The sequence below is a fragment of the Alligator mississippiensis genome, chromosome 6 (genome assembly GCF_030867095.1).
Source record: "Alligator mississippiensis isolate rAllMis1 chromosome 6, rAllMis1, whole genome shotgun sequence".
Lineage (NCBI taxonomy): Eukaryota > Metazoa > Chordata > Crocodylia > Alligatoridae > Alligator > Alligator mississippiensis.
Window position 1 is genome coordinate 18,410,379 of NC_081829.1, and position 284,307 is coordinate 18,694,685.

The window sequence follows — 284,307 nt, forward strand, 5'->3', positions numbered from 1 at the left end:
TCATTTCTCAGAGTTTCTTCGGTCTCTACTGCTTCTTTTACTTCCTTCAACGCTTGCTATTTGGAATTTGCTTATCCCAAACTCAGCTTTTCTCCTCACTGCCCATCCTGGTCACTTTGCCTTGTTCTCCCCTCCTCATGTCCCCACACCAGAGCTTCATTACTGTATGCACTGATTTTCTGAAACTATATTCCTAGGGGACACTAAGTTATGTTACCCACTCACAACCCTAGTGCACCCTTTCCCTCAGCACTAATAGAAGTGCATAGGTGCACAACCACCCAATTATCAGTTTCCTCACAAGAAGCTGTTTCCTTTACAAGTCATTTGAGTCTCCTTCATACAGTGAGAAAACACCTGGATGATTTATTTATTCAATCTTCCTCCTCCACTTCCTCCCTCAAATAAACAAAGCATCATTCTCTCTGCAGCTTTCTGAAGAATCAACTAACAGAGTGAACAACCAACTAAGAGATGCTTAAAGTTTGAAGTCAAATCTCTGATCTTTCTCTCTGAGCTACTGAAGATACCAACATTAGACACCATCAACACAATAGATAGTGCATATGTTCAGAGTTTGATTGTGCAGCTTCTTAGGCTCCATTGGGCACCCACAGGGGTGGTGTTGATGCCTTCTTGGGTTGACTGGAATTGATTAAAAAAACTTAGGGAAGAAGGTAAGTGGTGGTATCTCCCAAGTCCTGCCATTGTTTGGCAGCAAAATGAGCTCTCACTCAAAGTCCTTGGGTAGACATTCATAATACAGTCCTCCTGTTCCTTTCCTATTTGCTTTGATTAGTGGTGAAATAGTTAATACTGTTGACATTTAGAAGATTGCCATTAGCATCCAAGTGGGAAACCCACTTATATGAAAGGGGCAATTCATACTTCTCAGAGCTATTGGTTCAGGCTCTTTGAAGACTCAAAAACATATTCTCATTGTTTACACTTGGCACACTGGGCACTGTGTGCTGCCCCAAGTCAAACCCTCATTTTAAAGATGTAGAAACAGATCCTTACCTCATCCCTGTGGCTTCCAGAGTATCACGTATGAACCATTTTCCCACATGGACATGCTTCAACTAGCCTTTCACAGCTCCTTTTGTAGCTGTTCTTATCTCCTCCTGCACTTCCCTAATGGAGTGTTTCCATGGCTGTCATTCCCACCCATTACAAAGTAGTCCTGTGAATGTGTTGCAGGGCTGTGCCACAGCCAGGAGGAAAGCCTCTGGTATCCTGGAGAGCACTCTCACTCTGCAACCTTTGTCCTTGTGAGGCCACACAGTCCTTTATGTGTGCTTTGCAGAACAAGAACCTGCCAGGCAGCTGCTCCTCTCCCTAGTGACTTTATATGGTTTGGAGTTGTGGTTTGTATGGGAGAGTCAGACAGTGCTGTAGTTTGTGAGCAGCCGATGGCTCTGAGATGGCTGTCTGCTCCATTCGGAGTAGAAGGATTGTGTTGAGCTGTGTCATCCAGGAGATCTGCATGAACAATTTGGGAACAGCCTTGGACATGTGGTTTGTGCTGCAGGTTGCAAAGAGCTTATCTTGTGGCTTGTGGTTGGGAAAAGGTTTTGGACTCAGTTGTGCCTATAAACCACAGGCCCGCTTCAGGGGTACAGCAGAGTGGCATACCCCCAGCAGAAGCTCTGGGAGGGGATGAAACTCCTGAGCAGGCAAAAGGCCCCTACAGCTCTCCAGAGAGGGCAATGGCTGCATCATCCCAGTAGAAAGCACAAAAAATTTTCCCCACTTGCAGAGCTGGGCCAGCTCCTTTGGCTGGTCCAGAGGGATGCTTTGGTCATGGCTCCTGGTTCCTCCTTCCCCTTCCCTGAGCAGCTAGTGGCACTAGCTAGGAACAGTCTTAGAGCTCGAGAGAGCAGAGGGATTAGTCCCTTGTGCTGCCCCCATGCCAGGAACAATCTATCCTACAGGGTTGAGCCTTAGTGCTGGTGTTGGGGATCCAGCCCATGCTCAGAAGCGATGGTGCTGGGAATGCTTCTGCGTGCCTGGGGATGCAGCAAGAGTGCTGTGGAGTGCAGGCAGCTGGGAGTTAGGGGGCAAAGGTAAGCACTTTTGTCTGTGTTTGACAAGACCATGTTGTTTGCAGGGCATGGATCCAACTCCATGGTCACTAGCTCCTATTTAACACCATTGCCATTCATAGCAGAGCCAGTGGCATTCTAAGTGAAGCTATGTGTCTGGGAGTAGGGAGCTGTGCTGAGTTCTGCATAGAGAAGGGGTATGTTCAGGGGTAGTGAGCCGGAGGATCTCTGGCCAGATGGGAGCAGAAGGAAGCATGTGACTGGACTGTGTACAGGGGGTGTGTGAGCATAGCACAGCACAGATCTCTGGCTGTTGTTGAGAAGGAAGGTGATGGGTGGAATGTGTGGAAGGTTTGTTTACAGGAGTTGTTTAGGTCTTTGGCCAAGTATATAGGGGTGTGATCAGATAGCCCCTGACCCCTCCTGTTTCAAACAGCTCAGGGGTAGGGGGGCTGCTCTGAAAATTTGCCATAGTAGAATAGTAGGCTATGGCCATAACCCTCCCAACATGCCCCAGAAGTTGCAGGCAAGGGTTTCTCCTATTCAGTTCAACGGGCATTGGACCTGGCGTGTAGTACATATAGTCATGTCACTTGCTGGTGGCTAGCCCCAGCAAACTGAATAGCCTACTAAGTACAGCTCTCTTTCAGCTCAAGCAGAGTTGCTCTGTGCTTTTGGAGCTGTGGACCTAGGTTTGATTCCTGCTAGGGACATGGCAGTGGGTTAGGTGAAGTGTGGAGTTTTCAGAAGTGCTTGATATTGGCCTATGTCTACTTTTCTTGAAGAGAGTGGTAAAACTCCCAAGCACAAGCAAGCTGACAGTGGGTGCTTTAGAAAATCCTGTCCAGGGGCTGTGGGGCCTAGAGCCCTCAAAATCCTCCACAGCTTTTTGTGATGGCCCTTTAAACAGCTATATCAGTTCTCTGCTGCTGCTTTGAGGAACTCTAACAGGTCGGGGCCGCAGCACTTAAAAAGCGAGCCACTTCATCCTTACCAGATTATACTCACCTAACCTGGTGCTTTATAACTCTGTCTCTAATGATTTTCTCAGCTATTTTTCCTGGTACTGGAGTAAGGCTCACTGAGGTCTATAATTCCTATGATTGCCCTTAGCACCTCTTTTAAAAGAAGTGCATGCTGTTGGCTCCCCTCCAGCCCTGTGGGATAGTAGCTGTTTTTAATGATAAATTACATATTTTTGTTAGGCGCCTCTTTGTACTCCGGTTTCTTCAGCGTGTTTGCATAAAAGCCATCTGGTTCTGGGGATTTGTTATATTTTTAGATTTCAAGTTGTGGCATCATGCTTTTATTCTTTTTGATGACTCTGTGCCTGGTGATAGAGATGGTCTAACCATCTCTATAACAGAATTGTAGTAATCTTCTATTATTAATGCTACTAATGGATTATTACTTGTATTGTGGTTGTGCATAGAGGCCTTGGTCCAAGGTTGAGGCCCCTCTGTGATAAGTACTGTACACATATGCAGTGTAAAAGGGGCTGTCTCAAAGAACTAATGCATAGGATTTTTGTAAATTCTCAGCATTGACCTAGTTCTGCTTCTTTTTGAATAAATGGTAAAACTCCCACTTCCTAAAGGGGAAAATCTCATTGCTGTAACAGGGGGCTTTCCTGGGGCCAATCTATCATTGGCCCACCCACCTGTTCTGGGCCAACCGCCCACCTCCTCACCTGCCACACCTTGTTGTTTCTTAATTGGTTTTAATAAGGTGGGAGGCTGCTCATTCTTGCCCCGATGCCAGGAGGTGCCATCTGCAGTTCCGTTCCTCCCCTACACCACAGCCCAAGCCTCACAGATGGCATCCAAGTGACAATGCTCCCGGCCTACAGCTGGACCAAGCTTAGCCCTCACTGTCAGACCTCAGACACGCACACATTCATACCACCCTCCTCTTACTAGGGCCTCTCATGCTTTACCTCCTCTCACAGGCTCTCTTTCATGCATTGACAACTTGTACCGCCTTGCTCCCTCTCGGAGCAGACCCCTTTGGCCATAGGCTTTACCTAGCGCACACCTTGGGTGGCAGATGTACCATCTTTTGGGCCTCTCTAGTGACCCTCACTGGGGTAGTGGCCAGCCAGTTACCTGACCAGTACCAAGCTTGCCCTGGCCTCTCCTGGGGCAACTCTATACACACTCACACACACACACTGGGCTCCCAGCCATCTGGTTTCCCTCTCACTGGGGCCACCCCCTCACTGGGGCTCCATATCTCTGCCCCTTCACTGGGGCCACGGGGATTCCCTCCCCGGTGGGGGCTTAGGTGGCCATAGCCATGGCTGGCCGCTTTGTACCCACAGTGTTGTGGGGGCTAGGGGTTAAGGCACCCTGACCCACCTTTCACTGGGGTGGTAACTGGCCTGGCATTTCCTGGGGGCTCTCACACCACTAGGAGTCCCACCAGACCACCCATCCCTGGCAGGGTGCAGTTTTAGGTCATGCCCAGGACCAGGAGCCTCCAAACCATCCCCTTAAGTTCCTGCCCTTACCTCCAAGATCTTCTGTACAGCCTTTCAGCCATGTGATATTTCTGCCTGGCCTGCCAGCACCGAATTGCCCTGTTTATATAAGCGGCCAGAGTTCTAAACTAGCCGCCGTAATCAAGCACCTGCTGGCTGTTTGGCTCAGCTCTTAAAGTGGCAGGCACCAACAGTGCCCTGCCACAATTGCCCTCACTAGGAATAGACTTAGGCCAGGAGTGACCACTTCTGGAAAGATATATGTCTGTCTGTCTGTTTACAGTTCAGCAGGATTTTCTGCTGGTGGAAGTGAAGAACAGGGAGTCAGGAAATCTGGGTTCTATTGCTGTGTCTTCCACTGTCTCTCTGTATGAGGGGCAGGCAATTATTTTGGGCAGAGGGCCATTTATTGAGTTTTGGCAAGCTGCATGGGTAGACCCACCAATTGACAGGTGCTCCCTCTCGTCCTGGCCCCTGACACACACACACACACACACACACACACACACACACACTCTGCCCCTCCCTACAAACACACACTGTGTCCCTCCTTATACACACCACAACACACATACAGACACACACACATGGGTACCTGCATGGGCCCCATGCTCCCCGGTCTGGCAAAGCAGCCAGGAGCCACATGGTGCTGGAGAAGGGTGAAGGAAGGAAAGCAGGGAAATGGCTGGGGGTGGGGTGGGGTGGGGTGGGGCAGGGCTGGGCTGCTTGGTCCTGCCAGCTTCCCCTGGATCCTACTGCCCCTGGCTCCTGGCATCTTTGACAGGCAGCCAGGAGCAAATAAATACTAATTTACTAAATTTTTTTTAGGGGCCCCATGGGCCGGATAGAATGGCCTGGTGGGCTGCATCTGGCCCGCAGGCCGTATTTTGCCTGCCTCTGCTGTATGACCAAGGGAAGTCACCTGGGTTCAGATCTCTCACACCTCATGTTCTCCAAGCTACTTATACACCTTTAAATGTGGTTTGTTATCATCAGATGAAAGCTGTTGAAGTATCAGCAGTAATAAGTGTTTGCTTAAGAAGTGTGTATTCTGTTTCTGTGATGGCCACCTTGTTAGCCAACACATCAGCACATGAGCCAGGCACCTGCAGAACTGAGATAAGTCACTAGAATTTGATCAAAAGTGCTATCCCTGATAACACAGTGGCTCACACCATTCCTCTGGATGCCTGAACTGTTTGAGGTCCATTGCTGTTCAAATCCCAGATGAGCCTCCATTTCTGTGATATTTTTTCTTTGTCTGGCCACCCAGGGCACTTCCTAAATGAAACATGAGAAAACGTGCAGCTGCTGCTGAGACAAACATTCATCCTCTGTGAATTGGGCATAGATGGAGGACTCATATGGGTCTGTGGAGGCACTGCTAGATATGAGCATGTGCATACCTAGGCTTCCACATAGGGACAGTGCATGGATCTGCACATTTTCTGCTCATCAGGTTGAGTCTGCTTCTCTACTGTGGCATACATTTTCATGCTGATATATATGTCAGTGTGGAATGGGGTGGAAGCCTGCATGCATTTGTCTGTTGGCAGTAAAAGAATCTTTGCTGGTGGGATGAGTGCAGTGCCTGTGGGGCACTTATAGTGGAACAAGATTCCCTTTCCTGTTTTCATGATCAGGGAGTTTTTAAGCATTCACAGGTGGTTGAGATGGAGGTGGTGATGGATTTCAGCATATCTGTGGGAACGGACAAAGTCTCAGACATTGTGGAAGGTCACCTATCCACCCAGTTTCACCAGGGTCCCTGAATGCCTCTTTGGGCCTTTGGCAACAGAGCCAGTTCTCTTCAAGGTGACACCATGGAAGAAGAACAAGCTGTATCTGCCCCATATTGAACTTGGGGTGGGCATATGTGTCTGAGGCAGGTGGAGCTGGTTCTAACAGGATCTTACACAGAGTCACAGTGAAAATAATACGGGATCTCCTCAGTGGGTAAATACAGCAAAATTCAGTGACAAGAGCTTGACTTTTCACAGCACTGACAATTTTTCCTTTTGCTTGGGAGGATGAGCATAATAGGTAGCTTTGTTGTACCTAGAACCCAAAGCACTGCACAAAGCGAAGAAGAGTCATTATTTTTTTTTTTTTAGCAATGGAGAGCCTGAGATACATAGAGCCATGGTTTACCAGGGTAACCCAGCAGGCCAGTGGCATGGCTGAGAATCGAACCCACATCTTCTGAGTTTTCATCCAGTGTTCTCATCACATGGCTGTATTTCTCAGGGTTGCTTTGTTTTCTCTGTAATGTGAAGAGCCCAGTAGCCGAAAGTGAGCGGTCTCAAGGAGATCTGGAAAATGGCATTCTCTCCACTTGGGGCCACACCCAAGCCACTGAAATATGTAGGCAGTGCTTCTGTGATCCAGCATTCCTGACTGCGTCCAGGTAGGGACGCAGCTGGGGCTTCGTCAGCCTGCTCATGTTGTTAATATCTTCCCATCACTTGGGATAAACTCTCCCTTGGTACAGCCCCTGCCTCCTGTCCTTAGCTCCTTCTTGCTGTCAGCATCTTTCTGAATGGAGTTCGCTAAAAGAGAATGAGCCCTGCCCCCCTTCCTCACTCCCAGCAGGCAGGCAATATGGCACAGTGTAGTCTCCAGCGTCCCTTTAGTCACTTATCCGCCATCGGTGTCATAGGGCTTGTGTTTAAGCATTTTCACGCTGGATTTGAAATGAGATTATAGACTGGTCCACTCAATTGACTTAATGGATTTTAAGAGACTAGATCCTATTAATGCAGTCAGTGCCCCAGGGTGCCTCTCCTACTGCAGACAAGATAATCTGCCATGCAAATTAAATCCTGCCTCAAGATGCAGGGCCTGCTTAATGTGATCCATTACACAGTTTACTTGTTTATATCTAATATTGTAACAGGAATAGGCTTACGAGCAGCAGGACTCAACTGAATAGAAGAGTAAATTACCAGGAAAATGAGGTTTTAGAGTCTCTCTCCCTTTCTCTCAATCTCTCCGATTTTCTCCCCTCTTTCTCCCTGTCTCTGTCTCTTTTGCCCTCTTTTGAGTGAAATCAGGCTCCTCTTCTGCTCCTTGCACACAGGAAAATGTACAGATGTGAGTGGTGGGATTCCCTTCTCACTTACAGAGCTGTATATTGGGGACAATTCCACCGAAGTCACAGTGGGGCCAAGGCAGAGGCAGTGAGGTCAGGATCAGGCTGAGATCTTTAAGAAGTGAGTCTATCTTCAGCTGTGTTTTCTGTTCATACTGAGCTTTGGTGTGGGATACATAGACCGTCTTAGATGTATTTTTTTTTCTTTTATTTTTTTATTTGATGTTACAGAAAGCAGTGAAGTCAGGACTGCAGGAGCAGGTAGGAATGGCAGACAGGAATCCAGGGACTGAAGCAGCTGAAGGACCAAGCTGGGATGCCAGGTAAAAGCCCTGTTAGGGATACTGATTGATTTTGGACAGCTTGGAGGCCAAGAGCTCAGTATGACTCAGCAAGAGCTTAGGCTTCCAGGAGAGGGGTTTTGTGTGAGTATCATAGCATAAAGGTGGGAGTGCCAAAGGGAAAAATATACCCCTTGAGGAGTGAGTTATACAGCTGAAAGGGTGACGGTTTCCAAGTTTGTCCTGTCAGGGACTGGGCTTTATGGCTTCACGTGGAGTCCTCAGGGTACTCAGGATACGAGGTCTTGGAGGGATTCAGCACTGAGGAGATAGATCTGTTGGGGCTGGAGCTGTTAGATGGTTATAGCTGCTGTATGGTTACTATTACGAATAGAGGTGGATCTGGCAAAGGTTTCTCTGGATACAAGCAGAGTCTCCATATTTCATAGGCTATGTCTACAACAGGGACACCTAACTTATATAGGAGTATTGATACATCGTGCTGGACACAACTATACCAGTAAAACAATGCTGTGTCCTGGCAGAGTAAAACTATACCCATGAGTGAAGCAAGCTGACCAGCAGAAGTGCAATTTTGCTGAAATGGCTGTATCTGCTCTAGGGACTTTTGCCAACACAGATATGTTGGGCAGGGATTGAGCCTCTCCACACCTTGCTCTGCAGACTCATGCTGGGGGAAATGTGCAGTGCAGACCTGGCCAAACTGTAGTTTTTCTAAACTGGATGAAGTTGGGGCCCAGGTCTGGGAGATCATTGTCAGCATTCCTGGAGAGAAGGTGAAGGCAGGGTTGTCCCTCCTGCTGGCATTGTGAGCCCTGAACACTGAGGTTAGGGACAGACATTACACATAAACTGGTTTAAGTGATCAAAAACTGGTTTAAACCTGTAACAGAATAGACATTCAGTGCACATAAACCATTTTGAAAATGGCTGAAACTGGTTAAACTTAACTGATTTGGGTCAAACCAGCTTATCCAATGTCTGTCTCAGACCTGACACAATGGGGTGTGTTCCTGTGGAGAGGTCATTTTGCTCACAGAGCAGGCTTGCTATGGTGGATGGCCACCCGTTGTTGGAGAACAAGACAGGGTGGTCAGGGTACTTCACTGTCATGAGGTACCACCATGGCCTTCTTCACTCCTGCAGACAAAGCGTGGTCTTTTGGTCAGGTTTAAGGAGATGGGGGCTCCATTGCTGGCCCTACCACTGATGTCCTGTATTATCTCAGATCATTCATCTCAGTTTTCAGCCTGTGATAGTGAAATAACAGGCTTCCTGCCTGTCTTGTGTACATAGACAATAAGCTCCTTGGGGCAGGGACTTTTACTCTGTGTGCATCCAGAATGCCACACAGTGGGGGCCTGATTCCCACTGAGGCTTCTAGGTGCTACTGCAATATAAAAAACAGTAACTTCCAGCTAATTCCACACTGTCATTGACTGAGAGACTAGTGTACTTGAAGAGGTGAAGGGATCCCAGTTGTCTTAGCTGAAGTTGAGAGCAGTGCTTCCCTCTTAGTCAGCAATGCAATTGCAAAGGTCTCAGTGCCAGGGAACAGTACGGACTTGAACCAACACTTTCACCATCTCTATATGCCACCTCAGGCAGAGAAGTAGGGGAGGAGGGAAGGGGACTGTTTTTTTAACTTAATTTAGAGCTTTTTATGAGATTTTCACAGCTGTGATCTTATCAGGGTTTGGCTATCGAAATTAAAGCTGCAATTATATTTTCTCCTTCCTGGAATGTAAAATAAAGTCTAGTGCAAAATGCATTAAAAGCTGGAATGTAAAAGTGTAATTAATGTGGAGCAAAAAGTACATTGCGTCATTAACTTTTTTATTAATATTCTCACACAGTGCAATTTCAAAGCTCGGTGCCACTCCATTTCCCCCAGTGAAATATCTCCCACTCTTTCATCGCTGCTACCTTTAACCTCATCTTTAATAGGATGACAGCAGCTTTCCTCTGGAATTACATCCCTGCTCATCCATCTGTCCTACCAGATCTTTCCTTCTTCCTTATAGGGTTCCTATAGAGCTTGAATATATTTCTGTTCTCACTGGAAAGTGAAAAAGGGTACTAATAGGTGTTTGTCTGGAAATGGGAGAATTGCTGTAATGGAATCAGTTCTTCATCTGGGAATGGTTAGGGAGGACTGGATTCTTCCTGCAGCTAAAAGGGAAAGCAGGGCTTTCTCTTTGAGAGGCACTGAAAGGTGTCTAGCTGTCATTCTGTTTCTGTCTATATAAGCAACACTCATTCTGGGATTGCTTTACCCTTGCTGTGTTAAGGGCCAATCCTATAAGATGCTGCCATGCACCATCTGGGTACTGACTTCATTGTCCTTATTTTGCTGCCTCTGCGTGAAGCAATTATTCTTCTAGTTGCTGCTGTGTAAACAAAGGACCCCTGCTTCCTAAGAGATGGGAACCCAGTCTATTTCTGCTACCCATGTGACACTGATGGGGGAGACCAATATATAGTCATCACTAGCATAGTTCATTTTCTTTATGTCATCCATTGCCACAGCAAACAGAACACAGGCCCAACAATAGCTTGCTCCTGTTGGATTCAATGCGAGTTTTGACTGATGGTACAATAGGCTGATGAGGAGGAGGCAGTGTAATGGGTGCCTTTACAGGGGTGTTAAGCACCCTGTAATCTTATGATGAAAGGTGCTCTAAATTACTGTATGATGACAGGCTTCAGTATAAAGGCAGAAGATTGGGGAGCCCTGAATTCGCCTCTCCATTCTTTTTTTATTCCTAAGGGAGTAAAAAGCAGGGACCATTCATACCTGTTTCAGGAAAAAAAAGAAATATTACCAAACTTGGCTTCCAGCATCTTAATGGTATGGAGGCTACACAGTGCTGTTGTAGGAGGTAATGCAGTATCCAGGGGGTTTAAGCCCCAACCCACAAAGGTATGCTTGTGTCTAACTCCCTTTGATTTCATTTGGTGTTGGGTACTTAACTACCTTTCAGGATCTGGACCTCTGTCCCTGCAGTTGCTGCTGGGCTTTGAAGTAGAGGCATGATTCTGAGATATCACCAGCTTCTCATTTAATTTGGAACTCGATAAAAGAGCCTTGTTTCAACTTCCTGCCTGGTAGTTTCTAGACCCTTATCAGGTCAAAGACCCCCAGATAGTCCTTTATACTGTATCCATGCAGGCAGGGCAGTTTTGTTCTCCCAGACACCAGGGAGCTGTAAGCAAATCCCATAGTGTGCTGGGAGATGGTGTTACCTGGTCCTTGACTAGGCAGATGTAATAGTGGTGATGCAATTTGTTCTGCTAACCCTCTTGTCACTGCAGAATACCAGAGCTTGCCAGTTGGTTTGTTGCTTATATAGTATCCTGGCAGCATTACTGGGAAACCTCCCCCCCTCCTTATGAGTTTGGATTTTGTTAGGTGATGGTTTGCTTGTGTTTCATCTCAGGGGTACTAATATTGCAACAAATCATGACAATTAACCACTACCAATTGTAGAGAGACACTACAGAGTCACTTTGTCCTGGGGGGAGCTTCAAGAGGACCTGTTCGTGGAAGTCTTTTCTACCCTATGTACAGAAGATGGGACTCTTGTGAATCTAATGGTAACTACTCTGCTCCATTATCAGATATGGCTTCATAGTATTAGTATTTATCATTTGTACCATGGTAGCAGCTAGGACTACAGCTGTAGCACTCTATCACAAGTGGGAGTAAAAGAAACAACGAAGCCAGTAAAGCATGGGTGAGCATGGTTTAAGAACACAAATGAGGGTTAAGGCAGGAGCCAGTAAGGAAGAGAGAAGAGCCAGAGCCAGACTGGTTATGAAAATACTACTGTGGAAAAATAATGTAATGGGAACCCTGGGCCACAATGTTAACCATGCTTGGGCTGTATCTTGGCTTAGCTGTTGGTTGTGCAGGAGGGAAAGATGGGAGAGGAAAGAAAGCCCCTTTTCTTCCTCATTCCTCAACATGCTCTCCCCCTTGCCATCAATACCGGTACCTCTTTATTTCTGTAGTTTTTATTTGTCAATCTGGGCATAAATATGTATTTCTGTCACTGAAATAAGCAGGACTGGCAGAGAAAGCAAGTCCATGGAGCTGTAAGGGGCCATTTAAACAATCACTCTTTAGCATCTAGATTTTAAGGTTCCCCTATGTCCATGCTATGCTGGTAGAGCTCATGGAATTGTAGTGGTACGACAAAATACAGTTGTTGGCCTAAAACTTTTATACAGTGCCTAGGAGTGAGCTGAGGTCAGGGAAAATGAAATGAAACAGGACACAAGTATTTTGCCCCTTGGACTTAGATTCCAAGAAAAACATGGAGTACAGAGTGTTCCAAATCACAACCAAGGATACCAGCCAGAAGGACAGAAAGATTTCTACTTTCCATATGCTTTTCCAGAGCTGGCATTTCAGATAAGCTGCATTCAGGAGGCAAGAAGCGCATGGATTCCAGACAGAAGCCCACAAGGTGACAGAGAGGCTCAATGAATTTGAAGTTAAACTTAGGATAGATGAATTGCTAGTGTAATGAGAAATGAGAGCAGAACATGAGAGAGTTGTTTGTTAGACTTATTGCTTCAAGTAAATGAAGCTCTGAATATCCTAGTTGTTGAACTGATTGAATAAGAAAAAATTTCTGTGAAATTTCAACACTTTTTCCATTTTACAAAGTTCCAAATTGACCTCCCCGCCACTTTCTGCTATTTTTTCTGTTTGTTTACTGAAGTCTGGGTTTCATAAAAATGCAGACTTTTGTTAAATGAAAAATGCTGATAATTTCAGAGATAATTTCAATAACAGTTTTGGGAAAAATGTGGGTACAAACAGCCAAAACGTGCTGTATAACTTCTAATGTTTTCAGCTAAAAATACATTTTTGGAAAAAGGCCATTTTTGATTGGGGGGAAGAGGGGAACCATGGGAAAATATATGTTGATTAGCTCTACCAGTCAGCTTCTTCAACAATGTTAGCTTATGACTGCTGCTAGGATTTCTCTAGAACAAGCCAAAAGCTTTCTCTGGCTATAGCAGATCTGTGGAGATAGTCCAGCTAATAACCAGCAGGTTACCTGAACAAGCTCTTTGGGTATGGACCATTTCTTGTTCTGTTTGTACAGCACCTCGTACTCTGGAGTACTTTGGCAGCAGCTTCCACATTGCAGCCATTATTGTTCTCAGTTTTCTGTTAAAGAAAATGCCAGCAGATGATAGTCTGTGCCTCATCTGTGCTGTCCTATAATTTATCAGTGTTAAATATGGATTACTGCCTGACTCTGCATTCTTTTTTGGTAGGTGCTTCATTATTTTGACATCATTTTCCACCAACCTGTTGAATTGAAAATCATGAGGTTACATGTTTAAATCCAAATTCCACTGTAAACTGCTTGAACTCATGCCCACTAAACTGTAATCCATTGTCTCACATTACCATGTCCAGCAACAATAGATTTGACAAGCATGCTTAGCTGTAATATTTTCTACTAAAGCTAGCTCAGGGGAATGAGTTATAATCGAGAACAAATGCATATTTTTTTCTAGTCAATATAAACAAATCTATGTCTACTTTACCTCAGGGAGATAACCATGGCTTCTTTTACTTGCCTTTGCCTTTTTAGGGTGATTGCTTCCTCAGTGTCACTGTCCCTTTGAGGCCAAGGTATAATGTCTCTTTCTTTTCTTTTATCCAATCCCTAAATAACCTTAATATATCCCTTTTAATACATAATTATGTAACACCTTAGGGAGCACAATACTTGTACCTTAAAATAGAATCCCATCTGATAGCGAGAGCTCCTTGAATTGGTAACAGGAATTGGAATTGATACCATTCCAACCACTCCATGAGTTTTTCACTTTTTGTAGAGTTTCATCCTGAGCTGGTGCTCTGCCACTCACAGTCTGCATTTCTTTTGCAAGCAGGCTTGTTGTTTTAATCAGACTGGTACATATTATGTTAGGCTCTGGTCTTTTCTCAACTGCACTATTGTTAAATGCTCTAGAGCAGGGGTGGGCAATTATTTGGGCTGGAGGGCCACTTAAGAAGTTTTGGTGAGCTGTTGAGGGCCAGGGGTTGGGGGGCCGGGAGATGCTAATTGATGCTGTCTGACCTGCTGGCTGCTGCCAAGACTCTTAGCGGGGACGGCTGTGTCCCTTGCTGTCCTGCTTTGCTGCACCTGGGGCCTGGCTGGGCAGCACAGCGTGCAGACTCCTCTGCCCCCCTGCATCCTTCTCCCCCACTCCCCAGCTTCCTGTTGGTGCTACACTGGGGTGGACTATTATTTGGGCCTGTGCGCCATGCAGAGAGTTTTGATGAGCTGCCTCAGGCGGGGTGGGGAGTGATGTTTGGGAATGAGATAGGCGTGCGAGGCTGGACTCACAGGGCAGGGACAACATGGGCCTGGGCCAGAGTCCTGGTGCTGCGGGCAGGGATGTGCAGGGCTAGGACCCAGCGCTCGGGGCAGAGCTGTGATCTTCTCCCTGCATGCCTTTGCCTAGTGGGGGGAGGTGCGGTGTGTATATGGGGGAGTGTGTTTGTGGTGTGTGGGGGCTGCCTGGGCATTAGGTCCCAGGAACCAGCTGGGGGTGAGGGGAGAGGTGGGGCAGGGGGTGTGTGCAGTAGAGCTCACTTGGGTGGTAAGCTCTTTGGCTGGCCCTGTGATGCTCTGCATGAGGCTGAGCCCTGCCTGCTCCTGCCCAGGGCATCCTGCACTGCGTTCCCACCTGCACCCACCAGCCCAGCCTGGCCAGTGCACACAGCTTACTGACGGGGCTGCTCCTGGTGCTGCTGCAGCCACCCAGGTGCTTCTCAGCTCCCCTCACCTCCAGGACCTCCTACTCTTGCTGCGCCACTCTGGATGGGGAAGAAGCTTCAGCTAGGCAGCTCCTGCCCCAGTGTGTAGGGCTCTGTGTCCAGCTTCTGGCCACTATCCACTCACTCAGCTGTCCACAGGTGGCTGCTTGATCACACTGGGTGGCCAGAGTGGGTGGAAGCCAGCCAGGACCTGGAGCTGAAGCCTTGTGTTCTGGGGCAGGAGCCATCAGGCTGCAGGTTCATCCCTACCCTGAGCAGTGAAGTAGGGACAGGAGCAAGAGGAGGAGCTGGAGGTAAAGTGAGAGGAGCCAAGTAGCACCTGGGCAACTGCAGCTGCAGCAGTAGAAGCGCCACTGGAAGCTGTGCATGCTGGCTGGCTGGCCAGAGCCAGGAGGTGTGGGCAGCAGCGCAGCTCTGGCTGCCCCAGGTGAGGCGTGGCCCCATACAGAGCACTGCAGGGGCAGCCACAGGCTCTATCCAATCAATTGGTGGGCTGGATCCAGCCCGTGGGCCATATTTTGCCCACCCCTGTGCTATGCAGTCGTGGCACCACAACTGCCAGCAGCCGGGCCCATACAGGATGGGGCGCAATGCAGCACGCCAAGTAGCTGTCCTGCCCACCCACTCACCATGATGAGCCATTGCCGCTATGCTGCACCGGGAAAGTTGGGGGCAACTGCCCCGGGCTGAAACATGGACTCACTTCCTAGTGGCGCCACAGCAGCAGTAGTTTCCGAGGCGGTACAGCAACTCGATGAATTGCATCATGCCCCATCCCATGAGAATCTGGCTGCAGTGCCATGACTGTGCAGCACCAGCAGTAAGCTGGGGTGGGTGGATGTGGGGTGGGTGGAGGAGTCTGTGTTCTGCATGGTCTGACCTGGCTCCAGCTGCACAAGAGCAGAGCAGTGAGTGGATGCAGCCCTCCCTTCTCAGGCTTTCAGTGGTGGGTGGCAGGCTGGATAGGATCAATTGGCAGGCTTGATACGGCTCCCAGGCTGTATTTTGCCTACCCATGCTCTGAAGGGTGTGTCTGTAACCACCAAATCTCTCCCAGGTTTATGTTTATAACCTAATCTCTATATTCTCAGAGTTTGTGTATGCCTGGCCCCTTTTGGCAATGGTAGAGATTGTTCATGGTGATTTCAGCTAAAACTGGCCTCCTAAAAATAAAATATACTCATGAGCTAAGTTAAAAGCTTCCTTCTCTCTTTTAGTGCAGCATCATTCCATTTTTGCTAATATCCATTATGCAAAAGTAGTGGTCTCCAGTTCTGACCATATTGTTGTAAGACTTCTCCTCCAATACCCTCTTTGGAAATGTGCTTGGAGAAATTACTATATTTCTTGCATACTAGTGCCCCAGAATAGGATACCCATCTTGTTTTTGAAAGGCAAAGCACAGAAAAAAATTCTTGTAGTAAGTAACTGAGTAGCAGTAGCAGCTAGAGAGCCAAGCCTGCTTAGTTCTGCTCCCTGTGGATCACATGCAGACTTTACTTTTTCTTTTGCCCAGTAATGACAGAAACTGTTCTTATCATATTTCCTCACATATAATGCACAGTCAAATTTCTAGCAGCTTTTTTGTGGGAAAAGGTATGTGTTGTATGTAAAAAAATATGATTGTTCTGTGCTTACTGTCCTAGTACCTCAGGACTAGATAATTGTTAACATCCTCAGTTTCTCACTCTCTGATTAGATTTGCATCCCATTGGACCTTGTTGCATAATACCTACCTTATGTGTCTAGGTTGAGAAGATTAGACCCAAATTTCCCTACATAATTCACCATTTCCAGGTCTGTTGAGGCAGGCATACTGGCTGTGGTATCAACCTTACTGTGACCTACCTGTACACCTTGTTGTATTAACTTCTCTCCTACTGGTATTTCTGTTATACCAAATTTATATTTCTGTTTCTTTAACTTTAGACCAGCAGCTCTGACTCTTTCCAAAGCTTTCTGAAACCTCTGGTCATGTTCCCCTAGTGTTTTCTCCCCACTGCATCTATATAGATTTGATTGCCTTCTGTACCATCAAAAACCATTGCTTTTTCTAGGAAGCACCTCTGGGGGCCATCTGAATGGCTGTCTATAGAAACACCGTCTTTCTGATGAGGTACTGCATATATAAAAACAAGTGCAGTATTTTTCTAAGGCAATATCCAGAACCCTGCGGCCATACCTAGTATAAAAGAATATTTGGCATCAGCCATTTCCCCCAATAATCCTCCACATGTAGAGAGAGGAAAATGCTTCCTTTGAGCATATGTATGTAGTGTTTATGTCTATACATAGGGATTCACTATGATGATCAAAGAGATAACTCATTCTGGTGGTTCTTTTGTTCTCTCTAAGATTCCCAAAGTTTCTCTTTTAGCCTCAACTTTAATAGTTCTTTCTTAGGGGCATGAATTATAGGACATTTGGGCTCTTTCACCTCTATTCTCTACTCATTTAAGAGCTTCCCTGTTTCCCAGAAGATGTCTTCAGTACCTTTCTCAATGGTTATTGTTTCCTGTCCTTCCTTTGATGAAGCCCAGGGCTTGATACCATTTTAACCCAAGTATGAGTGCTCTTTTCTGTGGTGATTTTATAGATTGTACCTTTTCACACTTTTGTTACTTAGCTATATATTTGCCTTTCATGGGAATAAGCTCACTGCTATTAGCCCTGAATTTTAAGTGTTTGGGTGTTGTAGCAGAGTGCTTATGGTGTCTTGCTACACATGCAAAGGTGTGAGTTCAAGCCCTACTCTGGACTCATGCCAAAGACTGTCCCCAGTTGATCCAGCTGTAAATACTTACCTTGTCACTCAAGTTAAGGAGGTGAGGGGTCAAAGATGATTATGCATGAGGGTGGCCACACCACTCCCTTGTCTGATGTTGGCTAAGGAACCTAATATGCCTTCAACACATTAGCCCAATTGGCAGGTAGGCTCAGATTGACCTTTCTTTCCTGCTCTGTGTGGCTTTTCTTTTAGAATATATCTACATTAAAGCAGCAGTGTGTCTTTTCTGTGATGGCTCCAAGCAAGCGCTACTAACCTGCTACCACTCCAGAGTCATTCTCAACAGTGGCTCTCAAGCCCATTGGAGATTAAGGTTTTAAGAGTAATTGCAAAAGGATGTCCCAGATTGGACTCATCAGTGCATGGTTGGGGATGGAGTGTGACAGCAGAAGCAGGTGGAAGGGGCAGACCATGACACATAGCTGACCTGGTGGAGACACCCTCAAGAGCCACTAATAGTTTTTGATAACACTGGACTTGTTCACCAATGTCTAATTTAAAAATAGTAAGTGTTGGAACTGACAACAGGCTGATAGCCCAATCATCTAGCATTGCAGAATTGATGTTTGCTCCTATGAGGAATTCATCCTAGCTAGAGGTACTGTTGTCATCCTTTCCCTACTGTGTGCATACTGTGTTTCTGCTGGCAAATTCTTGAAAAGGGATATAAACCATTGCATTATGTCTCATATATAAACGAGAAATATGTCACAATATGTGCATCTCTGTGTGCTGTTCTTGTTTGACTCTGGCTTTGAGCTTTTCCTTTTCCTTCTGGTGTTTTAGATTCTCAGTGCTGTCTGTAGAGTGTCTGAGCAGCAACCACCCTCTGTAAATTGCAGTATGGATGGAATGACTTCTGTCGTTTGGCAAATACCGAGTTGAATTCTAGCTCTTCCAGCTGCCATAATCCAATCATAATCCTGTCTCTTGTTGGGAATGGTTTCTCCCCCTCCCCCCAAATTATAAAATAATTCAGTCTCATATCAGACACCAACTCTTTTACTGATAATTTCCTTCTGTATCTCTAGTACTTCTGACCTTTCTGTACTATTGTTAGTTTCCTCTGCCTGTGTTAACTGAAAGCTATTAAATGCATTACATACTGTGGAATCAGTTGCTGTCAGAAGTAGGGTTACCATCCAAATGTCCTCCTTTTTGCTAGCACCTGTTTCTTGCAGGTAGAGTGTAGCACTGTTTGAACTTCCTCCATTATCTTAGAATCATAAATTAGGGTTGGGAGGGACCTCAGGAGGTCATCTAGTCCAACCTGCTGCTCAAAGCAGGACCATCCCCAACTAGATCATCCCTGCCAAGGCTTTATCTAGCTGGTTCTTAAAAACCTCTGAGGATGGAGAGTCCACAACCTCTCCGGGTAACCTATTCCAGTGTTTTACTACCCTCTTAGTGAGAAATTTCTTCCTAATATCTAACTTAAACTTCCCTTGCTGCAACTTGAGACTGTTGCTCCTTGTTCTGTCATCTGCCACCACTGAGAACAGTCTAGCTCCATCCTCTTTGTAACCCTCCTTCAGGTAGTAGAAGGCTGCCATTAAATCCCCTTTCAGTCTTCTCTTCTCTAGACTAAATGAGCCCAGTTCTCTCAGCCTCTCCTCAGATGTCATGTGCCTCATCCCCCTCACCATTTTCATTGCCCTTCGCTTGACTCTCTCCAATTTGTCCACATCCTTTCTGTAGTGGCAGGCCCAAAATCGAACACAGTATTTATTCCAGATGTGACCTAACTAGTGCTGAGTAGAGGGGAATAATTGCTTCCTTTGACCTGCTGGCAACACTCCTACCAATGCAGCCCAGTATGCCATTAGCCTTCACTGTAACAAGGGTGCACAGTTGGCTCATATTCCACTTATTGTGCGCTGTAACCCCCAGGTCCTTTTCTGCAGAGCTGCTGCCCAGCCAGTCAGCTCCCAGCCTGTATTGGTCCATGGGATTGTTTTGTCCTAAGTGCAGAACTCTGACAGGGTGCTGTCTTTAGCTGCATTTTTTTGTAGGCCGGTGAGTGGGCACCTGCAAATCTTGCTGAATTTTCCTCCGCTCGGGATCAGCTTCCCCTCCTTTACTCGTCTGCCACGACTTTATGTTACTTGGCTCTTAAAAAGAGGGAGGCTGACCCAAAGGTTCCCATACAGGCTCTAGCCTGACCACCTGTAGGATAAATAAGCTGTTGTCTTAAGGGCTTCTACCTCCCCTTGACGTTCCCTGTGCCTCTCAGATGTTTTATAATTTTCCCTTTATATTGGGGGTCTCAGAAGGGGGTCTTACCCCTTCTCTCTCTAGCTAGGCCTGTCAGTCAAAACCCACTAAGCAGGGCTTGACTCCAAGGCTCTAGCTCTCTAACCCACTCGGGCTCAAGGCCCTCTGTTACATACTGTCCACAATACTAGGTCTACTGGCCCTTCTACACTGTGCCCTTGTAGCGCCAGGCTGTTGGGGCCTCAGCCCCCTCTGGCTTTGCCCCTCTCTCTATAGTTAGGGCCATTTGCCTAAATCCACCCACTAGGACCTGGTTTCAAGGCTTCTATCTTTCCTTCAAGCAACTCTGCACTCGTGGCCCTAGTGCTGCACCTCTAGTGCAGCAGGACTTCTTGAGCCTTCTATTATGGTGCCCCTCAGCGCTAATGAGCTCTCCTCCTCCCCTACAGCCTCATCCACAAACCACCGGCTTTAACATTAAATGTAAGCCATAGGCCCCTACGGCCATATAGCGAAAATAAAAATAAGAGAGCCAAACTGCCCGCTTACATGTGTTTGTGCTTCTGTCTTACAGTGTGGCCCATTCTTCCCAAGGAGGCTGCCATAGCTGCTCCACAGTCATCAGGAGTCTCCCTCTCTTCTGCCACCCTGGCCTTCTCCGCTTGAGGTTTATATGGTTCTGGCCTTCCCCTTCCTGTCACCTGACCAGCTGATGGGGCTTGATCCTTAACCCCTGCTCGACTGGATGGCTGTGCCCGGAAGGTTCTGGATTTAAAGGGGCTGCTCTGCTTCCTGGTAACAGGTCTAGGGTTCCCTGTTACAAGGACTTTGCACTTGTCCTTGTTGAACCTCATGAGATTTCTTTTGGCTCAATCCTCCAATTTGTCTAGGTCACTCTGAATCCTAGCCCTACCCTCCATTATATCTACTAGTCCCCCAGCTTTGTGTCACCTGCAAACTTGTTGAGGGTGCACTCTATGCCATTTTCCAGGCCATTGATGAAGATATTGAACAAAACTGGTCCCAAGGCCAACCCCTGGGGCACTCCACTTGATACCGGCTGCCATGTTTTCAAGACAGTTCCAGCTCTGGTGAAGCTCTTCACTACTCCTTTCTTCTACTCAAGGTATTTTTTTTTTCATTTACTCCTGGTACTATGTGGTGTTTAGTTTAGTTATTACTCCAAGACAAGGTGTTTCACAGAAATCTACTACATTCAGTATGTATTTTATAACTGTCTCTACAGTCATGCCTCCACAGGAGGCTTGTTGTGGCCATCAGTGGAGTCCTCAATTAGGCTGTGCTGCTCCGAACAGGCTACCTACTAAGCCATGTGCAGCTGTGTATACCTGGTGTGAAAGGCAGGTTAATTAGCATTAGGGGAGGTAGCATTGACTGTTGGAAGCTGCCCAGTGCCCAACTCTGCTTCTTCAGGACCCTAATTCCTAGAGCAGGGGTAGGCAACTTTTTTTGGCTGGGGTGCCAAAAAAACCCACAGTGCCTACCTTAGAAGGTGCTGGAGTGCCAGCATGCCAGAAAAACAAAACAAGGGCAGGGGGTACATGGCAGGATGCCCTGCTTGTGCCCCTTGCCCCCCACCCAAAGCCCCTGTCCCCAGCCCTGCTTCTGCCCCTGCTGCCCCTGGTCCATGGCGATCAGCAGCTACCCAGAACCTGGACCAGCTGCAGCCGGGAGGCTGCGAACAGCTGCTGTCTCCCCGCTCTGGCCCTGGCTGTCTCCCAGCCCCAGCCCTGAGCTCCGGGAAGACAGCAGGTGCCGGACCTGCCCACAGCTGGCACCACCGCCATGGCTAGGGCCTGGGCACAGCCCCAGCTGGTTGCTGGGACGGTCGGCAGTACTGAGATGGGGCCAGGGCCTGAGCAGGTCCATGGCCCCAGCCCCCTGGTGGCCATGGTGGTGCCGGCTCAGGCCGGGCTCAGGCCGGGCCGGGGCCTGCCGGCAGTGCAGGGTTGGGGCCAGGGCCATCGGGGTGCTGACAGCCCCTGGCCTGGGGGTGGCTCTGGGCCAGGGCTGGGGCCAGTGGTGGTGCTGGGCTGAGTCTGGGGCCTGAGGAGCTCTTACCTGGCTGGGGTCGGTGGCAGTGCAAGGCTGCTCTTGGGCAGCCACGTGCTGCTCCATCTGGGCACGGCTCTTCCTGCCCCTCAGGGAGGGAAGCATTCTGCGTGCCAATCAAAAGCATGCCATGTGCCACCTTCAGCATGCGTGTTATAGGTTGCTGACCCCTGCCCTAGAGGAAAGATCTCTGGTTCTTGGAGCAGTGCTGCCAGTGGACCAGTAGGAGGGGTTGTTCTGCACACAGAACTACTGACCCAGTGCTGTACAGTGCTTCTGGGAGAGTCCTTGTTCTGGGAGGTGTCATTTGAGGGTGAAAAATGGTTTGTGGTCATGAGGTAGGCATCTCTTTAGCACTTTCAGTAAAAGCAGGGTTAATTGCCCCTGTTGCAGCAACCTCTTGATGTATCTGCAGATTACAACACCGAAGAACCTGCACTGCTTACAGTGGGCAACAAATATAACAAATCACTCTCCTCTACCCAAGGGCAACCAAGTGTTTGGTCAAAGGATTCTTATGCTGCATGCTCCAAAGGTCAGTCAGCCTTGGGTCTGAACTCCATATCTTGACCAACAAGGTATGGAGGGCTGGTAAGTAGGAGCCCTTCCTCTGAGGGCTGGGCCTGCGAATGATATGTAGTTAGCAATATGATCTCTTTAGGAGTCAGAGACTTGCTAGATTTAAACCACCACCTTGAGATGCACTTGGGAGCAGATGGGAAGCCGGCACAGTACCCAGAGCACAGGTGGGCTGTGCTTATGCCGACCTGCTCTGCTAAGCAAGTGAGCTGCTACTAGTCGATGTTACCCAGAGGTCTTTAAAGGTGCTGCACTGGGAAAGTACACCATTTCTAGCATACTTTGCACCTGAACACTACAGAACTGTAGTTAGCAGCTAACAGCTGCCAGCCCCTCAGCCAAAGGAGTCATTCTAATGTGTTACCAGTAGAGCAGCTGGGCTTAGAGGGCCCATTCTACGGGAGGGCTGAGTACCTCCTGGGCAGCATTGTGTACCCCTAAAATCTAAATTAAAAGATAAAGTGAGACAGGCAAACAACATGGGAAGTTAGCCACTTCCCACTAGCAGCCCTAGCACAGAGTACAACTCTTTGTTAACTGCACAAAGCCCATTGAAATTAATTGGAATTTTTCTGCTGTCTTTTCATGGGTGTTGAACTAGACCATATGCCAGTGTTACCCAAGGGTAGTCCCAAGGTGAGCATGTTGCAGGCCTGGAAGTGACAATGGCATGACCAACTATGGAAGACCTAGCCAGGAGAAAAGGCTGCTTGTATTTGCCATCCACTTGTAGCTATGGATGCTCTCTGGGGAGGAAATATAAAAAATCATTGTTAAGACCAAGCAGTGGCGCCTTGCCTACTCACAGCTTTCACCATCTTAAGGGGCACATGCTCCTCTGCCAGATTTTAATGTACAACTCTTCATGTATCTCTAGAAACAATATAAGCAAGCCTGGGTACATCTGTCCCATCTCTTCTAACACTGCTCGCAGATCAATTAAATGGGTCAAGATTATATAATTAAGATGGAAAAATCCACAGTAAGAAATAGTTGGTTCTGTTTATGGGCCTCAGTCCTCCAGGTTGGCAGCGCTGACTGGGAGTGCAGCATGAATGACAGAAGATAGCTAAGAACTTCTGTATCAGTGCTTAAAGATGAAAGGCAATCATAAATGTCCTGGTAGGCTCGAAGCAGGGTGGAATAGTTGGAAAGTGTTTTCCCCTCTGTGGATGTCGAGATGCTGTTTGACCCATCAGTCTCTGGGGGCATTCTTGATACCCAGAGGAAGTGATAACCTATCCATAGCACAGACATGCTTGCTGTACCAACCTTTTTGGTCTTACATTCATTAAATCCAATTAGGGATAGTCCTGTAGGTGTCAGAGAGACACCGTGTGTCATGAGCACAGACAGTGACATCATCCAAGTTGAAAAACTTGTCCATGAGGATTTCATCTGCAGCCAGGATGTGTCGCTGTGGGGAATGAGGGGAGTCCTGATAGCCCCTTTCTTCCAAGGGTCCAGCAGGAATCACAGTACTAAAGATCCCTCTCTGTTGAACTAAGCAGTGCTAAAGTCTGGTGTGCTTGTGACCTCTGTCTCTCCAAGGGTAGGACAGAGTCTTGACTGCATAATATCTCTTTGGTGCCCCCCTGGAGACACTTGTAGGGTCTTCCTTCGTATTGCTCATACTTGCTCATTCCCTGCTGGATAACCACACCTGGGACTTCAACAACAGCCTTCAAATGATCACAGAAAAGGTAGGAGGACAGTGAGGGAATCTCCAAGCCAAAGCAAGGTGGTATTTCCTTTTAAACAAGCTTTCATGTGATACCTTAGCTTCTCACTGCTGTCTTATCCTGACTCCAGAGGAGACAAAGGGATGGTGAGATGAAATAAAGGGGAAGTTTTTGCTGAGCACAGGCCAGCCCAACCCCCATGCCCTCCTATACCCGATATCCCAGTAGAAACCTAAAGACAAAGTCCCCACGCCTGATGCCTTCCCTATCACTCCACCATAGCTTCCCACTGGCTAATGAAGTGACAGAGCTTGAAGGCAAGTAAACACACCCTGTTCTTCAGGGGATCCTCAAGGCCTTGGTTGCTATGAGAGGTGCTCTTTAAATCCCTCTCACTGAGTGAAGTGGATGATCTATGCATGGCCCAACTCCAATCCCAGCTCTCTGGTGGATGCAGACAGACAGAGAAAAGGTAAGGACAGAATGCGAGAGAGAGAGGAAAAGACAGAGAGATGGGCTGAGCGGGAGTCATCATGACCCCTGTGCTGAAGCCTTGTGAGCATGGCAGAGGCTTCTGTGTGTTTGTGTGGAACGGGGGCTGTTTAGATAAACAGATGGCAACAAATGGCATAAAATTATATACCCATAATGTCAGTTCATAACATTTTGTTCGACATACTTGATTTAATCGCTTAGCTGACGATTTTGCTTTTGGGCCCATATGGTGGCAAATGGCAAATGAACCCTCTTTACACAGCAACTCCAATCTGGCACTTTTATCACCGAGACTCAGGGAAGAATCCGGGAGGAGAGATGCAGATGGAAAATGAATGAGCAAGCAGGGTGGGGTGCATGTGTGTGGGAGGGAGAGGGAGGAGGGAGATCAGGAGGTTCAGAGACAGAGAGAAAGAGCAGTGAGGCTCCTGGGAACGAGGGGAGAGGACAGAATTGGGGAGTGGATATAGTGGGAAGGGAAGGGTGGGAAATGAGGTGTCAGGGAGTAGCTCTTTTGGGGAGCATTTGAGAGGGGAAGGAAAGAAAGTATCTAGACAGGAAGAAGTTGAGAGGAAAAAATGGAGGGAGTATCAAGGGGAACTAAGGGAAGCAGCTTTGGGGGAAGTGGTGAGTTTTGTAAAGGGATGCCACTGTTTGGCAAAGGCAGAGGGGGGGGGGGGGTCTGCTTTCAAACCCAAGCTGTGAAATGTGGCAGCAAAGGTGTAAAGTTTGCAACAGAACAAACTGGTTGTTTGGCCAGATTAATTCAAGGGAAAATGAAGCCCCAGCAACAGAACGATAGGGCTGAAGTCAAAGGCATGTGTACCGCTGGGCTGAGGATACTGAGGTTAGCAACACCCAAGTCCCTGTGCCAGTCTGCTTTTATGTCCTCCATCATCCCTGAAGCTGTGACTGCAGCAGGGCAGCATCTGGCAGGCAGCATAGTCAGTAAACATGGTGACCATCTCCACCTACAACCATTTAATGAACAAAGGGATTGGACTTTCAGTTTGGACCTGTTCAGATAACCCATTAATTGGGGCCTGATCCTGCAAGATGCTGGGCACTCTTAATGCCCATGGTAGCCAGTTAAGGAAGGTGGGGGTAGTTCTTCCCTGCAGTGAGATTCAGAGGAATCCCATAATATGCAGCCCAGGGTTGGATTGGATTGTCCATTCCTTGTGCAAAGGGAATGGCAGGAATGACTTCTCCCAAGGGATGTTGCTCAGTGACAAAGATATAACTGCCAGTGGCAATAGAGCAGTGGGGCATCATTGTCACTCTGAGCTCAGCTATATCCTGTCTCGGTTTGTGGCAAGGTTGGGGGTGAGGTGGACAAGGAAGCGGAGCCACAAGCAGGATGTGGTCATTTTGACAAGGCTATCCTGGTAACTGGACACTGAAACCATCCCAAGATATGATGTTAGACTGGACACAAACACTGAAAAATACCCTGTAAGGAGTATCCCTGCATTGAGGCCAGGGGCAATGAATGAGAAGGGCTAGCAAGTCTACTTCTTGTGGTTCTGGGACCTTCAGGGCCAGTACAACATCCTTGTAGCAGGAAACAGTATCATGACATAGTGATGTCAGGCAAGGAACACAGTATCATGAAGGAACTGCCAACAATTCTAGATGAAAGTGGAGCTTTCCATTGTACCCTCAGAGCCTTGTTCTGGATTTGCTTCTGCTCTGTGTAGTTGAACACTAAGCTGGCCATGGCCATCCTAAGATTCTCGCTGGTCCATGGACAGGTAGACTGCCAGGCAGGTGACAGACTCTTAAGGCTCTCTCTGCTCATGAACAGATAGATGGTCTTTAACTCTTTAACAGGTAATCCAGAAAGATCCATCCAGAGTGCCAGATCTAGCTGAGATTCCCTGGGCATGTCTGCGCTGGGCATACTGAATGTTCTGCCTCTGCTGAGCATCTTCTGCCTTTCCACTGGGTGTAGCTGTGAGTGAGACTCACAGCTACCTTGTCCTTGTTACCTATGCATGATTAGTTGGGACTTCTTGAAATGGACTAAAGCTGAACAGATGTACCAGAATGTTTGAATGCCTCCAAAATCCTTGGTCCCCATAGACAAACTGCTTTGCTTGGAATCCTGCCCATGGTCTCTCCTTCCCAGAATCCCCAGACAAATGCATCCTTCTTCCACTCCCATATTCTTGATCTGCCTCCCAAATGAAGCAGCCCAGCAGGCAGCCAGCTGGCACCAATCAGCCGTGGCCTGTGCTGCAACTGCCTTGGTATCCCTTTGACTGGTGAGACAGGAGTGGGGTGGGTCACCAGGATCCTGCCTGAATCCGCCCTAGAGGGTTGCAGGTTTCCAAGACAAACCTCAGGGTGTTGCTTCCTCCATCCCTATCCGTAGCTGATACGAGTTCAGTTTCAAAGTCTCTGCTCCAAGAAGCTGGTTTACTGCAGCGCCCTCCTCTTCCACCTCCTCCTCCTCGCTTGTTCACACCCCCCGGGCTCTTTACAACTAAACAGTTTGTCCTTTCCCCGACGTTTGGGAGAATCTGGGAACGTAAGTGCTCCAATAACTCATGTCTGAGCTCTCATTTACCCCCTGCTGGCATGGGGATGCTGTGCACCAGCCTCTCCGAATGCCAAATGAGTCGTAGCTGTCGCGCTGTCCCCCCTGCTCCCTGAGGCCACAGAGTGGGACCACATGTCTCAGCCAGTGCTGTTCAGAGGAGTCAGCTGAGCCTCCTCACTCTGTCCTGAGTAAGGCCAGACTGGAAAGCCGTTGGAGCTGGGATGTGCTGGTTGCTCACTCTGTGTGGTACTCTGAGCCTTGTGGTGAGGATTGGCTTTGTGGCTCAGGTAGTCAGATGCTGTGAAGGAGATTCTGCAGGCTGGGTGATGACAAGAAGCATCACAAAGCTGGGAAGACACGTGCTAAAGGCAACTCTGTCACTGATTAGCCACAGGGCCTTTTTTCAGTCACTTAGCCTCTTTGTGCTTTGGGTTCTCCCCTTGCCCAAGTGGGGAAAAGACCTTTGCCCAGCCTCATCAGGAGTCTTGCAAGGCTCTGCTCAGGAACAGGAGGGCTTTGAGGTCTAGGGCTTCAACTAGAGATGTGCAGAGTGTCATGAAATCAGGACTGGAATGAGAAACCAGGCTGGGTTCCAATCTGGTTGGGATCATGCTACTGCCATGCTGTAGGGCAGAGGAAAAGATCCCCCATCAATTTGTCTCTGCTTGTACCTCTTCTTGCCCTGCATATAGGTGTATCTTGTTCACTCACCCCAGCACTCTCACTGCCCCCCATATCTGATCCACCTTTCTCTGTACTGTGGTTTCATCTGTCACCCAGACGCCAGCCAGTCCCTGTGGACTAGGGGCTCCCAAGCTGCTGTTCCAGCATAAACAGACCATATCTCATTCCCTGCCCCACCTGTGAAACAGTGCTTGGGGAAGGAATATTATCCCAATATATGGAAAGAGAACCAGTGCCAGCGACTGTCTTAGGATCATACAGAACTGAGGTCCTTGGTTTCCAGGAAAAGCACCACACAAATCTCCCATTTCCAGCAAACCTGGGGCCCATTGTTTGTGTTGTTACTGGGACAGATGTCCTGCACTCCAGGCTCTCTCTGCTTCCTCCTGCAGCAGAGTCTTGGCTGTTCAGCTAAACCAGATACACCTCTTCCTCTCCTCTGCCCCAGCAGAAATGGCCAAGGAGGATGCTATGGGTACTAAGCTGGTACTTCTCTCTAATTTCCTGCTCCTAAACAGTGCAGTGGCTTCTGACCTTGCCCCCTAGACAGATAGTTGGTTGCAGACCTGGGATTCTGACTTAGCCCTTCTTGTGTCCAGTATAGCAGGGAGGGCAGGGTGGATTCTGTTTAAGTGGAAACTGTTGGGTCAAATCCACTCTCTCTAGATGCATAGCAAAGAGTAAATAATAGGGCACCCCTTCCTCTATACCCCCACTTGATCTTCCCCATTGCTTTCCCTCCCTGAGCCATAGAGGTGAGTATTATATACAGGGCAACTAAGAGGAGTTAACAAAAAAGAGGGCATCATCTTAGGCCATGAGAGCTCCCAACAACAATCCCTTAACCCTGCAGGACTTGAGGTGGTCTCACTCACTCTCTCTTCCTTTCCTTTTTTCCATCTCTGCTTCTCTCTGCCCATGCCCTTGGCAAGCAGCAGGAAGTACTGAGGATGAGAGCAGATCCCTGGCGTCTCCTTTAGCTGCCATTTCAGTTAAATTAGAACAGAGACCTGCAAATAAAGCAACCCCCCTCCCTACAACTTTCCCCCATCCCCACTGCCAGAAGCTCTGCATTTCACTCAAGTGCCCACCAGGGAATTTGCCCATTTACTCTTGTTATTTGCATGATAAAGGCTGCCTTTTCTGCAGCCTGCCTTAAAAAGGCAGGGGAAGTTTGAGCAGCCAGGCAAATGAGCAAGCCAGAGGAGTCAGGGCATCCACCATACAACTCTCCTCACCTTCCCCCAGCCCTACTGAGCACCCCTCAGCAATCTGGGAGGGGTTCTGCCACTAGTGGCATTGCCAGCTCTGCACCAGTCTCTGATTAGAGAGGAAACCTCTTTCCTAGGTTTTGCTTTGCAGTTTTGTTCTCATTTGTGGCTCTGTGCATTCCCTTTGCTCCTCACAAAGAGGCTTATTCTGGCACAGAATGTGCCCTCTGGGATTTGCAGAGAGAGAGAGAGAGAGAGAGAGAGCACAAGGGAGGGGGAAAGAGGGAGAGATGTAGAGAAAGGAGAGGGGGGCTCTGATCTGGGCTGCAGTCAAGCTTCTTCAGTGTGGCTTGGCAATAGGGTGCAAAGACAGCTTCATGTTCTGGTACTGTCAACCCAAATTCTGGATTCCTCTGTGGTGTAACTTGGAGCAGCTTTAGGGTTTTTCTAGCTTTTCTCAAGTTGCCTGGGTTGAGAGCTAGTCAGAACAGACCTGATGAAACTCCATTGAAACGTGTTATTGCATTGAAGCCAGAACAGTCAGTGGAAATGTGTCAGGTTGGGTGAAGTTGTCTTTGGGTGGGTTTTTTTTAGGTTTGACCCTCTGTGGTCACTTCTGAAGAGAGAGGTCATGGAACAGGAAACTTAGCTTTTCTGAGTGACCAGTGGCTGCTTTCACATAATTGCATTTTGCAAAACCCTTGGAAATGTTCTGTTCTCCCTCTGTTCTGTCAAGTGGGGATGGTCTCCACTCAGAAGTGCTCTGGCCACATTCCCTATACCATAGGCTGTTGTGAAAGCTCTGTGCCTAGATAGGGCTTCTTCTTTGCTGTGGGGATCTTCTACTGGCAGGACACATGCTCTGCAACTATGAAGCTACCCATAGCAGGGGACAGCATATGTTTCACAGGGTTTCTGTCCTTATACAATCCTTTGTGCCCCTGCCCTCAAAAATATTTCTCACCGTGGCTGGCCCTGGCTCACTTAGTTATTTGGTAGAAACTGTGGGAGCACACGTGTATACAAAGCCCCAAGCATTTACTGGCTTTCCATAAAAATGTGTTGGCTAGGGCTGCTTTTAGTGGGGCTAGCAAACAGCACTATCAGAAAGGAAATACTAGTGCCTGAGAGAACCATATCCATGATACCACTATGAGGGGAGTTTAACCTTTGTGAGCAATAGCAGATACTACGTGGGAACAAAGTTAAAATAGACATAGCCAGAGAGAGGAAGCCAGGAGTGGAAGAAAAGAGTTAAAAGGGTCCTTCCCTATCCTGGATATTGAGCTGTGGATGTTGAGCTGCATCAGACAACCATCTTTAAAATGGTATCCAGTGTCTGCAGTTTTGGAGTTAGTGGGACAGATCAAGGGGATGATGAATTAAGAGGAAAGGAGGGTGACAGTGTTCATTAACAGCTGAGCTGAAGCGCTTAAGCTATGGGCAGAGATGAGGATCTCGGTGTTTATGCCCAGCACCTGCTGTTGACTCCTGGAGTGATAGAGAAACCTGAAGAGGCAAGAAAAAGCCCCCTGACCAGTTCTCCCTGCTGGAAGTATGGGCCTGATTTGAATGTCCTCTAATGGGATAGGAAACATAGAGCAGAGGGGCAGATATAGGGCTGGGGGAGCATCTGGACCAGGATTTGAGAGTGCTGGGGTGTGAAGGAGGAGAAGTGATATTCAGGTCCTGAGGGATGAGCACAGCAAGGTGTGTAAAGGAACTAAGCAATATCCTTCCTTCCTTCCTTCTCCCCTCCTCCACCCCCACACACCCAGGCTCTTTTCTTTTCCCCTAGTGCACATATTAGAGAGAAATTAACTTCCCCAGAGTGACAGGCCACTGGCCTCAGAGGATTTCAGATCTGTGGACAAACTCTTTTTTTAATAGACTTACATAATAGACATTTGGCTTCTAAAGCCTATTGAAGAGGCCCCCAAAGGCTGGGTCCATCCCAGGCCACTTCTGTCTGCTGCTCTCTTCTCTGAGCAGCTGGGCTGAGCAGGAGTTGATTAGATCCTGCACAGGAAAACCAATGGGATTTAAAGAGGCAGATGCAGATATCCGTGAGGTGAGCAGAGGCCTTGCCTCTGGACCTCAGCTGGGACGCTCCATGGAAGGAGCAATCACTGGATCTTTGGGTTTTACAAATTCATTTTAATAATGATGATGATAACATTGCACTGTTTCTGTTCATTGTGACATTGTGGTGATTGTTAGGAATATCTGGAAATAGGATGGACAGCCAGGGTTTGGCTGAGCTAGGGTATCCCAGCCAGATCCTAAAGGGATCTCTCCACACAGAATTTCATGAGTGTGCAGTAGCACTGATAGAAATCCAAATCTAGCATCTGATGAATTACAGAATCATAGAAAATTAAGGTTGTAAGGGACCTCAGGAGGTCATCTTGTCCAAACCCGTGCTTCTGATGAAGTGAGTGCCTTCTACTTGACTTAAACTAACATGGATAACTACGTCTCTCTACTCATAAAATCCCAAACCAGAGTTCCATGCACACTTAGCTATTCCTAGTTAGCACCCAGGACAAGCCCTAGAAGTCTGGAGTGGGTTTTAATGAGCTCAAAAGAGCTCTAGACTGTGTTTTTGCATCTCTCAGATGACTGGGTTGTGACCTATGTCCAGGCTGGGGTCTAAAACCAGGATACTATCAGTGTGTGGCCAGTCTAGAATGTGGGTTGGGATGATCCCATAGGATTCCTATGATTTGGTCAGCCTGCAGTGTTTGTTGATTAGTACCTACAACTGATTGAAGAACTCCCAACTAGCTCACAACAAATCAAGGAAATGTGGCAAAAAGCACAGATTGTTGGCTCTGAAACCAGCATTGTGGGAGCTTATGGTAACTCCCAGATAGTGCTTGGGACAGATTACAGTATTGGAACTGATTGGCATGCTGTTTTCTAGGTGCTTTGGTGACACAATCACACTGCCTTGTTCTAGTACCAGAGTCTGTTGTGCCCACGTGTCATATCTTCTTTTTATCTTATTATTAATAATTATAGTTGGCACCCTCCTGGTAGTTCTGTCTGCAAGGAACTGAATCTAGAATCATCTGTATTTTCTGATTTGTGCTTCCCTGGTACTAGGCTGTGAAATTTCACAGCTATGTTGTATTCTTTGTTGCTGTTAGTGGGGTGTCCCTGGACTAGGAAGTCTGGCTCTCTGTGTTAATAATGATTCCACAGCTGCAAATGAATGTTTCTCTTGAGGTTTGTATTCCAGTGTGAAATGGGACTCCCTTCAGTGTCTTGGTTCCTGGGTCAGCGCTAGACTAGGTTCTGCTCCCTGCCTTTATTGAGCTAATAGAAACATTCTCTCTGCCAAGTAACTCTTGGTCGTGGTGCCCATCTGATTCCTGAGAATATCTTCCCATGGCATACTCTGGTCTCTGTGTAAAGCAGCTGTCCCCAGAGATATTTAAACAGGCTCCATAGTCACCATGTAGTTAAATGATTCACTTGCTTACCTCTTTTGGCTTCAAGAATGAGCAAGACGGGATACAATAGGCAGAGCTCAGCCTTGGCTGTATGTAGAGCCTCAGAGGCATTGTGTTAAGGGTAGATGAGGTTGGCAGGGTCTGAAATCCCTCAGGGCAGACTCAGGTGGCTTCAGTGCCAGAGTCCAGCTCAGCCAGGCTCAATTGGGAGCATTTGGCAAACATGCCTCTTTAATTACCTGGATCTATATGTGTGCCCAGAAGGAAGAAGCCAGAAGACAATGTTTCAGGAATAGTTAACAGTAAGCAGTTCCCATTGTGACAGTAACAGGCTAAGGGAGCAGGGCTGTTCTAGGGGTTAGGCAGCTAACTTCAGACACTGGAGACTGAGGTTTAGTTCCCTGTGCGACTTTGAGCATGTTGCTTAGTCTTCTTAAGCCTGGCTTTCCTATCTAATTTAGGGATAATAACACTGCTTTGGCTTACAGTGGTCTGAGAGTGAATGCACTAAAAATGTCCGGATGCTGCAGTAATGGGGGGAGATGTAAGTAACAGGGACACTGCTGAGTGTGTCTGAAAAGCTGGGGAAAATCTATTTTTCCTAATGGATTTCATCATGTCTTTTTATAAATGCTATTTTACAAACCCAAGTCTGGGTGCTATAGGTAACTTGGCATCACTTATCTGACAGCTCAGGCTGAGCGGAGGATGGTCCATTCCCAGCCGAGGAGGGTGACGGTATTTCCATCCCCTCCTTGAGAAATGGAATCTCCCACAAATTGGTTCCAGATACCTTGGACCTGGGGTTTAATCCTCCTCCATCCTTTACATACCCTTTTTGCTTGCAGAAGTAGAGGGGAGTTTTTGGTGCGTAAGCATTGCTTGCCTGGGTCTTTGCTTTTCTCTTTGAAGAGACGGGGAGAAAAACAGAATGAAAGGGCAAAGTATCTACTTCCTAGGGTCTCTTCCTAAGCCATTACATGAAGAGGTTAAAGGTCAGGCAGGGGAAGCTTACAGTGAGGAGATGCTGTGTAGTGCTTCTGAAGTGGGGGGTGGGAAGCTGTTTTTTATTACTGGTTTGAATTAAGATTGATTTTCTTTGGATTCTCAACCTCCCCCTTGAGACCAGACTCCAAAGACCCTGGGGCTGAAATTGAAGTGGAAGGTGCTAATTAAAAGCACCATTTATCGTTCTTTGAAAATACACCCTAGGAGAGTGTGCGTGCGTGTGTGTGTGGAGACATAAGCCCTGAAACTAAGCCCTTCTACTGCATGAGGGTGCCAGTTGCTGGTACCCAAGCTGTCCCCCTCTAAGTGTTACATCTTGCCAGGGAAGGTATGCAAAATGCAGCCAGGTACAGCCTCAGAGATTCAGGGCCTGAAGCATGCAGGACCCTCAGCCTGTGCTAAGAGTGCTGAGCAAATGTGGGTTCAGTGTGCATGGGAATCCTGATGAAGACTGTGTTACCACTCACATGCACCTTCTCTTTAGAGGATGTTAGTCTGCTGTGGTAGCAGCTCCTGCTTTTAGCCCTGAAGGCTCCCCCTTTCAGTCTTTGGTTGCAGCTAGTCCTCTTGCCAATCCTAGGAAGACTGAGAAACTGCTTCAGCTGTCCTCCCTTGTTCTCCCTGCTAATCACTCCCTTTCACCTCCACAATGAACCCGAGAACTGGATAGGGACTTGCAGCATGATTGGAGGTAGAGCAGCAAGGGACTTGATAGTGGGGAACGTACCCTGGGATTGCAAGTCTTTTGTAACCTCACTGATTTTAGTAGTATATTACACTTCAGATAGGTTTGGCTCATGCTTGTGAAGTTCATCTACAAAAGGTGTTTTGTAAATTCCCATTTGAGGATTAGAACTGAGAGACTGGAGGGAGAATGGTTGTCTTATGAGAAATGTGCACCCACAGGTAATTGGGTATTCTTGTCTTTGATAGATTTTCGGTGTGCGTTCATTTTGGTGTTAGTTGTTGTTTGGTTTCTCCTACATATTTTCCCAGGGCATTTAGTACACTGGATGAGATGTATTACATTTCTGGAGGTGCACTAAATGCCCTGATGGAAAATATGTAGGAGAAACCAAACAATAACTGTGTACCAGAATGAACACACACCAAAATCTGTCAAAGACAAAAATACCCAGTTACCTGTGGGTGCACACTTCTCACAAGACAATCACTTCCTCTCTGACCTCTCAGTTCTAATCCTCAAAGGGAATTTACAAAACACCTTTCGTATATGAGCCTACAAACTTCACTTCATAAATTATAAGGGGCCTGCCATCCGATAACCCCAGGTAACCTCTCTACATTTTACCAGCTGCATTCTATCACCAGGTCAACATTCGTCCCTCCTCCCCCCCAACCTACCTGTCTCACACCTATTGTCTCCCATGGCCTGTGATCCTCACTGCCACACAGTTGCATTTTCACAGGCCTGCATTTTGCATATTGGCTTCTGTTCCATCTTGGAGAACACACAACAACAGCAGACTCTCCCTGTGCCTGAAGAAGGGTGTTTGTGCCCGAAAGCTTGCAAAGAGCAATTTTTCCAATGACTTAGTTGGTCTAATAAAAGATATCACATTTACCCAAAGAGCCTTGTTTGCCTATGTCCTTAGATCGACATAGCTACGACCAACACCTGCCATCCAGCAGAAGGAATTCTGGGAATCTAACCTGCTTCCCAAGGTGTCATTCTTTCCTTGCTCCTGATGGCTGCATGACTCACAGAACCAATGGTGGGATATGGGCCACTTCGTCCCTAGGTCACCAGAATGTGCAAATTATTCCAGTGGCAATCAGAGGTCCTCATCTTTTGATGGCTATTTGGTGAAAAACAGGCCACAAGGAGTCCTAGGCCTTACCTCAGCCACTGATAATCAGCCAGCCATGACAAAGTGGCACCATTGTTGGCCACCCCAGCAGAAGAGCTAAGTAATCGATGATACCTATAGAGTGAGTCCCTCTGATTCTCCTCAGATCTCTTTGTTCCTGGAGACATGAGCTCTCCATCCCCAAGCAAGGTGTCCCTTCACTGACCACTCATGACTCCCAGCAGCTGGAAGGGACTGGTTTCCCTGTATTTTCACCAATCTGTGAAACCAATACAGACATGATGGCAGCTGTTTGATTTTCATGGCATCATGGTACCCAGAGTAGACCTGTGTTTTCCTGCCACTGCAGGGAAAGTCTTTGCTCTGGAAAGTTATCAACATGGATGTGGGTAGGAAGTAACACAAAACCCCGGATCCCAACATGACTCAGGTGATTAATGCCAACGGCCTTTCTCTCCAGTACAAATCACACCCACAAGGGAAAATCACACACCATACCCCTGCTGTCAGTGACTGAGGTACGGCCACCGCTGAAATGCTGATGCTTTTATCCCCCCGGCCCTGGGTGCCTGTAACACTGATGTATCCCATTCCACTTCTGTAGCTGTTGGATAGACATATATTTGCAAAGGGAGGGAGTTAGAACAAGGGAGACCTGGCTCTGCTGACTTGCTGTCAGACCATGGGCTAGTCACATTGCTCTAAGTGCCTCAGTTGCTCCATCTGTCAGACAGGGAGAATGATACCCACCTACCTTTGTACAGACCCTTATTCACCTTGGGTAGAAAGTGTCTTTTAAGAGCTTGTTATTTTAAAATCTCTAGGAGAGAGAGGCAGAAAATGCAGCAAAGTCACCACCAGAATCAACAACCCAAATTACATTGGCACCAGCCAGGAGTCCCATCATCACATTCCAGCAGGGAGACACAGGTGGCACCTGAACACTTCCTGCTACTGGTTTAACCATTTAGTGGCAGGTGGATACAGGGGGAGCAGGTTGGCATTCAGCTGGGGTGGGCTCACCACTTAGTGTCCAAATCCCCTATGCACATCCTTGGCAGCTAGGAGAGGGAGTGTGCAGCTCCGAGCAGCCAGCCGGGAGGTGGTGGTGGCAGGAGGGGGCGGGCACACATAGTGTGCCCGTGGGGCTGCCAGGCGCCTCTCATTAGAATGCATTTGTTCCACAATATTACAGCCGGCTGGTTCATCTCTCTCTCTCTCTCCCTCTCTCTCTCTCTCTCTCTTTCTTTGCAAGGCTGTTGCTTACAGAAGGTAGAGGCAGGGACTTGGGCTGGGTCCAAACTCTGGTGCAGCTCTGCCTCTCCTCTCCTCGGTCTCTCGCTGTGCACAGAGCCGGGCCCCCTGCTGTGCCCTCGCCAGCTTTTACAGCCGCCCTGCCTGTCAGAACAAATGGTACGGCTCAGAAAATAAACTCATCTCATTTGTATGACAACACGGCCCCTCCGGTTAGAATGCTGCACCATTGCTTTTAACAAGGCTTTAAGCTGTTCAGTTCAGAGACTGTAACAGCCCCTGGGTTATTGAAACACAATAATTCCCCTGCTCCATCATCCCAGGCTCGTTCCCTAACCGCTAAACCTTCATTACGGTGCCCTGGATACTCCTTCTCCTGGATGAGGCTGCCCAGGCGGCATGATGCCCTGCTGCAGTCATCCTCCTTCCCCCTTGATATCAGAATCCTGACTCTTGCATCCCATGCTCCTCCCTGTAATTGAGAAGGGAAGAAGAGTCTTGATTCCTAAACTGTCTGAATATGTGTGAATGTGTGACTACAATGAGGTGTTGGTTGGTTGATCCGTGTGTGCAGGTGGGTGTCTATGTGCCAGAGTGGTTGTGTATGTGTGTCTCTTTCTGGTTCTGTGCAGGAGTGATTGTGTATATGTGTTTTTCTCTAGTTATGTATGTGAATGCAGGTGGTGTTATGCATTTGTGTGTCTCCAGATGTGTGTGGGAGAAGGCATATGTTTTTGTATGCATATGTCTCTTGTTTTGTGTTTGTATGTACACTCCTGTGCACATTGCAAGTTTTTTCAATGAGTGTGTTTGGTGCTCTTTGTATGTATATTCTGTCCTAGCTATCTGAGTGTTTCTGTGTCTCTTGCTGCAAACACATGTGTTTATAGATCTCTGGTTTTATATGTTTGTGTACATCTGTGTGTATCCAGTGGATTGCATCTATTTATATATCTCCATTAATATGGTTCTGTGCATGTGTAGGTACTTTCATGTATGCATTTGTGTATCTTTCTAGTAGCTGTGAGAGCATATGTATATCTCTAGTTGTGTGTTGCAATGTGCCTCTGATTGTGCCTGTATCCATGGCCAAGCCAAGCTTTCTGTACATGGCCTATTCTCAATGTGCTGTGCACTCCCCCACTGTAGGATATAACTTCATAATTCAATAGTGGAGGATTGGCTTTGTCCCAGCACAGAGAGGCTCAGGAAGAAGCTTGGGGGTCTGAGTGAAGTTCAAGAGTGACTCAGTAGGAACCAAGGAAAAAAAAACACAGGGGAAGTTATAATAGACATTCACAATGCATGACTTGACATATACCCCCTGTAATATGCACCAGGCACTGACTTGGTGTGACACACACAGATCCTGATCCTGCCTCATGGGTGTGAGTGGGGAGTTTTTCCACTGAAGCCCATGTGTGCAGTCTTCTTAATAACACAATGGATAGAAATGGATAGAGATGCTGCAAGTAGGAGGACATAGATGGATCTCTGTCATTCTCCATCCCTAGCAACCTCTGCCCCAGCTACCTGTGTATGCTCCTCTTCATCTTCATGTGCTGCTTAACTTGCTGCCTGCTATTAAATGGGGAGCTATTTTGTCCCTCATGAGAACAGGGACTGGAAATCAGGATTTCCAGGGTCCTATTTCTTGGCCCTGCCATGAATTTCCTTGGGTAAGGCACTGTGTATTTCCTCATTTGCAGAAATAGGATAATGCTGAGCTATCTCCAAAAGATGTGCTAGGCTAATGGTTCTAATGGGCTTTGAGCTAGTTCAAATGAAGGTGGTGCTGGAGATCATAGTATTGTTACTAGCGGTTGGTGGACAGAGCTGGTGAGTTCATCTGAAGGCTGTGATAAGTCAGGCTGGGCTGCTGGGGTGATGTTGTTACCTTCTTGTGATACATCAGGGACTTTTAGGAGACTTTACTTAAGTTAACAGAGCATCTCTGGGGTTTTTAAAAGCAAACAGATCTTGCCAGTGAGGGATCCACTTGATTTAATGGTAGGATTAGGCTCAAAAAGCTTGCTCTTATAGGAGGCCAATAGAGAGCTGCTGCTGGTTAGGTTGGTAATTTGGGTTCTACAGAACCTGATTCTCCAGGAAGGCTCCCCCCACTTTACCTGTGATGTGTTATGGAGTTTGGAGTAAGCATCCTGGCTCCCCTGCCAGCCCAACCTGGGGCCAGGGTCTCCCTCAGCATGTCCCCTACTGCTTGGAAGCAGGAGTCTTCACAGTAATGAGAGTGCTAATGGAATGCATAGCCATTTGGTAGCTCAGGGCTGGGAGTTTGCAGGGCTGTGTACATTCCTGCTGGTGAGTGCACAGACACAGAGGAGCAAACAGCGGCAGCCAGATTTACTGCTGCAGTGAAAATAAACCATTTGTCAATGAGAGGATAATACTGGGATGCCAAAAGCTTGAGGCCATGCCACCATGGGATATGAGCTCATGTGCTGAGCAGGGTGGAACTCACCTAGTGCTTGGGTAAGAGTCTGATACATCTGGGTCAGGAATCCTACATGTACAGCTGCAGGGAGCAGTGCTGGGGATTCAGTAGTGCCCTTTCCTCCGTGTTGATATGGAACCCATCTCCATACATGGTTCAAGGGGGCTTTCCAGCCCATAGCTGCAAAACCAACCCCACCCTGAATATCACCTCTGCCTTGTGATGCCAAACCAAGAGCCCACTCAGGATGCACTTTGCAGACAGACAGAATAGGACTTTGATGGGTACACTGTGCTATTTAAGGGGCACTATCTTTGGAAATAATACAATAATGCAGGTCTGATCATTTGTGATCCCATGCAAATTTAATCAGACTAGTGACCTGCTCTTTTAATTATTTTTAGCTGATAAAGTTCTCCCTTCAGTTCCAACCATGTTTAATCCTTTCCTCTTTCCCAGTGAGCGGAATACTCCAGAAACATAAAACCAGTGTTAAATATTCTGTTTTCCTAAAGGGCACAGAGCACTGCCTTTAATACTTACAGCCTATTCCTTCGTCTGTATGGGGGGCAAAATCCAACAACCAAGACACAGAAATCACTATATACAAGTTGATTTGATAAGTTTAGGGCAGGAAATAGCAAGATGGACAACTACAGCTAATACTTATGCACAGTGGAGGAAAATATAACTCAGAGCATGGATTTTCTGTTGGAGGAATGCATATAAAAGGGACCTAGATGATGACAGTGAGTAACAAATTGGATATGAGTTTGCATTGAAGTATGCCAGGACCAAAGAAAACAAAGTATTTTGTTCTCCACTGTCTTGGACTTGTGTAGTCATTTATGTATGTGCAGAGTGGATTTGGTTTGGTAGCATGGCACACTCACTTTGCAGTGTGGCTATTAACTCATGAGGTTTCAAGCCACGGAGAATCAGGTTCAGTTGGAGCATTGTCCCACAGAGCCATCTCACCGTGGAGCAGAGACAAGGCAGATGGCTCTTGGTAAAGACCACTTGAAATTTAAAGTTTGTTCACCAGAGTTTAAGACATCATGTCCAGGAGCAGGGAGGAGATGATTCATCTTTTACAGCTCTGATGGAACTGCACCTGGAATACTGTGTTTGGTTCAGGTGCCTCGATAACAGCAAGACCTTACAATCATAGAATCACAGAAAATTAGGGTTGTAAGAGACCTCAGGAGGTCATCTAGTTCAAGCCCCTGTTCAAAGTAGGACCATCCCCAATTAGATCATCCCAGCCAAGACTTTGTCTACTTGGGTCTTAAAAACCTCTAAGGATGGAGATTCCACAACCTCTCCAGTGCTTTACCACCCTCCTAGTGAGAAAGTTTTTCCTAATATCCAACCTAAACTTCCCTTGCTGCAACTGAGACCATTTTTCATTATTCTGTCATCTCACCACTGAGAACAGTCTAGTTCATCCTCTTTGGAACCACCCTTCAGGTATTTGAAAGCTGTTATTTAAATCCCCTCTCAGTCTTCTTTTCCCCAGGCTAAATAAGCCCAGTTCCCTCAACCTTTCCTCATAAGTCATGTGCCCCAGCCCCCAACCATTTTTGCTGCCCTTTGCTGGATTGTTCCAGTTCATCTACATCCTTTTTGTAGGGCCCAAAACTGGACACAGTACTCCAGATGTGGACTCACCAGGGCCAAACAGAGGGGAATAATCACTTCCCTTGATCTGCTAGCAGCACTGCTACTAATGCAACCGCAACCAGGATGCCATTTGTTTTCTTTGCAACAAGGGCACACTGTTGGCTCATATTCAGCTTACTGTCCACCATAACCCCCAGGTCCTTTTCTGTAGAGCTGCTGCCCAGCCAGTCAGCCCCCAGCCTGTACTGATGCATCCTGACCTAAGCGCAGGACTTTGCATTTCTCCTTATTGAACCTCATGAGATTTCTTTTGGACCAGTCCTTCAATGTGTCTAGGTTTCTTTAAATCCTAGCCCCACCTTCCAACATATCTACTACTACTCCCATCCTGGTGTCATCTGCAAACCTGCCACTGTCTGGTATTATTGCTCAATGTGCAGATTCCATCTACCCCGTCTGAACATTTGTAAAGATTGCAGCTTTAGATAAAGTGCTGTTTGTTGGACACTGCATTTACACAGGGAGCTGTCCAAGATGTTCATCTTGTGAAGTTATTACACAAGCATCCATATTGAGATCTCAGTCTTTTCAGCTTGGCCTGTACTTCTCTGTCAAGGTCATGCTCAGTGGAGGACTCATTTGGAACTCCCTTCACTCCTAAGAATTTTAGTAGCTGGTGAGAACATTTACCATCTCCACCATCCACCAGCACCTCTTCAGGGAGGTTATGACCCTTTCTTTGAAAATACCTGAAGGGTAGAGACATCCAGCAGTGTGGTGGATAATTTGCCATCTGTCACTCTGGGGGGAAGCATTTTGTGACTCCTTTCAGTGATGGATCACAGAACTGTGGGGTTCTGCTTGGGTTTTCCTCCAGTTGACTTTAGAGGGGAGACCAATGAAGGCTACTGCTCCTCAATGTACCCAAGAAGCCTTTTGATTAAAGCAAGGTGGAGTACTGCTTGCTGGGATGTGTAGTTTCTGTGAGTAATGTTTCTGTGTCAAGAATAAGGAAGTGGCTGCAGTTGGCTTCATTTGCCCCCAAAAAGTATGGTCCTTTGATTTATAATGTGGTCTTCAGGTAGGTATGAAAGGTTATACCTGCAATAGCTTATTATGAGTGACATGGGAGGGTATTGGCATTGCTTGAGCATTTGGTGCCCAGGCTGGTATGATGCAGAAATTCTTACCTGCACATTCATTGGCAGGCCATGGCGGGGTAAAATGCCATCAGTAATTCAAATGAGATCAGCACCCAGTTTTCCCCTCTGAAAAAGGAAGCCATGTTAGTCACTTCAGCATCCCCCTTCCTCCTCAGGCAACCCAACACCTCTACCAAAAACAAGAAGGAAAGAAAGCCTAAAAGGGTAAAGAAGGATTTTCATTATGAAGTTAATTAGCTTCTGAGCCAAGCTGCACCTTTTCAAGAGGAGGAATTAGAGGGATTTAATTGCTTTATCAGCCTTCTCTTTGATTTTCAGCAATCAGGCCGATTCCATTTAATTTAACTGCCACAGATGAGAAGAAAATTGATGCACTCACCTGCCTCGGAGCAGAAAGAGAGAGTGAGAAAGAAAAGTTGGAGAAATTGGCAAATATAGTGTCTGCAGATTAATGAAAACCAACAGCATTTGCTCACAATTGGAAATGATGTGCCTGCCCTGAGGTGTTTGGAGCTGTGCGAGTGCTGCTGCGCATTGTGATGTGAGACCCATTTTAATGGCAGAAGAGAGGGAAAAGAGAGTGGACCTGCCCTGGGGAAACAGGGAAATGTATTCCTGCAATGATCAGGGGTCAATTAATGGATGGATATGCATGGGAGGAGGGACTGGGGGATGGACAGTGTAGTCTCATGCTAGTATATTATCAGGCAGAGGTCACTGTGCTGTATGGGATTGGTGCATTTGTCATGTCCTCTGTTAGTAGACTATATTCTGCCTTTGCTGGATGAATCTCATCCTAGGTAACTGAGATGATCCATCTGTCCTTTCTTGGGGTGAAGAGGAGGTGTGGGAAACTGCAGCAAGGCCTTGGCAGTTCTGTAAGTCATTACAATACCGTTTCCATCCCCCACTAAAATAGGATGTGAAATCTTCTCCTTTCCTTTCCTTGAAGATATTATACAGAGGGTAAAATAGATGGAAACAATGTAGAAAGAGTAAGAAAAGAAAGGGGATAGGGGAGGGAAGGAAGCAGTAACAAGGAAGAAGGAGCTGAGGTAGGGACATTAGAACTGGGATCCATCAGAGCAGGGCTGACAGACTTCCAAAGACTAAAGCCAGAATTTAACAAAGTAACCACAAATGTTTTGGGCTGCCTTCATTGGGGCTGCTTCTTGCCGGGCACTTTCCATCACTCTCACTTTTCTCAGCAAGGTGAGTATAAATTTCAGATTTTCATGGTAGGACCGTGCTTGAGTGATAATGCTCATGGCTGTTTGGATGGGACCACGTGTTCAGGGAAAAGGCATTTCTTCCAGAGGTATGGCATAATGTAGTCACATGAATATCCAAGACAATTCTGAACAAGCTACTTGGGGGTACCAGAAGCAATATAGTCACGTTAGTACAGAGCTCAAACCCTGATGAGAAGGGTGGACCTGTTGAGAAGTGGGTCTATTAGCTTGGAGGGAGCGCTGCCTCTGGCTAACTGAGCTAACTTGCTCAGAGTTGATTTGGGTATCTTTCCATGGCTCTACAATGTGCTGTGTAGATATGGTGCTAGTCTGATTTCCAATTGAGAAGAATAATGTGCTGAGTCGATTGAAAATTTTTAGATAACATTTTTTTTCCCACTAGAAAATATTGTTTAAGTAAATGTAAGCTTTGTGCAGAAACCTGTTGATTTTGTTGGCAGTTTGCTTTAGAAATTGAAAAAAGCATTTCAGTAAGTTTGAAGCATTCACCATTTTCAGAATGAAATCTTTTTAAATCTTTTGATTTGAAATTACCTTTATTTGGATTTTTTTACAATATAAAGGTAAGCTGACTTTTAGAAATGTCATAAATTAAAACAAGATTTGTTGTTAGTCTGTTAAAGAAACAGTTTGATTTTACTGGCATTAAACAGTTTGATTGACCCCTAATGAAATATTATAAATTGTATTTAATGGGAAATGTCAAGCTTCTTTGTTTCCACTCTGATCTAGAATGAAACACATTTTGAAAATGCAGATCATCTCCTGAAACACAAATCCCAATTCCTATACTGCACTTATAAGGAAGGGCACTTACCAAGCTCCTGGAGGTGATGGTATAATCCCAACCCTGGATTTATTGGTCCAATTCCATTGTAATTTCTAATTCAAATTTCAGGTATTTAATTTTTACCCATCTCTCATTGCAAGCAGCAGGGCAGGGGGAAGGGATTATGGATTGACATCTTTGGGTAGAGCCTGAAGATGATCATTAATTATTTGCAGAAACCCAAATTGAGATTGGATAAATTCAGCCCCATTGATCTAGGCCTATGGTCTCTAACTTTATGCAGTAGGAGATCACCGTTGGCATTTAAAAGCAACCCAAGATCTACCATGGGCAGCTGCCAGCCCCTCCCCCGCTCACCCCCCGCCCACGCAGCAGGTAAGTCTGTGGGGTGGGAAGAGGGAGGACAGATCAAGGCAGAGGGAGAAAAAATTATTTGGGGATGCGCTTCCCCAGCAGATAAATTCCACCTTGCCATGGCCCCACTCAACTTACCCCTGCTCCTGCCTCTGCGGCACTGACCCTCACCGTAGGGGGCCCTGATCTAGCCCCCATCCCTCCCCTCCCCCATGGACTGACTTGCTGGGCGGGGGCACGTGTGCATGCACGCGAGCACTCAGCCCCCCAACCCCAGCCTCTGATTGACTCCAAGTGGCTCCGAGAGCTACCACAAGGGGCTTTGAGATCTACCAGTGCATTGAGATCTACTGGTTGGTGGCCAAAGATCTAGGCACTGGTAAAAACATGTAATAAGAGACAGTTCTTGCTTCAAAGACTGGATGAGCTAAATAGAGAAGACAGAGAGAAGACAGGGAAATAAAGGCACAGACGGGTGATATGACTTAGGCAAGTTCACAGTGTTTATCGGTAATAGTTCTGGGAATACAGACCAAGCTCCTGATATGAAACCGCTAGACAACATTGTATCCCTTTTAGAACATCATTTATCTGGAAGCCAGAGTCCAGGTTAGGGCAGAAACTGTCACTGTGCTGCTGGCTCTTGCCTAGAACCTAACACCATTACAAGCAGATCTAGACTGCAGCAGCCCTGTGGGCTGTAATTAAAATCCCTAGAAAGGCATTGTCTCCTGCTGATTCTGCTTTGTTCACCCATGGCAGGTTAGATGAAGGGGTTAATAAGGTATTATTTCCCCTCCAAAGCCCTGACGGTGCATTTCCTTGTGGCCTGCCTGCCAGGCTTGGCCTAGCTCTGTGGATCAAAGGCTGGTTATCACTAATATTGAGCTGTTGTAACCTCTGTCCCCTTTGATTAAAGTGGCGCTGCTGTGAATTTCTCAGTTAATCACGCCTTGGCTCTCCGGGTCAGCCAGCAACTTGGCAAGTTCAGAAAACTACAGCGGAGGAGAGAAAGGTAAAATGTATTATGCAAATGTGATTATGATTGAGTCAGACTCCACCCAGCCTAGACCTCCTGCCACCAGTGGAGTTGAAGAGATATTAATAGCCTATCCTTCGCAAGAGGATCCATGCTGAGGGAAAGTGGAAGAGGGGAAGCCAGCTCCTAGTTCCTCCCACTACCCACAGGGAGGGCAGGGCCTGCCGTATTCCTGGAATATACTGGCTCATGGAAGTGTCCAGTGTGTTCAGGATGGAGGAGGAAGAGAAGTTGACCTCCCAGGAATTTGCCATCCCTAAGGGCTGTGTTGTACAGATGTTTTGCTGGGCACACTGGAAGAAGAGCTTTAGCTAGAAGGCCCAGATGCAACAGCACTGCTCTCTACCTTGCCCATCCCTCTAGAGCCTGCCTCTACTCACCTCAGGGTGCAAGATGTCATTGGAGGCCAGGGAAAGGGGTGGCAGGCAACCTAGAACTAGTATTCATTCCAAAGCATCTAGTAGAAACAAAGGGGTGTATTGGTCTCTACATGCCTGCCTGGGGCTGGAGGTCCAGGATTCAGATCTTCATGTCAGCCAGGTGGGGTCCCTGAAAACAATGGTGTTCTGGTATTGGTCAGGCCAAGTGATTAGCTTAATGTCCAAGTCATTGCCATAATATATTCAGATATTACAATCTCCGACAACGCAGGCAGAGGCATTCTGCGATGGGAGGGGAGGAGGCTGGCACAGGATGAGGAGAGCTATGCTCCATTGTGAGCATCAAGTTTTCCCACTTACTTCAGTTTCCCTGTGTGAGGGTAATGGTACTTCCCTGCCATTCGGAAGAGGTGCGATTTTTCCTTTGCACTTGTACAGTCCTCTGATATGCTTTCAAATGTTGCACCATTAGCATTTTAGTAGCACCTATAATTGGCTGCCAAGAACTAGACTCCATACAGACATGTACTGTGACATGCCATTGCCTGTCCCAAAGAACTGAGGCCCAGATCCTCGAAAGATAAGCATCTAACTGTCATTGAAATCAATAAGAGTTAGGTGCCCCATAACCTTTGTGGATCTTGGCCTTACAGTCTAAGTCCATGTCTACATTGGGAGTCCTTTTCCAGCTTAGGGAGATGGGCGTACTGAGCTGGTAAGGAAATCTTGATGTGGATGTAGCTGGGTTTGTACTGTAGAGTTACCCCTAGTCCTTCCAGCATGAGATGAGCTGTACCAGTGGTGTAACTGCATCTGTAGTGGAGGCTTCTTCCATCCCAGTTAGCAATCATGCCTTGGATTGGCAGACCTGCGCAGGCAGAAGTCTTCACTATAGGCTTGATCTACGTAGACAAGGCAGACATGCAATGGGTGGGGTCCATGAGGCAGATAGACTTGTCTACAGTCACACAACAGATTAGTAGCAGAGTCAGGACTAGACTTCGGTCTCCAGATTCCCACACCAGCACCAACGTGGGAGACCATGCTGCGTGCCTCTCCTTAAATTCCAGAAGTGAATGCCAGTTTTAGGAGGTCATGCACCATATGTAAAGGCAGGGACTTGACTCATTCGAGCAGGCCTGATGGAAAGCTCTGGCCTCAGAAAGTTTTCTGTATTGATTCATATTCCATCTGGATCCCAGTCTAAACCTCCATACACTCAAATGCCTGCTGTCTGAACAAATGATACGGAAGACCCCCTCCTCCTTTGATCTTTCCTGTCTCTGCCAGACTCTTGTCCTTCCAACTACACTGCCCTGTTGTGGGTTACGTCATAAAGTTCAGCCTAGAAAGGAAAAGATGGTAGTGCTCCTGGATGTGGCGGGGTTGGGGGGGGGGAGGGGTAGGGGGTACAGGGCACTCCTATAGTGGAACTGCAGAGCAGAGAACAGGGGTGTGCAGTGCAGGCCTGGACTGGGGAGCAGAGTACATTGGTGCTGTAGTGCTGCAGTATAGGTCTAAAATGGGAAGCAGAGGCTACAAAGAAATGGGGGAACACATTGGTGCTGCAGGTCTGTAATGGGGAGCAGAGCCCAAGTGAAGATGTAGGACCAGGGGTGCTCCTGCAATGCTGCAGTGCAGCTCTGAGCTGGGGAGTGGTGCATAGAGGGTGGGGAGTGAGGGCAGGGGGCTCTGGTGGAGTGAGCACGGCAGGACGTTCCTGATCAGACCCTCTAATTAAGTGCTTGCTTCTATTTTATTTCCTCAAATCTTCCCAATTTGCATCATTTGTTTCCTTGTTGGAGTGAAACAGCAAGAAACTTTTTAAAATTTAAATTCTGAAGTGCTGGGACTGGGCCCCTGCTGGGGAGAAAGTCCTGGAGCTCCACTCCTGATGGCTTTGGGAGCATGGGGTGATGTTTCAGTGTCTTGCACTCTCTTCTAGAGGCAGGTGCCATTCTGCTCAGTTGGGTCACATGGCTGTCATTATATTATCAAACCTCACAAGCATGGGAATGGAACCACGATGCCTGCTGCTATCTTAAAGACCCCTGAGCTTGAATTTTAGTAGGTAGCACATGCAAATATTCCCATTAATGGTCTCTTCCTCTGCTTTTGTCTACCTTTTCCTTGTACGTTTCTCACTGCCTTTGCTTTTCTGCATTGTTATAGCCTCCAAGTGCATTTATTCTTTTTTTATGAGAAGTGTCAGACCCTCCTGTCCAGCTGGCTTAGGGAGCATGGACCAGTTCATGATCTAATTAAAAGCATATCTACACACAGAGGTAGCACTAATGTTCAGCTCTTCTAGTCAAAGTGCTTTGGGAAGGTGAATTAGCATTCAACTCACCATGGTATGCATAGAGAAAGTGGCTCATTGGGAAGGGAAGGGAGTCACCCAAGGCCATACATTGAGCCAGTGGCAGAGCCCGGAGCAGAATGCAGGCATCTATAGACTGAAAGACTACCTCTTGTACTTCATATTGTACTTAAAACCTCATACTTTCCTCCCTTCCCTTTAGCAAGCATCTGAAGAAAGAGTCTGAACCTGCACTGGGTTCAAAAGGGGAAAAAAAGTCAGGTTCTGGCTAGGAGGCAGATGCTGCAGTGCGGATTCTCTACTGGAAGCTGCAAGCTGACAACCCCATGCTCTTGCTTGTTAGCTTGAGCATCCATCTGATCTCACTTGGCTCACAGATGGGTGGATAACATACAGAGTCCCTCTGATAACACCGAGTAGGGTTCTGTAAACCAGGATCATGTCTCACTATGGCTGGTCTGTCCCTTCCTTTGCAAAGTGCCACCCCTTGTCCTCCCCTTTGGCTGGCATGCCTGCAACAACTAGCTCAGGATAAGGCCTGGTCAGGTGGGTCTGTAATTCATGCTGCTACAGAGATTTTCGAGTAGCTCTGGACAGTATAATATTGCTAAGCAGGCCTTAGAAGGTCTCCAGGGGCTGCTCTGATTTACACCAAGTGCTCTTTTACCCCTGAAATAACCCAGCATCCTAAAGATGCTAGTGGTGGCTTGAAGCTATTTTCTTGGACTCTTAACCCTTATCTTTATCAGACAGTATTCATCACTCTAACATCTTCCTCCTCCTTGCTTTCCTCCATTGTTTCTCCTCTTTTTCCTCTTCCTCTTGCCCTTTTTCCCTTCTCTCTTCTCTGCCTTCCTCCCCTCTGCCTGAGTTTGCTGCCTCTTGATTAAAATGTTGACTTTAACTTGGAATTAACCTGATTAATGTAATTGAAAGTAAAAGTCTGCTGCTCAGCACTTCGGGTGATGAGTGGAGATGGATTGAGAAAGAAAGCTTTCAGATTGAATACACTTCTCTCCTCTGGCTGTTAATTGCACCGTTTACTGGTACCTGACTCACTGACCATCAGTGTTTAGTCCAGTTAATGATGATACACAGTCCATACTTTCCAGAGATAATTAAAAAACATTTCAGCAGACACTGTGCTGCAGAGAGCTTTCCTGTCTGTCGCAGTCAGCAGGCCCTGGGGGTTAGGGGTTGTGCTATGTGTAGGTGGAAAAACCTGCTCCCTGGGTGTGTGAGTTGAGCTGCCTTTGTTGTTTATGTGGGAGGAGGGATGGTGACAGTTCTGAACTCCTGTTCTAATGTGCTTGTCTCTAGATTGTATGATATTGGGCCCCGATTATATTGTGAGCTCTCTGGGGCAGGGAACTTGTTTCCATGCTTCCTACAACACTTGGACCCATCAGACTCATGAGATCCAGGACTTGGTACATAGGAACATGGGACTGGAAGGAACCTCCTGGGTCAAGTCAAGTCCCCTTATATCACAGTTACAACATCATATAAAACCTTTCATAAGCTGAGCAAGGTCTATCTTAAAAGCTATTAGCATTTTTGGCCCCACAACTCCCATTAGAAGGTTGTTAATCCAGGATTCAATGCATACCTCTACCACAAACTTCAGTTATGATCCAGAATGTTTGGGTGAAACCATCTGCTCCTAGTGACAGGTACCAGTTTGCTTTATCACTTTCTTCTCCTTTTCCATTAAACTCAGTTTCTGGCAATGCCTCATTTTTATGACCTGAAAGGACAGGTTCCAGAGTGGGAATCTTTCCAATGTCATTTCTGGTAAAGACTATCCCAAAGTTTTTATTTAGTTTCCCTGCCATGTCCTTGACTTCCTTCATTGCTCCCCTGGACTCTCGGGAGTCCAGGACTGACCAATTCTCTCCCAAGTTTTCTCTTTTTGGTCTATTTAAGGAATATCTAATTACGTGTTTGATGGGGTTGCTTAATTGCTGTGTTAAGTTCTTCTTCACCCCACTCCAGGCTCCATCTTATATTTCACTTACCATAGATTGTGTTCCTTTCTGCCAGTGTCACTTTGACCATATTCCCATTTCCTGAAAGATTCCTGTTTGACCTAAATAATCTTTTGTACCTTGATATTTAACTGATTTCTACCCAGCCCTTGTCTTTTTGTTTCTATATAGATTCAAGTGTCTCAACCACTCTATTCCAAAACTCCCTATCTATAAAAAGGGGACAAAATGACCCACTTTCTCAAATGCAGAAGTATTATTATCCCCATAATACACATGTGGAACTGAGGCACAAAGAGACAGAGAGCATGTCTACATGACAAATTTACCATGTCAGGCAGCAGTGCCCTCAAACACATCACACTACTCCATGCAGGTTGCCTCCTAAACCAGGAGCTGTGCAGTGCGTAGCCCAATGCTAATTATCCCAACCAGCTACAAGGTGTCCAGTTCAAAAGGCAGTCTGTGCGGCCCAGCACAGTGGATGTAAAGGTGCTGAAACTTAGCACAAGTTTCCATGATCTAAAAAGGCAATGAGCAAAGAGATAGCAAAAATTGCAAATGACACAAAACCTGTAGGTTGGTCAAGGCAGTAGATAAATGGCAGGGACTTGAGAGGGATCTGACTAAGTTAAATAAATGGGCAACACAATTCATTTTAAGAACAAGATGGTCCCTTAGGTCATCTAGTCTGGCCTCCTATGTAAAACAAACCATAGAATTCCAGCCAGTTACTCTTGTACTGAACTCTCTAACTTATATTAATCAGGGTGTATTCCAGAAGTGTATCCAGTCTTGACTTCAGGACATCAGCATCAACCACCTCCCTTGGCAGTTTGTTCCAACCGTTAGTCAACTTCATTCACTGTAAAAAATGCTCCTTATTTTTTATTTGAAATTATCTGACTAACTTCCAGCTCTTGATTCTTGTTGTGCCATTCTCCACTAGATTAAAGACCCTTTGGTACATAATATTTGTCCAGGAAGGTATTTGTACATTGGCTTAATGGAAGATGAAGCATGTTGAAAGTAGTAATGTGATTACTCAAATGTCTTACTGACTGCTACATGAATTGTGTCCATGCAGGAGTAAAAGTTGGGTGTCACTGTGAACAGCTCCACATGTCCTGATTTACCAAATCCTAGCCTCTTGCAAATCTGTTGCACTGGGGCATGGATCAGTGGACCAGAACTAACTCTGTGCAAGGTTGAGCCTTTGGAAAAGAGGTTTAGATTGTGAGTGGTGGGGAGTAGAATTTGTCTTACAGAAGCAGCTAGAGACTTCAGCTGAGGTCTGAGTGCTGTTGTGCCATATGTTGTGTAACACAGAGGCCTGCCATCTATGCCCCATGTGGCTCCTCCTCGACCTGTCCTTTCCTTCACTACTAGGACTCTGGATCTCTGGATCAGTCCAATGATTCTCTTTAAAGGGACACAGGTTCAGAGTCAATAAACTTCCTATGACATTTCTCCAGCAAAAGTAAGGTCAGTTCCAATTGGAACAGAAACTTGTGCTCAGAAAGCTCCAAAAGGACACTTGTGCTTAAATAGAAGTTGTCTGATTGCTAAATGACCAAGAGATTCTCTCAGTGCCATCTAAACAGTTTGGGATAGATATGGTGAAGAACAAGTTTGGGATAGATATGGTGAAGAACCACTGGCAAGGGTAGATACAATAGGGCATTGACAGCTGCTTCCCTTGTGCTTGAGACTAACATGGACTCAGTGTGGTACCGGAATAATATAGCAAGAAATGAGGAGTGAGACATGGCAAACTGTTGGTATTCAAAAGGGATAGTAAAGGAAGGTAAGGATTGTTTGGGATGGTCTAGATACAGGAATAGGATATCAACAAGGAGTAAAGCATCCAGTTACCATTGACTTCCAATGGGAGTTGAACACCTAATGGCTTTAGGCCTGTAAAAAAACCCTTCTCCTCCTCCCCCCATGGACTAATGGAGTAAAATCAGGTTGGACAGTGGGGAATGTTTCGTTCTGATGGCCTAGACTCTCTCTCCATTAGACTCAAGAGTTTGGGAAGGAACACAGCTGGAACTGGATACACAGTAGGGTTCACTGAGTAGGTCTATTAGCCCAGTCATTGCCCTTCTGTTAGACCCATGATTTTGGGGGAAGACAGAGAGAGAAAATAAGACACAATGCAGTTCATTGCAAAGGTCTACTAGCTCCTGGAACAGTCTCCAAGGGAAATGGAGGGAGCTTTATTTCTCTAGTCATGGAAAACATAGGCTTGGGGAAGATACTCTGGGAAGCAATCCTGCCCAGGGCCCCAAAGGAATTAACTGGGTGCTGTAATTCAGTCTCTGACACAGCCTGTTCACATGAGCCCTACTTGCTGCTCTGCCAGGAGCCCAGGCTTAGGGTGGGTGGCAGTGCCCAGGCTCCTCCGGGGGTGCTGAACCCAGCTGTGGAGAAAGGAGAGCTATACCTGAGGGGAGCGTTGCAATGGGAGCGATTGCACTGGCACCTGTGAGGAGACCTGGCTGGCTTTTGCTTGCTATTCCCTGCACACACACAGGGAGACTCGTGCACTAAGTGACATCAAGGCTCATTATTTTCATCACATGCCACATTTGTAACCTGTTACCGAGTAAATTGTGATAAAATAGACTGGAGCAGCCCAGGGTCTGACTTTGTGCGCTGAGAAGGCTGCTGTGAGCATAGCAGCCAGGCATAGAGCCTTCCACAGCCTTGGCTTTAGCTTCTTAAAGGAACAGGGCACCTCCTCCTACAGCAGTGGGGACTACACTGGAGGGTAGGGCTAGGATTCAGAGAGCCAGACACATCAGAGGATTGGACCAAAAGAAATCTCATGAGGTTCAATAAGGACAAGTGCAGAGTTCTGCACTTAGGACGGAACAGTTCCATACACTGATATACGATGGGGACTGACTGGTGAAGCAGCAGCTCTGCAGAAAAGGACTTCAGGGTTATAGTGGACAATAAGCTGAATATGAGTCAACAGTGTGCTCTTGTTGCCAAGAAGACAAACAGCACACTGGGCTGCATTAGTAGGAGCGTTGCCAGCAAAGTGTGGGAAGTGATTTTCCCCCTCTGTTTGGTACTGGTGATGCCACATCTGGAGTACTGTGTCCATTTTTGCCCCTTCCCCTGCCCACTACAGAAAGGTTGTAGACAAACTGGAGAGAGCCCAGCAGAGGGCAATGAAAATGGTTAGGGGGATGGGACTTTTGAGGAGAGGCTGAGGGAACTGGGCTTATTTAGTCTGGAGAAGAGAAGATTAAGGGGATTTAATATCAGCCTTCAAGTACCTGCAGGGTGGTTCCAAAGAGGATGGAGCTGGACTGTTCTCAGTGGCAGCAGATGACAGAACAAGGAGAAATGGTGTCAAGTTGTAGCAAGGGAAGCTTAGGTTAGATATTGGGAAAAACAGTCTCACTAGGAGGATAGTAAAACAGGGGAACAGGTTACCCAAAGAGGTTGTGGAATCTGCATCCTTGGAGGTTTTTAAGACCTGGGTAGACAAAGTCTTGGCTGGGATGATCCAGTTGAGGATGGTCCTGCTTTGAACAGGACCATGGACTAGATAACTTGCTATGGTCTTTTCCAACCCTAATTTTCTATGATTCTAGAGGGAGCTTATGTTATTATGACATGCCTGTAATGCATTCTTCATGGGAATCACAAGTATGAATTGATCACAATGACCCAAAGATGTAGGTGGATACCATCATGGTCTTCCAGGCCACCCTTATAAATAGGGAAATGGAGGCATAGAGCAAAGGAAATGACTCAGCCAGTCTCACACAATGAGATGGGAACAGACTCTGGGTCTTTGGACACCCTGTCCTATGCTTTTAGCAATGGTTAGATTACTTCTAGGTGAAGGGCTGAAGCAGCAGCATGGGCAAATATTAAAATCACCTCTACTGCTTTTAACTTGGGCGCAGCCTGCTGATACTTGTGATCTTCTGGGACAGGGATGGGGCACTAGAAAACAGCTGCTGACAGAGTTCTTTCTCTTTGGAGGGTCTCAATCCAGCTCAAAGCTTTTTTGCTTTTAAAGGGACCTGGATTAATTTCCCTACTTGGAGATGCCAGTTCTGTTTTTGGTCCTTTGTGGACCCATGACTGCAGTATCTGAGTGCCTCATAATCTTTCCATCCAGGAAGAGCACACACCAACTGCTGAAACTTCCTTAGACTGACGAAGGGTTTTTGAACCCGAAAGCTTGCTTAATAACTTTTCTCCAACTATTTGGGTTGGTCTAATAAAAGATATCAAATTCACCCAAGGAAACTTGTCTGTCATAATCTTTGCTGTATTTATTCTCACATAACTGATGTGATGTAGGGTAATGCTATTATGTCCACTTTATGGAGACACTGAGGAACAGCAAAGATAAATAACTTGCCTAAAGTTGCAAAGAAAGTCAGTGGCAGAGCAGGGAATGGAAATCAGATCTTTCAAGGACCATGACAACTGAACCATCTGTCCTCTGTATTTTGCTATATAGAGAAGTGATGGTCATTCCATGTTAACTATTTTATGAGAATGATTGCAGCTTTCTCAGGTGAGATCCAAGTCCAGCAATGGACCCCCACATCAACATTATATTAAGATTACATATATTCAGGGTTTATAAAAGGTCAATAAATGATGACTGTATGGTACAAACATGTTACAGGCATGAATAGCATGCGTTACTTCTGGCTATAAGCATATCATGAGAAGGCAGTAGAAATGGATACAAGTAGAGTAGATCAAAAAGATTTGTTTTCAACAATTCAAAAAAATTATTTCAGGTTAAAATATTTTCTGTAGTTGAAATCACTATTTTTTGTTCTGATTTTTAGCTTGTTTTGAATTTTTAACATAAAATTAAAGGTCATTTTGAAGTGAAAAGTCCTTACAAAGTGAAAAATTGACACACTTCATTTCAAACTGTATGAATCATTCATTTGAATTTTTAGGGTTTTAAAAAATAAGTCTGGATGAGAAATGTCATACTTCTTTCCCAGGGACCCAAAGAAGGGTAATTGTGGTACTCAAAAGTTTTTCTAAGTCTATCCCAACCATGCAGTTGACCTAGTAAAAAATATCACCCATGCCAATCCATTGTCTGAGCAGGCATTTCTGAAACATTTCAGAGTGGTCAAACATCTATTGGGGGTGGGGAGGGGGAAAGAATTATGTGAAAAAATTTGCCCAGCTCTGATTATGATCAAGCAGCGTTGGCCTCTAGCCATCTATAATAATTGATTAGCCATTTATTGAAGTGCCTCATCATAAATTATTAACACCTTATATATAGCCACAAAGTGTGACCCATTCACTGCCCCAAAGAACGCATAATTTCAATGGCCATGACAAAGTGAACAATATTATTATCATCCCCATTTCAGTGACTTGTTTAAGCTGACATAAAACCAGAAACTGGACCCAGATCTCCACAGTCCCAATGCTGAGCCCATCCTTCCACTCCATGGCACTGCTTGGTAAACAAGTGTGATTTCTAAGCCAGGGTTTTTGGTCGTAGCTGTGTTGGTCTAAGGACATAGGCAAGCAAGGTTCTTTGGGGAGATGTGATATCTTTTATTAGACCAACTGAGTAGTTGGAAACATGTTCTTTGCAAGCTTTTGGGCACAAGCACCCTTCTTCAGGCATAGGGAGTCTCTGCTGTTCTCAGATCTCCAAGGAATGAAAGAAGTTGGTGAATTGGATGTCAGGCAGGTTGTAAGTGTCATAAATCCAATGTCTATATGAGTCCATGATTTTTTGTATCCGGTACATTTATGAAGTGAAGTTCATAGGTTCGTCTACAAAAGGTGTTTTGTAAGCTCCCTTTGAGGATTAGAACTGAGAGATCGGCGAGGGAGTGGTTGTCTTGTAAGAAGTGTGCACCCACAGGTAGTTGGATATTTTTGTCTTTGATGGATTTTCGGTGTACATTCATTCTGGTGCGCAGTTGTTGTTTGGTTTCTCCTACGTTTTTTCCATCAGGGCATCTGGTGCACTGGATGAGATATATAATATTTTTGGAGGTGCAGGTGCAAGATCTAGGAATGATGATGGTTCTGTTGTGGGGTGTGGTTATTGTGGGGGTGGTGAAGATGTGTTGGCAGGTTTTGCATTTCTTGTCCTGGCATGGTCTGGATCCATTAGGTGTGGTTTGGGTCATAGGGAGTTTGCTTCTGGTGATGAGGTTAGTGAGGTTTGGTGCTTGTTTAAAGGGTATGGTGGGTGGTTCTGGAAAGATCTCTTTAAGAATTGGGTCTTCTTCTAGTATGGGTTGCAATTGTTTGAGGATTTTCCATATAGGCTCCAGAGAAGGGTGGTATGTCATAAATAATGGTGTGCGATTTGTAAGGATTTTCTTTTTGTAGTGCAGCAAACCTTTGTGTGGTATCCAGGTGGCTCTTTCAAAAGTATGATCTATCTCTCTTGAGGAGTATCCTTGTTGGATGAAGGTCCTTTTGAGATTTGTGAGGTTGTGTTGTATATTCCAATCTAACTCACACCCTTCACATTCCATTAGGGCTTTGTACTCTGTATCTTGTCTGGGATGGTTTAGACTGGGATGATCCTGCCCTGTGCAGGGGGTTGGACTGGATGACCTCCTGAGACCCTTCCAGCAATACTCTTCTATGAGTCTGTTATTCTGTACAATATTTGATGACTAGTTTACTTCACTTCTCTGTTTCTGTTTCCTACTTCTTTTCATGGGTTTCTACCTCCAGTATTTAGACTTTGATTCCTTGATCAAGACATTTCCAGACAAATCATCATACCTCCTGTGTGAAGTCTTTTTCCCTTTCTAGGCAGCAACCCATGGCTTGATAGAAAATACTTGAACTTTACACTTACACATTTCTACTCTGGCCATTCATGCTGCTGTGTATGATTTGACTGTAGTCAACATAGGTACAACAGGGTGAATGACTTGCATTCAGCTTTACTGAAGGCAGATATAACATTGCATCACTGCTTCACAAATGCCATCAAAGACATGGGCCAGATACATAATAGGCCAGATTCGTCTCTCATTTGTACTGGTGTAAATCATGGACAGCCCCACTGGCATGAGTGGAGCCCTCTGGATTTACACAAGTGAGGTGGAGCCCAGAGGTAGTGGGAAGGCTGAGCTGGGAGCAGGAGGTAGAGGACAGTGACCTAAAAGAAGGCCTTATTTTGTGTTCCTCTTCTCTTCAGGAGCCATGCGCAGAAGCCATCCCCAAAGTTGGTTTCTGCTTTCCACAGGCTACTCTAGAAATAGACCTCACCTGTCCTTGACTTCAGTCTGGCCTTGATGTGAAACTGTTGGAGTGTTCCTCTCCCTCCTCACTGTAGATCAGTGGGTCTCAAACTTTTTAGATCTAAAGCATGCTCTAAAGCTTTTTTGAATTGAGTGGCAACACGTTTCAAAAGCTAACTCATTTATATCAGTGCTTACCTCCTTACAGAGGGGCTGGGCAGTGAGAGCAGGGGAATGGCTAAACAGGGACTGGATCTGAGCCTGCACTTACCTGCTTATCTTCTCACACCTCAGGACACTCTTCAAAGGATCTCATGGCACCCACAGGTGCCCTGACACCCTGGTTGAGAATCACTGGGCATGTCTACATGTGTAAATGCTATGGGCTGGGTTTATTTTAGAGTTAATTACTATAGAGTAAACTCATCCAGGGGAGGTGTCTACACTTGTGAGGATTTGGGAGCAGATTTGCTGCTCCTGGCAGCAGTCTGCACCTGCCCCCTCCGGCCCAGTTTCGGCCCCCTGCAGCAGCCAGAGGGAGCTCTAGGCTCCTCTGGGTGCTAGCCCAGGGGCTGGCAGGGAGCATGGGGTCAGGAGACAGCTGCTGCAGGGTGGGCTTTGGTAGTGGAGGCTGGGCAGGACAATGTCCCCCTGTCCCAGCATCAGGGAGCTCCTGGACCTGGATCTCTAATCAGGGAAAGAGGGCTTGGGAATTGGGACTTGGCATTCCAGGGGGCTTGGGATTCCCCACCCAGCCAGAGGCTTGCTGCTAACTGTCCCACTGGTGGATTGGAGCGGCAGGCTGAGATCTGCCCCTCCCCTGCTGTTTTTTCCAAGCCCCATGCCTTGATCACTCGATTGGGGCACAGGGATGGGAAACATCCACAGGGCTAGAAGCTGCCCCTGACTGGGGCAACTCTCGCCATGCAGGGAGCTACCAGTCCCTGCTCTGCAATGCATAGTGGTGGCTGGGAGCTCCCTGCTGCTGGAACAGAGGGTCATTGTCCCTGCTAGGACTCTGGTGGCAGAGCCCACCCTAGCAGCAGGCAATTCATGGTGGGTAGAGAGCAGTCTCCTGCCTCCTGCTGCCCAGTTGCCCAGGAGTAAATTTTCTCCCAGTCGGCCATCTACATATGCTGCACTGCGCAGTAATTACTCAGCAGTTAATTTGCTACTTGCATTTGCAGCTAGCAAATTAACTGCCAAGTAGAGGAAATTACTGCGCAGTATGGGTCAGCTTGTCTAGACGGTGACACTTACTATGCAGTAATTAGCTCTACTGCACAGTAAAGCGTCTTGTATAGAAATGTCCACTGCTTTAGATTAAGGGGAACAAAGGACCATCCCATCGGCACTGAACAGGAGACCTGTGGAACGGCCCAGGTCCCTTTCTATTGCTAAGAAAAATACAAACTGCTTAGAGAGCTGAACACTATCAGCTAGTCAGGGTTCTTTCAAGAGGCAGTGAACACTTTGCTGAGCTGCTGATACAATGGGAGCTGGGATAGTCATTGGCTTGGGATCCGGTGTCAGGGGAAGTGGCAGGAGGGAAGAAGTGCCAGGGAAGCCGCTTCCCATCTGACTCTGGCAGCAGCTCATGCCTGCATCCACTCGTGCTTGGATCAAAGGTGCTCTGAATTATTCAGGTGCCCTTTGAAAGCTCTCATAATGCAGAAAGAAGAGGCTGCTTGGCTTTTCTGGCTGGAAACTAAGCACTTATCTTGAGCTGGAGGACTAAGCCTGACTTCCTCCACTGCATACACACCAGCAGCAGTCACTGCCATCTTTACCACAAAGGGTCCTGGCCTTTTTTAAATCAACATTGAGAGGGTCCAGAGGAGGGCCACCTACATGATCCGGGGACAGCAGGGCAGACCCTACAACGAGAGGTTACGGGACCTGAACCTGTTCAGCCTTCACAAGAGAAGGCTGAGGGGGGACCTGGTGACCGTCTATAAACTCACTAGGGGGGACCAGAAGGGTTTGGGGGAGACCTTGTTTCCCCTAGCGCCCCCCGGATAACAAGGAATAACAGCCACAAGTTGTTGGAGAGTAGGCTTAGATTAGCCATCTGTAAAAACTACTTCACAGTTAGGGCGGCTAGGATCCGGAACCAACTTCCAAGGGAAGTGGTGATGGCTCCTACCCTGGGGGTCTTTAAGAAGCAGCTCGATGCCTACCTGGCTGGGGTCATTTGAGCCCAGTTTTCTTCCTGCCCAGGGCAGGGGGTCGGACTTGAAGATCTGCAAGGTCTCTTCTGACACTACTTCTATGATTCTATGATTCTATGAAATCAGGCTGCCCAGGCCCCGTGAAGTGCATTGTGCCCCTAACTCCTATTAGCTTTAGTGGGACACTGCAGAGGATTGGGCCTCTTGTTACTATCTACCACTGCTGCTCCAGTGATTCCCAGAGGCCTTCCCAGAGTGATTCAGCCTGGTGGGAATTGATGCTGTTAGCAGATCCTGGCAAATCCACTTTGACATCAGGATTTGTCTTCAGCCACTTTAGCAGGGACGACTTTAATTTTAGAGAAACAAACAAAATAGCCCAGAAGTGAGATCTCCAAGAGAAAGAGTGCCTTTTGTGCCTTCCCTCTGCCTGCCTGCTTCATCCATTGTGTCCTACCAAAGGGCAGCTATCCCTACTTGATGTCAGGCTTCTAAACAGGGCTAGAGCATCTCCATTAGCAGCTGAATCTCCTCGATGGGTCCATGGTATCAGGCATACTGGTTATAGAGTATACTGATAATGGCAGTAGTAGTAGGCATACTGGTAATAGCTGTTTTGGGGCATAAACACATGGGCTAGCCATACAACTTGGATCCCCTGACCCAAAGAACAGCTTTGCAATAGTGAGAGTAGTCCTTGTGCTTTGCAGACAAGGGACCTCACAGCCCTCAGAATGGGCTTGACTTTAAGCAGGAAAACGATGCTTCTTGTAGAATCTCTAGGGATCAGATGAGAGCTAGCACAGGAAGAAAATTGTTCCCTGACTTGATTGCCATAAAGCTCCTCTGATATATAATCTAAATGCTCCCTTTCCCATCTCTGCCCCAGTCAGCCATATTTTAATCTAATAAGCATGTACTGAGATTTTTTTCTAATATTTATTTCCATGTTGTTGTGTAAATTCCTAAAGCATCCAAGAGCCCCAGTCATGGAGCAGGACCTTTTGGTGTTAGGTGGTATACAAATACAAGAAAGATGGTCCATGTCCCAAAGATCATGCAGTCTAAATAAGAATTTACAGTCTCAGTGTGTTTCTATTAATAAAATGTTCATGTTCCAATGTCAAATCACAAATGAAGATGTTCCTTTCAGGGAGTTATACTGCATAAAGTCTTTCTCCTTTCTCCAGCTATTCCCATTGGTGGGTCATCACCAGTGACTTTCAAAGGAGAGTTAGGTGGCCAACTTCCACTGAGTTTCAGTGAGAGGTCAGCATCTTGCTGCCAATAGCTACATCTACATGAGACACTGACTGTGCAGCCATTACTATAGTCATTTAGTACTTGTTTTTACACTTGCTGCTAGCTGGCCCACCAGTAGATTGGGGCAGGGAGCTGGGACCTACCTCACCCCTGAGGTCTTTCCAAGCCCTGTACCTTGATCACCCAATTGGGGCTGGGGCCTGTCCCTGACCAAGACAATTCCCAGCCCCTGCCCTGCATACCTGGCAGAGTCTGGGCAGATTGTTCCCCACCCAGCTTCATGAGCCCATAATGCAGAAAGAAGAGGCTGCTTGGCTTTTCTGGCTGGAAACTAAGGACTCGTCTTGAGTTGGAGGGCTAAGTGGAGATAATTGTCTTCCAGCCTGAGCCCCACCACTGCAGAGCTCAGGCTGGGAAATATGGGTCTCACAGCCCAAGCCCTGTGATTGTGAAGCTCATGCTGGGAATTAAGGATCTCCCAGCACTGGCCCTGCGGTCTTGGAGTCGGCAGTGGGAGATAAAGGTCTCCCAGTCCCCCACTCCCTGGTAACAGTTGTAGAGCGGGGACTGGGAGATAAGGATCTCTCAGTTCCCTGCTCCCCCCTCATGATCTCAGAGCAGAGGGCTTGGAGATCCCTGCTGCTGGGGTAGGGGGATATGGTCCCTAGTCCTGTGATGGAGCCTGACCCTGCAGCAGGCAGCTCCCAGGGGCAGGAAGCAATCTCCTGCCCCTTGGTGGACAGCTGACCGGGAACAGATTTTGCTCCTGGTCAGGCATCTACACGAGTGCTATGATGCTGCTGCTAATTTCATGTAAATTTGCTACTTGCATTTCCAGGTAGCAAATTTACTCGGGATTAGTGTGAAGTAAGCATGTGCACATGTAGACACACATGCTTACTTTGGAGTAAGCTATGCTAATGTAAAGTTAAGCATCTTGTGTAGACATGCCCAGTGTTAGTTAGGAATAGAACTGCACCTGGATCTTCAGGTGATGGCTGTGGCTAGGAGCACCTTTCACCAACTCCATCCAGTGAGAAGGCTGCAACTTTCTTTCAGCTTCTGATCTGGCCACTATCATCCATTCTTCCATAATCTTGAGGCTAGACTACTGTAGTAAATTCTATGTATGGCTCTTGAAGATGTCTGGAAGCTGCAGCTGGTACCAAATACCACAGCCCATCTTCTGACCCTCATCTTCTGGGGCTGAGGGTGGGTGCCACGAGTGTATCTCCTAACTAGTACTTCAAAGTGTGCACTGGCTTCCAATAGCTTTTTGGGTGCAATTCAAGGTGCTGTTTTGGACCTATCAGGGCCTAAACAGTCTTGCCCCTATATACCTAAAGTACCACTTAGTTTCTCCCCTATGCCCCATTGCAATCCCTAAGGCCAGCCAAGAGCAACCTCTTGCAAGTACAGTCAATATGCCAAGTACACTTTGCAAAATAACATGGGAGGTCATTCTCAGTAGTCACTCCTTAGCTCTGGAACTCCCTTGCTGTTGCGGCTTGCCAGAGCCCAAGCTTGGACAACTTTCAGAACAACTGTAAGACTTTTGTTTTATGTTAATATTTTGGTTCCCTTGGAAGTTGTTTTTCTCCTGTTTTGTAAGTTATTCTGTTCCATTACTGTAAGCAGCCTATGTTGGGAAAGGCAGCATATACATGGAATAAATAAATCAGGAATGTCAAACTTATGGCCTGCAGGCCTCATCCAGCCCATGGAACCATTCCATACAACCTTCCAGTAGTCTGGAAGGCTGCCAAAGCTGGAGGGCATGGCCTGCTGATGAATTCGGGGTTCCTGGACCTTAGTGGACATGGCCATTGGCAGTAGACTCCCAGAGCCATGCCACTGCCTCCACACAAACCCACACTGCCACCTGCCTCCAGACCTGTGCCAATGGTCACCCCCAGACTTGTGCTATTACCCAAACATAGATGTCATCACCTGAACATAGACCTGCCCCATTGCTTGGCTCCAAACCTGCTGCTGCTGGCTCCACAGTTCCAGCCTAGGAAAAGCCATGCAAGCTGGATCCAACCAGGTGCCTAGTGCCCAGGGTCAGTTTGACACCCCTGAAATAAATATACATACATACATTAGATAGATAGATAGATAGATAGATAGATAGATAGATAGATAGATAGATAGATAGATAGATAAACTGCAGTCTTTGAATCTTGTCCATTAGGTCATACTTTCTTCCATGTTGGGTAGCCTTGTAGAAAATATTCCTTGACAGAGCTACTACATGTAGTCACCCCAGTTCTTTTTCTTAGTGGGAGAACACGTTTTGCCTGTTGGGAAGACATGTTGTATTGCTTTAGGATTTTAGGTTTTGCCTTGGGCCTTCATTATAATCAATTCTTGAGGTAGAATTAGAGTGGAAGATGAGTATTCTGGGAAGAAGGAATTGCCCTGCATGTTGTTTGACACTGACATTTTGGGACTGGTTTGCAAATGCAATAAAGCAAGAGTTCTTAGCTTCAGTACTGGAATGTTTTGTCAGTGTGGTTATGGTGTTTTACCACAGGTCTAGAATGATTAATTCAAGCCTTGCTCTGCTTTTGCAACAAAATCTGCTTCCAGTTGACCCATCCATAAATGGCTAGCTACATGGGCTACTGGTGCCTCCTGAGTCTGGGGGGGGTGGGGGCACCAGATCACTGATGGAGGGGAATCTCCCAGTGGCCAATTGCCAACTTGGGTGGGAGGGGTGTCCTGCAGTGGCAAAACCGGAGGAACTAGAAGTGCACTTCTGGCAGCACTTCCAGTTTTGCAGCTGGTGCTTCCAGGGGGACGTGGCTGATCTTAGGAGGTGCACATGAACCTGCGTGCTGTTGCCAATGGCTAGCTTGTCATTCATGCTAAAGAGTCAAGGTACCTGAACATAGTACTGATGACTTTGCTTCCTAATGTATCGTGCCTTGACCATGGTAATTCAAAAGGGCCTTCTAGGATGGGGCAGATCTATGACTGAGTGTAAGGAGATGCTCAGTTCCACAAGGCTTGGAACCAAGCTGCAGGTGAGCACCAGCTAATAATCTGCCTGGGTGGGAGCCTGGGAGACAGCTAAAACTGATGACCAGGTAGTAAGAGTGGAGCCACAAAGAGTATTAAGAACTTCAGCAGGGGATTGCAAGAAGAGGAGAGGGAAGGCTGTGGTATTGAGGAGATGTACAGAGCTACAGTTGCCTTTTCCTGTTGGTGCTTATTGTTTGTTTTGCTTCTTTTGGTTTCATTGATTTGTCTATTATAGTTTCAAACCCTTTTCTGAAAGGTTTTGCAAACCTGGAACCAGAGCTGACTCAACTGTCTCGGGAAGTGGGTAAGTGGCCCTAGACTCCATGGATCTGGTTTCTGCTTCATTAGGAATTCAAGGCCATGGATGTCCAGTATTGTTCTACAGAAGGGTAACAGTAGTACCAGAAGAAGGGGCAGCAGTGAACTAAGTTAGATTTATCACAGTGAACGTCTGTGCTATAGTTGGGGAGTGTCTTGAATTCAGAGGTTCCTTAAAGAAAAGGAGAAACAACTATTTTACTGAACACAGGGAATAAGCCCACACTCTTTAGATAGGTTGATGGCTTGTTTAGTTCAAGAATATGAGTATTTGTCCATGTCACCTGCTCATATGACATCCAGAAGATAAAGCTGATATATCACCACTGTGTCTCTCCTTTCACAGCCAATTGCTTTTTATTAACAAAAACAGATAACATGATTTGTTTAATTTAGATATCATTATTTTTCATGGGGAACTGACTACATTCCCTGCCCAAAAACCATTCTGCACTGACCTAACAAGGATAGGGGTTTGGACACCCTTTCCTTCTGTATTTTAACCTGTACCACAGGTAGGCGCAATATAAATCAGTGCCATGGGATCCACGACAGCCATGGACAATTTTGAAGACTTTGTAGATAGACTTTAAATGCAACAAAGTGCCACCAGAGGTTGTGGCAAGGTATCCTTGGAGAGATCCTGACAAAGGCTGTCTCAAGGGTGATGTACATGTGGAACAGAGGTTAAAATACACCAAAGATGCTCCTTCCAATTCTATGTGTAACATGATTGAGATTTCACTGTGGTACTCTTTCTGCCTCCTAGGCCAGGAATTATTGTTTACAAACAGAACCTCAAACTAACTGGTTTGTTCTGGGCTAGGAAAAGTTAAGTCTGGATGTAAATGTTTTGCCCACTGAACTGATATAAGGATTTCATCTTGTCCTGGCTGTGGAGTCATCCCTCTGCATTTCACCAAGCCCTGATGTTCCAAGATGTACAGGGCCTGGCTTCTATAACAGTACAGAGCAGGCAGCTTTGGGATAAGGAATAGTTTATGATGTCAGGTCACATGCTAGTACCAGAAGGATAGTAATTCATTGGCATGGAGTTCAGATGTATCTTCATGGCTTGTATGTGTAGGGGAAGAGAGATAGATTTATATAGTCACAAAGCATGGCAGCAATGGACTATGATTCAAATCCTAGATGCACTCCTAAACTCTGGGAAAGTTCAGATCTGGATCAGGAGCTGAACTTTTCAGCTGGAGTACAGTGTCTCCAGGGACCAGAGTAAATGATGAGTGTTTTTAAGTCATTCAGATGTTTACAGCTCCTTATCATTGGAAACCAGCTTACCTAGGTGTAGAGGCAGAGATACCAGTTCCTCACTGGGACACTTTCCCTGTTTGAGGCACTTGAGTAACCCCTGCCAGAAACTATTTGCTAGCAGCAAGACAGATTTCTTGGGGTTTGTTTGTACATCTGAGCTTTTAGGAATAGAGTGGAATTCTGACCTTATTGAAGGAACTTGGGAAAATTGTATTAAATTGTATAGTGTAAGCATTTAACCAATTCTCTAGCCAGGCATGTGAGAGAGTGAAGGGACAATGCATATGTGATATTTAAATCTCCGTAAGGTGTCAACACATGCCAAATATCAAACTATCACATTAATGGCATTGTCCTGCTTATGGACAGGTGTAGAATCATTCTAGGTTTCTGGGCTGATTCTTTAAGGGAAAGAATCAGCAGGGGGAAGTTAGGAGTGGGAAAGGGACAGAAGTTGGACTATTTAATATTATTTGCTGGTATTAATAGTGTCTAGGAGGCCGAGTCAGGAACCATGGTGATGGGTCCCTGCCTCAGAGAACTTCTGATCTAAGTATAGGAGAAAAGAAATTAGGTGGAGGCAGACACGAGGGGAAGAACAGGGAAACAACAAGACAGTATTGGGTAGTATGCTATGCAATAGCTTTAACACATCAGCAAACTAACTGCTGACAAGTCCTTTGCAGGCATCATGGCAAAGGAGAGTTTAAGGAGGGATTTGAAGGAGGATAATGAGGTAGCTTTGCAGATGAAATCTCCAGGCTCCCACCACTCCTGAGCTACAGCACGGCAGCAGCTTCCTATGTGCAGTTGCTTTGGACCCTCCCCAGCAGTGACACCCCTGCCTTCACTGAGAGCTCCAGCATTTTGCTGGCAAACTTGCCTCCTTGCTTATTGTGCTGGGGCAGTGGAAGGTGTTGGAGCAAGGAGGAGACCTGGCTCTCCATGCCTTTTTGCCAGTGTGCTGCAGGAGCTCTTCCTGGTGACAAGAAGTAAAGTTGATGAGTCCGTATCAAGACAGTGAAGTGACCCCCATGCTGCTCCACATAATTAATAAATAAAGCACTGGGGGAGTTTTTGCCATGCTGGCTGCTATGACAGGGCTGTCTACGGTGCACTTAAGCATTAAATGACCAATTTCTGTCAGACTAACTTCCCAAGCCTCTCTCTCTCTCTCTCACTCACTCACAAAGCTAGCTTCCTCGCTCCTTGCACTTGGAGTTTTTCAGCAACTGATGGCTCCTGGTTCATTTCTGTGGAATTAATTGGTCCCTGAATGAATTCTGTTGACAGGGCAATTTATCATGTGTTTGGGTTGACAGTGCTGGATACCGGCGGGGGGGTGCCTGTGTGTGAGTGGGATGAGGGGAGATGGACAGGGTGGGGGTGGATGGGAGGATGAAGAAGAGGAGGAGTGGAAGAAAGAGGAGTGGAAGAGGAGGGGAAAGGAGGAGGTTTTTTTTAAAAAAAAGAGAAAGGTAAAATTCTATTCATCTTTGGCTCCCAGCACCACTAGCTCAGTGCAGTGAATAATGACCGGGGGGGGGGGGGGGGGGTAGCTGCTTCCCTTGTGATGGGAATCAGGACCCTGCTCCTCTCCACAACTGGACCCATCACTCAGAAAAACAACAACATAACTTTCTGGCTTTCTCCAGGCCAGCCCCAAACTTGTGCACTCATCAGCAGTGCCCCTGCCTTTCTGATGGTATGAGTCTGGAGCTGGGACTCTTGGGGTAACTCAGATTAACCCTTGGAAACCTGCCTGAGTGACATCTTTCCAGTACAGCTATCTGCAAGTCAAGGGTGGCCAGGAGGGGCACATTAAGGCTAAGATTTTCAAAGCCACCTAAGTGATCTGGGACATCTAAATTCTTTAAACTGAATTGTTTCACATCCAGGTTTAGGACAATAAGGACATTTTCAATGTAATTGGCACTGGATGGGGTGTCATGACTCTGGCTGCTAGGGTCAGTTTCCAGTGGCTCAGGCTAAATGATCATTGTTGTCTCTTCTGACCCTAAACTGTATAAGACTTACTACATGTTAGCATAACTTAATGTGTATTTGTGCACACTTGTGTACATGTGCAGCATGCAAAGAGTTAAAACCAATGTAAGAAATGAAGGAATGAAATGTCAACAAGAGGGAATAGTTTGGATAAAGGATTTGCATTAGATGACACTGTCTTTTCTGGGCATATGGGAGGCTTTTGAAAGACCGAAATAGGGAGTATTGGAAGCTTACTCTATCCTGGAAGCCTTTGCCTGGAGTGGGGTGTGTGTGTGTGTGTATTGCCCAAATATCATCTTCATCTTTATCTTCTTCCACAGTCTTAGCTCTACATACTGACTATGTGACTTCCCAAAGTGTTCTACGTTAGCCTAGCTCTGCCCCCACTGAAGTCAATGGGAGTTGTGCCATTCAGAACAAGAGTGTTACCACTGACTAAACTGGTCACTCTGGCTTTCTTGAAAATTTCACCCTGAGTGTTTGCCATTGACTTGGGTGGGTCCTGGATGTGTTCTTTGAGACTCATAGCTCAGTCTCCCATCTTTCACTCCACAGCTTCACTCCTCACTTACAGCAAAAATTTCATCATCCTATACTCAGGTCAGCTAGCAGAACAAGTGGTGTTGCCATGAACGGCAAGGAGTAGGCACTGCATTTCCATGGACAGTCACCAGCAGGGGATGGGGAAGTACAGAAGTCACACAAGGAATGATTCAGGAAAAAAGAGGAATCATCCGTAGTGGCCAAAGACGGTTCTCCTGGGAAAATATTCAGATATAGTTTTTCCTAATACCAAGAAGTTGAAAACCCTAGTAAGTGATCTGGGATATTTGGCTTAAAGAGAGTATAGATCGATATAACAATTTTTGCTGGTGGTATTTAGTATGTCAGCTGTTTGGGATGGGGACCACCTTGTTGTGTCTTTTTACATTATATATAGCACAATGGGGCCTTGACCAGGGACCTTCAGTGGTAATATACCATGCCATATTACAACACAGGGCAACATGTGGTATTGATGAGGAGGGTGTTGATGATGAATGGGGCAGTGAGTTTTCTGGTTATAACATATACAAGTAGAATAAACTGAGTACAGAGAACTTGGGAATATGTATGGTATAGAACAGGGGAACATTCCAGGCTGGTGTGTCTGAGACAATGGACTCTAATTGGTAATACATTCCACATAATGGAAATACCAGCATAATGGTTTTGTCTAATAAATCAGCATTAGTACAGGAGTTGAACATTTACTTGTGAGCTGTGCTCACAGCACAGACAGGTTTAATATCAGAATACAGGTTATCTCTATTTAGGTTATTAAAGAGGAGAGTGACTTGAACTGTAAGTGCCTAAATGGAAATCAGATGTTTGATGATAGAAAACTCTTCAAGTTAGCAGACAAAGGTATGACAAGATCCAGTGACCAGAATTTGAAATGAGATATATTTGGACTAGAATTAAAGTGCAAATATGTAATAATGAAGGTAACAGAACTAGTGAGATGGTTTCTCAAGGGCTATATTGGATTCTCTATCACTGGCCATTTTAAAATCAAGGGTATTTTTTTTGCTTCAGAATGATGCTCTTGTTCAGAGACAGGTACAGCACCTGAAGCAGGAATTCATTCAGAGAAGTCTTGTGACCTGTGTTACGGAGGAGGTCAGACTAGATAATACCATTGGTCTATAATACCGTTGTTTCCTTAAGGAAACAATCATAATGAACTTGAAAATGCCTATCAAGAAAAGCCAAGCCCGCTCCCAGTCCAGGTTGCATATGTAATTCTGCATCTTCAGGTGCCTTTCTGAGAAAAATGATTCTGATTAGGACATCTGGAACCAGCCAGGAGGTCACTGGTGAAGTAAACGGGCATTGCTTCACTGAATAATTCTCTTAAGAATAAGACTGCAGATTGAAAAAGAGCAGACCAAGGCAATGAAATAGTCAGCAGCCCAACAAGATATACACAATTCGTATATTTTAAAGCCAGAAGGAATTCCTCTGATTTCTTGCATAGCCCAGATCAGCAACTTTCTTCCAGTATTTTTGCATCTGACTCATTAGCTCCTCTGAGCTACATCACCTCTTTACCTAATCATGATCTGAAGGCAGCAAGTAATGGAAAATCCACCATGATGAGAGGCAGCAAAATATGGCACTAGTACCAATTCGTGGCTTCAGAGAATGAGCTCCAGTTTCCATTATGGACCCAGTGCTCACATTCAAACTCTTTCAATTCCAGCTCCCCTATCTCCATCTCCACCCAAAATATTTACTCCTTCTCTTTGAATTATTCTTTCTGACTTAACACCTAGAGAGCAATATTTCTGGACCCTTGGGGAATCCAACACAGGGTTTCTCCTGGCATAACAGAGTATAAGAATATGAATGGGAGTTGGAGAAGTAAGGAACACTTGGTGACCCCCAGTTGTTTTGTTCTTGAATATTTCACTTGTTTTCTCAGAACACAGTGATTAGTTTATAGCCCCTTTCATTACTTCTAAAAAATTCACAGGAGCTGAAGTTCTGCATAATGGAGAAGAGATTTAGACCACATCAAAATGACATCTAGCAGGTTTCTGGGTTGAACCACTTATACCAGTTTATCTTATTTAAGTAAACTAGAATGTAGGGGAGAACATTAAAGAGAACTATTAAGGGTATTTTACCTTCCTCCCTGACTCCAGACTTTAGGGGATACTGATTACAAACTATTCGATATATAATAGAATATATAATATATCATTTGGACACCTATCTTTAATTTGGACACCTATCTTGCTGGGATCCTTTGACCCTAGCTGACTTCCTGCCCCTGGACTCGATGATCTTTCGAGGTCCCTTCCAGGCCTAATGTCTATGAAATCTATGAAAACCTGGTGCTTTGTAGTGTAGCAGCAATGCAGACTACACTGGAATTCCCAACTGTCACAAATGAAGGATCCAAGAAAACACTGCACATTTTCTTTGGGAAAGTCCCTATTTGTAGCACACAACAGAAGGTGTCACTTCTATAGACGACACCCAGATGGGATAATTTGGAAAGACAGTCTTCTGGAATGTGATGTCCTCAGGCTCTGATTATCCAACAGGAGCCCACTGTGATCAGCTGGAGCTTGTAAGAAAGCATTATGATGGTTCCTTGAGGAACAGCTTACAAGAGATCCCTGTGCTTGAGTCCCTATGACACGTGCCAAGGGTTCTTAAACCAGCAGGGTTGAAGTAATTCTGTCTTCCATAAAGCTTTCAAACAGTGATGAGTAGGAACCTGCCTAATCCATGGAGGCTTCCACCATATTTCACGGTCCTGGCATAAGGTCCGGCACAATTTTCGAAGCAGTGTGTGGCAGGTCCCCCATCTGTCAATCTGTCGATCTCCAAGGAGGGGCAGGACTTCCAGGCTCCCGTGGATAATCAGAGGCATATGGGGAGAGGAGGGGTGCTGTGCTCTGCTGCAGAAATCTCCCCCCTTCCCCTTCACTCTCTCTTCCCTCTGCTTCAGGATGCCAGGGCTTCCCACCTCTGTTTGCAGCTCTCTTTCCCCCACCCCTGTTTTCTTGCTTTATCATGGTCCCTGAGCTTTCTCGTGGGGACTGGGCTTTTTAATGAGGGATCTATCACATTCACGGTTTCCGCAAAAAATGACATAATCATGAATTTGGTAGGTGATTACGGTTGCCAGCACTCCAGGATTGCCCTGGAGCCTCCAGGAATTAGATATAAATCTCCAGGAGACTGCTGAGAGTCACCTGGGAGGTAAATGATAGGGCATTCATTAAAATAAATAGTAAATGTTGAATCGGATTTATACAGTAATCCAGTGGGTTTTTAAAATGCAATATTAATGTGCATTTGCCTTCCTGACAAAGTCTACAGACCATAATCTGTAACTGATATACGCAAGTACATGGGTACATTCATGTTATATGTCACAGGCATGTTCTGGAAACCTCCCAGAATAGATTTAAACAGAGTTGGCAATCCTATTAGTGCCTGCTTGGGAGAAAGGAGAGACAGTAGAACAGCAACCTACCTTTAGACAAGGAATGGCCACTGCTGACAAAGAGACAGGGAACCACACCCTTAGCCTCCTGTGTAACTTGATCATGAACAAAGATCACTTACCTGCATGGCCTATCTCTATCGTATGCTTTAACAAGACTCTTGTGGCCTTTTGGGCCAAGTATGTCTCACTGAGCTGAGTTGGATAAGAGGTCACTGCCGAGTTTGAAGGCCTTAACCTCAATGTAGAAAAGTGTAGCCAACGTATAGTAGAAATGGGGAAGGATAATGAATAGAATGGAATAGGAATGGAATAGAAATGCCAAAAGTCCTTGTTGCTAAGTTGAGGCCCATGGTGAATTTTATAGATGCTTTAGTTGCCTTCAGTACCATAGGGCTGCTGGTGTCACCATAGGACATTTCCATCCCTTTCTTTGTGAGAAATCCCAGAGAGTACTGTTGGGCAGTGGCTTATCATCTTTCCTGTTTGGGAGGCATATGAGACCTTTGGAAGGTTAGTGAAGAAATACTATTTGTGATTCGTCTCTTGGAGAAACTGGCCAATTGTCGCCTTGCGTCCCCCACGATCCACTGGCTGGAAAATTGGCTCCGGGGTCGGACCCAGAGGGTTGTAATTGATGGAAGTCACTCATCGTGGTGTCCTGTGACCAGTGGGGTCCCCCAAGGCTCTGTCCTTGGACCCATACTGTTCAACATCTTCATTAATGATGTGGACACTGGAGTCAGAAGCGGACTGGCCAAGTTTGCTGATGACACCAAACTTTGGGGCAAAGCATCCACACCAGAAGACAGGCGGATGATCCAGGCTGACCTGGACAGGCTCAGCAAGTGGGCGGATGAGAATCTGATGGTGTTCAACGCCGATAAATGCAAGGTTCTCCACCTTGGGAAAAAAAACCCGCAGCATCCTTATAGGCTCGGCAGTGCTATGTTGGTTAGCACTATGGAAGAAAGAGACTTGGGGGTCATCATTGACCACAAGATGAACATGAGCCTGCAATGCGATGCTGCGGCTAGTAAAGCGACCAAAACGCTGGCTTGCATCCATAGATGCTTCTCAAGCAAATCCCGGGACGTCATTCTCCCCCTGTACTCGGCCTTAGTGAGGCCGCAGCTGGAGTACTGTGTCCAGTTTTGGGCTCCACACTTCAAAAAGGATGTGGAGAAGCTTGAGAGAGTCCAGAGAAGAGCCACGCGCATGATCAGAGGTCAGGGAAGCAGACCCTACGATGACAGGCTGAGAGCCCTGGGGCTCTTTAGCCTGGAAAAGCGCAGGCTCAGGGGTGATCTGATGGCCACCTACAAGTTTATCAGGGGTGACCACCAGTATCTAGGGGAATGTTTGTTCACCAGAGCACCCCAAGGGATGACAAGGACGAATGGTCACAAACTACTACAAGATCGTTTCAGGCTGGACATAAGGAAGAATTTCTTTACTGTCCGAGCCCCCAAGGTCTGGAACAGCCTGCCACCGGAGGTTGTTCAAGCGCCTTCATTGAACACCTTCAAGATGAAACTGGATGCTTATCTTGCTGGGATCCTATGACCCCAGCTGACGTCCTGCCCTTTGGGCGGGGGGCTGGACTCGATGATCTTCCGAGGTCCCTTCCAGCCCTAATGTCTATGAAATCTATGAAATGTATACCATAGTGGTGAGATTTTTTTTCCCCTCTCATCTCATCAAGTTGGACTGCACTTGAGCTGCTGGCTCAAAACCTCTCGGAAGCATCTCTTGGTGCTATGAATAGTCTATGAGCACCCACTGCTTCTAGCTAATCCTTATCTCAATAGCCATAATGTCTTAGGTCTTGTCTCTGGCCAGGAGGGCAGAGCTGACCTGTACTTCCATATCCTCTGCTGTTCTGCTGGTTACAAGAGGAAGCTTTAAGTGACTCTGGCCCAAATATGGTGGCACTCTCATGTTACTGGCTTCAGTCAGCAGATTGTCCAAATGAGGAAGACATAAACTTCTCAGCTGGTTAAAAATATGTTCCTGGTTGAAGGCATTTAGAGAAAACGTTTTATGTTGAGTCTGGTCTGAGCAGCAGCACTCAGAATCTCACCCTCAAGGAAGGACCTGAGACACACCTGAGGCCTGGGGTTATCAGCATGAAAATGTCCTCAATGTCCAAAGTATGCAGCTAGTTACCTTTTGATTCACAAGAGGCAAAGCTACCACTTGGGCATCCTCTTTCACTGGATACATGTGTAAAATTGTGAACTCCAAGATAATTTAGAACCCTGTGGTCTTTTGGGTGCCTCAGGAAACACCTGAAATAAATTCTCTTCTTCCTCTCTTTCATCAGGTATCATGTGCTTGACTATTCTCTTGGCCAAAAGACAACTAGTTTTCTGCATCATCTCTTTCTGATATTGCTTAATTCAGTGGTGTTCTCAAAGGGAGAAGAATTTTTCTGAAACAAATTCTGTATCCTGCTGGTATAATGCTGAAGATCTATGTGGCTCAGGTTAATGAGAAACCATGGGACAGTAAAAGGCCCCTGATATTCTTACAGAGCCATTCAGATAATACTGGATGCCAGGCTAAACACCCTACAGTTGTGATTAGAGGGCTAAGGAACCTGTACTTCCATTGAGAAAAAAATTGAGAGTCATTGACTCCAGATGCACTGAACCCCCATGGATCTGAGCCAAGTTAGATACAAGTGCCGTGTTCTTTGATAGGAGACAGGAGCCTGGATGACAAACCTCCAAGAAAGGAAAGAGCTGCTTTGTCTCCTGGGCCTTCAAGAAATTAACCTTCTTCTTTCTCCTAAGAAGAGTTTGCCACTGTGAATTCCATATAATGACCTTATAAATTCACCAGTGCTTCCATATTCTCCCATCCACACCTAAGGCCCAGTACAAGCCCTATCACAAGCAGGTCAAGTCCTGTAAAAGCCAATAGGAGCTATGCCCATTTAAACTAGGGTGATTCTAGTCCCAGATGTTTTGCTGTCAGCTTCATCTCAATATATGACCTTGGGCTAGTTACTTCATCTCTTCCCCATCTGTGATATGGGGAACACAACACTTATTTTCTGCTCTTGTGACTGCTGCCTCACATGTATACATATCAATATAATCCAGGTTTGATTGCTTCCCATTTCTGAGTGCGTCATTTCTATTATCACAGTCCTCATAGTTCAAAGTTTACACAATTCCAGCACCTTGCCTGACATTTGACTCCCCCAGAGACACATGGCTAAAATTCTCCCCTACTATCCACCCCTGGGCTGAGCAATAACATGAGGAATCCCAGGCTTGTGCTTTAACCACATAAGCATCCTCTTTTCCCTGCCACATCCATCCCAGACTCCCGACCATGCTAATTTCTCCCTCTCCTCAAACAGAACAGGTGACGTCTGTTATTGGTCTTGGAGGCAAACAGGTCTCAAATCAAATCAAAATGTTATTGATTTTTGGCTTTTGCTATATCAGCCAAGCAAAATACATATGAAGAAGCAAAACACATGAATAAATAAACAATAATGGTGCAAAATAAGCAATCCATATCCAAAGATAAAAATAGAAGGCACATAGGATCATTACGGAGACACCAAGAACAGCTGCGGAGGAAAGGCTGTGCCTTGCTTCCAGTAATGAACATTGTTACTAATAGTCTGTCCCCCAAATTCTCTGCCTGTTGGATGGAAATGTTGCATTTGGAATCTTGACCAGGAGAGAATTGTTTTGGCAAGTCAGAGTAAAATCACAAAAGCTGACAGTATCAGGACATCAGCAGGGATTGCTTCAACTGCAGGATCGGAGCCTGTGCCTCTCAGAAACATAGAAGGGTAGTAGGGATCTGAAGAGGTCACCTAACCCATTCCCCCTGCCCCAAAGCAGGATCAGCTACCCCAAACCATTCCTGACAGAGATGTATCTGACCTGCTCTTAAGAATCTCTCATGATGGAGATTCCCCAGCCCCCTTAAGTATTTATTGTTGACTATTTAATTTTATACTGAATTAGCACTGAGGAGCCCCAGTCATGAACCATCATCCCCTTGTACCAGGTGCTGGGCCAACAGAACCTAAAGGTTGTCTTTCCCTGAAAGAAGTTCTGATCTAAGTAAAAAGCAAGAAATAACAGCTGCATACAGACAGAAGCAGGAGCACACAGAAATAATGAGACCATGTCACACACAGCCTTCCTTATTTCAAGAACTTGCAGCAGAGCTCAAAAAGAGCTTGGATGGAAAATAAGAAAGTTCCACTGTTCCTGTCTGACTGAAGAACAAAAGCAGAAATTTTCAAAAGACCCACAGGACACAAGGGGAGGTGCAAAAAATGCCTGCTCTCATGTTGGCATCAAACCGGGTCAGATTTACAAAAGTACTTGGCACACTGCAATTACCAGCTTCACATCTGAGGCCAGATTTTCAGAAGGGTTCAGTGCCCAATGTGCAACCAGTGTCCTTGAATGCTTTGGAAAATCTGGCCAGTTACTGAGGTCTAAATGAATGCCCACCTCTTCTGAAAATGTGGGTCCAGTTGTAGTACAGAACCATTTGGAAAATTCTGGCCCAGATTATTCCGAAAAACAAATGGACTTTATAGTTCAAGCTCCTGACTGGTTTCTTCTGGTTAATCGCCAGCAGCTCTTAGGGTAAAATCTTTAAATGTGAGCAAATCAGAAAGGACTGCCTGGTGCTAGATCTTTTGGCAGTATAAATCAGTTCTACTGAAGTCAACAGACCTCCATCCACTTGCACCAGATGTGTCTCTAGCGGAGTGAATCTGGAAAAAACCTCAATGTGTTGTGAGGCTGCTGAAGCTGTTGGAAGTCCAAAGCATTTTGGAAATAAGGGCATTTATTTAAATGCCCAAATGTAGAGTGAGGGTCCTGACTTCAGCTTTTAGAAAAGCTTGGCCTGTGTTTCTCTTTCCCTGAGTCAGTGCCTGTATGCACATCTCTTTTGTGGACCTTTCCTGAGCTCTCTTTCCACAACTTTGTGGTCAGTCTGCAGTGACTCTAAGTCATGGTTCTACTTTATCACAGCATCTTCCAGCTTCTGTGCTTAAGCTGCTGGCCTTTTTCTTCTTCTCAGCCTCCTATTATTAACGTACCTCCTTTTACAAGAGAAGGCTGCTGTTGGTGGAGAACTTGGATGGAGAATGTTTTTCTCTTCTACTTGCTCCCTCACCACCAACAGGTCATGCTGATCTGATCTGCAATAAGGTCAGTATGACCAGTCTCCATTGTAATCTCCTGGAGCTCACATGTTGGCTGACTGGTTGACTCTTGCCTGTCTTGTGTTAAAATGGTGCCAGCTGAGATAGATTTTTTCCTTGAAACAGCCTTTCCCGTAATAAAAATGCCACCCCTTTCCAAATGCTCAAGGAGCTGACTCTCCTTCAGGCTATGACTCACTAGAATTTCAACCAGAGCTTGGAGATCAACTCTTTCTTTTAGAGGCTTGCACAGAGGGGCAGCATGATCTAGTGGTCAGCACATGGAGTAGGAGAGTCAAGGTGACTAGGTGCTGTTCCTAGGTCTGCTATTGACTTACTGAATGACTTGGGATGAGTCACATCTTCTTTCCAGCATGTCTGTTTTGAGGGCAGGGACTGCCTCACACTTTATATTGTGCCCAGCACAACGGGGGCCCTGATTTTAGCAAATGTCTTCGAGTGCAACTGTAATTCATATTATTGCAACAATGCACGTGGAGTGTGGGTTGTTTTCCATCCTCAAACCTATGCAACTCCACCATGTTCTGGACTTTGCTAATACCCCTAGTGTTGTCTGCTAGAAGTGCTAACTTTTCCCAAACTCTTTTGTAGAGCTGGACCAATGAAACACCGTTTGCATTTTGATCTTAAATTCTAAGCCACCAAGCTAGTATGTTAGCACTAACTGACATAATCCGGTTACTGTCTTTTGTGTTCATGATTCACTGCTTGAAGAAAAATGCTTTATATGCCCAACATGGCCAGTTTCAAGCATTTAAAAATCAAGTCAGAAACCTGAACCCCTAAAAAATTCTGAGATTAATTTACAAATCATCAGAGTTTGTTGGGGTTTTTAATGTTGTAGTTCCTTCTCTTTGCCTTGTTATGTTTAAGCATTTAGGTCATACTCATCTTTTTAAGCCTTCCTTTACAGTCATGTGGGCTATAGATTTACTTTAAAAAGAAAATGAGGCTGAGGTTCTCACCTAATATCCTGATTCCAGGTATCAGAACAAAAGTCCCTAATATCTCCTCATTACATAGGATGAGATTGCAAGAATTGGCAAAGCTTCCCCATACTGTTTTTACAAAAAGTGGCTATCTGCTGCTTTGAAAACTGTATAATACAGGTGCTGAGATAACTCAGGTGACAGTGTAATGATGGAGCCCTTCTACCAAAACAGAATGAATGAAAGAGAAAATAAATGTATGTGGGATAGGGCTCAAAGGTGGGGTCTAAGATGTACAGTAAAAGCCCTGTTATCTGGCATTTTTCTAACTGGAATACTCTATTAACTGGAATTCCAGCTGGCCGGCCAGACGCGGGGAGGGAGAGCTCACACGTGGTGGCCGTCACCACCCACCACCCTGTGGGTGCTCCGTATCCAGTCGCTGCCACCCTCCCCTGCTCCGCATCCAGCTGAAAACAGCTGGCCTGAGGTAACCAGAATTTTTAGATACTCAGCACCCCCATTCTCAACTCGTGCCTGTTAACAAGGCTTTTACTGTAGCACAAATCTGTGATCAGATAGACATTTATGTAGGGAGCTGAACTAGATGACCCCTGAGGTCTCTTCCATGACATCCTTATGACAGAGAGGATGATTTACTTACACAGGAAAGAGACACCATGAAGAAAATATTCAAGTTGCTACATTTTCAAAGAGTCAGCCATCTCATTTGCTGAGTGCTAGAATCCCAGAGCTGGAAGAACAGTTGCCATCTTTTGCTGAGAAGCTACTAGGAAATGGGTGGTCCCCACCTTTGTTGTGGGCTGAATATTGTTGTAGATCTGTTGTGAGCCATTTCAAGGGCAAACCTCCTATGAATCTGCTGCTCCAGGATAAAGAAGAAGGAAGCAGCACTGGGCGCATCTACATAAGACGTTTTATTGCGCAGAAGAGCTAATTACTGCACAGTAAGCATCCACATCTGTATGTGCAGATGTTTACTGTGCAGTAATCGGCTCTAATCACGAGTAAATTTGCTACCTGCAAATACAAATAGCAAATTTACTCATGATTAGTAACTACACAGTAGCGCAAGTATAGACGCCTGACTGGGAGCAAATGCGCTCCTGGGCAGCTGGGCAGCAGGGAGTGGGAGAGTGTTCTTTGCCCCGGGAGCTGCCTGGTGCTGGGGTGGCCTCCGCTACCGGAGCCCGGGTGAGGACAATGTCCCTCTGCCCCAGCAGCAGGGAGCTCCCAGCCCCCACTCCGCAATTACAGGGCCGGGGCTGGGAGGTCCTTATCTTTCAGCCCAATCCGCACCATTGCCATTGCAGGAACTGGGCTGGGAGATCCTTATTTCCCAGCGCCAGCTCCATGGTTGCGGGGATGGTGCTGGGAGATCCTTCTCTCCCACCATCAGCTCCACAGTCATAAAGCTGGCACTGGGAAAGAAGGATCTCCCTTCCTAGGTTGCACAACCATGGGGTTTGGGCTGGGAGATAAGGATCTCCCAGCACCAGCCCCACAACCGTGGAGCAGGGGCTGGGAGCTCCCTGTTGCCAGGGCAGGGGGACATTGTTCCCACCCAGGCTCCAGTGGTGGAGCCCACCCTGGAAGCAGGCAGCTCCTGAGGGCAAGGAGAAATGTCCCAGTTCCTGCAGGAGACAGCTGTCTCCTGGCCCCTGGACTAGCACCCAGGGGGAGCCTAGAGCTCTCCCTGGCCGCTGCAGGGGCCAGCTGCAGGGAGAGGGAGCAGTCTGCTGCTAGAAGCAGAAAATCTGCTCCTGCATCCCTGCATTTGTAGACATGTGACTGGGAGAGTTTACTTGAGAATAAACTGCTTCTGTATGATTTGCACATGTATACATGCCCACTGAGCACTTAAAAGTTGGGAAAATAACAATTAGTGTGAATGCAGGGAGATTGTGGCAGTAGGATCTTTGCCTGAAGCAGTCATTTACTGATGGCTGAATGAACAAGTGGAATCTGAAATGTGTTGAGTGGACTTGATATTAAAAACCTTGAATCATGTGTTGCCCTTCTGCTCTACAGCTCTGACAGTGACAGCCACGGCCAGCTCCAGGTGTTCAATCATCAGGAGTCAGGCCCCAGAATATGAAGAGATAGGTTTAAAAGTCCTGTCATACTGGCTGCTTAGTTATTGAGCTCTTAAGTGGTTACATCTTCAAGTTTTCTTCACTGTCAAAAAAGGCTGGAAACTTCCTTTTTTTTCTCAAATGGGAGCTGCAGCCATCATGTAAGTACATGACTCCAGGAGCTGAAACCTCATATGAACAATAAATAACATTAGACAAAGCACATGAGTTGGCAACAATGCTTTGGAAGGCCAGACACCACACAGGGGTGATCAAGGTAACCACTCTGTCTTCTTTCGTGGGCAGCAGGATGCTGAAAGAAGTGGTGGGGCTATGAGCAGAGGAGTCAGTGCTGGCTGTGGAAGGGAGACAAGATCATGGGTCAGGAAGGGTGAGGCCACAGAACCCCATTTTGCTGCCAGATACAATTTGGTTAAGTCCTGTGGGCACATCAGGCCACTCACTGCTGGCATTGCCAAATGGTGCCAGGCTCCCAGTGTCACATGAAAATCAGTCTAAATAGGCTATAGATTTGAAGGGCATGGTGTGAATCCTTTGGCTCTGATCTCCATTTGGGACCCTCTCAAGTCTCCCATGGAGTGTGTCTATCCCTGGATTGATCTATTGCTGCTGGCTTCCTGACTCCTCCTTCCTGCTGCCTATTAAGCCCTTTCCCTCCTGACCCTGGCCTGCTACAGTTACTTTTCCTTGTGATGGTCAGTGAAATGAAAATGCCCTTCCTCATGTCTCCCACCCAGTGGGTGATTGGGCAAAGGAGGGATGCTCAGAGCAGCTTGTAGAAGGCACTGGGTCATTTCCCCTTCCACATTCACTCCGCTGAGATCCAGCCCCTGGAGCCCCTATGCTGTAAGCTGTCAGATCTAATGCTCTTGCTACACCTTTCCAGACACCAGGAAATCTACCAACTGCTGTAATGCCCTATGCAAGAAAGGATATACAGAACAAAAGGCGATGCCAGCTCCCTGCCTTTCACCAGAGCTGGGAGGAGAGGGTTGAGCAGAAGATTTTATTGAAACTAGAGAGGAGAACTCCCCCCTCCTGCTTCCCTCATCCTAGCCCCCAATAAGGGCTCATCGCTCCATGAATAGAGTCCCTCTGAGTGCAGGGCTGAGCCGAAGGAGTGACAGGTGCCTCCTGATATGCCTAAATGAGAAGAGCCAATCAGAGGAGCCCGCTCAGCTTTTGTTGTCATCTGGCTTTGCTCACGAAAGATGAGTTTGATTGACAGATGCATCAAGGTTCACAGTTTATTGGTTTTTGCAAAAGAGCCAGATCTGCCAATTTAGACAGGGGAGTGACACAAAACTTTCCATCTAAATGGACTAATTTTACCACAGGGAATTCCCAGGCAGAGAGTGCCAAGGCAGGCGCAGTCCTGTTTTATTTTTTAACAAGGACTGAATGACAAATATAAACGACAGTTCTAGGCTGATGGAACATCAGCATTTGACACTTCACAGGGGAGCGGTGAAATAAACAATAGGCAGAGAAATTGAATTAGAATCAGCTGAGAGTCAGCGGCGCTAGAAAGAGAGAGATGGAGAGGGGGGCTGGATCGGCCACAACCACTTACACCAATGCACAGTGAGCTTTGCATGTGTGTAACACACTGATGTGCTCGTGATTTTCACCCACTTGCACTTACACATTTCCACTGACAGAGATAACCTTGTGGAAGTAGATGGCAGTGGGTACCCAGGTCAGGAAGTTGGGTGTGTATGTGTGTGGTGGGGGGGTCTCCTTCTTTTCCCACTGTGTTGTGAATTTAAAGCTAATTCCTGATCTGTTATTGCCTGATTATTCCCTGCCAGATTTTCCCTCAAGTTCTGTCCAGGTTCATTGCATTCTGGCATTTGCTAATTTGTGGGTACTAGGTTTATGACCTTCCCAATGCTCTTTGAATGCTATTTTTTTCTGTGGAACTTCTTAGATTTGAAACAGTTTCCCATTATGTTCAAGGGTCCTCACGCATGGGTCAGCAGTCCAGGACTTGCAGATTAATGATGCAGACCACTCCCACTTGATCTAAAAGGATAAATCAGAGAGTTGACAACAATAGCAGACTGCTGCCGTCTTTGTGCACAAGCCCTGAGAGGGAATATGACATACACCCTTAGCCATGTGGGTCATGCAACTCAGTACTTGCTAGACATCAGTCACACAGTGGAATCTAGATTCCTGGGTTTTATACCTTGCTCTGGGAAGGGGTGTGTAGTCTAGAGGTTAGAGCAGGGGAGACTGAGTGTAAGGACTCCTGGGTACTATTTGTTTGTTAATGATGCTTTGCATTTACATAGTGCTCATTCATGTGCGGATCTCAAAGGTGGGTAGGCAGACATAGCAAAGCCAACCATAGAGGTTAGCTTGTTAGGGATTGCAGGTTCATAGCTAAAAACTGCTTTGAGAAACAGGCTTAAAATGGTGAACAAATTCAATTTTTTCTGTACATAACAAAGGCCTAGCCAGTAAAATTCACACTGTGTTTAGGTTTTCTGTGCAGACTTCCTATAGCATCTTTTCACAAAAGTTCACCAGGGCATGCTTGGAAGTCATCTGAAGTCATCAGGGGTCCTAGCATTTCAGTTAATATGTGGCTTTAACATGTGCATGTATATGCGAGGGTATGTGTGTGGGCAGGAAGGGAAAACTGGGAGGGGGTAGGAGGGTATGTGTAAGTGTGAGCATGTGGGTATTGGAGGGACCTGAGGGCATAACAGACTGCAAAGGAAAAGAAAGAATTATAGAGGAGACATGTAAAAGTCATGAGTTTAAAAAGAAACAAGGAAGGAAATACCAGTTGGACAGAAGACTGGTTAGACCAGAAAGGGAACAGTGGGCAGTGATGATTAAGTCAGAGGCAGGATAGTGAGAGGGAAGGGATTTAAAGATCTATAATGGCAGCTCTGCCACTCCAGGGGTCAGGAAAAGGTATGTGGAGGGGTGTGTGTGTGTAATTCATGAATTTTAAATTTATACCTGACAAGAGTCCCTCCATCACCCTCCCACCATTTGCTCCTTGAAGGCCTTTGTGGCCATTTTTGCCCTCCATATCTTGATCCCTAAGAGCTGTAGGGGAAGAGGGAAGGGTACTTATGACAAGCAGCCCTTTGGTCTGCAGCTTTATCAAGCATAAGTCTTGTACAACCGGAGGCATTGAAGTCAAGGGCAGAAGTGAGGGCAGCCTTCTTTACAAAACTCTTATGGCTGTGGAGAGAAGTTGGCAAATGTTGTAAATGTGACCAGTGGGTACCCTGCAGGCTTGGAAACTGGGAAGGCAAATACTTAGCAAATTCCTTTCAGCATATTGAAAAATAAACCATGACTTTATCTCAGACCTGTGAGTTCAGAGGATCTGACTTAGGATTTGTATGTGCTCAACCTTGGTAAAATTGAGTCTGACAAATTTCCCACGATTCACTGTGAGGCGATTCCTGAGTCATGGGAGGTTATTTGGTGAGAGAATACCCTCAGCTGCCTTTCCATGGTAATCAGATGTGGATCCTTTAGAAACCAGTGTTGCTGCTATTATCATCAGCATCACCACACAGATTTTCAGTGATTCCACCCACTCCTTTCTCTTTTCTGCTACTATTTTACTTTGTCTAGGCCAGTGCTTTTCAACCTTTTCAGCCCCTCCATAACTTTTGTGAATTGAGCAGTGCCCTAGTGCAGAGGTTCCCAAACACCAGGTTGGCTGCTGGGCCACTGCTCCCTGCCTGCCCTCAGCTGTGGGCTCTCTTCTGCCTGACCTGGCTCAGACCCCTGGCTGTCTGTCCAGGCAAGTGGCTTCTGCCATTGGCAGTCACGTGTGGGGTTAAAACTGGGCAGTGGGGCAGCTCCGGGAGCGAGGCACCCAGCTCTGTGCACCCTGTTCTGCTCCCACTGCTATGCCTGCACCTGGCAAGGCACTGCTCACGCAGCAGGTACTGGGGCCCACACCAGGCCAGGCAGGACCCTTCAGCCCTGCCCACAGATGGGAGTGAGGGGATGCAGGTGGGGAAATGCTTGGGGCAGAGGGCAGGGAGGCGGCTCTGCTGCTTGCTCCTAGGGAAGGCAGTGGAGCCCCTTCTTCCTGGGCAGCCCCAGCTGGGTCCCCCAGGGCCACTGTCTGCATGGCCCCCTCCCCTGCAGGGTCCCCCGGTGCCCATGGCTGTGGTGCCCCAACCCAGCTGGAGCTGCACCTTTACTTGCAGGGCAGCTCCTTGTAGGATTTGAACTATGGAGGAGCTCAGCCCCACCCCTTAAGTTTTGTCTCCTTTATTGATGATGTTCCTGATTGTTAAATAAATCAACAGATCTCTCTGTTTTGCATCGTGCCTCTGCCTATTGAGTTGGTTTTGTGTCATACACCGCCTCCGATCCTCGCAACCCCCTGCCCTTAAAAAATTAAATTTAAATAAGTAAATTAGATTGTTTCTATACCCGGTCCACCAGCATTCTTTGAGTGAGCTTACCAGTCCACAGTATAAAAAAGGTTGGAAACCACTGCCCTAGTGTACATACAAATTTATTTATTACAAGCCTTACCTCCCTGCACAGGGACTGGGCATTGTGGGGGGAGAGGAACAGATAGGCAGGGATGAGTTCAGGTTTACCTGTTACACCCTTCAAAGGATGTGATGGACCCTGCTTGAGAATCACTGACATAGAAGGCTCAGCATATAGATTTGTGAGACACTGACTGTGTCTACAAGTGCAATTCATGCTATTTGGCTATACTGTGCAGTAAATTTACTGCACAGTAGACTAATTAACTACGCAGTGGACATGTCTACACAAGACATTAAAAGTGCAGTAGACTAATTCTATTGCACATTAGCATGTCACGGTGCAAGCTGTGTTAATGTGCTAATGCACAATAGAATTAGTGTACTGTGCATTAGCATCACTTAAAAGATGTGCGCCAGCATTACTGTGCAGTAGTGCCAATTACTGTGCATTCAGTTGGTACCTATTATTACACATATTAAACTTAATGTATGTGTAGAAGGGGTATGCCCAGTATGTATGTATGCCCAGTAAGTGCCTGCATGTGTAGATGGTGAAGTGTAGATGGTGGCACAGATTAATCTACTGTGCAGTAAACCATCTTGTGCGGATGTGGCCAGTGAGTCTCAAGATCGCTCTTTTTTCCTTTAGGAAATTGGAATCACATTTGCCCTTCTTGCATTCTCTGGCACCACCCCAGTTCTCCACAATCTTTCTGAATTGATTTTGAGTGGCCCTGCAAATTGATTCGCTAACTCACTTAATACCTGAGGATGTGTATCATCTGTACAAGCGGGTTGGCATTGCTCATGCTTCTGTGTTCCAAAGATTCCCCTGCCTGCTTCTTATTAACAGATTTTTTTTGCATTGTCCTGTCAGAATTGCTCTAACTTTGTTTTTCTTATTAAAGGGACTGTATAAAAGGAAAGGGTTCCTCATCTCAGCCTTCTAGCAACCGCCTGCTTTGTTCATCACCAGATTCCATGTCCTTACTCATATCACACCATGCTCCTCCATTGAGAACTGTCATTGATCACAGGAGGATTATTAGGGAAAAACAATACAAGGAGATGTATGCAAGGAGGGCAGAACCTGCCTCTTTCTCTCTAATAATAGAAAAGCTCCTGAGGGTGCATGTCCTTTCAGAAAATTTGCTCTAGTTCAACAGCCAGCAAGCTGCAGGCTGGAACAACCCAGCTCTAGTCTGATGTAGACTAGGGGATTGCTTGTGTCTGCTCCAGGCAGCTGAGAGCTTGCTCGCACCACCACTGCTTCTCCCTGTCCCCCATTCCCTGGCTGCACAGCTTCCAGCCAATGGAGATCTGGACTGGGGCTAGACAGATGGAAACTATGTCCATGCTGCTGCTTCTCCCCAGCCTACCTCCTGGCTGCAGCAAGGACACAGCTGGAAGCTGCTGGGCCCAGGCACAACTCCCCACCAGCTGAAAGCTGCACCCACACTCCAGCTGGGGTGGGGGTGGGCAGGGGGAGGAAGAAGCAGTAGTGGGACAGGTGCAGCTCCTCACTGCCTGGGCATGCCTACTGCACTTTTAATGTCTTGTGTAGACATGTCCACTGCGCAGGCACAGGCAAAACCTTCCAGCTCTGTGGGCCAGACCAGTGGCTCCATAGGCCAGGTACAGGCCATGGGCCATATGTTGCTGACCCCTACTCTAGTTTAGGCAGAATTATGGGGCTAGGTGCAAGAGCCACAGGTCGGTATTTTCTCATGTTATAGGATCATAGAAAAGTAGGACTGGAAGATGCCTCAGGAGTTCAGCAGCCAGAAACATTTACAAGTTGCAGGTTGGAGCAACCTGTGGGCTAGAACAAACAGGAGGTCTTGTACTCTAACCCCTTGCTCAAGGCAGAATCATGAGGCTAGACCAATGGTGCTCACCCTTTTTGGTGTATGGGCCAGCGGAGTGAGGCACAGCCAGTCCGCAGGGCAGATCTGGCTTGCAGATCAAACCAATGCATTGGATCAGGCCTGTGAACTGACCCAGAGTACCAGGTTTGGGGCCATGAACCAGCCCCATGCACTGGGTCCAACCCTGCCCACCAGGTCTGGGGCCATGCATCAGGCCTAGCTGTGGACTAGGCCCATGTGCTGCCTCAGTTTGGCACACTAGGCCATGTCATCTGGCCTGTGAGGCTCTCTATAGCTCCAAAAATTTAGTAATGGGGGATTGAGGCTCCTAGAGGTTCTGCAGTTAACATGCCACCACTAAGCCACTGCCAACTTCCAGGACCTATGGGGAGCCCCATGAGCTGGATGATGGCTCCATGGACCACATTTGGAGCACAGATGGGCTAGACAGTCACACTGGACACAAAATCTTTGAGTATTATTCCACCAAAATGAATTTTGCTTTTTAGACCCTTCACTTACTTTGACAGTGAATGGTGATGGGTCAATGCCCTCTCTTTGTACTCAGCTGCACATCCTGGTCCTGATGCATTATTAGCTCAGGGTTGGTGTGTGGGGATCTCTAATGTGCAGTTGCTGAGGGAAGGTTGTCAGCAGGTTTCAGGATTTTGAAATTTGGTTTGATCCTAATTTGATCCTAATATTTAAATTCTCCATCAAGGAGGTCAGGCCCAAATCACTGGGCAGGCTGCCCTGAAGATGCAGATCCTTGATTTCCACCCCCACCAGGCTGCCAGGCAGTTCCACTGCAGGTCTGTGGCTCAAATAAAAAAGGTTCATTTTCAATATCTTGTCACTCTCCAATAGAAGTGCATTTGGGCCCCCAACATTCTGCCAAGAAGCACTTTAAATTGCAAGAAAAACAAGTGTTTTAACTAATGAAAGAAACAAGTAAGACAATTCAATGAGAGGATTTCTGTGTGGACTGCCATGGAGCTAGGCTGCTTTACCCCAACTGGGGATCTGGCCTGTTTACTTCAATGGAACTTTTAGGCAGATTTACAGCAGTTGAAGATCTAACTCACAGGCTTTAATGGAGCTCTGAAGTGGCTCCTCACTTTAGACCACCTGCAGATCTAACCCATTGATTTGAGTAAAGCTGTGTGGACATGTACCTGCTGATTGGTGGGCCACAGACTCTTTGGGGAAGGACAAAAAAGAAACTTATCTAGCCAAACCTTGAGCATGTCTCTAAGCTGTCACTTGGCCTATCCCCGTTAATGTGTCCTCAGCTTCACAGAGAGCAGATGCTTTAGTCAGGACTAAGAAAAAAGTAGATAGACCTTCAGGATTTGGCCCATGTAGTAACCCTGAATAACTTCCACTTGTTGTGCTCTGGAGGATGAATATTACACATGGTGAAATGGGTGATAAAGGACTTTGCATTCAGATTTGGACCTTGGCTGAAAGGGAGGAGGACAGAGCGGGGAAGATTCAGAGAGAGTAAGGTATAAAGCATCAGGCTTCAGTGATTTCACTTATGAAAATAAATCAGCTGTAAGCTAGGACAGCACAGAAAGGGGGGGGGTGCGTGTGTGTGTGTGTGTACGCGTGTGTGTACAAGTGCATATCACCTGGCAGTTGTCATTCATCTTCCCTTCTTTTGAGGCTGTGCAAATAACTGCCACTCCATCCATGCACTTTGGCTGAGTATTTGGACAAAGTTAGGAAGATGAAAATCCTCCCTGGAGGCCCCATGAAAAAGCGATGCTAACCCTCAACTAAGACTATAAGGAGGCTGGAGTGGGGTGGAGGGGAACCAGGTCCTCAGGCCGTTATAATGTGGAGCGTAACCCAGTCGCATCCTGATTATCGTGCAGAGGGACACCAAATATATATGTATCACTTGGAGTCAATTGAGCGAGATAAGCAGAACAGGGAATCCCGCTGGCAATACACAGGAATGGAAAGCTGGGGAGTGGAGACTCAGGAGGACTGGAGTCTGCTGTAATGTGTTACATGTAGGTGTACAGCACCTTCCATCAAGCGGCATGACGGTTATTAGCATTGGTAGTGTTTATTGTTTACATAGTGCCCAAAGGGTGAGGTGCAAGGAGTGTGACATCCTGGAGACCTCAGGGTGAATCCATAGAAGTGCGTGTGTATGTGTGTGTGTGTGTGAGAGAGAGAGAGAGAGAGAGAGAGAGAGCCAGCGAGTGAGCGAACAAGTGAGCAGGGAAAGAGAAACAAGCCGGGAGCCACCAAGGTGACATACAAAAAAAATTTGTTTTTATTTCTCATGTGCACAAAAAGAAAAAGAATCAAACAGAATTGAAGCAACGAGGAAAAGCCAAGAGCGGCTGCAGCAGCCTGGGACAGGTACAACCCTGCACCTGGCGACGGCCCCTTTCCTCGGGGCTAGCTTGTGGCAGGGGCCACCACCAGTTCTGTTTGTGGCTTAATACAATTTCACTCCTTGAGTCACTATTATTTGGTCCCTTTTTCCTGCCTTTCCCATTTTTGCCACTTTCCCGGACCCAAGTGAGGAACACATTGCAGTAGTTTGTGTGGGTCCTACAGAAACCCGCAGCAGATAAGTCCCAAGTGGGTGGGTTTGGGTCTCATTTCTTTCTCGGGGAGGGGGGAGGGGTGCATTTCTTTAGGGCAAAAAAAAGGTTTTTTTTCCCAACAATTCAGTAATTCCTTTGAAAAAAATAGATATTGAATAAGATTCAGGAGGAGAGATAGGTGCAGGGTTTTTGTCTTTTTTTGTTTGTTTAATATCCTCACATTCATGTTGTGATAGTTCTGAAGCCTTGCTCTGTATTTGAATCATCACTACTGATGGCTTGGAAAGCATGCAGACTTGGCCCTGTTTCAACACACCAGGGCTCATTGCCACTAAAAAAAACCCCAAAACATTTACAGGTCACAAAAGGCATCTGCTTTAATGGAGTTGCCTCACCCTCCGCTTCCACCCCATTCCCCGACATCCTGTCAGATGGTCAAAGAAGAAGCCAGCAAATGAAAGGAGTCAGGAGCTCCAGAGAACATGCCTCCAGTCCTTCCCAGTTATGAATGCTGCAGTCCCTGTTCCTTCCAACAAAACACATTGTTTTGCAGGAGTCCATGAGAGTCTTTCCCCCAAAAGAAAAAAGATGTGGCCGTGGTACTACTTTTTCTACTTGATCCATTTGCAAAAGAGAAAGCAAACGCAGTGACAGAGCACGGGGTGAGAGGAAAAGACAGGAAGGACAAGAGAGCAAAAGGGAATGAGTAGAGAAATGGAGGACAACCTACAAAGGAGGAAAAAACAGCAGCCGAGGAGAGGGAAGTCAGTGACAATTGTTATCTTTAATGCAAAGACTCTTTCACACACCCATAGAGACTTCTATCCAATGAACTCAAACCATTTGGCAAAAATTAATGAATTTAGCCTGACACCACCCTGATGAACAAATTCCCATTTTACAGATGGGGGATTGAGAGGCACAGGGCAGTGAAGTGACTTGATGAATGTTGCCAGTGCCAAGAAGAGAACTCAAGAGTCCCAATTCCTATTCACCTGCTCTGACCATTGGAAACACTGCCTCCCTCTCCAAAATGGCTTGAAATGAAGTAAAAGAGAGAGACATAAAAGTTAAGAGAGAAAGAGAAGAGCTGGACAGGAGGAGAGAGAAATAAAGGTGAGCAGGGAAAGAAGAGAAAGCAGCATGGAGGAGAGAGGCATGGAATGCAGCGGCAGATTTTGCATAGTGATTTGTTTCCTTCCAAACTTTTTTTGTTTGTTTTTTCCGGTAAATTTTTTTAAGAAAAATGAAAAAAAAATTCACCTAAAATAAACCAACGGTCAGGCTCTCAGGGAAGGAGTCCTTCCAAGGTTCGGCTGTTCCCTCAGGTTCTGGGTTCGTGCTGTGCTTTATTGAACACATAGTTTTGTTTTCAGTGAGCACAACGAGACTTGCACAGTACAGACAGAGCGTTCCTTATCTACAGGATGAGACGAGGCTGTTTTAATAACTACCATGATGAAGATGGAGATGAACTTATATACAAGAGGAATTGCCTTCACATTACACACATTATCTTCCTACAAAGCAGCAATTGTTTTTGCAAATAACATAATATTAAATAATTGGTAGAATTTTTGCGTTTCCTGCATAGTCCAGTCTAATGGAATCTATATGAATATTGATGGTTTTCTTCTGCATAATATCACCACATAAATCCCCGTGTCAGCTACTAGACTTTAGCTATAATACTGCTTTACAATGCATCCACCGACTGTAAATCAAAACAACCAACACAAGAAACTCTTTGGCAAATGTAATTCAGTACATTCGCATGGGGCTCTACAGAAGAGGTGGTGGAAGAGGATAAAGCTGCCAGGTCCTTTGCATAATTATACTTTCCTCTTGCTTTCCTGATCAAACATCTCGCAGATCTTACAGGCTTGCCAGGCCAAACTAGTGCCCAGTGGAAATCTCCATGTAAGTGGAGTTATACACCAATAGTGAATCAAGCCAGCTTGAATCAAGCCAGCTTTGGTGAGTGAACCAACCAAATCCTGCTTTCTTACCCTCCCTTCTATCTCAAGGCTAGTGAATGGCTGTCATTTGAACAGATCTTTCTCAGCGACCAGCTTCTCTGGAGGTGACTTCCTGGGCTTCCAGTTGCCCAGTGTGAGATGGCTCTGCCTCCTGTTTTCTAGCCCCATCAGGGTATTCTGGTTATTAGGCTTGGGATTTGTTGCTTCTGGCCTTGACCAGGTGCTGGGTGCAGCTGGACTTGGAGCAGGGAAAACTGAAGCTGTATTGGATACATACTAGTTGGAGTCCATCTGTACCCTGGATGTGTGTAGAATTTATGAAGGTGCAGGGATGGGGAGGAGGAGGGGAGGGGGGTCCTAGCAATGACCAACCTGTGTTTCTTTTTCATTTAAGATAGAATGAGACAAAGGACCAAATTCTAGTCCCAGTGGCACTGACTTTGATCTGGATAAACTCTATCAGCCTTAGTGGATCCAGAATAACAGCTCTGGAGTGACACCATTGACTTAGTACATCTGAGAGTAACTCCCGTGACTCGACTGGAGTTACTAGAGATAATCCTGGTGGGACTAAGAACAACTTTAGGCCCTTCTCGCTTGTGTAAAGAAAACCAATCTTAGGTGACTCTACCTGAGAACACACAGAGCTCTTCTATTCAGCTGTACTCTGAGGCAGTGCTGGGTAAATGGGATCCTTCTACTGAGACTGGATTTTTCACAAAAACAGCTTAAACCTGCAGCCAGAAAGCTGCATCCACAGCCACACCACATACAGAGGCTGAGAACAGGGGTTTTATACACAACTCTGGTTGCCTAGATGCTCCATGGTTCATCTTTACCTGCTCGGTAGTTTGCCTCTCAGTCCTGCCTTTGTTCATAAACGGCAGCCCCTTGTCTTACTCAAAATCTTTCTAAAATAACAATAAGGATCTACTTTTGCAGACTTGATGCCAGGGAGACAGGCTGTAGTTGTCTACAGCTTTTCTTTGTGTAGTTTTTGAAAGCAGCAGTGCAAAGAACAGGAGCATATGAGTTTCCAGACGATAAAGGAGCAATAAACATTTCTACTGGCAATGAGCCTTTCACAGAGCAGTGCTTGCCAGTCACTTGGGAACTAAAAAGACTACCCTTAGGAGAGTGTTCAGGGATCAAGGGGTAAATATTAGCGTGTGCAATATAGGTTGAGGGTGCAGGGGGGAGGGAGCATGGGATATGGGTTGCTGGTAAGGTGTAGGTTTACAGATAACTAGTGTAGAGATTAGGTTACAGAGATTTAGGTACTGGGTGTAGGCCACAGCTAAATGATGTCAGGGGCATCAGGATCTGGGGATGTGAACAGTGGGTGTCAGGATGTCAGGCTAACTGAACTAGGAGTGGGTATAGCGATTACATATGAAAGCATGAGAGCCAAAAGCTAAGGAACCAAGTACCAATCCTAATCAGTCCTGAATTTGTCCATCTCCACTGGCAGGAAAGCAAGTGGGCTTGCATGAAACCCAACACTTTCCTTTTCACCACAAGCATGGTAAGAGCAAGTGCCTGGACTTGGTTTCTGTTTGCTGAATACTGGCCTGGAGAATGTTTGTTTGGGGGTTTCTGCTGATGGGCTGATTCAGTAATTTTTTTCCAGATATGAATTGTTCACACTGTTCCCCAGAGAACGATTTGTGGGTGAGGGAGTAGAGGAGGCCATGGAGAGTGGAGCTGGCATCCCATCCTCTTTCATACCACCATCACATTCTAGTGCAAAACAGAAAGGAAACGAAACGCAAGAGTGAAAGGGGAGCATCAAACATCAGAGGAACTTGTCTGCCATTCAGGTGGGGGGACTGGGGTTTATATTTGTAGGGGCTTTTTATTTTGCTTTTTTGTTGGGGGTTTTTTTTTTAGAAAATTGGGGATTTGTTTTTTTTTTTCCTTTTTACAGACCTTCATGACAAAGCATAAAAACACAGTTATATTTATATATCTATTTATATATTTCTTCATTTCATCAGTTGGGTGGTTGGTTTGTTGATGTTGCTTCATCCTCCTGGCCAAGCTGATTGTGTGTCACAGAAATTATGTGTGTGTTTAGGCGCGTGTATGTCAACCCAACTCTGGCCTGCAAGGTCACAACACGCTAGAGTCAGCTTTCAAATGGAACCATGGGGGAAGCCAAGACATGAAGGAGAAGAGTGGGAATGAGGCACACAGAGAGACCCTTGGGGGATGCAGGGAGTCATTTGGTCCTTTCCTTCATTGTTAGACAGGTCACCTCTCTTTGTGCTGCCCTCTCCACTCTAGCCAAACATCCCCTCTGTCTTCCAAAACAGAGCTGTCATCAACAGGGCCTTTTTTTTAGAGTTTTGAAGTGTCCACCAGAGAAGAGAGTTTCTTTTGGGAACAGTGTTTTGCAGGTGGCTTCTTCTCTGCCTCATCCTGCCTGTTCCACTCCTAGGAGAATGGGGTCCCCTATAGGCAAAGCTTGCAGGCTGCATTGCTTGAATTCCCCTTAGTCAGGCAGACCTTGCATGGCTGAGGTGGTCTGAAGGCTTGTAGCAGCCACTGAGCTGTGGACAGGCCCTTCCCATTGTCCATGAAAGCAGTTGGGTTGGAGCGCAGGGAAGTGCAGGGGACACGTACTGTTCAGTCTGTTGTTGTGAGCGCTTGGATAAGGCGCATTCTGCAGCAAAGGGGAGGGTGCAGAAGGTAGGGAGGAACGGAGAAGTTCTCTTCACCCTTCCCAGGGATGGAGAAGGTTGATCAGACAGGTACAATATGGAGGCCTAAGCTGTCGCCCTGCAGTTTCATGTGGTTTCCATGGTAACTAGTGGCGGTCATAGGCAGCGGCAGCAGTGGGAGGTGCGGAGCCCCGGGATGTGGCACTATAATAATAAGGGGAACCTGAAAGTTAACACAGGAGAAGAATGGACTGGTTGAAAGGACAAACAGTAAAAAAAAAAAAAAACAAAACCAAAAAAAACCAAAATAAAATAAAAAAGGAAAAGAAACAAAGGAAAAAGGGTAAAAAAGGAAAAGAAAAGAAAAAGAAATCAAAGGAGACAACTTTGGGCTCAGATCTCACTCTCATTTGCTGGCAGGTAGACCATCAAACCCATCCTGGGATGACATTTCCCCTAAAGATATTTGCCACTTGTACGGTTCTGCAACCCCTCTGGTGACAGGAAATCCCTTCTTCCCTGTGCCTCTACCTATCAAGAGGCTGTAAAGAGTGAGCATTGCCCTACAAGCACCTCCTACCTGAGCTGCAGCCATATAGCAGGTATCTAGGACTTGGCTTGTCTGAGCGGATATGACACCGAGCTGTGAGCTGTTTCCAACATCAGCTGGGGGAGGAATGAAACAAGCCTCTGTTGTTTCATTGCTTGGGATTGTGGTCACATTTGGAACAAAAGCTTGCTGGCCAGTTATTGGATGTGAGTTAAATAGTGATTGATTATTAAGATCACATTCACTGAGGTTTAACAACACTGGAATAAAATGTGTATCTATTACCCAGTTGTTAAACCTCAGTAAATATGTAGTTAATTATCACAGCTGATTTATTTTACATATAATAAATCTCCTCCTGATCTTTTGCAAAGAAATGCTGCATGAGAAGAAAGAGTTTTATGGGTTGTTTTCTCCCCCTCTGACTGATTGTACTTTTTCTGTGCGTATTAGGTTCACTGTGGCTGCATCTTCACTGGAAAGACTCTAACAGCCACCCACAGACTCAGCCAAAGTGGATTGCTCACGTATCGGGAATAGATTCTTCTCCAGTGTGCAGAAAGTTTGCTGTGTTCCTGCACCCCATTGGAATAGACTCTGGGTGAAGCTGGTTACAAGGGGAAAACCTGAACTAGACTTCTGATCTCGTGTGGAGCAATCCATGTAAAAAGGTAACGCACTGGTTTTCTAATCTGGAATGTAGCCTATGGGAGAAGCAGAACCTGACCTGGATTTCTGAACCCCACCCAAAGTAGTTTGGGGGCAGCCCTCAGGTGGAGAAAAGAAGAGTCATTGACATATGTCTTTAGATGCCAGAATGGGCACTAAAAGACCAGCCTTTCACCTGGCCTGATACTTGAAGGCCCTTTCAGAAAACATACAAACAAAGAAAAGAAAAATAAGAGACAAACAGAAGGAGCGCGAGGCTGGGGTGGGCAGCGGGGAGAGGTACTCACTTAGTAATGCGGGGTTGCTGAATCGCCAGGCCTCATTGTAAGTCGTGTACTGAGGGTGGCTGTATGGGTTCCCTGAGAACTCGCTCCCTGGAAGGAACAAAACAGGGAATGAAATACAATGTGAGGGACAGGTCTCCTAAGCCAGCACAAGAGCACGTTTTGTTTTTCTTTGCCTTTTGGTTTCTAAGATTTTACACATTTTTTTGGCTTTTCTGCAGCTTGCTAGCAATTTTTTTTTAATTGCAGCTGAAATTCTGTAATTCTTCGGGTAGGAGCATCAGGAGAAACACCACATACTGTGAGACTCACCATAATACCACAAAAGCAGGCAACACGGCAGTGGCAACTTGTACTGGTCTTAGTTCATTCTTAAGGAGTCATGACCGTTTCTTTCCTTCTCCCTCTGTAGGCTGGAGGTAGCCAGAAGGGGACTCAAGGGGATCCTCATTTTTATTCTGTCACTAACTTCCATACAAAACACACTCAAAATTAAAAGTAAAAAATTATTTTTTTAATTTGCCAGCATGGCTTGTGCTGCCTGGAATCTGAAAGGTAAGCTAGGTTCTCTCTGCCTCTTCTTCTTCATCAGATTGTTGGTCCAAACCAAAATGCTTATGAACTATGTGGTGTCCTGGAAATCTGGAACAGGATGCAAAATCTGCAGCTTCACCTTAAATCTTTGGTTTATGGGGTGTAAGACAGAAGAGAAGCTGGCATGTCTCTTTTAGCTGTATTGGGTCTGTGGGGACTAGTGGGAGTACAGTCTTGTAACTGAGAAGATACAACTGGAAGACATATGCTGAGGTCCAAATAGGTAAGTGATCATAACAGTTTCTTTTGGCTGTAAAACCCATTAATCTGTTGAGTAAGGAGATGCCAGTTTTGAAAAGTCTCTTGTCTGAGAATAACCTCCCTTTAATGCAAGCAGGGAAAGCTCAATGCCAACTGGGAAGGCTATGTGTACTCAATGACACTGAAAAAGGAACAGAGTCTATTTCACCCATTAGGCATGTAAGTAAACTTAGGTGCCTAAGTGTGTTTCTAATCCACCTTCCTTGAGTCTATGAAAAACATAACGGGTGGCTCTTCCCACTGATGCATTAATAGATTTTCAGGGACTTGAACAGGGAGCAACAGAATCACAGTTACGCTCCTAAGACCACTTACATGTCTAATAGGCGAACAAAATCTTAAAGTGACCAATGGCTACTGGTATGTACATTTTGATAATGACTTGCTGTCTGTTCTCTGTTGGGACCAGATTCCTGGTTATAGAAACAGTACATGTACAAAGAATCTAGGTCTACTAATAGACACCCACAGCAAGGAGGTTAAGGGAGGTAATGCAAGATACATTAAATACTGGTGACATAATTACTGAAGAGATTTCAGTTCATTACACTCTAATCTCTGTACATCTTCATTCACATGAACATGAGAATCAACAGGCCAAATTCTCTGCTAGTGGAAACAGAGTCCATGACACTCAGTGGAACTATACTGATTTAAGGTTTTTGAGGATCTGATCCATTTTTAAGCAGTTAAGAAGCATATAGTCATCACAAAAAGGCAGCATGTGTCAGGAATCACCATGGCCTCATGGTGTCCAAGACACCCCAGCTATGGTGGTTCTTATCTCCATGTATATTAGAGTAATCAGGACAGCATCACAGGTCTGTTGACTGGGAGCTCTTAGCAGATGTTGGCTGTTTAAAGGTAATCCCTGTATTGCTTGTGTATTCAGAAACACCCAGCACTGAAAACCCTGGCAAACAGATGGAGAAGTGTCCCTAAATTCCTGCTAGAGAGGCTGGGATGACAAGCAAGGAGAGAGGAGTCAGTGCAGATACAGAAAGCCAAGCAGAGCCCTGATGTAACAGCATTGAGGTGAGTTACCACTTCACACTACACCAGGGATCAAACTGGACCAAAGAGAAGGAAGAAGCAAGCCTGATGTGTATTTCTGCCCTGTGCTGCCTCATAAAGTGAAGCTCATTTCTTTGGATTGCTTCAGGGCAGAGAAAAGTTCTGATGTTTCCAGTCTTCTCTCTCTCTTCTGTGTTGTCACCCTAAACTGCTTATAGTGATCCTGAACCACAGGTTAAGTAGAGGAGAAAGAGCCCCAGCCATGGGGAGCTGGGGAGGAGGGAGGGCAGCCACTGGAAACGGTGTTTATTGACGGGGAGTGAAAGCGTGCATGCAGCAGGATAATGAGCTTTTGAGCTCAACTGTGACCAAGAGGAACTGAGCTATCGCCTTTCCCGATCGCTAATGAAACAAGTGTAATTTCCTCATCAGCATTGGATTCTGTTTAACGACTCCCCACCGTTGCCACCGCCAGCCCTCTGCAGGCTCTGTGCTGCTTTGCATAAACTCTGGCTCCTTTTAGACATTGCCTACCTTTCCAGTGGGGTTTGCAGAAAGCCCCAGCAGACATGAAGGTGGTACTAACAGCTTCTCTGGGGAAGAGTGGGGAGAAGGGTATTCTGTCACTGAGCAAGCATCCCAAGCCTGGATCATGTACAGGTTCAGGTAGCATTACTTTAATATCTGACCAGTCTTCCTTTGAGGGACTAACTCTTGCCCTTGCAGGGAGTGGGTGGGGATTAAATTCATGACCTAGTTGCTTCCATCCATCCTTAGAGCCTGCGAGTCTAAGTTGCAGCTGTTATTGTAAACTGCAAATATGACAACAAGTGATTGCAAGTGAAGGACAGGTCTTATGGCAGCATTTGCATGAGCCTTAGAGATATCTGCACCTATGGCCACCTGTTTTGCATGTGCACATTACAAAGGGAGACAGACTCTCCTTTCAGTCACGTGAGTGCAACCCCATTGATGTCAGTAGGATCTTTCTGATAAGCTGCAAAGCATTTAGCTACAGTTAGTCAGACAGTTTTCTTTAGAAGAGGGTATATCACCAAAATTGAAACATTTCCTGGAAATGTGTCAAGTCTGATGTAATTTTCAACAGGAGCCAATTGAGATCATTCAAAACAGAAATGCAGTGTTACATTTTGACTTTCTCATTTTATCTAATTTTGCATCAGCTCTTAGTTTGATATATTTTACATACATTACATTTTGATTTTTCTTAAACATTTTTATTTTGATTGAAATATTTCAGAATATTTTGTTCCATTATGTATTTTGACTCTATCCTGATATAAGGCGAAAACAAGTTGCAAGATACTGAGTTTCCCATAGGATGGAAATACTGTTTTTTGACCAGCTCTGCAGGTGGCCCTTTCTATTCAGACTGTCATCCACCACTCTAAATCTCTCTTTAGAGAGCTCCTTATTGTCTCTGATGAGCCACACTCCTGCTCATATCTACCCACAGTCTCACATCTCCATTTTAGCATCCTCATAACAGAAATTTAACACAGGAATCAGAACCATTCTAAACAGAACCCTAGTGGTGAAGACCCAGCCTCAGGGTTCTTTTGGAGCATACATGGAAGGTAACTGGATAATATTATTCTTTGGCAAGTCAGAACATTTGACAACATCCCAGTAAGATGTATTTGACTGGTCAGCAGGGAGACTCCTGATATACTTCTGATATGCTTCTGATATACTTAAAATAAATTCATGTTGTCTGTGCTTAAGTCTCTGGATGGTCACTCTTCAAATTCTCCATTAGGCATCCTAATGTCTATTTCATGTTCCATGGGTCAAGGTCTATAGTTTCATAGTTGGTAGGGTCAGAAGGGACCTGAGCAGATCATCAAGTCCGACCTCCTGCCATGGGCAGGAAAGACTGCTGGGTTTCAAACAACCCCGGCAAAGTGATTATCAAGCCTCCTTTTGAAGACCCCCAGGGTAGGAGCAAGCACCACTTCCCTTGGAAGTTGGTTCCAGCTCCTAGCTGCCCTGACTGTGAAGTACTGCCTCCTGATGTTTAGCCTGAACCTACTCTCAGTCAGTTTATGGCCGTTATTCCTTGTAACTCCCAGTAGTGCTCGGGGGAACAGGGACTCTCCCATTGCCTGCTGGTCCCCCTTGGCATGTGTGTAGGTGGCCGCCAGATCCCCCCTCAGCCTTCTTTTGTTAAGGCTGAACAGGTTCAGGTCCCGTAGTCTCTCCTCATAGGGCCTACCTTGCTGCCCCCTGATCATGCGAGTGGCCCTCCTCTGGACCCTCTCTATGCTGTCCAAATCCCTCCTGAAGTGCGGCACCCAGAACTAGACACAGTACTTCAACTGCGGCCTGACCAGTGTCGCATAGAGGGGAAGGATCACTTCCTTGGACCTGCTTGTGATGCATCTGTGGCTGCATGACGAGGCGCGGTTAGCCTTCCTGACTGCATCCCCACATTGGTGGCCCATGTTCATCTTGGAATCAATAATGACTCCAAGATCCTTTTCTGCCTCTGTGCTGATGAGAAGGGAGTTCCCCAGCCTGTATGTATGCTGCTGGTTTTTCCTCCCTGGGTGCAGTACCTTGCATTTGTCTGTATTGAAACCCATCCTGTTCTCATCTGCCCACCTCTGTAACCTGTCCAGATCTAGTTGTAGCCTTTCCCTCTCTTCTAGTATGCTCACTTCTCCCCACGTCTTTGTGTCATCTGCAAACTTGAACACGGTGTTTTTCACCCCCTCGTCCAAGTCGCGGATAAAGATGTTGAACAGTGCAGCCCCGAGGCCTGAGCCCTGGGGAACCCCACTGCCCACATCCCTCCAGGTCAAAAAAGTCCGGTCTACCACCACTCTCTGGGTGCAGCCCTCCAGCCAATTGGCGACCCATCTGACTGTGTAGGCGTCGACACCACAGTCACCTAATTTTTTAATGAGGATGGGGTGAGAGATAGTGTCGAAGGCCTTCTTAAAGTCCAGAAAGACTACGTCCACTGCGACACATGCGTCCAGGGCTTTTGTGATCTGGTCGTAGAAGGCCATCAGGTTGGTATGACAGGACCTGCCTCTAATGAACCCATGTTGGTTGCCCCTAAGCATGATCTCCCCTGCAGGTCCCTTGCAGATGTGCTCCTGGGCTATTTTCTCAAAAACCTTCCCCAGGACCGAGGTAAAACTAATGGGCCTGTAGTTTTCTGGGTCCTCTTTCCTCCCTTTTTTGAAAATGGGGACCACATTGGCCCTTTTCCAGGCCTCTGGCACCTCACCAGAGCACCATGCGTGCTCGTAAAGCTGTGCCAGGGGTCCCGCAATAACCTCTGCCAGTTCCCTCAGCACTCTGGGGTGGAGATCGTCATGACCTGCTAGACACATCTAGTTTTTCCAGAAATTCCCTGACTAGGTCCTCACTGACCCTGGGCCTGGCTGCGCCTCCCCTGGGTCCATCTGGATTCTCAGTGGGGGGGATGTCCCTGTCCCTGCTTAGAAAAATGGAAGGAAAGAAAATGTTGGCTCCAGTTGAGTTAGAACGTGAGAACATAAGACTTGCCAGACTGCAGTAAATCAGTCGTCCTCATATCCCAAAACTGAAAGCTACTAGTACCAAATGTTTGATAAGAAGGTGCAAGAAACACTACAGAATGCCCCAGTAGACTTCACAGGAAATTTCCCCCATAGTCAGAGGTTGGCTTAAGCCCTAATATGGACGGATTTTCAGTTTTGGAAGGATATTCATTGGGCTTGAATAATCTCTTGCACCTTGCACCTTGTACTTCTACTGTGCAGATTTTTTCCTTACCACATGATTTCTTTGTTTGGGTGTGTTCCTCTCCTTTGGGTAAACTGCTTCCATGCTGAGGAGCTGAATTCTCCAACATTAGAAATAAGGACCTTTGTGACCATCTTGTCCTACTGCGAGTTATTGGTATGATCCCTGCCCATGAGGACATTGAACTTCATTATATAATAGTCACTGATACTGAGTTACTCCAAGTCAGTTATTTCTTAAACTAACCCCTGTGTATTATTAAGTCAAGAAGGACCTCTCCTCGTCTGTACTTTAGAATTAGCTTTTCCAAAAAGCTATTGTTTAAGGTGCTGAGGAATCACTTCTCAAGCTTAGATCAGCTTTGAATTGTAACCAATCTGTATGTGGATTACTTTTCTTTTTTAACTGATTTGCATCTTGTGTGTGCTATCCTTATCCCGCAGTCTGTGGAAAGATGAGCCAGCCCTCTTTACAAATGAGACCAATCTCAGAGTTCCATCATCTAGAGATTTCAACACACAAATGGCCAGTTTTATAGGCCTCTATGCAGCTGGGGTGATGCAAAAGGGGCTGTAATGGGGACCAACATCTGTCCAAATATTCTTCCCAGATCTGAAAACTGATTGTGGTATGCGACCAATGTATCCACAGATTAGAAAGTGAAATTCCCTAGGACTACACGTCGTAGGTTTTTGGTTTTCAGTGAGCAGTAGGTAGTATCAGTCAACTGGTTGCTGACAGCAAGTAATTCTTCATAGGGAATAGGTGCCAGAGAACCACTTGTCCCATGGATATGGTAAGTAGTTATCCTTGAACCGTGGATAGTGACTTTGTGATAGGGTAGAGGCAAGTGGACTCTAGGTAGGCAGGTAGGTAGCTGTTGGTTCCTGTGAGTAATCTTCCTTGAGCAAGCTGTTAGTTATTTGTAGAATCTTATCTAGTCTAGGTTGTTGGCAGTAGGTAGCATTGTAGTCACCCAGAGGCTGTAGACATTGAATTATCACCAGCTTCTCATTGGTAGTTGTCCTGGGCTATGGACAGACGGTAGTTTGTTACCCTAAGCTAGTGGGTAGTTAATTATCCTGAGCCAGGAGTGGATAATAATTTACGGGGGCTGTTGGAAGTTAATTACCATAGTTAATGAATACTAAGATTAATCAATTACCATAGGGTAGTTAATTACCATAGATTATAGATAGTTGGTTGCTCTTAGCTGTGGTGAATTGGTTACTGGAGGAATGAATTACATTAGGCTGTGAGCTGTGCATAGAGAGTTATCCTGAATTCTAGGCCATCATTTTCTTTACAGGTAGAAAGGACTTTAACAGCAGCGGAGCCAGAGATGCCACTATGTAGGCTTTTCAAAATTAAATAAGCTATTCAACAGCCTGAACAGAGTTATCAAAGCCTAGACACTGGCTAAGCAAAACTGCAGATGGTTTCAGCATTGACTTACCAGGTACCATTCCTGCGAGAGTTGAGGTTGGGTAGCTGCCTTGTCCAGTGGGAGGAACGTGGGGTGGGTAACCAGGTAAGGTGGTACTTGCCATATCACGACCTAGAAGGAGAAGGACAAGGAGACAGAAGATAAAGTGGGGGAGGGGGATTTGAACCACACTCCTGTGCTGAGCTGTTGTCAGCTTCCTTTTCAACATCATGTAAGAAAGAACCTGCTGCATAAGCAATCTGTGTCTTTGTCTTGTACAGCTGATGACGTATTTGACACTAGACACTTTTGATTCAATTTTGTAGGGATGAGGAGTAAAAAGCAAGCCTCCATGATGTTCACAGGAATTCATTTTCTCTCACTGTGTAGACTGGGCCCAGTTAGGAAGCCTGGATCTATTTTAAACTACTCAAAGTGCATCTAATTGCATAGGAAAGTATATCACGTTCATCAGAAGGAATGTTGAGTCCCTATATGTGGTGGCTGTTTCAAAAGTGTGATGGATTCTGATTGTTCAGAAAGAAACATGGTCCAGGGTCTGTTAGCACTGGATCAGGACTCAGGAGACCAGGGTTTTCTTCCCAGGTCTGCCACTGGCCTGCGAGGGCATCTGAGGGCACGTTACTTCACCTCCCTGTGCCTTTGTGTACGTTGTAAACTTTTTGGAATAGGGACGGTCTTCTTCTACAGCTGCATAGTGCTTAGCATACATAATGAGGCCCCAGTCTCAGCTGGAATCACACTGAGTACTGTTCTAATGTTTAAAATAATAGAAGCTCAGATTTTAATTTGATCCCTTCTTTATTTTTTGTCACAAATGTTTGTTTTCTACGTGTCCCAAAGTCAGGGTAACTCCTCCCTGCATGGGACAGGGCGGTGTGTGAGCTGGAATGGTAGAACATGACAGGGGTTTATTTTTTTACCTCTTCAGAAGTGCAGCTGTAAATGCCTTGCTTGATGCCAGAGGCATTTCCTCATTTGGACTGGTTAGCCTGAAAATGGGCCAGCCACAAGGGCATTTTGCTGTTAGTGCTTATTGCATTTAAATGAACTAAAATCATCTCTGAAGCTGCTGGGAGTTTCAAGCCAAAACCAGAAAAAAAAGAAAAAGAAAAAGTCTAAATAAATTAAGATAATCTTTTCCCCACAGCTGCTGAGAGATTTACAGCTCAACCTCCTAATCTGTCTACTGAGATCTCGGGCTGTGCTAGTCAGCCAGGGCCCTTCAGCCAAAGGGAGCAGTAGCTCACCCTTAAGTTTGCCATTTGTGGTAGCTTTGTTAAATCTATTCTGTTTGGAGATCTGGGTCCTCATTCTCCTTTATCTGCAGCTGGGTAAGCCAGGACTGTAACACCAGTTTAACTAACAGTGTACTGTACTGCTGCATGTAAATGGAAGGAGAATCAGACCCATTGTTTCAGCTCGACTGTGACAGTAGTAAAACTGGTGACCTGGGCCCTGAAATAAGCCTGGCATAGACACCAAAGATGAATGGCATTCACTGAGCAGAGCAAGAACTGAATCAATGTGGGGAATGAATGTGAATTCCCAGCTGAGGAAACCTCACAGAGTTGAACTAGTGCCATTGCTTTTAGGTTTTGACTAAGGATTGGTAGACTGGTTTGATTAAAATAAGAAGAAATGCAAGTCCTTGAGCTCTCCCTTTGAACATTCCCCAACCATTCTTGAACTTCCTCTTCCACTTCACCTTAGATGGTAGGAACTAGCCTGCTGGTCCTACTGCCCTCTGACCATTTTCTAATATTGAAGCTTTGGAGGCATTGATGGCTTCTCTATTATATTCTGCTCTATTCAGTTCCTTAGCCTCCCCCACATCACATAATATATAAGTGTTTTCTAGTCATGCATTAAGCACTGGGACTAACTACTGTCACATCATTTTTACCTTCTCACAACCTTTCCTTATGGAGAGAACAGTGTGCACAAGGGAGCACTCAGACTTTGCACTCACTGGGCTTTCCCAGACTGAGCAGTCTAAGACATTATGGCAGATGGCAAATGGATGCAAATGTCACTGAAACATGGAAAGAGAGCACAGGCTTGACATGCCTGTACTGAAATTCTGTGTGAAGAATTACACAGAATACACATCCATGTTCCTGCTTGGCCATGTGCACATGCACACTCAAATCCAGTTTCATAAGCACGTGCCCTTCTCACATTTTCCCAGGTGAGCACACCCATGCTCAGATATAGGGGATCCAGGAGGAGATAGGCACTTCATTCCTGAAGCCCCTGCTGAAAACCCCAACCTTGAAAAAGGAGGTGACAAGTCTCCTTTGTGCAGGTCAGTCCTGTCATGCAATTGCCAATGTTTCTTGCAGTTATAGGTTGGTGGAACCTGTGACATTCTGAGATCACAAAGGCTTCAATTACCCCCGTCTTTAGATGGGGTGCTGGTAGCCTTTCAGAAATTCAGTGGCCCTGCTGGTTTGGTGGTAAGAACTTACTGACATCAAAGGTATGACTCAAATGAGCAAGAGGCGAGCACCCAAAGCCAGGGTTTTGCAGTGCTTCAATGAAAATGCCACTAGACATACAATGCTGGTGAGGCGAAAGGCTTATCACCTGCCTGAGTTCATGGGGTAAGGCAAAACTAGCACTCTAGCAATCCTCCATTCCCAGGCCAGGCTCCCTATCCTAGGAGCTTCTTGAGTGATAAATACAATCACTGTCTTGACTGAAGTTCTGTAAGATGGGAAGCAGGATACCAGCAGCTTCTCTCATAAATGATTCTGTGACCTGAAGGCAGTAGGCACCTCAGAACTGTGGCACTGAGTTGACAATGGGTTGTTTCTCAGATGTGCATCTGCCTGCCCTATAGAACGGCACTGCTGCAAAGACTCCAGCAGGATCCTTCTTGGGCTGGGAAATGCATGGAGTTCAGGGGCACCAAGAGGACATACTAAAGCTTGGTCTAAGAGGACTGAATAAGCAAAAGAGCTCTCAGTGCTGTTTTGTTCTCTGCTATCTTACAGGGAGATCTTCAGAGAATCCAATGGATATCTTAACAATGCAAACCCAGCTAATGGCCAAGTGAAAACGGAGAAGTTTGTGTGAGGGGAAACAATAATAATAATATAGGCACAAGTAGAGGTATTATTAATTTGCATGTACTTGGCACCTGCCAAACATGGAGCTTTTCCCTGCTCTGAAAAGGACATCAAAAACATTGCTGATTGGCAGGGCCACAACATCCTTATTGATCATCCAGCCTGACTTGCTCTTTCTGTGCAGGGTGTAACTACTACTGTTTCATCTCACCTACCCTTGAACCTATCCAGAACTGGTACCTCAATTACTCTGCATGTGGGAATTTCTCTGTGTCTCACAGACTTTTCCTTTGTTTGCCTCAGGGTTCTGCTCCTTGTCCTACTACCTTCTGAGACTGGGAATAGCATTCTTTCTTCATTTATATTTTTCTGTCTCCCTCAGGCTTCTCTTCTCTGAACTGCAGAATTTTATTTCCTCCAGTCCATCTATATGTCTTCCCATTCAGGTCTCCCAATGCCCTTCTTCATATTAACTCCAGCCTTTCCATGGGCAGCTTTGCACTGCAGTCACTACTGTAATAGCACCTCATGTAGTTGTATCCGAGCTAGACGTAACCTAGGTAGTTCACATACAGGAGCAGATTAACGCATAGGCCCAGGGGCCCCCTGCAGTGCCAGGGGCAGCACAGCCCTGGCAGGCACCCTGGCTGTGGGCATCTGGGGTGGGCAGTGCACACCTTCAACCCTCCAGCTGGGCCGGGGCCAGGGGCTAGGGATGTTCATGGGGCTCCGTGCACGTGGTGGCAGCTTCCCAAGGCCATCTGCTGTGGGCAGCCACCAGTACCAGTGCCTCTGGGACAGGACAGGACAGCTGTGCACCACCTGGGTCGGCAGAAGGGTGGGCTGATCACCAAGGGCTGAGCTTGTGCTCCCCCAAGCTGGCCTTGGCCCAGCCTGTGCCATGGTGCTGGGGGACCACAGCTCTGGCTGCAGGACACCTGCTGGGTGGAGGGGCTGGGGCTGCCTTTAACTCCTCAGTGCTTCCTGCCCCCTCTCCCCCTGGCCCATCCTGGACAAGCCGAGGAGGCTGGGTAGGCCCAGCTGCAGCCCCTGGTGGGCACAGAGGGAACCTTCCCTTCCCTGGTAGGGGTCTCCAATTTTCTTTGCCCAGGGCCCCAATAAATCCTAATCTACCACAGTTCATATACCAATATGGTAGTGTAGCTATAGTTCCTATCACCTTTAATGTTTAACACAGGATACCACTATACCAGTGGCTCCATACTGAGACCCATACCCTTCTAACTGGGACTCTTCAACCCCTAAGATCCTAGTCCCATGGGGCATGCCTACATGTGCATTTAAGCATGCCTAAATTTAATGTGCATTAGTTTAATGCGTATTAAGCAGGTTTAGGCAGGTGTCTACACTTACAGGCATTAAATCACATTAATGCTGTATGTAGACTGACTTGGGACTAAAGTTAGCCCCAGGTCAGTTGGCACACATAGCGTTAATGTTTTTTAACGTGTCTATACATTCATTAATGTGCTTTAACTATTCGCACCTAAATTTGATACCTGCATCATGAATAGCCTAAATTCATCATTTTTAATGCACATTAAGGGCATGCATGTATAGACATGCAGCCTTAATGTGCATTAACTTAGGCACGCCCGTGTAGTTGAGGCCCCTCTTCTGATTTATCACTATAGACAAAAAGATAGCTTGGAGTCCTGAAACCTGTAGACAGCCCCAGATTGAAACTGTGTCCAATACAGAGCTCTGAGAACAGCACTGGCTTTTGGACTTGCTCTTTGAGCTCCAGTTCACTTCCCTGACTCATACGTAAAGAGCCTGCAGTGTTTACAAGTCTTCCAGTCCTGTCAAACATTACCAAGCCCCTCAACTGCAGAATCCCCTGTGAGCAAAGCTGGTTACCTGCTATCAGAGGTTGGGTGGTAGACTGCCCAAAGGGGGAGCCATGATGAAGGAAGGCACTGTAGCAAGGCGTGGATGCATCATCTGAAAGGGTCATGTGGAAGGGCTGAAGGTCAGCCTGCCCCGGGCCAGCCAGCATGGTGGGGGTGAAAGGGGCGAGAGAGGCTCCATGAGGCTCTTGCTTTATACTGAGGGGAGAGGAGAGGTTTTCTGTGGTAGGGTCAGGGGCGGACACAGACAGACAAAGGGAACAGGGGGAGAAAAGAGGAGGGTGGGGGGAGGGGGAGAACAAAATGGATGAATGAAAATGGAGTGGTTAAAATCTACAGGGAAATTAATTTAAAAATGAAAAAAAATAAAAAAGTCCGGAGCAGGTAAAAGGAGCTGTGGCCAAGACAGCAGCAGCAAACATACTATGGGCCAGCCACTGATTGTAGTGATGCCTCTGCTGGGGTGAGGGAGCAGCACAGCAAGTGTGAGAGGAAAAGGGAGGAGGAGGGAGAGGGCTGAGAAAGGAGGCATGCAGGAGAGGCAGGTGCCTGGCAGGAAGCAGCGCAGTGGGCAGGGTGGAAGAAGGTTGCTCTGCAGCTGTTGTGCTCTTCTTCCTGCTCCTTCATCATCTCACTCAGTTGGATGCATGGGACTGTGGTAGTGAACTCATTTCCCCTGGAGGAATCACCACTCTGGTCATTTCACACATGAGCTAGAGCTTCTGGGAGAGCAATATGGGTCACATCTATAAAGCAGCATCTGAACAGAATGTCTCAGTGCACAGCCCAAGAGAGCCAGGCCACACTGCCCATCAGAGCTCTCAGAGAATACCCAGGCAGCACCAAGTTCCCAAGGAGCTTGGCTTGGGGAGAAGAGAAAGTGGCAAAAACCTATGAACCCAGAAGGCTTCATTTTCACTATCTTAGCCTCTGTTTTTTCCAACCGTACATGCCCAAGAGCTGTAGATGAGGCTTCAAGGCTGTAGTTTTCTGGGTCCACTGCTGAGGTGTCTACATCAAGGACACACATAGTTCAGTGACCTAAAATATGAGCATAATGATACACCCACAGTTGTCTGTGCTGGCAATATTGGAGGCTGGATGATGTGATCAGACCCAGTTCAGATCCAGCATGGCAAACCATCTACGCTTGTATAACTTAGGAGCAGGGTGGCCAGTGTTGACAAGATGGGTCAGCTTGGGCAACCCTGGTTTGTATGAGAGAGGACTGTGATATACAAGAAGGTCTTTTAGGACTGGCCTCATCATTTACAAGTGCTTCCACTGAGGCTAGATGATGATAATGTCTGCCTGTGTGGTGGAGTAACGGAGGGTTTCTATCCTTGAGGTCTGCTTACTGTGAGCGCTCCATAAGGACATCTTACAGAGCACGTCTGCCACTCATACATTTGCTTCCTAATGGCTGCTGCCTTGGTTGTCTATGCTCTCCTAAGAAGGATCTAGGACCTTGATGACCACCAAAGATTCCTGTGCCAAGGACCTGCACTAATAGCATTTTCAACTGCAAAATGTCAAATGTGGCCAGTTGGTACTTGTGTCACATCATGCCCTGCATATAACCTGGTAGTTGTCTACCCTTCTGCCACCCAACACCACCACAGCTGAGTCTCTGATTATGTCTTTGGTGAGCTTGATGGCTCTGCTTGGTAAAGGAATTACTCTGGAGAGAAAGGAACAGAGGGGAAGGTGTACAGTCACTTTGAATCACCAGTGTAATCTTTATCCCATGACCCCATTTCTGCAGTATACTGCAGTGAGATGCCGTAGGCTGGTCCCAGTCCCTGGGTGGGATGGTCAGCTTTATTGGTTCTGTGCAGGAGAGAATCCCCAAGGACTCAGTGATGCAGCCAAAATACTTTTCTCCTGGCTCTGCTGCCATCACATTAGAAGAATACACTGCCACCTTGCTGTTGGCCAGATGGGAAGGTGCACAGACCTGCATGAGAGTCCTGGAGTCCTCCACCCTCCTGACTGCCAATACCACAGAAACAGCATGTGCAGCATTACAGAGCTGTCTGCATTTCATAGACTACACGCTGTCCTGAATTTCTGTGGTATTGAGGTGGGGCAGTGCTCCTCACCTTAGTGGGATCGCACATAACTGGGCAGAAGCTGCATTTCCAAGCCAGGGTACTTTCACTACTATGGGACAGGCTTGTCTCATATTCAGGTTTCCATATTCTACCTGCCTAATGCACCACAGGGTAGTTACCGGGGTGGGGGGGCGCCTGGGGGCACACAGGAAGCGGGGGCAGAGAGGAGCATGGACAGAGGGAAACGTGGGTGGGCAGGAGTGAGGGGTGGCGTGGGCAGAGGTTAATCCTGTTTGCACAGCCCTCGGGCACACTGGGTTTCCCAGTCCCTCCCCTGCTTTATTTCTCTTTTAAAGCATTGAATTTTCAGCTCTAATCCCTTCTTAAACCACAGCATTTTTCAGGCGCTCTGTGTAAGTGAAACCATAATCTCTGGTAAAACAGACTGCTTAAGCTGCTCTAGTATTAGGCCAATCTGATCCAGCCCCTGGATTTCCTCTCTGCCCAGCCACCACAGAGAGGATTTCAGCCTGAAAGACTGACTAAAGCCCTTGCTACGGGAACAACAGTGCCAGGCCTTGCCTTGCAAAGCTGAGAAGGGTTAAGGGACCAGAATCTATTTGTCCCAGTGTTTTGAGGCTGTTAAAGCCCCTGTCAGACTCGCAGTGGAGATGAGCCTAGCCCACTCTTGAACACATCAGGGCTTATAAAGAAAAATTCTTCACACCTTCCGGAGGCAGCACCTCTTAGTCAGTGGATGGGTTTGTGTGCATCTCTATCACGTTCTTTCTCCTCTGTATCTTTCTCTCTATTGCTGTGTCTATACCAAGAAACTGCACAGACAAAATTCAGCTCCAGCACAGCTCCACTTGAGAATAGCACTTAAAAATATTCATCAGGAACGTGGTGTCTGACTGCTCTGAGTAGAGGCCCCTGAATTCTGAGTACATCACACCATTACTACCACCTGTGAAGCTGCCCAAGTAGTGGATTCTCAGTTCAGACAAGATATAAATCTATCTGTCTCCCTCCTCCAGCATCCTTATACGTTGAGGTCAGCACATTATCTAAGGAGGGCAGGCCCCTCTCTACTGGCCCCCCAAACCCTGTCGTAACAGAGGTATCAGTCCAAACTGCTGTGGAGCTGTGACGCTCTGGCTTGTCTCGTTCTCATTGAAACGACGTCTCTTGGAAAGCTTGTTTTAGAGAAACCCTGAAGTATTTGTTGATGTCTTATTGCTATGGAAATCACCCAGGAATTGAATCTGAAATTTAATGGGGCTGTGACTTTTCCCAAGTGGAGACCTTCTCCTTTTTCTATTCCAGGCTCCTTCCTTCCTGTTTCCAAAGGACACCCACAGGCAACAGGAGATACCACCCAGAATCACATGAGGGAAAGTTTTGAGGACCAGCAAGGCAGGGATGTAGCTGCAGCCCAGGGCACAGCTAAACATCTTCCCCTGTTTCTGCTCTGTGCTCTCCCTCTGCACTCTCTGAGTTATGGCTGTTTCTCTTCCTTTCTAACCCTCCTCTCTTTTACTCTGGCGGGGAGATGGAATTGGTGATCTCTGGCCTAAATTCCCCCAGTGAATGAAGGGATTTTGGCCAGACAGAGTGAGAGGAAGATTCACAGCTTTGGGTTCCTACGGAGACTCATCTTGCCTTTTATTGCCCTCTCTGCTGGCAATGGGGGGTTTGCAGGAGAGATAAGCTGCTTGTTTATCGTTGCTGGTTTCCTGGAGTTCAAGAGAGCTGCATTCAGGGTTTCTTTTCTTCACAGTAAACAAAGAAGGGAATTTCTGGATGGCACATTCCCATTGTGCCTGCCTACTGAATGCAGTCCTGTACACAGTCTTGGCAACGTGGCTCAGTCCCTCGCCTTTGCCCAGAATCTGTCTCAGCTACTTAGTCTCCAGTGCCTCACAGTCTTAAATGCATTATCTGGAAGGTAAGGCAGTCCTGTTATCCTTGTTTTGCAGATAGGAATGGAGGCAGACAGCAGCTAAGTGACTCACCCAGAGTTGTCCAGGAAGTCTGTGACAAAGCAAGACCCAAACCCAGGACTCTGGAGTCATCTGCTGATGCTGTAATCCTCTCTACTGACTCCATCTTCATGCTAACTTTCACTCCCTTAGAAATGACTGTACAGAACAAAACAATATAGGATTCAAACCTAAGCTGGCGTAACTTGAAGTTCTGCCAAAATCAGTGGAGTCAGGTGAGGATCTGACCCCAGAAATCTTATGAGTTGTGTGTACAAGAGCAAAATGGCATGGCACACTGTATTTCACTGCTGCTGTCTTTCGTGATGTGTCTGTTGGAGGAGCTAAGCTTTGTTTCTGCAACTTTCTCTTTTGCAAGATGGTTATGAAAGTCACAGTCAAGATACAAATCAACTCAATTAAAAAAAATCACTTCTTCTCTCCCTGTTTTACTAACTCACTCCTGGCTATAACAACAGAAAGAATTTATAGCCTTTAATCTGCTTTTCAATGTTATTGCTCTTGCTTGTTCTTTGTTCCATGCACGGACTTGACTATATCTGGCCAATCAGCGTTAGTTTAAGGTTCTGCTCAGATCCATTCTCCATTTCCAATGCTCTAGCTCAGTACTGTTCTTTGGCTTCCCAAAATTTAAGGAATTGTTGAAATATGTTTCAAGAAACAATGGAAATTGCTTTTTTCCTTTGAAGTCAAAGCTGTCATGAACTAATTGAAATTTATAGCAGGTTTCATAATCCCCTTACCCATTCCTTTTTAACACAGTATTTTACCCAAACTGTTTTGTGGGGAGAACTAAACTATTTGGCAGCAGCCCTTTAAATAAATTGACACCTCCTTCCTTGGTGGAGAAAATTGCGGCTCTGTATTCCTCAGATCTAGTAAAACATGAAACTTCCAGGGGATCAAGGGTCAAACCTGACTCCCTGCATCCTGTCAGAGCATGCTTAACTTTAATTACCTGAGTAGCCCATGGGAAGTCGCCTCTACATTGCTCTAAGATCATTTATTCACAGATGCAACTATTGCAGAAGGATGCACTTTAAACCCTGGAAAAACACTGATGGACCAGGTAAATTCAGCAGACTCATTAGTCCAGTGCAGGCTGTCATGCTCTTCCATTTGATTTTCCCCATTCCTTGGGATGTAATGGTTATATGAGATCACTTGTGTGAGTCAAGTGAAATGCATGTATAAATACTCTGATAGATTGAGGCCTGAATGTGACCACTGAATGAAGATGCTTTCATACTACATTTCATACCTGGGAAATGTGGTCAGAGCAGGACACATACCAGTGTCTTGAGTGCCACTCCAGAGGCTTTACATGGAGATGTTTTTTAATTGATAGGAAGGTAGAATGAATCTTTCTGGATAGCCCTTCACCATTTCTACATTGACAAGGAAAGGCCAAAGATTTCCATGCATGCTCCAGCTCTCTGAGAGGCTTCAAGAGGCAACTTCAACTCTACTGGAAGATGGCTTGCCTGACTACGATCCACTTCAAGAAAGATCAAAAGTTACTGACATCTGATGACTAGTAGTGCTTGATTCAAATGTAAAATACATTTGTTGGCCTTAGTTCATTCAGTTCTTAATGGAGAAGTGTCCATGTCACAGAAATCACCACCACACATAACATTTAATGGATCCTTTGTTCAGTCCCATTAGAAGAGCTGAGGACTGAACTGGCATGGAAACAACATAATCCTCTTCTCTAAAAGATGTCCCTTTAGGTAAGACAGAGATAGTTAGTTTGAAGTCAGGTAGAAGAGAGACTAGATTTGCACCTTATAGACTATCATCAGATGAAGTAATCCTACTGTTTAAGAAAACTTATGCTATACATTTCTGATGTAGTTAGTCTATAAGGTACAAATCTACCCTACCTTCTGCCTTTAGGTAAGGCCATTCTGCAGGGCAAGTTTGCTGTGTTGCTAATCACAGTGTCCATGCCAAGACCAGTCAGATCCATGGATGTCAATTTCTTATCTTTGCTAGCTCCTTAAAAGTAACTGAAGGAAGACGTTATTTCTTGCGTACCCAACCATTTCAAGGTTCTTCACTGCCATCTGCATTTCAAGCCCTTCCAAGTGTTCACTTCATGAATGACATTCTTTCTCTTCAGCATCTTTGTCTCCATCTTCAAAATTATTCCCAATATATCTTCACTGAAAGCATGGAATCAGCTCATCTCAGTTCTTTCCCTTTCCCTGCTATTTCTATCCACTTCAAAGAGCTGCGTATGCTGCGTGGCCATCCATCACTGTAGGCCATTTGGTCCTGGAAGTCACTGAATAGGATAATAATTCCTTTTGCCTTCCCACTGCTTCTGATGAGGTAGAGAGATAATACCTTTCCCTGTGGTGGGATGCCCTTGCTCAAATTGGAGATGCCCTGAGATCTATTCTTGTTTTCCTTTCAACTAAATCTTGGATCTTAAGAAAACTAAACAAGTATCTCTGAAAGGCATAGCTTTGCATTTCCTCTATCCATGCAGTTATCCCTTCTCCTTTCCTCTGCACTGGTTCTGTGTACTTGACTGCTTGATCACATTTTTCATGTTTCAGTCTGTCCTCACAGAGGGCATCTCCATTATTCTGATGAAGCAGGATTGTTCCCAATGAAAACTGATCTCTGTAGGACTTGTGCCAGCTCCATGGATTTGGTATTTACCATATACAGTTCAGTCAAGGCTTTGAAGTCTCCAGAGATATGCAGAACGGGTTATTCTGCTGTTGAAAGGTCCATCAATAATGGCTTTCTATAAAATCCTTGTGGCCTGTGCCTCTCTCTGTTTGTAGGATTTGCTGTGTTGTTAGGCAAATTCCTACCTCATAACAGTTAATTATGGAAGAACTATTAGGTCACCTCATTCAGTCTCAAGCAACCAAGCAAGAAGGGGGAGCTGTGGCCACATCATGTAGAGTGGATGGATTTAAAACCAATTGATTTAAATCTCTAATTTTAGTGAATATTTAACTGCAAATCAGTAACTTTGCTTAAAGCATTAATTGTAATCTTATTTTGCATTTGTATTGTTTAGCAATTTTCTTAAAGCTTGTTTCTTATTGGTTGGTAACCACCAAAAAATCTCAATAAATATTGCCTTTATTTAAATTTATTTTTGCTATACATTGCTGTTTTAGAATACACTATATCTACACTTATTATTAAGTAGTTATACAGGCCAACAGATTTGGATTCTTAATTTTTACATGCTATTATGTTAGAAAATGGTGAATGATGCATTTCTTTTTTTACTAGACTGTAGTTACATTTTTATTCACGATTTGTGTCAAACTCTATTTGAATAGAAATTAGAAATCAATTAATATGCACAAAACCAGCATTTTACATTTCTTTTTATTAATGAAATAAAACTACCTTAACTGTGATGGGCATATAAGAAAAAATGTAAGTTTCTCTAAATATGTTTTGCATTTGAACCTGATTTAATAAAGTAATTTATTAAACAAAGGAAATATTATTTTAATAAGGCAGTTGACTTAATTGTTTCTGGTTAGCAGGGCCTTCAAGATTTTAGACCTAGTAAATCTCATTTTTCACATCTAGTTTTTTTTCATTGACTGGCAGAGGAAAATGTTTTCCTACTTTTCCAACTCCCACCAGGATTCTTAATTTTGAATGAACTAGCTATTGAACTGAATTACTTGCAAATAAACTGTTTGCACCTTTGGAAGAGGTTACAGCTGAAAAAAGTTTGCTTAGCACTTCAACAAACTCTGTATCCCTGTACTTAGCCAATGACTTCTCCAAATCCTGTGATTTGACATTCTTTAAGCCGTGTCTAAACGAGACGCTGATTGTGCAGTAACTGGTACTTGTGTAGATAACACTATGGTTTAGTCCTCTGGTCCTAAGGACAGGCTCTATTGTGAAGAGATGGATTTTCCATACGGAGCAGCTTCTACACACTTGGTTGCTTGACAGGCAAAAAACCCAATGATTTGAAGAGTGACCTGCTCCTGTTTACATGTGCTAACCATACCACTGAAGAACCTCAGAAACCTTTTAGCAGGAAGACCAATGGCAGTGTCCATTTCAGTCAACAGTTAATGGGTTTAAAGAAGCTTTCAATCCTTTTCTTGGACCTTGGCTCATCCTTTATCTCCAGCTGAATCTGGGATGCAGGTGGCTGCAGTCAAGGTTCATTTAGCTGATACTGCAGTTGTCCAGGACTCAATTTAGGGATTTTTTTTCTTTATCATGCCTATAATCTAATGTTCCTTAAGGGACCACCTTCAGATATATCCTCCTGTGAAGATGCATGTTCTCAGGCAAGCTTGCAAGCCATTTGTGAGCATCTGTTATGTTTTATTTCCTCAGGACTGACTTTAGCTATCCTACTGGTTACCCTATTTGATTGAGTTTTAAGGACCTCCACCCAGCTACTGAGTTACTACTGAAAGCCACCTCAATACACTATTCTTTTTTCACATGCACAAATCCCAAAGAAGAGATTTCCTTCATATCATGGTAAATATTACCATGTGTTTTTGGTCAAAGTAAGAGCTTTTGTAAGTATCTTTTTTTTCTCTTTGAAAGGATGCATATTTCATTACCAGCTGTCCCCTCAGCTCATCTCTGGAGTTATAACTACAGATTAGTTTCCAAGAATATGGAAGCCACTGATGATCTAGTAGAAAAACTACTGAGTTTTTTAGAATTTCCATTTTCTCCACAAATACACACTCCCCTCCAGGCCTGTCTGTTTTCAGAGCTGTAGCTGCTGGACAGGCTATTAGAAAATGAAGGAGACAGATTCTTCTTCCATTCATGGTCCCAACATCTCTGCGGGTATACATCTGGTTAAGATGTACTTGATCTAGAAGTCCCAGTATTGCTGTATGACTCCTTGGCATGGATGGCACTGTCACTGGTTGTCACAAACAAGTATAAAACTTTCTGTACAGCTTCACGCTGGCTGCTTCTGATTTAAGCATTTTTACCAGACTCATATATGGCCAAATTTCAATGGAAGTCAATGCAAACTGCAAAAACTGAGCACTTCTGGAAAGCAAGTTATACACCATGTGTTATAGCATTAAGGTTGCTTTTTGTTTGCCCGTTATCAACATATCAAATCACATGCTCTTGGCTGCTGTCAAAATATCTAGAGGCATTCAGGAAACTCTATGCAATTCCAGCTCAGAAGACCAAGAGATGTGATAGATCTGGGACTTAACATCTTTAATCAAAGTAGAAATCTCATTCTAAAATCAACATTTCTCATTCAAACAAAGGTAGGGACTGGATGCATAATAACTTCATGGAATTCTATGGCCCGTACTATACAGAGGGAGTTAATGCCACTGCTGCCATAATTTGGCCATTTGTGGGCCACATGCAGCCCATGAGGCACCAGTTGGGCAGCTCTGATTCTAGATTATCATAGCAGTCCCCTCTGGCTTTACAGTCTTTGAAAGCTGCCCAACTTGAGTTGCCTAAAATCAGGCATCTAAAATCCCAGTCAGATAAACAGCCTAGGTTTCAGAGCTGCTGAGCACTTGCTGTCTTCTGAAAATGAGGTCTCTTGGTAGGTGCTCAGATACTGACAAGACTGCCCATTCTTTAGGTGTCCAAGCTTGATCTTGGTTTCTGCAAAAGGTGGTTGATCTCCAGATGTGTTGCCTAAAGACCAAATGTGTGGGATTTATCCCAAATTTGATCTCATGGACACTTAGCACTATGGCAGGAAGGCTTTTCCACACACTCAGTACATGCTGCATGCAACAGTAGCAGCACACTACACAGCTGAGTGCATTCAGCCCACAGGGGTCAGCTTGGGAAGGAAATCTGAAGATGTTTTACTGGAAAACTAAGTATGACCCACCCCTCCATAGCAAATAAATGTAGTGAGACAATCTCTGTTCCAACAGTGAGGAAAGAAAATCAACTGTCGAACAAGTGCTCAAGTCATTGTTTGACTTGTCAAGGTCCTGGTAGCAATAGGCAAGGATCTAGCCTTTGGAGTCATGCCTCTAACTGTTCCTGGAATACCATGGGATATTCATCCCTTGGTGCTAGAGATCTTAACCTTTGCTGCCAGTTACATTATGCAGCATCAATGACCAAAGGACCACAAATTTCTCTGGGTTCTCCCTGCTGCCCCAGTGCAATCTGTAGACCAAAGAATCAGGATATGGCTGAAGCAAACCCACCACTGTGGGTGAGACTCAAAGAGTGAGCACTGCAGCCTGTAGTCAGCCGGCTGGAATATTTGGCTCCCACAGAGAAAAGGTCCCACCCTGTTCAGATTTCACAGACAAGAACAATATCACCAATCTATTCAAAGCAAAGTCAAGCCAGATGCCATGTCGTACATTGATCTGGAGCTTTAGAAAGAGAGCACATCCCTTTTCTCTGCCTTGAGCAAGTCTTCTGTTCTGTCCGCCCCTCCCCCCCCCCGCCCGATAACCCCCTCCAAAAGTTGCTGTAAACACAACAATAGAGGATGTTCTACAGACTGGGGGTGCAGCATGATGGGTGTTTAGAGGTGTCACCCTTCCCATGAACTGAGATGACTAATCCCAGCAGGCTGGTCTCCCACTGGCTACCCCATATGGGGTCTGGATGTCATTCTACGGCAATGACAAAAAGTCAAAACTCAGGTCACCTAAGCTTTAGGCCAGAGCCCTATCCACAGGACCAAGCTGCCTCCTTTATGGGTCCAGAGCACCTAAGCCATGAACAGCACACAGGCAGTGCAGATCTGCTCCAGTATCTCTTCTAGAATGTACCCTGCATGCTCCTGCCCCCTGCTCTCGGCCCCAACCAATGTACAGTCAGGAAGCAGTGCTCAGTCCCCCACCTTTACAGTCCTTCCTGAAAACCCTGCCCATCCCTATAACAAACACATCATGAATCATTCATCTTTAATAGATTATGCAAATCAGAGGACATCAAATCAATGAAGATCAATAACTGCAACCGTTTAATTGCCAGCAAAAACATTTTAAGAATGAGCATTATCTGCAGCCCTTTCTTGGGTAATGGCGCCATTAATCCAAACATTGGATCCTGTCCTAAGTGTAAAGGAATAATTCTCCAAACCTCTCCCCCCTCTGCCTCTCTCTGTTTTCACTTTTCCCTTTTCATTTCCAGTTTCTGAGTTCCCCCATCATTACCACTGGCGAACAGCTCCCAACATTAATGGTTCTGCTTTTGTTACTCTGCGCCTGATTGAAATGTCGCATACAGATTGAGATGTTAGTGCTAAGTTGCCACCTGGGAATGTCAAGCTGGGTCTGAAATGAACTTTTCTCACTCTTGGATCCAGATAAATCAGATGGGGATGTTCCCAAGCTGAGCTGGGACCATTCCAGGAAGTATGGGGGGGAGGGAGGCGGGGGGAAGAGGGAGAGGATGCAGGGAGTTTTCTGCAGAAGCCCAAGACTTCTTTTAGAGTTAAGCCCCTCTCCCCCAACCACTTCCAGAAGGCCATGCCCCAAGCTTGTGCAGCATGTCCAGCCCCTAGTGCTAACGAGATAAAATGCTCCATCCTGTGGGAAGGAAATCTCTTGAAGATGTTTCACTGGAAAACTAAATATGACCCACCCCATGCAGGAGGAAAGACTAAATAGTCATCTAGACCAGTGCTTCTCAAAGTGGTGGTCCGCGGACCGCTGCCAGTCTGCAGCGAGTTGCCAGGAAAGAAAGAAATATATTCACCGGTCCACAGTGAGTTGCCAGGAAAGAAAGAAATATATTTTCAAAAGCATAACGTTGATATGTCATAGCGCCACAGTTCGTACGTTCCAACACTCCAGGTGATGTCACTTCGTGCAAGGTGAGAAAAGAGAAAGAAACAGCCGGTCATGCATTTGTGTAGCGCTGTTACACGCAGTTGCTGCCACTGGCTGAACCAGGCACCGGTCCCTGGCCCACTGGAAAAAAAATTGCTGGTCTGCCACATCAGATAGTTTGAGAAGCACTGCTCTAGACAATGGACAGACTAGATTATCAGAGCAGGTCCTTTCTGATCTTAAAATCTATGAGTCTCAGGACCCCTTCCTCAGTGCCATCCAGTTAGGGGGGAGTTACCTTCCATGAAGGAAGGGTGGGGTTGCTCTGTCTCTGATCCAACTGCCTGGGGCTGGGGGGATGCCTTCTGCTAGGACATTAGCTCAGACATTGTTTTTTCACCTCTAATAGCTAGGTGGGGGCTGTCCTCTCATTCTGCCCTTACCTCTGGACCATTGTGGTACTCCAGTGAGATATAAGGGTGCCCTTCCTCTCTCTCTGTCTCTTATGCTGTTTTGCAGGGGTCTCCCCCAAAGGACGTAAAGATACTATGTTCCCCGGATCCTGTGTTCTAGGCTTTGAAGCTAGATCGTGCTTCAAGGCATGTTTTTAACTTAGCTGAGTATGAAGAAGAGGCACAGTTTTTCCTTAAATGATCTGCCTTTCTATCGGGCTAAGAATTTATGTAAGAGGTAGGGCAGGTTGGCTTTATAAGGACCTCTGGTCAAGCTCTGGTATCACCAAAACCAAGAAGTTACCTTAGGTCCTCACAGACATATGTCCATGGCTCTCCCAGAGTGAGGCTCTGCACCTTCCTGTGATGCTCTGTGAATGTGTGTGGACTCAGACCTGTCTGCCCTATGCTGGTAGATCCCACTTAAGCTCCAGTTTGCTATTAATTTCATATGGTATCCTACAAAGTCTCTTTGCTCAGCAGCAGCTTGAGGAAAGCAGAATCTAAATTACATGGGCTGAAATCAACTGTAACAGCTGGTTAGGGGCTATGCCTACCTCAGCCATCAGTCGCATTGACCCTTTAGGTTAGTTCCTATGACTGTCACCAATTATGTGGCAGGAGGAGACACAAGCCTGCTGTATGGTGATGTTTATCTCCCTCTGCTTTTCCTACGTGTATTTCACTGGTCTATATTCCACAGTAAATATGGAGCAGCTTTGACATCCACGTCTAGGATGACTTGGGTGTAGGGGATTGGAATTGTGTTAGAACAGAGGTAAGAGGCACAACTGTAGCACTCAAATCCTCAGATACCATCCCCAGGCTGGTAGGATGCTCCCTACAGAGGATGGGAAGGGGGCACATGGTCCCTTGGGAATGACCCCCTGACTGCAGGACACTTAATTTTAAGGGATTTTCCTCAAACAAATCATTGTACAGGAGCACCTCCATAAAAATAACTCATTAGATTGGTGGCATCACCTCCGCAGCTTGTCTCTGTGGGCTGGAGAGCAGTGCCTTGCCACTGCTGCATGGGGAGCATCCAAAGGCCCACGGGTCAGTGGGTCATCTCCTGTGAGGGATCAGGAAGGGCCTCCATTCATCAGGCTGAGATTCTGGCCAGCGATATGGACTTTCTTTCTCCCTTCTATCACCTCTACGATTCCTTGCTCAGTCAAGTATCTTCCACTGCTTCCATTTCTATCTCTTCTTTCCTAGCATCTCAAATTCTTTGTTCACAGGAGATTTCTCCAGCAGCAGGCCTTTTCCCCACGAGGGGCTTCCCTAGCGTTAACCTCAGGAAGCTGCACACAATCATGAGACACAGAAATCTTGCTTCAGAAGGGTCTGAGGTCAAGTGCCTTGCCTGCTGCACTATCTGAGATCAGCTCATGAGTGAGCTACTGCTCCTGCTACCATTTGTCTTGAGTTACTCCTATTTCTATACTGCTTTGCACTTATACAGGCCATGGAGCCTAATTCCAGCTTGAGGATGTTATGCCTAGCAACTCCTGTACCATTCAGGATATGTGGATGCAACGGGCCATGCGATCATTTTAGCAGATCTGTTGGCTCAGAACATGCCTTTTATCCCCTAGCATCCTGACACCCTTGATGTCTTGAACTTGGCCTCATTCCCTCCCTCTGACTTTCATTCACACCTTCTTTTAATATAGCTGTTAAAAGGAAGAGATTTCTTCAAAGGCATGGAGGTTGAGTCAGGGAGAGTTTAGCTATCATAAAACAGCAAGCACAAAATGATTTGCAAATGCCCCTTCTAAATGTTAAGTGCAAATACAGTCCAAATAATTTTCCCCCAGAGTCCAGGTGTGAATCAAAGGTGAAGCTTATTCCCAAGCCTAAAAGAGAAATTTCAGACAACAAAACAGACCCTCTGCTCTGTCTTCCTATTCTGTTGCTGTGGACACCTATCCCTTGTCTATATCTGGGTAGAGCGGCTGATGACCTACACCTTGGCATATATGCCCGTAATGGACAACTGTACCTGATACACACCTAAGACACGCCTGGCCACACTTGTCCTCAGTCAACATCTGTATATGACCTACACCTGAGTACTTCTTCCTCATCCACACTTAGACTTATCTGGCCCTCATGCACACTTAGACAGAACTGTTCCTGAGAAAAAATGGTCCTCAATCAACATCCAGACCTGATCCACACCTGCATACACTTGTCCCTTACCCATACTTGTGTGTACCCCCAGCTGCCAATGCTGTGAATTTTGACTTTGCTTTCTCCCTTCTCTCCCTCAGACTCTGTCTATTTTGATGTTAGCCACAGAAATGTATCTTGCATTGGCAGAAAAAAGCAGAAGCTTGTGATGATGAGGGAAATAAAATGAGAGGCTTAGGTAGGCAGCTTACCAGTCACCACAGGGTACGTCTGGGGTCCTGACACGTTGGTCCCCAGGTCTGGGTTAGCAGAGGTGGATAGACTTGATTTGACTTCATCAAGACCAGGGGTCAGAGCTGGGAGGGAGTACTCATTACCCTAGGGAGGAGAGGAGAAAGACAGCTTGCTATTGATGCGCTGAGAGAAAGGGAATGGTGTACAGATGGGGGAGAAAGGGAAAAGATGCAAAGCCTTGCACAGATGGGGGAGGAGGAGGAGGAGGAAATGAAACAGATGAAGAAGAAAGGGAAGACAAGAGGGAATTCCCAGGATGAGACCTTCATTTCTCATGTGAGCAGCATCTCCTTCCCCATCTCTAGCAGCAATGCGGATGGCTTGTCTACTGCAGACGAGCACAGGATCTGGCCCACTGTCCCCCATGCAGCTGTGCTCTTGCTCAAGGGGAGAAGTTTGAATGTGCAAACTCAAGGGGCTGTGCTATCAGATCTGGCATCCTCTCTAGTTGAGAAAAAGCAAGAGAATAACTAACGCGTTTGCCTTGACAGGTGGAGTAGTAGGGGGAGAAGGCTGTGCTGGATCTGACAGGGACACTGGGGCATTTCTGCTGTAGGAAGGGGCTTGTGTTGGCGGGTGTCCATTGTATCTGAGTTCAGTTTGCTGGGAGCTCCCTCTGCCCTCCTGAGCCCACTCCACCCCCAACCACCACCTCTCTCCTGGCTCTTTAAAAACAAACAAAGGAGCCTCATTCCCCCGCCTCTGCCACTCTGTGCATTGGGGTATGAAATTGGGGAGGGGGGCAGCCACATGGCTAACAGAAGGGTGGGAGGGGGAGAGCCATTGAATCTGAAAGGGGGTCCTGTCGGAAAGGCTCTGGTAATTGCCTTTTTATTGTAGCAGCCTCCGGACCAGACGCGGGAGCTGGAGGAACCGGGAAGACTACAAAACAGCAGGAAAAGTTGCTCTGATTAATATTACGTTAAATTAAAACTGATTTTCTGCTCTTTCTGCTCCGTTTTTTTCCATCCACTTCTTCAGCCTCCCCCCTCACAGCAACTCCTTACAAGCTGCCCCCCCACCCCGCCCCCTCCTGTCCCTGGCCAGCCACGATTGCCTAGTCATTTCCAATTCCTTCTCGTATTGATCTTCCTGTAGAAATCAGTTTTGTAATTAGCTGCAAATTAGGCCTTCTACTGGGGGTGAGCCTGCCCCCTGATTTATCACCAGACTAATTCGCTGTGATCGGAGAGAAATTAAAATGAACTCAATTAGGCTTCGGATTTGCTTTATGGGCCCTGCTCAGAGTTTCAGGGGGAAAAATGACTGTGCTGGTGCTTAATAGTCTAATGAAAGTAAATAAAGGTTATTCATTGTAATAAACCCAGGGACTCTGGGATGAAGGGAGTCCACAGCCAGCCTCTCCTTCCCTTCCTTTGTTGGTTTATGGCTTGGGGCGGTTTAAAAAGACTTTTGATTTTCATTATATTAAGACAAACAGCTTTTGGGATAAAAGCCTGAGTGGGGGAAAGAGGCAAGAACTGCTGAAGTGCAGAGAGCTAGCCTGAAAAAAGGGACAGGTTCCAGCTTTGAGCCATGACAAAGGAGCCCACTGGATTTCATGGACTTTGGATCAGGCCCTTGGTTCCTGGTTTCTGAGTTGATTTGAAGATGCAGGTATTTCTGTGCAATGTTGTGCTTATGGACATGGTGTATGTGCATCCACAGAGAGAGGTGAGCGTGTGCGTGTATACATGTAGTACATAGGTGTGTGTGTAGGAAAAGGTGTGGCCAGGCAGAGAGGGATATGCACACATGCATGTCAATATTGAGACCTATGCACACACATTTAGTGTGTATGTACACGTGTGTCTTGAGGAGAAGCAGTGGATGCGTGTGTATATGTATGGTCAGATCATATCAGCAGCTTGTGTACATGCAGGTGGTAGGGGTGTATTTGTATGTGTGCCATGCATGCAATAGAGGGTACATGTGAGAGCATGGAGGCTTGCTGCATTTCAGGAGCCTCCTGCTTGACCCCTGTTTGTAGCCTTGTTCCCAGGCCAAGCAATCACCTGCTCAGATTTGATGTGCTCTGATGTTTGGAAGACGTCAGGGTAAGAAGGACGTTCAAAGACTCGGTCTAAAGCTTCCAGCTGCTGTTGGGTGAAAGTGTCAGCACGAAGGTGCTTTCGCAAACTGTCCACACTGCTCTGGGAGTCTCCATTGGGAACTGAGCCCTCAGATACATCTGCAGGATACAGAGAGAAAGAGAACGAGGAATTAGCATCTCCTGATCCTTGGCTCAAGGAGGCTCAATAACTGATGTAGAGCAAGAAAAAGAGGCTAGGAAAGCAAAGTCCCCACCCAAAGCACTGTGCTGCTCTCCTCTCGGGCAAGGAAGGCTGAGGGTCCTACTGGAGACCCCCTTCCACCTGTCCTTGCAACTGGCCTGCTGGCAATGCTTCCACTGGGAACTTCGGGACCCTCCCACCCAGCGCGATTGATGCTGTGGAGAATGGCACTCGGCTCGGAGATGAGTTTCAGTTCCGCTGATTTCCAGTGTTAAAAATCGCCAAATCTCCATTGCAGAGCGTAAAATGGGAGCAAAGCACAGCGATTAGCATTGCTATGAGGCTACCTACCAAAGAGGCAGTTCGTGAAAAAACTTTTGGGGCTGAGGGATTGGGACTTGTGGCCAAATCACAGAGGTCCAGGGAAACCTGTGGTTTATAGAGCTCTCTGTTATGGTCTCCCCCCTAGAAAGACTCAGGCTCTGTTACAACAGAAGTGGGCTTGCCGCTGCTAAACGTCCTGCCTCATCCAGCATGAGCCTGTCGCTGGTATAAATCTCTGTCCCACCTAACAGGAGTTGGTTTCTACTCTGTCTCCCTGTCTTATCCCAGGTGAACCTGTCTCCCTCATAACTCAACTATCCCTCACCGTTCCTCCTGAGGTGATGCTGTCTCCATCGTAAACCCCAACTGAGGAGAATCTGTCTTTAACTCCTTGTCCCGTCTGAGGTGAATGCTAGCCCGCCATCCCATCCAACATGCACCAGCCTTTGTTGAGCCCGCATCCCATCTCAGACTAAGAATTGTTTCTGTTAATACCTCTGTTCCCTCCAGTCAAGTATTTCTCTCTGTTATAAACTCCTGGCTCATATGAGCTGAGTCTCCCGCTGCATAATCGCCCTCCCTATCCAGTGCTATAAACCTCTATGACTACTGCAGTGATCTTTGTTCTAGGGCTCATGCCACCCGTGCTGAGTGTGTTTCATTACCATCCTCCACACCAGCCAACGTGAGTCCCCTATTCTAACGTGTCATGCCAGCTAAGGTAAGTCTTGTTGTTAGATGCCCTCCATCCCCGTGAAGCTCAGACTATCTCTGTAAAAATCCCCTGTCCCATCTGAAGTGAGTCTCTATGTAAAAATGCCCTGTCATACCCAAAGTGAGTCTCTCTCTGTAAAAGCTTCCTGCCTGCAAGTCAGGCTCTGCTGTAACTCCCCTTCCCATCTCACTTAAGTTTCTTTGTCAAAGCCCTCCCCTCCATCCAATCTAAGTCTGTTATTAACTCATCTGAGGTCAGGCTCTCCCTCTGATACCTCCCATTCCTTGGCTCTGCGTTGTTACCCTCAATGCAAGGTCTCCCCTGATATGCCAGGCTTTGTCTGAGGCTCACAATCTATGAAGCCTGTAGGCTGCAATGTGCTCCTTAAGACTGGGCACCTCTCCTCGATCTCATCCTTTCTTCTTCTAATTGTGGGCCTCCCAAAGGCAGAGCAGTACTGAGGGGAGCACCTCAGCCTGCCCTTGCACTCACTGTAGGTTGCCTTGGGTCCTGCTGTCTTGCACTCAGAAGAACCTGGGACCCATCCTACGGAGGGTGTGTGCGCTGCTGGGTAGTTTCCCTGCACAGTTCCCATCCCAACTGGAAGCCTGACTCCATGGTGGCCCAGAGTAATAACTGAGCCTGCTCCCTCCTGGCTGTGAGATATATCCGTTTATAGGTGATTATACGATATGATATAATCAATAGTACATTATATACAGTAACATAGTACAGTACCACTCACAACACCATAGAAAATATTACATATTGATTTGTCCCAGCCAGCAGCATTCCCCCCGCCCTCTCTCAATTTTTCTCTCTCTTCTCTGACCAGGGTGGGGCTCTTTGCTGGTGCTAATCCCTTTTTCCTTTGCTCAGTCTCGTTCCCATGAGGCCAAATCCTGAAATCTTTCTTCTCAAGCCAAACTCTCATTGGAATCGATGAGAAAGTTGCCTGAGCAAAAACAAAGCAAGAACTCTGTTTTCAAATAGCTCAGCTTGCTGGATGCAGGCTGGTTTCTGCAAGCTGGGAATATACTGGCTGGTTGTTTTCCAAAGCCCTGAAGGCATTTAAGTGCAGAGACCTGTTGACTTTCAATGCGACTTGCGCTCCTAATTCCATTAGGCACTTCTGAAAATCACCTCCTGACAGGTGCCTAAATTAGTGTGTAGATCTTTTGAAGACTCTGGTCCCCATTGTGGAAAACTGGCATGTAGCATTTGGGAGGCTGGTATGGGGCTCTCTGGAAAAGCTGGATGTGCTCACAAATAGGAGTATGTGTGCTGGTATATTTGCCTTTCTGCATTTCTAGAAGTCCTTAATGTAAATTTGTGTGTGCTTCCCTTTGGGTGTTTCTCCACACTTGTCACTGTGTGTGCTTGGCTTCCTGAGTGCTCAGTAGATTGTGTGTCAGGGTGCATGACTTTGCTAGTGTACACATAGTACACCTCTGTGTTGCTGGGCATATCTGTGTGGGCATGAGTGTGTACACATGCAGTAAACTACATGGTAGTGAGCATGTTTGAATGTGTACCCAAAGGATTGTATATGAGTGTATGTGTATAGTGTGGCAGGGGTGTAGGTTGTAGCCATGTATAGTGTGTACACATAGTAGATTTTATGTCAATGTACATGCCTGACTGTGTACATAGTAGACTAGATACTCCTGTGTGTATCTGGGTGAGTATGTGCACAATAGATGATATGTGATTTGCATGTCTGTCTTCTGACATGGAGGAGTATGATGTACTGGGCTCTGAATCCATGTCTATGAGGGCCTGTTTGTGTGCACATAGGTCTGTGTGTGCTTTTGCATGCCAGTGTAGCTGCACATCTGTAATATGGGTCTGTAATGAACAGAATGGCAAACAACCCGTTGACTTTCACAGGGCCAGAGTCCACCCTTTTTGTGTGTGTTTGTGTGTGTATGTGTGGCTATACATGCTTGCATGCATATACCATCTGTATGTCTGTGTGCCTGTAATGTGTCTGTGTATCTGTATGTGTATATGTGAGTGCTTGGGCATTTGCCATGCCTTTGTGCATAGAAGCTGAAACCACAGCTTTCACAAGTCGCTGTAGGAGTCTCTTTTCCTTCATTTATTCAGGGGCCCTTCAGATCTTGACAAATCTGTCACTCTAAATTTGCGAGAGATTATGGTGCTCTCTCCCCAGCGCGAAGAGAGGTGATATATGATATCTGCTGCCCCTATTGATTGCCTGATCTGGTGGCAGAGGGCTGGCGAAATGAACTTGAAATGAACATCATGCCTCAACTCATTGTGCGTATAATACACTACTTAATCCCACATTTTTCAGCCGCTATGGAATTCAATTGATCAATCATGTCCCACTGATAGTACTGTTTTAGGGGTTATTGCTGCTCTGCTCACTGACCTTTTTATTTATTTATTTATTTGTTTGTTTGTTTATTATGTTTTTTTGGAAAACTCGGGTACTGGTGATGAGAGAGGGCTGGCACTGCCACTGAGGGATGGAAAAAGGGGTGAAAGGAGGAGAACAGGGGAGAGAGGAAGAAAAAAGGAACCAAATTGATTAAAGACAGAGAAGAAGGAGTGAGCTGTACAGGAAGGAACAAAAAGCAGTTTACATAAGGGACAGAGAAAGTTTTAAAGAGAAAGAGAGACAGGGTGTATTTTAGCTTAAACAGAAGATATGAGCTAGGTGGGTGCAGCTCTGTTGTTTGGTGATATGCAGGAAGTCAAGCTAGATCTGTGACAGATGAAGAATGCAGAGCAGGAGATGTGCCAGTGGCCCAGAGACTTCTCCTAAACTCCTTGTAGGGGTACTGGGCTTGAGACCCGGGGCACACAAAGCTTCAGGGGAAAGTTCCCTGAGAGGATTTCCCTATAGGGCCACTGGCAGAGTATTTAGAAGGCTAGGAAAGTTTGATATACAGGATCTTGAAAGATGGAGGTTTTTAGATCCTGCCTTGCCAATCCTAGAATTTCCATAATCACAGTCCCACCCTTAAAAATCCTTTGGATGTAAAGAGTATGCTCCAGGTCTCTGGGTTTGTCTCTTGGTGTTGGAGCCTGGGAGGTTGCATTTGCAAGGTTTTCTCTCAAACTGCAAGAGATGGAGATGCATTGTGGTTGCTTTACCTAGGAGCTGGAATTCTCATCTAAACATGCCACTCCAGCACTGAGGGTCTAGGAAAAATCCCAAATATCTTGAGCTGTATGGTAAAAATATAGGAGCTGGGCATACTGTGGGTGGAAGAGGAAGGGTTGGTAATGGCAAAGGAACAGGGTGGAGAAACATTCAAGAGAAGGGCTGGGGTGAAGAGGGTTTGGGAGCAAAATCTGGGGAGGGCAGCACATGCCATAAAGAATGGGCATTTTGATGGGCAAAGGGGAAGAGATGAAAGAGTTAGTTGTAATGGGGAAGTAGGGAGATGGCACGGGATAGTTGGAGAACAGAGGACTCTGAGAGAAGAACAAGCATGGGCTCAGAAAGATAAAAGGTAAAGAGAGGAACTCACAGGGTGCAGGAGCCTCTGGAGATGACAGAGCTCAGGGAGAAAGGCTACTTTCCCAGGGGAGGCTAAGAGGAAGGCCTGAGAAGGAGCAAAGTTTCTGGGAGTTCACAGGGTGCATCTGGGAGGTGTGTTGGGAAGTGAGGGGCATTGTGAGGGAGCGAAGGGTGAGGAGATGGAGTTTGTAGACAGGAGGAAAGTACAGGCAAAGTTGCAGTTGTGGTGACATACTACTTCAGAGGCAAAATCAGTAGAGAATGCCAGGCAGATAACTTGGCAGTACATGTGGGACTAGGAAGAGATGACTCCCATGATCCCAGTTGTGACTGGCATAGGAATCCCTCTAGTCCAGGGATGCATGGACACCTCTCCCTTAGAACAGGAAAGCTTTGACAAATGCCTTGAAAGCAGAACCACAGGCTTTATTCCCAGTCTTCCTGACATCGGTCTACAGTTGGCAGGGAAAGCACAATCAGAACCAGCCCTACACACCTCCGCTCCTGGGGGTGCTTGGAGAACCTGGATCTGAGAAAGAACGTACACCAGAACAACACTAGTTGTCAAAACCTTAACATGTGGCACATAAACACCCTAAGAAGCAACAAGAAAATTCCCTGACAGGTAACACTGAACCCCACGTCTGGATATCACAACAGACAACTGGATTGGTTGCCCCAAATACATCCCTAACTACAGGTGCCACCGAAACACCCCAATGAATCATACAGAAATTGTTTTACCTAATGGGGGTACCCAGAAACTGATTTTTGAAACAGAAACACCCTTAGAGATGACACAGAACCAACCCAACAAGTGACACAGCAACACCCCCAGCTGCAGGTGGCACAGGAGCACTTGTCTCTGTCATGAGAATGCAGCGCTACTTCGGCTGCAGCCTCTTTGGGGCAGGGTCTCAGCGTCTGCACAGTACAAGGGGGTCTCCGTGACACTGCCAATAAAACTCATAGTCGTAATAAAAGTGAACGTGGCTGGTCTGACTCTGCGGAACACATGTAATTGTCAAAACCTCTGCGGGGAAGGCATCTGTCCAACACTGAACTGCTCAGCCTGCTGCAGCGATTCCAGCTCTGCCTGTAAGACAGCTCCATCCCAGCTACAGTTTAGCTTTGCCAGCTATGGGAAGCCCCTTGATGGCACATCTATCCCAGTGTGTTTCCACTGTAAGTCTACCTCTAAGTGGTCTCTAAAACACCTTGAAATACTAAATGCAAATGGAAAAGCATCAAGACAAAAACCTGATGTGTACTTAACAAGAAAACGGTTGTTAAAACACAAAACCAAGGTTTTCTTCCTTTCATAGGCGGGTTGCGTGTGTTTCGGTTTCTTCAACAACCCGGAGTGGCCCTTCCTGCCGGCACACACCCCGCCTGCCCCCCTGGGGACACGTGGACTTAGAGCCTGGTCTGTGAATTCATAGCAAATGCATCAGGCAAAAAAAAATGCTGTGGATATCTGAAAACCTGAAAAACCTTGAAATCCTCAACAAGCAAAGGAAACCCCCCTAGAAACTCTGAGATACCCAGATGAGGAAAATATTACCCAAAGGAGCCCTAAAACTGGTTAAGAAACAGTCCCTCAAGAAGTAGAAACATTGGCCTGGACTGTCGTGCCTTTCCTGTGTGCTACCTACCTCTGCCCTGCCCTACGCACGCGTACCTTCCCCGCGCTCTCCTTTGTGCTAATACCGCTCTTTCCCTTTCTCTGTTTTCCCTGATCTTTTTCCCTCTCTGATGTGTTCCCAGGTCCCCATGCAGCCTAAGCCTGTCAGGCATCTTTCCTGGACATCCCCCGGGGGGCCTTTCTCAGCACTGCCAGTTGTTGCAGTTTCAAACTCAATTGTTCTCCTCGGTACTGAGGCAAATGGAGTCATTAATTACCTTCTATCGGCTGGGCCGAGTTCAGAATGCGATCAATACGCAGCGCTTGTCATTCACGGCAGCCAGCCTTGCACAAACCCTCTCGCTGCATTCAGCACAGGCCCAGAGAGGAGCCGCACCACACTGGAGCTGTGCCGCAAGCCTGGGCAGTCCCCCCAAGGGCTGAGGTCAAACATTCAGCTAGGGAGAGAGTAAATCTCCTGCCTCGGGGATCAAGCTGAACTCTGCAGAATGCAAGAGGAGACCAAGGCTGGGAAGCACATCGCTCCACATCCCCCTCCTCAGAAACACTCGGTGCTGTCTGAGACAAGGTCCCAGATGAGATCAACTCAGAATCGGATCCAATCTGGTCATTCCTATGTTTCTAAAGCAGCGATTCTCAAGAGTACCTTGAGATCTTTTCATGGGTGCCGCACAGTGCTATGCAATGTTAGCAGTGTTAGGGGTGCAGATGTGATTCACAAAATAAACCCAGAGATTTTGAAGGAGGCTTCATTGTGCTAAAAACGTTCTGACCTGCTGCGGTCTTCCTGAGTTCTTTGCAACAGAAAAATTGCTCTGTTATTTTTCCATTGTCAAAGAACGAGTGAAAGCTAAGAGCAGGAATTTTCTGAGGGGTACCTTGAGTCCAACAAGGGGTGCCTTCATTCTACCAAGGTTGACAAGCACTGTGCTAAAGGTTTCCATTTTCACTCTCGGCGCTTTTACCAATAATAAGCCCTTCTAATACCTCAGGAATACTTTTACCCACCAGGCAGGGAGAAGGTAGACAGCAGCATTATTGGGCTGAACCTGTCACCCTCTTTCGTGACCCAGCAGGCTTTGGATTGGGAGGGTGAACAATGGATGTGAGAGCTGCTCCATTTTGCCTTTTGGATGAAAGGGGTCACCTTCTCCAGAAGGCTTCACTTTGAGCTTCAGCACCTAGCAAGGATGCGGGGATTGGCAGAACTTTCTTTGGTTGAGGTTATTGCGGCTGATAGAGAAGGAGGGACAGCTTTCTGGTGGATCTGAGCTTCAACTGAGAGAGAGTCAGGCACACAGAGAGTTCACTGGGATGACAGCAGGGTGTGAAGGGGTTGGAAAGGTGGGGAGACTATAAAAGAGGCACTGGGTCAGTTAATATGGTGTGTGGGCATGCAGCTATACATCAGATGAAGTAAGTGCACAAAAATAATACACAGCTAAGGCTGTGGGTAGGTGTACAAATGTATATTTAGCAACTTACTGTACACATGTAATGAACTGTGTGTGCAAATGTATAATGACATACATTCAAATATGCTTTGGATTATCACAGAGCCATGAAATTGTGCATTTAAATGCCTGTGCGTGCGCATACATATGGAATTAGTATGTATTTAATACAGTTGGCAAGTATAAATGCAAATGTAGTACATGGTATGTGGGAAGTGACAGTGTGCACATCTAGTTGTTTGACTAGAAGCTGTGAGCATGCCCAACTCCGCAGCTTTCAGCTTGCAAAAGTAAAGGTAGCTGTGTGTGTGGCAGTCCTGACATGCATGTAGGTATGACAGTGGGCATGGCTTTGTGGGAGTGAGCATGCACGTGATGGCAGGAGGTGACTGGTGGTTAGGGCTTGGCTCTGTCATTGTATGGGGTGCCAGTACTTCCTCTGCGGGAGTTTGGTACGGCTTGATGGCTTTCAGGGTTAGACAAATTCTGCTCTAAATTCTGCTGTAGTAAATCTACCAAAATCCCACTTATACCAATGGAGTCACTAGATTTATATCAGCGTAACACAGAACATAAAGTGAGTTCAGTATCTCATGCCAACCCTGTTAGGTTCGAGCCTTTAGCAAAACTGAAATGCAGCTGCCATCAGGGATTAGTGCATGAGTCAGTTTATCCTGAAAGAGCAGCAGCAATGGGTGTAAACTGGTGTAGCTCTGATTTCAATGGAGTTATGCTAATTTGCACTGGCTAGGGACCTGGTCCCTCCACAGCTGGTGCACATAATATTTCCTGCAGCACAGAGTTGGCTAGGAGGATGCTGCTGCCTGGTGAACACGGGGCAAGAAGGTAACTGCAGTTCTCAAGCAGGACAGATGACCTGCCTGGAACTGCTGTCACGTTCAGCTTTCCAGACCAAACTCCCACCCCTCAGCTCCCACGTCTGGAGCTGGTCCTGGCAAGGACTGTCTTGGGGAGCTTATAAAAAATGGTGGCTTTTGTTTAGCTCTAAAAGGACACAAGCAAGGCAAAAAATTACATCGCATGCAGCCCTAACTATGCTTGTTTAGAGAAACTGCTTGCATTTATGAAGTCTTTGGTGCGGAAAGCAGGGTTGCAAATGACTGCATCAGAGCGACAGTAAAGGCCATTAATTTCCTGTTATGTTTTCCTGTGTTGGGGGCTTTATTAATTTAATTTTACACTGTCGAACAACAGCGAGCGCTGACACTGCCACACTCAGAGGGGATTTTTTTTTTTTCCCAAGCAGCGCTTTGCCTGACATGCAAATCAACGCCATTACCAGAACCAGTAAAGACGGGAAGGAGAGCAGGGAGCTGTGGCTCTTCCCTCACAGTCCTGTCTCCCAGCTTCTTGAAACCCTTGAGATGCCAGTGAGCGTGCTGGTGCCAGACTGGCTGACCTGTATCAAGCGGTAGCTGAAGCACTCAAGATTTTACTGGTGCCCCTTTCTCCAGACCTGCTGGTTCCACCATCCTCTCCTCCCAATAAAACACTCTGCTTTCTCCCATTCTTGATCTCACACACCTGCTTCCCCTTTGTATCACAATAGTCTGGGGTCTCACGGATCCCACATTCTCTCTTGTCCTGTCCCCCTCTCCCCACATGCACATTAGCCTTGACCCCATCACATCTCACAAGTTAAACAAGGCCGGACCTGCTCCCGAGCCAAGTGCTAGTGAATCATTTTATGGACACTTCTCTGAGTCAGCACTGAACCAGTGCCCCAGCAGGGTGTTGTTAGAAGCTGCTTTTCTTTTTCTTTTTTTTTGGATGTGCGTTGTGCCATAAAACAAAGGCTCTGATCACTCAGTCATTAACATTCCCTCAGCCCTTTTTGTGAGAGTGCAGATATTAACCCAGCTGTCCTGAACAAATTCAAATCTGAGTGATTACATGCTTCCCATCTTAATCCTCCCAAGGTTTTTTATGGGGACACAATCCACGCCTTCCTAAATTGTTATGTTGTTGCTTTGTGCTGCTCAGCAGCTGCTATGCTCTGCCCCAGAGCCAGCTGCATTTAGCAATGTTCTTTTATATCAGCGGGATTCTCCAAAACAACAAAGATTAAGCAACTACGCTGCAAGAGAATGGTCACTGCAAAGGATCATGAACTGCAATAACTCTATTCTGCACTGCTGCAATATACCACTACTATCTGAGACTTTCATTGTACCCTTATTACCATATAACAATTTCACCATGTCCCACTTCCCTGTAACTACTGCAAGTAACTGGTAAACTGCATCATGATTTTCCTGCATGGAAGGAGCCAGGTGAACATTGACAGAACTGACAGTAAGGATACACAAGATCTGAATATTGTTAGTAATTGGGTCCAGGCCACAGCAGGATGCAGTGCAGAAAGGAACCATCAGACTTAATGGGACATTTGCCCTCCCTCTGGGAGCTCAGATGCATGCATGCAGATGCATGCAGAGCACAAAGGTGATATCAGGGAGCACTCACCCAAGTTCTCCCAAATTGTGGGGGTGTTCTGCTCTGAAGTCCTGGGGGCCTACAGAACTTCCTTCCATTCCACCCCAGCCCAGAGCTCTGGACAGCTCAGGACAGTCAGTTATGGAAATGCCACATGGTCCTTCCTTTACAAGAACCAGACTGGAGAGAAGCATCTCCAAGAGGGCTGCAGGCCCTCCGGAACCTGGCGGATGTTTCATGTGCAATAAGTGTCACGTTTAAGTTTAATTAAATGCCTATTGAAGACACTTCATTAGAAGCCTGTCCCAGTGAGACGTGCAGACACCCTCGCTCAGCCCGCCAGCTGCGCCATTGGCTGCACAACAGCTGTATGACACCTGTGAGCTCCTGACGGAAGCAGCAGAAGAGGGCGACAGCGGAAAATGCCTCAGCCTGGCCGGGTCCCCTCGCCAAATGGAACTGAAACTATGCCCCCCTCAAGTCCTGGCCCCTGCTCAGCCTCTGCAGGCTCCTGAGATGTTCAGCTCTTTCCTGCTAGCTGGTACCTTTGTAGAAGGGAGAATGGGCCTTGAGTCCCAGGACAACGCACTATGCAAGCAGACACACAGACACATGGATGGATGGAGAGAAAGAGGAAGAGAGACTCACAGCAATGTGTATCTGGCACTGTCAGCCTTTACTTATTTACATTAAGACCCCTTTAAATGACTCTGGCACTGTTATAGTACTACAGGCAGAGACAGGCACCACAGATGTGTATGTATATGCATGCACATATTCATGTGCACTTGCACATGGATGGAGGGTAAATATGTGTATGTACATTCACATAGATAAGTAGATAGCTAGGTGTATATTTATAGTTATACAGAGATTCAAATAGATAGACATGTATATGTACATAGAATCATAGAAAATTAAGGGACCTCAGGTATACATCTAGTCCAGCACCCTGCTCAAACCAGGACCACCCTCATTTAAATAATTCCACCAAGAAGTTAGCCCTATACCAGGCCAAGAGTGAGGCACAGGTGGGGGCAACCTACTAACCACTTGGCACAGCTTGGCCTGAGCAGGATTTGAACCTTAAGCTCTCAGATTAAGAGTTTGATGCTGTATCAACCAAGCTACGTGTATGTGGAGCTATATGTATATGTAAACAGAGCTCCATAACTGTTCATACCAGTCAATCTACTACTATCGGGGGTGTCCTCCCTGCCCATAATCTCAAAACCTGCCCCAGCCTCTGCCAGTTGCCACAGTCAAAGTGTGCATTTGTCTCAGCTGTTGTCTGGCAGCCTCAGATACTGCTGGATGAGATCCAACATTCCCTAGGAGGGGAATTAAAACTTTCATAAACTGCATTTTCTTTAATGCAAGTTCCTCTGGCAGGATTCATCTGCTTTCCTGTGCTCTCTCTCCCTCTCTCTCCCTTCCTCCCCTCCCTCACTTGGGTTTCTAATGGACTAATCTCTAGGTGAGATCTCCCCGCCTCCCCTTGGGGATCAAGTGAAACAAGGCTGGAGGATTCCATCAGTTCATTAGACAAGCAAAGAGCTCTTCCCTTCTTTCAAAACCCCCTTTCTTTCTGCGGCTTCCATCTTGGGGAAAGCAGGGGGGTGGGGGTGGGGGGATATCTCCTCCCAGCTCAGCTCAAGAACAAGGTACTTGGTATTTTCCCTGAGCAGATGAAGACAAGCCTCTGCAGAGATGGTTTCCATCTGCAAGCAGCGAACGATACTTAATGTTACATCATCTCCGCTGTAGGCTTGGGAGTGCAGAGATGGCCAAATTAGGAGCTAATCGGCGCACTGGGGATTGACTGTCGGGCCCCGTAACTGCTGGGATGTGATCGGAGAGAGAACACGAGCCATCCTCAGCCAACGCCGCGGTAAAGGTTGGGATTTCTGAGGCCGCTGTTGTCTAGTGCTGTCAAGGTCAGCAGGTTCGGGTTCACTGAACGGTCAGGATGGTTTGAATTACTGGCACTGCCTGCTGATTCCTCCACTGATTGTGATCTGTCTCCCTGCGCCTGCTGTGGGACGCTGCTTCTCATCCGGGTGCTGTGGATGGTGGGGGGCATGTGGACACTGGAGGGGCAGGTGCTCCCCATAAACAGGATGGGTTTTTCAGAAGGTTTTAAAGAGCAAAGGCTACAACAGCCAGAGGCCTGAGGCACAACGCTCCATGCAAGAGGCAGCACTACACAGAGGTAGTGCTTTCCGTATCCAACCCTTTCTGGGGACTGAGCCCTGCTGCCCCTATTTCCTCAGTCTGGAAATTTCTGAATCCACCTTGGTCTTTGCCCTCTATGGAGAAGATGCTCACACCCTGGTTTGTCCTGGGGTGAAGAGGGGACTGTCAGACAAGATCTTCATCCACTGCTGTACATACAACCTTATTAGCTAAAGAGCAGACTGGAACACAGGCCTCTAGGAAAACCATTTTTGCAAAGGTTTTTTCTCCTCAAACACACCTGTGCATGTGTAAAGGAAAATAAAGGGCTGAGCTAGGTAGTATGTCTCTAAAGTTATGTCCCCAAAGGGCAGATGACAATGTTTAGCAACATGAAGGCCAGGCCAGGACAAACAATTGCTCATGCATATGAATGAAGCCACCTGAAAATGGAACAAATATACCAGGCTTGATAGGAGAGAAGTGTGGGTGCTGGTGTGAGTATTCAGGTGTGAACTGGTACAAATTTGGATTTGTGTGCTGGCATAAGTGGGCATATCTAAGTTGTATGTGTGGGTACATAGGTCAGTTTGTGTGAGTGTGCATGTGCAGGCTTCCCTGAGCATTATGTGCATGGATGAATGTGAATATGCATGCACAGGGGCTGGCATTCATATGCCTACCCAGCAGACAGTGAGGATGGGACAAGGTGTGTGTACTTCTGAGTGTGTGGCAAAGAGTGCAACAGAGCGAACGAGCAATGAATGCATGTAAATAGCTTCTGCTTTGTTTGGCACAGGTGTATCTCAATGGTGGTGTTGCTCTGTGACCCTCATTGGGGTTGCATCTGAGAGGAATTGGGCTCTGTGTATTCACCTGTTTGTATATATGAATCTGCCAGTCTATAGAGGCCTCAGTGCAGAGAGTTGAATGTGTATGTTGATATTTCCCTAAAGCTACTCCCATCCATATGCTCCTGTAAAGGTCTGGGGGTGTCCATCCACTGTACCTGGGCGTATACCTGCCTGTGTACACATAGGGGAGAATACATGGTAAGAAGGAGGCTGTGGCAGATTGCCCAAGCATACTTATCCAGCACTGCCAGAATGCCTCTGAACATGGTGGGCAACAACTGGAAGTCACCACAGGCTAAGTCCTGTCCAACTTCCCTGGGTAAAAGAAAGCTCCCCATTTTCCCAATCCCACTGCAGACTACCAGGACTCTGGATGAATGAGAGGCCGGTAGTGTACCTCCGGAAGCAGATACAAACTGCCCCTTACCTCTGTCCTTCCCTCCTTGCCCCATCCCCCTCCCAAGCAGAGGAAGGGGGACAGACCCCAATATCTTGCTGGTTTACATTAATGAGATACACAGAGGGTAATCCAGCAATGGATTCAGCTCTACAAAAGGAGGTAATAGCAGGCTGCCATGAACAGAGCAGCTCAGGTAATTGGTTTATCTATCTAGAAGCAGTGGTAGCAATCTCTGCACAGACAGACTAGCAGTAAAGTCTCTTCCTTAAGGCTATTTCCTTTGTCTTTTCAATTGCTTGCACATCCATGTGAGAGAGAGAGAGAAAGAGAGGGGGAGAGAGAGAGAGAAAGAGCAAGAGAGAGAGAGAGAGAGAGAGAAATGTTAATTTGTGAATTAATGGCTTTTCTCAGCGGAATTGTAAATTCAAATGTCACCTCACACGGTGACACTGCGGCTGGGCTGCTGAAGAAGCAATGATAAGATTCCCCCCCCAACACCGACACACACATGGCTCCCCCACCTCCGCAGAAGATAGCTGCGGAGTGGAACATGCTACTTTTAATTTGCAGTAACACCACAGCAGAGGTCTGCAATAATGACTGCTTTCCGAGCTGCCCTTCCCAAACCCAGGCCACTTTTCTTTCCCCATTCTGACCCCAGCCACTTCTGCTACCCTCCCCATTTCAAATATGTACAATCTGAGTCCAAGACAACCTATTATCTCCAAGTTCCCCCTCCCCACAAACTCATCAAAGGATAATCTAAGGGAGGGCTCTTTTCAAACTGATGCCTCTGTAACCCTCTCTTTTCTCCTGCAATAATCAGGTGAATTAATGACCCTGAAGTTAGAATGAGCACTGATACTCCGGCCCTGCGCAGCGTAGGGGAGAAAGCCTTCATTGTTTTCAAGCAGGAGGCGGGCAGCAGTGAGAGAGATTCATGGATGGAGATTGAATATGCAATTTTCTTTCACCTTGCCAAGAGCTGCCCCTGGGCTGTGCCTGGCCTAAATTTTTTTTCCCTTTGCCATCTCTGCCTTATCCAGCCCTCCCACCTCCCTTCTATTCTTTCCAGAAAATTACCTTCAAAATTGATTTCCACTTTTACAAACAAATATAATGGGAACATGGGGAAAAAAAAAACTCGGGCTGTGATGAATTAGGGCTGTCAGGTCCTTCCAAGTCCCCTTTGTTTTTGTTTTACTGCCTGATAGGATCTTTGTATTTCCAGCAGCTGGGAATAGGGCCCCTGCCCAGCCAGTCGCGGTGGGACATAGGCTCCATCACTGGGGAACCTCAGCACCCATCACTGTGCTAGCCCCAGCCCCATCACTGTGATAAGTCATTGCCTATTGCAGCATGGCACTTAAGCCCTGATGTCATGATACAACTGATCCGTTATGGTAATGCAATAAATCCCAGGCATCATGCTACCTAGCTCCTCTTGTCACAATACATGTATACACATATCTGCCAAGTTTCCTCAGGAGATCCTCAGTCCACTACTCCTGCTGCCCTGTGCCATATCAAACTGATCTTCACTCATCACTTGTCCTCACTATCTTGTTAAGTCACCTTGGGCCACTGTCCTCTCATCACTCATCATCATCACATCACTCTTGTGTCTGTTTGTCATGACACCCTTTCTCCCCTTCATGTCACCAGTCATCCCCAATGCATTGTCATCTCTGCATCTATTCACAGGGAACCCCAGTCCTTGTCAAAGCATCAGGTGGCACCCCATAGCCAAGACATACCCAACACCCATCACTTCATCCTTATGTCCTGCTACCACATCACCTCTCACCTCCCTTGCAACATCATTCTATGCTCCCCTGCAGCATCACCTCTGCACTATGTCCACCTTACCTCCCTTACTATATCAGCATAGGTCCCATTGCCATGTCCCCTCTGGTCCTCACCACACCATCTTCCCTGTGCCCCACTGCCATGTACTAGAATCCTCCACCACAATATTGCCTCATCTTGTCCCACTATTTTATCAATGGCGCTCATCACCCTCTTAGCTCTAATTATTCATTCTGTTCCCCCTAACCTGTAAGCCTCCCAAAATATAGAACAGGTTAAAATACACGCTTCAACTATGTATAGAGTAGACAGAAAGACACCCAGACAGATGTAAACAGAGCTGGGGAAAAACACAGAGGGAGAAGCACAAGCGAATACTTTTCTGAGGATTGGGAGGAGTCTTAGCTGCATGGGCTAGATGACCCTTGAGGTCCCTTCCGACCCTCTGATTCTATGATTCGTGCTGGCACAGCAGTGAGAGCTGTGCACCTAGGACTGCACCCCTCCTCCTTCAACAGAAGAAGGAGAATTCATGGACGTCTCCATGTCCATGTCACCTGAGCCCTGCCCAATTTCATGCAAACACTGCTGACTGTACCTCCAGCTTGGGTTATATATGGGAAGTACAGAACTGCCATTTCTGGGAGGCAAGGCCAAGAACCTTTTTGACACAAGCACACAACCATTAATCCTAACACACTACACCCCAGTCACATGACCATGCAGAGACACTGCTCCCACAAGTACACATAAATAGACCGTGTGCACAAATAAATGACATTCACGTAAATCCATAGAAAAATACCCTCCCTAAGTACAGATAAATATACCCTAAATGGTGCACAAAAATATATAATATTGAAACAATTATGTTTGTGCAACACAAATAATACAAACTGCATACAAATAAGTATACAAATGCATATACACAGCTATCACGTGAACACAGATGCAAACTAGACACACAATCTATAGTCACACAAATGCACATACGCAGCACTCACCCAAATCCACATTGCAATGTTCTCACATATACATTCACCCCCTGCACACAAATACATATTGCTCCCACAAACACGCACATGCAACACCCTCACACAAACATTTATAACTGCAAACTATACACATATACAGAACACTAGTACACATAAATGCAAACTACACATATCTACAACTCCCTCACCAGTGTTGATGCACCCAAAATACATAAACAACTCACCCAAGAACACACCATCATAAACATGCACACAAATTAAGTGTTCAAATATACAACTCATATATATACAGATACATTCAATCTACATAAATATACTAGGCTAACATAATACACCCACAAAATAAACATAAAAATACATAAAGCTTACACAAATACATATGCACTCAAAATAAGCATATAAATACACAAAACACACAGAAATACACATTCATACTACTCACACAGCGACATATGCATACTAAAATGCTATTATGCAACCTGTATATACTAAGTGCATACAAATATATTCAGGTTGACACACATTTTTCAGACAAATATATATAAGCATGCAAGAAATGCCAGTGCAGACATACTGCTCACCCAAAACCTATAGATGGACATGGAAAAAAGTAATTTTATCTTAGCAATATATCCTAGCATATATAAATGCAAAAAACAAATGCACTTGTGTCCCTGGATTCATAAATGCACGTGCCGAAGCACCATACACACACAGACACAAATACACTGCAGGGCAGATCAGCTTGTCCTCAGATGTCACTGAACCATGGCAAACTAAGCAGCAACACAAGCTTTGGATGCGTTCTGCTCAAACTGCCTTCGTTTTAACTCTCCCTCACCTGTAGTCCTGCTGAGTAGTACATGTCCTTCCCATATCTCCCCACAACTCCCAGCATACACATGCGTGCATACAGGCACATGCACACACACGCACACCATAGTGTGCATAGACCTTGGCAGAGCTGTGCTGGTACCAGCTAACACTGCTCTCTAGTCAGGGCTGCTGTTGCTTATGCATTGCTCTTTCCTCTCCTCAGGCTCTCCCCACTCCCCTCTCTCCTCTTCCCAGTGCCCTCTCCCCTTTCAGGCCATCCCTATGCAGAGAGGTGGGATGACTGGCAGGTGTCTTTCACTTCTACATCCTAATCTCCTTGCTGCTGGGAGTCTCACCAGAAACAGACCCTGGGGGGCTTCACTGAGAATACACTACCTCTTCAAACTACAACTTCATCTGGAGCAGAAGGAAGCTGTTAACTATGCTTGCGCTGACAAAAAAAATCGTGCTGTAGGTTCGACCCAGACACTTCTGTCTGCTACACAGCTATGGGCAGCCACAACTGAGGGGCCTAAAACAGTACAGTCACTGGAGGGATGAAAGGGAAGAAAATCACAGCATGAAACAAGACAGGCACACCTCAGTCCACGTGCACAGTTCTAGCCACTAGCAACAACACACCCAGTACCTGTCTGCAGTGCCACAAACCCAAGTGTTCACCTGTAACAAGACAATCATATAACAAAAAAACAGCAAACACACCCATCTGCAGTGACCCCAAAGCACAACATGAACAGCCACACCAGAAATAGTGATATTTTTGCATAGCCTGAACGGACTCAAGAGTACTCAGGTGTCTTTAACAACACAACTATATGGAATCACACAACACACCCAACCACTGCATTGATGTTTGCATATGTTGTATCACTAGATGCAGTAATACAACCATATGGTCTGGCACAATGGCCTTTACAACAGCCCAAGCACAGCAGGGAAAAGCAAACACATTTCATTAAGTGCTACAAGCATTCCTCTTTGCATAGATAATGACACAATCACACAGCAGACAACAACATACTCTATCTGTAATGACACAACCCTGGAACAATGAGCAAAACAACCAATCACACTATACATAATGAAACAGTAAGCTGACATGGAACACCACAAACACACAGCCTGAAAAGAGAGAACACCAGCATTGCAATAACAGAACCACACAATGTCACAGCCACATGATATGCCATGTCACCCACAATGAATGAGCTACATCAGCTGCAAAAACAAGCAATGTCACCTGAAGTGACACAACAATACTGCCTGCAACACCACCTACAATGAAACTGGCTCATTTCCTGTAATGAAAACACACAGTTGTAGAATGAATAATTCTATAACTGCAGCAGCTGCAATGACACTTTTATATGCAGTGACACAGCTGCAATATCACAATCCCACCACCATCCATGAGACAACTATGTCACAACAAACAACACAACTATGCTTCCTGCAAAGATATGATGACAACATTGGCAGCGACACATCATCTGCAATGCAATCACCCTGCCACTAGTAATGATATAACCATTCCACTTGGAAGAACACACTCACACAACACTTACAAATGTCACAACATCTGTGGTGTGTCTCCTCAGCAACAGAAACTACCACAAGCCTGTCAAGCCTTTCATTTGCCGCCAACATGAGATGCCCACAGACCAGAGACACAAGTTCAAGGTTTTGGTCCTTCCCTTTAAAGTACTTCACAGCTTAGACCTCAGGGAATCTAAAAAGGTCATCTGGAGCACAAGGATGAAGATCATGGTCAATGACTGTGCTCCTTTCAGGAAATTCAAAGTTAAAACTCTTCTGTGCAAGTGACAACTTTCTTGGGCCTGGTCTGGGATTATTCAGTGAACTCCCTCAGGAAGTCTGAGATTATTCAGTGAACTGACCATTGTGAATTTTGTCCCCCTCCGCCCCAGACCCAAAGCACTTTTTTCTAGCTGCAGTCACTAATAGAAGCACCAAGCACTGCACAGCTAGGAAAAACAAACACGCCCCACCAAACCAGAACACTCCACTGCTCACACAATTCTCCCCCTGGGCAGAGGCTGAGCAAATGAACCACATGACAGATGTTAATCACAACCCTTAATGCAAGTTGGAGGGGGCTTAGATACTATGGCAATGAGGGTGGAATTAAAGCTTATACAAATGAGACAGGAAACACAATACCTGAAACACATACCACCACACCTTGAATGATACAGCCATACCACCCACTACAACACAGTGCCCTACTTGGAATAACAGTTGCTCTGCCTGCAACAGTACAACCAACACACCTTGACCAATACAGCTATCCTGCTTGCAGCAGCATAGCCAACTCTCCTGGAACAACACAACTGCGCTATTTACAACAATACACCCAACCCACTTTGATGCAGTCACAATGCCTGCAGTGACACAGCTCCCACTTTGTCCACTACAATCACACCACTGACAGCAACACAGGCATCCCTGGAATGATGCAAGTATACTGCCTGCAACACCACTGCCAAGACAACTTGAATCGATGCACTCACACCACATGCAACAGCACAACTGTTCCACTTTGAACAGCAAAATGATAGTACCTGCAATACCACCACCAACATGCCCTGAATAGTCCTCACCACCTTCAACAAATACATCCATTCCCCCCCTTGAGTAACACAACTGCACCGCCTGCAACACCACAACCAAGGCACACTAAACAAAACACTCACACCACCTGCAACAACATAGCCACCCCCTTTGAACAGCACACTTGTTCCGCGGCATCCACAGAGCACCGTATCCCTCACTGAGAGGTAAATCATCTTGTCATCAAAATGACAGCTCACAATAGGAAAAGGAGAACGCTTATCTGCTTTCAAGCTCTCTCCTCCATCTCCGCTGGGGATACTGTTATGCAAACAGCGTCAGTATTATTGCCACTTATACTAACAATCACTCCATCCACCTCCTCTCCCACAAAACCACTGCCGATATTAGCACTGATAATACTAACAACCCTGTGGGTTTTATTACTACTGATACTAATAATAGCAGACACATTACGCCTGCTCATGCCAATAGCACACGGCAGCTACAATCTCCGCTAATGCCGATAATACTTGTGGATATTACCCCTGCCATTGTCAGCACTGCAGATATTATTGCCATTAATGCCATCAAATATTACAGATATTGTCACAGGCCGAGACTAATAAGGCTGACATTCTTGCAGCAGAGATATTAACATGGCAGGAACTATGGTCCAATAGGAGCATTTAGATCTGTAAAGGACACTGTCTGTCTTTCTATCTGTCCCATGTACATGTGTGCACCTATCTTCCTCCTATCTCCACATTTATCTATTCTAGATATGTCCATCTGTCTGTCTATTCCAGATAAGTCTCTCTATCCCTCTGTTCTGTACACCTGCCTATTCCATTCATATGCATGCATCTCTCTTTATCCCTATCTATCTATTCAATACCCATGTGTCTGTCTGTCTTATATACATGCATGCAACTATGTAATACTGTTATGCAGAGCCTTTGGCTGTGCTATCTTAGAGCCACTAATTCTTGTCTGTGGTGGGTCACTCCATTCTCTCCCCTTCAGACCATCTCATGAGGTCTGGTGGAAGAGGGAGCAGCATCATGCTGTGGCAGTGTGCCTTCACCCTCTCTCACTCTGGAGCATGTCTGCTCTTTGGCAGGCTCTGGGCCCCACCCCTAGCAGTGCCTGCTGTCCAGAGAGCAAGGAGGGGCTCACTCAGGCACTGTAGGCAGAATGCTACCAGCCAGAAACTCCTGAACTCCAGCAGCTGTGGCACTGATGCCCTCTGCCACCTTGGGCAAGTCACTTCACCTCACAATGCCTCCTTCTCTCTCTGCAGCAGGGGTGGGCAAGGGCTAAAAGTGACACTGCCCTACCCCACAGTGAGGTCGGGGGCTCTGCTAAGCAAAGAATTCTGCACTTGTAGGGGCAAACTCTGCAGGCCCTGCTCCGAGGTCAGCTTCACCAGCTCCTTCCTCTGATTAGCAGGTGCTCAGAGCCCTGCAGAGCAGACCTCTTCCTACCACAGCACACTCCACAGTGACAGTGGGCCAGGGTCCCCCTAAACTCCTGGCAGACACACTTGGCTGTCAGTCTCCATCACTGATCCTGCCTCACACATCCGTCTGGCTCCCTTGCCTGGTTTAGGAGTTCGGCTACATCATCTTGACACATAATTATCTCCCCTCTTCTTAATCATCTGTGTTAGTGTGTAATGCAGGTGCCAGCTGCAGCAAGAAGAAGTATGAGGGGAAGCAGGGAGAGAAGAGGGCAGCTCAGCTCCCATCTCCCCCCTACCTCACACAGCACACCACTAACTGATTTCAGAATCATGGAGTCAGGGGTGAACTGGCAACCCACCGCCTGGAGAAGATGAACCTTACTTGGAGAGTAATTCCACCTGCAGTGGGGATTTCCAATATAGCTGAAAGAGTCAGCGCTGCCCCCCACTACACACAGTCTATGTGGTGATTAACCCTAGCAGAGCTGGCACAGAAGAGGGGGCTTTTTAAATGCAATAAATAAACTGGGGAGGGATGAATACCAGTAAATGGCCAGCTGACAGGGTGCTCAGCACCCATGGGAAGTACCAGGAAGGGGACTGTATCACCTACTCATGGTAGCAAACAGCAGTGCACCATTAACTTCCTGCTTCACCAATGCCCCTTTCCTCACTGCTAAGACAAGTGAAAGCCTGAGAAGACAGATCAAGGATAAGAGAAGGGTATTGGTTGAAGAGAATCTCATCCTGGGGAGCTTCTATTCCCAAGGCCCAATGCTGCAAGGTGGTGAGTGCCTTGGTCAGCAGAGTCCATTGCAATTCAGATTCTCAGCACTTAGCAGGGTGTGTTCAGCACAGCATGGGGAGATTCAGCTGGTAAAAGAGGCCTGAAGAGGAGGGAAACTAAGGCAGCACTGGTGGTGGTGGTAGGTGAGTATGCAGATGGGCTGTCACTGGGGAGGGCAGAATTGAGACATTCCTCTAAAGGGATTAAACAGAACCTGCAACATGCAACTGCGGACACTGAAAGAGTTCTGAACACTCCACGGGGCTCCTGCCTGGGCACACTGGCTCCTAGCTGGACACAGGGGAGTGCCCCTGATTCAGGATTTCTTTTCCTTCAAAAATCAAACTGGGAATGGCTCAGGGAGGCCAGCAGTAGCTACCCAGACTGCCAATATAGCAATGTATAAATATCCCCATTTGAGATGCTTTGGATTTGCTATTTTTATTAGATCATCCCAAACAACTTGGAGTCTGGGACTAGAATTTAGCAACCGGGAGGGTCAGTCTGACATGGACTGATCTCCCAGATGTTTGGAGGGAAGGAACTGCTGAAGCCAGATGAGCTGTTTCATTGCTATCAAGGCACTAAGGTTCCTTGTCAGGAATGCAGGTGAAACACTGCCTCAGGAGCCTCATAACCACTTCCAAACACTGCCTCAGTTTTCATACCTGCAAGGGGAATCCATCACTCAGGACAAAGTGACCCTGAGTCAATTTATGCATGAAAAATATCAGAGGCTTTGCAAAAGTGGTAGGTCAAAACCAAAACATCTGAACCCAAACAGTTCCAAACATGGCAGAGGCTTTCTCCCCCTCCTACACACCTTTTCTTTGATTGAACTTTCCCAGGCCTCCACTGTCATCTAATCTGGAACTGGCTCTTCATCTGAGGCCTGATCCAACAAGTGCACAACTGCCTGGGATTGCAAGGGTTTTTTCCAATCCTATATTCTTAAACCTCCTCATTTGCTCTAAGAGGATCGAAACTGGATCCCTGAATTCAAGACTGTTCTCTCTCAATCCTCACTTTTAATTGGGCAGGGTGAGGCCTAATGTTTGACTCTTCCTTGGAGTCAATGGATTCACTTGGACCCAAAACTCAAGTGTGAAACTCAAGGGGGTGAGAGAACCCTACAACAACCAGAGCCAAGAAAATGCTTGTCAGTAGTTTGGTGTGTGGCTGTTGTCTTAGTAGGACTCCCACTTCCCCCACCAGGGCCGTCCCTTGGGGGGGGGGGGGTGAATCGGGGCAACTGTCCTGGGCTCCGCACTTTGGGGGGCCCTGCAGAGTCGGGCAGCGTGGCCATGGCAACTCCGCATTGCTGCCAGCTTCACGTCTAGCCGCTCAGCACCACCGCCGCCATTTGGCAACGGAGGGCACCCCCTCCATCCCCCCATTGGCAAATCCGCCGCTGGCTTCCTCACATCTGGGGGCGCGCACAGGCTGATTTTCCCCAGGCCCCACACCCTGTTCAGATCGCCTCTGCCCCACCGCCAAGTAATGCAGAGGTAGCAGGACTCCCTGTCTTTTAATTTATCCTATTTAACCTGTAGATTGCAGGGCACATGCTACGTAAAGTCAGACTTTACCACTTGGAGGGGCCTTTCACACAACAGGCAAGAGGAGGAAGTGACAGATTAAGGCAGGACTAAAGGGAGCAGGCTGAAAAGTCCTCCCTCCCCCTACCCACACTCAAGTTAAACAGTAAGGTTTAAAGGAACACATTTGCAAAACTGCCCCAGGAAAGCTGAGACTCCACTTCCCCTCCTGAGGTTGTCCACCCAGGAAACACAAGTCAGCTGGGGTCTCCATCCACATCATCCCAACCAAGATCCATTTCACCATCAATGCATCCCAGGCACAGGAAGAGAAGCAGCAATCTTAATCCCTAATTCCTGTGATGACTGGGGGGAGGGGTAAAATAACCCCACAGGCCCACTCTGCTTAGCAGAACTCCCTCCCTGCACCCTATAACATTGCAAATGCATCAACTGCCACAGAGAAGGAGACTAATGGAAAACATGGCCCCTAATATCACTGGAGGTAATATGGCTCATGACACCTTGCAGGAAAAGAGTCACTGGACAGGGGAGTCTAGGAGGAAAGTGTCTTCCCACCCCATTACTGGTGCTGATCTGAGGTGGCATCAAGGTGACCTTATTTTCCTGTGGTTCAAAGCCCAGGCACCTGCTGGCACCTGAGGGGTTTGGTTCCAGCTATTTCCAGTAGTGAATGGGCTTGGGATCAGCTCCAGCGATGGAGGCAGCTGCTCCACCCGCTGAGCAGATGTCTGGAGGCTGTAGCCTGTCAGAAGAGGCCTCAGGAGAAGAATGTTCCAAGCCAGCAGGCCAGTGCAGGGAACGGGACTCTGTCACTAAAACTGATCTAGCCTCGAAGCAGCTGCAAGGCCTGGCCTGAAATCGGAGCCTGTGCATGGGGACAAAGAACAGAACAGGGAGGATGAGCCTGTCCCCTCCTCCCCCTACCTTCATCACGTTTCCTCTTCTCGCCATTCGACCGAGGAATCCCCAGGATCCCGTTAATGGAGTAAGAGCCCACTGGATCATTGGAGGCACTGGAGACGGGAGGGGATGCTGTACTGGGAACTGGACAAAACGAGAAGGGAAAAAGGGCCATAAGGAGAGCAGCACAGCACTCAGGGAGCCCCCAGCTGAAAGCTATCCCTCCCCACAGTCTCCCAGGAAAGCCTTGGCCATTAACCAACCTCCTGGTTCATTTCAGTAATGGGTCCCTACACTAGTACAGAGAATGCCTGTTGCTGGGTCCCAGCCTTGCCACACACTCTCTGCAGTCTCGCTACCCAGTACCCCCACAGCCTTACAGTACCTGCCAGCGCTACCAAACCACCTCCACATTGCATCAAACAACCCTTCAAGCCCCCTCTGACCCCATCAGTTTTCCATCAAAGAGCTAAGATTTACCAGTATATCCCAGTTCAGATCAATTCCTAACCAATGCATTCCAGGGGAATCCAGGGCAATGTCACCATAACCCACCCAGGCTAAGGACTTTCCAATCTATTAACGTACTGACAAGTGTAAGAACCCCCCCTCCCAGCATTCCCCAGCAGGGATGTGCATGTCCCATCATATCCCTCATCAACCTTTCAGATATCACCCTAATCCAACCAGTGAAGAACCATGACCCTTAGAGGATACATCCTAGCTTTGGTTAATGGCATTCCAGTGTATCTTCATACAAGCCAACACCTTCTACAATCTCCCTTTACAGATCAAGAGCTCAAGGTATGTACCCAACACAGATTAACAGTATGTAGTAACATCAGACAGACTACCAGTCACCAACTACAGCCGTGCGATGGCCATCACCTTTCAATGGTTTCCAGTACAATGCAGTAACAGTTAATTTATGCAGCTCATTCAGATAAAAACACCCACTCTGAAATAGCAGCAGTAGAGTGCAGAAAGCAGTACTAAAGGCATGCCAGTGGCAAACCATCACTTCCCAGAGCATTCCAGCAATTAGCTGTACATCTACATATCTGCATTCAGACTCACTTGTGCAGCTGGCTAAGCACACAGATGCTCCCTAGCATGCTGTGCTGGAGTGACCTGCACCTCTGTGTGCAACAGGAGCTTCCCAGGCCAGAAGAGAAGCTAGTATAAGACAGCACTCTCCATACATTGCTGGTACCCTCAACCGCTATCCCATACTGACCAGTGCATTTCAGCTACATCCCTGAATACAGTATTGTTCTTCCAATAAGAAAGGGCACCTCTTGAGTCTATCCAGTATAGCCCAGTAAATCCCCATACAGTGGTTGATTTCTAGTAATAAACAGCACCCATGGACACCAACCCAAACAAGCCATAACACTTCACAAAATACCAGAACTGTCTTTTCAGGCTGGAATAGCTTTTGGCCACATCATCTTGTTAACAAGAGCAGCACACATGCACATGCCCATAGCAGGCACACAAAAATATACCTAACTGTGTACTTAACACAGAGCCTATGACACTCCAGATTAGCAGTCTCTTAGTGGATATTATTACAGGCTCGTAATCCCAAGCACACCTCAGTAAAAGCATCTCCCACACTGTCTCTGTGAAATACACTCTGATGGCGCTGCTGGAACAACAATGACCATGGTTGCCAGGTGTTGGGAACATCTTACCCTGAGACAAGTAGGTCCCTAACTCTTAGTAACTAGACTAAGACTGAGGAGGGGAGAGAAGAGGAAGGGAATGAATGGGATAGGGGGAAAGGGGTAGGACTGGCTGAACAGTGATTTCATATTGTAACAAGTATGGTTGTAGGTAGGGAGGAAAAAGAAGAGAAAGTAAAAGAAAAAGGGGAACAAAGAGATCAGAGATTCCTCTGCAGAGATCTAAGCTTTTCTTCACATCCTGGGCCAGTTTCTGTAGAGCAACCCCACAGACTCCAGTGATTTTAGGCCAACAGAGAACAGAATCCCCTGGCTTCAGCTGTGCTGTCAGCTTGTGGACTTTCTCATTCTGATCCTGCCCTAGTGTCTCTCTGCTCTTCTTCATTCTTCCACCCCATCCTCAGCCCTTTTCCACTCTGTCTAGATCCCCCGGTCCCAGTCACCAACAAGCTGGCCTCTCTTACCTATAGTATGTCCTGGTGCTGTCACTCCTGTTCCACTCCCATCTGGCGTTGGGTGGAAAGGCTGCTGGACTTTGGTTCGGATGATCCTGGAAAAGAACAAGACTGGTTCAGACCTCCACTCCTGACAGCCCCTGCTGCCACTCCCAGGCCAGAAAATTATTTGTCATCATTCCCACCAATTCCAGCTGCCAGATCACAGATGGCCATAGTCACAGAGGCACAGCCAGGAAAGGGGAATAATTGTTTGCAATGGCTTCTTATGACTAAGCAGGGCCATGGGCCTGCCACATTAAAGGTCACAGGAGTTTTAGCATTGACATCAATGAGACCCCTTTAATGTTCCTGATTCCTTCTCTGATTTGCATTTCCAAAGCAGCCTCAGCACGGCTCAGAACAAACCAGGCAGGACACAGCCTGCCTTATAAATCAGCAGTTATATCATCATACATGTCCTGGTGTCACTCTGAAAGGCCAAAAGAACCTGGCTTGGCCACTAGCTGCCAAGCAGCCTTTGTGACCAGTAGGATCATGGTTCAGTTTGTAAGGGGCAGACGTGACTGGTGGTGCCATGGAGAGGGCATTCCCTTTAGAATATGTAGTCATTTGAACTGATGGAGGGTTTTCAAGAGCTTTTCCCTGCATAAATGAAAGGATTGGGATAGAGGGCAGGCACAAGAGATGGTGATGAGCTAGAAGTCTTAACTAAAACCTACACTATTGCAAATATGTGGCTTTGATGTTTGCTAGGTGCTCGATATTTGGAATAAGGAAGCCCAGCAGAGGTGAGTACCTGAAAACAGCTGAGTACATGCAATTGCAATCAGGGCAGACTGAGCAGTGACAGCTGGTGTTCCAGTCCTGTCTACACAAGGCTTTCACTTCTAGGTCTCTAGTTCAAATATAGTCTGAGCCAGTGATTAAAGGAAACTAGTGACTGCTGCTCCCAAAATGGCCTTTGAGGCCTCTATCCATTTTCTGATGAGCAAGCCCTGCTATTCAAGAACCACAATCACTACTGGCTTTCCCACAGGGGATTTCAGCAACACCCCACCAAGGACTGTAGAAACCACTGCAGCTGAGTTCTACTATACTCTTAAAGGTGGTTTCTCAATTTCAGGTGTACTGAACAAGTATCGGGACGACTGACACCTCTACATCCTCCACCTGCTAAATAACAGCTCCAAAGAGAAAAGGCATGGCTCCTACATGGGATGGTAGGGTGGAACAGGAGGGGCAGAGGCAGGGGAACCAACGATATAAGCATTGAAAAGGCAGGTATTCTAGGTATTCACTGGAAACAGAGAGCTATTGTAAAGCTTAACACCTGAAGGGCATTAGGTTGTTCAGATGATGGAGCCTGCAAAGTACCTGAAGGGGCAGATTTTGCAGGGGATGGTTCTGGGAAACAGGTAGGTGACCAAGAGGTTCATAAACAAAGAGCAGCTACACACAGAGGCCCAGACCCTTGGCTCATGTAGCTTCAGGGATTTTGGGGGACTCTGTTGATATACATCAGATGAACATTGGATCAGGAGATATATGAGGGCCTGGTTGCTAAGGGACTAGATCCTGGAGCTATGCTGAATAATACCACTGAGGAGCTAACCTAAGAAGTCCACGAAGAGGGAGGTGCTGCAATTTGTCTCTTCTTTCTTTCCTGCTTTTCTGTCTCTCCGACCCCCACCCCCCAATCTCCCTGAAGCACCCTGAAGTGCCACTGTGCTTGTATGAGTGTATTGATTCCCCCCAGCCCAGAGAAAGCACAGAGTGGGGATGGGGTACAGGCAAGGGGATGGAAATAGAAAGCTATAAATTATTTGTGACAGGAAAGCAATAGTGCCAGAGTGCTGAGCACAAGTCCCGTGTCACTATTAGATTCCTTTTAGCCTGATGACACTGTAAAAGAGGTTAAGTGTCTGATGGAATCGTACACCTAGGGGGCAGGGGCAGCCTGGGAGCAGAACAAGCCACAGAGACCAGGTATATCAATTCTCCAGGCCAATAATATTCCTCTCATTGATCGCAACACAAAGTTCAAAAATCTCATTACAGCCAGGCAGACCTGGAACTTTTTAAAAATCAATAGAGTGATATAATGTATGTATACTTAGTATAAATGTATCTATTCATTTATCTATCCATCCATCCAGAATCTGCCCGCGGGGGTCCGAGTTAACCTGCACATTATATTATGTTATGTATCGTACTCAATGAGTTAGAAGAATTCCCCTCCAGCCTTGGATGACACATTGTAAAAAGTCCTATTAGCAGTAAGATGACATCAGATAGTCCCATTCATATGGAGGTGACATCAGATGTCCCCATTCAGACAATGTGGTGACATCAGGCACTTCCATTCATACGGAGGTGACATCAGATGCCCTTATTCAAACTGTGAGGTGATGTCAGGCATCTCCCTTCATGCTGAGGTGACATCGGATGTCTTTATTTACATTGCAAATGTGACACCAGGCATTTCCATTCATACTGAGGTGACATCAGATGTCCCTATTCATCCTCTGAGGTGACATCAGCCAGTTGCCTTCATACTGAGGAAGTGCAGTACGTTATGATGCACCACGTTGTGTTTTAATTGATATGCTGTGAAAAGCTCTCTCAAGCCTTTCCCTTCACATACTTTTAAAGGGCCCATCTGCATGAAGGCAGTATCAAAGACACTTATTCATATGGGCTTGTGTACATGTTGATGTCACTGTGATGCCAACAGGACTTTTCTGGCATTGCAAACAGAGCCCAGTAGAATTTGAAGCAGAAATGCTCTTGCCTTTTCTTACAAGCCATGTTGTCCTTGTGATTTGTGAGTGCTGTTCTCAGTGTTTATGAGGCCACTAGGAGCTCTTGGTATTGCAAGGTTGATTTTCTATTTAGTTTGATTCCCAAGATTTTTCACCTTGCTTCAGGAAGTTTTAATGAAAACTGGATGAAGGAGGGGAGAAGACAAGGCTGAGCTAGCACCTCACACGCCAGTGACTCAGCGGAGAGTGCCGTTCCAGAGTGAAAATTCCCTCCCTGGACTTCATCACAGGTAACATGCACCCCTCACAGTCATTAGCACATCGATCCTTGCTGGCTATACATGTGAAATACAGAAGTGCTGTTAGGCCCTTCTATAGCTGGGGAACTGAGGCACAGGGAGATTTAGTGACATGCCTAAGGTCATGCACAGAAGCAGTGGTAGAGTTGGGACTTGAATCTCCATCTCACAAGGCCTAACTCTGAACCTTAGGCATTAAACTGTCCTTTCATACCTACTCAAAACATGGAGCAGGATTCAAGTTGTCCCCTAGGTGATTTTACTTTTCAAAGAATTTAGCAGTAGTGAGAGGTCCTAGATTAACAATCCTGGACCCAGAAGAACTCTCCTAGTTCAGAGTAACAGCGATGCAGATTCCCCCTCCATGGCACCTCAAAGAGATGAAAAGGAAAGGTCACTTTCCACTCTCCATTCAGGCCTCTGTCTCTCTGCTGCGAATGCCATTTAGGGCCACAGGGAATGGCGTTTGCTGAGATGTGCCCATTAGGAACTGGATTTAGGCTCACCAGCTCATTTCTCAAGCAGCCGTCAGCTAGTAATGATTTTCAGTCACTACCAAGCAGGGCCAGATTTCAGCCAATGACCCAGAGGTGAAAGGCTCTGATGAAAACATTCCCTCCTCAAGAACAAAGCTGGTTTTGTGTCATGAGCTCATGAGAAAGCATGTGGAAGATCTAAGCTTGGGGAGACGGAAGAACTTTTGTACCATAATTTTTCACATACCATATGCTTCCAAATAAGAAATACATCTTGTTTTGGGAAGACAGAATGAAGACAAAAAGGGTTTTCCTTTGTTGCTGTTCAAAATGAGTTTCCTTATTTAAGATACCCCAAATTTTTATCACTAATTTTTCTAAAAAGGTGAGTGTGAGATGTGAATAAATAAAGTATTCCAGCAGCCCATCAACAGATTTGATCAAAGCAAACCTTGGGATACAGCTCAGGAACTTAGTGAATTCTCAAGCTGCAAGAGAAAGAAGACACAAGACGATTGCCTACGAGACTAGCACGTGAGAGCTCCCTCATGATGCAGCGTAGTCATAAATGGCACAGCTAAGTATAGAGAATTTGGTCTTCTCACTTTGTAGGATGTGGTATTATATGCCTGTGGGCACATCTACACGAGGTGCCTTAATGCGCAGTGGACAGTTCTACTGTGCATTAGCTCATCATGGCAAAAACTGTGCTAATGCACTAATGCACAGTAGAATTAGTTTACTGCGCATTAAGCGTCACAACAACAACAAAAATCACCTTTGCTACTGTGCATTAGCGCAGCTACTGTACTTTTATCTAGTACCTCATATTAGAGGTACTAAACTTAATGTGCAGTAGCAAAGGTGCATTAATGAACATGTAGACATGCCCCTTGCGTTGAATTTTATACATATGATTGAAGATACATAATCACATTGCTAACAGTTGCAACCTTAGCCTTAAGAATCTTAAAATGAGACTCCTGTAAACAAGAATAGCTGACAAACCAGCAGATGAAAGGTATGGGCATGGTAACAAAGGATCCCATAGAATAACACAATTCTTAAATTCCAGCAATTTCCTGAACTGGTAGGCTCCTGCTAGAAGCCAACACACCTGTATGACCCTGAAACCTGGGCCTTCTGAATTATTGCTGTGCAGGAGACAACATAAACTCAGCTACCTCTTGCTATGGTTGCTGACTCATTCCCAGTCTTGCTAAGGAACAGACCTGCCTTTTTTGCTGAAGCACTTCTTAAGGTCTTCCTCGAGGGGAGGAGACACCATCCTTATGGAGTGAATCAGCAGCATTCACTTAGCCAATGCAGTAAACTTGCTTGCACTGCATGAAATATTTTCAAAATTCTTTTCTTTCATCTAAATCTTGTCTTATTGGGCTAAATTACTCCCTGCTTTTGCCTCATGACAATCAATGATTTCCTAAATGGTATTTGTGTTTACAGTAATTAGGAGCAGACATATTCCTCATGTCCAGACAAACTGGTACTTGCTATAAATTTTCATTTTTTATGGAAAATTATAGTAATCTTCCCCTGGGAGACCTCTGTGCAAGCAGCTTTGACATTGATCTTTACAAATGTAACACCTTCAACTTTAGCAGACTCTGAGCAGATTTAATATATAACCTCCTGAAGTTTCAACCTCAGGGATATTTGAAGACAACGGACTTCATTAAAGCAGCAAAACTTCATTTTGCAAGTTGTGTTGAATGTGTGATCCTGTGTTAAATGAAAGTATTTTGTATAATTACAGAACATGACATCATTGTAAAATATGTTTGCTTTGGGAGTCCATATCCTAATGTAGCTGGTTTGCTTGACACTTGCACTGGTTTTCTATTAGAAAATCATTTTCGTTGGAACCAACCCACTGGATTCAACTGCTCTTAACTTTAAGAGTCATCATTTTAGCTGAGCTTTTAGTCTCTGCTTGATAATTATGGGAAAGGTTAAGAAGCGCCCAATCAGCTGTGTTTGAATTCAGTGACAAATACTCACTGTTCTTTGTTTAAAAAATAAAAAAGTTCTACATAGACTTACTTGATCAAGGCTACAGAAAAAAATAATTGTAGTATGAAATTTGAAACTCAGCACAGATACATCCCTCACTGAAGTAACATCTTCATTTGACTGGAGAGTATTTTTTTTCCAGTAAATAAGTGAGAAATGCTTTCTGAACAGGTTCAGTGATTACCTTCTAAGATAAACATAGACCAGGAGATATACACCACCCCTTCTTGCTGACATCATGACATATTCTCACTTCCCAGCCTGATATACTCTGTGACTTCTCTTGTCTTATTGTTCCTGGCATAAGCTCTAGAAAAGGAATGGTAGGAATCTCACTGGAAAACACTCGCATTGTCAAATCCCCAAAGTACTGGGGGAACTGGAGCAACAGGAGAAGATCATGTTGCTGAACAAAATTGTGTAATTTCAGGGTTGCTGGGTTTTTTTGCCATATTCTATAATTTTCTTCAGAAGCCACACTTTCCTTAGAAAAATGAAGCTCAGCATTTTCAAAAATTGATGCCTAAATTTAAGCATCTACATTCACACCTAAATAAACAGATTTCAAAAGATGGCATGCAGAGCACTCACAACCCCATTTCCATAGGAATTAAAGATGTTCAGTAACTTTGATAGTCAAACTACTTACTTAAGACACTCAACTATAGTTGTTTATTTTCACAACACTGTTCAGGAACTCAGGGGAACACAATCATGAATGAATAGCCCAAGGCATCAATGAGTTTAGAATGATATTTCCTTCCTCAGTACTTAAGAAGTGCCCAAGAGTGTTGCTTTCTGAATGACACAGGGTCTTATAATAGAGCCAATTTCTAGTTCATGCAATGCAATACTGTTGTGATACCCCATCTTAAGATACCAGCACACCACAGGTAGAAGTAATGATTGTTATTAATATTATTGTTATGATATGTTAGATAAAGACTTAAAGGATCAGAATACTCAGGCCTTTGTATGAAAGAGCCTTAACTAAATAGCTTACTTTATTATTTGTTTTCCAAAATCACCATTCTAAAATCCAAGGGCTTGTCAACTGCAGCAGTGCTAATATCACTGTTGTAACCATAACTTTTCCATACTCTGCCTTTGGCCATTTTAAATGTTTGAACTTTGTGCATTTTGCTCATTTAAGAGCAACACTAAGGTGTGCACGTCTATCATGTTATGCAGCAACATGAACAATGATTCAGAGACCCTGGTCTACAGAAGTAAATAGGAAAGACTTTTCTTCAGAAAAAAGACTTAGAGTGCAAAACTGGTATACGAACAGTGAGAACACCTACAGTTATACTAAACAAGGGACCAATAGATAGCTATCTATGAGAAATGACTTATGGACAAGCAGAAAGATGTCTCTTGCTTCTCTGCCTAAAGTAACCCTAGATGGTAGTAGTTGGAGTTAGAAGAATCCTTCCCAGAGGGTAGTTATTCAGTATTTGCCCACTTCAGTTTCTTGCCTCCTCTCTAGCAGTGGTAGTTAGAGGCAGGATGCTGAACCAGATAGGCCATCAGTTTGACAAGTCAGGCAATTCTCTTGGTCATAGAAGAATCAGGTAAAGTCCCACAAAGGCCAAGAAAGTGGAATGTTCTGTCATCTAAAATACAGGTCTTAACTGACTCCAAGGCTATGGACAGAAGTTACACATAAACTGGTTTAAATGATCAGAAACTGGTTTAAACCTGTCACAGAATAGAAGTTCAGTGCACATCAACCAGTTTCCAAATGGCTGAGACTGGTTTAAGATAAACCTGGTTGAATGTAGTATCAGACTTAACTGATTTAGGTCAAACTGGTTTATGCAACTTCTGTCCCAGACCCCTTCCTGGTTCAAGTTAAATCAGAGCCCCCAGCATCCTAGCATTTTGCAGCCCTGGGCTGGGCTGGGCTGGGCTGTCTGCTCCAGAAAGCAGGGCTGGTCTCGCCCCCCTGCTCCCTAGCTGAGGCAGTGAGAGCTGGCTCACAGGCCTCATTGGCTGGTTCACCAGACCCTGCTCAGGCACACCCCTGCTGGGGTCTGGGGCCAGGGAGGGGGATAAACTTCCCTTCCCCCAAGTATGGAGCTACCCTGCCTGCTTACTTAGTCCTGGCTGCAACTGTGGACTACAAATCCCAGAGGCACTTGGAAGCAGGAAGAGGAAGTGATGAGCAACCCTGCAGAATCCTGCTGCTGTGGCTCTGGACAACAAATCCCAGAGACCTTGGGGACAGCAGGAATAGGAAGCAAACACAAGGCCAATGTGCCAGAGATCCATGCTCCAGCACTTTCCGGCTCCTGGCTTGAGCCACTGCAGGCATGTGGCTGCATTTCCTGAATCAAAAGTGAATGTCTGTTCATTTGATTATTGGTTTAATCTTTGCAGCTTAAACTAACCTGCAAAGACTGATTCAATTCAGCCTCAGGCTTTTTGATTGTCTATACTTAGCCCATGAAGCTCTGGCCTCTCCTGTTTCATCATCACCTTCTGTCATGCACTAGTTTTCCAAGTGAGTGGATATGGCCAGCAGAGCACACTAACAATTTGTAATGTCTTAAAGTATATATATTTTAAGTGCCCCATATTAGAAGTGCATTATAAGACCCCAGGGTGTGCATTACTGGGCAATTAAAGCAGTTCTCAGGAGGAAAGCTCTACAAAGCCTTCGGCCTTGTTCTACACAGTGCTTCTGAGGGAGACACTAATGGCCAAGGAGCGTGTAGCCTGCTGTGTCCTGCTGCTTAATTAGCATGTGGCGGTACCATTGTGCCATGGGCTGCGCACGCACAGTACTGAAGAGAGGCCAGAATACAGCATGACCTAGCACAGTGCTGAGCAGTACCAGTGGCACCTTCTCTGTATCTCCTCAGTTCCTGCCAAAAGGCTCCTGACTTGGTCTGATATGATCACAACGCACTGTATGCACCTCAAGAATGAGAACGTCTAGCAGTATGTTGGAAAGAACAGATTGCTTTACCAAAGCAGGCTGAGGTTTGGACTCTGATCTTGTGATAGCCACAGTGAAGTCAATAGTTTCACTCAGGTGCTACTTAAAAATTTGGAAAGGGACTCAAATGAATCCCTGAAAAGAAACAGGAGAAAGCTCCTTGTTTCCAGGCAAGAATCTGGGTTCAGTTTGAATCACAATCTGTGAAACAGAAAGGAGAGAGGGGCTAGCACAAGCAAATGTCTTAACTAGGAAGAACCAGAGTGGAAACAGTATAGAGAAGAAGGCTGTGGGAAGGGGGCTGTGAGGAAGGATGGCCTAGAGATTAGCTCTGTAGCCTGGGACGTAGGAGACCTGTTTTGCCACAGGCTTCCTGATGACCTCATGTCACCAAGCCTCAGATTCTCAAAGGTATTTTATACGCTGAGCTCAGTGGGAAATCAGTGGGCACTGGTGAATCTCAATCTATGTCTCAGTTCTGCATCTGAAAGATGAGAAAGTTAGCATTGTCCTACCCCACAGGGTGCTAGGCGGGTAACTACATTACAATTATGGGACGCTTAGATAAGGTAGAGTGCACAACCAAATAAATACCTAAGAGAGCTACAGTTCAGCCCTGATGCATCTCCCCTTTTTGGCACAACAGTAGACTACACAGCAGAGACAGGGTTTCTGCCTTTTAACAAAGGAAAGGGCAGGATACTCCAGAGTGAGCCCTGTTTATGCTACAGATTTCATAGACCAACTGCTTGGGTAGTCAACTGTAGGTTTGAACTTGTTAACATAGACACAGCCCAAGAGAGAGGGAGAAAAAGAGCAAGAGTGTGCAACTGTTCCATTTTCCTGTTGTTTGCTATGCCATAGCAGCAATGCTATTCGTACTGTTGTGTGACATAGATGATAACCTCTCCCATTACCACCAAGATCTACCACAACATGTGCAGTCCTAGAAACTATAGCTGACAACAGACAGTGGTGCAGACACAGCTGGTTTCATAGCTGGCCTGAGGCCACAGTGCTCCTTGCTGAGAGAGATCAGCCTCCCCTGTATTCAGGAGGAAATGCAAGACCCATTTATCCACCCAAACTCTGCCCAGTTATGAAAAATAAGCACACTTCTCCCATGAAGGAACATGGCACCTAGCCAGATATTAGCACCTAAGAGGGGAGTGGGGAAGGAATCCAGTCTTTGCTCTACATTCATTCAACACCCTCTTGCCTTACACCTTCAATCTTCCTACCATGCCTCCAGCTGTGCCCTTCTTTTAAGTCAAGGTGCCAGACCCTCACTTAGTCTAAACTGATCTACCTCCACTCATTGCAGGACAGCTATACTGATGTGCATCAGCTGAGAATCTGGCAAATAAAGAGTAGTTTGGTCCAGCTTAGCTTCAGCCCCAACCAGAGGATCAAAAGAAAAACCCCAGCCTTTCCCTTATCCCCCACCCTGCTGAAAAGACCTTCTCTAAGCTGAGCCAGTCTGGTACCCACTGCAGTCAGGCAAAATTCTCAGCAGCAGTTTTACTATCTGAAAAGCTCAGAGGAGCTAGGTTTTTTGTTGTTTTAAATCAGTGACCCATGATGACACTGTGCAGTTTTATTTCATTTAATTTGAACAAAACATTAATGTTCAGCTTCTAGCAGATCTGTGACCGTCCAAGCTCTGCAGCACAGCGCAGGGCCCAGGGGAAGGAGAAGGGTGGAGGGAAAGAAGGCTGCCACCCACCAGGATAATGTGGAAGGTACCTTCCTTTTGCCAAAGAGAGAATTTAGTAGGGTGGGTTGGTGAACCTTTAATGTGCCCTGCTGAGCAGTCACTAGCACCAATTCATCCCACTCACTTTGGTATGACAGTGCAAGTGCTCACCCATTTGTGTAATAGCTGTGCAATGTAGCCCTGAGGAGAAATATTCTCCCAGTGGCCCAGCTTCCCTGTACTGCAGGGGATGCAGGTTGCATGGAGGACTGGATTTTCCCTTTGGGTGGAGCTAATCCTTGGTTTGTCTTTTTGGCTTTGAGTGTATCTAACGTATAGGATACCTCTCTTTGTGCTTATCTGGTCAAGGGGTCAGACATTTAGCAGAACAAAATGGGCAGCGCTTCATTGAAGGTCTATGCTGTACCACATCAGTTGAGAATCTGGCCTTGTCTGTCTGTGTCTTTGTGTCTGGATGGCAAGGAAATCTAGTTTATTTGGGGTCAGTCAAGAAGTACCATCTAATGCTTTAAGGTTATCAGCTCTGTGATATTTTTCTATGATTGCATTAATTGGGAAATCAGATTTATGTCTGTTTGCTTAAAAACCTGGATAAATTGAAGCACAGATCCTGCCTTTTCTGTGAGCACTGTATGACAAGAGAACACAGACAACCTGCGGAGTCAGGCAGTAGGGGATTCTAGTGCTGGGAAAAGTGAAAGAAAAAAGCAGGGGTGTCAAAGTCACTCTGTGGAGAAGCCTGTGGTACATTTTTAATTATAGGCAGGCATGTAAATTAGGTCTCTTACCCATCAGCCCCTGCAGAACTCCCATTGAGATCATAGGTGTTTTTCACAGAGATCAGGGGTAAAATAGCTTGTTTGGATTCAGAGCTCGTAACTTTGCTACTCTTGTTGTTCATTATTTGTTCAGTACTTTATCGCTGCCATCAGCATCACTTTTCAGTCTACTGCTTTTTCCACCTTATGCTTCTTTCCTTTTCCTACCCTACTGTGGTTGCTTTGCTCTCTCTTCCTTATATTTATGTGGCTCCCCTGTCCTTTACTCTGCATTTCCCTCTCTACAGCAGCACCTAGCTTCTGCCACCTACCCCATTCCTCAATGTAGCAGCTGAAGGATCTGAAATGAAAGTAAATGTTTACATTTTGTCACTAGGCTTCAGAGATAACACCCCATGGAAATTAAGGGATATCAGGAATGCTCGTAGCTCTCGGAGTAGGTTTGTTAGGGGGACTCCTAACTCAGGGAATGCCTGTTCTATCATTATTGCTATGACTGTAATCTAGCATAGATGTATCCAAGCTAGCTGTAAAAAGGGGAAGTGCAGTATTGCTCACAAGGTGCATATACACAAGATGCTGACTACGCAGTAGCAGAAAAATACTGCGCAGTAGTGTGTCACAGCCTGGACAGTGCTAATACGCTACTGCACAGTGTTATTAGGCCATTGAAAAGTAGTATCACCTAAGAGATGTTTGCTGGTGCTACTGCGCACTAGCTCCAGTTACTGTGCATTTATTTAGTACTTGCTAATACAAGTACTTAATAAATGCACAGTAACAACTGCACAGTAGCATCCTGTGTAGACAGGCTCACAGTGTAGTGAGAGTAGTACATAGTTCAGCATGGGTTGCAAAACTTGCCTAAGCAATTGGATACGTACCCACATGCCTACCATACACTGAGCTCTGATGGCTGTGGCTACACTGCCATCAGTACCAAAGCCAGCTGGTTAAAACTAGCTCACTTATACATATACACATACTGGGTGAACTGCTGCAGCGTAGATAAGGCTGAAACTCTAAGAACAATATCTGTGCTATCAGAGCAGTTCAGAAGACCTGCAGAAACCTTTGGATACTCCAAAATTAAATAGTATCCTCTGGACCCCTGGCACTTTTAATTACATACTTTTGCTTTCAGCTCATTTCTGATAATTTAAGTTCAGTGCTTAATTTCATGAGGATATTCTGGTTTATTAATAAAAGATGCAAGCACCCCACAAAAAGAGTCCTGAACTGGGGAGATTCAGGTAAGTACTACTTGCTCACTGAAATGCATTATTAATTTTGGTATTTTACTTAAAGTCCAACTTCCTGGAAATAATTGCTTATGTGAGAATCTCAATTTTCATTTTTTTTAAAAGTAAATTTCTGGTCTTCTGGTTGCCAAAAAACATGTCCCAAATGCACCTTAGGCAAAGATAAAAAACCCCAAATTTATTTTTCATTATCAGTTCAATATTTCATAGACAACTTCACGATTTTCAGTGTGAATTCTTAATAATAATTGTTCAAAGCACTGCAGAGCATAAACTACCAGCAGCAGTTACAGTGTCAGTAGGTCCATGTGTCTGCATGTGGTATAGCCTGTGCAATTGTGTAGCTCCTTCTGTGTACAACTGTATCTCTGTAATGTACATACAAAAATGGATTTATGCGAAAACATGCAGACATATGCATTGCTATATTTGCTTTAATTAGTGATGGTGGAAAAATTTCCAGCAGAATATTTTTCCATTGGAAAATGCCATTTTGTCAAAAGCAAAATCAACATTTTCTGTAGGAAACTGCTGATTTCAACCTTTTGTGTTTTTTTAAAGACCTAAATGAAGATTTTGATTCGGCCAATTCACTCTGTAAATCTACAGACCAAAAGCTTTGTTTTTATAATCATGGGGCAGATCCTCATCTGAAGCAAATCTGTGTATCTCCACTATTCTCATTGTCAAATCTGAAGGTTGAAGAATATACTGTTTGTTTGTGTGACTGTATGGTATTTTTGTAAGCACGTATGTTTTATATCTCAATATGATTGCACATGATATGTGATGTACATACATTGTGTATGGTGTGTACATGCATCTCTGTGTTTATGTTGATATTTGTGTCTAATGGTAATTAAATGTGTGTCATGTTTTATTTTAAGATACTATTTATAACGAGCTAATAAATGATACATTTATAATTTAGGATAATAAATAGATGTTTCAATAAATGCTTAATCAAATGTTATAGTTTATTAGAGTCTAATGTGCCAAAAGGTGTTTTAACTGTGGCTGATAACCATGTTCAACACCTGCACTTTATTTTAATACATTTGTACAATGCCTAACATAATGGGGAATAATAATAACAATAGCAATAAAACAACTATCTTAGCACTTGTTATTTATCTCTGTAGCATGGTTACAGAATCTATAATTCATGTATTAACTTTTTATATACCATTTATAAAAGATACTTTATTGTAAAGTGGGACCAGTATTTATATATGTACTTGCAAAGATGTATAAGTCTGTAAGCATGAAATTGTGCATATTTTTATTCTACTTAGGCAGTAGCTATCTGATAAATTGCAGCAGCAGCATATAATAACTCGTATTTGTCCTGTGCCTTAAATGACCTTGCTACCTTGTTATTATTTATATCATATCTTATTTCGGTGGCAGTAACAGCTAGAGAGTGTCCTGGGGGCCTGATCCCATTGTGCTAGCCCTTGTACATACTGGTCCCTGTCCTTAAGAGTTTACAGTCTAGGGATGAGATTCTATGCCTCTTATTAGGCATCTAAGTGGATTTAGGTGCCTAAGTGTGGTTCTATTCCATCCTGGGCAAGCCCTGAAAATCCATTATGGCATCTACTTTTGCAGCACCCTAGGCATATCTACGCGAGATGCTGACTGCACAGTAGCCTGATACTACTGCCCAGTAGCGTCATGTGGCAAAAACTGTGTGGAAATGCTACTGCACAGCAGTACTAGGCTACTGCTCAGTAGCATCACTTAAAAGGTGTTCACTGGTGCTACTGTGCAGTAACTCTGGTTACTGAACATTTATGTAGTATTTACTTATACAAGTACTTAATAAATGTGCAGTAACCACTATGCAGTAGTCTCATGTAACGTGCCCACTGTCAACTTACTCTTAAGACCAAATCATAAAAAAGGAGGAAGGAGAAGGAGAAGAAGGAAGGAAGAGGTGGGGGCCCCACTTACCTTCTGCAGATTCTACCCTGCAGAATCACATTTAGGCACCTACTGCTTACACATCGAACAAGTGGAATGAAATCTGGCCCTTTGTTTATAATCTACTCTGCTGATTAAACCATTTCAATTACTCCTAAAATTTCAAGCCTCTAAACAATTTTCAAAGAGTTGCAATGTTTAAACTAAAATAAGCTCCATGCTAAATATGGGGTTTGGGGGGTTTTCCTTCCCCCTCCTCCCCACAAATGACATTTGTCTGAGATGCATGAGAGGCCATATTCAATGACTGAGCTTAGCCCTAATATGTCACAAACTACCTTGGCTAGAAACAATGGCCCAGTGCTTAGTTGGTGTACATATTCCACAGTCCTTAATCTTATTTTTAGTGGTGTTTTACTGATTTACACCAGCTGAAGAGCTGACCCATGAAATTGTTGCTATTAAGAGAATTTAAAAATGCCTCCTTTCAAGTAGATTCTAGCCCTTGTTCTCTATTCCTGGGCAAATCCACCAGAAGTCATTCCTTAAAATCATGACATTATATAAATCTATTTTAGTTCAGCTTTACCTATGCTATTCTTAAAAAGTGGACTTTAAGTTTCTTTGCATACCTGAATCAAAATAACTATAAATGTGAATTACAGTTAATTTTGTTATTTTACTTATATTTACCAGGTAGATAAAAAGAATTTGCAGGTAAAAGTTACAAAAGAACATGGCCAATGACTTTTAAAAAAACACTCTAAAGTGTTTTTTTTTTCTGCAAAGTATGTAGTCTCTTAAAGAGCATAACAGAAAAGAATACTGTCTGACACAAATTAGCATGAAGCCTTTCTCTGTACTTATTTTAAAGAACTGAAAAATTAACCATGAACAAAGCAAGCTGAGGAATTCAAAGGGGGAAAAATTATTTTGCAAAAATGTTGACATTGTTATGTATGTTTTCATTGCAGTTTCAAGAGTTGTCATCAAATTTTTGAAATTCCAGAAATTCTGCATCTGTTCAGAACAGCGAATTGTGAAAATGTTATCAAATCCTTTATAAGAGGGTTATTAAGATTCAAAATGACATTGAAAAAAATCGTTAAAAAATGAATTTTGGAAAATGTCAACCAATTTAAATCACAGATGCTTCCGTCATCCTGAACTGTGATAAAAGTCTTGTGTCACCCATGCCATGATATACTCTTTGATAACATGAGTGTAAATCTTTTAACATAAGTTGTAGCTATGTTTGCTTCTCTTTTTATAGGTATACGTACTCATGATGACTACAGATTCATGCGTTGTCTGCAAGCACAAATTTATGGATTCAGATCCTGTGCTGGTGTAATCTGGCATAGTTCCACTGGAACCAACAGAGCTACATCAGTTTATACCAGTTGAGGATCTGGCCCCATTTGTTAATATGTGCGTATAGATGTTCTCTCTCTATCCATATATCTCCTCATTGCCTGTACCTGCATGTAAACAGCTAGATAAATAGATATAACTATAAATAAAACATAAATGTGTACCTACATGTATGTCTGAATGACTAGCTGGATGTACATGCATAGAGATGTCTGTGCATCTTTTTATGTATCTGTGTATGAGTGTATGTCCATTTGTGTTTATGTGTCAGTCTGTGGGTATGCTTCTTGTATATACTCTCCTGTTTCTCATTGATTACAGCTACATTAATTCCCCCTCCCCCTCACCCCACCTGTCTCTCACCTACTGACCACCTCCATTTCCATTTTAACTGACTGGCTTTCTTGCACATGTACTGCCCTTGGCTGCTTTACCACTCCATCCTGGAAGAACACAGACCACCTGCCAGATGCTTCCTCAGCCTGACAAAGGGTATTTGTGCCCAAAAGTTTGCAAAGAAGAATTTTTCCAACTATTTGAGCTGGTCTAATAAAAGATATTGGATTTACCCAAAGAACCTTGTCTGCCTTTCTTGTGTATGTAACTTGACCCTGTGTTACATGAATATTATCTTCGTATAAGTGTTTATACTTTGTGAGTGTATCTCTTAGTGTGTGCTAAGTCGCTGCATAAGGGTGTGCTTGTGTCATGTATTTGGACGCAGTTATTTTTGCCTGATTGTACATATTGTGTATGTTTCTGTCTCTCGCATGATGTGGGTGCCTGCTTGCTTTTACATCGTTCTGTGATTTTGTGCGTGACCCCTACCTCTGAAAGACAAGAGGAAGAATACCACTGCTATGTGTTATTTTCCCAGCTCTGCTAATGACCTGCTGGGTGATCTTGACCAAGTCATTTCACCTTGCTTTGCCTCAGTTTCCCCTCCCATCTTTTGTCTACTTAGAATGCCGTCTGGAGCACGAGGATTGTTTCTCACTACCTATTTATGTGTCAGGTCCTGACAAGAGCCTCCAAGTGTTAACATAACAATATTATAGTAATATTCATCCCCTGTCCTTGTATGTTGCTGGCTGTGTGTACATATGTGTGCTACATTTGTATATAGATAACATTTTGTGTAGGCATTTCTCTCCCTGTGTATATGTAGGGAGCAGAGGGAGGTGGAAATGAAGGAGTTATTAAATGCCAAGTGGATATGCAATAAATCGCATTGATTTTACAAACTCCAACTTGTCTTCAATCTCCTTCCATTCTTTATCCTGGGGGCATTGCAACAAAACCCTGTTTTAAATACCTTTGCTTCCCCTCCCCCCACTCCCTCCTCCCCACTCCCCAAAAAAGTGTCAATATTTTATTTGGATTTTTAACTTCGCTCCATAACAGTTGTTTGACCTCCTGACTCGAGCAAGTCACATAAATTCTGGGACTTTATTCAGGAGCTATGTTCTTGCTATTGAATAAGCAATTTGGAAGGGTGAATTAATGACTTGTGCTGTTGCTGGAAAGTCCCTGAAGAAATATTAAAATTGCTTGCAGACTGAATCAATACTCACTGAACACCCAGCATGAGGACCTGGGCCTTTTAATGGCTACAAGCAGAAGTGTTTGGGAGAGGAAAGGGAATTCCTGTACGCAGTACACACACTTACTGCCCTGACAGGAATCCTCCCACATTTGCACTGTCATTTTCAATAACAGCACATTCCTATTAAACACAAAACTGGTTAAAGCACAGCCCTCCTGTGCCTGGCAAGTGACTTGGGAGATGGGTCTCTTTTTCTCAGGGAGGCCATGTAGGATTCACCAAAGCTGGACATGCAGGCTCCATGTTACACAGGGTTGTGTTAATATGCTCTGGCAGTGTTAGGTGGTTCTGATGGACTCAAGGGGAATCTCTCATTGTGCTGAATTGTGTCTTTGTGTTAATGTCTTGTGCTAGTGCCATGCTTTATCCTCGTTTACTGGGGGATACTGGCACTTGTATTTGTGTTACGTGTGTTTTGAATGACAGTGTTGCCAGTATTTTGTAATGTGGATGCCTTGTAATTGCTTTTGATGGATGTTTACATGCAGAGCAGTGTGGTTGTGTTGCATTTGTGCTCCTGTGTGTTTTGAATGTCAGGCAGTCTTTGTATTACTCACTGATAGGGCTGATAAATTTGTTTGTCTTATGGTGTGCTTTGAATAACAATTTTTGTGTTATTTAGCAATGTGGCTGTCATATATTTGCGTTACTCTGTGCTTTGAATGGCAGTGTTTGCATCATTTAGCAGTGTGGCCGTGTTGTGTTTGTGTTGATGTGTGTTTTGAATGACAATTCTTGGGTTATTAAGCAGTATGGCTTCATTGCAGCCATGCAACTTTATGTTTTATACAGACTGTTTGTTATTAAGTGATATGGGTTTGTTGCATGTGTTTGTGTTGCTGTATTTTGGATGTGAAGCCGTGTTCATGTGGCTTAGCAGCATGACCATGTTATAGTTTTAGATTTGGACTCGTGTTGTTTGTGTTGTAATATTAGGGACCCCAAATGCTCTCAGCTCAGACAGACCTCATTGTGGAGTGAATATACTAAAGCCCCTTCTTGCTCAAACTCTGGATTAGTGGCTGCATTATTGCTTGTTTGAGTGATTAAGAGCCCAAATTTGTGTCCGAACTAATTTTGACTGACAGCCTGATGTCACAATGGTGGGTTTTGTGGTGAGAACTGACTGTTATTTCTGACTGAACATGCAGCCCACCTGTTTTGTCACTGGATGTTTGAATGGCTGTGTGTGATATTTGCCCACTGGAGGGCTGTTATTGTATATTAACACCAGTGCGTGTGCTTTGTATGTCCACATCTCTGCTTTATTGATTCCATCAGAATTATTTTTTAATTGTGTGACTTTGATTTAGTGTACCTCAGGGCTCCTCTGTATGGAATAACGATGTCAAGAGGTTGTGTTGTTGTTTGACTGAGTAATGGCCCTTTGCAGCATTGTGAGTGAATGTGTCCTTCTCCTGTTTCCATGTCTCAGCTGGGGTTGGATAATTTACAATTGTGAATCCTTTCACACAGGGTGGGCAATTATTTGGGTCCATGGACCATATAGGGAGTTTTGATGAGCTGTTGCAGCAGGGTCAGCACCCCACCCTACTCCGCACACCAACTCCCCAAAACTGCCTATGGGACTTTGGGCAGGCAGGGAGCAGTGTTTGGGAGCAGGATGGTAGGTCAAGGCCAGGATCATGGCTGGTTTGCAGGGTGGTGACAGCTCAGGGCTGAAACCTGGGCCAAGCCTTGATCTACTCCCTCCATGCCCTTTCCTATGGGGGTGTGGAGGATGTGGAAGGCAGCCAGGAACTGGAGCTGAGGCCCCCCCTCCTCCCCTGCACCCCATGCAACAGGGGCAGGAGCAGGAGGAGTAGCTGAAGCTGGAGGCAACGGGAGCAGAACAGCCCTTCTGGCCTGGGCCCAGCCAGTGTGCGTAGCGTCCAGTGGGGCTGTTCCTGGTGTGGCTGCAGCTGTGCTGCTCTATTCCCTTCACTTCCAGTGGCAGCTTCTCCTCCTGCTTCTGCCCCAGCTGTGCCACTCCAGGCAGGCAGGCAGGCAGGAGACTTCAGCCAGGGGGTTCCACTGCAGGTGAGGTGAGCAGAGCAGCACCAGGAACAGCCCTGCCAGAAGCTGTTTGCACTGGTCAGGGCTAGGGCCAGTGGGCATGGACTACCCCAGCAGGAGCGGGTGGGGCTTGGGCCCCTGCAGAGCACCACGGGGTCAGCTGCGAGCTGGATCCAGTCAGTTGCCAGGCTGGATCTGGCCTGCGGGCTGTATTTTTCCTACCCCTGCCTTAAGAGGTTCACATGCAGTCAAAATGTGTCCCCAGCAACCAAGCTGCCCTGTCCACTAGGGTGTGCTCAGGCTATAGTGCTTTTCTAAGCTGCGTACAAATAGAACTACAGTATATGTCTGAGACAGATGAAGTGATCTGATGAAGTGAGCTCTAGCCCACAGAAGCTTGTGCTATACATATGCATGTGTATGTGCATATGTGTATGAATATACATATACATATACATATGCATATACAGATACATATACTTTAGTTATGCTCTAAGGTGCAAATCTACCCTGCCTTATTCTGTCTGGGAATGACCCAAGATCCAGCTATATGCTACAGTAAATGTTGTAAAAATTACTTAAATGTGGGTGTCTGGGTGTTTGTGTGTATAGTGTTGTGGGTTAGTATGCCGCTATGTACAGCACAGCCTCTGTGCCTGCTGTGTGTATGTAGCATGTATGTTTGTGTATGTGTCTGTTGTCCATGTTCTTCTGCATATACATAGATATACTTAAGCTTGTATCTCTGTTGTTACAGTTGCCAGTCTCACTGTGCCTCTGTTAATTGTGTCTATGTATAGGCATCTGTCTTTAGTTTTTGTGTGAGTCTGTATGAATATGTGTGTGTGCATGCATGTGTGTGCATATGCAGAGTACATATTTGCTTTTATAAGGGTTTTTATGGGGAGGAGGATCATGTATGTATATATACAAATACCCGGGGGTCTAGGGCACGTGCACATGTTCTGCGTATGAGTGTATGACTACCTGAGGGCATGCACATGTTTGCTTGTATTTTAGCACAGTGTTTGCATCTTGGCGTGTATATTACAAGCCATAGCCCTGTGACAATTTAGCCTCGCACTGGGCCAGATCTCAGTCCCTTGGAAATCAATGAAAGAGCTGTATTGTTTTTATGTTTGTGATGATGAGGTTATTATTTTCCCTGTTTATTTGCTATATGCAGACAGTGCATTTGACACCGCGTTTTCTCATTGATTTCCATGGCATCAGGATGCGGCCCTGTGCCAGTCATATCCTAGCAAAGCCATTACAGAATGCTGGAAACTTCTTGAGAGCTCTCTGATCTGTCCCAAGCTATCTCCTCTGGAGAAAGCCCTTGACCTGTCCTGATTACCCGTGGTCATGTCGGGTATGGTCAAGTGACTGATTTGTATCAAGTAAAAGGGAGTGGGGACTTAGCACACAGCACTTGATTTGCTATAACTGTTCTATGTGTCTGCTCATGTCCCGTAGTGAGAGAGAGCTAAATTGCAGCAATGTGGCCCTGTCTCATTCAGGGGTATGCTGCCCTGGTTTAGCTTTCACTTACCAGGTGGACAGGCAGTTACCAATGTGTTAGCTGCTCAACAGTCAATCCCCACCCCCTGTTAATGCTCTGTACTTTGCTCATTTGTCCATATACTGTTGGGGCTAAACAGTCCAGTAAGGTTGGCTAATATTTCCCAGTGAGATTTCCCACAGCAGACCTCTTCCCTGTATGAGCTCAGTCCTTGTGACAGTCTGCTTCCTCTTCGTTCTCTCCCACTCTTTTCCCCTCTTCCTTCTTCCCTCTCCTGCCTCCCTTCAGCATTTGACCTTGAATGTAGAAGTCTCTGCTTAGCCCAGCCCTCTCTCAAATGCCCTCCCCTCACCCCATTTGGGGGTAGCACATCCTGAGAGGAAAAAAAAACGAGAGAGGGAGAAGGAGACCTGTTTGAAAATAATTGGAGGCTGTTAAATAGAGGAGCCCAGCATATCACTCTGGTAATGGAAATAAATTCTATTGTATTTGCATTTTAATTTTCCACATAAACAAAGACCCAGAGTGTGCTGGCTTCGCCAGAATCACCGGCCGGAATTTAATTAGAAATGAAAAGTTTATAGGTCCTCTTTAATGCGATTAATGCACAGTTAACATTTATCACATACATATGCTGGAATCGCCTTTTTTAAGCAACCACTGGCCATGAAATGAATTTCTTTTCAACTTTTTTAGCATGTGTGAAGAAGGCTGTCTCTGGTGCGGCGGTCCAGTGAGCACACTCCTGACAGTTCAGTAAACTGTAGCCCACATAGGCTCAGCAAGAAAAGTTCAAGGTGGGTTGGAGGGAGCATGCACTAGTGGTTAAAGCCCAGGGCTGAGAAACAGGGGATGTGGGCTGTATTCTCAACTCTGCCCCACACTTGCTGTGTGACCTGCTTACTTCCTACATCTGTTCCTCCAAGCGTTTAAAATAAAAAAACAAAAGCAAGGCATCTTATATGCAGAGTCCCTTGAATTGTGAGGTGACACAGAGCCAAATGCCTCTGGGCCTGAGTCTGTCTCTGTGCCTTGGGTTCTGGGCCAGATCCTGACCCATGAAAGGCATATATGCTGGTCCTAGCTCTGATTTTCTTCGTGGCTCAGGAGACTGGCTGGCCCTTGGGACCCAAAACTAAGCAGAACAGGTCAAGCCATTTCCAGAACCATAGGGCTGAGTCAGCCTCTCACCTGAGCCTCAGGACCCTAATATAAACCTCATTGAGACTGCAGTTCAGGGGCTGCCTCCACTGCCCGCCTTTAGTAACATGGACGAAGAGCACCTTTCAAACTCAGAGGAAGACAATTCTCAGAGGCATGCAATTCATTGAGTCTGGAAAAAGTGCTTGGAGATCCTCTGATGAAAAGCAGCTTAGGAGAAAGATTCTAAGTACCAAAGTGATGGGCGCCCTAGAAAGAGAGGTGTGGACAGAGAGACAGATATTCTCGCTGCGCCCCTCAGACAGGGCAAGCAAGAAATAAGGGGCACACATTTCTACCTGTCACAGCTCCCTGTGAATCTTTGCTCCCTGCCCCACTCCAGCCAGAAGGGAATCAAACTTGTCACATCACTGCCTCCTCCTGGAGCCAGGAGGGAACTACACTTGCCCTGAGGCCTTTCATCACCTGACACAGCTAGTACTGACAGTTCCCTACTGCTTCCTCTTGTCCTGCTTGAGTTTGGTGACAGAGGGGGCTGCAGCTGCTCATAGACTTCCATGTCTCTCTGTCTAATTCACAGACAAGTAGAGTGATTAAACCAGGCCCATGGAGAGACAGAGCATGAGCGAGTTAGGGACGCAGCAGGGGAAGGGGGAATATGAAACCTCTATTGGTCCCTTGAGGAATGATGTCCCTTCCTTATCTTATCAGATTCTCTTCACTCTTCAATTATAGTCTGTTGAAATTGGCCTCTTAACCCAAACAAGATAACCTGGGTAATGAGGAGGAGGAGGAGAGTGTGAGGGGAGAGGAAAGAAGGGGCAGATTAGAAGCCTTAAGCTAGGAAGATCATGAAAGCATATCTCTTATACTGTAAACTCCCCTGTCCATACCTGCAAGCTCAACCCCCTCCACTCAAATAGTCCTTGACACACACATTCTTTAGCAGACAGAGGTAGTTAGCCATGTTAGTCTGAAGTCAGGCAGAAGGCAGGGTAGATTTGCACCTTATAGAATAACGAAATCAGAGATATATATAGCATAAATTGTTGTGAACTCAAGGTCAAGCTCATGAAAGCTTATGCTTACCATCTATCTATCTATCTATCTATCTATCTATCTATCTATCTATCTATCTATCTATCTATCTATCTATCTATCTATCTATCTATCTATCTATCTATCTATCTATCTATCTATCTATGAATTAGTCTATAAAGTGCTAATCTACCCTGCCTTCTACATGTATTATTTATTAGATATACCATTACCATCTATCTACATGTCCACCCAAATATAGAGTGCCTAGGTACACAGTCATATGCACAGAACTTTCCCTCACATATAAACTGTTTACACAAATGGACACTGTGCTGTACACATTTATCCTTATACATAATCTCAACACACACTGCCATATGCTCAATCCCATAGACACACAAGTGTCCATACAATCTCAGCAAATACACAAGTCTGCAGATACAACAGATACACTGGCCATTTTGCATGTACTTATTTTTCCCAAATACAACCATGTAATCTGACTTGCACAATGCAATGCACACACTTTCTCTAAGGGCACACAAAGGAAAAAAATAACTCCTACACACAGTACATACCTACAAATACATTGGCCCCAGAAACATTTTGCAAGTTCAGGTACACTAACAGATTCCAATGTATTCACACCATGGTCTGAGCAGCAGAATATCTGAAACATATCATGCACCCCTCTTAACACAAACATTAGCAGACACACAAATACAAAACTCTAACTTCAGACATGTGACATATTTCCACAGATACGACCATCCCTATGCTTCCTATCGTCCTTTAATACATACACTTTCATTCAAGCTACACAATAGACACATCTCCTTGGTGACTTGCACATACTCCTTGTACACCTTATGGCAAAGTGGTCAGTACATCCCAGAGAAGAATGTCAAATCAACCATTCCTGGCCCAATTGTGCCCTTACAACCCCACACTGTCTCTCTGCATTTGCATGTTCTTACTAGTTAACAGTGCATCAGCACTAGTCAATGGCAGGTACCAATGGTACAGTGGGTGTTTGCACATTGGAAAAGGAGGTCCTTTGAGTTGATGTATAAGATTAGTTTACATGCCTGCCACCTCCTCCTTCCACTCATCTCCCAAAGAGCCTCTTTCCCCTTTTCTATTCCCAAGTATCACATTACTCTTCGCCTGCACTGCTCCAGGGTCATTTCCCTGCACGCATATCCACCTGTGATCTGAGGGGGCCATGCTCCTCTCACCAGCTCATGTGTCCCTGTACCAGCCGCCCTGCCTTTTACATCTGCCTTAGAACCTCCAGGCACCCACGTTCCAGCTGCCTTAAAGGGGCATTTGCCTTTTATATTTATTTCTTTAAATATTATTTGATGCCCCCACAACGTTCTCACAATTCACAGCAGGTCAGGAGCACACAAGCACTCTTTGTATATTGCCACATGCACAATGATGCATACGCATGTGTCCCCCCCACCCCCCCTCCAACACGTGACTTCCACACTCTCAGGCACCTTACAAACATTCACACACAGTAAAATTCACTGGTTTCTCCTCCCACAAATCCCTAAGTACCCAGGCCCCACAGGCACAGCCCCAGCGCCCCCACCAAAAGCACTCACATTGTTAAAGCTACTACAAAGGGAATTTGGATGTCAATACTGCACATCCCTTTTCTGCATCTCATTAGGAATAGTAGCCACAACTACTCTTACATACAAACACAGGAAATTTATTACTACTAACAATAGCCAGGTCAAATCTTGCTTAGTCTTTCACTTAGGGCCAGATTCAAAAAGGTATTTAGGTGTCTAATTCCTATTTAGGCAGATACATTTCCATTAATTTCAGTGGAAGTTTACATACCTGAATATCTTTTTGGATCAGGCCCTTAATCCTTATGCCTTAGCTACCTTCACTCCATCAACCCCATCCACCTCTGGCCTCTCCGGCAGAGCCCCAGAGCCTTCAGACACCATTATTCAAAGGGACAACACCACACACATCATCCCTTGAAAGCTCTGACTTTGCTGTTTGATCCATGGAAGGAGGCAATAGATGGCATTATTACTATTCTGTTCTCCCTCTGTTTATGACGTCTTGGACCTTGTGTATGCAGTGTACAAACAAACATGTGTTCACCTTCCCACACATGCTCCCTCCACCCACATACATCATACAAGCAGCTCTTCTCTTCATAACAACTTACCTCTTCTCCTCCACCTCCCCTTTAAATCACCTCCTCTTCACCTTTCCACCCCCACATTAATTTTATACATAAAAGTCAACATTTTAAATCCTGAAAGCCTAAATATAGGCAGCCACAAATGGATTTAAGAGCCTTTGAAGCAGGGAGTAGCAAACACTTGCTGTAAACAATATTATGTAGCTACATTGCACTGCAGTTTCTTGTTAAAGGCAAACCAACCCAAAACTGCCATTAATTTTTTTTTAAAAGAGCAGCAGTTTTTTGTTAGGCAATGGCTCCTTTGAGGAGCACTCCAATGTTACTGCCCAGAGGTTCCAGGACACTAGAAGACAAGAGCTTGGGAATGGGCAGAGCAGTAGCATAATTAAGGGGGTGCAGGGGTGACTGGGGCAGCCTTTACAGAGAGCAGAACATAAAAATAGCTACAACCTCAACAGCAGCTGATCATGCCACTGCGATTGGCACTGCGGCAGCCAGCACAGTCCTGGGTGCTGCATATAGCTGCCTGGCTACGCCTCTGGGACAGAGGCATAATGGGGTTGCCCATATATCTTTGCACCCATCTAAGGACACAGGGTCTATCGGGAACCCAAGATAAAATGAAGGCTGGTTTAGCAACAGGGGGCTCAGATAATAATGCCTTCTCAAAGCAGGGAGTAGGTATTTTTGTTGCTGTTGCTACCAGAGGATGCTGAGCTGTCAATAAATCAGAATCAGGATCTGGCACAGAGCAAACTTCCAATGAGTAATTAAGATACTGCATGGGGGACACGTGTTGATTTCACCTTTCCTTCCCCTGCTACTGTCACTCTCCATTCTCTTTCTCTGTTTTGTTCAATGATGAGCCTGACTTGCAAAAGATGGACACTTGCCCTCTCCAAGCCAGGATATTTAGATCTGGTGTTCTGCAGGGCCCATATCTAATCTTGGGATTATATTAGAGAGAACTGCCTCCCTCTGTATTACCAGGGGTGGAAGCTTAACCCTGTGCTTCACAGTGGGCAGAGAAGGAAAAGGATTTTGCCCTGCAAATGAAGAAGGGATCTCCAAAGGGAGACAGGAAAGGGCACAATGAGATTGGGCGAAGGGAAGCATATAATGGGTGGAGACAAAGTCTAATGTGTGTGAGTGTTTGTGTGGGGAGGTATGTGTGTGGGTGTGCACACACTGGGGGCATTGCTAAAGGTCCTGGGACAATGTGTCAAACAAATTCCAGAGAGATTACAGGAAAGGCAACACTACAGGAGGAAAGCACCAAGAAATGCTGCATTTCTGTTTTTCACAGAGGTAATTATTCCAGAAAGTCATGAGACCAGAACATCCAGTCCCTAGTTTCCTTAATTTAACTTGAAAGTTTGGTGAAGATTGCATCTGTGACGTTTCTGGAAAGCCTGTTCTATGGAAAAGCCCAGGAGCACAAGATTGTACTTTCAGGTATGTTGTTCTTTCCTCTCTCTCCACACCTGTGTACATACAACCCTAGCCATAGAACGTACCAAGGAAGACAGTACCTCGCCTACATATGCATGCCCCCATCGTACAAATACATATCATATATATACTTCCCTTAGTCTGCTGCCATTCCCTCTCCCCACATCCAAGTAATATATGTTTCTTGCTTTCAGATACCTTTGCCATCACGTATAAAGTAGTAGCCATCCAACACATGCACTCCCCTAAATAAATGCATATACATATCACACAGTACCTCAAATAACCACCTATATACTTATACCCCCTCTCCCTACACCTGCCTATAGCTCCAAACAGACCTATATCCATACATATTTATCTCTGTACACCCCACCACAGACACCCGTTACTCTTCCTAATAAACATATAAAGGGACACACACACACACGCACAAGCACATGCTATCCTCACACTGTTTACATATCACACACACTCCCTGTAGCTCCCCACCCCCCAGCAACAGCTAATTCTCTCTCTGGCCCCAGTATTGAACTATTGTGTTGTCCATTTCCCAGCAACACGGGGTCTAGTTACAGGGTTATTGATTGGTTTTCATGCAGACAGATGGATCCGTCCTGGTCTCCCATCGAAATACACCTCTCTATGGGCTGATTGTTGCAGCTCCAGGGATAGGATTGCAGGAGGAGACCACCCTCCATGCAGGCATCCTTCACCCAGGTCGCGGATGGTAATAAATGGAGTCAGGCTGAGCCATAATAAAAGCAATTGAGTGGGTTACCTGTGCAGACACGAGATTTATACCTCCTCATATTTGATGTGATTGTTTTATTGAGTTCTCAGCACAGTTAGGACCCCATTTATTTATTTATTTGTCTATTTATGTTTTTTGTAGCATGCCAGAGTCTGCTTTTTATCTTCTCTGAGACGTGTCCTGGGGAAGCAGAGTGGAAAGGGCCCCTACTCTTGCTCTGTCATAGAGCTGGAGGCTGCTGTAATGGCAGAGCCCTAGCAGTAGAAAGTCCACTCTTCCTCAGGGCAGACAGTCAGAGCCAGCCATATATACTCGGTTAACCCTCAAATGGCTGGCATCCGCCTGGATTGCCAGCCTATGAAACATTAGGGAAGAGCAGGGAGTATCACACACATGCATGTATGCAAGCATGCACACGCACACACACACACAGGTTTTCCAGTGTCAAACTATCTCCAGCCCGTGTCTAAAACAATGGTGCCTTGGCCCACAGAGTCCTCTACAGGTTACTGCAGTACAAATAATAGATAATAAGATAGCTTCTAACTCTGAACCCACATTTGGACACCCCAAAATATTTGCAAGTGCCAATTTGGGGGGCAGGGACAACTATGTTCAGGAACAAAAATGCAGCATAAAAATATTAAGAAATGCACTCTGCAACATGCTGCAGCGTACCGGCTTGATTTGTGATTGCATATGGGCTGATGGACATCTAAGTGCTATGCAAGGAGCCTGCAGTTATTTGCACATCGTGAGACTCTTGCCATTTTTTAAAGCACCAGCTCTGAGAGTCAAGAGATTAACTGAGATTTTCAGCTCTCATTTTTTTGAAGTAGAGTTTCACCCTGGCAGTTGCAGAAAAAACCTTGAAAGTGCTCCCTGAAGCTTAACTAGGAATTTTTAAAAAGTATTTTGGTGCCTAATAGCACTGAAATCAATAGACATAAGGCACCTAGAAGGCTGTAAGTATTTGAGCCAAAAATCCTGATGGCAGATAGAAAAGAAACCCCAATTAGTATTAGTACTGGGCATTTGTAAGTCAGTCTCCCAACTTGGTGACTCTGGCTCATGATTCTGGGAACAGCTGCAGCTGGTAGATCTGCCTCTATATCTACAAACTCCATGAATGAATTGGGGCCAGCAGAATACCTCCATTCTTACCAGCTCACCATTTCAAGGATGCTGAAACATCAGCATTTCTAACTCTCCGTAAGAGGGGGGATAATCATCAGAGTCAGACCTATGCTGGTTGGGATCTTCTCAAGCATTCAGCACCAGCCCTGCTCAGCTCCCACTAATGTGAATTCCCATTGCCATTGCTGAGGATAGAGTTAGGCCGATAGTGAACCATCTTGAAAATTTCTTTCTGTGTAAAGAGCCCTTACCCCATGATGGACTGCCAAGTACTTTGCTGACTGTACCAGTGGGCCAGACCTTCTCTGTATCTCAGCAATGTATCTCCATTTAAGTCAATGCCAAGTTCATTCAGGTGAAAATTTGGTCTAGTTTAACCATTTTCAAAGTCAAACCTTGTTTATTCAAATGTCACAAAAGTCACTTGGTTTAGTGGGGTTTTGAATAAGCAGGGACTTTTAGTGTACTTGATTTGTGTGTGCAGTTCTGAGCTCATTTTGAATACATCAGATCATCATATCATAAAGGCCACCTCTCTAGACAATACCAAGGATTTTCTACTGTCTGTTTTCTTGTATTTTTATCCCACCTACCTTTAAATGTCTCAAGAAGTGAGCAGTTCCCTTGAGCTACAATTCCCTATGGGTCTCCCTAAAGAGAAACTCCTTCTGCTACACAGTTTAAATATTCCCATACTTAATTTAATCTCTTTACACCAGAATATATCACTCTGTTCATCCCAGAATAATGCCCCCTCTTTAGAGGCGGGTGGTTTTAGTCATTAGATATTTGTGGGTCATTTTTTTTGTTCCCTTGTTTAGCCAAGCTACCTCTGCTCAAAATCAGATGAACTGCTCAGATAATAGTAGTTCTGATAAACCAGGTTTGATGGTATAAGACAATTCAGCCAGCACCAAAATGCAGCTAGCTCTAGCATGGAGTGAAGCAAGAATCCCCTAGATGCAAAAACTTGAACAAGCATAACTTGTGGGGTCAATCAGGCTTCTGGAACAGCAACATCAGAATAAAAAGGTTAGGATTTTTAGAAGGTAAAAAGACAGAGATTAGCAGAACAGAGGAGATAAAATTTACCCACAGCAAAGACCTTTGCTTATAACTCTATTCATTAGGCTAATATTGGTCAGGTAGGAAAACTGGAGGAAATGTGACTAGATCAGTCTCTGCATCATGATACAACCTGCCATGAAGCCAGGTGTAAATTAGAAGGCAAAGAGAAGTGCCGCAAACATTGATTTACCCCTCAGACGGGGTAACATGGCCTGGAACCCCACTTTTATGAGCTTGCCCTTTACTGGCAATGGTATAAAGGAGATAACGCTAGGTTTGGATGTGATGGAAGTAAATCTGGGCTTAAAAGGAGGAAGCTTCATGCACCAAAGTCCCTTCTCTGCTTAGTTAAAAGCAAGAGGGAATAGAAGCTGTTCTAAGCTGTTCCCGGCTCAGGAATACAAATCCCTGACACAAGTTAAACGGGGAGAAGGTAAAAGGTGTCTGGCCCCTGCTGGGACCTGGAAAGAGTTTTTTTGCCGTGTGATGGAAGGTTCCAGATTGGAGAGTGCTATCTCTTGCTTATTTGGAGAGAAGGTATTACATAGGGCAAGCCTTCCTCACCGTGGCCTCTGCCACCTTGCTACCAACCAGAGTCTTGTTCAGTCTGTATGTACAGCATAACATCTGGTCACTGAAGGGACCAACAAAGCATCTGATTAGGACTAGCTGTAGTGGTGTGTTTATGTGATGTGTGGTTACTGATTATGAGCTGGACTGAGACTCACCAACTCATTCAATACAGGCCATCCAATGGTTACTATTTTTCAGGCTCTGTTGACCCCGCTCCCGTAACCAATTCTCTGAGCTGGCCATACTCCTCAAAAGAATTATTATCTGACTTCCGAGAGTTCCAGATTTTATATACCGGGGTAGGCAACCCCCAGCACGGGTGCCAGAGAGTGCCATGTGAAGGCATTTTGCTTGGCACGCTCACCTCAGAGAGGATGGCAGGGAAGGGGCCAGGGCTGCATTGTCACAACAAGAATCAGGCCCATTGCGGCTCCCCTGCCATCCACCCCTGGTACGCCGACATCTTACAAACTGAGTTAGCAGGTGTTTTTGGCACTGTCCAAAAATGTTGCCAACCCCTGTTATGTGCACTTGCCAGGAAAAGGGAGGTCCTGCTAAGAAAACTCTCTATCTATCCCACTGTTCACAGAATAAATTAGAAAGGTTTTGTCCTGTAGACAATGCTAAACTTCCCATAAGACTCTAGATTTTCTCCTAAAAGTGCTAAGTTTACCAGATTTCAGTCCCTTTTGTTAATCTTGATATGCTACTTGCATATCGGCTGAGGTTCTGGCATTCTCTCTCTTTCTCTCTCCTTGTGGGACAAATCCTTGGCTGATGTAAACCAGTATAACCCCAGGATTTGGCCTATAGCAGTTATATTTTGAGATTTCCATCCCAGAACGCATTGACCTGAGTAATGTAGCTCAATATTATTATTCCCATTTTATAGACAACGAAACCATCACACAGAAGATAGAAGTGTCTTGACCCAGATCACACAGAGAATCAGTGGAAAAGTCAGTTTTAGAACCTAAATCTTCCACTATTCAATCCTTTGCTCTAACTGCTAGACAGGCTGCCCACAGCCACTGACAGTTTTAATAGACAGACTCAGTGTTTCACACCACAACCAGCACAGTTCCATAGATATTGTAACCTGAATCTATGTTTGTTCCTTAACCATCTATATGGATAAAAATACATCTTTAAAAAGGCTGTTACAGATCTACAATATCAAGGCATTCTGAGTTATTTGTTACATAATGTAACAAAAAGCACTTTCCCAAACCAATCACATAATTCTAGAAGTTCATGTATAGGAGACACATCTTTAGAAGGGATTGAAAAAGCCCTTGAGAATCCATCTGAGGTTTATCACGCCTACTATACATTATAGCCCAGTATTTGCTTACATCTACATCTTCTCCCAAAAACACGCCGTCCAAAAAGGACCAAAAAACCCACATGAATTGACTATAATAATATGCCATAATCCTTTGGTTTCTGCATTCCTCAGGTAAGGAACGGGCCTGTTTCTCACTGACTGTGAGCCTCATAGTACTGAAAGCAACCTCAGTACAGCTAGAACAGAGGGGGACATTGTCTCTCTGGGGTAGGTTGTTTGATTCCATGTTTGGGAGACTGTACAGTATACCGAGTGTTACATGTAAAAGATAATGGTGGCTCCAGTGTTAAAACATGGACCTTGGCACAGCTTTATGATGGGCCCCATCCTGTTTCTACATCTATCATAGCTTGTACACAATATAATAAGATGGGAATTGGTTAAAATCACATGCATAACCTGGGATCTCAGGATTCTCCAAGAGTGGCTAAATAAAGCAAAAATTCTCACTGACATCAAAAGCCCTGTCCAAATCAGAAGTGTTATCCGACAGCGCAAGTCATACCAGGGAGACCACTGCAATGCTAACAGCAATGCGGATGCAAACCCAATTTTAATAGTTCAGACTTACGTGATTTAAGTCTGCACCTATACAATTCAGGAAAATTCTCTCCTGGGCACTCGAGCCATTGTGGACCAGCCTTCACTATTTATAGTGTTGACAGAATTAAAATCCTAGGTAATTTTATTTCCTTCTCAGTTACTTATACAGAATATATCCTACAGGCATATGATTTATCAAACAGGCAATTATATATATATTATAAAATATATGAATTTGTGTACTTAATAATCTCCCTTATGAAACAACCTTCTTTTCTGACACTATCAAATTGAGTCTATTTTCCCACTAACTACTGCATTGTAGTGTGGATTTCCTGTCCACCACTGGAAAAAAAGACCACCAACTGGTAGGCAGCTAATTTTTATTGGCCTCTTCAGGGGCACTTAAGAGGGGTTATTCACTGTGTTGTGCATGTATGTGCATATATAAAATACAGCCTACTGGCTCTGTCAGCCTGAATTTGGGATGGTCATATTGTTGGAGACACCAAGTTGAGTGTGAGTTACATAGGTTACACCAAACATGCTAATAAATCCTTCGTGGTATACATTCATATATTCAGTAGGGACTGCAGAACATATTTAATGAAAAATCTATTTTTAAACCATTTTAAGGAGATTTAAAAAATTAAACTCAGAATACTTTTTGTATCCCTTCACCTAGTATCTTTTTAATATTAGACCAGCTGCACAGAAAGAAATTAAAATTTAACTAATACATTTTCAAGGCCTCTTAAAGTAGTCTAAAATAGCTTTTTTTTCACATATGTCACAGCTTTAAAGTCCAATATAGACAGTCTTTTTAGAGGCAGAAATAGGTTCGCATGTCTCATAAGGAAACTGAAATGTTCCCATTTCTGCAAAAAAGATTTTACTTCTCGTCTCAAGATATCGGGCCTTAAAACTGTTCCTGTTATGGGTTTTACCGCAGGCCGTTGTGAACTTTGAGCCTGTGTAATTTGAGGGGAAAATACCATGTAAGGGGAGGAGGAAAATAAAGATATATTTTGCTGGTGTTTAGAACACAGTATCTGCCTGAGTTGAAATATTTGATTTAATCCACGGAGAGATAAATTTGGGGTCAAATCGCAGGGAAGGTGGTCAGAGATGTATTATAAATGCCCTTTATCACATGATTTGGCAAGTATATCACTTGTGCAAAATGTGTGAAGGAGTTACCTAGTTTTATAGGTTTGCTTTCACAATGAAAGGGAACGAAAATTTACATTTTAATTGTAAATGGGGTCCCATCCTCCTCTGCCATCTTTGGGGCCAAGGATGGTCCCGCTGAAGTGAATGGCAAAGACCACATAGCCTCAGCGGGAGCAGGATTGGGCCCTCGTATCCTCTCACTTCCCTGTCCTATTGTGCTTCTCGCGCAACATGCCACAGTGTTACCCCCGAGCACAGACCCCAAAGCATTCCTTTTTTCTGTTGTTGGCCACAGCCTTGGCCAGACTCACTTCCTTATGAGTCCGGGATTGTGGGAGCCCCATGCAAAACTAACGAGCAAATGGGAAGAAGGTTGGGCCTGGTTTTTAAAATAAACAAGGTAAGTCTTAACCACCAGAAGCAGGAAAGCTCCCGCTCCTCAGTGACCATGTACTCAAATGTCACAGCATTGAAAGTCAAGCGTGGAAGGTCACTGTTAGCCTCATGTAAGATAATATTATACAGTATGCTTACAGCATTTTTCACCCCCAAAGACTTTAAAAAATATTGACTAACAATGACACTGCAGAGTGGCAGCATTGGTTTTCTTTTTCATTTCAGAGATGGGGAAAATCTGTTTCTGAGACACAGAAAAATCAAAGCCAGGCAGCAAGGCAGCGGCAAAGGTGTCATCAGAAATTAGATGTTCATGATCCAGTCTCTGGCTGCAGAGTGCAGCTCCCCCAAAAGAAGATTGCAAGACTTCAATGACCAGTGGATGCCGAAATGCTTTGGGATCGCATAGGCAGCATGCATGGACCAGCTCTGCCCCTCTCAGAAGGAATGCGCTGTTTCTTCAAAGACCCTACAGCTTTTCCTTTGGACTTTTGAGCCATTGGCTTAATTCCTCTCTGGGATATGTGACCGTCCTTCCAGAGCTACCCTGTAAGGTTTCTGAATGTCAAACTGTTATTATTTCAATACTTGACTGAGAGAGTAACAGGGACCTGGAGGTGTTTTAGGAGGGTGTATAATTAGCCGATCAGTATTATGTTACCCTGTTCATAACTTAATAACCATTTTAATACAGATGGCACACATAGGGATAATTTCCTGGGGTAGCCTAGCAGTATATTACAGAGACATTGCATCTGAGGGAATCTTCCTTAGCCAAGGTACATTCCACTAGCTAATTCTACCTGCTGTTTTCAAGATGATTTGGGATAATTCCATATCATTTGCAAAATATTAAAAGTAATTTATATAGGATGCCAGTTTCAGAAAAGACACACTGAGTTATTATACATATTTTGATAAATCTGCCATGGAAAGAAAAAAAACGAAAAATACTACTGTATCTCCCCGGTGGTTTAGTTTTTTGATTCTCTTTGTGTAAACACACAGGGGTTTGCTCAAACCTGACTAACGTTGCCATATATCATAAGGGTCAATATACATACGGGCTTGTGGTCAGCAATGCATGCACCACGTATATACATAAGAGCCTACACGTATGCTTACAAATATTATGTTTACTACAGGTATTTTATGTGGGGATCCTTGTGTACATGCAGATTGTTTGTGAGCGAATGTTTTCCTGTTGGTGTGATATCTGTATTTCTGTCTGTAACTATGGATTGGTTTTTTTGAGACTGCATGAATATAACCATTACCACCATGTCTTTGATGTTGGGGTACTTGTGATGTGCCTAAGCATGTGAATCATGTATGTATATGTAGGCAAATGCGTGTGTCTGTCTGTGTGTGTTACTTTGAGCCAGTGCAATATGTGTATCCTGCCTGAGGAAGCATATATTTGCTTACTGCAAATGTATGAATCTTTGCTGTATGCTGTGTGTGAGCGGACCTGTGCACACTATTTATGTATGGGGATGTGTGAGTCTCTGTGCATTAATGCCTGATTATGTGTGTCCCATAATCTTGCTGTATTGACTGTTTTGTCACCTGGATTGACTTTTTGCCATTTAAAATCTGAAACTAGATAGGTCCCCCGTGAAGAAAGGGCTCTTTCCCTAGGATTGGGGTGAGGGTTTAACTTAACTTCCCTGAGCAGGTGTGGGGGTGAGATTTGCGGGGGTTTGGAGCTGTGAGATCTCCAATGGAGAGGCTCTTCCCTACCTGGGGAAGGGGCCGCCTGAAAGGCTTAGCCGCTTGCCCCTGGGGGGAAGGATCCTCTTCTTTTGGAAGCCAGGTCTGTTTGTTCAGGATAAATAAACATTTGGCAGTGTAATGGCTCGGGAGCGCGGGCTCTGATTGTCTCTAGATACGGAGCTCTTCCTCCTCGAGGCTTAATTACTGCACACGCGGCGCTCGCTTACACCCGACCCGGGCAGGAGGGTTTCAGGCAGGACGGGCGCACGCAGGTGCCGGCCCGGGCCCGGCTCCCCGCACGCTGTGCCCCGGCGGGTCTCTGCCGCCCAGAGAGCAAGGACACGGGGCGGGGGGCTTTCAGGGGACCGGGTCTGGAGGGGCCGCTCGCGTCCTGCGGAGGGGAGGCCGGCCCCCGGGGAGGCGCGGGGCGGTCCGGCCGCCGCGGGGGTCGCAAAGGGCCCCTACCTGTTGATGGAGGAGACGCTGGGGACCGTGTCGTTGTCGCAGATGCCCTCGGCCAGGAGCCGGTCGCGGATCTCCCAGGCGAACATGGTGGGGTTCTGCCGCTTGTACTCGGCGATCTTATCCACCACTTTGGGCGTCGCCACTTTGGGCTTGGAGCCGCCGATCACGCCGGGCTTGATGCTGCCGGTCTCGTAGTACCTGCCGCGCCGAGCACAGACCCATCAGGGCCGCTCCGCTCCGGGCCCCGTGCCCCGCGTCCTCCCGCGCGGCGCCGGGGGCAGCGGGGCCGGGGCCGGGGCCGCCCCCGCCGCAGCGCGAGGCCCGGGGGAGCGGAGGAGGCAGGGGCGGCTCCCGCCGGCCCCGCCGCGTCCCCTGCGCTGCCTCGGGGGCACTGTCCGAGCGCGCCTCGCCCGGGCTCGCTGCCTGCCGGCGGGGGACACCCAGGAGCCGCGGCTCGGACGGGGCGGGCAGGGCCGGGGCACCCCGCAGCTGCATGCGGTCGGGGGCTCGGCGGGTCCCCCCCCCCCCAACACACAATGTTCCTGTTTCCAGGAGTTTCCAGACAAGCCCGAGGGGCCCGGGGTGGCGGCGGGACCAGGCCCGGGGCCGGGGGCTGGCGGGGGGCGGGGGGCGCTGTGGGCAGGGAGGGGCGATGCCCCCGCGGCCGCGGGCTCCTGTCTTACCTGCCCAGGATCTTGCTGACGCAGCCGTGGCTGACCCGCAGCTGCCTGGAAATGTCACAGGGTCGCACCCCCTGGTGAGCCAGCTCCACGATCCTTTGTCTCACCACGTCAGGTAGGGGCCTGCCGTTCACAAACACCCCCCCGAGCTGGTTCACACCCCCGTGTCCTGCTGGGGAAAGAAAGGAGAAAACAAAACAACCCACGCACACCAGAAACAGGCTGTTAGTCGGGGACACGTCGCCACCCGCGCCCGGCACACTGTCCAGGGACTGCATAGGGATGGGGGGGGGGGGGGGGGACCAGGGCAACGGGGCGAGGAGAGGGGGAGACAGAAGGGGAAAGAGGGACTGGAAAAGAGCCGGGGAAGAGAAAGAAAGAAAGAAAGAGGAAGGGGAGGGAGGAGGGAAGGCGAAGGCAGCAGGCACCGGACACACCAGAGCCCAGAGAAATTCAGATTTGTCCCAGATTTTATGCCAGGCGGCGGGGCCCCCTCCCTCTGCCCACCCCGCCTGCCCCCAGCCAGCAGCCGGCGGGCCGCCTTGCCCACACGGTGGCTAAACCGGGGTGAGGGCCAGCTGCCTTCCGGGGCCATCCCCCGGGCCCGACGTGGCCGCGGTGCCGAGGCCCGCCTGGCCCCTGCTCGGGGAGTCCGGAGCTGGTTCTCTCCCAAACTCCGGAGGGGCAGAGCCTGCCCCTCTCCGCCGTGCCTCCTTCGCCTCGGCCACTAGATTTCCTCCCCTCGGTTTTCTACCACGTTGTCAGGGAAGCGCCCAAACCTCCCCCACCCCGCAGGGCTTCCACCTCCTAAAGCCTGAGGTCCCTTCATTTTGGGGGTAGGAGCAAATAAGAGAGAGAAAGAAAGAGGGAGAGAGGCAGAAAGAGAAGAAAGAGAGAAGGGGGAGAGAGAGGGGGAGCAGGGGACAGAAAGAGAAGAATAAAGAGAGGGAGAAAGAGAAAAAAAGGGGAAGAAAGAAAGAAAGAAGAAGGAAGAAGGGGAAAAAAAGAAAAGAAGAAAGAAGAAAGACCTTTTCCTGGGTCCCGCAATCACTATGAGTTTAAAAAGCAAAACCTTTCTCTCCCTTAGGAGCTTTTAATCTTTTAGGGGGAAATAATCGTTCAGGGGAGAAAAAAATGTCAGACTCGTCTTGCCTTTTTTTTTTAATCTAGGCTTCAATTGCAGAGGAAATAAGATCTCCCCATTGAAGCCCTTCGCAGACACATCCCCAGCCGCGCTGCCAAAGGATTCCCGCGTTATCTTTGAAAAAAAGAATCGGTCTCATTTAGGTAAAAATGAGGGGAAATGAGCTTTGCACCTGCTAAATGTTGGCGGCCAGGAACCAAGTGACAAGAATAGAGGCAATCTCGTCTTCCGGAGCCTAGCAAAATAGGACGGAGGTTTGCAGCGTTTGCATCTAAGTGCCCTGGATTTGTTAGGTTTTCGCATTTTTCCTCCCGCGCGTGTGTGAATATCTGTTTATAGGCGCGTGCATCTTCCATGGCGAGCAGACGGCTTATGGCCATCCCCATATCCTCCCGGTAGATAGAGATGTGGTGTCTGTGCCTGTTTGTGGACTGTATTAAAGCCTTCCTTTCACACTGAACTAACCTTCTGCAGCCTTCCCTGGAAAGAGATCTTAGTTCGTGTTTGCAGTTTGCTGAAAAATGATCTGTTTGTATTTTTGCTGAGTTTTTTTCTCCCCTGCTTTTGACACTGACTTATTGGCTCTGAACTTAGTGGAAACTCTCATTGCCCTGCGATCGATCCGAGCCCTGCCGCACAAATAGAGTTTTTTTCCTCACCCCCCCCACCCACCACCAACCCTCCGCTAACACCTAAGAAATCCCCTGCCCGCGCCTGGAACCGTACCCCGGGCTGGAGTCACAGGCACCGTCTCTGGGGCCTGATTCGATTTTATATGAATCTGAAAGTCCTTTGTGAGCAGGATTTGGGTTTTGGGTGGAGAAAGGAGTTTATATTCCCCCCTCCTTCTGCCCCCCGCCCTCCCCGGTTTGAGGTGTACGTTTATATGTTTTCTTCATTTGCCCAGACCACCTTCTGCACATGTTGCCTCTAAAGTTACAAGGCAGCAATTTCTTCAGCACCTCAGTGATAAATAATTCAAGGCACCTTTGATAACTCGCATTACAGAGTATTAAAAGGCAGCAGATGCAAAAAAGATTAAAAAATTAATAATTCAAATTATTGCACTCCCTGCTTTCCCCCTTTCCTGGGCTTATTTTCATTTAGATCTGTCCTTTTATAAATGCCAAATTTCTATAATAATATAGAGGCACTGATATGCAACTCCTTTGTACAAAGCCCATATTTTACTCTGTATATGTATATGGATGAGTGTATGGGGATATGGCAGAAAATCAGCGCCTGTGTGGATTATAACTGCTTTCTTAATTTTATATATATATATATACATATATATTATCGGGACAAAATGGAATCAGGGGTTTTTTTTCTTCGGCATAAAAATAAAATATTCCCATATTTCATTTGGGTTTTCTCGAAATCATCGGCTGTGTTGTAAAATATTTCTATTGGTTATCTACATTTTTGACAAATTAGAATTAAATGCAGACGCATTGCTATCCTTTAAAAAAGTCGCACCGGTGAAAACAAAATATTTCCCAGAGCTACAAATATTTTCAGTGAGCAGACTCTGGAAAGAGCATTTTTCCTTCTAAGCAAAATCCCGTAGAAATCAGCGATTTTGAAAAAGAAAGCAAGCTACCTGCATCCAAGTCTTCCAATCTCCTCTGAAGCTTTCTATTTTTGTATGTCTTTTATCTGTTCATTTTCTTTTCGCAAAATCATTTTTTTAAAGAGGAATTTCATTTTATATCCTACAAAAATCGGGTATTTCTATGGATCGGGCAGGGCGTGTCCTAAAAAGTTTCGGTGTCAAAAGTTACAAATTGCTCTTAATTATTCATTTACTGGCTCAATATGGTCGCAAGCTCAGATTTACCATTTTCATTTATTTATTTTTAAATCCCCGAATTATTTCCTCTGCCTGCGGTTGACTCAAATGACTTGGAATTTCATTATGGCAATAATTGTCTTGGGTTTCTCCCTCCCTCTCTCTCTTTTTTCCTGCTGCCCCCTCCTCCGACTGAAATAGGTTTAGAGGCTGAAAACATACAGCGAATCCACCTACTTGCCTGTCAGGTTTGCGTTGATAATACACACCAGGGATTTGGTAAATAAAAAAAGGAAGGAGTCTTGCATGTGGATAACCAACCCCGGGAAACGCCGAGTGTACCAGCAATATCATTGTCCCTCTTTTAAAAGCAACCTAATCTTAAAAAAAAAAATAAAAAAAATCACCCCCTACCTTCATGCTACAGTCACGCCTTTCCTGCTGCTTACAGCAAAAAAAAACCAAAACAAAACCCCCAAATGACGGGGAAATTGTGGCGTTTATATATTTATAAATTAACAGAAAAAAAATCAGACTTTGACTGGGCTGGCCATGACCAACCACACAATTGAGCGGGGGAAATGATGGCAAACAGCAGCTGACGCCTAAGTGGGGAGAGCCGCGTCCTCCGAGGGGCAATTTGGAAAGTGCTTTTGGAGAGAGCTGATGTGGCGGCTGTTTCCCTCGGCATGCACACCCCGCGCGGGCACGCACCGCAGCCCCGAGCCCCCGCGTCCTCCCCCGGGCTCCGCCGAGGGCTCGCTAGGACCCGCGCGGCTGGGGCCGGGGGTGGCCGCGATGGCAGCGCAGCGCCGCGGCCGTCGGCGGAACCCGGGCTCGGCGGCGGAGGGCCGGGCAGGCTGGACCGGCGGGAGGAGCAGGTGAGGAGGAAGGGCTGGGGAAGGAGGAATGGAGGGCTGAGGGCGAGCGGCGGGAGGAGCCGGGCTCCAGTACTCACGGTGCATTGCCGAGAAGGGGTCTGCCTTGCAGTGCATATCCATGGGGAGGCAAAGGAAGGGGAAGAAGTCGGCTGAAGCCGCCGTGTCGCCTCTAAAACTCAACTTCAGGACTTAGGGGAGAAAAAACAACAAACAAACAAACACGGAGAGGAGAGGGGCGGAGAGGAGAGGGGCGGAGAGGAAGGGCGCGGGCGCGGGGCCGAGCTCTCGCCCCCTGCCCGGGAGCGCGGGGAGCAAAGTACTTTCCGGGGGGCCGGGGCAGCGGCGAGCCCGGGCACGGCGAGCGGAGCCGGGGCGCGGGTCAGCAGAGTCCGCGGCAGCGAGGGGCAGGCGCAGGGGGGCAGGTGGATTTCATGGCTGGAGCGCGCGGGGGAAAGCGCTCAGATCATCCCAGGCGACCGGGGACTGGAGGCGAGGGCTGGGCTGAAGCAAGGTGAGGATGGTGAGGGCGGCGATGAAGCAGCAACAGCAGCAGCAGCAGCAGGAGAAGCACAGGACGGATGCGGCTCCCCTCCTCTTCCTCCTCCTCCTCCTCCTCCTCCTCCAAGTCCGGGGCTAGTTCATTTAAGTTCAAAGCGGAGTAGCAATCCCCGGGTCCTGTGAGCCGCGGCCGCCAGGAGCCCCCTCCCCTCCTTCCCCCGGCGGAGGATCCCGCGCCTGGCAGACTTTCGCACAAGGTGGGATGTGTTTGCTAGGAGCTTTGGCTGGAGAATGGAGCCTCCTCTCCCCGTGTGTCTCTCTCTAAAAGCTGCAAAGCCCCCTCCAGATCTCTCTCGCTCCCCCCCAACTCCAACCACCACCCCTCCTCGCCCTCCCCCTGTGCCGGGAGATGGATGACTTGTCAGACAAAGGCAATAGATTCCAACACTCTCTGATTCGCCAACGCACGGAGCCGGAGCCTGGGCGAGGAGGTCCGTACTTCTGTCACTCCAGCACGGGAGGGAGGGGGCGGGGAGGGGAGGGCAGGGGGAGGGGGGTGGAGAGAGTTTGGGATTAAAACTACAGAGAAAAAACGAAACTAGCAGATAAGATAAACTCGAGATAAGGAGGGGATCATGAATATTCAGGGCAGACAGGAGCCTTGGCTTCGCCCAGAGAAATAGACTTATCCCCCCCTCACCCCCCGCTTTGTTTTCACTTGCTGTTGGGGATCTTATTTAACACACGCACACACACACACGCACACACACCCCGGACTTGGTGCTAGTTTCATTTGGCTTTTCGGACCACCAGCCCCCGTGTCCCTTGGTGAGGAGAGGGCTTTTTCCACCGCCAGGATCCAGGGGATCTGTCGCGCTAAAGCCGTGGGGACTGGAAACACACCAAAGCTTTCTTGGGGTTTCATTTCTAAAACAGAGGGAAGGGGGCAACAAGAGGAGGGGGGCGATAGACACCTTCGCGAGTCACTTTGAAGCAGGCTACTTGGGCGGACACACGGCAATCGCAGGGAATACAACACTGGGAGCTGGTTTGGCGCGCGTGTGTCAACATAAAGGGAGATAAAATAACCCGATTCTTTCACCTACGCACACTTGTTTTGTTTTGCTACAGGGACGGGATTTAGGAAGTATTTCAGAAACAGGGCTAACACTGAAAGACGTGGCTTTGACCTAAAAAGGCAACAGAAACACAGGAGAGAAGCGCCTACCTGCGGGTAATAAACATACCCATGCGAAGAGGTGACAATTTGCTGTGAGCTCAATTTTTGTTTCCATATGAGTTTATCATCGTGTGAAATATTATTCTTTTCTTCTCTTCCTTTCTCGGTTCATCCTCTCCCACCTCTCTGCTTATCTGTCACAAAAAAGCCCCTTTGTTTTCTAACTGGTTAAGTAAAGAATCTCCGAGAGATCTTTATGAAATATTTTCCACCATCTCATAAATCATTTTGGCACTTCAGCTGATGTTTTATCTCTCTCTCTCTCTCTTTCTCTCCCCTTTCTCCCCCTCCCTCTCTCTGCCTCTCTTTCCTCTGTGCTTGGAAAGGGTGATTAAAAAAATCTTTTTGACACTATATATGGTTACATGCAGAGAAAGGCAGCAATCCACGTTTCTAGTGGCTACATCTGAAAAAGCTTAAGTAATGCAATTGCAGCTCAGGTATCCAGACAACACTACCTGAACCTTGGCTGTTAGAGTTCATTTTTCTTTTGCTTTTTAATGGTGATCTGGGGTGTTTGTTTTTCTGACTAGCAATTCGCTACTACTACTGCTACTATTATTATTCCTATTAATATTATTAGTACAAATGTGACCGTCTGCCTGGGTTTCTGGAGAGAACCATGAGGCATATTTCCACCAGACACAAAGTTTGGAGGTCCCTTGAGCGCGATTCTGGAAGCTCTTCCCTTTCTCTGCCGTATTTTATCAGTGCAGCAGGGCTCTACAGACCTCCCGCGCCTCCTTTTAAGGCGAGAGGTACCTGCCTGGCTTTCTACTGCCCCTTTGGCCTATAGCTCCCCCCTCCCCCGCACTTCACAGCCCGCATGTTTACACCGGCCTTTCTGCAAGTCACCGCGTCCCACTGTAACCTCAGCGCCACGCACGCCCCAGCCCACGCCGCCTCTTGACCCTGCTGCCCTTTTCCCTTCTCCTCCTACTTTCAAGGCTGCTCTTCCCCTGCCAGCCGGCTGAAGCAGCGGATCAAAGGGGAACCCTCCCTCCCTCCTCCCCCCCCAGGCGCTCGGGGCCGTGCGGGCAGGTGAAGCCGGCCGGGCTGGGGAGCCAGGCGGGTGAAGGGCGCGGCGAGGCCGGGGAAGAGCCCTTCCCGGGCGCCGCCTGTAGATGGCGCTCTGCGGTTTGGTTTGTGCTTAGATCCCGGCTGATACAGAGCAACTTCTAGTGCGGGGGAAAGTTTCAGGCGAAGCGGGTTTGAGCTTCAATTGCCACCACCCACTCGCCGCGGCCAGCGCCTGGGACCAGGCGGACACGCACCTGCCGGCACCGCCCGAGAGGCCCCGGGCGGCTTCCGCACGCACACAGGCGCCGGGCCAGGGCTCTGGCCACGAACTTCTCTCCCGCGGCAGCAACTTGGATTTGGTACGAAACCGCTCATTGTCCTGCCTTTAACCCCTTATCTCCCACCGGGCTGCTAACACAGCTCTTCTCGGAGAAAGAAAACCCGGTGGTGTCCAGTCTGCCCCAGTGGTCCTCTCCCACCCCCCGAGATCAGCTCCAACACGGGACAAACCGGTGGCCTCAATGACAGCCCAGGGACAGTCCCAGACCCGAGCCTCGAGGAGGAAATACTAATTCTGCAATATTATATCAGTCTCTAACCACTCCCCCCTGCAGGGTCCACTCTCCGGGAACTTCCTCATTGTCCTGCCCCCCGCGCAGGCATTAACGCGGGGAAGATTCACTTTGTCTTGACAAAGATGCTCCGGGGCTTTAAAACTGTTGACTGTATGTTAAAGAGACAACAACTTTGATGAGGCGCAGAGAGAAGAGGCAGAAGATACATTTCTCCCTGAGCTTGCCTGGCTGTTACCGCTCGGTCCTTTGACCCTCTAGTCCCCTACTCTAGTCTTTCCCCAGCAGGAAAAATAAAACAGAACACAGCCAAATCAAATCCAAATGAAACAAGGAACCTGGAAGCGATCTAGAAGGGTGCCCGCGCAGGGGTGTTGCAGGGTTGAACGAAGTGAGCTTCTGATGTAGGTAAATCGGGGCAATTTTCTCATGTGGACACGAGGGAATTTGATGTCTCCCCAAGAAGGAGAAGGGGCGGGGGGGCAAAGCTCCAGAAGAGTTCTCTATCTCCCCCTCTTCCCCCTTTCCCCATCCACACGCACCACGGGATCACCTGGTGCCCCCTGGCCTCCCAGGCTTCCTGGAAGAATTGCTTTGTCAACAGTCAAAGCCACAGAACAATTTCTGTGCCCAAGGAAAAAAAACCCACGAGGGACTTTGGGACCCCCTCCCCCAGCACACAGGCGCTTGTGCCTGCGGGCCAGGGCAAGCGCGGGGCTCGGGGCAGCCTGGAGCTCCTGCGCTTCTCTTTTCGGTGCAACTCCCCCAAACCCATTCGGTCAGGCTTGGTCGCTTTTTCCCGTCCGATTTTAAATGAGAGCCTTTCTGTCTCTTTTTTCCTTTTTTTTTAAATTTCAAAGAGGGTCTCCCCCCTTTCCCCTAACCCAACCTCTTCCTCCTCCCCCCCACCTAGAACCATTTACACTTCAAAAGAGGCGCCCGCCTCTGCGGAAATTTCAAGAAAAATAAACTTTTGGGGGAGCTGCGGTGATACCGATCTTCGGTTTTGCTTCATTAGCTGCCTTTCTCCGACTAATCAAGCCAAAATCTTTCCTATTGATCCCAGACCCCACCCCCCCGCCTCCCGCACACATACACATACCCTCCAACCTTCCTACTCCGGGGCTGCCCCTCCACTCCGGCCGAGCTGTGTTATCTCCCGGAAAGGGGTTAATCAAACATTATTTTTAACAATTGCTGCCTCCTCTTTAATGCCACATGTGGGAAGAAAGCCACAATAACAACAACAACAAAAGGGTTCTGAGTCTGAAGGCCAAAGTGTGTGTGGGAGGGGTGGTGGAAATAGGATTCAGGCCCTTTTGCTAATTCCAGGCCTTTTAAAAGGTTTTGACCGAAATCCTTGCCTCCACCGAACCAGTAACTGGTCAGTGTTGTTGGGTTTATATATGTTGTGCCTAGCGCTAATTGTAGCGTATAAAAAGGCCTAATGAGATAGATGTATCGCTCCAGAACCGGGCGTTTGCGGGCAGATTTCAGACATGGATGCGATCTAGAAACGTGGCCTCGTCCCACCGCCTTTTTTTTTGCAAGCCTCTGCAGGGATTGCTCCTAAACACTGCCAGTTTTTAGGGGGGTTGAAAGCAGGCCCACCTATTCCCCCGCCCCTTCCCCTCATGTTACTGAATTTCCAGGACAAATTCTCCCCGGCTAATTTTTGTGATCTGTGCAAGTTGTCTGCACGCCGCGGGGGGACAAGGCGCGGGATCCCTTGTTGTGGAGGAAAACGAGGAGCCGGCTTGCGGGCTGCTCCCGGGGAGAGAGCCGAGCCGAGCTGGCAGCAGCTCGAGTGCTGCTGGGGCTGGAGGCAATTTTAGGGGAACATCGCGTCTGGCAGATCGGGTCTAGCCAGAGGAGGTGGGGTCCTGATTTGGCAGCGGTGGGCAATGGAGGTTCTTCTTCCTCCTAACAGGCATCGCGCAAGAGGGGAAAAATCACTCCTCTGCCCCAGCACCCTGTAGAGGAGGCTGCCAACTTTGCCCTGGTCCTAGTAACCCGCCTGGGAAAGTGATCGGGTCATTACTTAGGGACGGGAAAAGGAAGCCCTGAAGCCGGCCCCGAATTGAAGTGCGGATCAAAGGGAAGCGCCAGCTTTGGGGCGAGCTGTCGGGTCAGGCCGAGGGGGGCTCGGGGACAGCCGGGTGCAGAGCCCGGGACTGCCTCTGCCCCTCACTCCGGGACGATCGGGGCGCTTGCACCGCAGCCCGTCGGTAAAGTTAGTTTCACACGGAGGATTGCAAAGAGCGAGCCTCCCCCTCCCCCCCGCGCCTCTCTCTCTAAGCACCTCTGGTCACGTTGGAGGATGAGTTTTTTTGGAGAGCTTCTGGTACAATATGGAGCACCACGGGCTGCAATTTCACACTCCGCAGCACATTCCCCCTAAAGCTACTTTCTTTTTTCCCATCTAAGACCCCTCGTTCTCCCCCTCTCTCCTTCTCGCGCGCTCTCTTTTGTGACTCATGGGTGGCTTCCATGTCTGGGGGCTTGATGGCGACATGCAGGCCAGACTCCTCTGGTAGCCTGGCCCTGGCCGGAGCGGGCGGGGGCACGTCTTCGCTCCGCTCTCGCCGTGCCTGCTGCTGAGGCTGCGGCGGCGGCTGGCTTTCCCCTCTGCATTTGTTTGCCCTGAATGGTAATAGCCCACGTGTGCTGCTCTTTATTCAGTAACCGACACTTTAACCTCTCCTCTTTACAAGGGAGCGTTTGCCACAAAAACGAGACAAGCCGGAGACCTTTTACAGCCTCATTGAGGGGGAAAAAAGCCAACAATGTGGAGAGACACTTCTGCAACAAAGCCGCCTCTTAACGTACCAGGCCGAGCAGAGCTGGAGGCTCAGCCGCCAGCCACCCGGGCCACGGCGGTGCGGGGATGGAGCAGGCTTGGTGCAGACACGCAGGCGTGTATATTAGCCCTGGCTGTGTGTGCATTTCTCTAAGCCTTCACATGTGTACACACCCAAGCAGAAAGCCCCACTGAGCACAGACACATGTACATCAGCTCCCCGCGGGGCATGCAGGGCCTGGGCCCACAGCGGCACCGAGCAAGGCAGACTTCAGATTGTCCTGAATGAGTCCACGCCGTGCACAGGGGCTGCGGGCTCACACAGGCGTGTCGTGGGAGGCTCCCAGGCTGCGATCCCGCGTGCAGCAAGCATGAGCACAGCCGTGTGCTTACTGGCACCGAGTCTCCTGCGCACAGACTGCCAACTTTGCCCGGGTCCAGACAGCCCCAGTCCTGGCTGCACACACGGACAGCGAACACACGTGCACAGGCAGAGGGCCAGGCGGTAACACAGACGCACGGGGCATAGCCCGGCTGAGCACGCGAAGGGGAGGGAACTGGATCGGTTGGGGTAAAAAAACCTTGCCATAAGCTTTCCTATTTACCCTGATCATTAGGATCACTGAGAGCCCGGGCCCGTCTTGGGGAGGGGTGTGGAGAGAGGGAACTCGCTTCCCTGTGCAGGGGAGCTTTGCTCCACGGCCCAGCTCAAACTGCCTCTCCCGTCTGGTCCAGGTGTGGGGCCCGGCTGGGTTTTCCTCTTCCCTGACCTGGCCCTACGAGAAGGGGAGGTCCTCGCTCCCCGGCTGGAGATGCCTTTTTTTTTTTTTTGGTCCTCTTAATTCCTCCATAAAACTCTCGATGAGTGAATTAGACGCGCATTAAAAGTTTCCCTTTACCCAGTAGTAGCGGGACACTCTGCCCTCCGGCCTCGGCCACTCCGGCCCCCGGCTCCCAGCCCAGCCCGGGCCAGCGCAGCTCGGGCCGTCTGAAGATGCTGGGAGCAGTGCCCGCCCGCGCCAGCGCTTCCACCCCGCGCGGGACGCACCCCCGGGGGGAGCGGCGAAGGCTGCCGCGGGCCAGCCCAGCCCCTCGCTTCCCCGCGATGGCCCCGCAGGTGACTCCGCGGAGAGCGGGGCCCGAGCGGGTAGTGATGGCCTGGAGTCGCAGGGCCCGAGGGGAGCGCGCAAAGCACCCGCCGCGCCCGGCCCGGCCTGGCCCGGCCCGGGCCTGCCACAAGAATGGGGCGGGGGGGGGGGGTCAGGGCGGGGGAGACTGGGGGGCGTGGGGGGACTTCTCTCTCAAAAGAAAGTAAGATACCCAGTAACTCCCCCCTCCCGGCCCCGGCCCCGTCGGGTGCAGGCTGCGTTCCCACCCGGGGGCATCCGCCGGGGAGTTCAGGTCCATTTCACCGCGGAACAAAGAGGGAAAATACACCGGCAAAGGGCGGTCCCCGCCCCCGGCCCGCGCAGGTGAGGGGCTGGGCAGCGGCCGTGGGCTCCCGCACAAACTGCCCCGAACTTCGCGGGAAAACTTTTCTCCCGCCGGCTCCGGGCAGGCGGCGACAACTGCCCCTTTTAGGGCTTTGAAAAAGACAGAGGCATGTACCCCACCCCCAGCCCCGAGCCAGGGCTGCGAGCAGCCGGAGCCCAACTTGGCCGCGTAATTAAAGCGCGTGGCAGCCAGAGCCGCCGCTCTCCGCCAGCAGCTGTTAATGGCCTCGGAGTTGAGCGGAGCGCGGGGAGAGAGGCAGGGCTGGGAGGAGGCGGGAGCGGATGTCCCCCGGCCGGGCCGGGGCTCGGGGAGATCGGGGACGGGAGAGGAATGGACCTGAAAGACAGGAGCGCGGGGGTGCACGCGGGCGGGAGCGAGGGAGGCAGCGCCGGCTTCCCAGCCCCGCGCCCTTCTCGCCCCTGCGGGCTCGAGGAGGGGGGCGAGATCCGCACCAAATGCACGGGCGCGGCGGAGCCCGCGGGGCACAGCCGGGCTGCAAGCGGGGTCCCCGCCCGCCGCCGCCTCGAGCTCCGCGATCACAGCGACACCGATCAATGAGCCTCTCGCTTTTTTTTCTTTTTTTTTTTTTAATGTGCGTATGTCCGTGCTGAGCCGGAGCCGCCGGATTGCGACCTGCCTCCCAGGCGCGCTGCCTGCCCGTAAGTCCCACATTACCCTTCTCCCTCTACTCAACTTTGCCTTGCAGGGACCGGCCAGGCTCCAGGACACAGGCAGGGCAGCGGCCCCCGGGGCAGCGGCTCTTCCCGGCACCCACGTTGTGTCCGGGCCCCCCGAACAACGGGCAAAGGACAAGTGCCTTTCTCCTAGGTTGTTTTAAATACTCGGGATGAGGAAGTTTTCCATGCAAATGTCCCCGCTTCGCTATGCTGCCGTTTAAGGAAGGGAGATCCTCTCGGCCAGCTGGCGACACGCTTTGTACTGCCTCCACATTTATGCCCACTCGGGGTTTCTAGTGCAAGGATCTGTCGTTTGCACTATGTGTGTATGTGCTGCAAATGTGTCTAATCTGGGAAGCCGAGGCCGGGGCACTTTAAATGAAAACCTCCAGTTAGCCTCAAGGGTTTCTCTCTCTCTCTCTCTCTCTCTGTCTCTAAAGGGAGAGCCAGAGCCCGGGGGGCAGCGCGCAGCACAGCAAAAGCTGGGATTGCTATCAGGAGGTGCCAATCAATCCTTCTTTTCAATACATCAATTAATAAGTGAGACTGGGGGTGAGGGCAGCGCCCCCCCGGGCACCTTTCTGGGCGAGGGGGCGGGGGGGGGGAGAAGGGGGCGAGCCGAAGTTAGGAGGAAACTGTCCTCAAGCAGCACCACATCAGCATCCAGAGCTGAGCGGACAGATCCCGAGTGCAGAAATAAGTGCAATGCTCACTCCCAGCACAGCCAGGATCCAGGCCCGGTGAGGCAGCCCAGGGCAGGCAAAGTTTCAGGCGGCCATGGTGTAGATACGGAGGGACAGCGACGCTTGTAGGAGCCCCCCGGGACCGGCTCTGGGGCTCCCGCGTGGCGAAACTAACACCGCATAGTGCGTGCACGGGTGGGAAGTATTTGTGCATGGATATGTGCACAGCCACATGCATGCACGTGTGTGCGCGCACATACACATGCCGAGGAGCGGGGCCTGCAATCCCCCGCGCTTTATATTTCGTCTGCACTTACTTAAACTACACCCCCTCCCTGCCCCCACGCCACGCAGCTCTAACCCGGGGAATAAACATCATCATTTTGGTTCTGAACTGCCGCCCTACGTTTTCGTTTCTCATAATTAAAAGGGGCCAGGATGGTGCAAAACTCCTCCAATCTAGCGATCCACCCTAGCGCAGTTGCTTTCTTTGCTGTAGGTCTGCTCTCTACATACACAGAGGGGGGTGGGGGAGCGTTTTTATTATTAGTAGTAGTATTATTATTATTATTTAAAAAAAAGAAAGAAAGAAACGGGCAAACCTAGAGCATAATGGATTGTGTCGTAGGGGTTCGATAATCGCTTTCTAATTTAGCAATGACATCAATTCTCCTTTCTTTTAAGTGACGCTGATAATGCAAAACAATACAAATGTTGTGAATATTTGTGTAGCTCTAGGAAGCCCCGGGAAGTTCCCAGCTGAGCTGGCTGCCCTGAAGGATGGCGGAGCTGGGACAGTCGCAGGTATGTTGAGGTGGGCTGAGGTGGGCTGGGGAGGGAGGAGGGGGGCAGCTGTGGGTTGGGCGGCCTCCTAACTGGATAGTTCCCCATGCAGCTCCATATGGCTGGAAAAACAATTCTATACATAGTCTCTTCCTGCCAGAGCACACAGGTTATCTCAGTCCATATTGCTAAAGAAACCTATCATTTTCCTCAGATCTGAATGAGTAAAAACAACAGAGATTCCCCGAGCCAGATAATAATAATGATAATAATAATAATAATAATAATAATAATAATCCGCTTTAATAAGACGGGAGGAAGAGAGAGAATTCCTGTTCTTTCACTTGGTTCCCCAGCTGTTTTTCACCCTAAATACAGAGGTATTTTTTTACACACAAGATTTCTGCTGTTTGTGGTTGATGTTGACTGTGATGCAGAGAGCAACCCCTTTTCTTGAGTATCCCCTGTGCAGAGTCATGCTGGGGGTGGGAGGGGGGAGGGGGGCAGACTGAATTTGCAGGTTTGAACTTCAGGAAGGAAAATAAGTAAAGAGAGAGAGAGAGAGAGAGAGAGATTGAAAGAGTCTCCCAGGCAGCCTGATCCCATTAGCTCCGTCCTTGGGTTGCATATTTATACGGTCTAGGAGGTGAACAGATGGACTATCAATTTAATTCCATCTTCAACACCATCAGAGATTGATTTTCTACTCGCTTTTAATTTTGCCATAATTAATTAGATCATTACAACTGTTTTCTATTGATCTCCCTATTTAAACCTCAGATGCAAAGGGACTTCAGCAGATCCTTTAAAAACTCAGAAGGGAAAAGGAACAGAGGGGGCTACAAACTTTCTGAGGGCTTTATTCGGTTTTTACTTAGAAGGTTTTCATTGCAGATCAGACAAAATGCCGCGCGGCCTTTTGTTTTATGTGTTTTTTTTCTTTTTCTTTTTGACGTCTTTACATTTTTGGTAAATCTTTATAAATACATCTAACGTGGAATGTGTATAATACAGAGAATACAGGATAGAGCTGATTTTAATATAGATTTCTTTCATATTCCCATCATGTGTCTGTATCTCTGTGTCTAGCTATTATATGTATGTGTACAAAGCTGGATCTGGTGTTTGCCAGGCGGGTGCATACCTACGTTTGGTGTGTGGATGTCTTTGTGCATGGAGATGCGTGTGTGAGAGTGTTTTTGTGCGTGTGTGTGTGTTTCCAAGCCCCACTGTCGGTGGGGAATATTCCCTTCTATGGCTCGATCAGAAATGACAAAAGAAAAGAACAGCAGCAAACAGCTCCAAAAGGTAGCGTGGACCCTTCCTTGGTAACCAAGACTTTGAGCAGCAGCTAAAAACCCCAGGCAGCAGGGAAATGCAGGGCTGGCCTGGAGCGAGGAGACTATTTTAAACCTCGTTTAGGTTCCTGGATTATTATTATTATTCTTTTTAAAAATAAATTAAAAACACAGCTTTAGACATAATCTGAAAGACTCGAAGCGCATCATCCGTGCGCCCTCCCCCGATCAGCCCGCCAGGAGCCCCCAGGAAATGCTCCTTCACTGCAGCTTTGTTTGCGACTCATACTATAATAATAATAATAAAAAACCCATAAAAATAAATCCACAGATCCAGGCATCGGACAAGGAGAATTCACTTTCAGCCGCGCGGGTCGGGGCAATGGCGCGGGTGAAAAGGAGTTAAAAGGAGCCAGTTCTTTAGATCCCGGAGCCAACCCCCATTCGCAGGTCCGAGCCCCAAGTCCTGATCAAATCCAGCTTCCCCCCCTTCCATAAAGTTCCCCCCCCCAAGCCCCAGGACCCAGAGAGCGGCGTGTCCCCAATGGCAGCGCCCAGACACAGAGCCCCTTGGACCGCACCGCACCGCACACGCGTTCTCGCTCGCAACACGCCCAGACACAACACTCACACATGACCAGGCACCGACCCGCGGAGCCCGGCACACGCGGGACCTCGGGACACGCACCAAGCAGCACGAAGGGAAACAAATCCACGGGGGCGGGCGGGGCGGGGCGGGGGAGGTTAAACAGCGCCTCCAGGGCTCCCCAAAGGGGGCAAAACTCCGACTAGGAAAAGTTTCCAAAGTGAAAGAGTGAAAGGCGCTGGGGGAGGGGAGCTGCACAGGATCAGACCCCGGCTAGCTGGGAAGTGGGAGAGTGGAAGCCCCGGGCTGTGGTGCACGCTCGCAGTGCACACGCGGGTCTCTTGCACACACGCCTCTGGAGGTGTCACGGTGCAAGGCAGCGGCAGCTCTCCCCATCAGCCCGGTGGGAAAGTAGCCCTGGAGCGTGGCTCCTGCAGGACGGGCTGGGAGGGGGCAGGGAGCAGAGGGATCCGGCGTGGGGAAAGGAGCCGCGGCTGCCTCCTGCCCGGGGAGGGAGTTGGGGCGACGGGCTCGTCCACTCCCTCCTTGCTGAATATTCAGCGCTCTCCCCTAAGCGCGCCAGCCCCCTCCCCCTTACCTGCTCTCCCTGAGCTCTGAGCCATGGTTCCTTTGCCTAATGGTCCGTCTCCCCGGGACTGCTCCAGCCCAATAGATCCGCCGCGGCCTTTCCTCGCTGCTTCTCCTTCCCGCTTGGGTGTCTTGCTTTTTTTTTTTCCCCCGCTGACTTTCGAGATCTAGGCGCAACCACCCAAAACTAAACGGTTTAGATAACAACACACGCACACCGCAGCACCGCCACCACCACCACCAAAATAGCCAGCCACAGAGGAAGACACGCCGCTCTACTGAGCCGGGACAGGCTAAAAGGAGGGGAAAATAAATAACAATCAAAGCAAATGCAGCGGGGCTGCTTGGAAAAGTGGAGAGGGACTCACCTGCTCCACCGCGCCTGGGCTGAGCAGGCAGGGAGCGGGCTCTGTGTGTGCGGGGGGGGGGGGAGGGAGGCAGCCCCCATGCTTTGACTCTGACCCCCCCCGCCCCACCCCACCCCACCCCACCCCAATCCCTTTCCTGGCTACCTGTGGGGAAGCCTTGTTGCAACAGCAGATTAATTTGTTGTCTTATTACCATAAAAATGTGCTGGGAGATGGGGCTGGCAGGGAAAGGGACAGGAGATGAGACAGGGCTGAGGAGGAACTTCCTTGAAGTTTAAAGGGAGGGGTTTTGTGTGTGTGTGTGTGACTGTGTGTGTGTGGGGGGGGGAGTTGGATCAGGGTCTGTGTGTGTTGGGGTGGGGGCGAGTTTAGCAGAAGCGAAATGAATGCGGATTGGTTCGAGGCCGATTTTCCGACCTGCAAAAAGAGGAAGGGAGGGAGGGAGGGGGTGGACAAGAAGGAGGGGTTCCAAGCAGCAACGCAGCCCACCTCAACATCTGGCCAACACACAACTCCGAGGGGGCACAGCTGCAAGGCGGTGGGGGGCTAACCCCTCTGTCGGAGTCAGCAACCTTGCCAGGGCTTCCCCTTCTAAAGATCTGCTGGGCTCGGATACATTTAAAGACAGTTTTATGAAGTCTCTGCTAGGCTCGTGTCTGCGCTTGGTGGTGGGCATCTATCTATCTATCTATCTATCTATCTATCTATCTATCTATCTATCTATCTATCTATCTATCTATCTATCTATCTATCTATCGTCTTTTCCTGGTCCACACTGTCACCCCTTAGGAACCCTGTTAAGACCTAACAAATCAAAAAAGAAGAAAGAAAGAAAGAGAGAAAAACAAATCTTCAATGCTAAAGACATCACTGAAAGAGTATTTTTCTTTCTCTTTCTCTTTTTCTGTCTCCGTTCCATCTCCCCATTGATTGAAAGTCTCTCTCAGCTTCAACAAGGAGTCCCAGGAAAAATGAACCATTCTGCTATCGATTCTTCATTAAAATTACATTTCTGCATTTGCTAAATTGGTTTTAAAAAGCTTCCCCTGTTATTATTGTCTTGTCAGGGCCGACGGTGCTGGGCAAACAGTATTTAAAAGCTTGGGATTTCTCCAGAATGAGTCCCCCCTTCCCCCCCCCCCCCCGTGCTTAGGAAAATATTAGCAACATATCTAGATATAGATATATAGATATAGATATAGGTATAGATATAGTTTATCCCCAGGGGAAAGAAGGCAAGAGACAAGTGCTTCATTGTGAAAAAATAGAAGGGTGGAATGAGATCTTTCCTTCACGACACTTAAAAATCATTGATTGGAGCTTCAATCACAACAAAACAAAAAAAGTTTTTTTTTGTTTTTGTTTTTTTAAATATTACAAGGAGAGGCAATCAGAAGTCGGCAGCGGCGGGACTGATTATTTTCCCAGGTCACCATCAGAGCCGCTTACTTTAAAACAGGCACTAGCATTGTCTGCTGAACCTGCCCAGCTCCCCCTCCGCCGCAGGCAGGATCCTCCTGGTCACAGCAAAACAGAGCTGCTGCTTCCCCACCTTCCTCTACGGGGGGAGGTTTAAATCATCCCGTCTTATCCTCACCCCCTTTTTCTAGCTTCCCTGAAACACAGCCCCACAAAACCCCAGAGAACACCAGTCCCTGCCCAGTGTTGGTCTGAGAGGAAAAAATAGTCCAAGAAGGACTCTGGGAGATTTCCTTTGAATTCTGTAAATCTCTCTCGAAAGAGCAGGGAAGCAGAAATGTCTTCCTGATGTGTTTATCCCCTAATCAGTTCATTAGTTATAAACAACATGACATTAGAAGTTAGGAGGCAGTTGATATTAATTTTTATTTAACTAGTTGATGTTTAATCCGTCACGCCAGGCTGCATAGAAAGAGCTGCCTGACACAAACCAGTTAGAACTTCATACACCGCGATCATTGTCCGGGCACCGGGACAAGCGATGGGGGGGGCAGGGAGGGAGGGAGTGGGTGGAAGTGTGTATTGGGGGAAAGGGGACGATGCAAACAACGTAGGGAATGGGCGCCAGGGGCTAGGGCAGAAAGGGGAAGAAAAAAGGAGGACTGAGAAGAAGAGGAAAAAAAACAGCGCGGGGGGGAGAGAAAAATCAGGGAGATGAAAAGGAAAAAAAAAGAGAAAAAAAGGTGGGGGGGGGGGAATGAAACGGGGGGAGGAGAAAGAGGGAGGGCAGACCTGGAGAGAGAAAGCCAGGCAGGGCGGGACGGGAGGAGAAGGTGCAGGTGCCCATCCCGCCCATGGGAAACAGGGTCCCGAACTAGAGTGCTGGGATAGAGGTGCCCCCCACCCCATCGTGCCCCGGCCGAGCCGCGGTCTGTGCCCGGGTGAGGAGCGGGCTCCGCGGGCTCAGGCAGGCGGCGGGCTGGACTGGCAGGTGCAGCGCAGGGTTGGGCGCTGCTCGGTGCAGTGGTGTGAGCGCGGGGGCCATTCATTTCAATTCAAATAGGTACTATTTCATTAGACAAGGATGAGCGGAGGGATACAAGCACCGAGATGCACTGGGCACCTTCCTCTCTTGGGTTTCAGGGATGCCGCTTTTCCCTTGGGGGTGAGGCGGGGAGGCTCGGCTGCCTGGACTGCTCCTAGAAAGAGTGGGGGGCAATTACTGAGGCCAGGAAACTCGTGTGTAGACATTTAAACACCCCCCTCCTTGCACACAGAAACACCGCCTGCCTGTCCCTGTCCTTCTGCCTACCTCGAACCGTCAGAATCTAGAAATATAAACCGACTTGCTCTCTTCTTTATTCTCTGCCTATCTATGCAATGTAGAGGAAACACGGGTACGTGTCCCATGCATGTACATCTTCGTATGTGTGTGCACAGGTACATGTGTATTTTCTGCTTATACCAAGAACTCTACACCCAGATCTTTGCACAGGTTGATACACAGTTTGAGACTAGAAATTCAGGACGCACCTGCTTGGAGTATGTCGTGCTTTCTTCCTATAAATATACAGGACATTTTCCGCACGTGTATACTCTGGAACTGAGTTTACACGTAGTCTGATATGTCTGTATATTGCTCTCTCTCTCCCTCCTTCCCTTCCTTCAAGATGTACAGTACATCTTTTAATTACATATTAAAATCTTAACGGCATAGCTCACACAATTATAAACTCCTTCTCTCCAAACACGCATTAAAAGGGCTCCTAACTCTGAGAGCATCCATGAATCTCCTTCCCTTGTGCCCCCGAATACCCTCGGATCCGTCTTGTCCCGGCTGTGTGACTACACACGCAGCGCCCATCTCTCCGACCCAGAATCTCATATCTATTTCCATATTAATCAATCACTCCATCTCTCCGCGGAATAAAGGAAATAGTTCGCATTCCGAAGAAAATTGCCTGCTTTCCAGCAGTTAATAGTTAACTCCAGAATAGAAAGTTCCCAGGGAGAGGCGGGGAGCGAGGGGAACGCGCCTCGGCGGCCCGGGCCAGCGGCTTTGCCCTGCAAGAGGCGAGCGCCGGGCACTAATTCCCTGTAATTGTGATCATCGTTCAATTCACAAAACCCTTCTTGGAGGAATCGGCTCCAACGTTGCGGACGCGGCTCGCCCGCTGCCTCTGCATCAGGGAGGAAACCGGTTAAAAAAAACAGGGGGAGGGATGGGGGTTCAAACGGGGCTGGGGGGAGCCCTGGTGGCCTGGATCAAGTTCTAAACTAAGTTGAAGCAGGTTAGGGAGAAGGGCGAGTGGCGGGTTCCTGGGAGGGCGGGAACGTGCAGAAGTTATTCGGAGCATCCCCAGGGGATCGGTGCTGTTTCCCGGCTTGTCTAGAGCAGAGCAGGGCGATCGGCTCAGTCCGTGCAGAGTTGCTCCCTCCGGGCTTGCCCCGAGCGCCGGAGATGGCCGGCCTGGCCAGAGGACTGTCCCGTGCGCATGAGCACTGCCTGCGGGACGGGCTGGGGCCAGTGCCCCCAGCGCTGCCTCTGGGTGCGGGAGGTGACAGCTGGGTGCCCGGCCCGGAGCTGTTGCAGGGGTGGCTTGCTGGGCAGAGCGGGGCGGGGGGCGTCCGGGGCCTCCTCAGTGTTTGCGGGAGCTGGGGCACAGGTTGGCTTTTCGGGAAGTGGGGAAGGATGCGGGAGGACCCCCTGTAGTGAGCGCTGGGCTGCCAGGCAGGATCGGAGCTGCCCGGGGGCCCAGCTCGGCTGCCTTTGCCCTGGGATCAGAGCCCGGCCCACTTGCGGCGTGGGCTGCTTGATGGCACCGGGTGGCTTGAGGCCCCGGTGCCTGCGGGGAGAGGGCGGGCGGGGAGCTGCTGGGCGTGCGGCGGGGCCAGGACGCGCTGCCTGTTGAGTGGGGCAGGGCAGGGCGGGGCGGCGGGGCCGGGCAGCAGAGCCAGGCCGGGTGGGGCAGGTCCTGGCTCCGGGGCGGCCTGCGGAGGGGGCTGCCGCTGGCCGCACAGTTCAGTGCTAGTGACCAAGCGACAGGACGCAGGTCCGTGACTAGACCAGCGGACTCGACCTCGGCCTGGGGGCTGGCCCGCGTCCGGGCCGGGTTTGGAGGAGACTGGTGGCCCCGAGGGGAGGGGGGCGGTGGTTCTGGGGCCCGCGGCAGTGCGGAGGAAGCCGCGTGCGAGCGGGGCCGCATCTGGGGAGGCTCCTCCGCAGCTGAGGAGCGGATCGAGCCAGGGCGGCCCCGGGCTCGGGGTGGGGGGCAGCTCCGGGAAATGATTAACAGGCCTGTCCCGGACATGGGCACGTCAGACGCTGCCCTGACGCGGTGGAGCCCTACCTTCCGCGGCCCTTGGCACGGATCGCCAAGGAGAAGAGAATCTGCCCCGGGCCTGCCTGTGTGTCCGCTCTCGCTGACCCACCTGCCCCGGGCCGGTTCCCCGCACGGGACGAGCCGATCGGGTTCGGACCCGCCGGGCAGACGGAGGCCAGTTCCCAGGCAGTCTCCGCGCCCAGGCCTGGCCCTTGGCCTGCCCTCCCCCCGCGGCCGCGATGGGACGCGGGTTGCTCCCCAGAAGGGGCAACGCAGCCCGGCCGGGGCGGGGACCTGCTTCCCGCCAGCCGAGTCCCGCGGCTCCCCGCAGGCGGCCCTCGAGCGCGAGCTGTGCGGGCGCTGGGCCGCGCAGCGCCGTGCACCACTGCACCCCTCCCGGCCGCAGCAGGGGCCCGGTCCGGCCCTGCTGCTGAGATGCAGCCCCAGCTCCACTACGTGGCTGCTCGGGGACAGCCCAGCGCCAGTGCTCCCAGCTTGGGCTTGCCAGTGTGAATCTGTTGGAGTCACCCTAGTGAGGGGTGAGAGAGAGCATCAGAGCGCTGCTAACACACCGGAAAGGAAAAGGAAAAGGAAGGGAAAAGAGAGGGGCAAACTGAGACAGCGGGTATCCAGGGGAGTTTCATGAGAATGAAAAGACAAGGAGAAGGAAACGATAAGAAAAAAACCTGGCTGAGGGGATGAAAATGATCTGGGATGGATAGACTGATTCATAGATAGATGGGTGGATGGATAGACAGACAGACAGGTAGTATTTTATTAACATGAAAGGAGCACTTGAGGGATAGAAGTGAAAAAGGCCAGGCAGGCAGAACTGCATTATTAAAAGGGGCAAAAAAGAGAAGAGAAAGCTGAACGGAAAATAGAAGCAGGGAGGTCGGGAGAGGATCTGATGAGGCAAGCAGAAAGAGTGAGGGATGGGGAAAGGGGAATGAAGAAAAGAGGGAAGACCAAAAAAAAAAAAAAAGAGGGGAAAAAAAGGGGAGGTTTAAGGACAAGTTCAGCCCTTGATGTCAGTCAAAATGACAGCGGAAAAGCAACCCCCTCTCCTAGCAGCCAACGGGGGCGGGGGGGTGGGGGCGTGATCCGGGAACCAGTATTTCAGGAAGCAACTCAGCCGCTCTTTACTAACAGCTTTTCCCTTTTAATTTGGTTTTGCCGCGCTTTTTTATCGCGGGAGCCAGGCTGCGAGGAACGATCCTCGGCCTGAAAGCGGGTGCGGGTGCGAAGCGGTGTGAGCGCGGGGCAGAGAGCGCGGTCCCTGCGGGCAGCTCCACTCCGCACCCACAGTCTGCCCAGTGCCTACCCCCTGCCGCCGCCGCCTTAGCCGTGGTAATAATAATAATAATAATAATGCATTCTCTGGATGACTCGCAGAAAACTCTGCCGAGGTAGCCTGGCCTGAACGGACTACTCTTGCTCAATGAACCAGTTTTCTTTCTATCGCCTCATTTAGGAAAGCAGAGCAACTTTCTCAGTGTCTTCCCTTCGTCCAGAGTCAGGCTGCAGTGGCTAAGGCAGGGACCTCTGAGACTGACTTCAGCATAAGCCGGGTCATCCACGGGGACTGGCACCCCGGCCGAAGAGCTCAAAGGGCTTTCAAGAAAACCCGGGACCTGATGTCTAAGACAGCAGGGGCCCCGCTGTCGTGGCCCTGCTGAAGGGACGAGGAGTTTTTATTGAACCCTGTGGACATTTTCTCAGGGTTCAAAACTATTCTTCCTTCCAAGAGGGCTTTAAAATTCAAAGCAAAGGAGGGCTGTTAAGGCAGAAAATGCATGCTGAGTCTGCTCACAGTGCCATGCAGTACGGTCGTATTTACAGAATCAGTCCATCTCCCCCAAGCCTGGCTCGAAATACTCCAGGGGGGAGAAAAAAGGTATTTCTGAAGAGTAAACATTATCATTAAAAATGACAGCAATGGACCTGATTGCTACCTTTGCTTTGGGAGATCTCTCCTCTGAACTCACAGAGCGGGGTGAGGGTTTTTGTGCGAGTGTGTTGGAGGGGAGTTAAGAATTTGGCTGGATTTGAATGTGTGTGGATGGATGCACTGGAAGTCGGCGGGGAGGTGACTCACCTTCCCCCAGGAACACAGCGATTGTCCTTGTGACAAGCATCTCTGTTCTGGTCTGGGAGCTGCAGAGAAAAGCAAAGTTTGCAGGTCTGTCTCATAACTTTGCTGCGGCCGACCCCCGCCCCCCCACCCCTTTCCCCAGAACCCGCCAGACCTCAGCCTTTCAACCAGTTGATATAGAGGGAAAAATAAAGTTCCCGTCTCCCTCGTGGGGGTAAAAAAGGCTTCAGGGGCAAGAGCAAGTTAATTTCCAGCCGATTTCTCATTATTCTTCTTAACGCCTATAAGGGAGAGAAAATTAGGCACGCAGCACACGTTTTGGCCACTTCATAAAAAATGCAGATTTGAGAGATGATGTGAAATGTGCCCTCGAGTCAATGATTAAAGATAGCTGACTACAATTTTTTTTCCTATTTGGAGTTGAGATGAGAAATGCCCCTGAGCTCTCTAGGTCCAGGAAGGGTCCTTTTAATAACTGATAAATTGGACCCAAGATCTGCAGCTCCCCCAACACCCCTTCATAAAGAATGAAAAAAGCAACCCACTGATTTTCTGCATCCAATCGATAGGAAATGCACTGGGGCCGGGGGGTTGCTGCCTGAGTGCTCCGTGTGCACACGCCTGACAGTGGGGGAATTCAGGAACAGGGTGAAGAGCCCGGCAGGGATTTCTGGATGGCCCCTTGTGCCAGTAACACTCTTCCCAGGATGTCTTTAACGCCTCAGCTTCACCCTCAGCACGGGCGAGGAACAGAGACAGCCGCTGATCAGGGTTCAGCAACAATTCAGATCTGTATTTAAAAAGAGATCAATAAAACCAAAGGTTAGCAAGCTGGGAGCACGTCTTTGAAAGAGAGAAAGTTGCTAAGCGCTGCTTGTAATGGGCACCTCTGACAATTTCCATCCCTGCCAGTTTTATCTGCTGGGAAGTAATAACAAAGTTTTGCAGAATGGACCAATTTCTTATCTTAAGCAGAGAGCCCCGCTCCCTGTCCACAGCCTTCCCCAAGATCTGGGAGAGAGAAGTTTAAAGAGACAGGAAAGGAAACTGGCATGGGGTCAGTCTAAAATCTTGGCACTTTCATCTCCTTAGCACCAATTTGCATAGGGGGAGGGGGGGGAGTTGAAAGCTGGAGGAAGGAGCCTTGGCTACTCACTCAGACGATTGGGCTACTGAATGAAAACCCGAACAATAAAATGTTTGGGGTGTGGTGGGTAAGAACAGAATCAGGAAGACAAATCAGTGAGGACCAGAGCACCCAGACCAGGCTCCGGTTTCCTCAAATGCAGCCTCCCTTCTCCCCTCCCCTCCCTCCCCCCCCCGCGCAATCACCCTCCCTCTAAAAACTTTAGGAGGAGGAAGGGGAAGGAAAAAAATAGAAAGGGAAAGGAAAGAAAAGAACAGGGAAAATAAAAGCTTTCCAGCCCGCTGGAAGAAGAAATGTGTATTTCTTTTCTCTAAACACTCCTAATTTTTCAACCCAATTGAAAATAATAAAATGTATAAAGAAAGCAGGGATGCAGTTTTCCAGAGCTCAGCTGCTGAATAACTCCTCATCAAATGCACCGATTTCTTTGATTAATCCCGAGGTCTAAAGCAGAAGCAGTTCCAATATGATACCTTACACGCCAAGCTGCTTCTGCTTCCCTACTTTGGTGCAATCGTTTAAGCGCATTTCTTTTTCTTTCTTTCTTTCTTTCTTTTTTTTTTCTCTTTTTTTTTTTTTTTACAATAATTTGAACTCCTTCCCCTCTTAACAAATCCATTTTTGAAGCGGTACCTGCTCTCTAATTTCCCTGAATAAATGTCCTCTCCTATCTCCGGCTTCTAGCACTCTCGGGGGGGGGAGGGGGTGCTGTCTGCAACAGACAGAGAAAAGGGGGTGACCAGGCCACTGACGCTTGGGGGAATGCCCTCCCTTGCCCAACAGCTCCAAATTTAAGACTGTTTTAATTTCGAGGGGAAATTACACACACAGCGCGCGCGCGCGCGCACACAAACACACACACAAACTGTATATGCCTTAATATAACCATTATATTACCATTCTCTCATTACAAAATATTTTACCACTTCTCTGATTCTCTGTATAGCTATATAGATTAGTCATATATATATAACTACAAGTGTATATAGATGCACAAACATACACATGCGTATAGAAACATGGACATAAATATACATAAACAAGTTCTCTGTTCAATATACCTTTATGTTATTGTATAATACAAATTCTTTTAAAGGCACCTAGTTATTTCATAAACACACACGCAAGGATATATACCTGCATAGAGACACGGATACGGGCATTGATCTGTTTAAATTTTTATATACATGATATGTATGTCCACGGGTGTATGTATATATATGTATATAAATACATATAAATACGCGCATAAACACTTACATATATATGTGCACGGACAAATTGCAGTTAAATATATGTATGTATGCATGTACACGAATTATAAATAGGTAGATATGCATATATATATATATATATATATATATATATATATCTATATGAATATGTATAAGTGGCTCTGTGTGTGCGTGTGTATGTATCCATCTGTCCCCGAATGTCCCATTCACTCGCTCCGGTGTAAAGCTCGCTAAGCTCTGCACCATTCCCTCTGCTCTTTGCCAAGAGGATTTGGCGGTGGGGTGGCTGTTTAAACCACCTCCTCTCCCAGGCATTTCCACCCTAACTCTTCACACACAATAGTGAATCATTCCTCCAGCTCTTTTTTCCCCTGTCATCCCACTTTGATTCAACCAGAAGCACCAAATTCCAGCCCCTGATGAATGGAAAACACTGTCGCTGCCTTTCAGGGAGAGGCGAAAGAGCCATGAGAACGACCCTGGGCTCTTTGGGGGCTGCCTCGCCGCGGCCGGGGTGGCCGGGAGCCGAGTTTTGCACGTTGCAGCGGATCCATTTTCCGCCCCCAGTCCCCGACACTGCAGCGCTCGACACTTGGGCGTGCGCGTTTCTTCATTCCAGTCGATTTTATGTTTCTGATCGTGAACATGGTTTTTTTTTTGTAACGAGGCTTTGGCTGGATCTGGGCTGCCCAGGGCTGGGGCCGGAGCGGAGCCCTTCGAACAACGTGCATCCCTCAGTTCTGTGCGCGTTTGTTTGATTTTCCTGGGCTGGCTCTGGGCTGCTTCGCAGGAGGCGCTAATTAGAGTGTAACTGCTAGGTCATTGATTTCATGTTACCAGAGTTGTTGTTGTTGGGGTTTTTTTGGTTGGTTTTTTTTTGTTGTTGTTTTATTTATTTTTTTTACATAAAATATCAGCCCGCAGCAGAGGCAAGCAGAAGCGGGTAGGGGAAGGTATCCTATGAGCTGTCCAAACTCAGAAAACCCAATTAACCTAATACACGCACACTACCGGTTTGGGACTTTCAACCCTAAAAAATCACAGGTCTTTCCCTTTTCCCTTTGCTGCTCTGCTGGAAGTCTGCTTCTGACGCGAAGATCTGGAGGCAGGAACATCATCGATGGCTTTTAAATAATAACAAAAGGGAGAAAAATAAAAAAATAATTAGCCCCACCTCTTTTGCTTTCAATTACTCTAATTAAAAACCCGAAAGGCAATTCCTAGGCAATATCTAATAATAGAATTAGCAATCGGATCCATCATTTCACACAGGGATATACTTCCAGGGGTAGTATGCGAGCTCTATTAATAATAATAAAAAATCCTGCTAACCCTCTTTTTAAAATTAATAACTCTGTAATTATAATAATTTTATGTGCCTTTTTATAAGAAGAGGTTAATGTTGCCACAGTCTGGGGATGGGAAGGATGAAGTGAAGCGAGATACTGCTGCTTAAACTGACACCTTCCTATTTTATTAGGAGACATTATTATTATCAGACATCTGCAGGTAGAGAATTAAAATTAAAATCGCTTTCAACAATTCAATACACTTTTTATCAGCCATCTATCTGAAAATCATGAACATTCATCATCGGAGGCATTCTCCCTGAAAACAAGAACCCATTCAAATTTTATACAAATTATCATATTTATCATAGTCTGAAACTCTGGAGTAACATCTCCACAAACTGTCTGCTAACTCCCCAGGGAACTGAATTTCACTCCATAGCAGCTCAGAGCAATTCTCTCCCCTCTCTCTCTCTCCTGGCCCTTTCATACTCCCTGCTTCCTGCAACTCAACAGCCCTGAGAAGGGAGAGAGCCTAGAAGAGAGAGAGAGAGAGAGAGATGCAGCGACGAACAACATTAAAATAACAGACAACAAAGCGAAATGAGATCTCCATCCATGGCAAGAGAAAGAAGTTTTGCCTGATGCTGCCACAGCTCAGGGACATGGGACTTTCGGTCCCAGGTTTGGAAGAATCCCACTCATTCTTCCTTCAGCCGGATGCATTTCCACTATAATAATCATAATATTCATAATCATAGTAGTAGTAGTAGTAGTGGAGGCAAGGTTCTTTGGGTAGATGTGGTATCTTTTACTAGACCAACTAAACAGTAGTAGTGATGGTACAAGGGGCCTGGGGACGCTGCCAAGTGTTTTTAAAGTCTGTTTGAAGTGTCCTTAGACAGGTCTGAGGAAAATGAGCGGTGTCTCTAGGTGCTGGACAAGGAGCGCGGTGGCAGGACGGTCCCAGTCCGGTCCCGGCGGCTCCCGGCATCCGAAGGACAGAGCCGTCCGTGTTTTGCTCGGCAGGTCGCAGCCGCGTCCCTTGGGGCACGTCGGGCTCGGGCCAGACTGGACCCAGGCCCGCTCGGCGCCGGGGCTCGCAGCTCCCGCCGTCCCAAGCAGCCCCCGCCCGTCGGAGCCCCCCGCGGGGCCGCCTGTGCGCGGCCGCCCCGTCCAGCCCGTCCGCGGGCGCCCGGCCCGCACACCCCGGCACAACGCGGGGGTGCCCGGCCCCCGTGGGGGACCCCAGCCCGCGGAGCCGCGATGCCCGGGCCCGCCCCGCAGCGGCTCGAACCCCCGCTCCCGGCGGGAGGAGGGGCCCGGGTCGCTGCCCCGCACCAACCCCCGCCCCGTCCCGCGCCCCGGCCGCCCTTTCCCGCCGCCGCCCGGCCGCGCTCCACCCCGGGCCGAGCGTATCCCTCAGCCCCGCAGAAAAGTAGTTCCAATACAATGTTTGTTAACTAGGTTATCTAGGCTGTAGAAGATTTTAATGTTGAATTTTATAGCTTTACCACGCTCTACCGTCCTTGTGAATATTGTAATATTGCATTTTTTACAAGTTACTCTTCTGTTAATGTTCCAGCTAGTAACTTTTATAATCCTCCTCAATGAAATTTTTTTGTATTCTTCCGCACCGTTAACCTCAATGGTGGCACCTCAGCCCCTGGCAGGAGGCAGAGATGAAATGAATTCCTCTTTAATCAGAAATAATAATAATAAAAACACACACAAGGCTTCCTCTGCCTTTTATTTCAAGTCCCCTTTTGTGGGGCAGAGGGGGAGGGGGGTGTTCACTTCACCCTCCCAGTGCCCTGGGCTGTAGTTAATGGTAGCAGAGCTGGTTTTCTCCCTGGAGGGGTCAGCTGGGGGAGGGGAGATCAGAGCCAGGGTCACGGCGCCTTCCCTATGCAGGCTCCGTCCTGGTTCCCCTGCCCCCGACTCGCTGGGCTGAGGCAGGGAGACTTACACCTACCAGCCTGCACATCCTCTTGAGCTGTGGGCATTGTCATGAGCTGGCAGGTCTCATTCCCACATCTCCTAGGATGGGGGTCTTGGCCATTTTAACGCAGGGCAAAGACAGTCCGGGATGACTGACAGCCTCACAGCAAGAGGAGGCCCCAAAGACTGGAGCACATCCTTCACGCAAAGTCCACTGGCTCCGCTCTATATGGCATCTCCCCGGCTCTTCAAGTCTGAAACCAATAAGGCTACTAAGAAAGGACGGAAAACCCAGCAAGCTCAGGAGAGTGCATTTCTAGATAAGAATGTACTGAATTTCTTGTATTAATACATACAAATAACATATATGTTATATACAATATATAAAATAATCACTATACAATAAACATTATACAATATATATAATATATGGATATATATTTATGTCTGTATACATATATACATATACATATACATATACGTATGCATGTATAGGTACATACACATACACAAATAATACTTACATATATATGAATAAAAGGCAACCATACAAAAAAGTTGGAGGACTACTGAATGAAACTTGCCATCACAAATAATCAATGTCCAGCATCAGCAGAATCAAGAGCAGAGAACTGAATAATGCCCTTTAGCCTGCAGGGTGGGAGGCAATTAACAGCATATTACTAATGTTGATTGGTGGATTTTACTTCCCTTGGTCATCATCATTACTAGCCTTTAAGCACTTTGTTCTGATACCCAACCTAAATCTTGTCTGAATCCCATCCTGGGGTGGTTTGAATATTCATGACAGGGGCATGCCTAGGGACTGGGTTAGATCCTCTTTGTAGCTGCTGTTCCTTAGAACAGTATGGCTAGCTCTGGTGATATTTTCACAAATCTTGGTTGCTTTTGCTCCAGGCCTTAGCTTCTGGAGTCAAGTGATTATGTGAGACTCTCAACTCTCATATATACAAAAAAAGATTATTTCTAGCCAATCTGGTTGAAAAGGAAAAGTTGAAAACATTATACAGGCAGAACCTAAAATCTTGAAACTGATACACACAAACAAAACCCAAGAAGTCCAAACTCAAATGCATAAAATAAAACTCTCAGTATGCCTTAAAAAAGCTAACAACAAGAAGCCCAGAATCACACAGTGAGAATGCAATGCTACTTTTGTAAAACTTCTTAATTATTAAGGCAATCTTATGATTTTAGAGTCTGACTCTTGGTTTCTAAATGACTGTGCCTAGCAATACTGCTAGAGTCTGTTTTATTTATTCAAACTGCTTCCTCCTCCTTTGCAAATACAAAACAGGCTCCTGGGTCATTCCAGTACTTGAGATGATAATGATCATTTCACTGTTAGAACACACTTAGCTGATGCAATGCATAATTTTCTTGAAGTTAAAAGTTCAAGGAATAACTGGAAACCTGCCCCCAGAATTAACTCTTTACATTTTTTTCTAGTTTCTCATTTTTTATTTTTAGTATTTGGAACAATTATATCTGTGTTATTTATTGCATGCTGTTAATTTAAGTCTAGTGGATCAAGCAGATGCAAGTTTTTTTTCTTAAAAAAAGCAAGAGGGTTTTAATGGAATCAAATTAGTATTATTAATTACTATTATTTGTGTTAGGGTAGCACCTCAATATGAGATCAGGGCCCATTGTCCTATGTCCTATACAAACACATAGTAAATGGCCATCCCTTCACAGAAGACTGAAATCTAAGACTCTGAGTCAAGAAAGAATCCCCATACAGATGCACAACCTTAATTTTAAGCACTGTTTACTATTTATTTGATTTTAAACATTATAGAAGTCCAAACTCATGCATTAGGGTCTAAATAGATAGGACAGGTAAAGAGACTATTATTTCCATTCTATTGGTGAGGAACAGAAGCAAAAGAAGGTGAAATGACTTGCCCAAGGTCACAGAGGAGGTCAGTGGCAAAACTAGGAGCTGAGTTCAGGCCTTCTGAATCCTAGACAATTGCCCTAATCAGAAAGACAGTCTTCCTCCCCAAGGACCAGATCCCCAGTCATTTAGAGTTAGTGGAAAGAGTCTCATGGATTTCAGTAGTATTTGAAGCAGGCCCCATATCTGTTTTTTTTATGCTAGATTTTAGGAATTTTCCCCTACGTTTGCCACTGTTGTAGTGAAGCAATATTAAACTGAAGAAAGGAATCAGCCCATCATACCAGGCCAGTGCCCTGGAGCACTTCCTTGGTGTGTTAGGTGCACTTAATTAATAAAATTATCAGAAAGGAAGTTCAAATAAGAGTTTGCTCAGGGCTTTGGGTGGGGTGGGGAGGGGGAGCAGCAACTTGTATCAGACTATTTATATCCAGGAATGCATTTGTACACCTAGAGGTTCATATCTGGCTCCCCATCAACTTCATGTTAGAAAATGGTCCATGTAAGCACATTTTATCAGGAGGTATCTAACTGGGATGCATGATATGGAACTATCTTCTGAACAGAATATGTAGGGACTGGGTTCATTGTTAACTGCATCCCTTTTGGCCATATCCCATGACTTTTTATGGTACCACTGTTTGAAATACAGAATTGCTGCAGGGTTGCACATTCCCATGAGATGTAGAAGGGTTTGCAGTTTTTATGGTTTATGATGTAGGATGGCTGAAAAGGCTGAAGTCAGATTTTGCTGGAGGAATATTTGGGCTTCTCATCAGTGTTTATTCTGATAGCTTGATTGAAGACACGGGGCATGTCCATTGTTTAACATTGGTGTCTTTTATCCCAAGTGTTCACTAGATACAGGAATTCAGTAAGCATCTCCCAAAATGAAACATTTTAAATAGATTAAAAGTTTAAATTTCCTTTTTTCTCATAGTTGTCAGTCTCTTATGATGTCAAAATCCCAGTCATTCCCGAGAATCTATAGAGTCCTCTTAAACGGACAAGACTTGACCTATTATGGAATTATAAACAGAAACTAAGCTGATTTATTCATTTTTGGTCATAAACCTTCCAGGCTGTTTTTAATCATCATAAAGAAGGGAAAAGGCTCCAGACAATCCCACACCCATGCCATTTTGCAGTCACCTTTAAACAATTCAGTCTGGAATACTTCCCAATTATGTCACTCCTCAAAATTAGGGAGGTGTGAATTTAGCTTTAACCTTTCATTCAGCCTAATGTTTATAAATCATAAATAAACCTCCAGAAGCAACAGCTCCAAGACACTCAGTGTCAGAATGGAGAGGGGTCCATGTGCTGGGATCCAGTGCTGGAATTCACACATTCAGACTCTGAATTCAGTGTCCTCTTCATCTCTGTCCCAGGATTTACCATCTTCTGATAGGCAAGTGTCAGGCCTTTCCTCTGGGATTATATGATCATGCTGCACATCCTTTAGTTTCTATAATTCAGTTTCAGAAAAAGCAGCAGCTATTGCTCTGAGTGAGGTTATATGGAGGCTTTTAATGAAGCAACTCCTGGACTCTGATCCAAATCTGTTGAGCATCAGGGTAGGCTCAGACAACATTGTATTTCCTGATGCATTTGGAAGGGAAAGAGGTGCTAAAGTCAAGCATGTGTGGTATATTGCTTGGCTTAGATTTATTAGCTGGTAATATTGTGATTTTGGGGGGCTGCTAATTCTATCTCAGTTTAATGTGTTTTTTTATATATGTATATATATATATTATATGTATATATATTAAAAACACATTAAAATGGGATAGAACTAGTATTTTTGAGTCCTGGGCTTTTGATGTTATTATTACAAGTCCATATAGAGGATGACCAGTCTCAGAAACTATGTTAAACCATGGCCAATAATGTACAGTTATTGCCCTGAAACTCAGTGACAGTGTAGCCAGAAGGTTTAGCAGAGGGACTTACAGATTTACTTATCCTAGAGTTACAACCTAGCAGGACAAGTGAGTAGATGAGAAGACTTGTTTGCCACAAAAGAAATACAGCTAATTCAGTTATAGTGGAAAGTTCACAATGAGGCCCAGAACATGTCGATGGATCTTGGGTTGTCCAAGAAAAGAGGCAGCAATTTCTGTTTTCAAAGTATGATTACCAGTATCTTTTATTATAGTAGTATAGTAGTATAGCAGTAGTAACCAGCAACACACTTATAAGATGGGAAACTCCCTTCTTGAGATCACGGAGGCAGAAAGGGATCTTGGAGTCATCATTGACTCCAAGATGAACATGGGCCGACAATGCGAGGTCACGGTCGGCAGGGCTAACCGAACCCTATCATGAATCCACAGGTGCATCTCAAATAGGGCCAAGGAGGTGATCCTCCCCCTCTATGCGACACTGGTCAGGCCACAGCTGGAGTACTGTGTCCAGTTCTGGGCACCCCACTTCAAGAGGGATGTGGACAACATTGAGAGGGTCCAGAGGAGGGCCACCCGCATGATCCAGGGACAGCAGGGCAGACCCTACAATGAGAGGCTACGGGACCTGAACCTGTTCAGCCTTCACAAGAGAAGGCTGAGGGGGGACCTTGTGACCATCTATAAACTCACTAGGTGGGACCAGAACGGTTTGGGGGAGATCTTGTTTCCCCTAGCGCCCCCCGGGATAACAAGGAATAACAGCCACAAGTTGTTGGAGAGTAGGTTCAGATTAGACATCCGTAAGAACTACTTCACAGTTAAGGCGGCTAGGATCTGGAACCAACTTCCAAGGGAAGTGGTGATGGCTCCTACCCTGGGGGTCTTTAAGAAGTGGCTCGATGCCTACCTGGCTGGGGTCACTTGAGCCCAGTTTCCCTCCTGCCCAGGCAGGGGGTCAGACTTGAAGATCTACGAGGTCCCTTCAGACCCCACTTCTATGACTCTATGATTCTATGAACTGTGGCAGTGTACAGAAGCCTTCAGCATGGCCAAGAGTTCCATGTTTCCATGTTCTGGACAAACAATGAACAAACAGATCCTCCCTGCCCCCAAAACCTTAACGACTCCTCACAGGCAGAGAGAAATAAAAGGATGTACACCTACAAGAGTGACCGAAAGGAATAGCAGGTGTATGAGGGAAGGGTGCAGGGTAGAGCAGAGGATGCCACAGGACTCTGGTCTGCTATGGAGACAGCAAAGACTTCTGCTGATTGAAGTGGAGAGAGAAGCTGTGAAAGGATGTGAACATGTCAGCTGGACAGCTAGTTAGAAGAAACAGAGCTATTGGCAGACAGCTGCAGGAAGCCCTATGAGAAAAAGGAGACAGGTGAAGAGAGCCAAGTAAATATGAACATCAAGGATTCTTGCACTCAGAGCTTCAGAAGGGAACCTTGGCCAGGATCACCCCAGGAGAAAAGAGAAAACACCATTGAAATTATGCAGAAAGGGAGTAAGATTGGGGCCTAAGCCAAAGCTCTTTCAAGTCATTTTCCATTGACTTCAAACATCTTTGGATCAAGCCCTAAATGACCATGGACTGTAATCACAGGTGTACTGACCTCATATTTGGGTATTTTACTTGTATATGGGGTTTGCTTGAAGAACAGGTCTGATACTGAATTGATGATGGTGTATGGAAAGTCCCAACATCCAGAGTGAAAAGAAAGTGCAGGCACTGTGGCTCATGCAGTCTTTGTCCTTAGTGTTCAGACAGGAACACAGGGAGCCCATTATAGATGCTGCTTTGTGTGATGTGGACTCCAAACTGGATGGAGCCCTATCTAACAGAGGCTAATGAATAACAGACAGGAGATGTCAACTTTCACTTACTGTTGACCTTGATTGAATTAAAGTGGTGATGATGTCTGCAAACTCTTTATGCCATGACTAATTTCCTGAGCAAGTCAACCTACCTTTCCAGCTGTTTTAAGGAATATATGAAGTTGCCTGACCGTTATGGGAAAGAAGTGAGGAAAGAAACCTCATTCCTGAAGGGAAGGCTATGAAAGCCTTTGCTGTTCCCTACCAAAATGTGATCTGAGGCTAATGCGAAGCTGTCATTTAACAATTAAGACATAATCAACATTATAAGAATGGTTGCATTCCACATGTGATTTTTCTCTTCCTAACTCAAAGCTTCTGTCCTGAAGATGCTCATGCTTAGTTTCAAGACAGAAGATGATTACTGTGGCTACTTTTAAGCACTGCTGCCAAAGTGCAGAATCTGCCATCTGTTTCACTTCAGCAGTGTCTCAGATTTTTTGGAGGGGGGAATGTCCTCATTCCAGAATAGTTGCATGTAATGAAAAAAAAGCTTTTGGCATTTAATCATTGCTGTCAACTAGCACATAATAAACTTTTTAAAGAAAATTGTTTCCAGCTAAAAAAAAGCCCAATTATTAAAACTTTAATATGCTGGGGAGGAGCTAGTTACTTTGGAGAGAAACCGAATGTCTATGAGTAACTGAAAACTAGGCATGAATCACCAGAACAGCAGTGAAATAAATGCATGTAAATAATTCTATGGTAAACTGAGTGTGCACTGGGAGTTTTTGGAGAGCCCAGCGTACAATAGTTAGTCTGTAGAGCAGTAATGGAGCCCATCCAAGAGACCTGGATATGTGTCACTGAGTCAGCCACTTGTGGCAGACAAAGTTGGGTATGTGTCAGCAAAAGGAGAACTTGAACTTACAACTCTGGGCCTTTCTGCAGGGAAGTCCTATGCTGAGAGTGTACATCAGGAATGACTGGTGCCTCCCAAGACTGGGGGGGGCACAATTTGTGGGTGGCCGTGTTGTCGGCATCGGCGGTGGGGTGGCGATTGGCGACCGCCTGCAGAAGCTGGTGGCAGAGTCAGCAGTGGCGGGGAGTGGAGAGGTGAGAGGCAACCGCCCACAGAAGCCGGTGGCAGTGACCAATCTTGCGGGGGGGGGGATGTGCCCCACCGTGTGCCCCCTACAAGTCACCTGTGGTGTATATAGATTAGCAAAATGTGCATTGGTGTGAATATATTGATATTATACCAGTGCAAACAGAGACATGGGACCAGTCCAAACTTGGGCTTGTACTAATAGCTTCAGGTAGGGCTGTCCAAATGGTGGCTCATGGGCCGCATGCAACCCTGAATGACTAAATTGTAGCTTGTGAGAGGCCTGTTGGTTCAGCTACCAGAGCCACTGCACCGGCATCAGGATATGCATCGGGCATCAGGATATGAATATCGCTGCTGCTCACTTACATCGCCCCCTTATCTGTCACTGATTCCAGGTCTTTGATCATCATTGGTGATTAAAATTGGTGGCAGGGGAAAAGGAGGGTGGGGGAGCAGCAGCAGCCTTCAGCCTCTGGGTTCTGTAGCTGCACCCACATAGAGGCTTTGGCAGCTGAACTGACAAGCTGCTACCCTGATGCCAGAGGTGGGTTGTCCAGCCCATGAAAAGCCCCATGGCCTCAATCTGGCCTGCAAGACCAAATTAATTGGATACCCATGCCTGAGGGTATAGCAAGTAAACTAGTTACTGCAAGGGAAAAGGCAGTGGGGCATTATTCTACATCAGGTGGTTGATGGTGACTGCTCGTGTACCTGTTTTCATACTCTGGTAACTCAGCTATACTAACCTTCCTCTCTTGTGATGATTACTTAGCTACCATGCTTTGGCTTTCATCTATCCCATACTAAAGATTGTGTACATGGGCAGTTAGTAGGAATTACTGATGCATGGTAAAGCCCTGCCTCTTCTTTACCTTAGAGAAAATAGTTTGTCTGCTCATGTCCTCAGTATCAGGCTGCTTTCAGCACAGAAGTCCTGGAAGAAGATGGGGTATTTTGGATGTAGACTGCAAGCTATTTGGGGGCATGGACAATCTTTTGCTTTTGTACTAGTGCAGCACACATCATGGGGGTTCTAATCCAGGCCTAGGCCTCTCAGTGCTATCACACTGATGATACTGTGTTGCACACCAGAGATGGGGTGGCCTAAGCTGCTTGGTGATAGGTAAAACCCCTTTGGAAACCTGCATGTTGACATAAACTAAGTTCTTTGCTACCCCATATGGAGACACAGCTGTGACGTAAAACTTGTTTCTTTTCCCCCACCACAAAAAAGGCCGCTGAGAGGCTGTGAAGCAAGGGAATGATGCCTCAGATTGAGGATGGAGAGTTTTCAAAGGCTTTGTATCATCTGTTTCCTCACTGCATCCTCAGGCTGACACATGCTCAATGCCCAAGTCTGTCTTTGGGCTTGGGAATGCTGTGCACACTTTGTCAGTATGCAGGAATATGTATAGAGTGCATGTTCCTGCAATGAGCACATAGGTAAATACAAGTGGATGGGACTGTCCGAGTATGTCTGTGCCTAAGTGTTTGTGCATCTTTTCAGGTGTGTACATGTTTGCATTTCCTTAGGGTGTATGAGCTAATCTCTAGTTTACCAGCTTGAGGAACAATTGTCAGCCACTCTTTGGTTCTTCTTAGAGCCCATGTTTATTCTTAGTCATAAAGAACTGCAGCCCAGCCTCAACTCCCTGTCCCTTCCTGATCCCCCAAGGATAGGAGTAGGGCAAGGATGGAAGAGACCCCAACCACCTCCCCCAGGCCACAGTCACTCTTGTTACCTTCAGCTGTAGTATCATTCTTCACAGCTTGCCACCCTCCTCCCTTCTTGGGTGCTCTCTTTAAATCCTCTGGCTGGAATCCTGCCCTTATCAGTAGACCACTCTCACCTGCCAGCCAGCCTGGCTCAGAAAAGGTTTGGCTGTACCCAGAACTCCCCAGGCCTTTAAAAGGGGAAGCCACCCTATTATATATAGTATGCTGTGAGTGTGCAGCTATGTATATGGTTGCTTGTGTTTGTGTGTAGTTTTAAGACTCTGCATGTTTGCACAAGTGAAAGTATGTGTGTGTATTAGTATGTTTGTGTATGATCACATGGATGTGCAATTGTTCATTTACATATGTTTGTGATTGTGGGTGTGGATTGTGATATGTGGGCCCTTCAAGGTTTGTATATATAGAGATACAAGTTTTTTGTGTGCAGGTGTATCGTGAAAATATACCTTTATAGCTGAGTGTGTGGGTGTCTGTGTCTCTGTGTGTGAATGTTGGTGTCTTTGCATAAATGCCTTGTGTATCCATCCACAAGTGAGTGTATGTGAGTGTGGGTATGGATATGTGACTGTACATGTCTCTTCCTGTTGCAGTACAAGTATAATATTGCAGTGTCAGGAGGACCTTGGCTGACAGCCCAGCAGTGTGGGACATGTTTGTAGAAGATGAAGCAGAAGAGATGACATGAAAGTTATTTTTGTCTATCAGCTGAAGCATTATAGAGACATCAACAAGCTCTTGTCTCATGCCAGCTTAATTCCTAGTTAATCAGCAGTCTGCTTGGGCAAAGGAAGAAATTCACGTCCGGGCTGCTGATGAGCCAAACTTCCCGGTGAGGATTTGGGAGCCTGAGGGAGTCCTGATCGCTGGTTTAATGCTAGTTTGGATGTGCTGCTGCTCGCAGTGTGCAGCGTCCCTGGAAGAGTTACATGCCTTGTAAGTTGTGCCTTCTTATCTCTTAAGCTATCACTATGAGGGAAGACATCTTAGGTTATTTTGGCACTGCTTCCCTGGAGGGCCATTGCTGGCTTATTCTGGGCTTGTGTGCTTTGTCCAGTCAACTTGAAAGTGACTCCAGAACCAGTGTTCCCTTGGGACACTGTTCCACAGTCCATAGATCTCAGCGTTGGGAAGCTTCTTCTGATGTTTAGCTGAAATTTCCATTTGCCCCTGCTGATCCCATCACTTCTAGGGACACCCACCTTGCCCTTGCTGTGTTCGATGCAGATATTGGGTTACCCCCATGGCCAACTGATACATTTCATCTGAGCCAGGCTGACTTACATCCACTCTGGACCAGGCCTGTTCAGTTTTTTAAAATCTGCTCTGAACAGATCCTTAAAGGAGCCCCAGTCCTTATAACTGCCCTTGTCTGATTTGGTAGCTCCCCAGAAGGGAGCAATGTTTCTTCTTCACTGTGTGGCTGACATGTATTCATTACACACTAAATTGTTTGTTGATCATTCACATCTTGGTGACTGGCCTTTTATAATCCTATTGTTGATACCAGTATCATCTGCTGTTTGTAGACATTTGTACACCCCATGCCTGCCCCACAATTTGGCAAACGTTTTGCTAACAGATTTTTAACACTACCAGTCCATCTCTAGCTCTTATGTTTTCTTGCATATGACATATCCCAGAATATAGCACATACCTTGTTTTTGAAAGGCAGAATGAAGAGAAAAAGATTTTCAGAGTTTTAGCTGTATAAACCAGGGACAGGGGCTAATCTTCAGTTCACTTGCTCCCTTTCCTGCTTAACTACAGCTGAAACCCTAGCTGCTGCTTACTACTGGTCTCCATGGGTAAATCTAATATTTTGAAAAGAGCTAAAGAGTTTCCAGGGCTGTGAAATAGGAGACGGACCAAGAACAGCTGGCAGACAACACTTGTTCTGCTTTAATTAGAGTCTTTAATTAGATTTCTTATTTCCCTAAGAAAGATTAGCTTGATTAGAGGAATATCAACATCATTAAAAAGGAGAGACAGTTATTAACACCTGTGGAATAAAACACAAGGAACCATTAAGTTAGTTGACTCCCTCATCTACCTGAATAGTAAGGCCACTGCTGCTAAGAATAAAAGCTGGTACTTCTATCCAAGGCAGAAAATCAGCTTCCCCACTTAATACATTCTCTCCAACTTTGGGGCACTGATTTTGGGGAAAAGGTATGCGACATATGCAAGAAAATATGAGATTTCCCATTTATGTTTCCAACCTCCAGGTTGTTCTGTGTTACAGGATCTAATTCAAAGCCCACTGGGATCCATGGAAGTTCTCCCATGGATTTTACTGAATCAGAGAACAAGCCTGTTATTTATCAGTCCCTGTCTAACTTCTGTGACTCCTAGTAGTTTATCAAGCCTTCAGTCTTCCTGGACTGACTGCATCCCCTTATCATTTTATATTGGAAACTAAGGAGTGGAGAACCTGGCTAGTACTCAAATAGGAGACCATATGGGAAGCTCCTTGAGTGCTGTAGGCATAAGCCAAGGAGCTGTCGTTGAATTACTAGTAAATATTAGACTACAGAAATGGCTGGAAAGATTTTGTTTGGCTCCACCATTACTGATGGGAGAGAAGAAGAAAGAGCCCACCTGAGTGTCCACAGGTCTCTTCCCCCTCTTCACTCCTTTTCCCATGTTATCAATCAGTATTTGAACTGGATTAACATCAACCTGACATTTCCTGCCTCAACCCCAGACATTTCTGTATTCTCCTGCCTTTGTGGTAGGTGTGAAAGGGGGCATTTATTTCATGTACATTGCTCTGTGTAAGCCCCTCTGGTGCTGCTTACCTGCTGATGGTTGCTGGTCATTCCTGGTCTAGAGTTTTCCTAGTTCTCCCTGGCTATGCCCCAGAGTGACTTGCAGTTGTTAAAGTGATGTGTGCTGATATTGGGTCCCATCATGCTAGGCACTGTACAGACTCTAATTAAAGCAGAACAAGTGCTTGCAATTTAAATAGAGCATAGAAATGGGAAAAGGAGGCTCAGAATGGGAAAGTGGCTTCCTCTCACACACTCAGCTGGGAGCTTCCCACACTCACCCACTAGCATGCTGAATATTTCCAAATCTCCTTTTACTTCTTTTATTTTTTCAATCAACAGTCTGCGACAAGGATTCCATCGCTGCCACAATTGCATTCAGCCTTAAGGTCACAAGCAGCTTTTGAGTCCTCTCTGAGATCTTCCCCAACTGAGCAGGTCCCTCAGGTTGAATGACTGGGGAGCAGATCCCAGGACCACTCTGGGGAATACTGAAGAGCCAGACCATCTGTGGGGCGACAACTAGGATCCTTCATTTTGGAGGAAGGAAAGAAGGTGTCTGGCCCTGGTTTCCTTCTCCCTCTTCATGTACTGAAGATGATTGGTTCCACGTTGCAATGGATGCTGTGGTGGGATAGGACTTTGCTACATCTCCTTCTCCATTTTTAAAAATATTTTTCCTTCTATCACCTTGTCTTTTTTTGCCTTGAGGATGTTATCAATAAAGATTACAATGTGTAATGCTTTCTGCATGCATCTGATTTTCAGGTTCACAGGGAGGAGATGGAGGTTCAGATAGTCAGAGGAGTCTATGACACACAGGTGCCCGCAAAGGTAGAGAAATCCTTGTCTAGCTCCAGCACAAGCTGGTGACATGGTACTACGTGAGTTCATCCTTGTGGTTTGGGATGCATGCTATGGGCAAGGGCTGGATGGAAACAATGTCTGGGGGACAAGTCATGGTGCGAGGTGCTCTCTCATTATCCTTGAAGAAGGAAGACCCACAGCGCAGTGAAAGCTGTACCTCCAGGGCTTGGCAATCCCAGTCCTCCACAAACTGCTGCTCCATTGTGGAGATGCCTGGATCTGAATTTAGGTCTCAGGTTACATTGTTCTGTCCTTCTCTGCCACTGTAGTCCTTACTCTAAACCATTCTGTAGCACTTTTGTACAACATACTAAGCAGCTTTTTTGAATGGACATTGAGGGGATGGGACTATATTTCCCTGGGGGAGGCCATTCTCCTTACATACATTTAGGATTATGAGTTTGTGAAGTATTGCAGGGACCTTTGGGATAACAGGTAGCTATAAATGTATAGTAAATGCATGAAAATACCAGAATTGCCACACAGGGTCATCTAAGATACCCCAGATATCACCTGATCTAAGGATGGGGGGAAACAGTGATGGTTCAAATGCCATGGTGAGGTGGGTGGTTGCAATATGGTCTCGTTAAGGACCAGGATGAAGATTTCCCTTTTGCCCCACCATTCAGAGGCAGCATAATCATTAATATGTGTCTGACTTAGGCTTGTTATTTCCCTTTGTGGTATGACCCTCACCCTAAGATACTTTGGAGCCAATACCCAGCTAGAACCAGACATAGAGCCACAACATTTGAGTCGCAGCCCCCATAATGTGATATAAAGAGAGGGAAGAACTACAGAGTAGCTTCCCACTGACTGACTGAACAGCATAGACTGTAAGGATGTCCAGCTGTTCAGACATCCTTCAGGTTTAAAGAGTAGAGAGTTTATGGTGAATCTCCTCCTGAAGGAACCATCACTGCACAATTCAGCACTCATTGGGGCTTCTCCTATATAATGAATGCTACTCAGAAAGAAAGGATAGGGCACCTGGACCAGTGCTGGGGCTACAGGAGGGCTGTGGAGAAGGAAGGAACACTATGTGAAGGGTATGAAAGGGCACCTGGAGAACCATCACTGAGTCAAGGTGAGGGAGAGCAGTAGCTGATGCTCTCCCTCACCTTGACTCAGTGATGGATAGATGGATAGAAACCTGGGTGACCCAACTATCCGTATTTAGGGGGAAACCCAGGCCTGGGTTACCTAAGCTATCCATGGGACTAGAGGCGGCACGTGTGTTAGGAACTAGAGGCAGTGTCTACAAGAGAGGAATTTATGCCTCTTCAGGCCTCAGCAGTTTCCTTTTGGGATGGCCCAGCAACTAGTAGAGAGCTGATGGGAAACCAATTGCACCAGCTTCAGGATTTATGGCTCTCAGTCATTAAGGAGGTAGCTTGGCTTGGGGTGCATTACCCAGTTCTGAAAATGGTCTATAAGCACCTGTTCCCAGGGTCCCATGTCCAAGTCAAATGCTTATCCTTTGGCTTATACAGGCTTTGTGTATTCCAGGCCATGAGAGCTGGGTTGGAAGTTTATTGCAATACATTTATTTGCAGAAAAATTGTTTGGGGATTACCAGCACTAGAATTTGCAAATCATTTTCACTTATAAAAAAGGGAAAATATTGAAAAAGCAAAAACATTTCATTTCTGATCTTTTCAAATCCAAATTCATTTCTGAAATCAGATTTTGAAACCAACTTTAGCCAAATTTAATTGACTCAAAACAAGTTTAAATGTCCCCAGAAAAAGAAGCAAAACATTTCAGGTCAAACAAAACATTTTTTAATGTTTTCACTAAAAGATTTCATCTCTACCTTTTGTTTTGATGAGAAGAGCAAAATGATATTATTTGGGGCAACCCCAAACCTGCATGGTTTAGTTTGGTTTGGTTTGGTTTCATTTTGGTAACTGAGCTGAAAGATCAGTTATTCACACAGCTTTATTAACCTGCCTGCCAAGAATTCTGTGTGCCTTGAAATAATCCCCACTTCACCTATTTAGGGGAAAAAACCACCGAAAATTGGTGACCACAGATCTTTGGATTCTTCAGTACAGACAGCACAAAGTAAATAGATAAAGCATCATTTGGTATCACTATTAGTGTATCAGGGAGGCTGCTCTGCAGGGAGGATAAACGGGGAAGGATTCTTGGGGTAAGAATTTATTGTGAGATCCTCTTGTCAGAGCTCTACCAAGACTGCTCTGCAACTGAGATGGTTTTGGCCTCAGATCAAGGTAGAAACCTGGAATTTTATCTCCAGAAAAGATGGATTTTCCCAAGAAGACTGCAGATCTCAAGTGATCTGTTTGGAGACTTAGGCCTGGGGACAGACCTTCTCTGCTGATAGGTGCTCCAAGAATCTCCTGTGAAGGAGATGGGAGACTCAAGGGCCACAGAAATTTCAATGTAGCGTAAGGGTATGTGCCATTTTCAGTGTAGTGAGGATGGGGAGGATCCTGCTTTCCTTTCTATCTACCTTGCTCTATTCCCTCTTGTAGAGAGAAGCTAAAGGAAAGAACCATCAGGGGGAAGCAGGAGGAAGACCCAAGACTTACAGATAAGCAAGGTGAATGGCAGAAGTGTCCAGATTTTAGCTAGGTGATAGTATTTGGCACTTTGATAAGAGCCCAAGCTTCACACATGTTCCTTCTTGCCTCCTACAGAGGTCCCAGAATGCAACACTCCATCTTGATGGACTCAAGATGCCAGGGTGAAGGCTGTACTTCCATCTTTAAGAGACAGGTAGCTGGAAGTGAATTGCAGAGAACATCTTGAACTCCACATGGGTTCACAGCAGGCTGTGGGTATAACAGGGGGTTGGAAAAAATCTGTACCTAAACTGAACCAAACGTGAAATGTGGGTATATTTCTGTACCTCCCTTTTCTCAGCAAGAAGGCTCCTGTTCTTCCATCTGCTGCTCTGAGATAAAAGTCTGACCACTTTACCTGTACCTAGGCATTAGATGTGGCTCTGGGTCTCTCTGCTACATTATTAATGATTCTGGTGAGCCACAAGGGAGGAGACACTTCCCTTGATAAGACTGGCAGGTGGAGAATGCTCCAGCGAGTCTGCTTTGGCCCTGTCCATCTTAGTGTCAGATTAAAAGGAATCTTGTAAACACACTGAGAGCTCCTCTGATTTCATCTGAGTCACTCCGGGCTCAGCTCCAGGGCCTTGTTTACGGTTCAGAAGTAGACTTTCCAGTTTCCCCACTGCATTAGATGTGTGAACAACTGCCAGCTTCCAGACTTGGCCCCACCCTGTCAACCTTAATGGTGATTAATAAGACACACGTTTCCTGGGTTTTGCACCCATTTTTCTTAAAATGCTGCCTGGCAGTGGTGAGGAAGCAGAGATTATAAACTGCAGTGGATGGGTAGAAGGGCCCTGGGGCAGCAGGTCTTGGAAATGCTGTGATGATCTCCCATCCATGGACAGGGCATTGAGCTGCTTACAAAGACAAATTTTGCTGTCAGCCTCAGATTTCCTGCCACTGAAAGAAAGTGTTGGAAAGACAGCAAGTAGCTTCTTGGATCCAGAGAGCACTGTAAGTCACATTTGATATTTTCTAGGACAACCCTAGAAGCAGCAGCTGCCAGGGTCCTCTTGGTTTTCATCGGTGTGTCCAAGCTGGCCCTGAGTATCCAACAAAGGAATACTGAAGGACCAATGAGACTGAAGATCACCTAGAAGCTGTTTCTACCCAGACCTTAAAACAGACTTAGTCCCTTTTTTCCTCCCTCCAGAGCCTCTGAAGGCCACCTGCATTTTGGGACTGAGATCTCCACTGCTACCTGCCGTGGGGCTATGTTTCTCATGATGGGCCTCACCCAAGCAAACCTCCCACTAAAATCAACAGAAGTGTTGCCTGAGGAAGGACTGCAGAACCAGGCCCCCAGCATCAGCTCTCTTGTCCTCTGTCTTATGCCTTTGGATAGTTAAAGCAGCACCCCCATGAGGCAACATCCCACCCATTCCCCATCCTCAATGGCATCTTTAAATTATCCTGCAAGGATAGCAGAGCACCTCAGCTTTATCTTTAGTCAAAAGTCTGTTCTGCAACAAGCAGTCAGGTTTTAGTGGTTCCTTAAATAACCTCTGAAACCAGGTTTGACTGCGTGCTGAGATGAACTTTTGGTTTCTGGGTAGGCTAGTACACAATGAAGATGTGAGCCATATATCTGAAAAGACCTATAGAGTTGATAGATAGAACAGCATTATATCAAGAAAGGGAAATATGGTATTCCAGGCAATGAGCTGGGGCTAAATCTATGAGATCTAGGTCCAATTCCTGAGTTAGCCACAGATCTTTTCAGGCAAGTCACTTCATGTGCCCTGTACATTAGTTCCCCATGAGGAAAATACATTCCAGGGTGTTGTGAGGACAAATCTATTGATGAAAGTGAAGTGCGCAGATGTTACTGCAATAAGCAACTCCAAGAGACTACTCTATTTCTGTTGGCCTTCCAGCTGGGTGAATATGTTCCATCCTTTCAATTGGCCTAGTCTCTTTGGTACAACATACATGATCGTGGTGTATGCTGCACAAACCTTTTCCACAGTGAAACTACTACTGCCTTGTCCAGGCCAGGTTTTTTCAGGACTCACCTAAGTGGAGGGGATCAATGAGAGCCACTTCCATGTAGTGATCCCTGGTAACGTCTCTGACATCCAAGAGCTCCTGAATAGACAAAAACGCCAAAACGCACAAAGATAAAGATATGGACACCATTTTTGTCATATGAAAGAACCTAAGCAGAAACCTCCAGTTGTGTATGTTGAAGTGAGTATCATATATAAAGCCTATCTCCCAGAAACCTGTTTTTTAGGATAAGCCAGGATACATGTTGCCACAAGCAGGAGAAAACTTGAAATTTAGTGGGGAACCATTAAGGTTCTGTGGGCTCCACATTCTCCAGCTGATGTTTTCACTGGCTCACAGTAGCCCTGCTGGGTCCTCTATATTCTTGTGATTTCATCAGAGGACACCCCAACATGTAGAGAGAGGTTCTGGCAATGCTATGCCCCTTTCTTTATTCATATGTCCTTGTTGCACAGAGGGACTAAACGTCCAAGCCCCTCTCTCTTACTCCAGCATCATGGTCTGGAGTTGAAGGTGGGAAGAACTCATAGCACAGCCACAAGGAGAGGCCACATAGCACAGCCCCTTCACAGCCTGAAGATCAGGCCAGCTACAGCACTCTGGTCCATCCCAGGAGACAGGTGGTCCTCAACCTGAGAAGTCCACTGGTTGCAGCAGGAGCTGCTCAAGTTTGGTACGTCTGGGGAGCAGATCTATGAAGGACCCAATCCTGCCAGGTGGTGAGCACTCCCAGCTCTCCTTCATGTTCCTCATGCTGAGGCTGCTCTGTGTCTCTGGGAAATACTGAGTGCTTTGCAGGATCAGGACCTAAATAACTGCAACATTTTGTGAACGTGCAGATGTTGCAATTAGAGCCCACTGCAGGGGCCAAAGGGCAACTAAGTCTTGCATTTGACAGCAGAAAGACCTGAACAAGCACTACCTGGAAAATGGAATTCCCATGGGAAATTTCAAAAAGTGCTTTTGTGTAAAATTTACAACAAAATGTGAAATTTGAAAATTGTTCACAAAAAGGAAATTCAGACACAGCTTTGGAGGGATCAAAAACATCAGAAAACTTCGTTTTGGTATCTCCAAATTACAGAAGACTGTACAAAATTACACATAACATGGGCTATAAAATTCAATGGGTAATGGGATATCGTAAGATAAATGTAGAAATGGAATGATAAAGTTGGAAACAAAGGTTTTTTGACCACATAGAACTAAAGCCTTTTGTGGTTATTAAAATGAAAATGAGGAAGTCAAAAGGATCTGACTGACTACTTTTTTTTGTTAAAAATGTTGAAATCAACATATGCTTGTAGAATGGAGGAATTTTGGAGAGTCATTCTGGGTGAAGGAGCTGCTTACAGGAGCACAGAATACACACACACACACACACACACACACACACACACACACACACACACACACACACACACTTTAGTTAGTCTATAAAGAGCAAAACTACTCCACCTTCTAAAAGCTCTGAGCCAGGATGAGATCCATGCTGTCAGCCTTAGTGGCATCCCATACCTGCCTCTCCACTTATCAGCAGCTAGAATTGGTTCTGTTGGCCTTGGTGATATAGGAACAGGGGTGGGAGCAGCTGGAATGCACCTTCAGTCCCACAAGCAAGCAAACAAGTAACCAGGAGACAGAAGGAAGGCAGGAAGAGGAAAACAGATGCCCTGTAGGCAAACACTTGTTCATCTGACAAATGTGGAGACACTGATTAAGGCTCTAGCTGATTTGGGGCTTCAGGGGATCTTCAGGAGCAGCCCCTGAGCTACAGTACAAAGGGAGTTGCTTGGAAGCCCACCACGAAAGGGGAGTGGAGGGAGGTGACACAGTGACTGCTCGTTTCAGAAGTGCTGTCTCTTGTTACCTGTTATTATCTAAACACTTCTCCTGGATTCTGCATCTCCCAGTGATTTTTGTTAGGACAGCCAGGGTCACAAACGGTGTGTCCACCTGGCGGATGGAAAGTTGGGTTGGGAGTGTTGGCCTAGGTGCTCTCTCATAGCTATTGTGCCTAAGACCTTCTCTGGCAGAACAAGTGGGGGGAATAGGGCAGCCATGACCGCTGCCTTCTGCTCTGCTCCAAGCAGTGACACCTGCTGGCAGAGTCAAGGGCAGAAGTAGCTCAAAGCCATCTGGCTCTAATAACCAGAACTGTTATTCCATCACAGTTGGATGCAGTGACTCATTCTTGGGTGACTTTAGGCTCCTCATATTCACTGCTCCATAAACCATTGTCCAGCTCAGACAGTGAGGCCTGAGGCTGGAGCAGTTCTCCCCAAGCCACCCTGCATCAGGTCAAAGGCCCACCCAAGCCTAGAGGTCCATTAGGTCAGCATGGTTAAGATACCAGGCAATAAGGGCCTAGCATCACCAAGATGCTTTTGACTCTTGAGGTGAATGATCGGTATGCAGTGACAGTTAGGTCACTCGGGGGTGATCTTTAGCACAAGTCCAAGGCTCGAACTCACACACCTGATACACTAGCATTGGGTCTCAGCCATTCTACCACAGCACCCCCATCCCTCCCACAGTTTTGCTTAAAATGCTACTTCCTAGGGGAAAGAAGGATTGAAGTATTTGTGATAGGAATTAAGCTGCACTGAGTTCACATGTATGGCAGCTGCAGGGGTGAAAGCAGAAGGGAAGCTGGTTCTAAACCAGCCCCCTCAGTTATCACGGGCAAAATCTGCCCCTGTTGTATTCCAGCTGCAGTGCTGTGATAGGATGGTCTGGACCTTGGTGGTTTCACACATAAGCAACACAGGACATGGTTCAGATCAGTTCTGAAAAACAGATGAGGTCACACCAGGTCAGAGTGAACAACTGGAAGTTTGCACAGCCCCTCTGGAAGGCTGACGGCTGGAAGTTGTTGTAATGAGTCTAAACCCAGCTGGAGAGAATCTTTCCTCAAGCTTCAACTGGAAATAGTCAGGGACTAGACTGCGTCATGCCCAAAGGCTGCAAAATTAGGCCTTTATAAGCCCAGAGCAAATCGCAATAAGCTGCCTAAGCAACAGAGTGCCTTGCCATGCTCCTGGCCTGCTTGGAACACTTCACCTTGTCCTGACTTCGGCTCACTACTTGACTTTGGTTTCAGCCCTGCAACCCTAACTTCAATTCCAGATCTGTTTCTGATTTTGGCTCCACACTCTGACACTGGTTCCTGACTTGGTTCCTGACCTGGCTTATCCCTGAACTCCTCTTGTTTCCTACCTTGGTCTCCAATCCAAGCTTCTGGACCCTTCCCTCACCACACAGGTGACTCTCCTGACTGCCCAATCCCAGTCCTTTACAAATGTCCTCTCCGGAGGAGAGATAGGGCCCTGTTCTCAGAAGTTGAACAGCGGGAGCATGCTAATATTGTAACATCATTGATTATGGGAGAAGTGGCATTTTGGTTGTTCTTGGGGACTGACTCAGAGACTTTCCAAACTGACAGCTTGAATCAGGGTAGCTTGAGTTAAAGGACAAGCCCTGTAATTGGGGCTATAAGAGACATCCTTGAGTGAATCACTCATTGTGGGGTGATGAACAAGACAACAGGGTTTAGCGATGCCTCACCTTTCTGGACCCCCTTCTTCATAAGGGTCTCCTGGGTCCTCCAGCAGCCACCTAAACTATGCTGTACAGGATCATGTGTTCTTTCTAGCACCACAAATATACTTGAGTGGAGGCAAACAAGCAAGGACATACAATACGTATCACAACTTGTTTTGGTATCCATGAGAATGACTGTGCTTCCTAGGAAACAAACCTAAACTTGGACATATCCTCAACCTCTCAGTGACCTCACCCCTCCCCTGCCTGGCTTTCCCACCCACCCTGATTCCAGACTCATGCAAAGCTTGTCAAGAAAGGGTTAAGAGCTGCTCCCCCCAGCCAGCTTTGCGTATTTAAAGTGAGTAAAGGTTTAATTACCAAATGATGACAGTGTCATATGGTTTTGGTGATGGCGTGTGGCATCCGATGAATGCAGAAGAGGAGAGGATGTGAGAAAGACACTGAGTGGCAGTGGGGAAGCGAGGAAGCTAAAAATGCCAAAGACAGTAAAACATCTGTAATTTGCAATTCGCTAGTGTTCGCTGATTGCTCATGGATTAAAGATTAAAATCTATTCTCTGGCAGATGGGGGAGAGAGAGAGAGGAAATTCTTACGAGCATGTTTTGCATCTGCATTTCATTCTGCTCCTCTTTACAATAATCACGGATGAGGAAATAAACCCAGATCTGGGCTGGCAGGAAGGCGGGGAAAGCGCACAATATGGGCAGGACTCAGCATGATTCTCCTCATTGGGAAATGCCAAGTGCAGAGGAAAAGAAATTGACATCAGGACCCCTGGTCTAATGGCCAGGCCTCTGCTCTGCCTGCAGTTGGATAAACCTCCCTGTGTGGCTCAGGGCTGCTGACAGCCACTGCAAAGTCTGTCTTCTCGTCACCCCGATTCCACGTTTGGGGGTTTCTTTGATCTGAAGGGGACGTTAGCCATCTGTCCTGTCTCTGGGGATGGCTGAGGCTGGCTACGGTGTCCATGACATGCCGGGAATGCTCGCGGGCAAACAATACAAGTAGAAATAATGTTTGCGAGTATAAATCATTTTTATAACTTCAGCTAATCAGAATCCATCCCTTTTATGGGCGTGATGAGCTCTTGTGTTCTCTTTCTCCTTCTCTCTTGTTCTGTCGCTCTTGCACGGAGTTTCTCAAGTGTGCAGGACATTAAAAGAAAAATGGATAATAAAACTGCAAATGTAGGGCTTGATCCTGCCAGGCACTCAGTGGCGGCAGCTCCTGCTGACTTCAGCAGTGACGCTGCTCAGGATCAGGCCCGTTTCTTCAAGAGTACAGACTGTCCCTGGGACCTGCTAAGCAGGGAGGGGGGCACGGGACAGACACACCTGCTTCCCAGCTACTCACCAGTTCCGAGTAATGATACAAGGCTCGCTTTTTCTCAGTCACAGGATATTTAATGGTAAAGGATCCTTTCACTATAAGGACACACTACTGAGTAGGAGAATTGTCTCAAGTGGTTGAGCAGGCACATGGGTGGCTGGACTCCTGGTTTCTACTTCTGGCTTGGGTTAATTTTCTGGGTGGCTGTCAGCAAGAAGGTAAACTAATGACTGTTTACCCAGTTGTCGATAGGGCTGTGAATGCTACCGCCTGCTCAAACTATCCACCGCTCTTCACTACATTGGTTCAACCATAGCCAAGCTAACAGGAGTAGCATTTGGTCACAGGTATATAACAAATCCTTCGCAAGCAGGTACCATGAAAATGCAAAACAGTATTAACATTAAATCCCATTAGAGGGAACTGCAAATATGCACATGTGGAAACATATACCCATGCACATTTACAACCCTTTTGCACACATACTGTCATGTATGCCCATACATTCCTGTGCCCCCACCTGGATAAATGCATCCATACACACAAACTCTCACACCATACAGCCAGCTACATTTCCAGAGGTATAGCAAGTCAGCCAGGAGACCCAGGTAGCTATGAGGCATGGAAGCAGTGTTGACTTCTGGTTGCCATCATGCTGCCAATGCGATTGTGCAGCTGTGGCAATAGCTGCTATTTTTTCACCCCATCCCCCCGCCATGTCGGTGCCCAGGGCTCCTACCTCAGTGCCCCACTGTAGTTATGCTACTGCATGCTTCCCGACTCACTGAGACACAGTTACTCCCATTCCATTCATAACTGCCCTATTATCACATTTTCATAGTGTGAAGAGCACAAATTAACCAGCATCCATGTCAGATGAAATCTATACTGTACCAGGATATTGGTGCACTGTTATAGAAAAAAGCATGTAACACACTAAAATTTCCTTTGGGGTGTCCAGAGGTGGTAGATGAAATTATCTTCTGTTGGGATGACAATAAGACCACATAGATATAATTTAAAGCAGAATCCAGCTTATTCACCTTTACTAGCCATGTTAGCAAAGGGAATAGTCCAGACTGGGATTTCCAAAGGAGTTTAAGAGAGTGAAACACCTAGGGATCAGCTTTCATCCCACCTCTTAGATGTATCAATGTATTATGTTCAGTTCTGTTTCATCCTGTTCAAGTTCTTGAAAATCCATTCATGCATCTGCTTTTGTACCATGCCATCATCTGACCCATAATATGAGTCACAAAAAAAAAAAAGTAAGGAGGTGGAAGACCCACCACCTTTTGCATTAATTGTTTTTCAGGACCTCATGCAGGGTACAACAGAAGCACAATTCGGTGCCTTATTAAGTGCACTTATGTGCCCAGTCTGGTCTACAGTAGGGGTGTGCAAAGCGGGCCCTATTCAATTCAGATTTGGATTTGGATTCGGCCTGAATCAGGGACAGTGATTCAATTCGTTGATTCGGATCACTGTCCCTGATTCGATTTAGCCGAATCTGAATCTGAAGATTCAATGCTGATTCAGAGAATCAGTGATTCAGACATAGACATCGCTTTACATGTTTTTTACTGCATACCTTGAGGTACCAGGCACAGTTTGTGAATGCTGCGATGCTGGGGCGCATGCAGGGTCCCACAGGAGTGCGAGGGGTGGGGGCCCTCCACGTGCGCGGCAGTGAACCTGGATGTGGACCAGAAGTACTTCTGGTCCACTTTCAGATCCGCTGGGGAGTGCGCTAGGCCCCCCTGGCCCCCAACACCACCTCAGCTTGGTGATTGGATGCAGGGGGACCCCAGGTGCCCCCCCTGACCCAGGAGGCATCAGTCGCCGAGCTGGGGGAAGCGGGGCCCAGCACACTCCCGGGCAGACCCGGAAGAGGACCGGAAGTGCTTCTGGTCCACTTCCGGATCTGCTGCTGACTGCGCTGGGGAGCCCCCCGCACTTCTGTGGGACACTCCCTGCGCCCCAGCATCGGTATGTAGAAAAAACATTTAAAGCTGTGTCTATGGCTGAATCGCCAAATCTTTCCGAATTGATTCGGAGAGATTAAGGAGTTCTCTGATTTAATTTGGATTCGTAGATTCAGCCACTGAATCGGGCCAAATCTCCGCTGAATCGAGTCAGGGACCAAAGCTTCTCACAGCCCTAGTCTACAGTTGTCACTGTGTCCAGCTTTCTTTAGGGCCATTGAAAGCCTCAGCCTCAATATCCAGGGGAGCACAAAACTTGTCAGGGATATTTGGTACTACTCTCAGAGCTGTAGTATGATGAATGAAACTGGAGAGAAGGGGTCAGGTTTCAGGAGGTCGGAATTCAGTGGCATTGCAGGGGGTCAGGGATGCAAACTGAGGTCATGCTTCAGTACAGTTTCTGGTACTTTAGCATGTAGCCCTGGTCTCTCTCCATGGTCCATGCAGATCTCTCTCCTCCAACTTTGCCTTCTGGCTGCATCACTAATACTTATAAAACAGCATCCAGACACAAACCCTCAGAAGCCAAATGGGTAGTTTTCAATGGGCATTGGATCTGGGCTATGGCAAGTGGCAAAATCACTGTCCTGAGGTTGCCAATGGGTCTTCAGGCCAGGGAGCTGAAATAATTTGGAACTTCTTTTCCTGCTGTGTTGCGAGGAGAGGAATCCTCTGCCTCAGTGCAAAGCTGGAATGAGAGAGAGTCTGCCCCTCTCTGTCCTGTCTCACTGTGTTTATGGGCTGTCCCCTTTGTAAAGCTGCCTGTGTTCCCAGAGATCCAAGCCTATGTTTTCCAGCTGCTGCCTTTGGATGGCTCGGTTGAGATATGCACCAAAAAGTCTTGCAGTCCTACTCAGAGCAGCACTGCGGGGTAGCTGGCTATTCTATCCAGGCCTTTTGGGCACTCACAAGACTAGCTCACCATTAAGGAATTTTCTCTTATTATATTGTTACTGAGCCTAGCTGTGTACTGAGCAGGTGACACTGAAAAAAGCTGGTGGGAGAGGAAGACCATAGGTTACTATTGGGAAATTGCTGTGCAGTGTCATATTTTCTCCCCTCCTCATTATACTGCTTTTCTGATTGCCTGTCCTGTTAATACTTGCATCCAAAGTACACCATTGTTTCATAGTTATTTTCTTTGGTTCTTTTTAACCTTTTATGCTGGGACTGGACGCTGCATTGTGAGCTGCAGCTCAAATCATCAGACAGGAAAAGAATGGAAGCAGAAATAGAAAATGAAGGCTTTCTTATGTTTGTCTGAACAGAATCAATGGCTTATTACCAATATATGTTTGTGTATGTGTATTTGCACATACCTGTGTGTTTGAGAGAGAGAATGTTTGTGTGTAAATCTATAAAAATGAATGTGTATAAGTTTGTAGATCTGAATGTATGGAATGTATGAGTGCAAGTGTATTTACAAATGATATGTATTTGGTTATGTGCATGGGTGTTCAAGGGGGAGGAATGTTGGTGAATATGAATGTATTGAGTGTGTGTGCTGTGGGGGACAAGCAGTTTTTGAATGAGAGGGGGATGAGCCTTATGATGAGAGGCTGAGAGCCATGGGACTCTTCAGCCTGGAAAAGTGCAGGCTCAGGGGTGATCTGATGGCCACCTATAAGATTATCAGGGGTGCTCACCAGGATCTGGGGGAACGTTTGTTCACCAGAGCACCCCATGGGATGACAAGGTTGACCGGTCACAAACTCCTCCATGTCCATTTCAGGCTGGACATAAGGAAGAACTTCTTCACTGTCCGAGCCCCCAAGGTCTGGAATAGACTGCTGCCAGAGGTGGTTTAAGCACCTACATTGAACGCCTTCAAGAGACATTTGGATGTTTATCTTGCTGGGATCCTATGATCCCTGATGACTTCCTGCCCCTTGGGCAGAGGGCTGGACTCAATCCTCCAGGGTCCCTTCCAGCCCTAGTGTCTATGAAATCTATTAATTCTTTTGTGTTCCTGTGCAAATGTGTGTGTGAATTGTGAATACCTCTGCTAATGCTGGGATGTGCACAATTGTATGTGCGTACGCACACAAATCCCCTCTTGGGAGTCACGGTGCATGTATTTGTGTAGCTGCATGACTTTCTGTGTGGCTTTTCCAATGAGTGGTTATATCTGTAGGACCTGTTGTGTGCTGGGCATTGTGCATGTGCCTAAATAGGGTCTCCCTTCCTGTTAGAACATCCATTCATATTACCTCCAATTTCCTCCTCTCCTGGTACAGTCTCTTAGTCGCAGTGAAAAGAGCCCATTCCCTGGAAGCTTTTTGTAATAACATCTGTTAATGCTTCATGCTGGAGCTACTGGCTAGGTAGCAGTGTAATAGTGGGGTGTACCCATGGTTGTCCCCCCTTGAGCACTAACTGACAGAGAGAACCCTTGGGGGTGAATGGGGAGTGGGAAGGAGGAGGCTGCAGGTATAATGCTGTTGTTCTCAAATTTGTATGCTCTTGTTAAAAGAGGCCCCAGGCCCCTGGCCCTAGCCTTTGAGTTCCTGTGGAGAGCTGCTGGCAGCAGAGCCCTGGGTTCTCCAGCTGGGAGGAGCTGACCTGGCTCAGCAGGGGTTAGAGAACAGAGACTGGGGTTGGTCAGTGGAAACACCTGGAGCTGTGAGACATAGACACCATGAAATTGGTTGTGGTGATACAAGCTGAGCCCTCTTCTGCCATTTGGATAAAATACATCCTGGCAATGGCACCTCCACATGCCAGCACTAGGTTACTGGTGGCTGCATCTATATATTTTTATGGAAGCATTTGAGTCATAAAGAGCCATTAGAACTGAGAAAATATCTCCCTGTACCTTCATGATGCTTTTCTTGCTCTTCTGCTGTGAAGTGAGGCACAGCAAAGGGTTAGCACTAGGGACTTCTGCTTTCAAGGCAGAATGCAGAGAAATGGAGACTGGTAAAGGAAAGGACAATAACACAAAGGAAACTGGAGCAGGGATGGGGAATTCAGAGCTGATGGGAGTCTCCCAGATAGTGGATAAATGGCTCTGTGAAAAGGATCTGAATTTTACAAAGCAAGAGGCCATACCATGGATATGCTGACATATCCTGCAGGAACAGCCTTGTGCTTCCTGATGGACTGGGATGGGGGAGAGATAAACAAACAGGCAATAGTATTAAACCATGGCAAAAATGTGACAAAGCGCTAGTCTATGCTGTGTCAGCTGTGGGTCTCAGGGACAACAGGACAGAGTAGATCCTGCTTATGATAACCCTGTCCACCTGAGTCTGCTGATTGACTCCAGACCCAAAGTTTGCCTGTGAGGTTGCTACAGGGTTTTACTCAGTACCAGCTCTCAGGCCTGTCAGGGACTAAGGCCATGACAGCTGACAACGAGGGACTAGCCATGAACTGCCTCTCTGGTGAATGTTGGTGTCTAGAGTGTGTCAGTGGACTCTGGTGGAGAGGTGTGTTCAGGCCCTCTGGCACTGGGACACAACACCACAAACCCTAAGTTATCTGTCTAACTGTTTTCCTCTTACTCTTGTTCTTTGGAGAGGCAGACAGTAGAAAATATATTCCCTTATACTGCATAAGACAGAAAAAAGACAGAAAGACTGTGCTGTTTCCCTTTTGTTTTGTATAGCATTCTGTACAGTTAGGGCACTTCATAAAGGTCTACTAAACACAAAAGTCAAGTCAGAGGTCCAGCTGAGACTAACAGCCCCCTAAGCTAGCATGGCTAAGGTGCACCAGTCTATGTAGTCAACAACACATTAGGGAGTGATGTGTCTAGTAAGGCACCCAGCTGCCTTGACTCCCCAGCCCAAATGACCAGGTGCCCATTTAAGCTGGGTTGGTTGGCAGAAATCTAGAACCCTAGGGAGATGTCTTGACCTCTTTATCACCATTCTCTGTAATAAGAGAACAAGAGTAATATATCGTAATGTCTAGTATGAGGTGCAGACTGGGCTGAAGAGACAAGTACCTAATGGTAGATAATGGTAGAAGCACAGCCACACTGCTATCACTGTCAGGTGAGGGGGCACAGAGGGGGGGGCTATATGGTGCACAGTCAACTGCACGTACCTGTGATGCTCTGGGTTGGCTTTCCTGCGGACCCCATGCCCTCTGTCTCTCTTCTCTTCCCTGAGTCTTGCACATGTGAGGCTAACAGGCAGAGGATTTGCCATGCATACACCAAATCTCCTTTAGGGCAGCCCTCTCCTCATGCCTGGGAGCTAAAGAAGGGGAATTGGATAGTGAGAAAAACAGAGGAACAAAGGGAGAGGGATGGGAAAGGGAAGGGAGGGGGAGACCAGGATATTAAGAGAAAGTAATAAGACAAGGTTTGATTAAGAAGAGCAAAATGACCCCTTTGAACTAGGCTGTGGCTGGGTGGCCAAGGGACAGCATTGTCTCTCTGTGTGTGATCTGTTTTACCAAGCGAAAAAAGGATGAGGCAGAGCAGAAGAAAAGCTGAAGAAAGATCAATGGGAGGAGGGGGACAGCATGGCAGATTTAATTAATTACTGCATATTAAAATGTTTGTTTACAGAAATGAACAGCTACAAGAGGTCTGATGTTAATTAATTTACAGCATTTTTCACCAGTCCCTGTGCCGTGCTGGCAGTCAGAGAGGTAGCACCGTGGCAGGTAAGCCAGTGTCTCTTCGGATTTGCATCAGCCTCTGTGAGGAGTGCTGGAAAGTCGGTGGAGTTCCGACTGGCTGCTTCATCACGGAGAAAGAATTGCACTTCGGATTCAGCAGAATCTCTCCCAGCCAGGAAAGGAGAGTGCAATTTATGAACCCCTGGAGTTCATACAAATCTAAGCAGTGCTCCTGTCATGTCTGAGACTCTAAGCAATGTTGGCAATGGCCATTGCTTGGATGGGAGTCTGCTGAAGAAAATGCACATCCTGTGGCAGGGAGGTAAATTGGCGGGGTAGGAAGTGCTGTCCTTCGGAGCTAGTATTAATGTCCTATTGGAATACTACTACTCTGGGTTGGGACTACTAACTGCAACTAAAGGGTCGATCAGTTGTTGTGCTAAGGTTCCTATGGCGCTTTTGACAGGAGGATGGCTGTTAACCCTGGAGTTGTGTATCTGCCCAGTTCTGGGCAACCACATTGTTCTCTGGAGTTTCGGTTGTGCAAAGTATTCATCTCCATCTTCTCCTCTGCACTGTTGAATTATGCTGTTGTGATAGAGCTACCACATCTTTTGTCCCAGATGTGGATGTGGTTGATCTGTATGTGGGTAACATTTGTATGTCTATAATCATTTCTGTATCTCCATTCCTCTTGCTGGAAGCTTTAGGGTGAGGGATGCAGACAGTTAATGGGGAACATTTGAGGGAGTCTTCAGTTTTTTAGGGCATAGTATAAATCAATCCTGAAAGAAACTTTCTGAAAAACAATTCAGCTCATTTACCTTACATGCAGTAATCCAAGGCCATAGCAAGCAATGACTTTTATGCTATTGACTTTGATAGGGACAAAATTTGGCCTTCAGAGAAATCTCCAGCTGGGTGCCACTTGTCAAAGGCAACATGCGCAAAACTGCTTTGTGATCCAGTCTCTTTCAGACTGAACTTGAAGGCAAAGTGCAGTGAAGGATCAAGTTCATTGCACTTTTTCATGGTGGGTATGATGAGTGAGTGCCAAGAAACCAGCTTATCTAAATAGCCATGCCCTGAGCATGATGTAACAGGGATAGGTCCCACCCCACATGAACCCCAACTCTTCTGTGGTCACATCTCTTCCTCAGAAATCAGCCATGTGGCAAGCTGAATGCATCTCCTTTGGACTTCAAGTGGCTCTGCTGAGAATAAGCCTTGTCTCCATTTCCTGTCTGCCTGTCTCATCTTCCTGCTTCCTGTCATTTCCCTGACTCCGGCACAGATCTGCTGCTTCTGACCATGGCTTGGTTCTGGCGTAGACCCTGTGGCCTTCAGTCCTGGTTTGACCATTGCTTTGGGCTGCCTATACCTTTATCCTTGACACTGAGTATGAGAACATTTCACAGCCCGACACCTCTGTAATGATGTAGTTACCATGCATGGGCTCTTGTCTCTCTTCTTTCTATAGTGTTATACTAAAACTTCCTACCCTCTTTACCCACAGCTACCATAAGCTGAATGACCAACTGCACATCCTCCATTACATCAATATACACCAGTGGTTCTCCACTTTTTTAAACTTGAGGTACCCCTGGATAGACTTGTATCACCCCTCGGAAAATACCAACTCTTAGTTTTTATTCTCTTTTGACTATGGAAAAAGAATAGAACAGTTTTTTCTGTTGCAAAGAAATCAGTAAGACCACAACTATAGATTCCCATTTGAAAGCTCTGGATTTATCTTGTCAATCATGTTGGTAAACTTAACAGTGCTAACATTATGCAGCACCTTTGAAAGGATCTCAAGGCACCCCAAGGTGTTGTGGCACCATGGTTGAGAATCACCGCTATATGTCAACTACATACCTATGTAGTCACTACATGCAGGGTCCCATATTTTCTTCCAGCTCTTCAAAGCCATGTAAATAACCATTGTTTTAAACATTTTCCCCTTCCTCTGATGGCTCTGTAGCTCACTTGGTTGTGCAGGAAATGGTGGGGTCAGGGAGAGCTGCTTTATTAAGCTAATGATTATATGCATGCTAGCTAGGAACCTGGGTCAGGCTCTCTAAATAACGCGTGAGTCTGGAGACAGTGTGGGAGCCCTGAGGTTATTCATAAAGCTCTGTCCATTGCCCTGACACAGCTGGAGTGCTTAATAGGGGTCTGATAAGGACCTTCACGTGTACTTCATAATGTGCCTGTATTAACAGGTAATTAAGCATGTGAAGGACAGTACTGGGACTGGAGCCAGGCTCCTCAATTCTCTGGTGTCATTCTCACTCTGGGTAGGGGCTGGAAGGCTGGGATTCACACTTTGCCAGCCTCTCCCAGTCTTGCCCCAGAGCTCCCTCTCAGCAACCCTTATGGGAATGTACTTGATGCACTGTCTCCCTGCCTGGCTCCTTGCAGGTAGTTATGACCTGTTAGCACCACTGTGAAGATAAACCTAACCCCCTCCTTTCCCCATTCCTGAATCTGCAACCCTGAGAGAGGTGTCATGGAAACAGTAGCATCTCAAGGCCAAACCTGCTGCTGGTGTAAAACAACCTCGTTTCATTGACTTCTGTAGAGCTGGGTTACACCAGCTGGAGAATCCAGCCTTTGCCTATAAACTGAACCTTGGCTAGAAATCTGTGCCCATCTCCTGAATGTTTTTAGGCACCCTCAGGGATTCCTGTGTGTGGGTGGTGGAAGACTCAGGTATTTATCCTGTGGTAAGCCTGCGTATCCAGTTTGGATCCTGATATCAGCTCTTGGTACCTGTGACTGGTTCTGATTCCAAACCCCTTATCTGTGAATCCTTATTACAGACTGCCTCGTTCTTCTCTGTTATTGTCAAGATTTAAAAAAAAAATTAAAAATCAGCCCTTAATCAGGGAGCAGAAATGAGCCAAGATGACTTACCATATGTGACCAAACAAAAAGGGCTTCACTTTTAAGTCCTGGCAGAAGCTTGAGTGGCCAGTACTACCCTTTGGGTGGTGACAACACAATGAAGAGACAGTAGCCAAAGGTTCGCTGCTGTGGGGACGGAGGAGGAGTATCACCTCCTTTTTGCCACCAACACGTGTGTTGAGCAGCCAAGGAACACCAATTTTCAGCAGCAAAAAAAAGGGAAGTAACATCTCACCCATACAACAGCAAACCCCTGGTTACTGGTCCTAACCTGTGCACTGCTGCTGATGCTCTGCCTTCCCTGTTGCAAGACCTGGAGCTGCTGCAGCGAAGGTGCCAGATGGGGCAGGTGACAGGAGAGAGAGGGGGCCCCCCAGTCCTATTCTGGCAACCTGCCCCCCACCCCCTTTAGGCAGTTTCTGGGGCTACTGCCCCGCTTACCCACCCATCATTACACTGCTGGTACTTGATACCTGCTGTTATATGAGGTCCTAACATAGGGCTGCTTAAACTGTCCTTTTGCTATTGTAATTTGACCTGCTATAACTTTGGACATTAGCGGTTCTCCTTCGCCCTGATATCAGCCATATCACTGATCTCAACATTCGCACTTAGCTGCTGTAATTCTCTCTTTTACTGACCCCTGCAATCAACCCTGTAACTGAGGATCATAACAGTAATTGAATTATAATCTGCTGAAGAGTGTGAGATGTGCAGAGGTACAATGTGCTAGAAAACGAAACCCAGAAGAGGTGAGCTAAGTTTTCACATTTTTTATAACATACAAATGACATAGAAGCTAACATGAATATGCATGGACAGTCTCTGCTGAGGACACTCAGGCATTGCATAGCTATATTTTTGTCTTTCAAAGCAGGGAGTATTTTATTTTATTTTTAGTTTTGCAACCTCAACTGAAGATTTGGATCACTTTGGGGTAGGGAAATTACAAGAGGTTTGTTGGTGCCAAGTGTGGCAGGGTGAGATCAGGCACTTTTGTTGGCATCATGTTATCTCTGAGATAAGCCTGCAAGGAGGAAAACCTGCACTGACGAATGATTTCTCAAACTGTTAACGGGCTGAACATAGCTGAACATCTGGGGAGACACCGGAGCAGCTGTTGCTGCTCTTTAACTTTCCTTCTGCTTTTCCTTTAACCAGGAAAGTGCTGGGAAAAGGCAACAAAAGGAAAGAGAAATGGTACAAGTATGGATTAATCTGTGAATCCTTATTAAAGACTGCTTCATTCTTCTCTGTTATTTTCATGATTCAAAAAAGTATATATCAGTCCTTAATCAGGGAGCAGAAATGAGCCAGATGACTTACCATAAGTGACCAAACAAAAAACACAAATAAGTTATAGAAAATAGTCAAGGTGACCAGCTAGAGAATAGCACAGATTTGATCTCATGAACTTTGCAGCAAATGCTTGCAAAGAATAACTTTGCTTGGAGAAAGCAGGATCAATTCACTAAAGATTTGTGTGTAGGAAAAAGAGCTACATTTGCAATGAAAATTACTTATAACAAAGAATACAACCAAATAACAATATCAAAGCTGTGAAAAAGAAGTTACTTCATTCTACATATTCTTAGTATAATTCTTCCATGTTTTAACAGCAAGTAGGGCTACTTTAGATATGGGTTCAAATCCCAGCTCTGCCAGTGCCCTGCTGTTTGTCCTTGGGCTAGCCACTTCACCTTTCTCAGTCTCTGTTTCCCTTTCTGTCCTTTATCTGCCTTGTCTCTTTAGAATTTTTTCTGGACAGGCATCAGTACCTAGTCAAACAATGCCCTGATCTTACTGGAGGCCTCTAAATGCTATTGTAATAGAAATAAATAACAATAATACATGCCATGTATGATGATGTAACATGTCTGTCAAATGTACAGGATGTGAAAGGCTTGTGGAATAATTTCTTCCATTTTAGCAGATTGCTTGCAATTCTTCAACTCTTAGTAGGAGGTTGCAGATCTGTATGGGGAGATCATGTAACCCATTCTTTCATGTTGGACAAAGAGGTCTGGGAAAAGGATCACCTTGGTGTAGGCATTGTGGAGACAGCTAATGCTACCTCCAGCAGACCCCCTTGCAAGCTTTGATGAAGAGGCCTTGCCAATGGGGAAAGCATCAGGAGCATGTGTTGGGAAATTCTGGGTCATTCTGCAGTCTATAACATAGTGCAGGAAGGCTGCCTATAGCAGGGGCCCAGGCCTCTGTCACTTTAAGAGGGGATAGTAGCTGGCTGCTGTAGCAGAGGAGGACAGGCTGGCCATTACGCCAAAGTGGAGGAGTGGGGAGGCTGGGGAGCCATGTGACTGGAAGAGGTGGGGCTTTGGGGCATATAAACCCAGTCCCTAAAACCAAGGGGGCAGCCTGGCCCTGCATGCTGCAGGGAGAGAAGCCACCAGGAGAGAAGAGCTGCATGAGGGCGTCTGGCAGGTACCCAAGAGAGCTGGGATGAGAAGGCTCCAAGGGAGGTATGGCTTGTGGGGGATGGACTCAGAATGGGGAAGACTTAGTTTGTAAAGCAGCTTGCTTGTAATTATACTGTGTTTAAGCTGGATACCAGAGGACCGGATTATGGCTATAGGGGAGGTGTGGAGGCTACAGACGGGTACTCGGAGTGTTCAGGTACTCTGTGACAAGCAGCCTGCTAGAGTGCTAAGGGCTGGCACAATGGGAGCTGTCTGGCCTGGGGTCAGGAACCCAGAGGGCTGAGTGCTAGTCCAGAGCACAAGAGTGTAGGACAGGGTCAGGGCCCAGGGAATGCAAGTGCAAGACAGAGCTGAGGCCCAGGAACCAAGGTTTTCATATTTCATAGACATTTGGGCTGGAAGGGACCCCGGAGGATTATCGAGTCCAGCCCCCTGCCCCATGGGCAGGAAGTCAGCAGGGATCATAGGATCCCAGCAAGATAAGCAGCCAAACGTGTCTTGAAGGTGTTCAAAGTGGGTGCTTGAACCGCCTCCGGTGGCAGTCGATTCCAAACCTTGGGGGCTCGGACAGTAAAGAAGTTCTTCCTTATGTCCAGCCTGAATCTGTCGTGGTGGAGTTTGTGACCATTCGATCTTGTCATCCCTTGGGGCGCTATGGTGAACAGATGTTTCCCCAGATCCTGATGAGCACCCCGATAGTCTTATAGGTGGCTACCAGATCACCCCTGAGCTTGCGCTTTTCTAGGCTGAAGAGTCCCATGGCTCTCAGCCTCTTATCATAAGATTTGTTTTCCTGACCTCTGATCATGCGTGTGGCTCTTCTCTGCACTCTCTCAAGCTTCTCCACATCCTGCTTGAATTCTGGAGCCCAAAACTGGATGCAGGACTCCAGCTGCGGCCTCAGCAAGGCCGAGTACAACGGGAAGGTCTGCGGCCAGGGCTGGGCTGACAGGTGGTTGATATAGATGACCACCCAGGGTGCTGTGGTCAGGGTGGCACCACATGCGCACACACACGCACACATGTGTGAGCATCTTGTGCTCACAGAAGCACTCTCCCCCTTCCCTGCCCTACCCTGCCCCACCATGCCCATGCCCATGCCCATGCCCCAGGCAGGAGGAGAGGTTCCCAGCCTGTCCCCCACTTCCAGCTGCTGCTCAGAAGGAGATGGGCTGGGTATGTGCAGGCAGGTTGGTGCCTGCTCCAGTCCACCTGCCTTGCTCCTGCATTCCAGCAGCGGTGCCTTCCCACCCACCTGCCTTGGTGCACCATGCTGCTCTGCCTCCCCACCAGGCTGTGTTCTTACCCATCTGTCTCCGCCTGCAGCAGCACTGCTGACTCGGGGGGCACCAAAATACAAGTTTGCCCAGGGCACCATTTTCCCTGAAGCCAGCCCTGTCCAGAGCAGTGGTCCTGGGTTGAGGAGCACAGCCAGAATAAAAGGGCCAAGGCTGGGAAAGCTGAGGCCTGATCAAAGGTTTAGAGCCTAAGGGCTAAAAGCTGAACTAGGGCCAAGGGGCCCCCTTCAAATGAACATGGACTAACATCAGGGAGGCATGGGTGTGGCTGCAGGGGAGGACAGAGGCCACAACAACAACATAAGACAACACATGTCCTGAGGCACTAATAGGGGCAGGAGGGCTACAACATAGTGCCTGAAGGGCAAAAGTGGGGTCAGCTCACTCTGGGACCCTGGGGCAGCGTCTGCTAACACCATAATATTTCTATCAAGGGGTGGCAGGGTGGAGGTTAACCTGAGGAGCTGGAGTGGGGGCAAGAGTTGCATAGCCACCAGGAGGCATCATAGGTGCCCTGCGGCTGGTCCTCCTACACTTCGCTAATGTAGACAGATTGCCAGCGCTCTCCTAGGTGCAGGGGGAGGGCTTAAAGCAATCTCAGTTTTCCTTCCTCAGATGGTAAGTGCCAGGGTTGTGCCCCCTAAAGGCACGATGCAGACTCTTACCCCACCAACATGATTGTAAATCAAGAGCTTCCCTTTAATGACCAGAGGTGTGAATAAAATAATATGATCAAGGAAAGCAATACAATGGTCTACAGAAAGAAAAGTCCCCAAGGGTGAGCAAATCTGACCCACACACTGACTCTGATGGCCACCTCTACCCTTGATGGTCCAGTCAGCTACTGTGCACCCTTCAAGTCGCTGTCCTCTATCTAGTTAGTGTCAGAAGAGTGACTACCTTGACTGTGTATTATTCATTTTCCTCCTCTGCCCCAGCGTACTTGGGTGTTTCAGTTGGTTCCTGACAAAGACAAATGGCACGTTTAGATCTGAATAATAAATAAGTAAAATAAATGTATATGTCGGCCCAGTAATTCTCACTCACGTTCAGACAGTCTGGACAGACCTTGTCAGTTTGAGCTCAGAGGGGTTTCAGCAACACCTCTATGTAGGCCCTGCTTCAGGTGCTTTTGCTGAGGGGTGTTCAGTCAAAGGGGATTTGGCACAGATGGATTTGAGTGCCAGGCTGGGAGGTTTAGTAGCGTTGTGTACACTGATTACAGGTTCATTAGCCTTTACTCAGTTGCATTTCAAGTCAGAACTGGGGAGAGCAGCTAGCTAGGAAAGGCTCACTTGTGTATGGCTATTGATCAAGGGAGCCTTTCTCCAGAGCTGCAAAAATGAAGACTTCCTTTAATAGCAATAACAATAAAATATGATGATTATTATTAAGAACAACAATAATTATCATTATCATCGGCCAAGGATTTTATACAATCACAGGATTCCAGGAGTTAAAACTTTAAGGAAAACATCAACGATCACGTGACTCTCAATAATATAGTGAGAGTTTGCAGTATTTGAGATTCTCGAGGTATAAGCAGAACACAGCAGGTTTGGGGATGTTTAGATGGTAAATCCTTGGGAGCAAAGATTCTTTCTCTCATTCTGTGTGTGTGTGTGTGTGTGTGTGTGCATATGTATGTGTATGTGCATGCTCACCTGTGCAGGCAGAGTCCAGCACAGTGGAGCCCTGGTCCTGTTGCAGATTTCTAGGTATAATAACCATATAACTAATGCATTTGCAGTTTGTATCTGTAGTGATCCTAACTTTGTGCTAGTTTTACATCCCTCTGATTCCATAGAAGTCAGTGGAAATCTGCCTATTTTCACCAACAGAGTTTCAGCATCTACTCCTCATTTATACCAGTGGAAGTTTGATCTACAAATGAATACATTCTACATTAGTAACTGATACAAGACCATTGATTCCTCTCACTCAAGGGCCAGTGCAAATGAAGAGTATTGTCACTGAAATCAATAGAGCAGCAAGGGAGTTCAGCACTGAGTGCAACTGATGGTGTCAAATGAACAAATAATTCTTAATAAAATGTACATCTTAGACAGGTATGTTATTCCCCGCTATCTCCCACTTCCAAAAAATGCCCTGGCTGGTTTTTATACAGTACATGAAATGAGGAGTTAAGGTACACTGTGAGTGGTAGGCTGACAAATACAAATTGGAAGTATGTAATACTGCCTTCTGTTCCTTAATATTGCTATATTTCAACCACCAGTTGGGAAAGGGAGGAAGAACTTGGGAGAGTAGCAGTTTGGGTCTGGTTTCTTATTATGAGCATGGGTAACTTGACTGTTACTGAAGGATAATTTATGGAGACAATAATGTTATCATTTACCAACCCCTCTGATGTTAGTGGAAAGACTTCCATTGACATCCATGTATCTTGGATCAGACCATTGTTTTCTAATGGTTCAAGGGTATCACAAACCTCAGCTCTGCTGCTCACTGCTTGTGCAGCCTTGGTCATGTCACCTATTGCCTGACTTTCTGAAGCGCTGAGCACCTGTTGCAACTGTTGATTTCAATTAGAGTTACGGGTGCTAGCACATTTCACAATTGGGATGTCAGCTTTTCTGTGCTTTAGCTTCCCATATGCAAATACGTATAATGCTAATAGTGATCTGCGCTACTGGCTGGTTTTAAGTACTAATTTAGATAGTGGCTGTAGTGGTTGAAATATATTGTGCCAGATCTTGAGTTGCTGCAAATGGTGAAGTTCCTTCAGTTTCAGTGAAGTTATTTTATGCTCCAATGTAGCAGTGGAAGTACGGCTCGCTGTGATAAAAGTGAAGGACCCATGTCTATCCATTGGCTTCAGAGGAACTTGTGCTGCTCTATTCCAGCTGAGAATCTGGCCCTCAATATTACTTTTTATCATCCAAGTACCTTTGCAATTGGGTACGTATGCAAGCATGCACCAACATAATAGTGCATTTCATGGTTCCTCCTATACACACCTTTCTCCCACTCCCTTTTGCCAGTGGGGAGATCGGTGTGGACATGCATTGCTTTCTCTTCTTGCCAAGCCGATATTGCAGTGAAATGAACAGTGGCAAAGCCACAGTGTTTAAATGTGTTTTGAAGAATCAGCGAACGCATCTGAGCAGCCCCCTCCACATCCCGCACTAACAAATGAAGCTCCTTGCACCGTCAAAGTAAGATTGATAACTCCTCCAGCGTTTCATATTCAATATTCTGAATATTGAGGGAGGTGTGGGTTCCCATGAGACACCGACCTTGCTGTTTTTCTCCGTTGTCTCCAGAGAGCTCCTGAAAATGCAGTGAAAAGGCACAATGGAGCTCCTTCCTCTTCTGACTTCATCAACATTTAGTCTCTCATTTCAGATCTTGGCAGATGGAATTCTTGTCTGCCATCCACGATGGATGACCCTGAGCTGCCACCTCCTCCTCTCCTCCTCATAAGGGGCGCTGAAATTGTTTTCAAAATTAAAATAAAAACGGTCCCATTTTTATGGACACTGGAACCTGCGATATATTTCACTTAAGAACTTTGGAGAGGGAAGGGAAGGAGGGGGGAAGCCCAAACAAACCCGAAGCAGATTTTTTTCAATTTGCTGTGAAGTGGAGCTGTCTGCTTGCAAAGAACCGGGGGGCTGTGTAAAGAATGAGGGCCAGGACAAGACAATTTCCCATTGTATTTCTCACCTGCTCCTTCACCTTCTGTAATATCAGAGGGCCAAGGGAGAGAGGGAGGGGAAGCAGTGGTGACCAGAGCAGTTGTGGATGCTGAGAAGGATTATACTGGCTGTAGGGCCAGTTGATGTAAATTTGCTTAGTTTTATTCACTTCTGTGGTTACAGGAAGATTTACATCAGCTGAGGGTATGGCTGCAGATATTTGTTTTACTACAGCTGTATAGAAGGTCATCTCAGCAGATATCCCTGTATGACCCTGTCTTATTCCCCTAATGCTGGTGTGGCCTATGGACTACATGTTTCATCCTCCTGTGCCATATTAATATCTCAGCAGATATTAGCACTGCCATGTCTCACCTGACACCTACTAATAACACCTCCTTTTAGAGCCTCATAATACACCAACACATCCTACTACAGAGCCTCACCTGTCTTACACTGTATCCTGATATATCAGCAACACAGTCTCTTATTAAAGAAACACAGTGACATTGTGATGGAGCACCTTTGGTGCCTGCCACTTTAAGGGTGAGAGCAGACAGCAGGGCGACCAGCAGGTGTGGGCCGGCCTTAATGAGAAAGTCACGTGACTGCAGGCCGGGCCATGTGATTGGTGGAGAGAACTGAGCTGCCTCCATTTTAGCTCAGGCAACAGGGCTGAGCCAGCTGGCAGCTGGAGCAATAACACCTGGCTGAGCTGCTGCTCATGGGACAGCTTGGAGGTAAGGGAGGAGCTATGGAGATGGCAGGAGGTTCCTGTGGGCCCAGAGCCCCAGGAAGAAGGCTTCAGCCTAGTGTGATCAAGGCCCAGCCTAACAAGGGGGCTAACAGCTCATAGGCCTATAGAAGGGGTCGGGCAAACCTCAAGAAGGAGTGAAGCCAGGGACTCTATGGTGAGACCCAGGAGGGACCTCTTTGGAGTATGGGGGTTGGCAGCTGCTAGGCTGACTTTCTGATCCCTCACACAGGGCAATGCAAGAGGGCCAGGGCTGGAAGGCCAAAGGGAAGTTATGTCCAATGTGAGGGGTAGGCCAGGGCCAAGGTGAGCTATCTAGCACCCCAGCTAGCCTGGAGGTGGGGCCAGAGCCCATATGGGCTGAAGGTCCCTTCAATGAGGGGGATATCACAGCTGAAGAGGGTAGGGGTCAGCCAGCATGCAGGCTGTTATAATATCAGAATGGGGTCAGAGTGAGAGCTGGAGAGCCCAATTACATCAGCCAGGTGCCCTAATGAGAGAACTAGACCAGGGCAGGTAGGCGTGCTTGGTCCTGGGCATGACAGAAAACTATACCCTGCTGGGGAAGGGTGGTTTGGTGGGCTGTCTCTGGCAGTACAGTCCCCCAGAAATGCCAGGCCAGTTGAAAGGTGGGTAGGGGTGCCTGATAACTCCAGGCCCCACCATCCAGTGGGTCATTATGACTAGAAAGTAGTGGAGCCAGGCACACCCACGGGAGAGGTACCTGAGCCCGTGGGGTGTAAGACCCTGGTAGTAGTGGGGCCTGGTACATCTATTGAGAGGCACCTGAGCCTGTGGGCACATAGTACCCTGAGGTCCCAGCATAAGGGCGCAGTGTGGGTCCCAGAGAGGGGGCATGTGTTGAAGCCCCAGGAAGTGGGCAACTAGGACCAGGTAAATCTTTGGATGCCTGAGGCCGCAAGTGGGCCTGAGGCCAAGGGGGCGAATAATTGGCCCTAATCAGGGAATGAAGCTGAGTGGCATGGTGAAGGTCTAGGGGCAGGGCAGCCCAATGTTCGGTGAATTGGCTGGTCACTGTTCAGATGAGGGAGATGGGAGAGGCCTGAAAGGAATGTGAGTAGGCAACCCTGATGGCCTATGTGGTCGCACAAGGGTCCAGGGAAGGTTGGGTGTGGCTCAGTGAGGAGCAGCATGTAAGAGGCCTGGCGAGAGAGGGTGGAGTGCAAGAGGCCCTAGTGAGAGTGGGGTGGTATGAATGAGGCCCAATGGGGCGGAGTGCAGGGATGAATAGTTGAAGTCAAGAAAGGGGCTGAGTTTGGCCTGGCCACGAGCTGGAGTAAAAAGCAACTCCAGGATGTCATTTGCGAGGCATGGGACACAGTAAGGGAAGGTCTGAGTCATGTGTACACCTGTAGACAATGGGGTCTTAAATGGGCAGCCTCCTGCTTATTGTAACACCATTTTACTTTACATTAAAGGTGTAGCAGGCAAGATTGGGCAGACTGCCCTAGACAGGCAAGTGGGCTGCTACTGTGACCGGGCCTGGGAGTTCACCCCCTGTCACAAACATCTTTCCAAATATTCTTAAGAGGTAACAACCGCTTTTACTAAATACTGCTTGCCTCTCACAGCATCATGCTAAGGGACCACTCTCTACTAATGCCAGTGGTAGCTAGCTATGATAAGCTGAGGAAGTGAGTTCTTGCTTATGAATCTGATTCAGTTACTCTATAAGGTGCCTTTAAGTAGTTATAATAATGCAACCCAGTGGGCTGTCTCCTGAGAAGGCTGTGGAAGAACCTATGCAACACATCTATTTGGTTAACACTGTAGAATGCCCTTTTGCAGTTGGTACAATTATGCCCAGACTAGGAACCTGGATCTGCCTATAGACCTACATCCCACATTATATTTGCCATCATGCACTATTCGAAGCAGTAAATCATCAAGAGAGCATGTCTTAGCCTGAGGTTGAGGCCCTAGGTATTGTGCGTGAATGCAGTGTTTTCTGGGCAAGGTTGGGGGAGGTCTCTTACCATGACCTCTCTGAGAACCATTGTGGGTACATGTGATCTGGAGGAAGTTGGCTTACTTCATCATAGACTTCAGTGGGCTCCTTCCCTGAGCAAGGAAGAAATAATTATTGTTTAGGTAATAGGATGGGCTGTGACCTTTTGGGCATTCTTACCTGTCTAGGTTATGGGATGGGACAAATTTATATGGGAATAATGATAATTAACCAAGTCATACAGGCTATATGAGGCTTAATTAATAAAATTCAGTTGAATGCTCTGATATCCTGCTATTAATATTATATCAGGGCAGGCAAAATACAGCCTGTGGGCTGCATCCGGCCCACCAGGCCATTGTATTTGGCTTGTGGGGCCCCTAACAAATTTAATAAATTAATATTTATTTGCTCCTGGCTGCCTGTGAAAGATGACAGCAGCCAGGGACAGTAGGACCTAGGGGGAACTGACAGCAGGGAACCCAACCCCGGCCCAGTCCCAGCCATTTCCAAGCTTCTTGTCCCAGCACTATGTGGCTCCTGGCTGTATCCCCAACCAGGAGCATGGGGCTGCACCAGTACGGGTGGGGGGTGTGCAGGCAGGGGCAGAGTGTGTGTGTGTAGGATGCACATGCACACACCACCATACACATGCACCCACACCCCGCTTTCACTGCCATACATGCAGACGTCCACACCCACACCCCCTCACACATCCCAGCCACCCTCCCCCAACACACAGTCCCCCACAAACCCCATACCACCCACACCCCACATATCCACACACCCACCCACATGCTCCATCACCCCAAATACCCAGACACCCATAGCCCCCCACAAATCTATACCCATCCCCTCACAATATAGAAGAGTAAAACTTCATTTTAAGCTATTGTGCAAGCACCTCTATGTGCACTACACAAATGCATGTAAATCAGGACAAAAATATTTTTTGAAGTCAAATTAATGAATGTTTTAGATGTTTGCTTTTTAGAACATATTTTGGTAGTTTTCTGGTTCTGAGATGGCAAAATCCAGGGATTGGGGGTGGGATTTCCAGTCACAAGATGATGACCAGGGGGCGGGGCACCTGTCAAGGGGCCCTTGGCAGGTTGCCAAAACTCAGTAAGTGGCCCTCTGCCTGAAATAATTGCCCATCCCTGTATTATATCCTAGGTTCAAGGCATGTGATGGTATATCTATAGAAAGGGGCTGTCCAACTGGTGGCCTGTGGGTTGCGGGCATTCCAGAAGGTGTAAATTTGTGGCCTTTGAGTTCCCACCCAACTGCTACTACCCCTATTACTTTGGCTGCAGTGGGGAAGGGAGATGTGTCTCTGGGCTCCTCCTTTTTCCTCTGGCTTCCACTTCCTACCCATGCTCAACAGCGTGGGGTGGCACAGTGTGGTGCAGGTTGAGGTGCTTACATGGCACAGTGTAGTGAAGGAGCCCATGACTGGGGAGTGAGTATGAGGCCTAGGAGGTCCAGAACTCATGCTGGTGCAGCCTGTGCAATGTGCAGCCTGTGGGTCATGTGGCACCCAGCCATTTAGAAGATGGACAGCCCTGCTATAGAATATGGCAGATCATAAATGGCCAAGGTGTGCCAGGTTGCTAACCAAGGGTGAATCTTTCAGGTAGCCCTCACCACCCACAGGAATGCAAACCATTATTAGTAGTATTGGTATTTCTATCATTGTCTCCAAGCAGCATGTCTGGCTCCAACTGCAATATTGGCCTGACTCAAGAATTGTCCTTGCCACAGCAAACTACCATCTCACCACATTTTAACATGTACTAAGTGTCCTTCACTAGGTACTTTGAACCCAAGTGAGACTGGGGCTTCAAACAACAATAATAAGGATAGCCTAGTAGACTGTCACACAGCGAATGGAGAGTTTAATTTTAGGGTCAGTTCCTCCCCTTACTTCCCCTACCTTGGTTTACAGTGCAGTGGCTCCACAAGTGTTGAGAGAGTAACTTGCTTACATTGGTGTGACTGACTGGCTGACTCTCAGTCAGCCAAAACAAACTAGTGACAAAAGGTATGGAAGTGAATCGCCTGTTTCAGGCTGGCATTTAGAGGGTGTTCACTGCGGTTAGGGCAAGAAGGTGTTGGCCACCTCACCAGGCTTTGGAGGTGATGGCTCACTAGACTATTCTTACTATTGTTGTTTGAGGCCAATGCAGGGCTACACCTGGAATACCTCCTTTTGCTTAGGATCCAGAGTGCTGAGCTCTCCTCTGAGGGTAAGTGCCTAAATGACATCACTGTTAGGGTGGTATTAGTCTTCTCCCATCTTTTTGTATAATCTGGTTAGAGGGCTTATCCTGAAAGTAAGGCTCAGCTTACTTCTGGGCCGTCCTCATGCTGAAGGGATTCAAGCTCACATTATCTACCTCCCAGGACATCACCCTAACTGGACTATACCACAGTCTGGTTAAGCTGGCTCCTCTCTTGTTGAAGCTGGGCCATTGTATAGCCCAAAAAGCCAGTCAAGAGGGAGAGCAAGCAAGAGGAATCTGAGTCTGTGGCCTAGTGGTTTGGACACTCAGCTGGGAGGGGGAGCCTGGATCTCAGTTTGTGCTCCAGGGACTGGTTATCCATTTTGCATTAGACAGCCATTGTATAAGGAACAGAAATAGCCCTTGGAGCATGGCTTAAGCAGCGGGTCCCCCCAGGGACTTCGATGGGGCTCAGGTGCTGCCTAGCCTTGTATCTGGCTCACAGTGGAGCGAGGGGGAAATCTGCCACTCCCTGCTCAGACTGAAGTGCTCAGAAGCCTCAGTTTGGGTACTTAGGAATATTTGTAGCCCAAAATGTATGGGCTGAATGGGCTAAGATACCTAATTGGCTTTGTAGTTACTGGAGTGGGGGCACTTCTGAATCACATGATTTAGGAGCCTAAGCCTTGAACATGGCCTTAAGGGACTCACCCAAGGTCGCACACATGGAATTGGTGGTGGAGGAAGATATGCAGATCCATGAGACCCATGCCAGTGCTTTGAGCATGGGGCTGTCTTTCCTTCCTGCAGCAGTTGGCAAATCTACTGCCTCCCATCAGCTGAATACCTTATGGCATAAATTCAGGGTTGGCAACCTTTTCACCCCTGTGGGCTGGAGCTTAGGACCTGACCCCCTATAACTGGCTGCAAATCTCTGCACCCCCGAAAGAGCTCAAGCTGCCTGTGCTTACCCTTGCTGCAGATACCTGGGCTCTTTGCAGGATGGATAAGTGTAGGCATGAGGGAGCAGCAGAGAGGGCTATGGAGTAGGGTGCTGCAGTAGGGCAGCTTGGCACAGCTGCATGCCTGGGGCCAAGTCGTACCTCCTTGTGGGTCTGATACTGCCCATGGGCTGTAGGTGGCTGACCCATGGAATCAATATAACAAACCAAGCAGCCTGTAGAGAGGCCTGCAGGGTAGGGTGGAGCAAGGTGAATGGGGAGTCATATGGAGCAAGATGGGGGTCTTCTAGCCCTTTAATGCTGGAGCAGCTCCAGCTCTCCCAGCTTTACCTGCAGTCCCAGAGCAAGTGTAACTGGAGCTGTCAGTTGTGCTGACATGAATTAAAAGCAACACGGCAAGTAGTGTTTTCTAGCTGCCGTAATTATCTCCTGAGGAGGAAACAAGCAGCTGCCTTTGGCACAGCTCTGATCAGCTGTCTCGGGCAGCTTCACCTGTTGGGTTCCCTCTCGCTGCTGCATGATGTGACACTTCACTCAAAGCAGCAGCAGCTCTCAGCCAAGCCCAGATCTGACCATCACAAATCTCTGGGGGCACCCAAGATCTGGTCTTAAATGATGTTCCTCAGCTACCCTCTGTTACTGAAAAGGTCTCATCCAATCCCAGATCTGACCACTTCCAAGTTGGACTTTGGATCCTAGCTTTGGGCTTTGGACCCAACCCTGCAATTAACAGGTGCAGAGAGGGGGGGTGGGGGAAACTCTTTTCAAGTTTCCCTTTGTTTTTGGGAGAGAAACCAGGGGCTGAACCAGGTGCACTGGTCTATCAGGGGAATGGTCATTCTTGGGGAATTTCCAGCCTAGGGTCATATGCTCTGGATCAGCAGCCCCTTGTGAATGGAACTGGGTCTCCCAGGGTCATGTTTCCATTGATATATTCAGTGATGTTGTGCCATTTCATCAGCAGCACTATGGTGTTCCACACTAGCTCTAAATCTCTGGAGGTTCACTCGCCACTAGGAACCTCTCCCTTCAGAGGAGACAGAAAGATCACTTTGAATGACTCAGCTCCCATGCAATCAGCATGCAAGTTCCATCAACTCTTATTTGTAAGCCCCAAGTAGTCCAGGAGCACTTCGACAGTGGACACAAAAAAGAGGTAAGTAGGGTCACACGGTGCAATGTAGGCATCCTGCATGTGTGCTGTATATGAATGCATTATTGTGCCTTCCTTGGTGTTTGTACAAATCTGGGCAAAATAAGGTCCTGAATTTGATGGGGACAATACAGATGCACAATGACACTGGCATGGGTGCATATATGTCACTGTCACCCGCCCATCCACTGTATTGATTGTACCAGGTCTTCCAGGCCTTCATATCATTGGGATGAAATTTACTCCTATGCCCACAACCAGTGCAAGGCATAGGCACAGCTAACGTCCCTCTCATTCTGAGGATTTTCAAGTGAGCTCTCAGTAGTGCTTGGGCCTCCTTTCATCCATGGTGAAAAACCAGTTATTCTCATCAGTGGAGGGGGGGAACCCTCCTGCAGCCCTTGGGTGCATCTGCATCTGCTGGGTGGGAAATAAAGAAAGAGGCTCCTACAGAGCAATAGGAAAGGTGGAAGGGAAGGGAAAATGAAGTAGGGAGGCAGAGCCAGGGGAATCAGATACCAGAGGAACATTTTCTTTTTGTTGTTATTCTTCCCGCGCTGTGGCTGTTCCCGTCAAAGCCACTGGAAATTGTTACAGACAGATCGAGTGTCTTCCAGTTTCTGTGTCAGGGAGTTTTGCCGATTCCATGAACCATGCAAAGGAGGGGTCAGGCAGAGAGAAAGGGAGAGTGAGAGAATGACCAATTCAGCAGAGCTCTGACTTTATCACTGATATGGTCAGGTTCACTGGGTTTTAACTCCATGAGCCAGTCAGGCTTAGAAACTCACAAGGTGTTATCACCTTTTGGAGAAAGGAGGGGGAGCAAATCCCATCAGGTCAGCCAGAGAGGTGGGCTAGGGATCATCTCCTATAAAACACAGCCCCTAGGGACCACCTTGCCCTCACCCTGCAGAACGCACTAGACACTTCACTGCTCTCTGTCAAGAGTGATCACTGGTTATTACATTAAAGAGCAAACAGGAGAATGAAACCCACCCAGCCCTGAGTATTAAACTACTACCTGCATTGCTCAGCGAGGCACCAAGGAAGGACACTGGCTTCCTTACCATGTGAAACAAATGGATGACACAAGCTGGTATTACATGATGCTTATATAGAGATTAACATGACTCAGACTCTTGCTACAAACACCCCTGTAATCTGGGTTGGTTATGAATCTAGCTCTGACTTTTGGGGTTTGGGCCTCTCTGCCACATGTGAGTCTGAGGAATGTGAGTCTGATGTAGTATGCATTGCAGACATGCATTATTAATACATGCTGTAAAGTCAAGAGTGCTAAGGATGGTGAGGGGAAGGAAACCCCCAAACATTGAGAGACAGAATTTGATACAAGGCCAGGTCCAGGATTTTCAGTGCAGGTAAGTAGAGCAGATGCATCCTTGAGACTTCTCTGAATGATCCTGAGTCTGTCAACTGAGTGGGAATTGTCCAAGAAGCAGGATCTCCTTGGAACTCCCAGCGCTTCCTGGAGGAGCTGGAACGTGGCAATTCGGAGACAGCCACGAAACTGAGAAGTCATGTGGAAAATGTTCTTGTAAGTCTAAATAAGTTATGTTCAGTCCTGGGTGGAGCTGAGCTTTGGATGAGGATGTGGTTGGTACTTGTTTGATCTGAAATGACTCGCTGATCCCTGGTCGAGAGTTCAGAACAATTAATTAAGGCCAGAGAAATACACCTGCTGTGCAGGGAATTCTTGCTTTAGAGTGTTACCAATATCATCATTATTGAGTGAGTCACTCCCTTGGAATCCTTGGTAAAAACTTGTTTTGAGCTCAGGAGATGATACAGCACTTCATGCTGGCTTTCATCAAGCTTTCACAGAGCGTGTGGGTGTAAAGAGGAAGGCAGTATTGTGTCCTAGTTATGGGAGAGGATTCAAAATCAGGGCATCTGGTTTCTATTCTTGGCAGTGCTAGCATGTGGAATTGAGTAGTAGTTCCTCACTTGAAGACTTAGTTTCTCCATCTGTTAAATGGATCTACAGTAGTAATATTTGCCAACATTATAGATGTGACAATATTACTGTTATCACGAATAAATGGCTGATTAGCTCAAGGTTTTTGCTCATCAGAGATTGAGTAGAGGCTGCAGTTCTCTGTAGAAGTCCAACCACCTGACAGCAAATGACACTGCGGTCCTCTGTAGAGCTACTTAACAAACTGAGTTTGAAGTCAGTGCAATCAACCACTGCCAGCTCTGGGGACTGCTGGATTAGGGAACAACATGTACATTTTGGTGATGGTTTGGCTGCCACTCAAGTGCTGATACAGAGTTTCCAAATGACGTTAACAAATAACAGCTGGGCTAAGGCTGCAATGGAAACCAGATTTCCTGCTGATCAGTGGTCTCTACTATTTCCATGCCTTACAGCGAGAGTAAATGTCGTCTGGATTCAGGGAAATTGCAGATATGGAGCACCTTCAGCATAAGGTCCTGGAGTTGGGTTTCCACACCGTAGGCTGAGATGTCTGTTGCCTGTGTTCTTATCTCCAGTAAGGAGAGGAGCACAACATTTGACTACAGTAACAAGAATGGCTTAATAGAACAGCATTCTGTATGGATGTGTGATATTAGTTACATGGTGATGATGATCCCTGATGCACTTAGTATCTCCAGATCCTGACCACGATCGCAATGTGCTAGGTGCTGTACAAAACAACAGTCCCTGACCCAAGACTTTACTGGACAGCCACTCTATGTGTCAGACAATAACCTGGTAGAGAAGTGTGGCTTACCTGCTATAGGCTTTTAGCTTAAGCTTCTTCTAAAGGCCTTTTACGTATGTGAGTCCAGTACGTAATAGGACTTGAGAGACAGCTTTCCAAGAAGGACAATGCAATCTGTGTTGCCTCAGCTCCTTCCATGAGAACATTGTACTTGTGACGAGAAGAAGAGTGACCAATGAAAACCACACTGAGAACACCAGACTCAGTCATACAGGATGACTCCAGCCAGGCTCAGACCCCAGCAAACCCCAGTAGTCCCTTAAAGCAATGTGACTAAGATTTCGCTCCTTCCTTTATTTCAATAGGAAAATTATGTAGTTTTAAATCTGTTATCACATAAATTGTTGCATATATATAATTTTAAAAATGTATATAGCATTTTTAGCGAAGGCAGGTGGAAGAAGCTTGGATTGGCCATGGAATGGAGAGTACCAGTGCTTGAGGCAATTTTTTGAGTCTGCGGCAGTATGTTTCATACTCCCAGGCTATTTCTGGACAATATTCTACCCAGACATGCATTTACCTTGATAGTGAATAATTTCACCATGCCTAAGAGGTATAGCTGGTTCTCGTCGCAAAACTTGAACACCTTGCATGTAAGGACGGATCTTCAGAGTGATTCAGTATGATAAGCAGTATAGGCAACACCAAGCATACAGAGACCATGAGATTTGGCTTTAAAATCATGAGCATTTTTTAAATGTGCAGTTCTTCTGATTTTGCCATCTGGTTTTTGAACCTGTAGCATTCACTTGCATCTTGATGACCACAATGGCAAGAAACATATCTTTTAAGGAAAAGAAAAGCTGAAATTCCTACTTGCCTCCAGGAAAGGAAGTGTTCAAAACCCCAACTATCAAGTGAGACATTTGGAAATGATCTGAAGATTTGAAGAAAAGTGAGAGTACAAGGCTGGCCTTTGTTAGAGCTCTGCAGAAAACATATTGCAGGCTGTTGGACTCCATTTTGGAAAGTTTCTGCCTGTCATGCTCTGACTGATTGCCACAGCGGACCCAGCCCCTTATCTTCAAGATATGGGTGTTGGGACAGGGTTGGGAGGCTCTAATGTACAATGTGGGGGGACCTGTGAGAGTCATTCAATCGCAAATGCACAACTGCTTTCCTGAGTGCGGTTGGTGCCTCCCAGAGTATGGGATCCTGTGAAGCTACCTTCTTGTCCTAGACTGATAAGGTCCCTATTTCCCTGAGCTAGAAGCTGACTTGGAACCAGTGCTCAGAGGTAGTGTGTAACCAGTCCTCCACATCATTAGGAGAAGAGGGAGAAGCCTGTTGTATGGCACTCAAAGGACACGGGAGCCTTTTATTATACGGGTTTACAATTAGCAAAGGGCATGTTTGTGCTGAAACTGGTGGGGGTGGGGGACAGAGTGAGGGGGGGAGGGAGGGTGCTCTGACCTCTCTTCATAGCCCTGACTGTGTCCCCATCTGAAGGTCTGGCATATCCACTCTCACTACTTAATGATACTGACATTACCCATCCGCCCAGCATCGCGGGGCTTTTGTCTTCATTCAGGCAGAAATGAAGTTCTCCTGGGTGCACTTATCAATCACTGCAGAGCTCCAGCTGTTCAGGAGCCTTTGGATTGACTTCAACAGCCGTGCTTACAAATTGTCTCTGAATAGCACCGAGCTGAGAGCCCCTTTTTTGTCATTGTCTTCCGACAAATGTTTTTTTTCGGCAGCCTTTCGCAGACGTTGCCGGCTGCCTTCTGCCGCGGTGATTGAAAACGGGCCTGTTTTGCATTCTCCTGCCGGAGTCCTGGGTTCAGGGAGCTCTCCCCAAGTGCCACTCCACCCGAGCACAGTGCCAAAGACAATTACATGCATAGTTTTGCTGATTGCATTAAAATCATTAGAATGAAAGATTCTGAAATCGTACATTAAGGGGGGAAATTAGAAAAAGCTTCAGAGACAGACAGAAGCGTCCCCAAAGTGTGGGCGATACAATTAGCTCAAATTGTGTTACATACACACAGACTAGGAGTAGCTCCTGTAACAAATGACCTTATTATTGCCATTCCCCATCTCTCTCCATTCCTTTCTCTCCTTCACTTCCTCTCTCTTCCATCATTCTTTCTTTCCTCTCCTCCTAAACTTCTTTCCTTTCTGGGACTTTCTTGCTATTTCTTCGCTCTTTCATCTGACTTCTTCCTTCCTCCTGCATTTTTCTCTCTCTCCCTTCTTTTGTTTTTTGTAAGAGAGGTTTGGTCAAAGGCTCCATTAAGCCACTGGCCCATTGGCCTGCATTACCCATTCCAGCTCAGTTTCTGCAGCCAGTGGCCCAAAGACGTGGTTAGCATTTTTTCCAGTTGCCTTTGACTGCCAGCCTCACACTTCTGGGGTCATAGTGAGAACCCTTAAGTGCTCTACCTTCATGTCTTGACTAAGTGGTTGGGTTAGTGAAAAAAGATCTCCTTTTTGCCATGGGTTGTTTAATAACATTGAGAAAAGATAAATAAAAGGCTGTAACCCCTACAGTCATCTCTGAGGAAGTCAGGAATAGCTGTCCTGGAGAGCAGTGAAATACCTTACTTGGAATACTGTATAACCACAAGTAGTAAATAATAGCCTATTTGCAAACCCTTACCCTGTTTACCTACACTTCAGATCTGGTGCTGGGAATCAGGCTGATGACTGATGAGAGGGAGTTGGGAAAGGATGCCTGCAAATCCGAAGACCGAGCTGCTGCATTGGGGAAAAGATGACTCCTGATAAAAGAATGGGGCCACATGCAACTTTTAGCAACACCTGTGTGGATTCTAAGTAACTCCATTGAAGGTTATTCTAGCTTTACAACAGAGCAAAGTTTGATTCTGTTGGCCTTGCTGTGATCTCGTATTTCTGTTAGCGTAACTTGGCTTTGGGAGCATTATCTAGTTTAGAGTGGTATAGTTTAAATCAGAATGAGGTTCGAAGTAGTGGGGAAGAGAATCTGGCCTTGGATTACAAGATTTAGCTGAATGGTAGCTCCAGGGATGGGAGTGTGCTAATTGTCTGTAATAGTGGGGTGGAGGGGCATTCTTTAAGGTGGGTAACTAGGTGGAATGGGAGGAAATAAGGAGAGAGTTTACATTAGCTGCCAGGGAAAGCTTCTTGGCTCATGGGGCAGGAAGAAGCATGGGAGAGAACTGCTTTACAGTAGAGCAGAGGCTATGTTATGAAATGTTGTACACAGGCATTGTATGAAATGGTCCCTGCCCCAAAGAACTATCATGCTAAACAGTCATGACCTAGGGTAGAGAGAGGATTATTACCTTCTTTTTGGAGGTAGGAAACTGGTGGACACAGAAGTCAAGTAACTTGCCTAGAGATTCTGATTCAGAGTAGGGAGTTGAACTGGAGTCTACTGCCAACGTCTACCCAGGAAGCCATCTCTATCTTTCTGTGAAAGGTGGCAATACCAATAATTGTAGCCCCTTTATCAAGACATGTTCTTGCCACTCATGGCCCCACTCTCAACCAGTGTAAATGGAGTTAACTTTGTTGCCTCCAGTGGAGCTCAACAGATTGATACTGGCTAAGGACATGGCTTAAACATGGCAGCACCTTGAATCAAACAAGCCTGGGACTACCTTGAAAGATTTTCCCCAACTGTATTCATCCTTACAGCCTCAATTTTGCACAGGTGGTTCCTCCTGGATCAGTAATACTCCTGTACTTGCCCTAAGTCCTAGGCTCATGGCCTACTGCTCACTGGCCTTCTGGACACCCTGGGCCAAACATGGATGATCTGTTTGTGAATCATTCAAATTGATGGTGCTTCACAATGTGGCACCATGATCTATGTGTGGCCTTTTCTCACTATGGCCTATGCACTGTGTGCTTGTTTGTTATCCAGTTCTGGAATAGATGTTTCTCTATCTTGGCCTTATTCTATATTCTAGACATTGATCTTGTGTTGTACTCTTCCTTCCCTGAATAGCCTTTCCATACCCTGTAAATGCATTATATTCCTGTTTGTGTTTGCCATTATTAGTGGTCATTTATAGTTACTGCTGTCACTTACAGCTCCATATATTGACTAGACACTATACAAACAACAAGTAGGATATGTTCCTCATTTAAAGAGGGTATGATCTCAGATTAGAAGAGGCAGAGTGGGAATGGGACACCAGTCCATTGCTGGGCATGGTGGACTCTCGGATGGAATGATTTAAATAGAGAGGATCCTTGAGAGACAAGAAGGAAGGGGGTGTGGCAGGTAGGGGCAGTGAGAAGGAGGGTCTGGAACTGAGAGTGGGAGAAGAAGATGAAGAGAGGGAGGTCTGGGTGCAGGGACACTGATGCCGAGGTCTTGGTGAACATTAGATCAGGTTGCCTCGCATACAGTAGGAGTGAGGAGCTTGAAGGAGTCAGAGAGAGGAGCACAGGAGAGGCATTATGGCAGGGGAGAAGCAATGTGATCATAGTAAAGGGTGAATTTGGCTGGGGCTTTCAGCATCTTGAGGCATCATGATGAAAGGGAAAGGGGACCCAACAAGAGAGAGAAGGGGCAGATTTCGATGGCATTATAGATTTATGTGATTGGAGTTCACATGAGAAACTGACTAAGGAGTGTAGCAGAGAAGAGTCAGAGATAGCACCGAGATATGGGCTGGGGAAATGTGGCAGGAAAGACAGTGGGATGACGAAAGGGAGACTGGGAAAGGGAACAAAAGAAGATGAGAAGCTTTTCAGGGAGCTTGATTTGGGTGAGGAGAATTCAAAGGGTGATCTGGAGACATGAGTGTGAGAAAAGGCGGAGAGGCTGGAGAGAAAACAGTGAGTTTTGAACATCATCTGCAGAAATGTGGTATAGAAATGATGGGAGAGTACAAGGCTGCCAAGAGTCCATTGACGCTCAGGATTACTCCCAGGCAGGCTACAGGGCTGGCTCTGGTCACAAAAGACTTTGGAGAGGCCTATGCTGCCATGGACTCGCCTGAATCTGAGGTCTGGATGTCCTGTTGGTGGAAGCAAAAGGAGCTATTGGAATCCCTCACAGATGATTCTACTCCATCCCGTTCATCACAACCACTGTCCTGTGCCATTTCACAGGACACAGTTATTGCCCATCTTTTCAACACCTTTGAGCCATATGGATACTGCACAATGCTAGGGTCTCAAACTGATTCTTCTCATTCATTGATCACACACAACTATATATCACCTTTATTAGCATCAAAGATGTCACGTGGCTTTAAACAGGGGCAGAAATGAGTGCCTGGAAGAGTGAATGCTGTCTCAGACTCAGCCAGAGCAAGACAAATCTGCTCTGCAGGGCATGGGGAAGACTTTGGCAGGTCTTTCTCTCAGACCAGTCAGGGTTAAGGGAGTCATTCTCAGCTCTACACCCATAGACCTAGGGAGCCAGAAATCCCCAGTTGTCAGGAACATGGCACCTCTTTCTCTTAAATATACATTGGGTCACCATGAGTCACACCTTTTCTAGTGCAAAGACCTGATCCCAACCGGGTGACCTGCAGGAAGTGCAACTACTCCAGCTGCAAGTGGCCATCTGCTAGACAGAGCATGGTGGAGAACACGGATGACTCTGAATGCTCCATCAGTATCAGATCTTTCCTTTTGAAAGCCTTCTATGGGCTAGGCCCCAGACATTACATGCCATCTTTCCCTGTGGTGCACTCCTCTTCAACAAACAGCAGACACAATACTACTGTGAGTGTCCAGGAGGAAGATTGCCAGCGCTATGGATGAGGCATTCACAGGGAAGGGTGCCAGGAAGAGATGAGACTGGTTCTGACCTCTTTCAGAGAACAGTATGAGACACATCTGTTTTACCAGCCTCTCCTTAACAGCCAGAGAAACATTTTCAACAGAAAATATTATCTTCAGAGACATCACCCCAACAATGAGAAACCTATGGGCTTAAACCCCAACAGAGGGGCAGCTGAAAGCTCATACTTGCCAGGATGCCCTGAGGCTGCAAATGTTGTCTGTGGTGCTCAGATATCAAGGTGTAATGGGCACAAAAAGGTATATAGGTGGCAGAGGGTAGCTAGATAAAGAGATGAGTATGTAGGGAGGTGGTTGGGTGGATGATGGATGGGGGTCCCAGACTTTAGCAATGGCAACAGAAGTGAAGGTGTGGAGATGGAGGAACTGCCTACATAGACAATGCATATATAGGAATCCAAGCACTAATATCCTTTGTTTATGTATGTTCCTATTGGCCCTTCTGTCCTTGAGCTCAGTGTATCCACATTATGTCCCAAGCTCTTGTTTTCTACTTCTGAACTCCAGGCTCTGTGTGTTCTCTCTTGCCCTGGGCTCCATAGGGTTTCTCCATTTTCTGGTTTGTCAGAAGGAGCGCAAGCTCTTACTCTAAATTCAAAGCTTTCTAGGCCAATCCCATTTTTTATATGCTTTACCTTAGAATGTATCTACTTCTTCACTCATGGCCCTTGTACATCTGCTGCATGCTAAACCCTGGGCTGCCTTGTGCACCTCTGCCTGGGACTTCAGTAATGCAAGTGCTGTTGAGGGAACAGCTTTGGAGTATAGGGAGTGGGCCTGTGGCACTGATCAGCATGGGACCGATGCTACTTGGGTTGAGCTAGAGCTGTTAATTTTGATGCAGCTTATATCAGTGAATTCTCTTATGTCCTTAGAGTGGCAAGTGTCAAAGGGACTGATTCAGGGTCCACTGGGGTCATCCTGAGCCTTTCCATTGGCATCAATGGCTTTGGATCATTCACTTAATGAATGAGCATGTGTAGGTTGGTGTGAGTGAGCTGGGGAAAGGATGTGTCCTATGGCAGGATAACTGCAGAGAAAGGATGGTGCTTTACTGGGGGTGGAAAATGGAATTGTCACCGTGGAATGAATGAATTGTACAGTTTCTCTTTTGTAACCCAGGGAATAATTAAGATAGATGGGTAGATGAATTAGCTGTCCTGCAAGGTCAAAAGTGGATTGCCTTATTACTCTATTATTTCACCGTTGTGGAACTATCACCACTAACGCCTTTTTCATGATATTTTGTACATCCGCACCAAAAAAAAAAGGGGGGGGAGAGATACAAATTGATCGTTTGCTGGTGAAATCAGTCTTCGTCATTGCCGGCAGTGCTTGGATTAATGGGATTGAAGGCTGCTGGAGGTTCAGCCAGAGAGACGGGTGGAAAAACAAGAGAAATTGGTTTGCACCCCTGGGAATGGAATTGATGTGACTTGCATGGAGCTGCTGCTGCGGTGGCTGCTGCGCAGTGATGCTGGTTTAAAAATGGGGTTGAGAGATGGAGGACAAAATCAATCCCAGGCTTGAATGCTGGATCATTGCAAACTTAGGTTGTGATCTGACCAGGGCTGAGAGTCCCTGAGTATGGAGAGCTCTTGTCTCAGGCCCTTGTAGAATGACAGAAAGTTGTTCCTGAAGAAAGTCACTGCATTCAGATCTCCTTCCATGAGTCATAGGGAGCTTTACTGATGGACTTCAGGATGAGAACTGGAAATCAGGCATTGCTGGGAAATTCTCTCCAATCAGCTCAGGCTGCAATCTATGGAAACCATCTGAATAGACAGAGAATATCTGGGGAGGCTGGGAGGGGAGCCCTCTGGCAATCAAAATTGTTTGGCAAACCTAAGAGCTGGAAACATATTGAGTTAAGCTACTGGGCCCTTGGCATGGGGAGTGGATGTAAGAGAACGTGAGATCACAGAAAAGGAACTCAAGTCAGAGGTTTGGTGAAGACAAACATCCCATTGGGCTCATGTGGTTACGGTGGGAGACAGGTTCTGTAGCCAACAGCTCATAAGAGAGTCATGTAGGGGACAGCCATCAGTCCACATCCTGAGTGGTGTGCTGTGTGACCACATCCTCACACGTGAAGAGGATGACCTCAGTTTAACACCCCTCCTCCCCACCCGGACTTCAAATGCATAAGAGCTGGCTCTGAACTCTTCATTTTTTTTTTTTTTAGATTCAGTTTTAAGTTCTAGGAAGGCATGGAAAAGATCCCTACAGAAGGACCTTAGGATTAGCTTTCTTCTCTTGAGCTCTGCTTCTATCAACACTGTTCTTGGGCCCCATTCTTGTCAAGTGCCAGAGCTGTCTCTGGGCTCATGCTCCTCAAGTATCAGGATAAGACTTTCCAGGCAGAATCTTCCTCTATATACATCCATCTTCCATTAGTTCATTGACAATGGGTGTCATCCCTGCAGTCATCTGTTATCAGTGGAACTCTCTTTTTACCCAGTGTCAGTGAGTGGCTGTAGAACAGTGGAGATTTAGCTGTAGTACCAAATTCAGAAAGGCTAAAGTTAGGGTTGTGTTTAGCACTATTTCTGGTTGAAAGACAGTTTTGAATATATTTCCCTGGTAGACCTCCAAACAGCAGAAGGGTGCTTTCCAAATAATGGGGCCAGGTCATCTGGTAAAAATGGTCATAGCTTCAATAAAGCCATAGATAGGGTGATTTGCACCAAATAAGGATCTGACTCCAGGGTTTGTATCACTCTCTGAGTCAAAAATATATTATTTCTTTCATGTTCCCCCAGTCAGTGATGGCTTAAGTCAGTGGGGGCCAACCTTTTGGGCAGATGTGCCATAAATTAGCCCCACATCCTCCCTGAGTACCACTCTGATCCCCTTCCCCTGCCCAATCTGCTGCTCTGCTTTCTGCTCCCTGCCCTGCTTTTCCTGACCAGTCTGCTGCTTTGCTTTCAGCTTCCTGCCCTACCTGCTGTTGTGCTGCGTCCCTGATCTGCCATGTGCCACAAACCAAGGCTGTCCATCCCACCTGTGGCACCCATACTGCAGGTTAGCCACCCCTGGTTAAAGTGATGAAGGAAATAGTTTGGGAACCTCAGAAGAGTTTTGTGAAACTCAAAATATTGTTAAAAGAAATTTCTAAAATGGTACAAGCCACTAAGTACCACCACATTTTCCCAAGCTTAAATGAGGTGGTGGCCATTATATTTTACTGCATAACATTGAATTACATTCTTGTGCAGTCAAGACATTTTCAACCAGAGGTGATCTGCTTCTGTATGGGAGGAGACGGGGTTCTGAGTAGATAAAGGCCACATGTAAGGTCCAGGTCCAATTACTCATTGAAATCAGGGAGCTTCAGTATCCAAAACCAGACCTTGATATAGGTTTTACAACTTGATCTGTCTGTAAGGGATAAAACCTTTGAGGATGCTGGAACCTGCAAGTGTCATCAGTGTCCCCCTAGAAGCTTTTTTCACACCTAAGGATAGCCTGCATGCAGTAGCATGCTGGCAGCTTCTCTTCTGCCATTGCTCTTCTTCATCATGTCCCAGGCTAAGGGCAAGAGAGGACTGGCACAGAGACAGCTTTAGGTGGGCTGCAGAAGCCAGTATTCCCCAGTGACTGGTTAGACCAGGTTATCCCCTTCTTTATTAATCCAGAATAGCATGAAGTCATCTGGAAATAACCTAGAACCAAGACCAGTAGGGTATAACACAGGTGTTAATGGTCTGTATTCAGCATGAACGTGGCACTGAAATATGAAGTCTAAAGTGGGCTATTTACATATCAACTTCAAAAAAACTTCACTGCTCATTCTTTCAAGCAGAAACTCCCAGTTCTTCTGGGCTTGAGGGTGGAGCTTGGGATTGTGAGGATGTCTTGGGTAGCATGCCTGTACTACCCACCCAGTGGGACAGTATGTATTCCCTCTCATTCCTCTTTGCAACTTCTTCAGTCAAAGCATCAGCAAGCCTGGGACCCAAGGCTGAAGGAAGCAGGAACTGGAAACAGAGCTCCTGTAGCAGAATGTGAACTCAGAAATCTGCACAGAATCTCCCAGTCAGCTTCCTTCCATGCCCAACACACAGCTAAGAACAGCCCTGGGGCTCTGGGAAACTCCTTTCCCAGCACAGTGAGCAGTACAAAGGCAAAACCTTGATGCAAAACATTACGGTGTTTGCATCAACCAACTGGCTCTGTAGATAGTCAGGGTGAGCTGAGCCTGTTTAATAGCAGAGAGAACAGATGCAGCACAGAGCCACTGCCATTAGGGCAACACTCCACTCTCAGATCTGCACTGTGGATCTTGCCTTGTGCTTTTTGCTTTCCCAATGAGAGATCCGTGCATGTTTGAGGGAGCAGGATATTGGAGTTCAGGACCTCTGTGCAAATGTAAGGAAGTGTCTTACTCTCTGTGGATGTAAGTTGCTGCCTTTTGGCAGTGCAGTGAAATAGTACAGCCTTTAACTCCTGTGCTCCTCACGCTAACCTCTCTCTGTTGTCGAAGGCTTAATTTGCATAGGATGTGTCCCATAATACTTTCCAATATTGTTACATTTCCAAAACCCCTTTTTTGACAAAAACACTTCTATTAAGGCATTCAGACATGGTGGTAGCAGTACACTTTCCAAACAGCTGTATCCATGTAGCACCTCTAGCTAATAGATCACTCTTGTCTTTAGCACAGTTGTTTAATCCCCTATAGACAGAGCACCAGATCCTCAACTGATGCACATTAGTGTGCAACCCGGTGCTGATTGCACAGGGAGCAGCCATGAACTAATGGTGTTACAGCTGGTGTCACCAAGAAGAAAACTTGGCCCCATAACTTTTTCATTAAATTAAATTGCAAGCACAGAGCCAAATCCTATCCTTATCTGCTGCCAGGGGCAAATTGCTGACTCCCACAAGCTTCAAGAGAGTGTCTCCCTCAAGTCAGAATTTGGCCTTTTTGCTATTTGTCCTCTGTTCCTGCCACTTTCTTAGTCCGGACATACTGAACTCTGATTAGGAATTCTGCTTAGCAGGGACTCCAATGTAGTCTGCCATAGACCTGAAGCATTCCCAAGGCAGGGCCCCAGCTAGGGCCTCAGCACTATCTGACATAGACTCTGAACTCTAGCCTGAGGCCTGGACAGCACAGTCCCTCCCCAGGCATTCCAGCGTGCAGGGGAGTAGCTATGCTGACTGTTCTGCACCATGTAGAAAGCATCTGGTCCTGTTTTGCTCTCTACTTACCCCCCCTTGGGCTGAGTTGTCCCCATAGGCACCCAGTGGGAGCAGTCCCACACTTTGCCCTTTTAGTATCCCCCTGAAACTGGAATTCTCCCTGTCTCGTGTAGAGCAAGGAATAATGTGGCCCTAAGCATCAAGTGACAGAAATTAAAGAAGAGAGAGAGCTAGGTTGTATCTTGTCCCCCTCCACAAGAGTCACGAATGGCTCAAGCTGCATGGTTTCCCAACAGGGAAGACAGAATGGCTGGTGGGTACCAGGAAATGGTCACTATGGTGCAGGATCGGCAGCAGTACAGAGCTGAGAAAGGAGAGTTCCCAACCAGCCATGGAAAATCATTTCTAGATAGGAAAAGGGATTTCTGTGCTGTTGCATTGTGGGAAAATAGCTACGGCAGGTGGTAGATTATGCCTGTTTTTACTCAGTATTTACTTAGGCACAACTCCCCTTGATTTAAAAGCAGTCTGACAGAATAAGGAACAAGAAGCATAAAGTGCTAGGGATTGGTCCTGCACAGGATTCAGCAGGAGTTTACCTAAATCCTGAAGCCAGTGAGGAGGAGCAGGAGACTCTGGCCAATGACTTCAGGATCTGGGTCCTTATGACCAGACGTCAATAGCCACGTAAACTTGATGGATTGTGGGATATCCTATAGACTGTGACATCTGTCATTAATTAGTATCTAACTGAAGCAGCTCCACACCTAAAACTGCTTCCATGAGCTTATATTGTCTGATCAATGGAAGGAATTCTGGGATCTTCTTAAAGCAGTTTTGATCCCAACCGGTTTGCAACAGTAACAACTTTCTCATCATTGCACATCAGGCTACTTAGGGACAGTGAAGGGGCAAAGTTACTCTGTCTTCCAAATAGGGTCTTGACACCAGTTGGCATCAGATGTGTGGTGTCTGTCTGTGTGTATGTATTAGTTATGGTTACATTTGTAACAGCAGCACAGTCTTACTTCAGTCACCATCTGCTCTTCCACTGCCCTTTTTTTATGCTCAGCCCATGGCAGAAACTGTGAGTGGAGGGGAAGCTTGGGTTTAGAAAAGAATATAATTTTTCAAACAAATAGGTTATTCATGGAAAAGAACTGTACTTTCAGGTAAATCAAAACTGTTTGTGCTGAATTTGACAAGAAAAAGAAAAATAATTTGGAAAAATCAAAATGTTGTCTCAACATTCCCTAAATAAAAATGCTTTAATTTTCTTTTCCTTCAAAATGATGTTTTGAGACAGAATTTGCCTAAATGTAATAATTTTCTTTAAAGTAAAAACACATGAAAATGAAACAGAATGTTTAGTTTCTTATTGAATGAAACATTTCAGCCAACACATTTTGTTGTTGAGAAAACTAAAAAAAAATTCACTTCAGATCAAGCCTAAAATGATTCCCCCCCCCCCCTTTTTTTTTGTGTGCGGTCACCAATTACAGCTCTATCTATTCTGTTCTTATTATTAAATGTATTTTGTATAGGTGAAATATTTTGTATAATAGATCAGGCTGTGGTTTCAAGAGGTGATTCTGAATGAATATAACAGTCTAAGCTAGTGCAATACAAACCTTTCCGAGCCGTCTTAGCCTCTGATACCCTGCCTATACCAGAGGAGACTGCAATTTATTATTTTTTCATTAATGGAAAACAGCAAACTCACAGAGATGTACTGAACTGGTATCAAATGGGAGTTGCACTCATTCTGTTTATCCCAGTAAGTTACTTTTGTACCAGTGCTCTCATATACTTCATCACTGTAGTAACACCAGTGCAAGTTCCTCTCTTTTAGACAAGCCTCTACTTTGCATCCGGTTTGCGCTATCTTCCACTTGCAACTACTTGTTAGTGTAACAAGTCCCCCCTTTTATCAACTCTGAATATGGCCCACTGTAAATATTTTTATTGTAATTATTATTAATGCCTTAGAAATGCACTGAGAATTAATTAGTCTAAAATGACAGCTTTGAAATAAAGTGAACAGAAAAATTTAAGGAAAGGACAGTTTTTAAACTCAAGGCTGCACCTCTGAAAGCTGATATAGGCACTTTATCTGATAGGTTACAGTCTGGTTATCATCTAGGGAAACTTAAAGGTATTATTTTTACCACCGGAGGGCTCCCATATTTTTCCATTAATGCAACAGAAACATACTGAGAACGACTAATACACAGGCTTTGAAGGCGACAAAGTTCAGACAAAGCTCCCTAGTTCACGGTAAGAGCTATGTGCTTGAGACATAGCAGAGAGATTAAATTCACCACTGTACAGTGTGTTTTGTTGCTTTAATAGGAAGTGGCCAGACAAATCCTTTGGGTGAACAAAATGCTCTTTGGGGATGATGTCGATGAACAGAGATCAGAAATGTAGAGGTCTGCTGGGCAGGAAGGGACAGATCCTTGGCCAGTGCCATCCACACAGTTTGGTTGATGATAAAAGGACAGCCCCACTTTACTCCAGCTGAAGGTCTCCAGTCTAGCCATTGAAATTCATCTCTGTGCAGAGGCACAGCTTGCACCTCTTGAGCGCATCTTGCAGTGATGCCCCTTCATACAGAAATGAATTTTAAGTATTAAACATGAAAGCTAATTCATTAAATGACTCCTCATTTTGGTCATTCCTTGCTAAGGCAAAGCTCCCATCAGAGCAAATCTCTGGCACTATCACTCAATTTCGAATAAAGGAACCTGGGGTGACTCTGTTAATTTATAAACAGACATGTTACCTACCAGGCTACACGGCCTTTCATAAATGTTCAGGTGGATGCATATATGCTGCATCAGTTACACGTCAATGAAATCAATGACACAGGAGTATGCTAACTCAAAGTCAACATTGGTGAAACATTAATGGGATCAAATGACTTTTACTAGGGATGATTTTGGCTTTTTAAGAATAGTGCAATCAGTTTTTAAAACTAAAAGGGGGAGGGAGGGAGGAGAGGACAGAACACTTTTTCTCTTCAGTTTTGAGGAGGAGCAGAAGGATTTGTATTGTGAATGTTTTGGCTTCTTTTTATCATGCTGGTAGTAAGATATCTAGAAATGACTTCAAGGACCAATACAAAAATCACCATCACAATACAGGCAACCCCCGCTTAATGCTGTTTTGCTTAGCGCTATGTTGCTATAACACCCATTTTAAATTGATACCCACATTCACTTAGTGCACAGTGAGTTTCATTGTAACGCTTGCAGTCGCCATCTTGGGTCATTAAAAACACTTGTGGTCACCATCTTGGATCATCAGATACTTTCAGTTTCACTTAATGCTCCTTTCACTTAACACTCAGTTTTTCAGGAACCAATTAAGAGCACTAAGCGGGGGTTGCCTGTAAATGAATGGATTCCACAAGGATAATGCTGCCAGACTCCTCCCCCTTGTGGATCTCTACCCATAGAGCCCTGGGTTTGTGACATCACAGAGGAGCATCCACTGCTCAAAGCGTGGGATGCTTGAAGTGTTTCTCATAAATGAAATCAATGGAAATGATTTCATTTTAACTTAAAATGAAATATATTCTTTCAACAACTAATAGAAAAGTGTAGATGTTTTTGTTTTGTTTTGTTTTGTTTTGGGTGGTTTCCAAACAATTTCTTCCCCCCCCCATTTCTTTCTGCAAATGCCAGTGAATAATAAAGTACTTATTCACATGGCTGTTTCTTTACTTCTTACTAACCAAGTGCTTCCATCAATGTACCAGATATTCTTAAACAATTCAGTCACTTTCTCTGCAATTTGGTGTCTTTGTTTGGGAAGTGGGTATTATAACTATTAATGGCATTGCAGATGGTACTCATATCCAGGTGTGATCAGTGCTCCATGGTACTAGGCACTGTGCATACGCATAATGAAAGAAATGCTCCAAAGAAATTGCTCTAAAGAAATTACAGTCTAAGTCAGCAAGAGAGACAAAAGGTGGGAAGCAGAGACAGAGAGACGTTAAATGGCCTTCCTGAGGTCACACTGAAGATAACAAGTGCTGTAGTAAAATCTCTGAATACCCAGAATTTCCCATGACATTTTAGCTGTTGAACAGGGCAGATCAGCATGTTGGTACTGTTAGGACCAGAAGTGAAGAAGAAAAATACATCTTCTTACCTTTGGCAGGAAAGCTGAAATAAAATATAGTTGTCCCTATGGGATTATGATCAAGCCATTGTGGTTAACACACAGCTCCAAAATGTGCTGTGAGACCTTTAAATAGTACCAAGAGTAAGAGCTCTGGATTTACACCTGGTTTGCAGCCAACACATTCGCAGAACAGGGCCTGCCAGATCTGCCTCTGGTTCAGTAGCAGTGGAGAATGAGGAAAGCCCCCTCCTAAATACTCCAGCAGCATTTCTTGTAACACTAAGATATTCTTTGGAGATCTCCTATCTAAGAATCAAGCCAATGTGATACTGCTTATCCTATAATAGCTAAGGAGGTAACAGAATGAGGTGGCTTGCCTGGAGACTGGGGGGAGCATGATTAACACTCAGCATTTAATTGATTCTTATGTCTTCAATGATCAGCACCAGAATGGATTGTTGCCTTCCATCCCAGATTAACAGCTGAATGACTAGGTACAATGTCACACCATGAAGCTGACTTGGAGGTTATTTCTGGCCAAGTGAATATTATTGCCTTACAAAAGATGTCATTTTTTGACTCAACAATTCAGTGGTACTTTACAGGTATCAAGTTACGGAACAACCAGTTTGCTCTGAAGGATAAACCATTCAAATAGGAAAACCTCTAGTTAGATTAAAAACACCTTGCTGATTGTGGAGGATGGGAATGGAGGGAGGCGAGGGAAGAGTTCTTTAGAGGGAAAGAAAAGACAAAAGTCTTTTCCTTCCATTAATAAAGAGTACAAGTGTTGGTAAATACTGTCTGCAACATTACTGAAAAAAATGTTTTCAAACTCCATACTTTGTGGTATTTTCTCCTATTCATTTTTAATCCTTTTTATTATAAAATTTCAATTTGAATGAAAATTTTTCAAAATTAATAGGTTAAAAAGCCACTTTCTTTAAAAAATGGTCTGACAAGTATGCTTTGACCAGATCTAATAAACAGGATTTAGTGTAATTTCTATCTCCCAGTATCATCTGCTGCCCTACATGCTGATAATTAGTTAATTCTGTGTGTTTCCATCTGCTCTTACGCCCTGCTGAGTGATAGAGCCTCATAAGACTTGTATCTCATTTCAACTTTCCTTCTAATTGCATTTCATCACTAGGTGGGGACAATGGCTTAGATCCTCAGTGGTGCCCAGAATTTCCTAAGTACAGCTCAAAGGGGAAGCTGCAAAGAAACCACTTGCAGCCCCTGATAAAGAGGCCCATGGTAATGTGATGCAGCCTTGCAGCTGTTCTTGCTAGCCATTGGAAGAGCATACTAGCAGCCTAGCCACATTCCCTTTGGCCTTCTGGGTTTTGTGGTCATACTCCTGCCACATTAGTTGTTTGGCCCAGGTCTTCCATCATTACTACCATTTTGGTCCATACCACGTCATGTGTTTACTTGTATTTACTTTATATAGAAAATAATACATGGCAACAAGTGTATAACCATTAACCATGTGGACAGGCAGATACACCAGGGACTTAGGTGGCAGTTGAACTGAAACAGCATATGGGAGGGGGCCGGGGGCGGTTGTGAAGGGAAAAAGAGTAAAACAGTGAGTTTTAGGTCAGCCTAAAATGGTTCATTTCACCCCAAAGGAAGAGTTCAGTTTTATTTTCAGACAGTTCAACCATGTTTTACCTTCCTGTTTGTTTGGTTTTTTAACTTGGGTCAATTTGGAACTCAAAAATATTGTTTTGAAAAAAAAAGTCAACCAGTTTTGTTTAGAAAAGTTTGAAACATTTTGACACTTTCATCATTTTTCTCCCCCCTTTCATCTAAAACTATTCACCAAATTGGTATGAATTTGTGACTAGTTTTGGTCCTCCAGAAACTCCCATTTTCCTGTGAATTTGCTATTTATTGAAAAATTTCCCTTGGCTCTATTCAGGGTGGGGTCTCCCCAGTGTTGGGGGGATCCAGCCACGTCCTGGCTATTCTACTGCACCAAACTGGTTGCAATGCATCTGGCCCAGTGATTTATCTCAGGTAAGACAGGCTGTCCAGACTGCGGCTGCCCACTCCTTCTGGATTGCTTGTCAGCATGCCAAGGGGGAAGCCAGTGGCAGCACACTTTTATCCAATTTGCATTAGACATATAGGCCCTTGATGGCAGTGATTGACAGATGAATTGGCAGGTTGAGTTCAAATCATGCAAATATATTTCCTCCCACTTTATTAGTGCTTTTTGAATATTATTTTGTAGTGCTGCAGCTAGCGTGAGTCACTGAGTGAATTTACACTTCACTGGCATGGTGAGAGCTATGGTAATGACTGAAAGCCAGCTTAGATGAACAGCAGCACTGTTACTATACCTACTTACCAACATGACACTATAATTCAGGGCTAAAATTGATGAGGAGTCTAGGTACAGCTTATGTGACACACATGATAGGGCTGTGGATTTTACCTTCATCAAGTAGCATCCTTCCCCTCAGGGTTTGCAGCCAGCCAATGACAGCCCGTCCTGATGAGGTAATACTTGTACCTGTTCACGCTCCATGGAGTTGCTTTGGTGAGTAGGTGGAGTTTCTGGAGTCCTGCCTCTCAAGCCTGCCTAGGCACTTTGAATTAATCTCAGTCACATTAATCTCTTACTATGAAAAAAATCTATTACTGTTTTTTTCCCCCTTGTCCCTGAATTTCTGATAGAAAGGCTGCATTCTTGTTCTGAGTAAATTTTCCAGGTTTTTCTCCAAAAATGGAAACTGAAATCTAAATAATTCTGGTTTGCTTATCATGTTCTGATTTGTTTTTAACAAAAATGGCTCTTAAAATTGCAGTATATTTATCCAGCACCTTTCTTTCTTTTTTTTACCAAACAATTTCTCAAAATCTGAAAATTGTTTATTGAAACCTGAATACTTTGTTCAAAAATAGTTTGACAAATTGGAAATGTTTACCTGAAAACCATTTTTTTTTTACTGGATATATTTTTTGAAAACTGTTTTTTGGTTGTTCAGTTTTCATATTTTTCATTGAAAATCTTTAAAAAATATTCAGTGTTGAAGAATGAAAAAAATTCAAAACTGTTCATGGGAAATATTCAGTATTTTTCAACCATCCCGAGTTCTGGAGTGCAGTGGGTTACATTGGGTTATACAGTCACAGCCCCACTCTGTGGCTTGGGACCAGTACCCCAGCGGGTGACTTTAGACTTAGGTATGATGGTAGAGAATATCTGCTGGTGTTTTCCAAATCTCTCTTAAATCAATGGATCCACAGCAACTGGTACTAGGGAGGGCTCTGGCCTGATGCATCCTGGAGATCCAGAATGGGGTAGATAACCAGGCTGGAAAACTGGCTGAAAAACAATTTGATGTCACATTGTTCTATCCAAAAATGTTTAATTGAAAATGAAACATTTGGTAGAAACATATTGGTTCTAAGAAAAAAATTGTCCATGTGGTTTTTCAAATCCAAGATGCAGACAAGGTTCCTTGGGTAAATGTTATATCTTTTATTAGACCAACTAAATGGTTGGAAAATTTGTTCTTTGGAAGATTTCAGGCACAAGCACCCTTCTTCAGGCATAGGGAGAGTATATACAGCAAACTCTCCCTATGCCTGAAGAAGGCTGTTTGTGCCCAAAAGCTTGCAAAGAACAATTTTTCCAACTATTTAGTTGGTCTAATAAAAGATATCACATTTACCCAACTAATCTTGTCTGCCTATGTCCTTAGACCAACATGGCTACAACCAACACTCTCAAATCCAAGACAGAATTTCTGATCAAGTCCAGAGAGAAGTCCAAATTAGCCTTGGGATAAGGTACTCACAGGAGAACGATGTGGCAGACCTCAATTCAAGTCCTTGTTCTGTCCATTTCAGAAGAAACACTTGAACCTGGGTCTCTCAAGCATCAAGTGAGAGCCCTGACCACTGGCATGTAGAATCAGTGTGTCCTTTTGTAGTTGAGAGACATAGTTGGCCATGGTAGTCTGAAGTCAAGCAGAGGCCGGGTGGATGTGCACCTTATAGACTAATCACGGTAGATATATATTATGTAGCACAAGCTTTTGTGAGCTGTAGTTCACTTCATCAGATGCTGTTGTAGTTATTTAACTTTGCATAAATAAGTCAATGCTAGTTGGGACAGGGAACAAGATTGACTTTGTAGGCTAGTTGTGAAGGCAGTTTATTTAGTTATCTGATTCAAGTCACTGCTCTGAATAAAGGAGCACAGGAATTTGAGGTTGCATCTCCTACATATCACATGGGTGCCAGAGCCAACAGACAATTGGCCATGCCATGATCTCTCCCTTTTGCATTTTCTCTCACTCTTTTGCACTCTCATTCCCTTCCCTCTCCATCAAGTTTTACAAAATGAGATTTCTGTGTTTTGATGTGTCCTGCAGGCTGGCACCACTGCAGAAATGTGGGAATTCAAATGATAATTTCTGGTTGGGATCCATCTCCGTTTCAGCCAGCAACTGTTTTCTTCTTCTCAACTCCTTCTTTGAGACATTCTGGCAATGATTTTCAAACCTAAAGTGAAGATTTAGCTGCTCAGTTCTGTTGGAACTGGATGCCCAAATTTCATTAGCAACACTGAGAAATCCACACTTTCTTTCTTGATCTGGCTTCATCCTTGTAGCTTTTATACCTTCAGTCCTTGTTCTGTCCCTTCTACCTTTCTCTGTCTGTCCTCATTTTTATCTCCCCTTAGATTCCTCCCTCTGGTTTATTTTTTCCAGAGGTCTTCTGAGATAGTAACTTCTTAACCCTCCAAATAAGAATATTTGTCAGGGGATGATAGAGAAGATTCAAAATTCTTGCTTTTCCAAGAGGGGTAAGCTGCTCTTCTTGCAGACAAAGAAATGGTATACCTATTTGCTCTATTTAATTGTACTGATGTTTCTTAGTGAGACTGGTATCTAGATAGTTTATGCCAGAATTGAAGCTATCAGGGTTGGAAATGCAACAGACATGCATTTGACCCTAATGTCTAACATATAAGTAAGCTATTCTGCTTCTAGTTTGGTTTTTTTTGTGGGGTTGACTCCCAGAGAATATCTACAAACATCATTAGTGCCAAGATACAAAAATGGTGGATGCTTTATAAACATCCAAAATAGAAAGACTATTATGGGTAGCATTTTCCATAGCTCTAACTCTGCTTTCATTGATCTTAGTGTTAAAAACTCCTTTGGGTGCAGCAGAAATCCACCCCCCTAGCCACATTAAGAATGTGTATTAATGTGTGGATCCAATGTGGTCCTGATGTAAGCATTTCCTTTAAAATCAACTGTGTGTCATGTCCTTACACTATCTCTGAATTTGGCCTGAGGGGTTCACTCCAGAAACATCAGAGACATTTGTACTGTGGGCTGTAAAAGGTGGTTTGATTCTGTAGAAGTGGTACTGGGAATGAAAGAGTTTTGCTCTGCCGGATTTGATCCTGCTGGCGAGTATGAGCGGTCATCATGTGCATGTAAACAAGCACTGCATACGGACATAATTCTCTGCGTCAGATGCAGGATGCTTCTGACACTTGGACTGCCATTCCAGTGGCAGTTATATG

The 284,307-nt window shown here is 46.5% G+C and overlaps 1 protein-coding gene and 3 long non-coding RNA genes across 18 annotated transcripts; 2 read left to right on the forward strand and 2 right to left on the reverse strand.

Moving 5' to 3' along the window:
* Nucleotides 1-88,116: 88,116 nt before the first annotated feature.
* Nucleotides 88,117-203,224, reverse strand: PAX2 (paired box 2). 12 transcript variants are annotated; one of them, XM_019499438.2, is made up of 12 exons: nucleotides 203,136-203,222; nucleotides 202,585-202,741; nucleotides 186,522-186,690; nucleotides 185,839-186,036; nucleotides 150,125-150,210; nucleotides 147,997-148,116; nucleotides 123,308-123,483; nucleotides 121,250-121,376; nucleotides 106,595-106,804; nucleotides 101,649-101,750; nucleotides 94,568-94,654; nucleotides 88,117-93,284 (listed from the first exon to the last, which is right to left on the reverse strand). In XM_019499438.2, the coding sequence occupies exons 1-12, from the start codon at nucleotides 203,136-203,138 to the stop codon at nucleotides 93,208-93,210; spliced, it is 1,512 nt and encodes a 503-aa protein (XP_019354983.1). In that variant the 5' UTR covers nucleotides 203,139-203,222; the 3' UTR covers nucleotides 88,117-93,207. The 12 variants fall into 12 exon arrangements, with proteins under 12 accessions (XP_019354983.1, XP_019354982.1, XP_019354985.1 ...); XM_019499437.2 differs by having other exon boundaries at nucleotides 88,117-93,265; nucleotides 203,136-203,220; XM_019499440.2 differs by lacking the exon at nucleotides 147,997-148,116 and having other exon boundaries at nucleotides 88,117-93,265; nucleotides 203,136-203,224.
* On the forward strand, nucleotides 197,760-227,402 carry LOC106739762 (uncharacterized). Of its 4 annotated transcripts, none has more exons than XR_001373112.3 (4): nucleotides 197,760-198,618; nucleotides 200,052-200,123; nucleotides 224,479-224,821; nucleotides 226,999-227,402. It is a non-coding gene; the product is annotated as an uncharacterized LOC106739762 (long non-coding RNA). The 4 variants fall into 4 exon arrangements; XR_002094100.2 differs by lacking the exon at nucleotides 197,760-198,618 and adding an exon at nucleotides 199,241-199,814; XR_002094101.2 differs by lacking the exon at nucleotides 197,760-198,618 and adding an exon at nucleotides 199,241-199,376.
* Nucleotides 204,779-210,487, reverse strand: LOC109286156 (uncharacterized). The gene is made up of 3 exons (XR_002094106.2): nucleotides 210,325-210,487; nucleotides 209,783-209,841; nucleotides 204,779-205,560 (listed from the first exon to the last, which is right to left on the reverse strand). It is a non-coding gene; the product is annotated as an uncharacterized LOC109286156 (long non-coding RNA).
* LOC109286157 (uncharacterized) lies at nucleotides 207,337-209,632 on the forward strand. The gene is made up of 2 exons (XR_002094108.1): nucleotides 207,337-207,414; nucleotides 209,159-209,632. It is a non-coding gene; the product is annotated as an uncharacterized LOC109286157 (long non-coding RNA).
* Nucleotides 227,403-284,307: the final 56,905 nt, after the last annotated feature.

Coding starts and splice junctions, on each gene's coding strand:
- PAX2 (XM_019499437.2), bottom strand. Junction 121,377..123,307: donor AGCACATCAAATCTGAGCAG/GTGATTGCTTGG, acceptor TCTCCTCCCTAG/GGTAATGAGTACTCCCTCCC. Junction 101,751..106,594: donor CACCCAACCTCTGATAGCAG/GTAACCAGCTTT, acceptor TTCTCCTTCTAG/GTCGTGATATGGCAAGTACC.